This window comes from Triturus cristatus, chromosome 10 (assembly GCF_964204655.1).
Source record: "Triturus cristatus chromosome 10, aTriCri1.1, whole genome shotgun sequence".
NCBI lineage: Eukaryota > Metazoa > Chordata > Amphibia > Caudata > Salamandridae > Triturus > Triturus cristatus.
Genome location: NC_140593.1, coordinates 867,397,192 through 867,685,549, shown reverse-complemented (window position 1 = coordinate 867,685,549; position 288,358 = coordinate 867,397,192). Strand labels below are relative to the sequence as shown.

General features: G+C 43.5%; 1 protein-coding gene across 2 annotated transcripts; it reads right to left on the bottom strand.

Moving 5' to 3' along the window:
* Positions 1-67,614: 67,614 nt before the first annotated feature.
* Positions 67,615-263,070, bottom strand: LOC146796127 (uncharacterized). 2 transcript variants are annotated; one of them, XM_085628505.1, is made up of 3 exons: positions 262,529-263,070; positions 148,085-148,192; positions 67,615-72,117 (listed from the first exon to the last, which is right to left on the bottom strand). In XM_085628505.1, the coding sequence occupies exons 2-3, from the start codon at positions 148,103-148,105 to the stop codon at positions 70,327-70,329; spliced, it is 1,812 nt and encodes a 603-aa protein (XP_085484631.1). In that variant the 5' UTR covers positions 148,106-148,192; positions 262,529-263,070; the 3' UTR covers positions 67,615-70,326. The 2 variants fall into 2 exon arrangements, with proteins under 2 accessions (XP_085484631.1, XP_085484630.1); XM_085628504.1 differs by lacking the exon at positions 148,085-148,192 and having other exon boundaries at positions 262,529-263,069.
* Between the last annotated feature and the right edge of the window lie 25,288 nt (positions 263,071-288,358).

Sequence of the window (288,358 nt, the reverse complement as noted above, 5' to 3'; positions counted from 1 at the left end):
AACAGTGAGTGGGTGAATGTACTTTAAGAGAATGTGTAGGAAGGTGGGTGATTGAGAGTGTGTAGGTGGCTTGGCCTAAAAATACAAATCTTAAATGTATGATGAGAATATGGTCAGTCTCCTCCTTATTACATGGGTCTGAAAGCTCAGTGAATTAATGCACCCACTCCAGGGATCTGTGTTTCAATCCATGATTACAGGTTCGATACCTTGCAGGCCTACTCTTCCTTTTATCCTGCAGAGGTCTATAAAATTAAAACTGGTGACTTTGGTAAGAACAAATATTTGCTCTACACAAATACATATATTGGGTTGAAAATACCCCTAATCTTTCAGATGCTGTCTTTCTTCTCTCCTTGGGACCATGGCTATCATTTCTGTTACAGGTATATAATAAAGCTGCTTGATCTTCAATTTAAAATTAATTGAAGATGGCACTCTCATTGCAGAGCACTGTTGTGCCTCTGTAATGATAACATGCACTGTCACAAAAGTGACACAATATGCAGTCAGAGACATTCACAGACAGATACACACAAAATTAGGCAAGCAAACAAACATTTAGAAATGAATAGTCACACAACCATACACACACAGAACACAGACAAGGATACACACATGTAGAAAAAATAACCAGGCACAGACATTTGCACACGCAAACATCAAAGGGAATTGGCAAGCCATTTGACTTATTTCATTCTCCGATAACAAACAAGCGCATGCAAAATACCTGGCATTTTGCTTGCATCATGACCGGGAACGGCATAACAGTGCTCCAAAATGGCTAAATCACTGATCATACAATGTTGCAAATGCAGATACCACATGCCAGCAGTATTAATTTCCTTCACTGGTGTGTAAAAAGAGAAATTGGGTATCAAGTGGATATTTGAAGAGCATCAGTTCACAGTGAGGTCTCTCAGCTTCTGGAAAGTGGGCATTTGCCAGTGGAGTGACTGATGATCTCACAGGACATCTTGCCTGCTGCACACATACTTCAGGGTGGTCCCACTCACTGACCAACCAGGAATATTTTTAAATGTTTAATGCAGTTTCTTCTAGAAATGTTTTTTTATAATCAAGGCATTTTGATTAATTTCTTAGGTCAATACACCCGGAAAAAACATATTGTTGTACAAATGTAACCAAAAGGAATCTCAAGGGAGATCCTCCCCAAACCCTACTTAGGGGTATCAATCTTACTTGCTTTTCTCACTTGCACAGTTCAGTTTGATGCATGGCCTTATGCCCCAAAACTTTTTGCAATCAAAAGTCACCACTGAACCATCTTTGAAAAAAAAACTCTTTACTAGAGGTGCTACTGTGTAGCAGAACCTCCACCGCGCAAGTGATAAGGTGACAAGGTGCAAAAAAATGCTAGTTGTGAACGAGATATATACAGTGATGCATTGCTGGTAAGAAATGATCATTCAAGATGTCATCCATCCCTCGATACATAAATCTCCGATCCGCTTGGGATTTGAATTTCCTTTTGATGTGGAGCAGAGAGAATAGGGTCACGATTGTGACAAGCACGTCTACGTTTCAACCCAAAAGTGTGCAAATTGCTAATAGTCATAGTGGGTCTTCCTCAGGATGAAAGGAACACAAGGCCAGCCTGCACAATTAAGAGGGAAATATTAGATTGGTGTGCTGGACAATTATAAAGGACCAATGGGGCAGGTGAACAATGACCTACCCGAATACAGGTATTGGGACCTCGACTGTCTTCAAGGTGTGATCCACCGTAAGTTGGATTCATAGAAGGAATAAATGCTGCGAGGTCCTGGTGTAGATGAGCATTAGCCAAGACTGGTTGGTCTATAATAGTGAAGAATCACATCAAGAGGTGGCACGGTTGAAAAGCTGCAGTGAAAATGGCTATGCATCAGCTAAATTAAGATTGCCCACAGTGTGGCAAGATTATCCTCACATGGTGCCTAGAACAGTAGCACCCAAAAGGTAATACTGATTAACCACGGTGGATAAGGGTGTTAGCAATGGGGAGAGAGAGGAACCTATCGCGCTTCACTACAGCAGTGACATATATGTAGTCTTTGGTAAGTAAGATCCATGCAGATTGACAGATTGTAAAAGTGCGCAGGAACTGCCAGGTGCTTCACTCCCAATGTTGCTCAAAAGATTAGGCGAACACTCAAGTGGTGACTTTGATTGCGTCTAATGGTGCACCGATTGATCGAACAGATAGAAAGGTGCACGAACAAGCAACCAATATCGTGAGCTAATAGGTAGAAACAGTAAACACAGTAAAAAGGCGCCCTGTTTAGTGAGAATAGAGTCAGGTGAGCGCATGAGCCAGCAAAATCCAAGGGGCCTCTGCTGTTTTATCTTAGGGCCTGGTGAGCGCGTTGACACAACATATTCTATGACTCTCAATGCTATAAAGAGTCTGTGCGTAAATCAGATGAGCGTCTTATAGGTCTCCCCGTGTTCAGGATGGGTAAACTCATGGGAAGGCACAATCGTGCATGCAGCTGTGAAAACTGACAGAGAGAACGTAGATTTAGAAAGGAATAAGGTGAGTGCGGGAAATGGAATGACAGCTTTGCAAAATAATGTAAAGAACAGTGGTGTTTTTTGAGCGCATAGGTACTGGCGAGAGTCAGTGCATGCATATGACTAGCAGAGCTGACACAGTAGTCAAAAACTCTCCTGGTGCGTTTACATGATCCGACATGGACCGTTGTAAAAGGACACGCTTATATGGATACACAAGCAAGTTTGAGGACAAGCAAAGTAAACGCAAGAGCGTGAGACTTACTGCTATGAAAAGATGTGACGCAGCAACAGTCAGGAACGTCTTACCTCTCCCGGCGCTGCTCGAACATTGAGACGCATGCGTCCGGGGGGGGGGGGTAGGCCAATTAAATAAGCTGCAGCTGAGTGGGGCCTGTGCACCTGCCATCAACTAATTAAATTGCGGCAGCCAGCGGCCAATTAAGGAGCAGACAGCAGCGTCTTTCCTGTGCTTTGGGAAAGGAGTGTGGTTAAGGATTGGAAACACACACAGCATGACTGTATGCCTTAACTGTCCACATGTGCATTGAGAATTAGCACTGTACTCCAGATCCCTTACTTATGTCAAACTGGCTGGTACCCTGAACATCATTCTTGTGGTTCCCTTTCTCTATCCAGAAATAATACCTCATGCATATTGTTTCATATCATACTGTATTGTAAAAGGGAAGTATATGTGTACATTTGCAGCCACAGGTCATCACATTTGGCATGAATGTATTGAATGCAGAATATTATTTGATATGTTCTAGACTATAGGTTCATTGTAGACCTATCACCTAACCTCCAGTGATGCCACGAGTACGTTGCTCTAGGCTCACTAGACTCATCATTGTGATAACGTTAGACGGGACTGTAGGCCCTTGTGCTCACATGTGCATATGGAGAGAAGTATTCCTCACTTCCTTCTATGTGCGTTTCCAATCCTTAGCCAGAATGCAATGCACACTCAGTAGAAGTAACACAACTCAAAACCGCTGAATAAAAAGGTGGTTTTACAAAGGAAAATCACGTGGTCAGTCAGAAAAGGAGAAAGCTCACCTGTGATCAAGGCTCCCGAGAGAGTTGAAAAGCATTAGGTTTGAAGTGAACTGCTGGCGGGATGTCGGCGTCTTCTTGTGCCAAAGTAGAGGGTGTGTGTGTGTGTGTGTGTGTGTATGTATATATATATATATATATATATAATTACAAAAAACATAAAAATGCTTATAAACAAATTCAATTTATACAAAGCAATTTGAAAAATTGTAATGAAGAACATTTTTTGATGTGTGTATTTTATAAAGTTTATGACTTAAAGTTACTGCACCAGAAAATAAATTAGGACAAGGTTCTATGTTAGGATTTTAATTAGGTGATGGTGGTAAAAGTTGGAAGTTTGCCTTTAAATGGACACTTTTGACACTGGAAATTGACGGTCCAGTAGAAGGCTTTTGCCGAAACGCGTCAGCCTGTTGCATTCAGCATGGATTTGAAATGAAAAAACAATAACATATACATGAAGCCAGACTGGGTTTGTGCTGTCTCCCCATTCTTGAAGCCAAAAAAACAATACATAATCAATTTGGAGGAATAAGGCTTGGGATCTTACCTCACAAGTGAGTCCGTCAAGTCGGACCGCACAGGACGTGCATCTGATCGAGTACCAGTTATTACTTCCGGCATTGGTACGAAGGAGTGTTTTTGGTTCCACTGTATCTGTTTGTGACTAGATGGGATTTGCTGGGAAGAAAAAGCAACTGGAAATGTCTGGGATCAAGATCTGATCCAGAAACAGACATCTTTCATTGATAACGGTAAGAGTGGTTTTGAGGGCGGGAGCTGAGCTCGGACACAGGTGAGGCCCTCTCGCTAATCCCAGGGAAGGAGGCGTGGGGGTGCTTCGTCTTGTGTTGGGGTAGGATAACCAGCGTCTCACGGTTTAACCGGTTAACGTGTACCTCTTTGTTTCCTGAAAAACATATCCAATGTAATATAATTCTGTAGTAACCTGTGTTGTATTTATCTAGTTACTTACTCCCTAGCTGCTCAGCCAGTGTGAATGTGATGCATGGAATGTTGGTGTGAGAGTCTTAAATGGAATTTTTGGGTGCCTGGATTCTTGAGTGTGACAGTTGGAGTATGGACTGAGCAGCAGGCAGACTGCTACTGGTGGAGTTAATCTCTACAACTTAACTACTTGTAACTGCTCTCAATAAATCTACGTAAAACTACATCCTGGCTACAGACCTTGTTACTACAGATTTTTGGCGACAATTCTTGGACCAAAACTTTACATGTTTTTTTAAAAGTACTCTGGGACAAGAAATCTATAAAGGAAACCTTCAGAAACTAAGAAGAAACCTTCAGTGCCAGCCCAACCAGTGTCTCTTTCACCAGAAAGCCCCAGGCGGCTTCTTGTACTTCAATTGATTAAACATTTAGAATGTATTCTATTACAGCCTGTGTGATCCTGAGCACTTTGTTTGCTCTTCGCCTGTTTTCCTCACACTGGCCAACCCCAGCACACATGTGGAGTGCTCATGGACATCTTCCACTGAACACTGGACAATTCTCAAGAACTCAACACAAGTTGAGTAGCTCATCTACTCAACACGGGATCTTCGGCTGCTCAACACGGGATCAAAGACGTAGCCTGGTGTTTACAACCCACTCTTCTACTATCGGTCTTGTTTTACCCTCTACAGTGCCAGAATTTCATCTATGGAAAATGCTCTGCACTCGCTTGTATTTGGCCCTGTGCAAGCGACGGGGGCTTGACTTCTGGTGAGGCTCATTTTGGCTTTCTTTCTGTCTTGTGTCTCATGTTTCACGCTTGTATTTTGAGGAATCACCTCATATGCCGCGGGACTGTTTCATTCAAGTACATTTGGTTTTTAATTGTTTTAAATCACAGCCCAGTACATGGGCAGTTTAACTGCATCTGTATGTATTTGAAAAGAGAGTGTGTGCCATTTCCAGCACGCACAGTCTTACCTGCATCTTGGATTCCTGCAGTGTCTGCATGGGATCCTTTCTGACGTCTTTGGTTCTTCCCATCCTAGGGCTGCTAAGAGATGCCCTGCAGATCAAACGTGCTATGAGCCATCTGACGCAGTGTAGGATGCGTGCCGCTATCTTGTGGTTAGAGTTAGCTGCAAGCACCGGACGACACCACAATTGCAAGCTACTGCATGATGGCGGCTTCCACAGTTCCGTTGACAAACATGCACTTCGCATTCACGGCCAAAGGTTGCATAGCCCATCCCTCTGCAAGGCTTCAGCATCAACTCCACCTGGCATGATGAGAGGGCTATGTTTGGCACCCGAGACAGCGAGCTGTTTGCCTCGATGATGCTCATTTTTAAGGTAACTTTGCAAATGTCTGTTTCACTTCGGCATGATATAGGAACAAGGCTAATAATGGTCAGGACATGCTCCTTTCCATCTTCTGCGATATGAAGTGTGTCTGGAATAAACCTAATTCCAACATAGAAGCCTTCACTTTCCTTGGAAATCGATTTCTGATCAGGAGCATTTCTTCGAAAAACTGTTAAACTGCAAAATACTGTATCTCCCAATCTGAAATTAAGACCGTACATCTCCAGGAGGGAGAATGTCTGCAGTGTTGTTTCACAGTCTATCTGCTCTTTTTTGTGGAATATTTATAGCCGTGACCAGACCACCAGATATCCAACAGATGCATCAGGAGGGAACTTGCTGTAACTGCATTTTAAATGCACATTGTTCCCCATTAACTCAGGTGTGATCGCATGTTTGAAAAGATGGAGGCCCACCCCCTCTGGGGTGTCCGGGGAACCTTAGAGTCTTGATCATCGTCTGTATTGGGGGGGTGTTCTGCCGACCCATCGCTCCAAGTTGATCAAATGTTAATTTGTGTTATTTGGGGTTGCCCTGCCCCATATTCGAGTATCTGCAGGAGGCCCCAGTCTCTGTAGGTGGGTGTGGCTTACATTCTGTGGGTCCCACCAAACAAGGGGAACAGTCACCAGTCTGAGAATGCATGAGGGTGTTGGACCCCCTCATTATTGCCCAGTGGCACCCCCCTCGAGGATAAGTGAAGCAGGTCGGGCTGGGCGAAGCAGGGGGAAGCAGCGGGCATCAGCCACCATCAAGTCAGGCCCGGAGGTCTGCAAAGCCAGATGGAATGGGCCAAAACAGCGTCTGGAGGGGTCTCCAAGCCTGGGTGTACCCCTTAGCAGGTCCAGGAGTAGGATGTCGAAGAACCCCCATAGGCGAAGGTAATCAAGTTGCTGACACTGATGCACCCAACCACTCACCCTCGGTAGCTCAGAGAATGGTAGGAGTTAGAATGTAGGCCGCAGGGCAGCTCCTGCAGCGGAGCAGCTGTTCTAGACACCTGTGGCGTCTCAGGCCAGCGATCACCCGCTGGGTCCAGGTTATGATGCAACAGCCACGCCCTGGATCAGTCATCTCCTCCATGTCAGCTGGCCTCAGGCCACCCAAAATGGAAATGTGAGGCGGGCCGGACTGGACCCGGCAAAGATCCTTATGTACTGAGACACCCCGCCTTCCCACACTGGATTCCAACTCAGGGCGCCCCAGTGGTGATCACAAGTGTAAGTCAGGGGATGAGGCCCGGCAGGGATCTGCATCCCCAGCATCAGGCTCACTCACTGCCCCTGTCGCAGCGGGGCCTCCGAGGTGGGCTGGGCCCTGTTACCCCATCCGCAGCTCAAGACAGAAAATGCGCACCATCCGATGGCCACGGTATGGCCCAGAGGGTCATCCGGCACCCTGACCTCTCCGGCAAAGACGAAGGGAGCATGGATGGTTGTCACGGCCCGGAGTATCTGTGGCATGGCCTCCGGAGCTTCACAGCCGTGCAGCCATCTTGGTCAGCGGTCAGGCCATGCACCCATGCTTTCTTACTTGTTTTACTGCAGCACTCAATTTCAGGGTCTCCCTAAACATCTGGTGCAGCGCCTTCAGTTGATCTGGAATTCTTCTGCTTCCTTATCCCTGGGTTAAGACACATGGTCAAGTTTCCATCTAGCTCAAAACTCTACAATGGTTGACTATTCTTCAGATAAGCCTGTATTGTCATCTGCCATTAGGCAATATGTTTTAATAGAGCAAACTGTATTCAAATTATTTTTGCACTATACCCTCCTTTTAGCTTTCATCCCACTTCTTGCACTAACTGTCTTCAGATGACCACAGCCATCGATAAAATCTATTAATAAATACAAATGCAACAGTGAGTGGGTGAATGTACTTTAAGAGAATGTGTAGGAAGGTGGGTGATTGAGAGTGTGTAGGTGGCTTGGCCTAAAAATACTAATCTTAAATGTATGATGAGAATATGGTCAGTCTACTCCTTATTACATGGGTCTGAAAGCTCAGTGAATTAATGCACCCACTCCAGGGATCTGTGTTTCAATCCATGATTACAGGTTCGAGTCCTGGCAGGCCTACTCTTCCTTTTATCCTGCAGAGGTCTATAAAATAAAAAATGGTGACTTTGGTAAGAACAAATATTTGCTCTACACAAATACATATATTGGGTTGAAAATACCCCTAATCTTTCAGATGCTGTCTTTCTTCTCTCCTTGGGACCATGGCTATCATTTCTGTTACAGGTATATAATAAAGCTGCTTGATCTTCAATTTAAAATTAATTGAAGATGGCACTCTCATTGCAGAGCACTGTTGTGCCTCTGTAATGATAACATGCACTGTCACAAAAGTGACACAATATGCAGTCAGAGACATTCACAGACAGATACACACAAAATTAGGCAAGCACACAAACATTTAGAAATGAATAGTCACACAACCATACACACACAGAACACAGACAAGGATACACACATGTAGAAACAAGCGCATGCAAAATACCTGGCATTTTGCTTGCATCATGACCGGGAACGGCATAACAGTGCTCCAAAATGGCTAAATCACTGATCATACAATGTTGCAAATGCAGATACCACATGCCAGCAGTATTAATTTCCTTCACTGGTGTGTAAAAAGAGAAATTGGGTATCAAGTGGATATTTGAAGAGCATCAGTTCACAGTGAGGTCTCTCAGATTCTGGAAAGTGGGCATTTGCCAGTGGAGTGACTGATGATCTCACAGGACATCTTGCCTGCTGCACACATACTTCAGGGTGGTCCCACTCACTGACCAACCAGGAATATTTTTAAATGTTTAATGCAGTTTCTTCTAGAAATGTTTTTTTTTAATCAAGGCATTTTGATTAATTTCTTAGGTCAATACACCTGGAAAATACATAATGTTTTACAAATTTAACCAAAAGGAATCTCAAGGGAGATCCTCCCCAAACCCTACTTAGGGGTATCAATCTTACTTGCTTTGCTCACTTGCACAGTTCAGTTTGATGCATGGCCTTATGCCCCAACACTTTTTGCAGTCAAAAGTCACCACTGAACCATCTTTGAAAAAAAACCTCTTTACTAGAGGTGCTACTGTGTAGCAGAACCTCCACCGCGCAAGTGATAAGGTGACAAGGTGAAAAAAATGCATATATACAGTGATGCATTGCTGGTAAGAAATAATCATTCAAGATGTCATCCATCCCTCGATACATAAATCTACGATCCGCTTGGGATTTGAATTTCCTTTTGATGTGGAGCAGAGAGAATAGGGTCACGATTGTGACAAGCACGTCGACGTTTCGACCCAAAAGTGTGCAAATTGCTAATAGTCATAGTGGGTCTTCCTCGGGATGAAAGGAACACAAGGCCAGCCTGCACAATTAAGAGGGAAATATTAGATTGGTGTGCTGGACAATTAGAAAGGACCAATGGGGCAGGTGAACAATGACCTCCCCGAATACAGGTATTGGGACCTCGACTGTCTTCAAGGTGTGATCCACCGTAAGTTGGATTCATAGAAGGAATAAATGCTGCGAGGTCCTGGTGTAGATGAGCATTAGCCAAGACTGGTTGGTCTATGATAGTGAAGAATCACATCAAGAGGTGGCACGGTTGAAAAGCTGCAGTGAAAATGGCTATGCATCAGCTAAATTAAGATTGCCCACAGTGTGGCAAGATTATCCTCACATGGTGCCTAGAACAGTAGCACCCAAAAGGTAATACTGATTAACCACGGTGGATAAGGGTGTTAGCAATGGGGAGAGAGAGGAACCTATCGCGCTTCACTACAGCAGTGACATATATGTAGTCTTTGGTAAGTAAGATCCATGCAGATTGACAGATTGTAAAAGTGCGCAGGAACTGCCAGGTGCTTCACTCCCAATGTTGCTCAAAAGATTAGGCGAACACTCAAGTGGTGACTTTGATTGCGTCTAATGGTGCACCGATTGATCGAACAGATAGAAAGGTGCACGAACAAGCAACCAATATCGTGAGCTAATAGGTAGAAACAGTAAACACAGTAAAAAGGCGCCCTGTTTAGTGAGAATAGAGTCAGGTGAGCGCATGAGCCAGCAAAATCCAAGGGGCCTCTGCTGTTTTATCTTAGGGCCTGGTGAGCGCGTTGACACAACATATTCTATGACTCTCAATGCTATAAAGAGTCTGTGCGTAAATCAGATGAGCGTCTTATAGGTCTCCCCGTGTTCAGGATGGGTAAACTCATGGGAAGGCACAATCGTGCATGCAGCTGTGAAAACTGACAGAGAGAACGTAGATTTAGAAAGGAATAAGGTGAGTGCGTGAAATGGAATGACAGCTTTGCAAAATAATGTAAAGAACAGTGGTGTTTTTTGAGCGCATAGGTACTGGCGAGAGTCAGTGCATGCATATGACTAGCAGAGCTGACACAGTAGTCAAAAACTCTCCTGGTGCGTTTACATGATCCGACATGGACCGTTGTAAAAGGACACGCTTATATGGATACACAAGCAAGTTTGAGGACAAGCAAAGTAAACGCAAGAGCGTGAGACTTACTGCTATGAAAAGATGTGACGCAGCAACAGTCAGGAACAGGAACGTCTTACCTCTCCCGGCGCTGCTCGAACATTGAGACGCATGCGTCCGGGGGGGGGGGGGGGTAGGCAAATTAAATAAGCTGCATAAGCTGCAGCTGAGTGGGGCCTGTGCACCTGCCATCAACTAATTAAATTGCGGCAGCCAGCGGCCAATTAAGGAGCAGACAGCAGCGTCTTTCCTGTGCTTTGGGAAAGAAGTGTGGTTAAGGATTGGAAACACACACAGCATGACTGTATGCCTTAACTGTCCACATGTGCATTGAGAATTAGCACTGTACTCCAGATCCCTTACTTATGTCAAACTGGCTGGTACCCTGAACATCATTCTTGTGTTTCCCTTTCTCTACCCAGAAATAATACCTCATGCATATTGTTTCATATCATACTGTATTGTAAAAGGGAAGTATATGTGTACATTTGCAGCCACAGGTCATCACATTTGGCATGAATGTATTGAATGCAGAATATTATTTGATATGTTCTAGACTATAGGTTCATTGTAGACCTATCACCTAACCTCGCGAGGCCGTGAATCTTCATTGCCTGCCAGCACGAGGGATGCGTAATTTGAATCAGGAAAGCAACCCAGCAGCCCACCGGAGGGCTGTGCAAAACGATAAAGAATATGGGGTTAAAAACATTTTGGCAAGAAAACGGACCCTACTGGAAGGTTTAATTGTGACTTCATTACCCAGCATGCAACTTACTGGAAAGTGACTGCGCTATGGGATAAAAAGATGTGAAGTACTCACCGGATCTTGCCAAGTTCCCCCTCCCCCTATGATTAAGGTGTTTGTTACACTGAAACGCGTAAGGGACAGCAAGGACTGGGCTGCTTTCCGTGGTTTGCAATAAAAGGTTTAGTAAATCATCCTCCGTGGAGTGGCGTCTTCATGTTCTGGGGCACCTGAAGGAATATATATATATATATATATATATATAATTACAAAAAACATAAAAATGCTTATAAACAAATTCAATTTATACAAAGCAATTTGAAAAATTGTAATGAAGAACATTTTTTGAAGTGTGTATTTTATAAAGTTTATGACTTAAAGTTACTGCACCAGAAAATAAATTAGGACAAGGTTCTATGTTAGGATTTTAATTAGGTGATGGTGGTAAAAGTTGGAAGTTTGCCTTTAAATGGACACTTTTGACACTGGAAATTGACGGTCCAGTAGAAGGCTTTTGCCGAAACGCGTCAGCCTGTTGCATTCAGCATGGATTTGAAATGAAAAAACAATAACATATACATGAAGCCAGACTGGGTTTGTGCTGTCTCCCCATTCTTGAAGCCAAAAAAACAATACATAATCAATTTGGAGGAATAAGGCTTGGGATCTTACCTCACATGTGAGTCCGTCAAGTCGGACCGCACAGGACGTGCATCTGATCGAGTACCAGTTATTACTTCCGGCATTGGTACGAAGGAGTGTTTTTGGTTCCACTGTATCTGTTTGTGACTAGATGGGATTTGCTGGGAAGAAAAAGCAACTGGAAATGTCTGGGATCAAGATCTGATCCAGAAACAGACATCTTTCATTGATAACGGTAAGAGTGGTTTTGAGGGCGGGAGCAGAGCTCGGACACAGGTGAGGCCCTCTCGCTAATCCCAGGGAAGGAGGCGTGGGGGTGCTTCGTCTTGTGTTGGGGTAGGATAACCAGCGTCTCACGGTTTAACCGGTTAACGTGTACCTCTTTGTTTCCTGAAAAACATATCCAATGTAATATAATTCTGTAGTAACCTGTGTTGTATTTATCTAGTTACTTACTCCCTAGCTGCTCAGCCAGTGTGAATGTGATGCATGGAATGTTGGTGTGAGAGTCTTAAATGGAATGTTTGGGTGCCTGGATTCTTGAGTGTGACAGTTGGAGTATGGACTGAGCAGTAGGCAGACTGCTACTGGTGGAGTTAATCTCTACAACTTAACTACTTGTAACTGCTCTCAATAAATCTACGTAAAACTACATCCTGGCTACAGACCTTGTTACTACAGATTTTTGGCGACGATTCTTGGACCAAAACTTTACATGTTTTTTTAAAAGTACTCTGGGACAAGAAATCTCTAAAGGAAACCTTCTACAGTGCCAGAATTTCATCTATGGAAAATGCTCTGCACTCGCTTGTATTTGGCCCTGTGCAAGCGACGGGGGCTTGACTTCTGGTGAGGCTCATTTTGGCTTTCTTTCTGTCTTGTGTCTCATGTTTCACGCTTGTATTTTGAGGAATCACCTCATATGCCGCGGGACTGTTTCATTCAAGTACATTTGGTTTTTAATTGTTTTAAATCACAGCCCAGTACATGGGCAGTTTAACTGCAGCTGTATGTATTTGAAAAGAGAGTGTGTGCCATTTCCAGCACGCACAGTCTTACCTGCATCTTGGATTCCTGCAGTGTCTACATGGGATCCTTTCTGACATCATTGGTTCTTCCCATCCTAGGGCTGCTAAGAGATGCCCTGCAGATCAAACGTGCTATGAGCCATCTGACGCAGTGTAGGATGCGTGCCGCTATCTTGTGGTTAGAGTTAGCTGCAAGCACCGGACGACACCACAATTGCAAGCTACTGCATGATGGCGGCTTCCACAGTTCCGTTGACAAACATGCACTTCGCATTCACGGCCAAAGGTTGCATAGCCCATCCCTCTGCAAGGCTTCAGCATCAACTCCACCTGGCATGATGAGAGGGCTATGTTTGGCACCCGAGACAGCGAGCTGTTTGCCTCGATGATGCTCATTTTTAAGGTAACTTTGCAAATGTCTGTTTCACTTCGGCATGATATAGGAACAAGGCTAATAATGGTCAGGACATGCTCCTTTCCATCTTCTGCGATATGAAGTGTGCCTGGAATAAACCTAATTCCAACATAGAAGCCTTCACTTTCCTTGGAAATCGATTTCTGATCAGGAGCATTTCTTCGAAAAACTGTTAAACTGCAAAATACTGTATCTCCCAATCTGAAATTAAGACCGTACATCTCCAGGAGGGAGAATGTCTGCAGTTTTGTTTCACAGTCTATCTGCTCTTTTTTGTGGAATATTTATAGCCGTGACCAGACCACCAGATATCCAACAGATGCATCAGGAGGGAACTTGCTGTAACTGCATTTTAAATGCACATTGTTCCCCATTAACTCAGGTGTGATCGCATGTTTTAAAGGCCGGATTGGTAACTGCCCTTGGAAACTCTCTTTTTCTTCTTTTTCTCCATAAGGGCATGATTTTGGTTTTGACTCTTCAGCACAATATCCCTTGCATCCATGTGCAGGTTTTAGATGGTAAACAAAGAAGTCAGAGGTAGACAATCTCATGTTTAGGGTTTGTCCTATGAAGCAGTACTTGGGTGAGAGGTCGCTCAAATCTCAAATCAAATTTGATTTATGCATGTTTGTTTTTTTGCATTACCTTCAACAACGTTTTAGGTATTTATGTGCAGAAGTGAATATTTAATGTAACATTTCTTAAACGTGAAATTGGCTTGTGTTGTTACTCCTCCTCTTGTAGTGGGTTTTAGTCCCATCTACGTCGTTTGTAGTAGATGTTAGTCCCATCTATGTAGTTTTTAATGGGTACAAGTATCATGTTTTTGTAGTGGGTTTTAGTCCCATCTACACAGTTTGTAGTGGGTTTTAGTCCCATCTACGTAGTTCTAATGGGTAAAAGTCCCATGTTTTCTATTGTTTCCTGCACGTTTCCAACCTCCTCACAGGGGTTCTAATGGGTACGAGTACCATATGTTCTGCTGTTCTGTGCACGTTTCTAATCTCCACACAGCGGTTCTTATGGGTATGAGTCCCATGTGTTTTATTGTTTTTTACACTTTTCTAACCTTCATTTAGAGGTTCTAATGGGTATGAGTCCCATGTGTATTATTGTATGTGCGTACTTTGTGCACACTCGTTGTTTGTCTGCCCCTAGGCCTGATTAGCTGTATGGTTAGCAGTCAACATTTCTTTCCCCTTAACCATGTTTTTTGTTCATGTTTGGTGTAGATGTTCCATGTTTCTGGTCCATTTATTTACCTGTATGTTGGGGAAAGTCAGTTTGGGTGTTTGTCACCCATTTCTAATGTTTTCTTTAAAAATTATTGGAGGATGAAGGGTGGGTAATATATATTTAATGTATATTTATCTTTGCATCTCCTCTACATTGTTTATTTTTATTGCATGTACTTTTTGTACATCTCATGTATATTTTCTCTGTATTCACTTTCCCTTCTCTTGTACTTCGGTCTTAACCTGTTATTTCATTTTCTCTTTCTATTGTACTTACTCTTGTATACCTCCCTTGTATTTTCTTTGTTCACGCCTGATTTTCTTTGGTTTCTTTGCTATGATCCTTTCATGCTTTGTGTCCATTTTCTTCTTGCTTTTTCTCTACTTTTCCATTTTTCTTTTTCTTCGGGTTCCCTTTGTTTTAACCTTCCTCTTCTTGGTGTTTGCTATTTTTGTATTGTAGAAGAAGGGAAGGTATGTAGTAACCTATGTTGTATTTATCTGGTTATATACTCACTAGCTGCTCAGCCAGTGTGAATGTGATGCATGGAATGTTGATGTGAGAGTCTTGAATGGAATGTTTGGGTGCCTGGATGCTTGAGTGTGACAGTTGGAGTATGGGCTGAGCAGCAGGCAGACTGCTCCTGGTGAGGTTGAGCTCTACAACTTAACTACTTAAAACTGGTCTCAATAATTCTAAGTAAAACTACATCCTGGCTACTGACCTTGTTACTACAAATTCATATTATGTTTTTAGATATGTTGTACTTATAACCACATTCTCGAACATGACATATGAGTGTTGATCCCTGTGTTGGACATTTTAACTATGTTGTGGTTTGGGCATATGCCCTTATGGATTGGTTTTATTAAAACATCACTGTAATGCACATGCACTTTTATGGGCCACTCCAACCTAGGGCCAAGGGGTCTAGGCCTGTGACCACATTGAATGTTTTAGTGAATTGTTATTGTATAATATGTGCACTTTTATGGACAAAATTACCTTAATAAAGTTTTTTTAAATGAAAAACATATGTAAACAGCAGTAATATTTTTTTGTGAAAGTATGGAACAGTGAATTTTAACCACACAATAAATATAATGCGAGGTCGGGAGCTGCAATCATGATTATGTGGAAGCAGCACTGGATCGTATCTCGCGCCTCACCCTCCTGTTAAGCATATCACTGCTTGTTTCACCCAGTGAAGATAGTTTTGGAAACAGTTGATATTCCCATCTCTCACGAACATAGTTCGGCCCATGATCAATAGTAGGCTTTATTTTCCTCTGGAATAAAGGGAATGAAAATTAGTTAGTGTCAGTTTCAAGTTATTGGACTCTAACAAACCACTTTGCTCTAAAAGGGATTATCTGGTAGATTGCTTAAGTAAATGTATAATTTGTGTTCCGAGAGAAACAAATAAAGTGCTCCAGTGTCTGATAAGAAGTTGTTTAACCTGTCAATAAAGCTAAAGAAATTATTTGTCAGAAACTTATAAGGAGAGAAAAAAGAGGATAGAAAGGGAAAAGAATGACAAAGAGATGGAGTAAAAGAGAACAACTAGTGAAGGAAATGTTTGAGAGTAATAAAGATGCCATTGAAACATCATCAAATTCTTGCACATCTGGGACAAGCCAGGTGAATACTCCCAAGAAATTACTAAAAGATCTGGAAAATGCAGGTATAATAGAAATTAATAAATGGTGGGAGAGTATTACACTTAAAAAAATACATGGAGTGTAATAGAATAACGCAAGGACTGAGGATTTTTTTGTTACCTACACTCAATGATATGGATCCAGACCTATTAAAACAATGGCAAATGGACACCACTGAATGTTCAATGAAATTGATCAATACTTTGATAATACATGCAGGACGACTGCTGACAGTGGCCTCAGAAAAGATCAAGGAATTGGAAAAACTTCTGGAAAATTACAACAGCATCGAAGAAGGGGCAAAAGCCTTTGTGGATTTGGAGAAAAATGGGAGAAGCATGAAAATGAAGTTCAAATATAGCAAGAAAGTTTAATAGAGATCAAATTGACTATGAAGCAGGAAGAGTAAATACATTTTCATGACGCTTTGATGCTCTGTACAATAGGCAAACTATGGATCAAGTACAGGAGAAAACTATAGTTCCTTCGAGTGCTGAAAGCTTTTAAGTAAGTTCAGGGGATGAGGGCCCTTTAACTGGTTGGCAGAAATTGGACTTCACAGGAGAAATGTGCCTATTTCAAATGACAACAAGAATAAGAGGCAAGACAACAATGAATACGGGAAATCAAAAAGACCAAGAAGGGGTCAGAAAAGGAAATGCAGGCAAAGGAAAAACTAAAAAAAGTGATAAAGGATGATTTAGTAATAAACCTGTAATCAAAGGAACTTGAAAAGAAACATTTGGATTTATTAAATAAAGGCCTAACATTCTACCCCAATGCAAGGTTGGATCTAGCAACATCAAGAACTGATTTATATAAATGTTGTAGAAAACTCAAACTGAAAAAACACTTTGCCAAAAAAAGTAGGGCTAGAAGGAAAACACCAGAATTCCAGCCTCTATCCATACTAACAAGGGGAGGATGTAGCCCCAATGAGAATGCTCTACTCACTGGAAGGAGAATCAAACGAATTGCATGATACAGTGAATCAAGAAGAGGCATCTGATGTGGGATACTGTACAACAATGGGGATTGAAACAGACAGATCAATAAATAGTGGATGTAGAAGCAAATCAAAATTTGGTCCACAACTATCACCAGGGAATAAAGTGGATTTGTTCCAAGAAATGGTTTCCGAAGAATTGAGAACAATTGCTATGAAAAGTAACAATAAGATGAATCACAGGAGCATATGACACAAAATGATTGTTGGGATTTGAAAGATCTACAGGAGGATCCATCTATAATTATAAAGAACTCTGATAAAGGAGGCAACATAGTGGTTATGGACAAGATACAATATCAAAATGAAGTCACATGACAATTGAGTAACACAAGTCACTATCAGAGGTTATCCAGTAATCCCATGGACAAGATCAAGGCAACCATGCTAAATTAAAGTGCTGGCATGAACAGGGACTTCTGGAGGATGAAAAAGTTTTGTATTTGAAAAAGGATTTTCCCATCACTCCCACATTATACATATTACCAAAAGTTCATAAACATTTTGTGAATCCTCCTGGATGCCACATTGTGAATTCCTGTGAATTCCTTTTAGAGATTCCATCGAGATTTGCAGGTATTTTTTTTAATTCCCAATGTAGCCAATCTTCCCTCTTATATCAGGGATCCAATTGACTTTTTAAACCAAATCAATGGAATTCCATGGAAGGATAATTACATCATCGCAATAGTTGATGAAGTTTCTCTTTACACCTCAATTGTACACAAAGATAGTGTGAAAGCATGTAGATACGTCTTACGCTCGAGATTGTTGTCTCCTAGAACATACGGAGATACTAATTGATATAATGGAATTCTGCTTGACAAATAACAACTTTCTCTTAGATGAAATATTTTATATCCAGAAACGAGGAACAGCAATGGGCACGTCCTTTGCCCCAACATATGCCAAATTTAACAATGGGGCACTGGGAAGCAGAAACTGTATGCATAGAGAAAATAATGAAGTCCTTGGAAATTTAATTTTATGGGTCCGCTTTATTGATGACTTGTTTTTGATATGGGAAGGAGGGGAGGATGAACTGATCAATTTTTTAAAAACATTGAATAATAACACTCAAAGGCTGCAATTTACAATATGAAATTAGCAATACCAAAATCGTTTTTTAGATACTGAAGTCTATGTGGAAAAAGGAAAGATGTGCACCAGACTGCACCGAAATCCATTAAGCTGCAGCAGTATTTTATATGCTAACAGTGCTCATCCAAAAGCATTAAAATTGAGTATTCCTTATGGAGTTTTTTAAGAGTAAGGAGGAATTGTTCTGAAACTGATGAATTTGATTTACAAGGACAAGAGATATTTCAAAGATTTAAAAGATGAGTATATCCTACCAATGCATTGAAAGTTGCCTTAACAAGAGCAAGATTGAGACCAAGAGATGAACTACTTCTTCCGAAAACCTTTAACCCCTTCAGTGCCCGCCCCTTTCCCCGCCCTGTGCCGGCCGTTGAATTAGCGGGCGGGGTCTATGACGAGCTGGACTCGTCATGGGCACAGCGCCACCGCGGCCCATGACGAGTCCAGCTCGTCATGGGCACTGAAGGGGTTAAGGGAACAGAAGAAGAGAATATCATAAAATATATAATGGATTTCAATCAAGCAGATGTGGAAATCAAGCAAATGTTGAATACTTATTGTAACTTATTGAAAAAAGATGAGGATTTAAAAGATAAGATCATGAACGATATCACTTATTAAAAACCGGCCTCATTAGGAGATATGTTAACTTTTTGTAAACCATAGAAGTGAGCATACACAAGGAGATGATGGACGGAGCGCTGAAACCTTTCAGACACTCACCCCCAGTCACAGATCTGGGTTGAATCCATCATCGTTCTTTAGGTCACTTCACCACCCCCGTTCAGACACAGCTATATGAAACTCAGTCTTGACCCTGTGCCTCATGGGAACAGTCACGCCCGAACTTCCAAGCCATGTCTTCCCTGGACTAGAAGCAAGCATCCTGGGACAGGTTTCAGGCTAACAGCCCTCATCAGCCAGGCTAGCTTCATTACTTTGCCACTGGATTCAAGCCAGCCTGGCTGATGAGGGCTGTTAGCCCGATACCGGTCCCAGGATGCTTGTTTCCGGTTCAGTGCAGACCTTAAATATTAAACTACTATTCTGCTATTTGTCATGAGTACTGTTTTTTCTAACTTTTCCACTATAGAAAAGAAAATAAACTGTAAAACTGTAGTGTAATGTAATATATTTCATAAATTACAGTGTTACTTATCAAATAATACAACATAATTTAACTTTTGAAAACATATTTTTCTCCCTTTTTCTGCTGTTTTCAGATTCTACGTAACTTCACTATTCACAGTGATGTCAGTGTAGTATCATCATAAACAGCTGGAAATAACACATTCAATACTATTTCCAATTTTAAATAGTTTCTGATCACATTTTCCCTCTAGGCCGGATAATGTATCTAAACTTTTTGTTTAAGAAATATCAAGTATGAGTTGGGTAATTCATAAGGCAATCTCGGTTTTATTTCCAAGTGTGTATCATTGCAGTGAATCCAACCATTATTACATTTGAAATATACAGTATAATGTCCACATGTGGTAGTAGCTCCAGCAAGGAAAACAATAGCCAGGGTTGCGAAAGTTCTTCTATAAATAGATACTTGAGTAGCAACAAAATTTTAAATTTTCGTTTCCACTTTTCGTCCATTTGGTCTACAGCGTTGTAGCATTAAAATTAGATATTTTCCATATCTTTGTAGGCATAATGTAGATAACATTTCTGATTGACAACGAGAACATTTCATATCATGATTTGCTTCTTTTACTAATTTCGGAAAAGGTACAGATTTGCAGTCAGGTATTGTTAAATATAGAAATCGTTCTCTGTCAACTATAGTGCTTGAAGTTAATAAACACTGTTCACATTTGTGATCCCATTTGTAACTGAGTCCAAATAAACTCTCAATCTGGATTCCTTCATCTTCTAATACTCCAAGCATAACCATCAGAAATTCTTGTGCATCTTGTTGTATATTAGGGCTGAACGTTAAAGATCCAGTTCATGTATCCAAGAGTTGGCAAATACCAGAAGCAGTATGGATCTTACTTCTGTCAGTTCTCAATTGTTCAAATAAAGTATAAAGTGCAGAACATAATCTCTTTTCCTGACTTTCCATAATTTCACCATAAAGATTTTATCTAGATAAAATATAACATTTAGAATAACATTACCATAGCAGTTGACACCAGAAGCATTTTCTAATTGGTATCCAACAAAATCATCACTTGTTTGTATTTTCTGTTTATTTGCATCTTTTCTTTCCTCTTGAATTTTTTTCTGCTTTTCAACCACACTTGATTCATCAACATGTTTCCGTTTTGAACACACAACACGTTTTTCATAAATAGTATATTCACCTAAAGTTGGTGCATAAAGTCTTCTTAAGCGATTATATTCTCTTACACAATTTACATCAGCACTAACCTTGTTTTCAGCGAAATCAATTAAACACAAACCAGACAATGTTCTAACTCGAGATAATGCAACATATGCCAGTCCCTCTTTAAACACAGTTCTTCCAACATTTACTAAAGCATCATCTACACTTAAACCTTGAGATTTATGAATGGTTATTGCATATGCTAAACAGAAAGGAAACTGTTTTCTATGAACATACAAGTCTTTTACTATCAAAAAACGTACAGCACAATGCCCAATCTGTCTTACTTCTGTAATCTGATCAAATTTAATTTTCAAGAATTAAATTGCATTTCTGTTTTGATATTTTACAAATTCAACAACTTTCCCCATTGCTCCATACACTAAACCTTCTTCTATATTCAAATTATGCCTCAAAATTTCCCGACAGTTTATACACATATCTAAAAAAAATCTAAGCCACCAGTTTTTGATACAGACTGTTCCAAAGAATCCAATTTAATCTGTAGTTGATTTGAAAGAAGAATTGTTACTACTTGATGCTCAATTTTATCAATAGCTTCAATGTGAACTATTTCTTGATTTTCCAATTTCAGAAGCTCTTGATTAAATGTATAACACTCTTCCACTGTAGGCATAAAGCAAACTATAGATTTTCTTTCTGCAATGTTCTTGTACAGTACTGCTGCTAGTGTGTTTTCAGTTGTAAACAAGTTCTTTAGTAGACGACTTTGAAAAGCTTGTTTACCATGTTTGGTTAGAACACCAATTCTTACTTCTTTCAGAATATTTCCATAATCTTCATCACTTGCTTGTCGCATATTCTGAGTGAGTTTTTTATATTCAAAATTTAACCAGAGATTCACATTTCCAATACTTCCCAAAGATTTCCTTGTGTCTTCATGTAGAAGAGTTTTAAACACTGGTTCTCCTTTTACAGGAGTTAGTTGTAACAGATCTCCAAATACAATTTAATGTTTTCCTCCAAAGAGAACGTCATAATCTGTTTTTAATACCTGTTGCATTCTTAAATGCACAAAAGCAAGCATTAAGTTTGAGACCATGCTCACCTCATCAATAATTAAAAGTTTCATCTTCTTCAGCACTCTTGACACTTTATAAGAAGCTTCTCCAGACAACTTCTGATATTCTAATTTATTATCATGCTCAACTGGCAACAACAGTAATCTATGCAAAGTAATTCCTTTACCATTGTGTGCAGCTAATCCAGTTGGAGCAGTTGCCACACAAGATAAATGTGAATCAGTAGTTTTTTTAAGATAACTGGTCAAAACTTTAATGAAAAAACTTTTACCCGTTCCAGCTTGACCACTGATGTACATCAGAATAGGTTTAAACGATGAACATACACATTCTTTTTTTATGTAACAAACCATGTTCTATCTGTTCTCTCACTTGTACATATATTTCTTTCTGTTCAATATTTACTTGTTCTTCTAACTTTTCTAATGTAATGTTCTCCTCTTGCACTTGTTGCATTGCAACTTTGACTTCATGCATAGCAATCGCGGCTTCATTTTCCACTATTGGTTGTACGAATGGATCTTGACTACATGGACCAGAACTTTGACTATCTTGGGAACTTTCATTAGCAACTTCAGCTATAATAGTCTTTTTCTGTTCAACTTCATCATTCAACGTTTTTAAATATGTAGGGACAATTGAACATGCAATGATATCTTTACATGCATTAAAAGAATCTTCGTAGCAGTCGAAATCTCCAAGTAAATCACTTTTGCTATGCCATGGTTTGAACAGTTGGAGAAATGCTAAATAGTAAAATTCTCGCTTATCTGGAGTTTCACAACTGAGTTTCTTGTGGTTGATAAGGTTTCCTTTTGTGTGTTTTACTAAACATTCATGACATCCAACTACTGCATATTTTCCTTCTTTTAAATTCCATTTAACATTTCTTTTTAAGCTGTAATGTTGAAGTACGTCATACAGATATAGCTGTTCCAGATGTTGACTCCTTTTGGGATAGTATGTATCCAACATATTAGTTTTAAGAATTTCTGTACTGTCTGGTTTATTTGCTGCTAAGTATTCAATTTCTTCTAATGATTTCAACACTATATTTCGTGAACAGGCAAGACCTAACTTCACCCAAATGATCCTTCGTGATTTTGAATATAAACTTGAAGAGGACACGCGGTCTGAACATTCATAGGATCCAATTTCTCTGTGGGAAAGCATTTTCAAAGTAAAGCTGTACAATTTTTTACTAAGGCTCTTCTCTTGTGCAATTTATTCCCACAATTGTTTCATCTCGTTTTTTTCTGATTTCGTTATATATGATGTTACGTAGCGTGCAACAGCAATTGAGTTGTCTGCAACATAGTGGATGTCTATGTTTGCATTCCACATTTTTAAAATAACCGGATTGTAGTCATTATTATACTTTGACAGTTCTGTTCTTTTCAAGTTGTAGGTATTGTTTGGAGATTTGTGAGTTATTGTGTGCCTTACAGAAGAAAAAAAAAATGTACTCTTCCTTTAGAAATTACTGGACTTGGAAATCCAAACCGACACTTGGTATAAAATTTTCCTTTAGACTTGTATTTTCGTTGGCAGTACTTTCCACAACGGTGACTTTGGAAACTTAAAACTTGCTGTCTCAAGCTTCTATCTCCTCCTTCTCTTGGAATCTCACATGTTACATACTGTTCAATGAAAGACAATACTATTTCATCTGAATCAGTTCCATATTTAGGTGCATCCTTGAGCCACAATAGCATATGTATATGAGGAGCACCTCTCGCTTGGTACTCCTTTCTCCAAAAGAAATTGGTAACTTCTCCAAGAGGTGGATTCTTTTTTATTGCAGATGAAAGACATCATAGCTTGAAACCTATGATTAAAATATCTGCACACATTTACAGGATCCAAAGAACACAGTTCTCCAGGTGTCCTCATTTCAAAATTTTTTATATTGTAATTTGCTTCTAGTAGAAATTCAAGCAAATCTTTCCATGCATACTCTGCACAGCTAAGTGTCACAAACCATGTTGGTGTACCTAAGTTCCGTCACATATACTTCAGTTCTCCATGACGATGATACCAATACTCATTTGTTCCTCGTTGACATGCCTTCAAATTAATTAGCTGTGCTTCTAAATTTTCATCTGTTTGTTGAACTTTCTGCACAAATTCTTTCGCTGAAAGAAGTGATTGATGAACTCCAGTTTTAAGCATGTGGTTTACTGCATAGGACAGAGAAGACAGATCACTTTCAAACAAAAGGTGAAATATATATGGAATACACTGTCAAAATCTAGGATCTTCAGAGTATAATCTTGTTGAGCGATATTCAGAAGCTGGAATCCGTACAGGTCGGTCATCATATTGTCCACCTTCTCCAGTAGGAAACAGCTGTGGAAAACAACGAGCTTCCAAGCTTTTCTCCCATACACTCATTGGAGTTCCCTTTGCTTCTTTATTTGAAATAACTCAATGCTGTTTCCTATTACTTCTTTTGAATGTAGAGGACATATTGTGTAATATTCATAAATCTCTTCACTTTCAGATTCATCTTCCAAACTTATTACCTGTTCTTCCATATTTACACTTTTATAATAAATATTGTTTGCCACAAGATATGACTTAGCCTTTTGAAGTTTATTAACATCCACAAATTCATACCATATTTTCCGACTCTTTGTTGGTACTCCATTTACTAGAATGACTACTGCTTCATTTTCGTCTTTGTCTCCACCAACAATTTCAATATTTTTCTTAAAATCCAAAGGTAAGTACACCACTCTTCCTTTCAGCCCTCTTTGTAAGTCTGTTGGTGGCAGTTTACCTGTTCTAGGTTCCATGCAAATTATAGTTTGAAATGGATGAACAGATTGTATTAGAACTGACTCATATGTATTCAAATCTGCCAGTTCCTCCGGAATAGGTACTAATTCTAACTTATTATGTACTGCTCTAGCGGGCATTTTGTTCTCTTCTAATTTGTTATAACAATATTTACAAATACATTGATCACTGCCTAACTCAAATTGACCATTCACTAACAAGTACGTTGCAAATTCCATCTATTTATCATTCTTCTGCTTTTCAGATTTCAAATACAAATCAACATTTCTAATTTGAATTTTATAATTAGTACGTCGACAACAAACACAAGCATAGTTTGGAATTTCAGAGCACACTATGTTAAACTTCCCAATTTCTTCTTCAAATTGATCAATCCTAATCACTTTCCCATATTCTTGAACATCTGTAATTGTCAAACTTTCACTTTCTATTCACTACTCTTCTGAACCAAAATATCAGAACTCAAAGTCATCACCCTTTTTTTGTACATCTGATAAAGAACTGTGTAAAAGAGCTGTATTCAGTTCATTTAAACATAATGCAGGACTTTTTACATAGTACAGTTTCCTTACAAACTTCTGCATTTCTGAATCGTGTACTGCTAACATCCTCAAGTGATGAAAAATACTTTTACACACTTTTTGTGAAAGACAAGCCAGAGAATGAACATGTTTCTCAGTCTATTTTCTTACATTACATGGATCTAGTCCTTGTAACAATCTATTCTTCTGTTTAACACTTTTCAGTGTATATTCTCGTAATACATTTTACATTATATTAATAGATTCCTGTTGAATACTACAAATACTGCTACAACCCCACCTATACACAGGAGCTTGTGTGTGTTTCCCTTGCACTCCTCCAGCTATTAACTGATCTGCACTAATACCAACCATTTCCAACCATTCTGAACTTCGTAGCAACGACCTCTAGTATCAACTGCAAATGGTAAATTATTTTCTTGGAAGTAACTCTCTTCATTAAAAAAAGGTTCACTATTAGATGTATGTTTCCATTCTCCACTAAAGACTTTACAAAAGTTGCTTTTGTTCACAAGTCTTTCTTTTAAAATTTTGTCTTTCAGAATCTTCATTGTTTTATCCAACAGTTTCATCCTCTTCAAAATCAAAATAAATATTTTTTGTTTTAATTTAAAAGCAGTATCCACTATGCTGTTTCTGTTTCAATTGCAGCACTTTTTTAAAATATTTCTGGCATCCTTTTATTAAATTCTGAATTACTCTATTTCGAAAAAGTCTTTGACGAATTTCTTGAAATTGTTTTTGTCTATGTGTAACAAATACTCTTTCCTTATTATGATTTTTTTTCTTGCATTTAGAAGTCGAAGTATGCTTCTCCTTACTTCAAAAATTCTTCTTTTTCCTTTGTGTGATGTTATTTTCATTAAAAGTTTGTAAAAAAAAGTCTAGTGTTTTTACCAGAAGAAAGTCTTTTTGTAGTACTCTCATTTACTTGTAATCTGCATTTTTGACTTTTCTTTAAGTAGATGGCCTTTTTGTCTTTCCTTTTTCTTTCAGTTCTTTTAGGCATTTTCAATTTTTAATCCAAACAAAATAATTTTCTGAGAAAGAAAAAAAAAGTTGCAATTGTTTGTTATATCTGTTCAATATGTTAAAATAATCACATACAATTAGATAAGTTCCACTGGTGGCTTGCAGAGGGAATGCTGTATGGCAGTGGAGCGGAATAAGGGAACAGTAGGGTGGCAGGTAGTGTCACCGGACACACAGCACGTATTTATTTAATTATTTAGATTCACCTTCTCATTTTATATGTGAATCTACTACCTCCTACTTTTCCCCTTCCCCGCCCCAATCCACTGTCCCTCACACCCCACCATCCAAGAGCACTTCCTCTGCAACCCATTACAGATAACTTTGTAGACACTATTTTGAAAAATTGTTATCTATATAATTAGACTGATATTCTCAACTAAATGGCACATGTAAACATTACCATTATTACCTTAACACTCCTATCGGCAACTTAGCAAGCATAACACTGCACCATATTAACAAAGATATGGTACAGGCTTACATTTCATTCTGGATGTACATAACCAAAAACAGATCAACTGTTATAGAGCAACAAAAACGACAGACATGGGGATGGAGAGGGGGGGAGAGATTAGTTAAGGTGTCATTCCCATTTTGGTAATGTGCCAGCCTAGTCGTGTACGAAGCTTTAACACCAGCAGAAAATCTCGTAATTACGTTAATTTACATATACATGTCCTTTAGTACTGCAACCAACACTTTGTGCCCCTGAGAGTACTGTTTATAAAAATAAACAAACAGAGCTTTATTTAGTATAAAAATAGCACACAGTTGGAGTGAATCGTCCACCCCTCCCCCACTGACTGGCTCGTACAGGGGGAGCTGCGGGCCGTTGGCTCCTAGAGGGACAGCTGTGTGCCGGCTCGCAGAGGGAGAGCTGCAGGCCGTCGGCTTGCAAAAGGATACATACGACCGGTGATGTGCAGCAAGGGAGGGTGAAGGGAGTATCTGGCAGAGGAAGATCTGTGGTATATTTCCAGTATTGGTTTGCAGAGGTACAACTGTGGGCCTGACGGCTCGCAAACGAAGAGCTGCGAGCTGACCGGTGGTTCGCAGACAGAGACTTGCGAGCCGGTGGGCTGGCTCATAGAGGAAGAGCTGCGAGCCGACTGGCTGGCTCGTAGAGGGAGAGCTGCGGCCCGTAGGCTCACAGAGGAAGAGCTGCAGGCCGGCTCACAGAGGAACAGCTGTGGGCCGACTGGTATAGGGAAAGGTGCGAACCATCCGCTTGCAAAGGTTTAGCCGCGGGACCGTGAAGTGGGGAGAGGGAGCGTGAATGGGGTATCTCTCAGAGAGAGAGCTGCGATACATTTCCAGTCTTGGCTTGCAGAGGTACAACTGCAGGCCCGAGGACTCGCAGACGAAGAGCTGGTAGCCGACCAGTGGTTCGCAGAGGGAGAGTTGCGAGCTGGCGGGCTGGCTCGTAGAGGAAGAGCTGAGATCGACTGGCTGGCTCGTAGAGAGAGCTGCGGCCTGTCAGCTCGCAGAGGGAGAGCTGCATGCCGGCTCGCAGTGAGAGAGCTGAGGTCCGGCTTGTAGAGGGACAGCTACAGACTGACTCACATAGGGAGAGCTGTGGGCCGTCGGCTTGCAAAAGGATACGTACGACCGGTGATGTGCAGCGAGGGAGTATCTGGCAGAGGGAAAGTTGCAGTATATTTCCAGTACTGTTTTGCAGAGGTACAACAGCGGGCCCGACGGCTCGCAGATGAAGAGCTGCGAGCCGACCGCTGGTTCACAGACAGAGACTTGCGAGCCAGAGGGCTGGCTCGTAGAGGAAGAGCTGACAGACGACTGGCTGGCTCGTAGAGGGAGAGCTGCAGCCCGTCAGCTCACAGAGGGAGAGCTGCAGGCCGGCTCGCAGAGGAACAGCTGCGGGCCGACTGGTATAGGGAAAGGTGAAGGCCGTCAGCTTGCAAAGGGATAGCTGCGGGACAGCGATGTGGGGAGAGGGAGCGTGAAGGGGGTATCTTGCAGAGAGAGAGCTGCAGCATATTTCCAGTCTTGGCTTCAGAGATACAACTGCGGGCCCGAGAACTCGCACATGAAGAGCCACGAGCCGACCGGTGGTCCGCAGAGGGAGATTTGCGGGCCCGAGAAGGTTGTTGGGGGCTATGCTTCAGAGAGGTGTGGTCTCACTCACAGAGAGAGAGCAACGGGCCGACGGGCCTGCTAGCAGACACACAGCTACGAGCTAATGGGCTGGCTCACAGACGCAGAGCTGCGAGCCGACGGACTAGCTTCTAAAGGCATAGCTGCTAGCTGGTGATGTGGGGCGAAAGAGGGTGAAGGGGGTATCTGGCATAGGGAGAGCTGCGGTATACTTCCAGTGTTGGCTTACAGAGGTAGCTCTGTCTGCGATCCATCGGGCCTGCAGTTGTACCTCTGCAAGCCAACACTGGAAATATACCGCAGCTCAATCTCTGTGAGATACCCCCTTCATGCTCCCTCTCCCCACATCACCCTGCCGCAGCTATCCCTTTGCAAGTCGACGGCTCACACCTCTCCCTATACCAGTCGGCCCGCAGCTGTTCCTCTGTTAGCCGGACCGCAGCTCTCCCTCTGCGAACTGACAGGCCGCAGCTCTCCCTCTACGAGCCAGCCAGTCGGCTCGCAGCTCTTCCTCTATGAGCCAGCCCGCCGGCCCGCAACTCTCCCTCTGCGAACCACCAGTCGGTTCTCAGCTCTTTGTCTGCGAGCTGTCGGGCCCGCAGGTTTATCTGTACAAGCCGTCGGGTCCGTAGCTCTACCTCTACTAGCCAACACTGCTAATATACCGCAGTTCTCCCTCTACAAGATACCCCCTTCACCCTCCCTCGACCCACATCAACAGCCCGCAGCTATCCCTATGCAAGACAACGTCTAGCAGCTCTCCCTCTGCAAACAGTGGGGCCCGCAGCTCTACCTCTGCAACACAACACATCAACAGCCCGCAGCTATCCCTCTGCAAACTAATACTGAGAATATACCACAGCTGTGTCTCTCCGAAATACCTCCTTCACCCTCTCTTGCCCCGCATCACAGGGCATTTTACATTATATCTAAAAGTATCATCAAATTATTCAAACCATGCATACATATCCAAAGGAATGTACATATTACTTTGTGTATTTGCTCTCCATGTAATGTCTGCACATTGTAAACGTGCTTGCAGTACGACACCTCCCTTGGCTTATATTCAAATATACCTCTCTGTGTGAAAAATGAGCCCACAAGCTGTACACATAATATATCTGTTTTTTGTTTTATCTGCCTTAAATTAATAACAGATAAATATTCCACCCCCCCCCTTCCTTCACCATTATTTCCAGACCAAGCATAATTTCCAGACGTGCAACATTTTCTTTATCTCGGCAAAATGTATTTCTCAACACAAATCAACGCTGTACCTGATTTACAAAACTACATACTCATTTAAACATAACAAACTATACTTCATATTTGTTACCTTACTCCTAAAACCATGTAATCTTTCAAACATATGTCACGTCACTTTTGTACCATTGAAACTGATTACGACCTTCTCTTTACACTACAGATCCCACGTACATGTCAATAAAGGTATAAGTGCTATTTTCATACTAGATAAAGCTCTATCACGTAATTTTTATAAACACTACTGTTGGCTGCACAAAATGGGGGTGGGACATGAGGAGAGTAAACACAGGTGTAATTCCTTAACTTTTATTGTACCGTTTCTTTAATATACGTCTATTGAGGGCTTTAAGTGGGATGAAAAAAATGGCGGGTGTCTGAAAGGGGTAGCAGTGTTCAGCACCGGTAAGACCCGGCCCACTTAAAGACCTGCGTGTATTCAGCACAGAGACACACCCTAACAATTTCAATTTTCATCACTTATAATCACAGTTAGTTTAGTACTGTGAAAAAATCTTACAGAAAATTTACTAAGAACATTTTTAATAATTTTTTTATCTTTCACACATTTATAAAATATCTGTATTGCCCCTCTACTATACGTATATTAACAGCTTTAATTGGGATGAAAAAATTGGTGGCTGTCTTAAAGAAGTGACGGAGCTCAGTACCGATAAGACCCGGACCACTTAAAGGCCTGCGTATATTCAGCAGAGGAACACACCCTGACAGTTACTATCACTAATAATCACATTTACTTTAGCACTGTGAACAAAATCGTACAGAAAATATACAGAGAACATTTTCCTTTATTTTTTATCTCCCACATATTTATAAAAAATGTTTTCTAAACTTAGACTTAGATTTCTGAAGAACACCCAAATCCAAAGCCTCGCAGTATCACACCAGCCTTGAATGATATTTAAATCTACTTCTCAGTGTAAAAAATTAGACCACAAACTGCACATAACATTTCTGGTTTTTGTTCCATCTCTGTTAAGTTAATAACACATGAATTTTCTACTCACCCCTTCCCCACTATTTCCAAACTAAGCATAATTTGCAAACGTGCGACATTCTGTTCATCTCGGCGGAATAGATATACAAATCAAAATTAACGCTACATCTAATTTTAAAAACCATACATTCTTTTACAGATGACAACTTACACCTTTTCTTTGAGAAAAACTCCTAAACATATATAAAGTACTTGTTCAACAACTAGTCACACTTTATGCATATTTTAGAACCAATGTGAAACACCAGACTTTACTAACACTATATTATTAATAAATAAAAAATACTTTCACAGTTAAAAATATCGCCTCAAGTACTTAACCACTACTACAGAACACATAACACACCTTCTTAATTTCTAACTTACCTTCGTAGTTGGTCTGCAGATTTGAAATGTCAGAAACACATGCAATTCTTTCTGTGCCACACAGTACATGCAACGCACCGCTTTCATCAAGAATGGAACCAGTAATGGCACAATTTCCCTGTGGCTCCACACATAAATACATGTAAAGAACAAAACAGAATAGTTCCTTGATTTTTTTGGATTGCAAAACTTCTCTCTATTGGTTATTTTTTAACTTTCCATTAAAACATTTTTTTTTAACATTGAAGGACACATACAGGTGAAACGTTCAACGGATTATATCAACACACTTTCTAGAACATTCTACGACACGTTCAGTTTAGAAGTTCATCATTTTTTTAAACCTTTAACGGCACGTGCAGGTTAAAAGTTCACCATTCTTTTAAGTTCGAACTGTGCCTTCCAAATGCAATTAGCAGGTGGGGTTGAGCTGAGCAAATGTTATCCTATAATATGTACTCCACGTTTAAACTGCTTTTTTATTAACCAATGACACACATGCTTTGCCTCAAAAATAAAACGCACCCTACTTTTTAGGAAACAATGCTTTTCATCTCCCAATCAGTTAACATTTTCAATGGAAAAAAAAGTAGTTCCCTAACTTTAAACCAATCTCTTATTCTATGAACGGACTGCATGAGCTACAGACATCTATCCATATCTTCCAGCCTTACCTTCAAAATGTAGTGTGGATCGTAGGACATAGCTATGTTTTCTGGTGCAAGAGGTATGCAGAACAGAGACGTATTGACTTAGAATTAGGTTTACAAAATGTGAACATTAAATGGTTTGCAGAGAGAGGATTAAAGTGGCACCAATTGCTGCCTTTGGTTAAAACCTATTTGCATCTCCAAAACCCTGACCTCATGATTGTGCACAGTGGTGGTAACGACCTAGGCACATTGACTGGGGTAGGTTTGGAAATGCTTATGAAGGACACCTTTGGAGAATTGATATTGCTTTTACCTCACACTTACTTTGTAAATTCCAATATATGTCAGAGACAGAAGTGGAAATGGTCAAACCAATGTTGTCATAAGATAGAAAAATCTAGGAAGAATGTCAACAAAGTTTTGTCTGCATATCTTAGAGTCCATAGAATGGGGTCGATCTACAACAACAGCATACGTTTTGATATATGCTCATATCTACAGAAGTGATGGAGTACACTTGACAGATGAGGGAAACCGAGTTTTTCTGAATAACCTGAAGCTGTGCATCCGCACTTACATGTAGCTCCAACTAATACACAAGGGCTCTTTTTAGAGCCGCCTTATATTTCCAATAACGGCTCGCAGAGTGACTGCTGTGGTCCGGCTAGCAGAAAGAGAGCTGCGGCCCGTGGGCTTGGCTCGCAGAGGGAGAGCTGCGAGCCATCAGCGAAGTAGTATTTTTAGATAACTTTATTTCAAGTTAAGATCTGTTTGGGTGTCGTGGGTATGTCACCCTCTGAGTGGTGTGTTTGAGTCGATCCTTGGTGTTAGGTCACTCTTTGTTACCACCTGAGTATGTGTTGTCGAGTTCACTTTTACACATCAAGTCCCTCGTGGTCATCCCCTGTCGTTGTTCTGAGAGTGTGTGTATCTCTCTGTTGGGGGTGTGTGTATGAATTGGCTCTTAGGTTCTGAGCCTCTCTAGCCTTCCACTATTTTTGTGGTTGTGAGTGACATTGGTGTGTTACCTTTGTGTGCAATGTTTTGTAATTGACCCCTTGTGGTTGTTGTGGGAGTGTGTTTACCTCTCACTGTTGGGGGTGTGTTTGTGAGAGGACTCTATGTTTTGAAGCCTCTCTGGCCTACCACTATTTTTTGTGGTTGTGGGTGGACTTAGGTTTGTCTCACTTGTGGGCGTTGGTTAGAGTTGACTATGTTTTTGTGTCACTCGTATTTACCACTTTTGAATGTCACTTCACATTCAGCTTTTCCGTTTCTGCTGAGCATTTTATTGTTTTCTCTCCTACCTTTCCTGCTTCTCTTATGACATGGGTCTTTGTCCCGCGTTGACTATGGGTTTTGTTGTGGTGTGTTCTCTTTTGCACCTCTTTTTGTGTGTGGAAAGGGAGTGGATGTGTTTGGGTGTTGTCTATTCCCTTTCCTTTGGGGGCTTATGTGTGAGAAGGTTGTTGGAGGCTATGCTTCAGAGAGCTGTGGTCTGATTCGCACAGGGAGAGCAACGGGCCGACGGGCCTGCTAGCAGACACACAGCTATGAGCTAATGGGCTGGCTCGCAGAGGTAGAGCTGCGGGCCCGAAAAGGTTGTTGGGGGCTACGCTTCAGAGAGCTGTGGTTTGACTCGCAGAGGGAGAGCAACGGGCCGACGGGCCTGCTAGCAGACACATAGCTACGAGCTAATGGGCTGGCTCGCAGACGAAGAGCAGCGAGCTGACTGGTGGTTCGCAGACAGAGACTTGCGAGCTGGCAGGCTAGCTCGTAGAGGAAGAGCTGTGAACCGACTGGCTGGCTCGTAGAGGAAGAGCTGCGGCCCCTCGACTCGCAGAGGGAGAGCTGGGGACCGGCTCGCAGAGGAACAGCTGCGGGCCGACTGGTATAGGGAAAGGTGCGGGCCGTCGGCTTGCACAGGGATAGCTGCGGGACAGTGATGTGGGGAGAGGGAGGGTGAAGGGGTATCTCGCAGAAAGAGACCTGTGGTATATTTCCAGTCTTGGCTTCAGAGATACAACTGTGGTCCCAAGAACTCGCACACAAAGAGCTGCAAGCCGACCGGTGGTTCGCAGAGGGAGAGTTGTGGGCCCGAGAAGGTTGTTGGGGGCTACGCTTCAGAGAGCTGTGGTCTAACTCGCAGAGAGAGAGCAAAGGGCCGACGGGCTTGCTAGCAGACACACAGCTATGAGCTAATGGGCTGGCTTGCAGAGATAGAGCTGCAGGTCCAACGGCTCGCTGTAGCAGAGCTGCGAGCCAACGGACTAGCTTCTAAAGGCATAGCTGCCAGCTGGTGATGTGGGGAGAGGGAGCATGAAAGGGGTATCTCGCACAGGCAGAGCTCTGGTATGTTTTCAGAATTGCCTTGCAGAGGTATAACTATGGACTCGATGTCTTGTAGATGGAGAGATGCGAGCTGCCGGACTGAATCACAAAATGGCTGCCAACAGTTCCTAGTTTCAACAGTTTGCACCCAGGCTCGCAGAGGGAGAGCTGCGGCCCATGGGCTCAACTCGCAGAGGGAGAGCTATGGGCCGTCTGCTCGCAAAGGCACAGTAGCGTTCTGGCTCGCAGAGGTAGAGAGCTGCAAGCTAACGGACTGGCTCCTAAAGGCATAGCTGCGAGCTGGTGATGTGGGGAGAGGGAGCATGAACCGGGAATCTCGCACAGACAGAGCTCCCGTATATTTTCAGTATTGCATCGCAGAGGTAGAACTACGGACCCGATGTCTTGCAGAGCAAGAGATACGAGCTGATAGACTGAATCACAAAATGGCTGCCAACACTTCCTAGTCTCAACAGTTCGCAGCCAATGAGCCGCAAGCTCGTGCTCTTAACACCTCAACCAACCAGATGTCAGAATTCTCAAATATCGATATCTGTAAAATGTGATATTTCTCAAAAACTACTGAACGGATTTGCCTCATTTAAACAAAAGCATGCTTTTTGGACCACGACCTTTCTCCCTGCCAAATTTGGCGTAATGTCATTCAGCAGTTTGACCTGTAGACTGGTCTAAAGTTTCCTATGGAAATTGCATGGAGAAAACACGTTTTGCCCCCCCCCCCTTTTTCTTAGCCCCCCTTGACGAATCACCCCCAAACTTTCAAGATAGGAGCTGATCTGAAAAGAGGAACTTTTTGGAAAATGTCAAAGATTTGTCAAATGACGCCAAGGTTATAAGCACATCAAAAAATGCTTTTCCTATGGAAACTAGGTTCTAACTATAACTATCTACTGGCAACCGCCAGTAGATAAGTATATCTATATATTACCTACTGGCAGTCGCCAGTAGGTAGTTATAGTTAGGACCTAGTTTCCATAGGAAAAGCATTTTTTGTTTTCTCAATATCTTTGGCACCGGTTGACGAATCTGCGTGAATGTTTCAAAACTAGTGGCCCGCTCCGGTCAGCTCCTGTATTGAAAGTTTCGGGGTGATTCAACAAGCGGGGGCTGAGAAAAAAGGGGGGTCCCAAAATATGTTTTCTCCATGTAATTTTCCATAGGAATCTTTAGACACAGCTGCAGCCCGAACTGCTGAAAGGAATTACACCAAATTTGGCAAAAAGGTAGAGCTTGGTTCAGAAAGAGATTTTTTTAAAATGGTGTAAATCCATTCAGTAGTTCCTGAGAAATTTGAAAAATAAAAAGTTTTAATATCTAGGGACGCGGTGGAGTCGCAACCCCTTCCGAGCACGAGCTTCACTGTGACTGGCTGCCAACACTCCAAACCAGAACATTTTGGCAGCAAGAAAACAGTAAAAGAAAGGTGATAAAAAAGAAAAGGGCACAGGGTAGAAACACCCTGACCCCCTAGGCCTACTCAGGGGGTCCAACAAGGGCCCTCAGGGCCCCCAAAAAGCATTTTTCTAAAAACAAAATCGGTGAAATTCACGCTGGGGTCGCGAATCCTGCCGAACTTTTTTTAAATAATGAAGCGCTTGCTCCCGCGCTTCATTTAATTGAGACATCTCTTTGACCCACAATTATTTCTTATCTTTCTCACAAATCCTCTCTCTACCCTTTCACGCTTTATCGCGCTCTCTGGCCATCCCGACCTTGGCTCAATCTCGGCTGCCCATGCTGCAGCTCTCACGTTTAATACACAGCATGCCAGTCAGGCAGCTATACGGACTTCGCGTCCATCTGCAAAGCAGACAACTGCTGTTTTACTTCGAGCTGGAGCGCTTCTCTTGCACTGCATATTTCAAACCCATTGACGTTATAAAAGACGGCATTACCCTTTTTCGAGCTAAAAGCTTTCCCAATGACTCCGTCATCTTTAAAAGAACACGAACCCATGTTGACACAATTCTACAGTATTGTTTGTGCTGTACTCGACAAGGCATCAGCCAGGTACTGTACTTTATCACAATGCCCCACTGTTAACTAATGCGTTTGTTAAAAGTCTCGGGTGTGTTTCTTTAGTGTCACGCTGCTTTTTATTGGTGGTGAGCCACTAAAAAACGTGGACAACGAAGTTGTTTATTTTTGGTTGTATGCATTCTAGCGAAGAAAGCCCTTATTTCAGATTTATATATTTATGTACGAGTTTCACAAGGCACCGTACTTCAGCGTGGCGACTTCAGAGCACAAAAAAGGAAGCAATGGGTTAATTGTTCCAGCTAAAGCTCATATAGTGAATGAGTCAAAGACAGATATGTCTAAAAGATTGTGAACAATCACAATCTTATTTGGCCTTGTATGTACCAGAACGTGTACATGATGATCAATAATCACAGGCATGTTTTACTCTGTTTATAATAGAGCACATGTTTGCCATTTTGAAATCTTGATCCAAGCGATTTGAAGTTTTACGTTTTGAATCAAGTTTTACTCATTGTCCACTCTGCATTGAGCAATGAAAAGGAATACACAAAGTGTGATTGGACACTTGTGGGAGAAAATACCCAAACCGTTTTAAAGATAAATATTGTAGCTAATGCCTTGTAAAATACAGTGACAATTAACGCTGCTTTGAGATTTTCCTCTTTATGTCACTAAACAATTGGGTCAAGCTTTCATAAGTATTTCAGATCAAAATGTTTTGTTTTTTTTAACTATCACCCTATCCAGGGGGAAACATATCTTTTCTTGCTGTTTTCTAGTTTAATTGTGTTTGTTTTTATCCTATAATGTTCTCTGTTTTACTGCATGTTTCCATGAGCACCACTTTAATGTAAGCCATCTTTCTGAACTCAGAGTCACGTGACAATCTAGGCAGAGCATTTGGAATCTGTATACGTAACCGGTTCTCTATACATAATTTCGACATATAGCGCCCTCAGTTCGAGCAAATTAAAGACCGGAGGGTCTGATAAATATTTTCATGAGAACACAGGGCTTGGACATGTGTGGAAGGCAAGTTAGCATGCAAGAGGCACCATGTATAGATTAAGGATTAGATCGCGTTTCCTTCTCAGAAGTATCTCTACAGTTGTGTAAATCTGCGAGGAGGAAAGACTGGAATGTTTCCCGCTATCGAGCCCTGCAATGTTATCGTTTCTCCAAGAAAGGCCAAATGCTCGTTGCTGGTGGTCTGTAAAGCAAAAGGCGACCCAGGAACCAGCCGAAAAGTGCCACCAGATAGAGATCTACAGAGAGAGGCACCGACTTCCACCTCCCAGTTCTAAATACCTTAATTCAGCCCAGTTCAATACAAGTCTCCACCAGCTTTAACTGGCTCAACATATATGGAGTTGGGTGTAACCAGAAATGAGCATCTCTTACCTTTGCTAAGTTCTCTTCACTGGTGGCCATAGCCTGCATAATTTCCTTTAAAGTTTCGCCTATTCTCCACAGAACAGTATACCACAATCCGTCTATCTTTCTGCTTCGCAGTTTACCTTTTAATTATCTTCAGTGCTGGAATTGAAAATGGAAAACAATGCTTCGTAATGTCCCAATTAGGCAGCAGAAAGGGGGTGGAGTTACAAGGGGAAGAGCCACGTGAAGTTGAGTGTGACAGTCAACTTGAATGCATTTACTTTACAAAAACTCTGCCCTTAAAAATTGACAAGAACGGCATGTGAACATAAATCTGTTCAGGCTAACTTGATTTCTCACAAAGAGGCTGCAGGTTAAAATATCTTATGTGGACAGAACAGCTGGTGCTGAGATAACTGTTTGTCCATACATTTCCAGAGTATAATAACAGGAAGATAACTCTGGTGTTTTATGGTCCTGCTGAAGAAATCTTATTGTAGTCTAACCACTGGTTTGACTCATCATAGAATAGCATATAGGGTAATGTGCCTGCTACTTGAATAAAAAATATAGACAAGTATAGATCTTCTATGCCTTAGTCCAGATATATTTATCTACACTATATATATATATATATGATATATATATATATATATATATTGACTGAAAAAAACATAGGTTTCAAGGATGTTATAGTCAGAAATTAGCTTTTAAAAAACCTTAGAAATTAACTGAAATAACCATGGGTTTCAGGGACGTTATAGTTAGAAATTAGCATTTGAAAAACCTTAGAACTTCACTGAAAAAACCATAGGTTTCAGGGACGTTATAGTTAGTTGGACATTTCACTCGTAGAAAACCATAGAAATTAGTCCGTTATAGTTAGTTCAGCTAACTATAACTTGCGCCCCCGCAATGCATTGCTAATGATGTCACATATTACATCATTCATGACATGGTCAGTTACATCACTGATGACATCACTGATGACATCTCAAATGGCATCACTGATGACATCATCCAGTGACTGTGTGTTTCTATAAAGTTTAAATATGTTTTATATATATGCCAAGGTGTATTGAAGAATGAGTGGGTGTATAAGTGTCTGGATGGATGATTTAGTAGGTGCGTGACTGACTGTATAAGTGAGTGATTAAATGTGTCTTACTGAATGCCTGAGTTAGTGACTAAACTGTATGAATGTCTGTGTCAGTCTGTCTGTTGTTGAATACGCTGCTGCATGGGTTGGTCAGTAGCTACATGAGTGTTTCTATGGGTTATTGATTGGTTGTCTGAGTATCTGTATGGGTGCCTGAGTGTGTGTGTGGGTATGTGGGAGGTGTGTGACTCTGTGCATAGATGTGTGAGTGGTTGAACTTGATTCACTGGGTATATGTGTTTAAGAGTGCATGTGGAAACAGCTGTATGGGTGGGTGAGTGTGTGTATGGGTGTATTGGTGAGTGAATGGATATCTCAGTGGTACATGTCCAAGTAACTAGATATGTAAAAGGCAGTGTATGTGAGAGTTGGAGTATATAAATGACTATACATGAGAGTCAGTGATTGTGAGAGTGGCTGTATGGATGAGTATGTACTTGTATCAGTGATTATATAAGAGAGTAAGTATGCGTTAGTATCTGTATGAATAAGTGAGGTGGTGTGAGTATAACTGTATAGGTGAGTAACTGGGAGTGTGATTGATTGTTTGCATGACTGACTAGGTGTGTGAGTAAGTCCATGGATGAGTGGCAGTGTGTGAGTGTCTGTGTAGGTGTATTAGTGCATAAGATAGTGTTGTATTGATGAGTGACTGCATGTATGAGTGATTGTATGGGTGAATGAGTGGATGTGTGTGTAGACCTAGGAATCAATGAGTGCGTATGTAGTACCTGGTATTGGTGTGTCAATGGTTTCGAAAATGGTAGTCTGTATTTTACAGTGGGTTGTATCAAAGGTTATATTAGACTGTGAGGAGGTGCATCAGATTTTCATGTGGATGATGTCATCAGTGATGTTGTTTGAGATGTCATCAGTGATTTCATCAGTGATGTCACTGACCATGTCATGAATTATGTAATATGTGATGTCATCAGCAGCGCATTTTGGGGGGGGCAAGTTATAGTTAGCTGAACTAACTATAACGGCCGAATTTCTATGGTTTTGTACGAGTGAAATGTCCAACTAACTATAACGTCCCTTTTACCCACAATGACAGGATACAAACAGTAAATTGCACCTCTAGAGCTTGGTACATGCTAGCACACCGAGCAAATAAACTCTTCGTTTATGCGCCATCACTACCCATTGCGCACCACCCGAGACTGTCAGTTACGCAGGAAACAGGCATGCTACGACTGTTTGGCGAAATGAAATTAAACACTATGGCAGATGTATTCCCACATGGTAGATTCATCCGGAGAGAAGACCCATCACTGAGCATACATACACAACACCCCCATGAAGCCGTTTGCCCATATGCGGTTGCAGACGGCGATAAAGAACTATATATCTCATATCCAGAGGAACCACCTCAATTGCAAACACTACAGACATTGATAGTTACACCTAGCCGCCGAAAACTGGTCACATGCCTATACAACGTGGCACAAGTGGAACACAGTGGAAATGTGAACAGACCGCTCAATAAATGGGGGATGCTATTGGGTGACACTGTGAATGAGCAAGATTGGGAATATAGCTGCACACAATTACAATTGATGACACCAAATTGCAATCTGCGCATAATACACTTTAAATTCTTGCAACTATTTTATTACACCCCGACTCAGTTACACAAATACGGTCTTCGACAAAATGACAAGTGCTATAGATGCGAGGCTTTACATGCAGACTTCTTACATACAGCATGGGCCTGCCCGCAGATACAGAAATACTGGGAAGAAATCACAGGAGCACTTACAATTATGCTATCTGAAATTATACCTAACACCCCACTTGTGTGTCTATTGGGTATATATAAACTAACACCTGTAAAAAGGAGGACATTTCTGGGTGTGGCGCTTTTGCTGGCTAAACACTGTGTTGCTACGAGATGGGGTAGTAGATGCCTCCCCCAGATTCAAAGACTAGCTGAAGGATATATCATACTGTAGAGACACCTTGGAAGTTTACGCAGAAGAACTACCGCAGACATCCAGACCTAGAGACTACTGGGAACCTCTGGTGCAATATCTCCAACATGCACAGGTGGAAGGTTGAAGTACGAGAGCTGGTGAGACAGTCAAATACATGATGCCTATATTTACCGACTGGAGTATTGATGGAATAAGAATATACACTTAAGGCACATTGCGTCAAGTCGTGAAAAAAGAGTTGAAATGCCATGTAAATGATATCCCCAAATACAGTAGCAAAAGATTGCTTTTTTGATTATGTATACACTGTGATAAAATTTCATTTTCTGCATAAATGTGATGTACTAAAATGTGTAATCACGTTCAATGCTGACCGGAACCAATAAACAAATAAAAAAAATTTAAAAAAATATAACGTCCCTGAAACCTATGTTTTTTTCAGTAAATAAATAGATATATCTATCACAAACACCAGTTCCGGTTCATAATAAGGCTGTCAAGCGGGCAGCCTGGATCTGGTTACCGGATAACCCAAATCTGTAGCATGTCTTCCTCCTGATTAGTAGGAAACACCCAGACACTCCAATATGCTGAGAGAAAGTTTTATTGGTAAAAACGACGCATTTCGGCTTACACCTTCATCAAAGTCTACAAAGATTCAAAATTACACTTCCATTTTAAAGTTCATTCACAAGAAATAAAAAGAGGACTGCACCACAACAACGTGACTCTGGTAGTGAGCAAAACCATGGCGGCCATCTTATCACTATAAAATATATTCTATTATGTCAAAAACATTGTAAGAATTACCAACATTTTAAACATATCAATTCAAATATAATACATGAAATAATCTCGTAAATACGATCATCAACGTAGGCAAAGTCGTGGTAAAAAACATGACACATCATATATTCAATTCTAATACCATGATTGCACTCTCATATTAAGCCACAGTGAGCAATGTAAACGTCCAATTCATGGATGTGGATGCGGTAAAAGTTTAAGAAAGTTGTGAGCTTGTGGTGTTTCTCGCACATGTGGTCTCAAAGTACCTGAATCCATAGTCAGGAGCAGCAAGAACATACTCACAGTGTGCCTCTTCGATTGCAGCCCATTAGCCGCCCCGCCGCTGGCCGGTAATGGTAGGGGAGCCAGCTCGGCTTGGTATGGTGTGCTCACTTCCGGGTACGGGAGTGGCGGTGGGGGCATATTCAGTCACAGGGCAGGGCGTGTAGTCGTCACTCTAGTGTTGGAGGAATCGTAGCATTGTGGCGGCCATGCTGGAATGAGGCCGTACAGATGGGGAAACGAGTGATCACTGCTAGGATGTGAAGTAAATGTTGCAGAGCTCTGGAGATTTGTATCTGTTATAATTATGGCGAATCACGCTTGTGGAAGCGGAATACTAGTATGTGGGCGGCCATGCTGGAATGGAGCCGCGTGAGTGGGATCCCCCCGATTCCCTGATTGGATAATTAGTTAATGTTACAGAGCACTGAATCATCGGGTCTGTTACAGATCACTTGGTCATCTGTGTTTTAGGACGGATTACCCTCGTAATTGGGGACTACTAGCACAGTGGCAGCCATGCTGGAAAGGGGCCGCACAAATGGGCACATGGGTATGCCCTGATGGTGTACAGGATTAATACTGGACAGGGTAACCATGTTCCTAGCGTAATCCGAAATCATAATCTTAATGAAGGGGATACATAAACAAGTAATGGGGTACCTTCCTGCACATAAACAATCCATAACGGCAATTCTGCAGCACACATAGAAGTAGCAAATCGTCATTATTTAATGTTTGTTTATGTGCAGGAAGGGACATCTTCCTGCACATAAACAATCATTAATAGCATTTTGCTCTTTCTATTTGTGCTGCAGAAGGCAGCACACATAAAAAAGCAAAAATGAGGAGAAATAAAAGTATTTCTCCACGATTTGCAATTCTAACGCCTGCTCTTGCATAGCGTTAGTTTTTGGCGCTGCCTCAGATTTACATTTGTATAGCTTTTCATATTATCCTTACTGCAGTCGGAGGCCTGTGCATGTACATGTGGCATAATGTCTCCAATTCTATAAGTTCAATGTAATTGAGCAGACACATTGCTGAACGAGCCTGCAGAATTTGTCTACTTCTTCTAATGTGATTGTAAGATCTGTATGACCTTTGATTTTTCTATCCCGCCCCTTTCTGGTTGAAACTCATTACTGCATACCTAATGACTGAGAATCTATAAGGTAGGATGTAAAATTGAAATTAATATGTTATATATATTTGTTTAGAAAATGGTGTGCTATGAATCATTGCAGAACGAGATTTGTTTAACTGCATGGAATACAGCTCTCTATCCAAGAAGAAAGTTGTGCCCAAAATGTCACTATGTTGCCAGCATGCCTGGAAAAGATAAGATTTGCCTGTACTCCCCAACAGGGATATATTAAGGATTTTTGGGGCCCTGGGCCAATCGTATATTCGGGGCCCCTGTTTGGAACAGTTTTGAATTGATGATCCCGTTTCAGCTCTTTCAGGTCCTCTTTGGCCAGGTCCCTGACACACTGACAGACACACTGGTCCAAATTCTTAATGCGTTTCCATCTAATATTCAGGGATAGTGACCATGGTTTCGATATTGTAACATAGCAGCAGCTCACTAATATTACTGCAGATAATCTCTGTGACCCTCTCCCGTTTTTAATATGAGGTGTCCTCTTTCCATCTAATAGAGACTTTTTATGGACGTTACATGCTGTCCAAATACATAAACACAACATTTCTCTGCAGAATGTCTGTAATAGACTCCCACATGTTACCCGTATTACAAATAAATTAAAGGAAAGCCGGATTCAAAACAATCAATGTTTCAGAATCATTCAAATTAATCAGGGCAAGGCTCTCTGCAGAACAGAGCTGGCCTTTTGAGAGGACCCCTTGAAAGGCTGGGGCCCTGGGCCAGAGCCCACTTTGCCCATGCCTTAAAATGTCTCTGCTCCCCAAAAGTATTGCATGCGTTCATTCAGAGTCTCAATATTTGTAACTAAATTATGGGAAAGGGGGCATGACCAAGATGTCGGACGGGTGAGACACAGTTTTCTATCTCTCCATCCTTGCTGAGCTTAAGCTTTGCATAGCGCCCTTCCTCCATGTTTTTACGGGCGCCTTCGACTGCCTGGGGCATCCACTATAACCCCTGCATCTGCTGCTCCTGCCGACCTCCACTGAAGCCTTCACTCGCCACAAGGTGACTGCGGCCTGTGGATCACGTGGTCGCCCCGGCGGTTAAGATGTTGGCCTTTGAGGAGAAGCGGTGATCAGCCACCTGCCCAAGTTTGTAGCAGTCTGCCCAGTGGCACAAATCGCATGGGGGCCTCGGTGCGGCTCCCTGCTTGGACGGACATCCTACCTCGTGTCCCTGTGACACAGCTTCTGGCCAACATCTCCTTGCTGCAGCCTGGGGGCAGGGGACAGCCTGAAATGTGGGCCTGTCAAGGCGGATGACTGACGCAATGAGGACAGGGCGGCACCTGGGGCATTTTGGCCTACTGGGGGAGAGTGCAGACACTGTTACGTCCCCCCTCGTTGTTGGCCCACCTGGGGTTGGGCTGGCCCCTGGTGGCCTCCACACCCAGGAGTGCCCAACCAGCATCTCACCTCTCCTCTACCAGTGATTGATCATGCTGTGCCGACTGTGGAAAGAGTCCTACTATGCTGGAAACTCATGGCCTCAAGAAGCACACGTTTGCCTCAGCTTAGGTGGCGGTCATTTCCTGCTCCTGGCTGCCTCTTTCCCTCAGTAATATTTATCGCTGGCCCAAATCTGATGGAGGATCCAGTGTAGGGCTATGAACTCAGTTATTTGAATTGACACAGTGCTTTCTTCTTCCTGCGCTGATTGTGAGTTGGAGCAGTGCCTGTTCTCCCCCATTTTCTGCACTGAGCCTAGCTAGGAGTGGGCTCTCCACCGCCTGCGCCTGCTTTGGAGGGAGCTACAACGGCCACCTTTAAGTCCGGGGGCCTCCTGGCTGCCCAACATGGGATTTTCTGCTCCTGGTCTTTGAAATTCAAGAACAAGCTTGCTAAACCAGGGCTTGGCCCTTTCCTGGTGGGACATTGGTTGAGTATCAGGCACCTTGCCTGGAGGTGCATATTGGAACAATCTTTGCTTTTATATACCCTTGCCCCGGAATTCTTACCTTACTGATAGACTTAGTGTCTGTCTTTAAACACATAGCTTTAGGCTGTCAGCTCCTTATTAATTGCCTTTCTGCAAATTGATAGTGGGAACCTTTGATCATCTCTTCGACATGGGCTGGCATCTTACTGGGTGTACTCCTGATTCAGCACTGAGTGGGTTTCTGATCACCTTCTCTCTGGCCTTGGTGTCCACTGGATCCACATCATGTCTGTGGTCAGGTCTAAAAACGATTGCTCTTTTAAGGACATGTTTGTAAAATCTTCTTAGAGGCTGTAGGAAAGTAGGATCTGCTTCTTATGGTTAACCCCACTTTTTGCTGATGTGGTACTGTTTTTAACTAGTATGACTTGGATCCTGCTAATCAGGACCACAGTCTATCTGCTTTCTCCTTAAACTGTTGTGTTATGTACTTAGGTACACTTCAAACTGGATACTGGAGTATGCTTGTCAGTCCCTAGTATATGGTACCCATGTACCCAGGACATAGGTACCCCAGAGGTCTCCCATGGGCAACAGCATGTATTAGTCCACCCATGAGAGACCATTTAAAATAGAACTACAGGTCTGCAATTTAAGGCTGTGTAAGTTGGTGCATGCACCACTTACAAGAGATACAGGTTTACTATATCTAAGAGTCATTGCACTTAAAACCTATAAGTCACCCCTCTAGCCGGCCTTTATAATCCTGAGGGCAGGGTGCTTGGTTCTAAGTAAGTGGGTGCCACTGCATGAGCAGGACACCCCTGCAGCCTACAGAGTCTATTCTCCCAGGTTGCCAGTGAAGCAGCCATATTCTATATAGAGGGGCATCGCTTAAATGCATGATTACCATCTCGAAAACACTGCAACAAATCCTATCATGTTTGGTATCAAACATGTTGGAATCATACCCTCACACTGTAAACGGTGTGGGAGGTATGGTTACAAGCACTGGAAGAGCCCTCGGTTAGGCTATTGGTGTTACCGGTACCAGCAGTCTAGTCCCGGAGAGCACAAAATGGTTGCTGAGACACATTTCTGCCCTCCTGCTGCTGAGCCAAGCATGAGCAGGGGAAGGCAGAACAATAGGCATCCTGTCACAGGGAGGTGTGATCACCTCCCAGACCGGATAAAGGGTCAGATATACGACCTATGAAAAAAGCGACTCGCTATTTGCGACAAATTGCGAGTCGCAAATAGCGAATCGCTATTCGCTACCTACTAACACCACAGACAACATGATTGCGCGTTGGTATACGCTCGCAATGCTATTTGGCCAACTCGCTATTTGTGAGTCGCTATTGTCTCGCAAATAGTGAGTCCCGTGAAAAGAGCAATTTTGCATTCGCTATTTGCGAGTGTGCATGAAACAGGCCACTAAAGCACTCGCACATAGCGATAAAAAAAAGAATACACTTCCTGTTTGAGATGAAGGACCCCAAAACAGGAAGTGGTGCCCAAGGAAACTCCAGAACAAAATTCAAGCACATGTGCGGGGGCAGCTGCACTGTTAGGCACTGCTGATTGAGAAACAGAGAAAACATGAGCAGCAAGGAGAGCAAGAAGGGAAGCAAGGAAAGGCTGAGAAAGCTGAAGTTCTTGGAGAAAGAGCTGGATATAATCATGGAGGAATGCTGCAACCACCACAATGAACTATTTGGAAGTGCCTCACACCGTCTGGCCGAGACTGAGAAGAGGAAGATCTTGCGCAGCATGCAGCAAAGGATAAATGGGTTAGGAGTTGAACTCCGCTCCATAGACAATATAAAAAAGCGCTGGTATGATCTTCGCTCCAGGGAAAAGGAGAGGGTGGCAGCACGGCTGGAAGTGGCGAAAAGAACCATAGGGGTACCATCCACTTTAGCAGAGCCATCACCAGCTGAAGCAATGGTGGAAGCTACCCGGAGAGGGCAGCTGTAGCAGGCTTTGGGAGCCTTGATACATCCCAGCCATCAAGAAATCCTGGTAAGTGAACACTGTGCATGTGAAGTGTGAATACCCACAAACGCCTGTACTGTGCATGCATACTAATCAACCACAAGCAAACATCCATGTACAAACAACAAACAACACTAGTGTTGCATAATGGAAGATGTTGTCAGTGACAAATTCAGTGTAGTGAGGGAATGACTTGAGCTGATAAACATTGTAAAACCACTGAAACAGTGAAACACATCTTTTATTATTTTCTATAATCTTTTTTGTCACATAGACACACCATTGGAAGCAGACGACACTGATGAGGATACACTGGGTAGCCATGAGCCAGAGCAGATGGAGGAAGGGCAGGGCGTTGGGGAAACAAGTGGGCACAGGTCTTCTGATGTCCCATCTACTGTGGCTGCAACCCCTACAGAGTCAACACCCACTGTCACCTCTGCTGCACAGCAGGACACAACACAACGAGGCCCTCTGTCCACCCTTGTGCGTCTTTCACGGACAACACAACAGTCCCTGCATCGGTCCCAAGGTCTGTCCTCCACTGGGTCAATCAGTCAGGTCATGTCTGCTTCAATAGACTGTGAAATGCTGCAAATACTGCGCCTGCAAAACAAATTACAAAGACAACAAAATGTCAGGATGTCTCAGGGGTTCCACATGATCACCAGCAAACTGTCAGAGAATCAGGCCAGGATAGAATCGAAACTGGATGCCCTCACCAACACTGTGGCAGACTTAGCAAAAGAGTGGTCTGCAGAAAGAGCAAATCAGAGGTGCATTGAGCACAGCAGGGGACAGAAACATGATCATTTGAGCAGGGCAATCACTAGGCTGGCGCATGCTACAAACAAACATAGCCAGCGCACACTTGGCTTGCAAGTGGAGATGGGCCACTATAGTGGGGACATAGCACGTGGCTTTGACAAAATTACAGCAGCAGTGGAAACACTGCAGACCAATCAGATCATTGGGGATGTTGGCATTCGTGGCACTGACAGTGAAGTGTCAAGCCGTAGCAGCATTCAGCCACGGAGACACCAATGATGCGCAGAAGCACCAGCCGGCACCTTGGGTTGGGTAGTGGCAGCTCTGGCCAGGCTACACGCAGGGGCAGGAAATTAACTTTTTGCTATCACAAAAAAGATGTCCTATGACTTTAATTTCATTGTTTAGGTTGACGAAACCCAAAATTATTTTTTTAAGGCTTATTCCTACAGTTACTGATGGACATGTTGTCCTAGTTTGATAATGGATGCATGGAAATTAAAGCACCCACTGGTATTCACAATTTGTTCTGTCTTTTTTACAGATGAGTGTCTAACAGGTGTGTACGTACCTTTCAGTAATAGTTGTTGGCAATCTGGTCCCTGCGCCTTCTCCCCTCTGCTGCAGAGCTACCATCCCTTTGATGTATGGCAGGTGGTCCCGGTTCCTCATCCTCAGAATCTGTGTCATACACATCCATGGGCATTCCACCCCTGCAGGCCGTGTTGTGCAGCATGGCACATGTTGCCACAATTTTACAGACTGTCTCCGGTGCATACTGCAGAGCTCCACCACTCTTATGCAGGCATCTGAAGCGCGATTTAAATATTCCAAAAGTTTTCTCAATCACTGTCCTTGTGCGCCTGTGTGCGGTGTTGTACTGCCTTTCATGTATGTTGTTAGAAGACAGATAAATTGTGTGAGGATCCACGGACGCAGGGCATCCGCACTGTCACCTGTTGTTAGATATATGATGTTGATGTTAAATGCTTACAGACATACAAGTGAATAAACATTTGTCTGGGGACAGGTAATAACATTACCTAGAAGGTATCCATCATCAAAGTCACCTCTTTCTAACCTTTGATATATACCACTGTGCCTGAGAATAAATGCATCAAGGGTGCTTCCAGGGTATTTGGCTACAATATCTGTAATTATGTTTTTAGCGTCACACACTACTTGGCTATTGAGGGAATATGTGCTTTTTCTGTTACGAAAAATGTATTTAATGCGGGATGGTGGACATATGGGCACATGTGTCCCATCTATGCACCTTATGACCTGTGGGAACCTTGCTATTCTGTAGAAATAACCCGTAGAGGGCAGCCATTTTTGAAAGGTTTGTGATGCAATCTGGTTCTGGTTTTATAGGTTGATCCTGATTACCACCTGTTTCAACTTAGTGGTAAATTGCATGCGCAAATGTACCTTATTGCGCGTTGCCACAAATTTACGACTACTCTGTACATGCAATTTTGTGTCGCAATTTGCGACTCACAATTTTGATAACGCAAAAAGCATGCGCTATTATTGCGAGTCAGTATTTATTTGCAAATTATTTTGGGCAATTGCAAATGCTTTCTGTACATTGGAAACATCCATTTTTGCAGGCGCAAATCATTTTGCGACCAATTTTGCCCATGCAAAATGGTCGTACATCTGGCCCTTAGTGTATTAGGGCTGGATGGGTGCGTTTACCAGCACCTGAAAGTCAGCATGAGGGGCACATGTGCATAGTCCAGTTCAAACCAGACTCCCCTGGTTGTGGTGAATCTCCTGTACCTTGCTGGTCCAAACCATGCACCTTCTTGATTTCCTGCGTGGGTTGCATTTGCCAAGGCTTGTTGGTGCTTCCACCAGACACTGACCCCTCAGCACTCGACATCCTTCATGGTACAGCTCACATCCGAGTCCTGGTCATCCACAGCGTCGCCTGGACCTCGCAGGTGCAGAGTCAAGGTCACAGTCATCATTCCTGAATCACCTGACATCGGAGGGCATCCATCTTCCAAGTCTCCTGGTTACTCCCGAGTGACATAGATACTGTCCCCTCTGCTTTCAGGTACTCCTCTTCCAGAATCCATGTTTGGATTCCTCCGAACACTTTCTCCTCTTTCAGCGGTGGCACTTTCCTAAAAACCTTCATTGAGTTCGGCGGCGGATTGCGACACCACTTCACACCTATGCACCCGGCTTCCCTGGGATAGGTAACTTGGGTACCAGGGTATCCACGGGTTGGGTGGCTCTCTAACCTTCTGTCATCCATGGGTGTTTCTTCAGGATCCACTGGAAAGGGTCCCTAATCTTTAAAATTCCAATTGCGACTTGCACATAGACTTGTACGGACCACGTGGTCGTGTTCACACATTGCCCCCGCTCTCCGTGGGGTACCTATCTACTTATCTTGGGTTGGTACCAAGCAATTCTACGTCCTCTCAACATTGTCTTGACTCGATTTGTCGTTCTTATAACACTTTTTTAGTATATGGTTTGGTCACCCCCCCCCCCCGGGCCCACTGTGTATTAGTGCCATTTACTGTGATTCCTTTGCTAAAGTATTGTGTGCTTTGTGTCTATCTCTGTGTAGCAGATAGTGTAACGTACTAGAGAGTTTTCTATAATAAATGCATATTTTTATACATACTTTGTGTGGTACCTTTTCATTTAATCTATACTATAAGATTACATTCTGGTAAAACAAGCTGCTTTACACTCCTTCAAGACTAAGTGGGAAGGCTGCTCTCCACAGCTACCACTTGGATAGCTTTCTAAGGTTGTCTGAGACGTATTAAATCACCATAAGGGTTGGCTGGACTGGTGCAAGGTGTTGACTTACATTAGTGGACATCATATACCAGGCCAGCCTCTCACAGAGGCATTTTTCACATCTCTTCGCGAGGACTTGCGGGCAATGAAGATGGAACTCTCTGCAGATCTGTGGGAAATAATCTGGAAGAAATTGGTGATAGGGTATCCGCCATGGAAAACCATAAAACCAGGCGTGATGAAGAAATTCAATTGCTGCAACAAGAAGTTCTCCGTCTAATGGAACAGCGCATCGACCAACAGGCCCATGCCGAAGACTTGGAGAATTGTTCCCAGTGGAATAATATACATATCAGGGGTGTCCTGACTCATGCAGAGGAAAGTGATCTCAGAGAGTATGTAGAGGCCCTTTTTCAACATATCTTAGGATCCTTTGAAGAGACAAATATAAAACTTGATCGCGTGGGCCCACTGAATTCAGATAACGCCCCCCCCCCCCCGGTGGAAATCCTAAACTGCTATCCATAATTTCCAATTGAAAGAGAGCATTCTTTGCAGGGCACGGGAATGCGTTTTAGTTCAGAAGTCACACAGCTGTACTATACCAGGACTTATGAGCGATAACACTTTGGAAACATCGAGACTTCTGCTTCGTCACTGTTCATCTGTATGAAGCTGGAATAACATACTCCTGGGGCCACCCTTTCCAACTCATATTTCATCTTGCTGGATGAAATACCATCATGATAGCCCTCCAGAAAGTAAGGTAAAGAAGAGATCCCAATGGCAACGAAACAAGGGAACCTCAACAGTAACGAAACGTGACCTTGCTACCATAGCCAAAGAGAGACAATCTGTGCTTAAGAAATTGTCTGGATCTCTTGAGCAGCCAGAAGCATGTTGAATTCATGGGATCAATCTCATTTTAGTTTTGCCCTCAGGCAGGGGGAATCAGGGTGGCTGGGATGGAGAATGGAACATCACATTTTGATGGAACAGTCTCGTACTCACTTCTTCGCAGGACTGATACCTCTTATAAGTTTTTTTTAAAAAGTTTTTTTAATTTACTTTATTTTTGCATAGTTAAAAAAAAACATTGCAATATGGACTATAAAAGGAAAAATAAGTATATACAAATATTCAACATCATTTCATCAGCCTTAACCACCTTTTTGAACACTGTTATAGTAATAAAAGATCTTCCAGTAAAAACAGTATAAAACCCAAGATAAAAAATACTGTACAATTTAAGATCAGAGCTAACAATAGTGGCATTAATAAATTTCATTAGTTCGCCGGATAAAATGGAGTACAGTCACAGCTTTTGTTTTACTCCAACCAGAATTGCCCATAGACCAGTATCGTATTGTGCTTGCTGTTCCGTTATCTGTGCTTGTTGCAAACATGTTCGCTAAAATGCTGGTAGCCCGTCCTTGGTGTTGTCTGAGTAAGGGCTCCTTCCCGTCTGCAGGACGTCATTCACCGTTAGAGCTTACTCCTTATATCTAATACATACATTTTTCGGCAATTTGGGCATTTTTTGCTCAGCCAGCACGAGGAATTTTACCAGTCTACAGTTCAATTGTGTGTTCTCCGGATTTAGGCAGGCCAGCACTGCTTGCCTCATGGTGCGAATGCCTTCCTGCTTAAGTGGTGGTTTTAGGAACTTTAGCCATTCTTGATGCAGTTACTTGCATGAACAGATTAGATGTAAAATGTCTCCTTGTTTGGTGTTGAACAGCCTACATATGTCTTGTGCTATTGCCCTCAACCATGGTGGTAAATGCTGGGCCCACGGAAAGATCCCCAATCTATACCTTAGGAAGTTCATTTTTATGGATTTGGGACATCCCTGATTAAAGAATGCTTGTGCGGCAAGTGATTTGTAGGAGTTCAAGGTCATCCAAGCATGAGATCTATTTGAGACGCTTGCCTTGTCCTCCACCAAGGAAATTTGTTTTAGACATTTCCAGCCTAGTTTTTTAAAGGTTATGTAGCCGAGTTGCGTGTCCCAAAGTCCCTTGAGTCTGGTAGATTCTAGGGCTAGCTGCAGGTAGCTTCTGGCTTGGGAGAACTCCCTATGCTGGATGTCATGCCTCAGCAGATGATTTGTAGTGGCACTTCTGATCTTATGCCAGCATTTGATGTACGATCTGTGCCTGGCCAAGACTTGTTGTGTAAGACCGAACTCCAGTCTTATTTGAGCTGGTGAAGTATAGGGCGGGAGGCAGAACATGGTTCTATATCTATATCTTTATCTATTTACAAAATCATGATCACTGCCGCCAAAAAGACTTTCTTTTCAGAACAAATTGAAAAAGCCAAAAACTCCAGTAGACAACTCTATGATATCACTAAAACCTTGTCCGGCAATGTACCAGATTTACATCCGTCCCCGTCTCAATCACTTTGCGACGCACTGTCTGAATTCTTTTATTCCAAAGTCAACAATATATACCAAGCGTTCATTTCAACCACCATCACCTCCAGAACCCCTACCTTTCACACCACCTCAGGAAACATCTTGTCCAGTTTTCAGCCTCTTACCACTGAGCAAACAAAAACCATTATCAGGTCTATCAAAACCGGATCGGCCTTGGACCCCTGCCCGTCTTCAGTGCTCTTCAATGTGATAGATGTAACTTCTCCAGTTCTTACTCATGTTTGTAATACCATCTTTAGTTCTGGGATTTATCCAGACTCCTTAAAAAACACACTGATTAAGCCCCTGCTTAAGAAATCCAACTTAAATAAGGAGGAGCTAAAGAATTACAGACCTATAGCAAGCCTCCCTTTCTTAGCTAAGGTGACGGAGAAAGCCATGAACCATCAGCTTTCAGAATACGTAGAGAAACATCAGCTACTGGATGACACACAGTTTGGCTTTCGAAAGTATCACGGAACGGAAACCGCCCTTCCTAAGGCAGCGGATGACATTAGAATTGTCCGTGACCAGGGAGGGACAGCATTACTTGTATTGCTAGACCTCTCAGCAGCCTTCGACACGGTCGACCATAAGATCTTAGTGGACCGCGTCGGAAGGATGGGGATTCTTCACATTGCAAGAGATCTGCTTTCCTCCTTCCTGGCCGACAGAACGCAAGTGGTTACACTGGGGCCATATCAATCAGCCAAGCGTTCACTTCCGTGTGGGGTTCCTCAAGGCTCCTCCCTTAGTCCGACACTTTTCAATATCTATGTGTCGGACCTTGCGGGTGTGATCAAAGCATTCGGGATGAGCCTAACCTCATATGCTGATGATACGCAACTGGTGCTGGCCATTAAAGGTGACGGACAGGAGGTGGCAGAACGCTTTAAAAATGGTATGGTGGCAATCGGAGAGTGGATGACAGACAACTGTCTGAAACTTAACTCCGATAAAACGGAGGTGCTCATTTTTGGCTCTCTTTCCCCGAGCTGGCCTATATCCTGGTGGCCACCAGCCTTTGGTACTCCCCCCAGCCCGACCCTCAAGGTCAGGAATCTGGGAGTAATTTTTGACAACCATCTTAATTTCATGGCACATGCAAACAAGGTAGCAGCCACAGCCCATCACAAACTCCGAATGATAAGGAAAATCATTCCTTTTCTACCAGACACTGCCGCTAAAACATTGGTCAGTTCTCTAGTTCTTTCATCACTAGACTACTGCAACTCACTTTTTCTAAATGCCCAAGCTAGGGTAACAAAAAAATTGCAGACAATACAAAATGCATCAGCACGTCTCCTGTCCTGAACACCCAAGTTTGCACCTATCGCTGACACCATAAGAACATTCCACTGGTTGACCATCCAAAACAGGATTAAGTTTAAATCACTCTGTATAGTCTATATGGCGCTTCACGATCAAGGACCACGCCTCCTTAAGGACAAGCTTATACCTTACAGACCGTCCAGACAGCTTCGTTCAACTACTCTGAACAAATTATTGGTTCCGCGCTCCAAAACAGTGTCCTGGGGTGACCGTCGGTTTCTAGTCGCAGCCCCAAAGATATGGAACACTCTGCCTCAACATATTAGAACCTGCCCCTCATTTTTACAGTTTCGGAAGAAGCTGAAAACTTGGCTGTTTAATCAGTGATAGTACTCCTGTCTCCCGATGTTTCCCCATACCTCGGGAAGAGACAGCTACTAAGGTCTAGCGCCGAGACGCCTACGGGTATTCGTTCGCGCTTAACAAATGTCAGAAATAAATAAATATATGCTTTGACCAATGTGTTCTCCAGAACCTTGGCGTCTCTTCCCCGCATTGCCTCACAGCAATAGGCAATCAAGGGGAGTAGTTTAGCCTGGACTACCTTTAGCAGCGGGCTCAGTGTCGGCCCCATCACTTGATACCTCTTATAAGGTTTAGGAATGTTTCTTTCTTTTCCTGCCTGGCTCATGTTTCCCGATTCACCCTTCTGTATGACAGACATTTGTCATTATTACAATGTTATGCTACTTTGTTAACTCAGTTTATAAGGTTTTGGGAATTATTTCTTTGCTCCTCTGCACGTGTTTCTAAGTAAACACCCTTCTTTCTCCCTTTTGGGTACCCACTTGCACAGGTTGCTTTGCGACACTGCTGCCTATCCTAGGGTGCTGGAGCAAAATACAGCTCTTTCTTCTTGTATTCTTTATTCCAGTACCTTCAAGTTTTAATGTCGGGGACTAAATAATCCTATTAAGCGAGTACTTTTACTGTTAGACCAATCTGGTTGTGACATATGTCTTCAGGAAACCTAATTTCTTAACAAAGGCATACCCAGAATGCTATCAAGTTGGTTCCCTCATCAGCTTTGGTCTTCACGTCCCTCTTAGAGGAATGGAGTAGCCATTCTTCTTTTCCGAGGTTCGAAGGTAAGATTTTATCTACTGGCGCAGAGATTAAGAGATGCCTGCTTGCAGTTCATCTTAAACTGGGCACCTTTTGTTTTACCGTGGTGAACATTTACACCCCGAATGATCATCAAGAAGCATTTATTATTAACTCTCTGTCATCTGCCCTTGACACTCCGGACACTGCTATTTTAATTGGTGGGGCCTTGAACTTAGTGATGGACTCTAATCTCGACCACTCCGGACAACGTTCTCACCAGACAGGTGCTTTTTCCTTCGCTGGCCTGCTATGGTTGGCAGACTGTGGGTAACAAGATGTTTGGCACCACTTGCACCCTGTCTCTAGGGATTATACCTTCTATTCTGCTGCCCATAAAACTCTATAATAGCCCATGTCACTGCAGCAGCCATTATGCCCAGATCACTATCAGATCATGCTCCTCTTACTTTGACTCTTCGACTTGACTTCACCCAGTCCCGACCGTCTCATTGGCAACTTATAGACTCCCTTTTGCAGTACCCCTCTATGGTCAACTCTCTACAGAAAACTCGACAGACTATCTCCATTGCAAGGACTATGGGGAGGTTTCCCTGGCCTCTATCTGGGAGGGCTTGAAATTGGTGATTGGAAAGCATTCATTGCCATATCCGCCACCAAAAATCGCAAATGTAGAAATAAACTTCAGCTCTTGGAACAGTTGGGGAAATTAAACCTATTCATAAACATACCGGGGCACCTGAAATCTGGCGGGAACTGGAAAAAACTAGGCTTGTCCTTAAACGTCTCTAACTCGATAGAGCAGAATATGCTTTGCTGCGCCTGAAACACAACTTCTATCTCAGTAATAATCAATGGGGGCAGATGTTAGCCCACCGCCCATGGAACAAAACTCACTACGGCTCAGTGAATAAGATCTGCACTGACTGCTCTAGGGAGGTTCACTCTGATGCAGAGATTGCCTAGGCCTTTAAGGATTTCTACAATGCCCTCTACTCCTCCTCTGATAGTCCTTTAGGGGATCCCTCTCAATTCCGAGATGGCATGGCTTTGACTTCACTGCCGCCAGCACAGGTGGCTACGCTTGACAAACTATACGCCTAGATGAGATGATTTCAGTCATTGCTCGCTTCAAGACCTCAAAATCTGAGGCCCTGATGGTTTCACCACCCTCTTCTAAAATGTTTTTTGCCATGAGCTTGCACCCTTATTGGCTCGGCTCTACAACTCATTGCTTGACTCTGGCTCCCTGGCTGATTCCATGTTGGAGGTGTCTATTTCAGTGATCCCTAAGCCTGGCAAAGATCCTGCTCTTTGCAGCTCTTACAGACCCATTTATCTTTTAAACATAGATGCCAAGCTTTTCACTGGTATCCTGGCACACTGCTTGAATCCCCACATGATGGGTTTGGTTGATCTGGACGAAGCAGGATACATTCCAAAATAGCTATGCGAGGACAATACCAAACGATTTATGCACCTCTTGGACAAAACTCATCGGTCATAGAAGGAGTCTCTCCTTCTCTCTAGGGACGCTGAAAAAGCATTCGACCATGTCCATTTACTCCACCTCTTTGCATCACTTTGATAGTTCGGCATTGGGGACAGATCTATTCGATGAGTTGGCTGCATTTACAGCGCTCCCCGCTTCTCTGTCCTGGTCAATGGTGTGTCCTCCTCCACTTTCCCCATGTTCTGTGGAATGCATCAGGGATGCCCCTTTTCCCCTCTTCTTTTCACTATTTATATGGTGCCTATGGCTGAGGGATAATCCAGATGTCAACGTGGTTCGCTTTGGTGGGGATATTCATCTTATTAACCTTTATACGGACAATGTAATTCTGTCATTAATCAACCAATTGACGTTGTTGCTGGCGGTGACTGAAGAGCTACGCCTTTTTGGCGTAGTCCCTGGCTTAAAGGCCATATACAAAGATCTCAGATTTTGAATCTCTCAGTCAAGCCCCCACATGATGCCATCTTGCTCTCTCCGGTCCCTTTCAATTTCAGCAGAAGATGCTCTTCCATATCTATGTATCCAGGTGGCTAAGACACTTTCCAAGACCTTATACTGTTCTGCTCTTCTCTCTCAGATGAATGAGTACTTGTCTTATTGGAGCCGGCTACGCCTTTCTTGGACTGGCGAATAGCAGCTGTCAAAATTACTATTCTCCCACGCTTATATTTTCCAAACTCTCCCACTGTCTCCTCCACCCAAGGCCATTTTCTCACTACAATTGGCCATCAATAAATTAATTTGGGACGGCAAGAGACCTCGACTTAACCATAAGATTTTATATCGACGGAAGGGTGACGGTGGACTGGGGCTCCCCTCATTAATTTGCTATTCGCACGCAACTTAACTTTGCTTTCTTGTAGAATGGAATCGCCCTTATTCTGAAAAACATTGGTCCTTTATGGACCCGTCAGTGGCTGGATCCAACATTTGGAGGGAAGCCTGGTTTCCATGTAAATACAGAGCATGGCGGCTGTAGTCCTCGCCAGTGAAGAGCTCGACGTTCAATAATTGAGGCTCAGTAGCCCTCCGACTTGGTTTGGTGACATTTCCCTCTCCACTGACACTGATCCTAAATAACCCAGACTTCCCGCCAGGTCTAGACTCTGTGGTATATAAACGCTGGCAAGATGGAAGCTGCAAACAAGTAGGTTCACTCTTTGATCAGGATGGGATTGTCTCTTTTGATCAATTAAAATTAGACTATGCCCTCCTACCGACATAGTCTGGATACAGGAAGGGAGCCACTCGACCCTTGATCTTCATTGATAAATGGTTGCTTCTTAAGTCTGATGATTCCCATCTTATCTCTGAAGTTTACACTCTCTTATCTAAAGAGGGACCCATGAAAAAAAACAAAGGGCAGCTTTAGTGGGAGTTAGAGATAGAGCGAGATTTAATGAACAAAGAATGGGAGGATATTTTTTAATAGAACTCAATGCACAGCGCACAAGATGCCCAGTACGGAGAGGACATATAAGATTGTCTCCTACTGGTATTTAACACCAGCCCGCCTTCATAGTTGGAACCCGGGCAGCCCTAAGGAGTGTTGGCCTGGTTGTGGGTAGACTGGGTTCCTTCTCCATCTTCTCTGGCACTGTCCCAAACTTTCACGATTTTGGAAGAAAGTTCAAATTGATATTCATATTGCCTTTAACAGCTCTATCCCTAGATTTCCTACATACACAATACTAGGGCTACCGAACCCCTTGACTTTTCCCTTATGCTCCCACTGCGGTACAGATGGCTCTGCCTCTGGGGGCAGAACAACAGTTATTACTATCACTCTGGGGGAGTAGAAGATCCCTGCCCATGTCTTTTGGCTACACAGGCTGTGGTTGATATTGGGAATGGAACTCTTATCCATGGCTGTGGACTCCCAGGGGACTTCTTATAGATATATGTGGGCCCCTTTTATTAGGATTCGCTCCTCTAAATTCGGGAACTGACATGCCTGATTTATCTTTGGTTGCTCAGGCTGATCCCCCACGAAGAACCAGTTGCAGACTAAGACCCTAGCTCTCATGCAACCTTTTTTTTCTCTTTTCCTATCATGTGAACCCTTACAAATTTCTGTTGTTCATGGGAGCTTTGTTAGGAGGAGCAGGGGGAGGGGGTGGTTACTAGGGATGGAGGTTATGTTTTATTTGCATTATAAAGTTACCTGTGTCTTGCCACCAGTCCCAGTGTTGTAGGCATAAGCAGTGTACTACTGGTTGCCTTTAATTCGCTGCCATCTATTGGTTGTAGGCGGATAGCTGAGTAACTTCCCTTACAGGTTTTAATAAATTGAATTGTTCTCTAATTTATGGCAAACATTTACTGCAAAATGCACCATTTCCCCCAGTTTCTTCTAAGTGTTTTTCGAGGAGAACCACTAAAAAGCCCCAATGGTAGTTGAAGTCACCGCTTTCATTTGATCAGTTAGGGCTTTACACTTCAGCATTTCCAAAGTTCTCTAGCTACCTCTGATGACAGCATATTGTAGAACTTCAGAAGCAGTGTTTATGTTCACTATTTCACTAATTTCTTTATTTACCTTCACTCCATGACTAGAGCCTTTTAAAAATGTACTAAAGTACAATTATGTCTACCTAGCATTACACTGTAGCAACCATAGGTATGTGAAAATAAACAACAAAGCAGTAGAAAAACAGCCATTCCTTTGGAATTCGTACGGCAGTGAGGACGGCTCATGTACTTTTTGTGGACTTCAGTATGGCTAGTTAGTAGTCTGAGAAGGTCCACAATCTTGTGATTGTGGAGGCTGAAATAGTGGGGCAAGGGCTATGCGGATCAACAGCTGGCACTTAAGACAGAGAGATGGATCCGACAGGACTTCGCTGAGAGGGACACCCAGATGTGCATTATAATAACAAAACAAATGCATGTAAGGAGATGCTGGGAAGACATACTTTATTAGTCCTCCTTGATGCCCTAGACATCTTAGGAGATCCTCCCAGTAAAAGCTCAGTCGATTGCAGCTCTAAGTCCTGGTAGTGACCTGCTTCAGGTTACATGGGCAGCTGTAAGAGCACGAGCAGCAAGAAAACAAAGAGTAAAATTCACGTAAAATGCATACGAAATACACAAATTGGAGCATTACAGCTTACTATTTGAAGTACAAAATATAAATGCCACATGACTTTGATCAACTGTTCCACTGGATGGAGAGTGCTCAAATTAGCTATATATTAGCTACTGATGTGGTGTAAGACGCACTACATACATACACACCTCCAAACACAAAAAATATCTGAGTAAAGAGGAATCAAGTGCAATGTCACCTGCTGCAATATGTGATTCATGTCCTGACAACTGGATCATTTTGATTAAACATAATGTAATGCAAAAAACATGCATGTGTATACATTATCATCATTGATGCCCAAAACATCTTTAAATCTAAATGTCTCCAGCTGGTATAAAGCTGGGTGGTATAGTGATATTGATGCCTGTCTGACAAGCGTAGGGCTTTATTCAGTGATAGGATATGATATAATTGTGTGTCGTCTGCAACAACAGCCAGATCAGGGATGAAATGCTTGAAATAATCTCAGCGACTGGCGATCATTCAGGCCGCATCCCAATCCATAATTTCCCATCTACCGTGCCACCTCAATTTGGACCCAGCCATATGCATAGGAACAGTCAAGCCCGAAGTGCCAAGCCACGTCCTACCTGAACCAGAATACAAGCAGCCTAGGACTGGTTTCATCTTGATAACGGCTTATAAGCCAGGTATAGCTTGATTCCAGTGGCACAGTGAGCATGGGACCCACGTCTGGGCTGCCCATCGCAACAAATGCAACAACAACAAGGTGATGGATGGAATGCTTGAATTAATCTCAGCCACTGGCAATTGCTTGGGGTCGCATCCCAATCTATCGCTTTTCACCCACCAAGCCACCTCAGTTTGGGGGCAGCTATAGGCTAATCAGGCTGGACCCTGCTCCTCATGGGACCAGTCCAGTCCCAACTGCCAAGCCAGGCCCTCCCTGAACCGAAATACAAGCAACCAAGGACCGGTTTTGCCCTGATAAGGGCTCATCAGCCTCGTATAGCATGATTCGAGTGGTGTCCTGGCACCGGTATGCCACCCTTCAGTGCTTCCTGATTCTTTCTATGGTAGTATCTACCGCTGTTTGTGCCTGGGTACCGTAATGAGTGGTAAATTAGTGGTTAGATATATATTAAATGGAAATGCCATGAATATGGCGGGCATAAAGTGTGTGCAGGCAAGGATTGCTGAGTGTCCCAGGCATCAAGTGCTTATGAAAATGAATAAGTGAAATCACTTCACTTAAGACAGCATGAGGTCTTCCCATGTGAATGAAGAGGCTGCACTGGGAAATTGAGATTAAACCTCATATGGGCCAATGCTATACTTATAGTGAATCTGCAAAGGATATTCAAGGATAAACCTGCGTTTGCGGAGATTGAACTAGCCATTTGGGTATACACCTGCGCACTGGTCGACTGAAATGGGGTATCATGGCCATGACTGCACATAGCGCAGCTACGCTTACCTTTTCAGGCTAAGTCTACACTTTTGGGAAAATGCAATATCGATACCACAGTGTATGTTATTTATTAGGTGTGATTTCATGGGGAATAACTTTGGGTGTTTAATGCATCAAAATCTGGATAATTCAGTAAATACTATATGTTTTCCTCTGGTAAATTTCAGCAGTTGGATCTGCCGAAATTTAATAAAGGTTGAGTTATTTCACGCAGCCCATAATTATTGGATATTTTAAATACCTTCAAACTCATAATTCTGACCCATGCTTAAACAGGAGTTTAGGCATGGATCGCAATATTATGAGTAGCACGTAATCAGGCTTTAAGTAGTTGAAGCCAAACCCGAGGATGCACCTTGCATTTGCGAATGCAACTGTCTATCTGCACGGGTTAGCTGTGGCTGGTCATTTGGGACTGTGCTTGGGAAGTTGTGGCTCTACCCAGAGAGCTAGGGCTGTTAAAGTGTTATGACTGTACCCATCCATTTGGCATTGTCCATGTCATTTGGAGCAGTCCCTTGGCATTTGAAGCTGTAATTGGACATTTGAAAATGCACTTTTACATTTGGGCTCAGTGCAGACACTTAAGAATCTGTCTCTGTTCTTAGGGTGCATTTGGCCATATAATGTTTCATTTGAACATATAATGAATGTGTCTGGAATGTATTGAATGTATCAGGGTAGCACAGATCCCAGGTGGCACTTCATTAGTGGCACCTGGACAAAAAAAAAGAAATGTAGCTGATCGCCGCAATATTACTTGCGCACGCTGTGTATATTTCCACACCAATTGCGAAGAGCATGATCTGATCGAATTGGAATTTATGTACGGTTTGATAATAAAATTATTAACAAAAAACAAAATCAGTGGCACCTTCAGGAGCTGGCTTTTAGCCAACATCATTATGGGTGAAGGATAAACTATATATATTATCTCCTTTAGTAATTTACTTTTCTAAAAATTATTCTTTCAAGTACTGTAGTTTTTGTTAACTTGAGCAGTGTACTTTTCTATGATGTCACCTCGGAAATATGTGTGACATCACCTCCTGTGATGTCATATGTGACTGTTAAAGATCATGGGATACCACTTTTGCTACCCCAGGATTTTTTCTGCATTGATGTCCTTGGGCCCAGTATTACAGGGGGCTTACATTGCCACAAAAGGCAATGCAAGACCTTAAATCAGATTTACTAAGCCATGCAAAGCCACCTTGCCCGTCTCTCCGTGACTTAGTGAATCTAGAGTAACATGAGGCAGTGCAAGTCTCTGCATTGGGCTGGTCTGCATTGGAAAGGCGTTCCATGTGTGGAATGTGGGTGTTCCCATGCATCTACCCATGGATTTTGGTGCATTCCAAGATTTACTAAGAATAGTAAACCTAGGAATGCATCAATATCATAACAGAGGCATAACGAAGAGAAATGTTTATTTCTTCTTGTTATTTCCTCTTTCTGTGTGTGCTGCATTCTGCAACGCACATAGAAAGAGGTAAATACCTCTGAGGATTATGTTTGTGCAGGAAAATTAACCCCATCCTTCACAAAAACAATCCTACCAGTAATGCAGGCACTATTGCACCATAATGCAATGGTGCCTGCGCTGGCTCGGTTAGAGAGCAGGCATAGTCCATATCTTAGAAAATTCGGCATATTCCAGCTCTCTCCATTTGACGCAGTGCAGCAAGTTGTCTTGCTGCGTTATGTTACGCTAAATGTTAGTAAATCTGGGCCATGCTGTTTCCCTTCCAACTTTCTCCTCAGAGGAGAGTTACATTTGTGCACCACCATCCTGCCAGAGTGTTCACTCTACTTTGACTTTCATTAAAAGTGGTGGTACTTGGGAGGATGGAGGTGTTCACATTCAAGGCCCACTAGAGCGCTCACGATCAACTCTAAACCAAGAACTGACGCGCGTGCATATTTACTACTTCCATCAATTTTCAGCATTGCCTCAAGATCACATAGCTGAGCGATTGTTGTCCCAGGCACTTCTGCAGCTCCAAAAGTACATTTAAATTGACCGAAAGGTTAGCACTAACACATTGGTTATAGTTCCTCAGAGACTGCATCAAGGTATTCTCTTATAACCATGGTAAATGCCTCACACCTGTACAGATGCTGCATTTTTAGGTCAATAGTTTATGCATCCTCGGCTCCCCAACCACCTCACCTTATTGATGCCTTCTTTGGAGCAGGGAACTTGTAATTCCTCATTTTTATATTCATTCCTATTCCATTATCCCTCAGAATGACATGTCCATGTTGTCAATGGCTACAGTGCTTGTTATACATTGTAATCCTCCGATTATTTACTGATATTGTTCAATACTGCTCCTTCCATACGTCTTCATTTCAGTCATTGTTCAGGAGGTAAATCCGGCCTCGAGGCAGGAAACTCTAAAAGCATGCTGGATGTGTGATTCCTACCCACTACTTGGGGGCCATATCTAGGACGGCATCCTCCTGACATATAGTCAAGGCTTAGGCAGGGAAGGGGAGTGTGTGGGTGTTGAAATGACTGGAAAGGCAAGTATGATTCGGATTCATGAAGATTACTGGTGATTGGAGCATTACCTCTGCATCACTCATTACTTTCATTCCTCATTGGCGACACCTGAGGCCTTTGGAGAACTCCAAGACAAATCACGCAAAAAACAACCACTGCAAAACCCAGTGACATTAATGTGAAACAATAACATTGACCCAGAATTGGACTGAGGACAGGCGCACTAGAGTTCATTCCATCAACATCCAATCCCCGAAGCCTATATTGTTGGACAAGAAGGACCATCTCAGATCAGGAAGCCTCCAGCTCGCACCCCGATCCACTCCAGAAATGGGACGACAACTAGCAAGAATGCCAGAGCAATTGTGGGATGAATACATTGAAAGATGGTAATTAGGGAAGTGCGAAATCCGTGTCAATTGTATTTGCATAATTATCTGTAATTGGGGAAAATTATACAATCTGACATGTAATTCTGCAAAGAGCTAAATGGGCATCTGCCGCTATATTTAAGTGCTAAATGTGTACTTCAATCCATTTTGGACGCAAGGACCAATTTGCTTTAAAATGTGAGAAATTCATGCAATTTGCATATTTATCCGAAATTTGTGTAAAATTACACAAACTGACATGTAATTATGAGAAATTCAAAATGGGCATTTGGCGCTATATTTAAGTGCGGAATGCGTCCTTCAGTCCATTTTGAGCGCAAGGATCAGTTTGCTTTAAAAAACACCACAAAAAATACAAATGCTGCACACTACTGTCACTCGCAAATGGCATATAATTAGGCAAAAACAATTATGACATAATAGTGTAATTTTAGGAATTATGTGAAACAGGCTTACCATTAAATTGCACAAGATTACTCCTAGGTTATGGAAATTTAGCTCAGGTCTAATGATAATTGGGAAAGCCTTACATCTCTGGCTGCCAACCTCAGCTTCAAGCTTTCCATTCGAACATTGAGTGAATGGAATTTGCGACCCCATTGGGAATTGCCAGAACTCACAGGGATGGTGGCCTGCTGGGGTCAGGTTTTTAAATAAAGCAGTTTTTTTTCAAAATGCAGTCCGTTTTCCTTAAAGGAAAACGTGATGAATTTAAAAAGAAAAATGAAGCTTTTAAGTTTCATTTTTTAAGGGCAGGCAGTGGTCCCTTGGACCACTACCTGCTCCTAAAAAGCATTTACGCACCCATGCACAAAGGGAAAGGGGTCCTGTGGGGACCCCTTCCTGTTTGCGAGAGGGCTTACCACACTTTTGAAAAGGGTGGTAAACTGCGAGTGTTTTGCGACTGCGGTCACCAAACAATCATATATTAGTGTGAGACTCGCTATTAGGAAGGGACGCCCTTGGCACACCCCTTCCTAATAGTGAGTCGTAAACCATACTTTGCGAGTCGCTAATAGGTTAGTGACTCTCAAAATATGGTTTGTACATGGGGCTGACCTATTTTGCGGTCGCAAACGGGCCAAATTTCAGTTTGTGACCGCAAAAAACGGCCGTACATCTGCCCCAGAGTGTTTTATGAGTTAGGCCTAGGTCAATTTTTTGAAAACCCCAATAATATTCCCCAAAATGCCAAAGACACTGTCAAACAGGCTTCCTTTTTTAGGGGCACAGTGCGTAATCGTCAGCCTTTAGCCCATCCGGGAGCCTGCTGCCCCATAAAAACCATCCCACAGTTTTAACTTTTACCACAAATCTCCAGACCAGATTTTATCTCGCTAGGTTTCGGGCAGGCACTGTGTACTTTTTCGTAGCTTTCCCTGGTCAAGAAGGATAGTCGGTTAAGCTCATGCCAAGCACCTGTGACAATTTAACTAAGCAAAGCATGTTGCACTTTGTACTATTTTGTGCACTTTATAACTCAGTGCGAGTCAAATTTTTGCTCCCACTATTCAAAAAGCTTCGACCGTGTACGTATGCCGAGGGTTTTGGCTACCTGCCTGCCTCATTAAATGCAGGTCCTATAGGAGGAATACGAATGTGTATGCCTCTCAAAAAGTCCTATCAGAGTCCGATCCTAATGCAGAATACACACAGATCCAGAATGTAACGTCTTAATGTGTATATCCCAATGAGTATCCTGTCAGGTTTGCTAAATCTTGACGGAAAATACACGGCTCTTTATTAAATAGATAACGCTGTTTAAAATTTGATAGTGTCTGATAGTCCGGGAATTGCCACAAATGAGGTTCAGCATTAATGTGACTTTACACAGCGGGCATCTCGTACTGCAATGTCCTGCTTAATGGTCAATAGCCGAAAATCGTATTAGCCGCAGTCAGGAACCGGAGGATCGGACTCTGATAGAACTATTTGAGAGGCATACACGTCCGTATTCCTCCTATAGGACCTGCATTTATCCTTCATATAATCCGGTACTCTTTTAAGATTGTTATTTCGTTGCATCTTGCTATCTGAATATCACGCACAAACTTTGTGTCTTTCCTGATGAAGGCGCAGTGAGCGCCGAAACACGCGTAGAAGATCCATCTCCCAGCTACTGTCTTTTTATCATGATGTTGTATTCAGTATTGTATCATTTTGTGAATGTCTTGATGTTTGTTATTTTCAGAAAGTTTCTTGTATTGTGTCATATTGTACTTTATTAAGTGCTGTCTTTCAATATCCTGTGTTTATTATGTTCAAAATGAATTGCTTGTTTAATACATGTTCAGAAATGTTTTTAATCAAATTACATTAAAGATATGAATTTTTAACTGATTACTTTTAGTTTACGCTGAGTTCCTTATATCATGTTTTCTCTTGGTATGGGTTTATGACCTTTGATTGCCTAGGGATTTACTTTCAATTGTATTGTTGCCTTGCCCTAGGAATCTTACGTATTCGCAGGGGGTCCTTGTTATTTTCATCATAATGTATCTCTATGCTTACTGATGTCAGTCCATCTGCAGCACTCCTAAGCGACTGGGCAGACTGGGCTCCACTCTGAGTGTACCTGAATAAACAGATATTGGTTTGTATTCTGTACTGTCTGACCGACTCTTCATTTGGTATGAAAGGCTGAGAGGTGGTCGTTAGTGACCCGGATGACCCTAATTGGGCCACTTCCTTCATCTTATTTTTGGTTTTTGTCACCTAGGTGTTGATCACAGTTAGGGCCTTAGCCTATATTACAAACAAGATGCACTTTATAGATCATGATATCTAAACTGGTATGAAATGTCAAAATGTTTGATGACGTTTTTAATACATTGTAAATGTTAAAGTGTGCGCTTTTATGGTTCATTGAACCAAAATAAAGTTTATCTGACTGAGTGTTTTTGTCCAAACTCATGATTTTTCCACATCGAGTAATTCAGCACAGGATTTCCCTGTTGCATTTTATTGTTCCTCTAAATGAGTTCCATGTGAACGCCTGTTACACGTTTACACAGAAATAGGGGCAGGAGCACCCTTGAGGACTGCTGAAAGGAATGTTTAGAGGCTAAAATACATAAATACAAAAACATACATGCATTCAGTTAAATGTATGGGCTTTAGACTGTGCAATGCCTTAACAACAGGTGCACAGCTCTGCTCGGTACTAGCCCACAGTTGCATGAAAATTCCACAGAAAGGCAGAACACTAATTTCCCTTCTCTACTGCTTTGAGAAGCTCCTTAAAGTCTAAGATTCATAACTGGGCCATATATCACCCTTAGATTTCAGCCCAAAGTATCTGTCGGAATCCAGAATATGCCCTCTTGATGGAAGATCACAACTGTTTATCATAAACTCTTTATGAATCATGTTTGCTGCCACTGAGGATGAGGATACAGGACTTGTCACTAGGGATTCAAGCAGAAGAGCATCCTACAGTGACTTATTCATCTCTGCTGGCGGGTGAAGGGATAGAATAAAGTGGACAAGATTGACCTTGTCTGTATCTTTCCACTCTCATAAAATCGTATCAAAGGTTTTGATGAAGAGGCAGCCCAACCTGGGGAGTAGGTTGAAACTACCTAATCAGTGTATGAGTGAAAATAACAAGGGCATCAGTAAGAGGATGTTCTCATGAATCCAGGCCAGCATGCCACTGAGCATCTTCGTCCAATGGACTTGTACCCGTGATTCATCTTACCGCTCCCCTACAAGTCTATGAGATTTGAATCAGAACCACAATATGGAGTCATCTCAACCCTACAAAAGGAAGCCTTATGTATCTTATTTAGGGCATCCACAACTTCCAGTGCAAAATCCTGTAGCTTATCCTGCAAATCCCATTGTGCTCCTTCCAGATATGCGTGCCTTGCTTGTGGGGAGGATAGGGAGAATGGGAAGACAAGGAGGAGGAGAAGACAACCATATGCTGTCACTTGCTAGAATGTTTAGCCATTACCACCATAACACAGCATCAAGGCAAAGTTACCTTTATTGGAGTTTGAGGGCTTTGTGTTTCTAAAACAGCAACCAGGACACCACCCTGTCAAATAAAAACCCTGTGCATCCATTAGTTTCCTTCCACAGTGTGTGCCTGGAAAAAGGAGTAGGTCAGAGTCTGGTAGGGATCCCACTGCACACACTGAAGTCCTGATCTTGACTATAGACATGATGCTGGGAATTTGCTCCAGCTTTGAAGCCCAGTAAAGTCTCCATGTCTTGCATTTTTAGTATGCTTCTGTAGTTTTCCATCTCGAGATGGGATTCACATAAGCAATGTGTTACAGACGAGAATAGTGGTTGAGGCATTTTATCAAACACAATAGCGATTATATTTGCTTCAAATAACAACATTTAGAAATGTAGCAATTTTTTCACATTTCTAGCTTTTGCATTTTTTAATGAGAAGACCAAGATGTAAGAGCTGTTCTGTAAACCAAATGAAGTGGCTGCAGGCCACTAATGTGACAAATAAGAGTATAGAAAAAACACAATGACACCATACTTGAACAGCATACATAACATGAGATCTCAAAGCAAGAACTTACAATTAGCACTCTTAAAACCTTTTGTGAGTAAAGACTTGTGTGGCCACAGGACAGTCTTCTTACAAGAGAGGCTCCTGAAACCACTGAACTGTACTAAAATTATTCAAATATTTCTGGTTCTTTTACCATTTTAAGCATCATGCTAAATAATCAGCTCAGCTGTCACTGCGATGTCCAAGGGCACTGCTTAGCGTGCATTTCTTTCAATGTGTCCAAACCCTGAACTTTGGTGTGACAGAGCATCATTGTATCCATTGCTTACAATGAGTATATCCATTGCTCACCATTATTGTATCCATTGCACACCATTATTGTTTCCATGGCTCACCATCACGGTGTCCATTGCTTACTCTCATTGTATCCATTGCTTACCATTGCTGTATCCATTGTTTACCATAATTGTAGCCGTTGCTTTCAATCACAGTATTCGTTGTTTACAATATGGGGATCAGAATGCACAATTAGCTTAAATGTAACATTGGGGGTTGGACAATTAAAAAATACAGCAATGTTTAACGCTCCAAGAGTCCAGTTTGCTCTCCTTAATGGTAATTTTACTCTGTACATGTGATGGTGGCGAAAAGCCAAGTTGCTTCCATTTCATATTTTACTTTAATTTGCCCTGAGAGTGTGATAAACTTTCTCACAAAGAATGGTTCATACATAATCAACATTCTTCACTTGATTTTCAGAATTTTAGTTATACTATAGATTTTAGCTTTTTTATTTCCCCAATCGCAGAACTCAGAATATTAATTTACTTTGGAGATTCTAGTAAACTTTTTTGGCCTGCACCATCCAGCATATTTGACACCAGGCACAACTCTAAATACTTTGCTTTAGCACTCTAGTGAAACATGATCTAATTAAGTACTGACTTTCTATGGTTCTGGGTTTCAATCCAAATCAATTAATCTCATTGTAAAGTATATATTGCAACAACACCAGAGTTTTTGAGGCTTCACGAGCGCCAATAACATGTATTCCTCCTCTAATTGCTTTCCAGAGGGCTTTACCAGATGGGATCTTTGTTTGGTAAATGCACATCAGATCGGATTAAATCACTGTATGAGGATTTTTTGGGAATAGTTAGCCTAAACTATATTCATCCTCCAAAATTCTATCCTTTTCCCATGTTATCATGTGGTGAGGCTAGCTGGATAAACTCACTGACTTCCCAAATTGTTTTGCATACAGATGGACTAAGATAATGTTATGTTTCCATTCATCTATATAGTACAGCTATAGAAGTTGATCTTTAATTCATTTTTGTACAGCCTTAAATGTTCAAACGTTCATGGACACAAAGTTCCAAACATCTGGGGGGTAAAAGTATGTGATTTCTATATTGGTTGGCTTCTCATAGATCAAAAGAGCAGAGAAAAGTAACTACTTTCACTTTCTGTTGTTGAGTATTACAAGGGAGATCTATGTGATGAAGATTGCCAGTGATGTACAAGACAATTTGGCTATAACCAGAGAAGCTTTTAATTAGGAGAGTGTACCCCGATAGGACTGGCTTTCCTAAATCTCAGTTACCTAATGTCATGACTTCTGTTTTCCATTATTAAAGTGGATAGAACTTAAAACTCTTACCTTCCCCTCCCAGAAGAGAGGGCTGAGCCCCACACCACACATTTGTCTATCATTGAGCCATCTTCCGCTACTAAATTCGGTGGAGTTTTGGAGAAGATGTTGCAAAGCCTATAGACTCTTATTAATATTCATGGCTGCCTTTATCTCTAAGGTGTACACCAACCATTCAGGTCATGCATTTTCTTCTTCTTAGGACACAGAATATTACCTACTGCTTTGCAATGAGTTGCGGATTGGTCACTTAACATGTGGCTGGTGTCTTTTAACATTTATCAGTAGCAAACGTTAAACAACACTACATGGTAAATAGGAACAATTTGGATAGCCTCGCATCAAAGCTTTCCTACCTCGCTCCAGATTGTGCAGCATAATATGCCCATTTGTGGAGATGGCCTTCATATGTGGCTTACACTTTGACTGTATGTGTCTTGGCTGTGTAATTTAATACAAGATCTGGACATTTCTGACCACTGTCTCATATCGTTTACTCCTTCTGCACGGCTCATTTAACCTAGAGCCACTAAGAAGATTATATTGTTGCTTTAGTACTTTCCTCCGCACTGAGCTGAAAATGATGAGAGTCTTCTAGCTGCCACTGCACTAGGTTCAAGCTTGAAAGGGGGTGAATAACATGTTTCCCTTGCAGTGGGCCACAGGTCATGACTAAGTGAAGTGATGGACACTCTATCCTTTGTTCCTACACTGGACTCTAATCTATGTGTGGGTGAAGAGCCACAGAACCTCCAGGTCACACCTGGACTTGACCCCATTCTGCATGGAATGGAAGAAGAGAATGCATGCCTGTCAGTGCTGGAGCACGGTCCAGGTCCATGCTGGCTTGAGGAGGATAAACGCTTCCTAAATACTCCCACACTGGCCCCTGGACCTTGCTGAGGTAAAGAGTAAGGGGACAGCTCTGCTTCAGAATCATTAGGCCACAGTCTATTTTGGGAAGAAAGAGAGGACATTCCAGATCCACCATGATAAGACCCCAATCTCTGTCTGATGGATGAAGTGAGGAGATGGCTGGATGCCCCAAGACTAGGCACCATTGAATGTCGAACTGAGGAGTATGAAAGCCTCCCTGCTTCATCTAGTCTAGACTCTAATCCAGGTTCTCCTGAAGAAGAGGAATGTCTGGTTCCCTCTGGGAAGGGCCCAAACCCATGTGGAGATACAGGTGGAGTGTTCTGTGCCACATCCTTTTGATACAACATTGAAGTTGGCGAAGGCGAAGCAGACAACTGCCTACCTTCCGTCAGGGTAGGTCCCATTTTACGTGGGATTGAAGAGAAGGATGATTGCCGATTTGGCATTGAATTAGCCACAGAACCACACTGGGCTGATGAGGAAATCTTCACCGGAATCCCCATTTTGGGCGTCATTTTTATAGGCTGGGAAGAATAATTTGGCTGGATGGCAGCTTCTGCGGCAGAATCGAGGCCATCTAGAGGTAATGAGAAGGACACCTGCTTTGTTCTCCCTTTCTTGGGTCTCAATTTGCACACAGGTGACAAAGAAGAGAGTTTCATACTTTCTCTGTTTTGACCATGTCTGTCTGAAGGTGTCAATGAGTTAATTTGACCAGATAATTGCTTATTGTGACTCAAATTACTTGGAGATAAGGAGGAAGAAATTGATAAAGAGGAAGGTAACTTCCTGATGACACCCACACTAGGCCTTGACCCACGTGTGGGTAAAGAGGAAGAGTCAATGTCTTCACCTGCATCAGACATTAATCTACATACAGACTTAGAAAAGGAGAGACTCCTATCTTTCCTTGAGAGAGCCCTTCTATCACGTATTGTTGAAGAGGAAGGAAATTGCTCAGCTATCACCACAGTGGGAATCATTCCATGTGTGGGTGAAGAGGAGGAAAGTTTCTTTGGAGAGCCCACTTTGGGTGTTGATCCACGTGGGGGTGAAGAGCCAGAGAGTCGCTTGGCAGCCCCTGCACTGGGTCCTGTTCCATGTGGTGGTGATAAGCCAGACATCCTTCTTGCTGCTCTTGTATTGGGCTCCAGTGCACAAGGAAGTGAAGATAAGGTGTGTTGACCAGACACTGGGGAAGAGTTGGAGTGTCTAGTTATCCCAGTGCTGGATCCCAATGTACATGGTGGTGAAGTACAGGAAAGAGGTCTGAGTGCCTGAACACTGAGTCCTGATCCACGCAGTGGCAATGGGGTAGAGAGTGGCCTAGCTTTCCTACTGTTGCTCCTTAGCCTGCATGGAGATGAAGAGCTGGAGAGTCTCTTGGCTGCATCTGCACTCGGCTCCAGTGCAGATACTGGTGGGGAGTGAAAGCGATGAGGCGGGTTACGTCTCAGCTGGACCTGTTATAAGAAAAAGGCAAAAACAGAAACTTAGAGGGAGAACAGAAATTCAACAGGTCAGAAAAACACATGCTTGAATGTAATGTGATATAATGTTATTATAGATTTAATAAAAGCTCAAAAAGATGGAGAACTTAGATAGGGACAAATGTTTAATTGTGCTTCACCAAGTCCAATATGTGACCAAACAAAAGTAGTGGGGCGACCTAAATTCATACTGTAGCTATGGCTCTTCAGCATAAACCTGTGCAGGAGTAGGCCCAAGTCCTGGTCAAGTGCTCACATGTGCAACAGGGACGACATAACATGTTATCCAACAGAATATGTATAATTCCTTTATCCTGGTTTGTGAGTACGGGAAACCCTGCATACAACTTTCAAGCTGAAATGAAATCCTCTAAATACACAACTTCTGTCATAGCATGGCAAAATACATCTATGCACAACTGCGGCTCTCCTGAAACAGGGAACATTCACATTTACTCAGCAACACATAACCTCACACTCTGCACTTTACACACTGAAACCCTTATGGCTTGCACAGATATGGTCAAGAAATGCTCTATCTCTTCTCCCAACAAAACCAGGGGCTCTGCCTCGCTCTCTAGTAATGGATACCTAGAGGTGTCCTACCCTAGGGTTGTGGCCCAAAAACTCTTGAATATGAATAGCAAATAAGGGCAGGTATGAGCTAAATTCTTCGTAACTCCACAAAAGTGTGGGGCTATACCTGAAATTCCTGACTAGAAAGTGAAAAGCTTAAAGCGCAGTCTGTCAGATGATCCTGTTACTCATTTGCAGAAGTAAAATAAGAACCAAACCAGTACCTGTTAGAAATGAGGGCCTCTAGTTGGCAATGGTTTGCACCTTTGTCCAAGTAGGGACCCTTGCTTCTAGTCAGGGTAAGAAAGTTATATCTTTAGACAACCCCTCTCAACCCCTTGGTAGCTTGGCACGAGCAGGCAGGCTTATCTCAGAGGCAATGTGTAAAGCATTTGTGCACAAATGCAGTAGCACAGTGAAAACACTACAAATGGATACCACACCAGTTTAGAAAAATAGGAAATCTTTATCTAAACCAAACAAGGCCAAAATGACAAAAATCCACCATACATTTATCAAAATAGGACTTTTAAAAGGTCAAAACTATTCTGTCTATAAAAAAACTAGGGATGCATCACTTTCCACACAAAGTACCTGGGATGCATCAAAAATCACAGGCAAAAACAGCCGCAGGGAAGGTGATGCGTTGGCTCCTTACAGGCAGGGAAGGTGATGTATCAGTTCTTTTCTCCAGGGGAGGTGATTTGTTGGTTTTTTACTGCCATGCAGGAAAGGTGATGCGTCGGTTTCTTACTGGAGAGGAGGAGATGTGTCAGTTTCTTACTGTTTGAGGAGATGATGCGTCGGTATCTTACTGCAGCCCGAAGTTTGGTAGATTTGGCGCCCAGGTGCGATGCATTGAACACCGGAGGTGAGGCTTTGCAGGGTATTGCGTAATCTGGTGTTGGTTCAGAGAAGCACGCAGCTGTGCGGCAGGACTCGGCGAGGCTTCGTGTCGTCTGGCATCGGTTTCCCTGGAGTGCGCTGCGCTGCGGCGGGACTAAGCGAGGCTTCGCATTGTCCGGCGTCTGTTCCGAGTAGTGCACAGCGGGAATCAGAGGGGCTTTGCGAATCTCCTCTCCAGTTCTTACAGAGATCAGCGGCAAAGCCCACCTCGGAGGCCCTTCGACTGGAGTGAGGCACCTCAGGCAAGGGTAGGACTCACAGGTGGCAGAGTCCAGCAGAACCAGCAGAGTTGCAGGAAGTCTTTTGTGTCTCTGAGAGTTCTTAACAGGAGGCAAGCACACACAAGCCCTTGGAGAAACTTCACAGGCAGGATATACAGCAAAGTCCAGTCCTTTGTCCTATACTTGGCAGAAGCAGCCACTGCAGGCCAACCCAGCAAAGCATCCACACATCAATGGGGCAGTACTCCTTCTTCAGCGTCTTCAGCTCTTCTCTTTGGAGGAGGTTCCTCTTGAGTTCAGAAGTATTCTAAAGTTGTGGGGCATGGGCCCCAATATTTAAAGCACATTTTTATTTGTTCTCTTGTGGCAAAAAGTCCCTTAGCTCAGTCCAAACCAGTTCTGTCCTCTCTGGTCCAGCTTCTTGGCAGAAGGTGGAGACAGCATTGTGCACAGGAAACTGGGCCTACTCAGGTGCATGGAAAACTCCTCTCACTAGTCTAAATGCAGCCCAGGTCTATTCGGGTAACAGCCATTACAACGCGGTCATAACCACGCGTGACTGGCACCACGAAGCCATTACCACGCATGTGCCTTTACCATGCATGCCTTTACCATGCATGCTTTTACCACGAGTATGCATTTACCACGCATGATAAAGGCATACGTGTGGTAATGGCTTTGTGGTGACCGTCACGCGCGGTGACTGTCACACGTTGTCATGGCTGTGGCTTAAGTGCTTTAAATTAGTTTTTAGGGCTTAGTGTGACCAAGTCTGAAAAGATCAGAGGACTCAGTCAGTCAAAGTACTTTATTCAGTTATTTAAAACCATAAAAGCATGCTATACATGAGGTTAAAAATTGTTTAAAAATTTCTATTTAGCAGCAAGAGTTTTTTACACCAAACATAACATGAAATGATCACAGATAAACGATTTAAACTGTAGCATAAAATCAGTCTCGTTTTTATCCCCCAAATTCATAATCTACACAGTTAAAATCATTTTTTTCTTCTTAATCCTAGTTGCTGCGGTGGGAAAACTTGCTATACTAAAGATCTCCAAAACATTAGACAGCAACTGTAAATACATGAGTGCGGGTTTAATTTGTAAAAAGCCTTTGTCTTTTAAAATTGGGAGAATAAAACGCTTCCGAATGTGCAAAAAATGCTCACAAAAAAAGATAAAATGTATTGTATCTGGTACCGAAAAGTTGTCACATGAACACACACCCAAGTCCTCCACCTTTCTCCACCCCGGTGGTTCAGCAAGGAGAAAATGTAACTGATTTAATCTAAATCTTGTTAGGAGGAAACGGTGGTTAGGATTAGATACCACTATCAGATATGGTTCCATTGCAGGGGACGTTTTTAATAAATGATGATTACGTACAGTTGATTTTGTCAACTCCCTTTCTTCTCTCTCCATGGTAACCATATATAGATAGGAACGCTTAGCCCACAGCAAATCACCCTTGACTATTGTGGCTGGTGAGTTAAATAACTCTGGCCTACCCAATTTCATCAACATGCTTTTAACATGGCTCATCCAGGGAATGTGGCTAGCTTGATCTAAAGCCAGACAATCATTTAAAATCTCCCCGTTTAGTTCTAATTCAGGGTTTAACCAGGTTGTAATCCATTTCAAGAGGGGTGCTGATGCAATTTGGTCCTCTACAAAACCAATCCCTAACTCTTGATGAATTATATAAGTGGGTGAGGAATGTGACACCGCTAGCAAGTTTCTTAAGAATTTGTTCTCGACAACTTGAATCTCACTTGCCTTACGAAAACCCCAAATATCCGAACAATAAGTTGCAATAGAGATACATTTTGCTCTATATATTTTTAGAAGGGCTTGCATTGGTTTTGCCCCTAGTTTGCGTGCGAAAGCTAAAATTGCAGATGTGGATCTTGCCAAGACATTCCTCTTAGCATGTAATTGCGGTAGCCAAGTGCCACGTTCGTCAAATAAGACGCCCAGATAGGGAAAAGTTGTGACCCTGGTGATCACATTGCCCTCACAATGAAGTGTTTTAACCTTTTTGGGCATAATGCCAATTATCATTGTGTGTGATTTAGCAAAATTTACGGTTAGGTCCAGGGATTTCATAAAAGTGGCAAATGAGTTTAAAAGCAGTTGTAAACCAACCGCCGTTCTGGCTAACAATGCGGCATCGTCCGCGTAGAGGAGTGCCAGGATCAATCGCACACCCACACGCGGGATGTCTTTACTGGCTTGCCCTAAAACTTGCTCAAGATTATTGATGTAAAGGGAAAAAAGTAAAGGGGCCAAAATACACCCCTGCCTCACACCGTTGACAATACATATTCTCTGAGTACAATTTCCCTTTTGATCGTACCTCACGGTAGCAGGCAGGTCCCTGTGCAGGTCAGCAAGAAAATATACAATATTTTTATCAATACCTAAATCAAGGAGCATTGACCATAGTTTTGACCTATTTACTCGGTCAAATGCTGAGGAAAGGTCCATAAACGCAAGGTAGAGAGTTCCCTTCCTAGCGATGGAATATTTCCCAATTAAAAGATGCAGATTGAGGCATTGATCAATGGTACCTCTTCCTTTTCTGAAACCATATTGCAGGGTCGAAAGCGTATTGGATTCAGCTGACCATGTTGTCAATTTGCCAAGTATCACCCTGCCAAGTACCTTGACTGCGGATTCAATGAGCGATATTGGTCTATAACAGCTTACGTCCCCTCTATCTCCTTTTTTAAAAATAGGGACGATTACTGATTCTGACCATGAGCTTGGTAGGACAGAGGACTCATTAAAACTAACTGTGGGCTTCAAGGACTCACACTGGGGTGTCTGTGGCAGGAAATCTTGTGGCTCTAGGGGGTGTGTGGCAGGTAAATTAAGATTCCCGAAGGAAAACTACTAAAATGGCGGGAGTCGGCGTATGCAATCCTGGTTTTGCGCCCCAGGCAACACAACGCAAATACGCTGAAACAGGTTAGAGAAAGAGGGCAGACTACAGTAATCGCAAGTGTTGCAGCGGATGAGCCCCACGGCACGGGAGAACAAACCGGCAAGTCAAAAACTTAAAATTAAGTACCTGCAATGAGGAGAGGGGGGCTTGATGAACTTGCAGCTCATGAGAGTAGCGTGGTCTTGGGGACGAAGCTGCGCATGCGTGGACACTACAACTGGTGCTGAAACCCAACCGGAAACAAACGGTCTCGGAGGTGTGGCCAAGGCACATAGAGATGAGGTGAAAGAAAAGCAGAGTGAAGCTTGGCGACAGGCTGTAATTTGCTCTATCTCTGAACGGGATATGAGGCATGGAATATCGTGGATGATGCCCCCTCCAGGATAGTGACCTCCTGCTGGTGCACGGGATCCTGTAGCTGCACTTGGCGCCATCGGTGGGATGTTGCCTGCTATAGTTTTTGCCTGTTTCAGTGGCAGCACTCACTGCACATATAGAGGAGCACACCAGGAACTGCTGGGTATGTCACTGTGCAGGGTAAGTGGTAGGTGCATCGGCAAGAGAGGGGAGGACGGGTACGAAAGTGCATGTTTGCCGGATAAACTGTAATGTTGGCACGGAGGAGGAGAGCTGCCCTGAGTGAAAGTTTCAGCGATAAAGGTAGTTTTGCACATACCATCAATACATTATAAAAGTGTGCATGAAAGTGGTATGTGTGGTTAGTGAAAGCATTTCAATGGGTCTTTCAAAGTGTCCTGATGCATGTGTGATGAAATGGTATGCGTGGTAATGGGATGCGTGGTAGTGGGTCATGCATGGTAGTGGATGCGTGGTAAAGGCATGCGTGATGAATGCGTGCGCTGTTATATCATACAATGTCTATTCAGCTGAGCTCTGAGTCATCCAGGAAACGCAGGATACCCCTCAACCCGCCCCCCGGTGGATGTCTATGTTGAATGCACATCCCCAGCTCCCATCATTCCAAAACCAGACAGTCAATACACAACCCAGCAGAGGCACACAGAATGGTTAAACAAGAAAAAGACTACTTCCTAAAAGTGGCATTTCCAAACACACAATTTAAAAACCATCTACCGAGAAAGATGTGTTATTAAATTCAGAGTTCAGAGAGCCTAAAATCCATTTCTCTTTCTTGTCCCAATGGAAAGTTATACTTGTAAGACGTTAGAAAGCAACTCCCATGTAAGCTTATGGTACAGATATCCTTTCAATAGTGAAAAACGAAATTGGCAGTATTTCACTATCAGGACATGTCACACACACACCAGCACTTCCTAACTTTCACACACATTCCACCTTGCCCATAGGGGTACCTTGGGCCAGCCTGAGGGGTGCCTTAAATATAAGAAAATGTAAGGTAAGGGCCTGGCAAGTGGGTGTACTTGTCAGGTCGACGTGGCAGTTTAATACTGTGTGCGCAGAAACTACAGAGATAGGTGTGAGACACATTTACAGGGCTACTCATGTGGGTGGCACAACCAGTGCTGCAAGCCAACTAGTAGCATTTGATTTACAGGCCTTGGTACACTCAGTACACTTTACTAGGGACTTATCAGCAAATCAAATATGCTAATCATGGATACCCAATCAGAATCACAATTTACACAGCGAGCATATGCACTTTAGAACTGATCAGTAGTGTAAAGTGCCCAGAGTCCTAAAGCCAACAAAAACAGGTCAGGAAAAATAGATAGAAGAAGCAACAAGTTTGGGGATAACCCTGCAAAAAGGGCCATTTCCAACAGTACCATAAACTAACCCTAGTTAGTTAGGCTAGTATCCTTTAGTTGTGACTTTTTGGAAGTCAGCCCCTAACTTTCTCCTCAAAAGACGTTTAGGTCCAGAATCCCATAACTATCTTTTGTGGTTTTGAGAAGGAGCTGTTGACATATGACATTAGAGAATATGGTAACCGTTGGCTTGATGAGACTTAGGGCGTGAATATGATGGCGGATGAACAAGCGTCTGACAGCCATCCTGTCGGGAATGGGACCGGCTGACAGGGAGTCGGCGGTCCCGCCATGCAAATGACCATCTGACTGCCATGCAGGTGGTCGGAAACATGACTCGTAGCATTGAGGCTTGTGTTGCGGACCAAAAAAGGGCTGCAGCACATGCCTAACTGCCTAAAGGCATGTTTGGAAAGATTCCTGCATTATGTGTCAGGCACCATGAGGTGCCTGGCACATGATGCAGGGATGTATACCTTAGGTGCCCCCCACGGCCCATGGCAGAGGGCCTGTAAGGGGCCCCCAAAGTCATGTTCTGCCTGCCTTTTCATGGCGGGTTAACCGCAATGAAACGGCTGGCGGAAAGGGACATTGTAATCCCTACAGCGGTGCCTGAGCAGGCACCACCACTGTTGTAGGGATTGCAGTCCCTCCAACAGTCCGACGGGCTCCTTGAGCCCGTCAGATACGTGGCAGATGGTCTCTCCACCCACCCTTCATCCGCCCGCCATTTTAATGCGACTTGCAGACTTGCAGGGACAGATGGCGGTGAGAGTGCCACCAATAGCCTGATGGTGGCGGTCCCACCACCATCGTATTCAGGCCCTCAGTGGCTAGCCATCCAGTCTTTGCATTCTCTTGGTCTACTCCTTCTTCCAGGTAGAGGCCCCAGTCCAGTTAGGGTGTCAGCAGTCATGCTACTTATGTTGGACTTGGCAGGACAGCAATCCCACACAACTGGCTCCTGGCCACCACACACAGTCCTTATTTGTTTCCTATAAGGCCAGTCCACAACTAACCAATATTTAGAACTATCCAGTCTAGCTAAATCTACATCCTGGCACACTCTGTGGCAGCCAATCAGATCCCAACAGACTCCATCAATCCCCTTGTAATAAGTAATCCTAACACCATATTACCTTCCTGGAGAAGATGCAATCTAATCTTCCTCAAGGGCCTCCAAACACATAGGTCACCATTGTTTCCATCAAACAGTGTGCCTGGTGACAACTGATTAGATATAAGCATGAACTCTCACATGCTCGCAATAGTGAGGATGGTAGGTAAGAAGTTAATATAGGCAGAAAGATGCAGAACTATCACACGCACAAACACAGTGATGAATAACATTTCTATTCGATGTCATACAGACGAGGAGCATTGCTGTGCTCCATTGTCATTTTTCATTATTGAAAATGGCTGCATATGTGAGATGAGAACCACCTGGATTCCTGCAACACGGTGTGGTGAAAAGGCACCAGTTACCATCCTACAACAGAACACCTTTTAATGGGTTCTGCTGCACGGTCTATATATTAACAGACATTGCTTATGCCAGTTGCATGTGTAGTAATACATTTCTTGGACAGCACTCTGGGCACCAAACAGCCGTGATCAGTTTCACATATGTTTACTTATGACTGCTTTGGGAATTCAGAATCACTGGGGTATGCTTTCAGCTTGCGTCTTCTATAGACTCAATCAGTCAACCATATGTTTATTTGGACTTTAATCTTTCAAAGAAAAACTCTTAAAACACATATAAGACATGTAAAATCAATGGTTAGAAATGTGCAACACGAACAATAAAACATATTTAAAGCCACAATTCTATAGCAGGACCTGAGGCTCCAATTATGCTTTCTCCATCTTTATTACTCCAAATACAAGCCAAACAAAAAACAGTAAATTACACATATACAACTACGTTTCCCAAAAGGCCTAGAACCACACTACCTCAACAGTCCACCAATAGTTTATAGGCATAAAATACAAAACAGAGAGACACCATCTTGACTGCCTCTTTCTTTGCTGATCCGTAGTCAAGATAAGTGCCTTTCTGTTTTGAGCCTATTATGTACTGACCAGAATGTTGTTGTCATGCTTATGGTTTTCCTTTAATTGTTTTTAATGGTGCCTTTGCATGCTGTATTCACTTTGTATTACAGTATTTAGCGCGCTCTGGCTTTATCTTAAAACATTTTTCCCTTTGAAGGGTCAGCGACCACCTCCGGTTCACATTCATCCGTTTCCACTTTGGTGCGTGTTGCATCCATTCCTTATCCTTGCCATGCTACTTTCCTGGCCATGGGGCCTCCAGCTCATTCTTCCCCTTATGCTGAAGTGCAGCCGCTTGGGCAGGAGTGAGGACACATGTGTAGCCCAATTGGGCTACTCGCATGTGCCTCTGGGATAATTGCAGACACGTCCTTCTCTCGTACTTGGTAAACTCCAGACAACATCACGCTGGTACCACCTCCACCGGGCTGCAACAACAGGGGAGTTGCTGACAGGCCTTTGTGCGACTTTTGGCTTATTTCAGAAGTATTCTGAGGAGTTAGTGAATGGGTGGTTAATCCCATCAAGTTTCTGCAATTTTTAGGACTTTGATATTCATACTTGTGCCTGTGACTAGCCTCTTGCTCCCACTCAGGCCCTGCCTTGCAGAGTTCTCCAGGGCTGCAATAATACTCACATTCGTGGTCCTTTTTATTTCTCTTTTCTTATTAAGCTTGTGAATCCTTGCTTCCCTCTGGGGACCTTAGATGTGTGAGGCTACCCCTCCTTGTGACCATGTCTGATTACGAGCCTTTTGAGTAAGGCCTCGAGACTTACGGACAGAATGAAGATAAAGACTAGTATTTTGACGACAGGCAAGTGGAAGTGATCAACCAGTCGGTCCAACGCTCACTTGACAAAGCCCTAATTCCTATCCCACTATCAGGCTCCTCTCAACCTCCTCCTAACTCTTCTACAGATTCCATTTGGCCATAATCTGATGCCTATAACAAATTGTCCCAAGGTGTTCTCATGAGCACACCTATAGCGCCAAGAAGCGCTCCAGCTCTCCCAACCTTCAGACACTGAAACAGATACGGATACCTCTTCTTTCTCTTACGAGGCCAGCAAGAGTCCCAAGAAATGTAAGAATTCCTCCTCTTCCCAATCGAGTTCCCTTACCCCCAATCCCTTTACTTTTGAACCCTCTGACATTGTTCACCTCAGGTCCTCTGACTGGGTTCCAGCACCAGCAGTTGTGGACCATATGCAACACCACCGTGGCAAGAGCTTTGAAAAGTGGTTCGGCAGAGTGCCCTAGGCCTGACCTCCTCATAAGACAGCTCAAACTCCTGACATTGACTCTAATAGGTTTACCTTTCTAAAGAGGTTTGCCAGAAATCCCAAAATGGGTAAAGACAGAGCCTCAGAACAGTCAGGATAAATTGCTTGATGTATCCAAACCTTTTGCAAAAATTCTAGAATTGGCTCTCCAATCGCAATACACAAGAGGCCTGATCAATCCGAATGTGTTAGAAGGGTGGGCCTAGTGTGTAATTTGGCTGCTGTGCAACACCAACTGTGCCCTGTCTTCTGAGAGTAATAAAACGGTGCTTATAAGAATTGATCCTCAATTGGTTGAGTTGGCAATGGCTGTACCCAGTCACTTAGTGGAGGGGCTACTCTTCAGGGGCCACTTTGTCGAAGATATTGGCAAGTTCGTAAACACATTTGCCTCATTGGATAAGGCTCAGTCTTCAATGAAGAAGGTATTCAACTTCAATCCCCATTTTGGCCAGGCTGGCAGCGGCAGAGAACGGTCAGTCAGCTGTTTCAACTCTCAAGGTCCTCAACGAGGAATTGTCTCTCGACGCAGAGGCTACTGGCAAGACCCCTGCCAGACGAGCTTCTTCCACTCCAGATCCAGGGGCTTCTGAGGACGTTAGAACAAAGGCATTAACGGGGGTAATCAAGCCTCCAACAATCAATCTACAGGTAACGATTCCTCCTCCTCTTTCGGGTTTTCCTCTGGTGGCAGACTGAGACATTTTGCACACAAATGGGCCAAGATTTCGACAGATCTTTGGGTTTTGGACACAGTTCAAGGTTACTGATTAGAACTTTTCTCAGGTGACTGTTCAAATCTCCCCCTCTACCCACTAATTTTTATTCCAACAAGACATGAATTTCATAGATTCCGAGGTTGACGAAACAGGCTATTGCACCAACCTTTCCCCACCCAAGGGTTTCTGCAGCAATGTTATCTGGTTCAAAAAAGGGTGGTCAGAGGCTGGTAGTCAATCTCAAAGAGTTCAATCCATGATACACTGCCATTTCAAAATGGAGGGTGTTTACCTTCTGTGGGATTTGCTTCAGGAGAAGGATTGGTGGTGCATCTAGATCTCAAAGATGCATATCTCTCCATTCTTTTTTTCCTCAACACAGTCGTTCTCTCAAATTCCAGTGGCAAAATTAGTGGTACAAGTACTTCTCCCTCCCCTCCCCTTCGGGCTCTCATCAGCGCCCTGGGCATTCATGAAGCTCATGAAACCAGTGACTGAATGGTTGAGAGAAAAGGGCGTTTGCATTATCATCTATCTAGACAACATGATCCTATTGGCACAGGACAAGGATCAGCTCCTAACACATCTGCCGTGCGCGGTGTCCCTGCTTCAAGACTTGGGGTTTGTAATTAATTCAAAGACATATGTGATTATTCCTTCATAACAGACAGAATTCTTGGGTTTCCAGGTAGATTCAGTCAAAGTCCAATTTCTTCCGCCACCTCCGAAGGTGAAATCCATCAAGCAGGAATTGAAGACTACTGTGTCCAGTATCTTTGAGATCCTTAGCTCAGATTGTGGGTTTGTTAGCTTATTCAAGTGATTTTCCCTGCTCTGTTATACTACAGAGCCCTTCAACCCTTAAAAATACACTACCTCCCAAAAAGTTTGACCTATGAATGTCAGGCGTTTGGGCTGGGGTGCAAGGTGTGGGGACTTTTCCACCGGCGGTCGCTGGTCATCAGATGAGCAAAGGCTTCATATAAATTGCTTAGAGTTTCTGGTGGGTTCCTTCACCATAAAATCCCTCTCCCCATGAGGAGCAACTGCTGCATCCTCCTTTGAATGGACACAATGTTGGCTCGCCTTCTAGCGAACATAGCCAGGGAATTTTGGCACTTCTGCCTCAGTCAGAATATTACAGTGGTAGCAGAATATCTTCCTGACAAAGACAATCCTGTAGTGGATTGGAACTCCAGGTTTCTTGTGGATGGACTACAGTGACTGGAACCTCAATTCCTGAATATTCCAGAAGGTTTTATGCTCCTTGGGTCCGTGTCAGGTGGACCTTTTTGCTTCCTGACTGAACGCTCAATTGAAATACTTTTACAGTTGAAGACCAGACCCGGTGGCTCTCGCCATGGCTGCTTTTCTTCAGAATTGGGATGGCATTCCTGCCCTTTGCCATGATTCAGAGACTTGCAGCTCAGGCCCAGTGACAATTGTCATCCTTAGTTTTGATCACTCCGGTACGGAAGACGCAACCTTGGTTTCCGGCCCTTCCAGAGATGTCTGTGTCACTGCCTATTCTTCTTTCCGTATTACCACATCTTCTCTTTGATCTAGTGGGCTCCCCTCATCCTCTTCTCCCTCAAGGCCAATTAGTTCTGATTAGTTCTTATTGTCAGGAAAATGAAAGGAGACATGGGCAAGTCAAGGGCATTAAAGCGGCAGCTGCTGCTTTTATACTCCAAAAAGTGTTATTGTTCCATGTAGAAGAAGGGGGTGGGTTGGTGCCTTCAACGGGATGTGGATCCCGTGGAGTCTGAGTTGAAATATGTTCTCAATTTTCTGTCCGAGTGTGCTGAATCTGGGTTATGTTACAGGTCAGTAAATAATTTTAGGTCAACTTTATCAGCTGGAAATTATCTTACTGATGGCTAGCAGGTGGGTATGCACCCTCTTGTGTGTAAATTGCTTAAAGGTATCAGGATGGCAACCCCTCTGAAGCCAAGGTATTCACAAATGTGGGATGTGAATAGTGTTCCATCCCTTTTTAATTTCTGACCAGATTTGTCAATGAAGCAGATTTCCGCTAATCTAACCAAGCTTCTCTGTTTGGTTTTGTGTTGAAGGTTGTTTTCACCTGATGGTGTTTCCTTTCTTATTTCAAAACGGACAAAGACTATGTCTCAGGCGATTGATTACCCGGATTTTCCTTATAATGCTAAATTGTGTGTGGTGAAATATTTGGAAGTTTACGAAGAGCGCAGATTGACTTGTAGGGCTGATCCCCTGGGTCCTCTGTTGTTTGCAATTCAGAAACCTTTTAAACCGGTATCTGCAGTGACTTTGGCCCACTGGGCCAGTTGGATCATGGCAGAGGCCAGCATTGATGTGTCTGTTTATGAGGCTCATTCAGCTCGAAGAGCTATGGCCTCCAAAGCATTTGTGCTGTGTCCCAAATTAGAAGACATTTTAAATGCCACTGATTGGTCATCTCATTCTGTTTTCAAGCCCTTTTATTTTAAACCATTGTGCAAGCTTCTGTTGTGGTATGTCAGCTTTGACCTAGCATAATCGGAGCCTCCGGTCCTGCCATAGAACAGAAAGTTTTCTAGCATTAGCAACAAGAATTTTAGATTCTATTAAGGTCACAGAGGATAGGATTATCCCACCCGTTGGCACAGGTAAGCTGTTCTGAGAACGTTATGCATCATGAATGTAAATGTTCGATTTTGCACGCGCTTGTTATTGTTTTCAGGGTTGTAGTTATGGATTCATAACCCCCTTTGCTTTTTGGATTGGAAACAAGGCTGAGGTGTCTTGGAGCTCAAGTACCCTTTGGGGTCAGTTATCTTCTGGACTTCAGTGGATCTACATTGCATCAGATTCCTGATCCTGTTGTTTGTTCCTGCTATGGACTTCTTGCTTCCGCCATTGGTTAGACTGCTTTTAAAGCAAAGAAAGAGGTAGTCAAAATGGTGTTTCTGTTTTGGATGTTTTGCCTATACATTATTGGTGGACTATTAAGGAGGCGGGGTTCAAAGCCTTTTGCAAAACATAGTTTTATATGTGTAATTTACAGTTTTTTGATTGACTGCTATTTGGAATAGTAAAGATGGAGAAAGCATAATCCTCGCCACCGTGTCCTTAATAGAATCTGAAATTCTTGTTGCATATGCTATAAAGTTTTCTATTCATCCTATCATAGATGGATCTACTTAGCCTAAGGCTTTACACCAGTGATAAGAATCACTCCCCGATTAATACATAATTAAAACCCCAAATCATCCTTCATGAAATAGTCAAATGGTCCACAAAAACGTATCTACAGACATTAAAAATCACCCCATAGCATGTTACATCCAGGTATCTCATTTCCACAAGTAATTTAATAGCTTGTCCCTATCCTTAGTATCATTTTTTTTCACTGGTTTTAACAAAGCCTTCCATTGAACTAAGAACCACAGACAGTCCACCAAAATATGTATTAAATCTCTTTTCATGTTGAGATCACATTTACAGGTTTTATCCGCTTTTGGCACAGTTCCGTGCATGACTGAAGTCAGAACTTGGTTGACCACACATTTAAATCCCAGAAGACTTCAACGCATCTGTACATTAGGGAGTTTCTACAGGCAGGGAAATGTCTCATCTCTCAACCATAAATTCATCAAGAGGGATACAGATTTCTTATCCTTTAGGTGGATAAAATCTTTCTCACTGAAAACGAAACAAAATTCCAAATGCTGCAAGGGGTCATTCATGTACCTTGCTCATGTTTATTTGAAGAAACTAATAGTTGAAATCAAATAATTAAAATAAGTGGGAAAAATAGCAATCGATGCCAATGTTTTATTCTGTAAATGTTTGCACCAATTAATGATTTTACAAAAATAATACACATTGTTAGCAAGCCCTTCTGGTCGCAGGGAGTTATAGTATTTGTCGGGTGTCCAAAACACACGATACCCAAAGCCAACAACTGAGTTTATAATCATTTTTCATTGTGTACAGACTATGCAGCAATTCATATGGTCAAATCTAATGAATGAAAAATGAATATGGAGGAAACATATGCATGTTTGAAATATGCACAAGATACAGAGTATGGAATAGTGGTTATTTATTGACCTCTGAATTTGGGTTTACCCATACTATCATGTGACTGAGAGGCCATTTTGCAAAACGTGTGCTTTCTTGCACAGTGGATTAGATTTGGAAGCAAAAATTGAGAGAAATTCCATTGGCAACAATAAATGTTCTGCTACTCTGTGTTTTCACATTTCTCCCCCAAAAAAGATACCCCACTTGTGTGGGTTGGCCTAGAACATTTGCAACATGGAGATATCAGATTGTTGGCTTGAAAAATGTCCTTAGATAAGGAATTTGGACCTGGACCCAGCTGCCATCCGTGTAAATCTACCAAACTAAGACATTTCTGAAAACTAGACACCTAGGGAAGTCCAGGGTGGTGTAACTTGCATAGACCCCACAACGATTCCTTGCCCACAAAGCAATGCAATCCTCAAACTTTGGCTAAAATCGCACAATCTGTGTAGGGGAGATTTCTGGAATCTGCAAGGATCCACACAATTCTTACCACCCAGAAATCTCATATTTTTCCTTATAAAAGTGGCACCCAACTTATATGGCTGGGCATAGCACTCGCATAAAGAAAGGCACTATAGTGTAACGTAGAGACATTACATTCTTGGCATGAAAAGTTACTCTTTTTGGCAATGCAGACAGCTACCAGTTTTGAGCCCGAATTCTGCCGCCGCCCAGGGAAACCTACCAAACTGAGACATTTCTATAAAGTACATACCCAGAAAAGTCTAGGGTGCAGTAAGTTGCATGGCTCCCACTACCTTTTCTTACCCATAATGCCCTGCAAACTTCAACCTTTAGCTATAATCTCAAATTTTCCTCATGGTTCTCTGAGACTAAGCTCCAGAAACTGCAAGGATCCACAAAATTCCTGCCACACTGCATTTCCACAATTCTCTTGACAAAAACATACCGCATTTATGTGGTTGGGACTAGCACCCTTGACAGGAAATCATCAACTTTTTGGCATGAAAATCAACATTTGTGGGCAATATTAGTAGCTGAGGAATTTGAGCCAGGGCACTGCAGCCACGCAGGAAAATATCCCAAACTCAGACATTTCTGAAAATTAAACACCCACGGCAGTCCAGGGTTGTGTGACGTGTGGATCCTACTGCATTTATATGCCCTGCAACTCTCAAAGTCAAAGGTAAACATGTTTTCCTTGCATTTCTATGATAGAACATTCAATAATCTACAACGGCCCACAAAATTCCAATCATCCAGAGTTCTCACATGTCTCTCCATAAATGCACTTGTGTGGCTGGACCAGGTGCCAGTGACAGGAACAGATGACAATTGTGACCACAGGAGGTCAATGTGATGTTCTTATTGTCCCTTGATTGGCCAATTCATGTCACAAGCTATAGGTCTGTCCACACAAATAGGGTATCTTTTTGTATCAGCAAGAGTTCGGGAATGCTGTGTGATAAAAATTTTGCACATCCCTGCAGATGCTTTGTTAATTAACCCTATAATTTCTCTCATGTGGTGAAACCATGTTTTGTAGGTAGGTGGGCCCCGCACAGAGGGGAGGGATGCTCCCTCTCCATGCAGGGTGTTTGAGATGCCCACTTCTAGTGATGCAGGGTAAGTGATGTAGTTGGCTGCAAGGCCACCACTTCTCCATTTTAGGGCACAAGCACAAAAAGGATTTTAATGATCTTTTTGGCGCCATGAAAAAGTATGAACAACTGTAACAGCCCATGTACCCACCACGCTGAACATTGCGAGTAAGCCAAATGGCGTTTAAGGCGGTGGGGGCAGGCCAATGGGCAACAACAGGGATCCCATGACACCAAGCCAGGAAAAGAGCCTAAACAGGCAGACCACTGCAGAAATACCTATGGCCATTGGTATCCCCTTCAAAGAGGGGGAGAAAAGCGGGCCCCCAGTGTCCACAGAGGGGACACTAGGGGAAAATTTAGGAAGAGAAGGAGCAAGCCAATCCCCGCACTTATGAGGACATGGCCTATGGGACACAAGAAGGCCTGAGTGGCATGGCCCGCCAGCAGAGAAAGGAATCAGACTGGACCTTTAACATTTTGAGCTCAGGTCTACAGGACTGAAGAAAGCAGGCATTTGAAAGAAAGGTAGCTTGCAAAAAGGTATGGAGCGTCTTTCAATATTGAAATATGGTTTTTCTTTCTTTTTCTTTCTTTCTCTCTATTCTTCTTTCTGTGCGCAGAGATACTCTGTTTAGAGTCGATTCTAGCGCGTTACAAACCATAAATAAATAAATAAATAAATAAAAAATATGAACAGCAGCGTTCATGATTTACTCCAGTATTTCTTGTGAGAAATATCCAGGGAACAGCATGGTGTTGTTCGTATACATAGATGTCACTAGGATGGTTCATAAAAGCTTTAGTGGAGTAGGCTAGGATAGGGTTAGACCACAAAAAATCAGGAGATGAGGTAGGCCAGGAGTTGTGGCTGCAAATTATGACGCTGATCAGGCCAATAACCAGTGGTGGCTCCTCCATAATGACACAGGAGCATCGCCCCACTGTTCAGAGCCTGCAGATGAAAAATAAAATGATAATAAAACAATTTTATTATCATTTTATTTTTACCTGACTACTCCGCCGATGCGTGTCTAGGGTGGAGCGTTTCTGGGTCATGGCAGGGAGGAGGAGTGTTGGGCACTGTAAGTGCGCATGTTGGTTTGGCCAGTTGTTTTAGGACCGCTAGACTGACATGCACACTGATAAAAGGCAAACGCTTCCTGTGCCTGAAGGAGCATCAAACCAGCCCACTCAGGCCAATCCTGCCACTTCTCTCATGCTTGGTATAGCATAAGAGCAGCATCTGGATTGAGACGGAAGCCTGTACTGTGTAGCCCATGGACTGCAAAGACAAGAGAAGCACCGAGGCAGCGGCAGGTAAGTACTTATTCTAAAATCTATTATTCCCCTTTCCCTGCGTTGCCCCACCACCTTTTATTGGTAGCAGTCGCCACTGCCAATAACATCTGTTTACACTGCAAGCGGAAGTGCATTGCTAAGGTCACATGTGCCCTTTCAGAACCTGTGTGCTACATGAGGGTTATGGACCTGGATTGGAATGGACTGGGAGGTGCATATTGAATTTATCACAAAGGTAGCTATTTCAGGTCAGCTTGTAAGTTTGAATGCGAGTGCTCCAAATGCTGATGTAAGCAACCGCTGGTGCAAGGCTTGACAGGTCATGGAGTAAACAATGGTTTCAAGGACTGAGTGAGCAAAGGGGAACATGTTTGTTGTTAACCGTATACAGGGCCACATTTGAGACACTGGACCGCTAAGCTGAAGTCTGTTAAATGACATAAAAAAAATTCTGCAGGACAGGCTGATGAAGTATGTGTGAGCAGACAGGATGGCAAGCAGTAGCGTCCTGTCCCCTGCCAAAGTGGTTGGGCGGGCCGGGCCAGAGGAGGGAGGTGGGGAGAGGGGGAAGGGGGAGGTCGGGCCAAAAAAATGAATAAATAAACTTACCTGATCACTGCCACAGCCTCCCCCGGCATTGCGCTCTTCGATCTTCTTGGAACAGGCCTGAGCACCAGCAACTTGCGCTCTAAGGCAGACCGGGAGCCTGTGTCTGCTCTCTCCTGCCCCCAGAAACACAGCTGGGGCTAGAGAGAGCTTCACTGCGCATGAGGGATTTGCCGGCCTGAAACAGCCTGCCAAACACCTCATGCACAGTGAACGGAGTGCCCACCAATCCCCCACCAGCAGTGTTATCCCCTGAACCCGCTTTCAAGACTCTTTAGAGTCCTGGGGCGGGTCCAGGGGATTAAAATAAAACGATAATAAAACGGGTTAAAAAACTGTTTTTTTATTGTTTTATTTGCTGGTGGTGGCGGCGGGCGGCGCTCCTCCACTCTAATGGAGCGGCCGCTGCTGATGGCACGTCATTTGTGGAGATGACCAGCTTGATCTAAAAATCACTGTTGGTATTGTCATAGGTGTCAAAATGTCGGATTCCTATGTGTGACATTTTCATATGTTTCAGTGTAATTATGAGTGACATGTCAATGACAATGAGTGACACTATTTCCGTCACCACTGACCAGAGTCACCCGACCATCACCAGTGCAGCCAAAAACGAGTTAATAAGTGCGACTTCGGCTAGGTTGTGCGGCTCAGGGCTCCTGAAAAGTACTGTGTATTAGTAATGTACAATAAAGTAAGTTCTGATAAAATGTGAACCCGTCTACTGACGTGCGCTCACTTGCTCAGCTGAAGCCATTCTGCCAGAGCTAAGGTGGGCCCGCTCTCCACAGCTTGTATTTATAACCCAGCACCCTTAAAGGGGATCTAGCCCTCACTGACCTGGCAGGGTTTCTCCTTCCACTAGGCTCGCCTTTGTGTTAAATGGAACCTTTGCATGTCTGTAACTGGAATGTTACGCTTATGAAATGGCATTTGCTGCTTTTGGCATCACCCCAAAAAGGTAATAGTGACATTCGTACTGGGCCCTCAAACAAGCAATGTATATAGAATGCACCTGAAGTATACGTTACTGTTGGACCCGGCCTCGTAGAATGGCCCTCCGTGCCCCCGCACCACCGAAACCTGGTACCTGCAGCCCAAGCACACGGCCCAGCCGACCCTCCCCACCAGGACACACGCACCGACCCGGACATCCCCGTCCATGGCCTCTCTCCTTTCGGCCACCCCGGGCCCGCGTGCCCACTTCATGCACCAAGATGGCCGCCCGGCCCCAGCGCGACCCGGGCCTAGAGGCGCCACTCCGGCTGGAGGACATCACGCTTCCAGGGGATGAGAGAGGCAGGAGCAGTTTCTATCGCACCTCTGAACTCCCCCGAGACGATGGGTTTCGATCGGCCCTCCGGCCTCCCTGAGGGCTGGCTCCGTGCCTGCTGGGTGTCTGGGACTCCTCCCGACCCGGCCCTGAAAGGATCAAAAGACAATAGCAGGAAATCCCGACAAGCGACCCCCAGGTGACAAGACCCCTGCCTGCACAGACTCCGGACATCAAAGAGGGGTCGACCTATAACAAGGGGTGCTCTGGGTCTGTCCGGCAGATTCGACGCTGGAACAACGAGAGCCTGCCGACGCGGTCGCGGCTCCTGGAACTTGGACCCTCCTGAGCCCTGCTGAGTGACTCGCGGCTCCCTGAAGATCGTAAAGACCTCCGAATTTGTACCTGAGCCTGCTGAGTGACTCGCGGCTCCCTGAAGATCGCAAGACCACCGAACTTGTACCTGAGCCTGCTGAGTGACTCGCGGCTCCCTGAAGATCGTAAGACCTCCGAACTTGTGCTTGAGCCTGCTGAGTGACTCGCGGCTCCCTGAAGATCGTAAGACCTCCGAACCTGTACCTGAGCCCGCTGAGTGACTCGCGGCTCCAAAAGACTCTCACGGTCCCACCGGACCCCGACTACAACATCGTATCCCCCAGCTCGAGGATTGTGAGCTGTGCGCCGGATACGTCCCTGCTTTGAACCTTTACCAGAGACTGTCCCGCTACCCCCTACCCCTTCCGAGACTCTTGAGCCCGTGCTCACCTTGTACATATTTGCAGTGATAACCTACTTGATAAAGATTGATTTCTCAGAATACCCGGTGTGGTCACTCTGTGTCGTGTGGTGCCAGAAGTACGATCCTAGATACGAGATTCCTCCCCCTGGGGAGTCTCCCGCCAGTGCCCGGCTACGATACTTCGAGGGTGGGTCTCAGGGTAGTCAGGACCCCTTCCAGGCTCCTCTGAGGTCGCCGTCTAACAGTTACTCTCTCAAACACTCTCCACCAGTCGATTGGATTGGAGACTGTGATCTGCTGTGATCTCTGCCCCCTCTCACCTTCCTATATTCATGAAGGCCTGCCCTGCTACCTTACAAGAGAAGATCATATGTTGGAATTTGTAAGGTTGCCTGTGACTCCACATCACCAATCCTGTGCGTCTGTTAAACCAGTCAGTGCATTCTGGGAGTTGTAGTCTTTGGTCAGTTAAAGTGAGCTAACAACGTAGTTTACAATGAGTTGTAAAGGAAAGGCTAGGACTGGAAAAGATCATGTGCAAATGGAATAGCAAGGTCCATGCTCACAGGGTACTTTTTCAGTAGACCCCATTCCTCTCTCACACTGCACCCCTTCGTGTCTGTACTAACACATCGCTGCTTCTTTTTCAGCCCACTTCTAAAAAAAACTATTTTGGAACCTTTGCGTTAAACTAATGCTCAAGTGCATTGTGGGAATTGAAGTGTCAGTGTGAAGTGTTGTGCCTTACAAGCCCTAATGAAAGATTACTTGAATGCACCGACCCTTAGGACATGAAAGTGGGGGTTCTGGTGTGATCTCTCATAACCAGAGTTAGTAAAATATGGCACAGGGGTCGAAGAGGTCAGGTGGTTTTTGTCCAGTTCTAAGCAAGCATCGATTTGTGCTTTCCAAACACGAATAAAACACTGACGTTGACTTTTGTTCAGTGTACAGTTTTTACTCAGGCACTAGCGTTGTCATACTTTGGAACCATAAACACACTATCATACCTCCATAATCTTCGGGCCATTGCTCTCAACTTGTCAAAGTTGTAAGAGTTCCATGATAATGAAATGGTTGGCCAATCCAAAAAAAGATTCAAATGTTCCGGCCGGCGCAATAACCATTTAGGAAGTTGTTTTAGTGAAGAAAGCCAGGCCCTCAAATGAGGGTCATGTGACTGCTCAGACCCAAACAGACAAACGGGCGCAGGTGCAAGGTATCGTGGTTCACTTAGGGCACAGTTTGACTCATAGTCCACAAAAGTACCTGCATTCCTTGTGGGAAATGAAGCGCACTGAGCAGTTGAATTGGTAGGCCTACCCCATGGCTGAAACCACACTTCACACCCAGGGGCGGCTGGTGACATTTAAAAGTAGTGGGGCGTAAAAGTTTGGTGTCAGTGCACGTCAACCTGACTGTCATAAGAGGGGTTCTCCCCCTGAGAAAATGTTGAAAAAAATATTGGGCAAATTGTGCATTTTCAAGCATATTTGAGAAAACAAGAAAGTTAAAAAAGCAATAATTAAAGTGTTTTATGACATCGATAAACAGATGTTATACATAGGTAGCTTCCTATTCAATATAACCACAGAACTTCATAGCAAACCTTGAGATAACAATGCTGAGTACCTCGGATTTCTTTATTGATATAAAATGAAAGCTACAGAGGAAAGGCAAGTTATTGTGATTTGCCAGCCTGAACACAAAGTTCATCCCCTGACAAATTCCTTGAATGTTTTGTGTGCATTTGGGAGGAGCTGAAAAGGGTGTTTTCGCCAAACCACCAGACACGTTTCAGGCCATAAACACTGGGCTCAGGACATTTAATAGCATTGTTAACATATCGTGATATGACAGTGAAAAATGCAACTAGAGAGTGAGTCAAATGCATTGTTCTGCTCAACCCCCAACGCACATAACTGAAGTGAGGCAGCAGAAACTCAGTCAGTGACATGCCAACACATTGGTATATTTTACGTTGGCTTAACCTCGAGTGTATCAGGTACATTAGAGTGGTTTCTAGACATTCTTTCCGTTTCTCTTCTAGCCATAGGTGGTATCGTGTTGCCATATAAGGACCACTGATTGGCCTGGTTAATGGCACAGATTGCCTGACCCACATGTGCTCCGCAATCAGCATGTTAAGTATTGTAAAGTAAACCCCGCAGGCCAGACATAGTTTAAACACCTAATATTACCGTGACAGTGGCCTGCCTGGAACATTCGGTCCCCGAGTGCCTCTGCCCTGAGGCCAGGCCCGGACATCCTAGAGTGAGAGGTTACGAGTTCTTAAACAAACCCCCTCTGACTTCCCCGACCCCAACTCGCTTCCTCCTCGTGTGTGGTGCACGCGCTGCAGCGCTGACACTGCCTGTGATCTGAGGCAGGCTGGGTTCATGCAGCAGGGCCGTTCAGCAGGAACACTGCCATGCAGCTGTTCCTACACGCCGCGGGCCTTTCACTCCCCGACTGACTCTCTGCAATCAGTGCAATGCTGTGGCAGTGGCAATTGGCCTATTGCGCAGGAAGAGTCTTTCGACAGACAAGCAAACCAAGAATGTAAATAAACTAACCACATCCTTTTTTATGATGCGCAAACTCAATCCGAAGCAACAACACGCGCTTTACAAGAGCCCTAGCTGCGTTTCATTACAAACACATTCATTTCAGATCACTTCAATCTCTCCATACTGATTTGCCCAGAATCACAGGTTGTTGTCGAGCCTCTCCCAACCTTGCATTTATCACCCCAGCTTGACCCTGAGCGACAACCGCATGCCATGCTGTCCAACAGAGTTCCCTCCCAGCAGCTGCTCACTCAGGCACTGGAATTGATGTATTACTTAATAATTATAGACTACCTTTATTACGGATCCTTCCCATGTTGTGGTGAGCGCAGCAAATTGCCCATTAATGCCCCCTCTCCTGCGCCCTTCACCCCAATTTAGGGTGGGCGTGGTGCCGGGCTGATTGCAGTGGTCTGGCAAAGACCCCTCGGCTGTGGTGAAGGATGCCGCATTTCACAGACCTCTGATGCTCAAAAACGCGCACACAGTTTATCTGTATTGTCACATAAAATTGGCTTTTTAATTAACGCGCGATCGTTGATTAAGCACAATATTGCCTTCCATGACTTTGTTGAAGAAAGACAGCCAGACTGGGTCTTTATTATGGAGACCTGGGCTTCAGATACCTCCGGTCACGATCTTCTTTTGGCCATCCCTGAGGGCTATCTTCTTCATAGACAGGATAGATTTTTGCGCAGAGGCGGAGGAATTGCTGTTCTCATTAAATCCTCGCTCTCTTGCTCTATTAAACCCCTGTCTCTCCCTGGAGATAGTTTTGAGGCACTTTATTTCTGCATTCTGTGTGCACCTTTCGTTTCTTTCACTGGAATACTTATATACAGACCACCTGGCCCTAGGGCGAGTTTTCCTTCAGACCTTCTCAGAATCCTGGAACCCTATTTCGGAAAACCCTCTCTTTCCATCTTGGGTGACTTCAATTTTCATCTCGATGATGTCAACTCAAAGGATACTTTAACACTAACCGAGTCACTCGAAGCTTGTGACCTTGTTCAGCTGGTTAGCAGCCCTACTCATAAGGCTGGTCATATCCTTGATGGGGTTTTCTCGAGCGATTCCAGGTTATCTACGGGCTCACCTTTGCCGCTAGTCTGGACGGACCACCTTGCAATACCTCTTGATTTTGCCCTCCCCGCCCAGTTCTTAATTAATCATAATGACACATCATTCACCCTTAGGAGAAACTACAGAAATATCACTGATGACACTATTGCTCCCTATATCCGATTCTCTGAATCTTTCTCTTCGAAGACTGCGAATGATGCAGCACAGGAACTTATGTATTCTATTTCTAGTGCGGTGGAGGAGCTTGCCCCCACCTCCCTGCGATATGCAGCCGTCAGAAACCTACTGCTCCCTGGTTCTCCGACCATCTTAGACTCTTAAGGCAGGGTTGTAGAAGTAGCGAGAGAAGATGGAGGAAGTCCTGGGATCCGGAAGATCGAGTAGCTCACAAATCCGCTTTGCGGAAATATAAACAGAGAGTCATACTGGAGAAGCAAGAGTATTTTTCTAACCTCACAGGTTCCCTAACGTCATCTAGGGAGCTTTTTAAAATTGCCGATTCCCTATGCTCTCTTCAACTTCCTGATCCTGTAGTGAGCTCCCAGGATCTATGTGATAACATCTCGGACTTCTTCCACAATAAAATCCTGGACATTCATCTGTCTCTTGAAGCCCAAAGTCAGTCCTTGGATAAGGATACTTTTGTTGCCATAGCCAAGTTAGATGCGCTGGGTAAAGAGCCTCTCAAATTATTGAGGGAATTTCCTCTACTATCTCTTGAAGGATTGAGTCTCCTACTTGATAAGATCAAATCCTCCTCTCCTATGGATCCTATACCCTTAAAAACTTTGAAGGAGTGTAAAAACAGTATTTTGCCATCTATGCTGGAAGTCATGAATAAGTCCATTGTTCAGGGCTCTTTTCCAGTAGTGTGGAAGAAGGCTAGTGTAAAGCCTCTCCTCAAAAAACCTTCTTTGGACCCTGGTGTCCTTAAAAATTTTAGACCCATCTCTCTGCTTCCGGCTCCTGCAAAGATATTGGAGGCACACCTCAACTTTCATCTTTCCACCTTTCTTGAGACCAGTGAGTATCTTGATAATACTCAGCATGGATTCAGAAAGCATCACAGCACTGAATCCGCACTCACGGTAGTAGTCGATAACATCCGACGCAAGGTGGATAGTGGCCAAACTACAATACTGGTCCTCCTAGACCTCACAGCCGCATTCGATACCCTGTCTCCCGCCATCTTAACTTCTCGGCTTAGTGAGGCAGGGGTTATCGGACCGGCTTTGAATCTTCTCGACTCTTTTCTCCTTGATAGAGAACAACGAGTAAAGCTTGGAAGTTTCCTCTCCCCTGCCAAGTCATTGCAATGCGGGGTGCCACAGGGGTCGGCTCTGAGTCCGACCCTGTTTAACATCTATGTGGCCCCCCTTGCCAGACTATTAAGATCGCAGGGGATGGAGGTGGTGTCCTACACTGATGACACCCAAATTATGGTGTCATTGGCCCATTCCTCTGTCCAGACATCCGCCATTGGCTTTAGGTCATGCATGCAGCATGTTGCAGATTGGATGGTCATCAACTCCCTAAAGTTAAATGGCGACAAGGCAGAGGTTTTGGTCTTTGGGAAAGATCTAGACGTCTGGTCGAGTGAGTGGTGGCCTACTACTCTTGGCATCTGCCCCACCCCCTCCTTATCCGCCAGAAATCTCGGCGTGGTTTTTGACACCTCACTTTCCATGACGCTCCAAATAAACAGGACCGTGGCCACATGTTGGGGTGTTATTAGAACCCTAAATAGGATTCGTAGCTATCTTTCTTTGCAGGCGCGGAAGCAGGTTGCAGTGGCTCTCGTAGGCTCCAGGCTTGATTACTGCAACTCCTTATATGCTGAATCCAACAAATGCTTGATCCATAGATTGCAAATTGTGCAGAATGCTGCTGCACGTTTTGTTCTTGCCCTCCCTCTGGCATCTTCAGCCACAGTTGCTAGAAGAGATCTTCACTGGCTTCCTGTCCAACATAGAATCTCTTTTAAGATTCTATGTCTCACTTACAGGGCTCTTGTGGCTGACACTGAAAATGCACTTGGCTTTTTGCTTACTCGCTACTGCCCTTCCAGAACCCTTCGGTCTGCTGGATTATTTCAACTGGTAGTTCCACGCACTAGATTAGCCAGATGGGGAGCGAGAGCTTTCTCTGTGGTTGCCCCTAAACTTTGGAACTCGCTTCCAATTGAGGTTAAGACTCTCCCTTCTTTGGATTTGTTTAAAAAGGCCCTTAAAACCTGGTATTTTACCAAAGCGTATGAATAAAAGTTCGCTGTTTCCGATTGACAAGCTGGATTATTTGTATTTGACTTAGGCGCCTTGACGCCCATTGGGCAAAGTTGTGCGCATGATAAGATTTAATTCATTCATTCATTCATTCATTCAGTGTATCCTTGGATGCAGATTTGCAAAGCTAACTCTCTTCAACTAGACTGAGAGCTTCTAGTTTAATTTATCGATGCTCTCTACACCTCTGTGCAAAATATTTCACTACAAGAAATTTCCGCTGCGTGACAACGTCTAATCTGGAGGCTGAACGGTGCCTTTGCATTTACTGCTCCAGCAGTCATTACTAAAGACTAAATGATACATCCTGACAAGTCTAGGTTTCAACAGGCTCCGAGCTTGAGTAACATTTTCAAAGTAAGACAGATGCACCTAGAAATTGTAGTGCTATTGTCATCCACACGGACTGTTACCCATCCCCATATACAGTGTGATGAGTATCTATCTAAAACCATGAATGGGAACGAAGCTGACCCATTTATCCAGGCTTCCAACTAGCGCGGCACCGGATCCATGCCAGTTTTTCAGGATAACTCCTGACTATGTTAATGGTTTCCATTTCCACGTACCGCTTGTGAAAAGATGCCATGCGAGTACACTATCATTCTTGAGTGGATCAGTCCCTCGTGGAGTAACGCTGGATACTTCTGCCATCAAGCTCTAATTAATACGTTTCAACTAGTCCAAAAATAAAACTGCTTATTATGTTGACTTATGATTAAATGCAGCACAAAGTCGCGGCTCACATGCATCGCAATTTGGGGGGGGTTGTCGCGCGGGGGTGGGGGCCGGGGAATTTTCGAATTAAATATAAAAAAACTTACCTCACAGCCGGTCCACGCCACCTCTGCTGCCCTTGGCGCCTTCACAAACGGCACTGGAGTGGACTGGCAACCCCTTTCAGCCAATCCTGGCGCTGGAGCAGCGCCAGGATTGGCTCAGGGCACAGTTACTACTCGCCCGCCTGCCCATTAAGAGACCGAGGTTGGAGCCTTTGCTCAACCCTCGCTCTCCTAATGGGCATGCGCCAGCCAGAGAAGACGCTAGTGCGCATGAGTGGGCACGGAGCGAAAATTCGCCCACCTTCCCCACTCATGCGCACTTGTACTGCTGCTGCCTGTTGGCCCTGGTCTGACAATCATGTCAGTCAACATGACGCCAGACCGCCCACCCCTTTCAGACTCTGAAGGGGGTGGCCGGTCCGACGTCATGCTGACCGACATGATTGTCAGTTCTCCCTCGGCGTCTTTGAACTTAAGTAAACTTATTCAGTGACGCCGAGGGAGCTGCGGGCAGGGGGGGCTACGCCCCAACGCCCTAATGGATGCACCGCGCCTGTTCACACCGTGTGATTCTCACTCAACCCTGAGCGCACACACAGTCTCAGGCGTGGCTGACGGGCCGGGTCCAGTCACAGGATCCACGTGCAAGCACTGCAGTGGCGAGCTCTCTGTCATATTACCAGGGCAGCAGTGTGTGTCACTGCAGAGACACAGAGAGTAGGTGGCAGAGTAAGGTCCATCGCGGGATACCGCTGCGCAGTGTGAGCTGCGCTACCATTGCCCCAGCAGCACTTTTACAACAGCAGACCATGAAAACATTATGAAAACTGCCCAGTCTCCCAGTGTAAGCGTAACCGCCTCGCTCGACTTGCAATGTCTCATTAGCCATCCTGATGTCTGTGAATTTTAATGCTGCGCATTGTCGGGTGCCCAAGTGTTACATTGTACCTCTAGCAGCTGAGCTGAGCCAGAGCCAAGCCTGACAGGAGCAGTGCTTACCACGTGCGGCCACTGCCGCCTGTAAGGTGCATTATTATGCAGCAGCGTTCTGGTTTCACAGCGGAGGAAGTGCTATAATGCATGACTTTGCATTTCAGTGCTGTGAGGCGGACCATCACACTGAAATGTGTTAGTCTAACGCCTGAAGCGTGGTACTTGGCAGGGCTGTATTGTCCCTGCTTGCTCAGATATGTTCGAACCTGATTCGAGCAGGCTAGTCCATACATCATTTTATGGGACTAAAAAGTACAAAAAAAGGAGAGAATCCTAAAATGTTTAAATGTCGAAGTCGGCAGGTGCAGATGTCATCGTTTCAAGATGTATATTTTCCAGTGAAGGTCTTGGTGCAATTTTAGATTTGTAGTCCTAATTTACAATAATCTCATTTTGGTTGATATTACGAGGGATGGCATAGGCCGGGCATAGGATGAAAGGGGAAATAGAAAAGTTATTTACAGTTCAGTTTCTGCTTACCAGACCGCCAGTTCTCATATTCACTCTCTGTACAATGTGTATACGTCAGCAAGCCCAGACTACCTTTATTACTGCTATAGAAAACTGCATCACCGAAAAGACCAACTCGCATTGCAGAAGCCATCAATAATTCACAACGCGCAACTAGGTTCCAGGCACGTTCATGCACTCAGGTATCATTATACTTGATGTCAAGTATGGATCTGTCGGGGCCCCAGCAGAGGACAGCTAGCAGGCAATAAAGATTCCATATAAAGTGATTAAAAATCGTTCAAAAGTGCATCCCCTAACTAAACACATCTGCCCAACGTGCTCCAGCCAAATGCAAACCCAAGGTCTGTTCCCCTCATAGGAATTAGCAAACAATCTCACTATATTACATGACAATAAACTCACAGAACAGTACCTCACTGTATTAACGAATACGACAAAGCGTGAAATGTGCAGGGTACAAGCTCAAATCCATGAGATCTTGTTTAGGGCTGGATTACCCAGTACATTCTGAACTGTGCACAAAGTCCAGTTTGCATAGGGATCAGAATTCCAACTCCTGCAGTAACCCCCACCCCCCTACCACTTTGCCAGTGTACATTCCGGCAAGCCAGACCTGCCCGAATTTTATTCGGGTGGTTAAATTAGGGGAATGCACAGAAAAGTCCAATAAATGTGTAATTTGGAGCAGAACTCTCCCAGTTGAACATATAATTGTCACTTTCCACAGGAAAATCCAGACTAGGACGTACTGCCCACACCTAGTAAAATGCCACACCTCGCAGTGTCCGCATTTACTTGGTCAGTAGTCACCTTTTCCTAGGGAATTTGTGGTCAGGGTCTTAACCTATCATTGTTCTGAGGTTAAGAAAGGAGCTGCACTGATTCATTTTATAAAGCTTTTTGTTATAAGCTTCCAGACATGATTCAGATTTTACAGTCTTATACGATATGGCGATTATTTTGCATTTACAGTCCCTCTGCTGGAGAGAATGTGGTCCAATCTATCTACAAACGAGAAATCTGGAGCTAATATGGGGCCAAAATGAAAATATATTTTTTAAACTAGAGGAAATCTTCGATGAGTAGAATATATACACTTCACGGTATGGCAATATTATAATATTTAATAATGGGTAATCATCTTAGGGTATGAGTGGGTAAGCGTTGCCTGTTTTGGAAGTTCAACAATCTAGAATGTCCATTTATGCTGGTCTGGTCCTCAAGCAGTAGAGGCTTGTGGTACACTAAATCTTGAAGGCTAAGACAACTTCTGCAGCGGATCCTTGTTGCATAGTCTAGATAGTGTCAGTTCAGCGCCAGTATCTGTTGGCTCTCTCCGTAACTTCACCCAAGGCCTAGCTTGTTTGGCTCCCATGGTGTCTTATGTACTGCTTTCCTTGCAATGCTTACTTTAGTAATTGGCACGGATGGGAAAAGGTTTGTGGTGTATTGTGTTCTATCTCCCTGTTTATGGTGGGATCAAGCTAAGGCTGGCATATTTATACATACACAAAGTGGACAGTAGACCAACTCGACAAAAGGCACCAAACTCATAAATTATACCAAACAATGTTTTTTACAAAAAACAGCAATACTCCTGTGTGCAAAGCCACAACGGCGCCTTCTGTCCAAAGGAGCCTCCCCGATTTACAGGGTTGATAGAACAAGTAAACTTGTATCGTGGTTGCACCACTCCAAAAAGATATAGTAAGATAATCTACATTGAATCTGTCAAATAATTAAATGTCCTTCTTTATTGTTCATTTGTGATCTTCTTTCTTGTAAACAGAGCACAGCCAACGCGTTTCGTTCTCACAAGAGAACTTCTTCAGGGCATATTTGATAACCACGAAATAGTGGATGTAAATTTCTGTGACTATGTAGTCCTGGTCCAATACGACCTACACACCCAATGCTTTTAATTCAACTTATAGGTTGAGAAAGATGTTAATACCAATCTAAGATCACTTATAGTATTTTCCAATGAGATGGTGATATGATAGTCACTACTAGCTTCTTAATCCATAGCTACAACAGGAGAATCACAACCGTACCTGTCGTAAAGACATTATAATGCCTGTCGATCTTCCCGGTGAGCAGAATCCCGCTAATGTTTCAAAAAAAAAACGGCATATTTCACTGCAACTCTTGGTGTGAAGCGACTTATCGCTCAAGGTTTTATATGAATACTCACTAGCCATTTATTCATAATATTTTGGGCATCCTTATATCTGCCATAAAAATGCTTGAAATAGTTCAGTGCTCAAAGTTCAACACTTTTTTAAACCAGTGCTTACCTAAACCTCGATTGAGCTTATCGAATAAGTAATTATCAGTAGGGAAGCTTAACATGGTAAGTGTGGCTGAGCGCTGATGGAGTATGTTAAGGAATTGGGTTATTGGTTGAGGAGGGGTGTAAACCCCTCTCAAGCAGAACCACAATCCTTGTCAGGGTGATCTGCAAAAGTCACTAAATTAACCTGTGCTTAACCCTCGGATAGCTTGGCACAAATTCAGTCAAGGTTAATTTAGAGGCACTGTGTTGAGTTTATGCAGCACACAAACACTAATAACGTGAAAACACATCACAGAAATCTCACCCCAATTTACAAAAATACAGTAAGAATTAATAAATAAAATTAAACAAAAATGAATGAAATCTAATCAGTAGAACCAGAGTTATGGCTTTTTAAAATTGTAAGTGAAAACTTGTGCCTAAAAGATCAAAGCGCCAAGAGAGGGCATCTGATCGCATAAGACGGGGGCACAGTCAAAAGATAGGCCTGACTGCAATGGAGGGAGGTTCGGATACAGGAAGTGGATTGGGCCCGGTCTCGTCTTACCTTCTGACTTAGAAGAAATTCTGCAAAAAAGTCCAGAGGGGCAAGGCTGCAGGCTGTGGCTTAGGAGGAGTTGTTCGTGTCGGGGAGTGCTGAACAAGGTCTTGGCGAAGCCGTCGACGATGATGAGAAAATGGTCTGAGCAGGAGAAACTGGATTTCCAAACCAAGGATGTCATTGTCGATGGGGAGACTGTTGCAGTCGAGCCAGTGAAGCTTTTTACATTCAGACTTAGACAACGTTTTGGAAGTAGAAAACCTCTAGCAGGGTGAAACTGCAAGCTGTAGCCAAAGAGGACTCCATGAGGCCGGATACAGTTGCTGAAAGGTCCAGCTGAACAGGATTTACTGGCGCTGAGAAGGACTTAGCAGGAGCAACCACAAAGTCAGGCTGAGTGGTGATACACCTTGGGTGGATGTCTGGCAGGTTGGTCCCGGTTTTCAGACGGTTCTTCTAACACTTTTTTGGTGACAATGTTTCTAAGTCCTAACTTTTAGGGTTAGGCAGGAGGAGCAACTTTATCATCACTTCCAAGGGTCCATGTCTGGTTGTGGGGTTAGGGAGTTAGGGAGTTAGGACGCACTCCAGCAGAGGCCATGTGCAGTGATCAAGGTCTCTAGCTTGCTATGTCCCTGTAGCGCACACCGGAAACGAGCCAATTAGCTCTTCGACTCACACTGGTAGGCCTGGGTTCGAGCAGTAAGCAGGCCTCAAACATCAGGGCAGGATACTGGGCAGCACGGCATGCTTCAAGCAGCAACGCAGTCCTCTGTTAGCAGCAGGTCTGTCTTCTGGGGTGCAAAGCAGGCTTCAAGCAGCAGGGAAATTCTCGATGTTCAGGGCAGTGCTTCTGATGTCCTCCAGGGGGCAGAAGTGTACAGAAGAAGTGTTTGGAGGATTCAATATTTATACATAATACCAGCCTTTGAAATGGGAAACCTTCTCAACTACCCCCACATCTGGTTCTGGAAAGTTCCTTCTTTCCCTGTCAAGGCTCCAAGAAGTCAAGTGTCACAAAATATTAGTGTTCGGTTTCTTGTGTGAGCTGGAGGCAGCGCCTGTTAAAATGTAAGTGAGGCAGAGGACAACTCTGCCCCCATCCATCCTGTCAGGATGGCCCATCCTGCCCACATCAAACCCTTATTGTCTCACTGTCTAGGAGGAATACACAAAGCCTAACAGGAGGGTCATGTGACCCAGGCCACTGGTAGCAGGCACCAAATGGTTAAGACAAGAAAATGCCACCTTTCTAAACATGCCATTTTCTGATTTGTGACTTAAAATCCCATTTTACCATTAAAGAGGATTTTAAATTACAATTCATTTTAGACAAAACATATTATTTCAATCTGTACTAATGAAAAGTTACCTCTTATTAAATGTAATAAGGTAACCAGATATTATCCTATGGGAGAGATAGGCCTTACAGTACTGAAAAACACATTTAGGAGTTTTTCACTACCATGACATGCCCTACTTTTTAAATACAAGGCAACCAACCATGTAGACTGTTTAGGGCCTACCTTAGTGAGATTTATATGTATTTAAAAAAAATATTTGGGCCTGGCAAAAGGTTTATTTTGCCAGGTTGAATGTGGCAGTTTAAAACTGCACTACTAGTTTCACTGATCAGCCTGAGGCATGTTTTAAAGTGCTATTTTAGTATGTTTCACAATAAGTGCTGCAGGCCTACTAGTAGCATTTAATTTACAGGCCCTGGGTACATGTAGTACCATTTTACTAGGGTCTTATAAGGAAATTAAATGTACCAATTGGGTGTAAGCCAATTTTACCATGTTTAAAGGAGAAAGCACAAGCACTTTAACACTCGTTAGCAGTGGCAAGGTTCACATAATCCTAAGGCCAACAAACAACAAATTCAGAAACAGGAGGGGAGAAGACAAAACATTTGGGAGAAGGCCGCACCAAGGATGTCAAGTCTAAGAAGTACTCACATACAAGATTAGATTAAATAGATGGTCAGGTTCACTTAATGCTCAAATTCAATGAGTTTTAGTCGACGTTGATCAATTTTATTTCCATATAAAAATCTCTACCAGTCGTCAGCGGCGGTGCCTCCATGAGGGCAAAGGAGCGTCACCTCACCTCTGAAAATGAAGGGAAACATGAAAAATATAAGGGTTATCAAAAAATGTGTACCGTTTTATTTTTCATTCTTGTAAGCAGCCGAGTCTAAGAGGGCTTGGCCGGCAGCAGGGAGGAACAGTGGGCACAGTGCACTTCAGTTTAAAGTTTGCATGTCACTTTGGCCGGCTAACCCGACCACTCCAACCGAAGCTTTCTTAGACAGCTGGGTGGAGAGCAAGCACAGGCCTCCAAGGCCTGAAGGAGCTTCGGACTAGGGCGCTCCAGCCAATCCTGTAACTGATCTCACGCTGCCTGAGCAGCATAAGAGAAGTACCAGGATTGGTAGAGGGGATATGGACGAGGCTCTGGGAGCTTGCTGCCTGTACTGGAAGTAAATATTTATTAAATTAACTCACTGACAGTCACTGTGAGAAACTCACAGCGCCTTCAGCCTCAAATCCAGAGCTCTCAATCGAGGCCCGGTATAAACACTGTTTAAAACGGAACATGACTTTGGCGCTGAGCCGAACAGCACTGCTGTTGTTTTTTTACTAGTGGGTTAAATATTCGACCCAACAGTTTTGTTTGCCGCTGGCCGCCACAGCACGTCGTCCATGAACTTGTTTCCCTACGAGTAAGGAATGATTCAATGCTCTTAGATGAGTACTCTATGCATTTTTTGCTGGGTGTGAAGTATGACTTACAACAACTAAGAAAGAAGAGGAGCTGCTTTATACATGACTTTTCATTTTAACCATTTTAAAACAATATAACTTGTAGTATACTCCCCATTGCTGTAATCCAGGTGTGTTACTGAGCAACTGTGTGTGCTAACATTTGAGAAGAGAAGACCTGTGTTCACCAGCTCAAGAACAATGTTAAACACGCCGAGGTCCAGGAAGAAAAGTATGGTTTGTTGAAAGAGAGAACTGTTCATGGACAAGGGGCAGCTAAACTTGGTAATCCATTTCTCCATGAAAATGCTCAGCCTGCCATTGACACAAGGTAGATTTTTCAGCGGAACCACACACTCCGCTAGACGTTTCCTACACTATTATTCAAATCTTACCTTGCACTCACCCCTGACCCTGTGTTGTGCAGAGTATCTTCTTTTAGACCTACAGTCAGAGGTGAATCACAGCCTCACAACCCCTAACAAGCATGTATCACTAGGTGACCGAGAAAATGTATCCTTTTGAACTTCCTGAACTGAAACACCATCACAAGACCTAAACTTGTCCTTCATCCAGAGCACATTTTCAAAATCATGACTTTCAACTGGAGAGTCTTTACTTGCCCACCTCTACCCTAAGCAGCATATGTCTGTTAGACAAAGTACTCTATTTAAGTAGAGGTTTAAGTTATCTGATAGTGCATTCCTATTCTTATTTGTTTATTTGAGGTTGTGTACTGTCTGTAAAATGCCTATTTAGCAAATAGCATTTTACAGAGAAGAGAAAAGGGGGATATGGAATAGAGTGCAAATACAAAAGGAGTCAGTCAAAATAAGAAATACAAAGAAAATAGAAACAAAATAAAAATGTCTACAATGCTTGCAGGATATGTATATGATGCTATAAGCAATATAAATATTACAATGAGCAGGCAGTAGCCAATTTATCATCAAGGGACCACATTTGTTGAAATTTGGAGTGTCGCAACGTGGAACCTCTACTGTGAGGTTCATCAATTTTCAAAGGTTCAGCTATGTTTTCACAAAAGTTAGTGTAGTTATGCCACCATTTTTGCCTTCCTTCTCCATTTTTTACTGAATTCGTTTTTCTGGGCCTTAGGACTCTTTACCACTGCTAACCAGTGCTAAAGTGATTGCGCTCTTTCCTTAAAACATGGTAGAATTGGCTCACACCCAAATGGACTATTTAATTAACTTGTAAGTCCCTAGTAAAGTAGCACTATATGTGCCTTGGGTCTGTAAATTAAATGCTACTAGTGGGCCTTCAGCACTGGTTGCGCCACCCAACTAAAATAGCACTTTAAACATGTCTCAGGCCTGCCACTGCTGAGACTGTGTGTGCAGTTTTAGATTGCCATTTTGACCTGACAAAGTACACCTTTTGCCAGGACCAAACCTTCCTTTTTGATACATATAAGTCACCCCTAGGGAAGGCCCTGGACAGCCCAGAGGGCAGGGTGCAATGTGTTAAAAAAGTAGGACATATACTTTTAAGATTCATATTTCCTGGTAGTGAACAACTCTTAAATTAAATTCATTTTTCACTACTGCAAGGCCTGCCTCTCCCATAGGGGAATATTAAAGTTACATTATTGTTATGTTGTAGGAATGTATACAGCGCATCGCTGCTCCCAAGAGTGTCTAAGTGCTAAAAGACAAAGCGGCACCTAAGGATGATACTATGTAGATTGCAAAAGCCAAGTCTTCAATTTTTTTGAGATGACAAGGAAGTCCCGTGTTAGACGCAGCTTCCTAGGGAGCTTGTTCCAGTTAACAGGCCCTAGGTAAGAAAATTATCTGCTGCCTGTTCTGAGCTGGCACATACGTGAGATTTTGGCCAAGTGTTCAGAAGAGGAACGCAAAGTGCGGGCAAGGATGTAGTTGTGGATCCTCTCTCTCAGATAGCCGGCACTTGGGTCGTGCAGGGCTTTATACATTAAAACCATGGCTTTGAATCATATCCTCATTCTTATTGGGAGCCCGTGAAGAGCCTCTAAATGAGTGAACATGTGTGATCTAGGAGAGAGATTTAGTAACAGCAGAGTTCTGAGCCACCTAAAGTCTACACAGAAGATATTCCGGGGGGCCAAGGTAAAGGGCATTACCGTAATCCAGCCTAGATGTTATTGGCGCCTGGATGACCATTTTCCTAGCAGACAATGACAAAAGGGGCAAAAATCTTTTCAGCATCTGAAGTATTCCAAAACAGGAGCCTATCAGAGCCTGAATCTGTGGTTGTAAGGAGAGGGCACTATCAAATGTAATGCCTAGATTCCTTACAGAGCTCTGTTGGGGACCAGGGGGGAGCGGAGCTTCCTTCGGCCAGCAAGATCACCATAGGTTTGGGGAAGAATCACCGAAGATCATGATCTCGGTCTTACCCGTGTTGCAGTTTAGTTGGTTAATAGATAGCCACACTGAAACACCTTAGAGAGGCAGGTTGTAATAGCCTCACCATCTAGCTCCTCTCCTTTTCCACAGAAGAGGAGCTGGGTTTCATGTGCTTAAGAGATTACTTTTACACCCAGCATCTCTGCCAATCCCTCCAGTGGTGTAAGATACACATTAAACAGGGCGGGTCTAAAAGCCGAACCCCGAGAAACACCAACCATCAGTGTGCAAGCTTTGGATGGAAAAGGAGGCAGGCAAACCTCTTGGCTTCCTTTGTCCAAAAACGAGGATAGCCAATTCAGGGCAGTGTTCTTAAACCCTATTGCCTGAAGACTCTCAAACACCTTTGATAAGGAATGGCATCAAAGGGTGCAGATAAATCCAGCATAATCAGGATGGCCTTGCCTCCCATGTCCAAGGTGACTCTAACATACTCCACTACTTCAGAAAGCGCTGTTTCCATGCTGAAGTGTGGCCTGAAGCCTGATTGACTATGATGTAAAAGCTTGCTCTCCTCCAGGAAATGTGACAGCTGTCCATTAACTGATTTGTCCAATATTTTGAAAAGAGTAGGGAAAAGGGAGATAGGTCTATAGCTGGCCGGCTGTTTCGGATCACCTGTACGTTTTTCAAGCAGAGGTAGCACTTTTGCTCTTTTCCAGTGTGCCGAAACCTCACCAGATGATAAAGTGTTTAAGATTCTATTTACAGTGGTGTTAATGACCTGAGCTACCTTGGCCAGCATTGCAATTTCCATGTGGGCCTTCATGTTTGGTGTCTCTGGAATCACAATTTAAAATCCTAAATTATGGTGAAGCCAGATTTCAAATCATAGTTCTGAAAATGCCACTCTTAGAAAGTTGGCATTTTCTTGCCTTAGCCGTTTTGTGCCTGCAGCCTGTCTCTCGGTCACATGATTGGGTGTGGGTGACAGCTAGGCTTTAGGTGTGACTGGATGGAGCATCACTGGTAGGATGGTGAGGAAGGAGCTGGGCCCAACCCCACTTACACTTGAATAGGCTGTGTCCTTTCTCAACACAAAGGGCTGCATACTCCATGTAGTTAAGGTAAGGTAATATTTATTTTGCTTGATTAATTAAAATCTTTGCACATACATAAAAGCAAGATTCCTCATATACACAATTAATAAGAGCAAAAAACAACGACAAACGATCATCAATAAAATATTCCCAGCTTGTACAATTGGCTGCTCTGCAAGACAATGCAAATAGATCCTTATACCTCAGAGAGAGCTGAGCTAACAATAACTTCCATTGATTTACATGCAGCGTGACACAGCATAACCAAGTACGTTGTTCTAAGCAGTTGGGCGTCATTAATTTAAAATGCTAGTGCAACTATAGGAAGCTATTAAGTTCATTAACATATAAAAGGCGTTTTCTAAACCTATGGGCAATAAGTTGAAGTACTGGTGCAACTGTAAAATGCTATTATTCACTCTTGACAGCTCCCTTCAGATGCCCTTGTACCCTTATGTTTGACATACTTCAGTATACAACAAGTTTTTAAGTCTCTTGGTTACCGTCTCAAAGAATTTTGTTAGCCGACAGTTAAGCTGAACCTCAACAGGGTTGAAGCAAAGCTTCCCTGCCTGCCTACAGGACCGGGTGCGGTGATACCTGAAAATAGGACGTAACAAGGTGCATCTTATCCATGTAGTTGGTCTGGTGCCAGGGCCAGGAAGGCAGGACACCTATGCACTTCAAAGGCAAGTCTCTAAAAGCTTCTCCTCACTTCAAAGGCACAACACTGTATATAAATACTGGACATCAAACACCACTACTTAAGTATACTTCTGGACCTGTGGATACTCTGCCAAAAAGGACTGCTGTGCTGCTGAAAGGACTGACACTCTGCTGGACTGCTGCTCTAAAGAAACTACTGCCCTTCTGACTGCTGCCATCTTGCCTGGGAGAGGACTGGACCTTCATTTCCTGAACCCAGAACCTAGAGTGATTGCAAGGGCTAGTTTGCTTTTTTACTGATTTGAAGCCTCAGAGACACAACAGGTTGCCACCAACCTTTCATCTGCACCTGTTTTCTGCCATCTGTGAGTCTATCCTGCCAGGTGGTGCCATCCCAGTCCTGGACCCTTGGAAGTGGGCTTAAGGTGCTCTGCTAGCCTCTGTAGACCCAACGGAACTGACACATTGCTTCTGCTGCATGGCGCAAACCGGAGGAGAACCGACGCATCACCACAGCTGAGTGGATTGGACCCCTTGCAAAGACCTGCACTGCATTATAGCTATTCCGAAGTGCTGAACTGACTCGACTGTGCGACACATCCTCAGTGCAGGCCCTAACATCCCTCATTGATGCCAGCCTCAACGACAACGCCAGACTCCATATTGCAGCCTTGCAGATCTTCCGAACCAAAGTATTGCTTCGACTGCACGCCACAGCCTCGATGTCGGACTTCACATCGTAAGCTCCGTCTAGGGGATTCTCTATGGCGACGCAGGCCCTCACATCGCCGCCTTGCCACATCTCAGAACCGACGCATCGCTTCAGCATGGTGCATCTTGGATGGAGATCCTCGCAATGCTCTGCAAACCAGGATTTATGGTATTTTGTTCAGCTGGCCTAACTGAGTCACTGCAGCTTCATTGCTGTCAGCGTGACTTTGTCCTGGTCAAGTGCGACCAGATATCTACAGTTGGCGCTTTGTGCTTTCAGGTGCTTTCTTTTGCCCACATCTTTAAGACTGAATAATTTTGATTCTACTAATTGGATTTTTGTTGTTTTGGTCTTTTTTTTATTTATTAATTAAAGAAAGCTCTATTTTCTACCTTGCAGTGGGATCCCATTTTGTGTGGTGTTTTCCCTTTATTACTTTTTGAAGCATTGCTCAAATATTTTCAATTTGTTCTGTACTCATGTATGTAGTATCTTGTGCGTCTTATGCAGTTTCTCCAAAAGCCCCATCTTTGTTCATGCAGAACTGCACAGCTGGAGGTGATCCTTTAAATAGCCAGGTCAATCAGTGCAATTTATATAGAAGTAGGTTCTTTTTAAATCAGTGATTGATTTTAATGATGGCTGAGAGAAATAGGCCACTGAATGACTGTGATGTGAGTCCTGGTCAAGCAGCAAGCACAATCCTTGTCAGGGTGAGGGACAAGCCAACCTTAAATTAACCTGCGCTCAGACCTCTAGCTGCTTGGCACCGAGCAGTCAGGTAAAACTTAGAGGCAATGTGTAAAGTAGTTGTGCAACAATTCAAACAGTAATAAAGTGTATAACACCATGCAAAAAGGATACCACACCAAGTTAGAAAAATAGAAATCTTCTTACTAAACAACAACAAACAACAAAAATCCAATCGGAGCGATGCCATTTGAAAGATATTAGTGAAAATAGAGCCTAAAAGCACAAAGTGACAACTGTGGATATCTGGTCATGGCGGACAGGGACAAAGTCACAAGTTCAGGCCAACTGCCATGGAGCACGGGCCGGCTACAGGGACTCGGTTAGGCCCGCTGAACAAAGCAACTGGTTTGCAGGGCATTGTGAGGATCCACATCAAAGAGGCGTCATGCAGCAGATGCGATGCAATGCATTAGTTCGGAGATGTGGTGAGGCTGCGACGCGTGGTCCTGCATCATCAAAGAGGATTCCATCAATGGGGGCTTTCATTGCAAAGTTTGTGGTCGAGAAAGCGTGGCGCAGTCGAGGCAATGCATCGGTACCAAGGTGCTGCAAGGCTGCGGTGTTGAGTCCGATGTCATTATCAAGGCTGCCATTAAGGATACGAAGGCCTGTGCCGAAGAAGTGTCATGTAGAGTTGGTTTCAACGGGCTGCGATGCAGGTCTGTGCAACGGGGACAATCCATGCAGCAGTGGCAATGTTCGGTTCCACTCAGATTTGCGCTGCAAAAGCAGAGGAAATGTGTCTGTTACCCTAGATCCACAGAGGCTGCCAGAGCACCCCAGGTAGAACAATGATTTTTAGTGTACTGGCAGCTCTGATGTTAGGGTGTCTTGTTGTGGGGTGGTCCCTGGGGTGCAAAACACATCGCCTGACCTACACGTCTGTTAATTGCAGCTTCTCTTGCTTGAAAAAGCAAGCCCTATTTGGTTCGCAGAAATAGCGTCTTGTAGTTTAATACACCAGATTTCAGATAAAAATACCCAATTAATCCATGTCCAGATTGACCCCACAGTCTAAAATTCCAATCCACTCCCGCACCCTCCACGGGTTAAAAATATACTTCAAGCCCAACCTCTTTAGGATTATACCTAATCCAGTAACAAATCCTAGCCACCCCCTTCATGAGCTATTAAAAGTATAATTAATGAAAAAAGTACTGTTATATAAATTATTTTCTCACCCATCTGCAAAATCATTACGATGCAGGAACAATTTCCGGTTCCTCACTGCATTATGTGTCATTTACCCTCCTACAGCAATCACTTTTTAGTTATACTGCCTTTTTTAAACCATGTGGAGTCTAAATATAATATTAACGATCAAGACCTCACAGGACTGTTCATTGGATTGATACAGAGATTTTAAATGAGGGCAAAGGTTTGAAGTATAAATAACCATAGATCACATGATTAGCAAAGTGCTCAGTTTCTAAAGCACGTGTACTCACAAACATTTTCCCAGGGGCCAAAAAGTTTAGTGTGAGGGTCACATTGATGCCAGCAGGCTTGCGGTTGGGTGCAGTTGGCGGTAAGGTGGACATGTGGGAAGCAAAGCATATATATCTAGTTGACTGCATTGCACAATGTGAAACCAGAAAACCTGGGATTAATCCTGGCTTTCCCACTGTATCAAATTGTTTGATCCATGGCAATTGTTTTATTTCACTTTCCCTCCTTTTTCTTTATCATCACATATGAGAGGACCTCAAAATACATGACTTTAGAATGTGCGCTTTACAAAAGTGTTCCTTGGGTTTCATTTAATAAACTATAATGCTCATGTATAATAGGTAAAAAAAGGAACCCAGGCCACCCAAAGAGTGCACATAAGAAGTAATTGGCTTCTTAGTTAACTGTTGGTATTGTTGTAAGGGCGAGAGGAAGAATTAGTATTTGTAAATTCAAAGCTAGAAAAATACTTCTCAATCCACTGCTATATTGTGATGTGCTAAGGTGAACCGGCTCTGCACTATAATAAAATACACTTTAAATTTTGAAGAGACATTTCTCATATGTTTACACTTTTGCTACAAGATGTCTTTTAAAATTAAGGTGTTCCTAAAGTTAAGCAGTGCAGGACTCCCAAGTTACTTCCTTTGTTTAACTTAATTTAACCTTTAAATAAATGTTTTCTTGTTTATTTAACATCTTTTTAATGTGTGTGGGAGTCAAGTGTACAGCAGCCCAGTGCTGCTGATGACAAGTGTGCCACATGTAAAAGTCAGGAGGGCCGCATGTGGCCCCCAGTCGTACTTTGAGTATTACTGCTCTAAAGCAATGATGTAACACAAGTCATTCACAGCAGACAGGTTTTCAGTTTGCTTTTGTGCGACATTTCCATGTTTAACGGTGCTTATGTGTGACATTTCAATTCCTTAAGGATCACACACTGAGTGACACTTTATCATGACTGGACAAATTATTGATCTCAGTGAAATTTGAAAACGTAGGACAAAATGCTGTTTCTGCAAAAAAATGATCTACAAACTGCCATTAAAAGGCTCACAGTGTGAAATATGCACAACTAAATAGTCACTTTGGGTGACAAATGTCATACACAAAAAACGCACAATGCACAGTTATTTCAAAGGCTTGTCACTATTTCTCCCTCTCTCCAACACACAGACCCCTTTCTTTCAGAAGGAATTAAAGTTAAAGTAATAATGCTCTACACTAATACCTAACATTTATTCCCAGCTATAAAGTGCGGGAGACTTCATATCGGGCAAGTAAATGGATGTGTAAACATGGAAATGACCCTCTCAGGTAACACCGTGTATGACACTATTATCTTTGTGTTAATTCTGATCAAATGTGAGTACACTATGTTGTTCAAGTTATATCATGTCTGCGGTTTGGGGAAGTTGGGTACGATACAATCTACCATTAATATCATGTACGGAAGTGGCTTTATATGTATGGGATCCTCGAATGTTCAATATGGAACTGGCTTGTTGAATTGTCATGGCATTGTTTGTTTGAAATGTCAATAAACAAAATTAGAAACAAACAAAAAAAGTAATAATGCTCATTTTATGGCCGGTGGATGGATAAAAGGCACCACAGGCCCTGCCATAATTTGAACCTGATGCCTCCAGTTTGCGGGCAACTCTCCACAGCATAGGGTCAAAAAACCAAGCTAACTCATCGTTAATGGACAGACATCACATCCCACCACTCAACCAGTATTCAATAACTCTAGGTCTCACTCAAATAGGTAGCATTACAACTCATCTCCCTAAAGCAGGCATTCAGATATGAGAAGGAATAGATACAGGTAGATTGCATAACAATGCTGCATGCCCATAAACTTACTTGAAAACTGGTTCTGTCAGTATTTAAAGTAGTGTAAAATTATTCTGTTTTCCTTGATCTAATGCACCCATATCATGTGTAACACCAACCAGTCTTGACACTTTTTCCATAGCACTTGGGATTCTGGATCATGCAGTTTTGCTTTTCCCAGTAACGTTCTACGTCCAATCCCAGCAACCAAACTGTTATTAGCTTAAATGCAACTATACCTATAGGCTTGCATTTCCAAACCCCAAAAACATGCAAATATTGTTCTTGACAAAAAACATGCTGCTCATGAAAAACAAATGTGTGGCAACTGAAATATGATCACATAAGAAACAAGTTACTTATCGGTACACTGTGGGTCTCCAGTATTGTTATCTTCTATAGATTCACATGCTTGAATCTTCCCCGTCGTCATGGTGGGAGACCCACGGTAACAGTAATAAAAACAATGCTAAATCATTAGCATTAAACGCTATTGAAGAAATATTAGCAGTTAGTAGCCAATTCACATTGATTTAATACACCCAATCTTCATACAATCAGTACAGAGACCCTGAAGCACTTATCCCCTACAGAGCCACCATACCTCAGATTTCGAGCACAAGTGTAAATAAAGTAATAGAGGTATACAATTGGTGAGCCTTAACGGGGAGGAGGTAGGGTCACGTGAATCTATAAAAGATATCAATACTGGAGAACCACAGATTACAGGTAAGTAACTTGTTTCTTCTGCAGTGTTGTATCTTTTATAGATTCACATGCTTGGATGAAACTAGTTAGCAGTATCCAATGAATAATGGTGGTGGGCAAGGTGAACCATCCCACCATGAGACACAAACTTAATTACGATTAGTCAAATCCAAGACATTGAAATTTTACAAAATCAAGTATGATATAACATAACATTAAGCAACCATAATAAAAGTTCTTAAACTGGTAAACAACTACAAACAGAATAATACAGAAGCTTGGAGCTTAGTAGCTGCATACCTTATGAGAATAGTCTTCGCAGGGTGACCTGGCCAACCACTTCAGGCATCCCGGCAGTAATGCTTTGTGAAGGTATCGGCGTTCACCCTTGTTGTTGCCCTGCAGTTGTCAGGTAGAGACACTCCTGCAAACAGGGCTGAGGACGCTGCAAACCTCTGAGTTGAGTCAGCCTTCACCTTTGCAGCCAGCAGATAACCAGCCTTCTCATGACAGAAGACTAAAGCGGAGGAGACCCAGCGAGCAATACTAGCCCGTGTCAAGCCTTGACCCTTTATTGGAGCAGAGAAAGAAATGAGCAATTGATTTGATTTTCAGAAAGGTTCTGTCCTTTGAAAGTAGAATCTTAAAAAATGCTTAATGTCCAGCGAATGCAAGGCTCTCTCTGCAGATGAAGACGGATTAGAGATAAAAGAAGGAAGAATGACTGGTTCATTGAGGTAAAATGTTGAAGGTTCCTTGGGTATGAATGCAGGATTGGTGCACAGAACTACTCTGTCTTCTAAAAACTGTAGGTAAGGTTCTTTGATCGTGAAAGCCTGAATCTCACTAATACACCTGGCAGATGAAATAGCCAACAGAAATGCCACCTTCCATGAAAAAGAAATTTCAATTAGTACTTATGAATAGGCTCAAATAGAGATCTCATGAGTGGCGACAAGACAGTGTTCAACTGCCAGAGTACTGGAGGAGGCTTGATAGGAGGGTTATCTCTGAATAGACGCTTCACAAACTCTTTCATGTGCTTGCTGGACCTCAAAGACAATTGTCCAAAACATTGCCTGTATCTAGAAATTGACACTAGGTGTATCTTATTGGATGCATGCTTAAGGCCTGATTTGAAGAGATATAGTAGATTAGACAGAATCTGTTCAGGTGTTGACGAGAAAGGATTGCAAAGGAGACCTCACAATTGCAAGGGCACACCGCGTACCGGCACAACCTTTTCCAAACTCTTCGATGCCACGAACAATTCTGGTTAATTTCATGGACTTTCGAATAAAAGAAAGAATAATAACAAGAACAATTCAGCAGAGACAGTTCTCTTTAAATGCCACCACCAAATGTCGTATTTTTTCTGACATGAGTGCCTCAGCTGCTCGCAAAAGAAAATAATTTGTTAAGCTCCTGCAACTCTTCAAAACTTATGGTGCCCAAGCCTCAATTGCACAACAGTCCAAACTAAAAGTTCTCGTCAAGGGCAAGTTCTTCTTGTTTTCAGACCTGGATGAAGCTCAGGCTTTATTAAAGGAAATCTCAAAGGGAGACTAAATTCAAATGATAAAGCTGCTCGATTTCCACAAAATTTTTCTCTTTTTTTTTATATTCAAGGTTCTAAGTTCTAAGTTAAAATTCACAAGGAAGGGGTGGGGTGGGGGTTCCAGGGCACTAAGGGTGTAAGGTCAAGACACCCTAGGGTGTAGCAGGGTGGGTAGAATTGTGGTTAGCGGGGCCGGTAGGGGATTTCCCACATTCTAGGGAGGGTTTTTTTAGGGGTGGCTGGGGTTGGGGGCGTCGAGTGTTCACTCATGGCAAGGGGGGGAAAAATAGGGCAAGAGGTGTTTGAAATAAGGTTATGACTAGAATGCATTTGGAAAGGCAAGGCAGAAATTTGGCTATGAATAGACGGATAGATGGCTAGGGAATTGAATAAATGCAGGATTCTATCAGCCAATGTAAATGGCATATTGAATTAAAAAAAGTATGGCGCTTTAATTAGGTGGCTAACTTCATTAAGCCCTCAAATCCTTTTCCTTCAAGAAACCCATTTAAAGTCCAACTCCCCTAGGCTGTTTATACCTAGAATTTTCTCGAACGTATTCTTTGCACCCTCAGGTCTAGCAGCGAGGGGTGTGGCAATTTATCTCTCCAACAAATTTCCTTGGGAGGTTGTAGAAGTTCATAGAGATCGGCAGGGGAGATGGATATGGGTCGCAGTAAAGCTATATGGAAAGAGGCTTAATTTAATTAATTACTACGGCCCGATAGGTGATGATGAGGCTCCATTGACCCAAATATATACTTTATTATCAGGTGCCCCGGGGCAGATGATAATTGGAGGAGACTTTAATTTTATAATGGATCCAAGAAAAGATACGTCAAATAAATAGAGGAGACAATTGAAACCGAATACTAAAAAAGTTGTGGAAGCTATTATTAAGGGTTTCCAATTGGTGGATGGTTGGAGGGAAAGGAATGTGGAGAGAGAATTTTTTACTTTTTACTCGCATCATTTTCAAACTGCATCCAGAATTGATTTCTTTCTTAGCTCCAGGTCCCTCCAGATTGTTGAGTCAGGTATAGGATGTAACCCCTTTTCCGATCATGCTTATATTAATCTGGAGATTAAAATCAATGGTGAGAATAGAGAACGACCCCGGTGGCAGCTGGATCGTCTCCTATTGCAGAACGAGGAATGGGTAAAGGATTTCAGGGTCTGGATTGGGGAATATTTTCGGATCAACGAAAATACTGCTTCCCCCTTTTCTGTTTGGGGTGGGTTTAAAACGACAGCTCGGGGTCTAATAATAGCTTTCACAACTGCCCAACATAATGTTCGAAGGGATAAGATAGCTCAATTACAGCTGGAACTTGAACGGGAGCATGCCCTTCAATTGCAGTCTCTTCCTAATGAATATGACCAGGCAAAACTGGCATTGAAAGATTTTTTTACCATTGAAGAGGTTTGCAATTCACAACTATTCCAACAGAGGGTCTATGAGGAGAGCCAATTGATCGGCAGACTCCTGGCAAAAACTAGAAAGAAACAGGAATCAGCCTCAATAATAAAAATATCGGATCCCTCTACTGGTTCGGAAGTAGTCGACAGCTCCAGAATTGCCCAACTCTTTTTGGATCATTATGCCCGGTTATACTCTACTGAATATAAAATACAGGATAACTCAATTGAAGAGTATTTTTCAACCTTAGATCTCCCTCAACTATCCTCGGAGCGGGTCCTTAACATAGAAAGTCAAATTGAGGCAGGTGGAATTTTAGCAGCTATTAAATCAACTGCGGGGTCTAAAGCTTGCGGGCAAGACAGGTTTCCAATTGAGTTTTTTAAAGTTTTTTCAAAGGAACTACTTGTTCCTCTGAGGAACTTGTTTAATTTTATAAGAGAAGGAGCCCAGGTCCCGTCCGAATTCAAAGAAGCGATTATCATCTCATTTGTTAAAAAAGATAAAAATCCTGACGATATGAATTCGTATCGGCCCATAAGTCTTTTAAATTCTGACTACAAATTACTAATGAAGGTTTGGGCTGAGCGTTTGTTACCTGCTGCTCAGGAAGTCATTCATAGAGATCAAACGGGTTTTATAGCGGGCAGATCTATGGCTGCCAATACCCAGTTTTTAATACAAGCTTTAGACTACATTAATATAAATCGTATCCCTGCAAGTATCGTAATGGTCGATGCAGAAAAAGCTTTCGACCTTGTAAACTGGAAAACCTTATTTATTACTTTGGATCAATTTGGCTTTCCACCAATTGTGGTAGGAATGCTAAATAATATTTACCAGGGTGCAACAGCTAAGCTTGTAATAAATGGCACCTGCGCAGGAACACTACAAATAAAACGTGGAACGAGACAAGGCTGTCCACTATCTCCTTTACTTTTTACCTTTTTTATAGAACCCTTGGTTTTAAGAATCCGAAACAATGCTGCTATCCACCCCCCAATTCTTGATATGCCTAAACTTAAACTATTCGCTGATGATATTATCTTATACTTGTCCCTAATAAGATCAATTTTGAGGAGGTCTTGGGAGAATTTTCTCAGTTTGAAAGAATAGGCAGCTACAAAATCAACGCAAACAAAACAGAAGTTCTCGCCATGAATGCAGATATAGACGCCTTTCCCTGTTCTTTAAAATTACAGGCATCCAGAACTGATCCCATAAGATACCTCGGGATTTATGTTTCAGCAGTTTTCTCAATTATTTGATCTAAATTATCTAAGGATGAAGATAAAAATAACCAAATTATTGTATCAATGGTCACTGCTTCCATTATCTATAGTAGGGCGAGTATCATTAATCAAAATGTCTATACTACCTTTATTGATCTTCCTATTCTCTAATGTCCCCATTAAAATCAATCAGGTATTCTTTAGGGAGATTGATACTCTTTTTAGACAATTTATTTGGGAGAAAAAAGCCCCCAGAGTTAAATTGAACACCTTACAACTACCAATAGATCAGGGGGGGCTCGCGCTCCCACACGTAAGATCATATTATGAAGCTGCCCTTCTCGATTTAGTATCTGGGCTGTTAGGATCTTCCTCTTGTAGAGATACTTTTTTTTTCGATAGAATGTTGTTAGAAATTGGTTCATCCACTCCAGTGTTTTTAAAAACTGCTAAGCTTCCAAAGAAAACTCGGTATAAAACTTTAAGGGACTCCCTTTTTAGACTCCAGGCTATCTTTAGGGACATGAATTTGATGGGCTTTCAATATCTCAATATAAGAGAATGTGCCAGTCTCGGTTTTCAGATACAAGCTAGCCATATTAAGGCCTGGGAGACATTTCATAGTCCAGAATAGACTGATCTCCTGGCAGGAAATATTGGCCAGGTCAGGGACTTACCGGAAACCGGCCTTTTTTGAATATCTGCGGCTAGTCTCATGGTTGAGAAGAAACGGAGATATAACCGAATCTCCCAATCAGTTGACAGCTGCCCTCTTTGGTGCCAAATTACGAGGAATAGGCAATTGGTACAAGTTGTTACATAAAATAAAACATCTTTCTCTGATCCTGAACCATCTGGAAAAAATAAATCGGGAGACCGACTGCAGTTTTTCCGAAAGGGAATGGGAGTGGATCAGCCACTCAGGTGGCAGAGCATTGCGTGCTGCCAATTTTAAGAGGATGGCCTTTCTCTCAAGGTGGCTGGCCTATTTAACACCCTCTACTCTTAGTAAAAGGTTCCCAGATGTGGAAGATAAGTGTTTTCGGTGTTCCAAATCTGGGGAGGGTGGTTGGCACCATATTTTTTATGTATGCCCCGGTTTGAGCTCTTTTTGGGAAGCCGTTTTTCTAGACATTGAGCGTGCAATCAGAAATAAAATTCCGATAGCAGCAGAGATTGTACTATTTGGCTATTGCAAGGGAGGCCTACAACTGTCTAACCCAGAAAGAGTTTTAATTTTTATTGCTTGTGCGGTAGCACGCTCCCTAATCTTGCAAAATTGGAGATCTAATGAAGCCCCCTCTCATCAGAAATGGATTAATAAAATTGAGGAGGCCTATGCTATGAGGGTAGGAGCCTCAAAAAAATACGAGCGAAATTGGAGGTTTTTTGAAATTTTGGAGAAGACTTAATAGGCAAATGCAATTTTGGAGGTGATTTACACAGTAGTCCTTTCCATATCCCTCTCCATATGAAAGCGAATCTCACTTTCCTATTGCCTGCCAAGAATGTATTAGCACTTTTTAGCAATTATATTCTAAATACTGGAAGTGGTGAATCGTTTTGAAACTCGGTTTCAATTGAAGCCTTTATGCTATTGAATTCCTTTGATCGTAACATTTCCGTAAATAGCTAAGTTTCGCACTTGCACTTTAGTGGATTGGGTGATTGGATTTTTGCTGTTTGTACATGGCACATTGCACTTTCAATTGAAAGTGTATCCTTGTCTTGATTGGCTTTCATTAAGAATCTATTCTGCACTTATAGATTTTATACTATTGAAGTGGTGAATTGTTTTAATGGATGTCTTTGTATCGTTTTTTTATATGCCAACGAATGTTCTTTATTGTAATAATATTGCAACTATTCACGTTTGGCACTTGCACTTTAATGGTTATTGTGTATATGTACTTTTGCTGTTTTGCACTGGGCACATTGCACTTTCTCCTAGTACTTCTTTTTCTTTGTACTATTACATTTCAAAGCCATATTATCTATGATATGAATGTTAATTGTACTTCGCAATGTTTTTTCTTTTTTTCCCTGTACCTCTTGCTCTGCTGAATAAAAAAATCTTTTAAAAAAAAAGAAAAAAAAAAAGAGAAAGGATTGCAAGACTGCAAAGCATAATATGAGCAGAATCTTTTACATTTTTCTGAGTAGCATTTAAGTGTTCCTGGTGACATAGAAGCCGTAGACGGTAAGTTCTTCATCAACGGTGCATGTGAAGGTTGATTTTTCTTTAAAGAGAGCTGCTTGAAGGGGGTATGAGGAGCAGATGGAGGTTCTGAATCAGACCTTTGATGAGAGGAGGAAGGGCGACCTGCTCCTTTCTCGATCCTTTTCCTCCCTAGTCTCTCTGCTGGGAGACCTTGATTTTTTAGAGTCTCTATGAGAAGATGATAATTCCCTCTCTTTCCTCTTTCTAGAGGCGGTATGAGCCGTCTCCTCACACTCTGAGTCCGAGTCAGAGAAAGCTCTATTCTCCTGTAGCCACAGAAGTAATCTACCCTCCCGATCTTTAAGGGTTTTTGCTGAAAAAGTACAGCAGTACTTGCATTCCTTCAGCTTATGGTCAAGATAAAGGCCGTACAGGCATTCTTTATGTGGATCCTCAGAACAGAGTCTGGATTTTACACAAGTCTTGCAGGGCCTAAATATGCTGTTTTTAGACTCACATTCTGTGTGAAAGCACAGCCAAACACACTTCCAAAATGTAGCTCAAAGATTAACTGGAAACTGCAGGTCAAAAGGTTAACAGTGACACACTGTGACTGAGCAAAGCTCATGGAGACTCCCTAAAACATGAGGTGGTGTAAGAAATCTGAGGTATGGTGGCTCTGCAGGGGATGACTGCTTCTGGGTCTCTGCCCTGACTGGCTGAACTTTGGGTGTATTAAATCAATGTGAATTGGCTACTAACTGCTATTGTTTTTTCAATGGAGTTTAGTGCTAATGCTTTAGCACTGCTTTTATGACTGTTACCGTGGAACTCCCACCATGACGACGTGGAAGATTCAAGCATTTGAATCTATAAACGATACAATACTGGAGAAACATTGCAACCAGAGCCATGGAATGTCAGGAAATTATTTTGACTGGTGCTGCAAGAGTGTAATATTTTGTAACTTTCATGCTGGAAATTCAACAGTTTTGTTAAAAGGGCCTGTGAGAATGGGCCGCAGCCTGCATACTTATGTACTTAAAAACAACACAAGATCTTTAAAGCACTTGGGAAGCCTGTTAGCAGGTCTTACATTTTCTGCAGCGATTGAAACAAGAAACCCAGTTCTATTTTAAAACTCCACATTCAGGAAAATACATGTGGGATGCATAGGTAGCACGTTAAAGTACTTGATTGTTGACAACAATGCACCGAAATACCAGGCATCCAGTGGTCCCAAGGAAAGTCACCATTAGAATGGTGGACTGCAGTGATGATGCACTGACAGAGGCACACAGTGCAATATTATCACAAGGCTTTTTGTTGCGCATTTGAGCGGTCTTCCATCAAAGTCACAGTGACAGCTCTGCCAAGTACCACGCATTAAGAGTTTGACTAACACTTTTAAGTGCTGTTCCCCATCACAGCACTAAAATGCATTAGTCACTCACCCCTGGCACCACCCCAGGACAAGGTGTGCTAACATCAGAGCTGCCAGCACACTAAAAATGATTGTTCTGCCTGGGGTGCTGCTCAGATCCTACAGCTGACTTAATTAACTGTCTCACTGTCATAAAAATCATTATTACATTCACTGCGCACTCCGTTGTTTACACTAATTGATAATTAAAGGCGGGCTGCCATAAGCTTCCGATCAATCAAGCTTAAGTCCTGCTGAGTCTCTGGGTGGACCTGAACCACAGGGCCGTTTCTACCATTAGGCAAGACTAGGCGGCCGCCTAGGGCGGCAAAAGGGCTAGGGAGGCAAAAGGGGGATTTTTTTTTTTATTTGAACCTACGAAAGTAAAGCTAAGCAGCCGCCTAGTCTAGCCTAATGGTAGAATTGGACCTGGGAATAACCAAAAGCAAAACCCAGCGTGCGCGGTCAGGAGACAGAAATCACACAGTTTGGCACATAAAGTGACCGAAGGCATTTGAAAATAACTGTATTGAGAGGCTGTTAAGAAAAATATCCGAAGAAAAATAATGTGTCGGTCAGTTAAAGGTGCCCGTGGAGATAACAAATACATTTAAGAGCGCATGAGGACACACACGATTTTGAATTACCTACGAAACACAGAAGGACAAGTGTACTTAGCACAAACAACACTGCAAAAACAGGTTGTATGGTGAAGAAAACAGGGTTTACCAAAAACAAGACAGCGCAGGGATTCTCTGTACAAAACTGAACTCACAGACTACCAAAAACACACTCTGGCACTGGGAACTGCGTGCGTATACAACTATACACAAGCGGGCAGGGGAACTGTGCGTGTACCACAGACACCAGATAATAGGAAGCACAAAAGACCCAACAAAACAGCATGTATTAAACACATATCAGCAAATAAACAAACAAAACCGGGCAGAAGAAATCGTGTAGGTAACAAAAATACACAGAACTAAAAAACAACAGAACAAGAGCACCTGTGGGTACATCACAGACAGAAAAACTCACGGAAGCAGCCGGGGACAGAGAAGTGTGTGTATAACACAGACATCAGCAAAAATAAAAAAACCCGATCAGGAGGGACTGCGTCCACTATCATAAGCTAACAAAAAACAACAGGGAATTGTGCTTGTAGCACAAAGAGCAGGACATTCCATGCACACAGTCGAAGGTGTGTGTATGTATAAACATGCATCTCAACACTGTAGCTACACAGAGAGGATGACCTCTTTAGAGCCACAAAGGGAAAGAGATGGGTTCTGGGTAGAGTACAACCTTACAACCGCCAGAGTTAAACTAATTATCACTATGAGTATTCCACTGCTCGTCCTGCAACAATTCACTGCGGAGTTTAAAGAGGAGAGAGGACCCGTCAGAGCAGAGGAGGTGATAAGACTGGGGAGTTCAGAGAGGAGAGGTGCAGAGGAGGACCAAAGGGAGAGAGAGGGGGGAGGTGCAGAGGAACAACTGTAAACTGAGGCGTGAGAAGAGCTGAGGGTAACGTGCAGAAGGAGACGCGAGGGGTGAAGAGAAAGACCCGTAGGAGGAGAGGTGCATGAGGACTGGCACAACAGGGAGGGGTATTAAGGACTGGCACTGAGAATTGGTACTCACCGAGGGTCTCTCAGGACTGATACGGACCAATTGAGCATTGAAGACTGTGTTGAGTGAGGGGTACAGAGGACAGGTACTGACCAAGTGACCCTGAAGACTGTGTTCACTAAGGGGTACTAAGGGCAGGAACTGACCGAGTGAGCATTGAAGACTGTGTTCACTGAGGGGTACTGAAGATAGGTACCTACCGAGGGAGCATTGACGTCTGTGTTCACTGTGGGGTACTGAGGACAGGAACTGACAGAGTGACCATTGAAAACTGTGTTCACTGAGGGGTATTGAGGACAGGTACAGACAGTGACTTTGAAAACTGTGTTCATCGAGGGGTACTGAGGACAGGTACTGGCCGAGTGAGCACGGAACACCATGTTCACTGTGGGGTACTGAGGACAGGTACTGACCAAGTGAGCCCCAATGTCTGTATTCACTGATAGGTACTGAGGACAGGTACTGGGTGAGTGAGCAATGCAAGTTACTATTTTTGTTGTTTCTGGAAAATGAGGTGCACTTGAAGACTCGGTGGTATTTAAACACAAGGCTCTATTGGGCCTCCGTGTACATAGTTCTGTGAGTGTATGGCTACCGTAACAGTCTGGCATAGGCCTTTTGTTGAGTAGAAGGGTTCGGCAGTAGAGGGTGTGCCTCTCTAGCCTGCATGACAGGGGGAGAGAGTGATGGTAGTAAAAGGAAGGGGGCGGCATTTTTCAATTCTCGCCTAGGGTGGCAAACCACCTAGAAATGGCCCTGCTGAACCAAGTGGTGAGACATAGCACCACACAGCTGACGGATGATTGTCTCAGAAGACTGGAGCATGTGGATACAGGCAGCACCTGGTGTTTTCTATGGGCCGGCCCCACCCCTCTGGTGATGGCCAGAAGGAGTGAGAAAATTATTTGCCCAGGTAGATACAAAGGCGGCGGGTGGCAGCATATTTCTTTTCCTTTTGTTCACTCTAACCCCTGAAGCGTGTAACTTGGCAGGGATGGAATTTTGAAGCAAAAAATGAACAGTACACTTCCCTGCTGACTTCAGCTCTCACATGGGACAAAGGGTTCTGGCATCAGGTGTATTAGCTGCTCGTGGTACCTGTTAGCAAAACTGCCCAGACACCGCAATAAATAACAATGTTTTCAGAGTGTTTCGGGGGTTCACATTAACAAACGCCCAGTGTCACACATATAAGCATTGTAAAAAATGCATGGCAATCTGTGGCTAAAAGGACATCGTGTTAGAAAGCAATGCGTTGAAAAGGCTACTGCACTAGATGCTAATCTCTGGGGCATATTTACTAAGAAGTGACAGAGTGCAGAGTTAGCCTTTCTGGCTTAACGCCGCACTCCGCCACTTCTGAAACGCAAGTCTGCGCCATATTTCCAACAATATGGTGCAGCACTGTGTTTACCCCTGCACTGGCGCTAAATTTAGCAGCCTAGCGCCAACGCAGGCGCCCTTACAAGGGTGTCTGCGTTGAGGGGAAGATTGTTTATGTGCAGGAAGGTGTCCCTTCCTGCACATAAGCAATCGTTACATGGCGTTTTGTAAGTTCTATGTGTGCTGCTTAATGCATCATGCATAGAAATTTCAAAACATCATTTTGAGCAGGAATGGACACCTTCCTGCACATAAACAATCGATGATGTTTTGCTGTTCCCATATGTACAGCAAAATTGAGGAGAAATTAAACATTTCTCCTCATTTCAACAGGTTAAGACCAGGTTTTCCCTGGTCTTAATAGTGGCACTGCCTCCTATTTACGCCACCCTTGTAAATAGGGGGCAGCGTCAAAATCAATGGGTGTTGCGGTGGGACACCCATTGTCCTCCCCTTCCACGCTAAGTGTAACGTGAAAGGGTGCCTTATTTACAAGCAGCGTTAAGCCATGTTAAGTGGCTTAACACAGCCCCGTAAATAAGGCAAAGCACCTATAGCCACTACAGCATCCTCAAAAGTGACATTGTGGTGGTGATAGGGGCTTGTAAAGATGCCCCTATGTGTCTGGTTGGCATGGCATGGGTTCAGTTCTTGCAAGGTCAAGTCTGCATTTAATTTTTCAGCTATAAATTGCATGGCTGTGTGCCATTAAAGCAAATATTTGTAACACCTGTTATTTATATTGCTTAGAAGAAACGGCAAAACGTTTGTGTTACTGCCCTATATAAAAAAATAATTATACACAACTTATATATATAACAAATATTTAAGCTCCCATGTATAATAATGTTATCTGCTTATAAATGTACCTTTCTGAACCAAAAATAACTTACACTACTCCTGTGGAGGTGACAGGGTTCAAATGTATTAAATCGATATCTTGCAGGGTATACGATACCCTTGTAATTTGTGCCACATATTGACTTTAAGGGTATTTCTTCCAATCAATCAGGGAATTGTAAGCGTGCTACTCACCCGTGAGGGTCTCAAGGCGCTGAAGGGAGGTGGGGAGAGTCCGCAGATCTGTTTAACCGAAGAGCCAGGTCTTGAGGGTCTTCCTGAATGTGATCTGGGAGGGGGCGCGTCTGATGTCTGCCGGTAGCTCGTTCCAGGTCTTGGCTGCAATGTGAGAGAAGGATCTTCCGCCTGCTCTTGCTCTGTGGATGCGCAGGGTTTCAGCCAGTGCGAGGTTGGAAGATCGGAGGTTTCTTTTGGGTACGTGGAAGTTGATTCTGTCGTTGAGGTATTTGGGTCCGTTATTGTATAGGCATTTGTAGGCGTGAGTGAGGATTTTGAAAGTGACTCTTTTCTCCATGGGGAGCCAGTGGAGACTCCGTAGGTGTTGGCTGATGTGTTCGGACGAGTCTGGCGGCGGTGTTCTGTATTGTCTGGAGTTTGCGGAGTAGGGACTTGTTGATGCTGGCGCAGAGTGCATTTCCATAGTCCAGTCTGCTGGTGATGAGTGCGTGGGTGACTGTCTTCCTTGACTCAGGGGGGATCCACTTGAAGGTCTAGCGGAGGATGCGGAGGGTGTTGAAGCACTTGGAGGTGACGGTTTTGACCTGTCGGTTCATGGTGAGTGATGATTCGAGTCCGATGCCAAGGGTTTTGGCATGGTCTGAGGGGGTAGGTGGGCTTCCGAGGACGGGTGGCCACCAGGTGCTGTCCCATGCAGAAGGGGTGGTACCGAGGGAGAGGACTTCTGTCTTCTCGGTGTTGAGCTTCAGGCAGCTGTTGGTCATCCAGACTGCGACGTCTTGTATTCCTTTCTGGAAGTTGAGTTTGGCAGTGGTGGGGTCTTTGGTGAGGTAGAGGATGAGCTGGGTGTCGTCGCCATAGGATACGATGTTGAGGCCATGTTGTAGGACGATGGCTGCGAGTGGGGACATGTAGGGTGCGATGGCGGCTGCAGCTCTGTGGTAGATGTGAGGGGGTCAGGGGTCCGTGGGGGCCCCCGAGTGGATGATTTTCATGGTCGAGGCAGTGTCTTTGGCCGTGATCGGTGTCCAGTTGGAGATGGTGGGCTGGCTGGTGTTTCTGGGGGCCGGGGGCCGTCTGTGGCACCTGGTGGATAGTCGATGAAGTTGTCATAGAGGTTTTTGATCTTGAGGTGGAAATAGGTTCCAAGCTTGTCGCAGAGCTCTTGGGATGGGGTGATGTCTGTGGCTTCGCTGCATGGGTTGGTGAATTCTTGAATGACACTGAATAATTCCTTGGAGTTGGTGGAGTTGGCCAGGATTTTGTTGTGGATGAAGTTCCTCTTGGTGGCTCTGATCTGGTTGTGGTAGTCTGTCATGGCGACTTGTAGGTGGTGTGGTTTTCGGTTGTCTTGGTGTTTCTCCAGTTCTTCTCCAGGCATCTACAGGTGCGCCTGGCTTCTTGGAGAGTGGTGGTGAACCAGGCGGCTTTCCTGGGGTGTTGTCTGTCGGCGTTGCGTAGCGGGGCGAGCTCATCTGTGCACTTGGAGATCCAGGTGTGGAGTTACCTGGCTGTGTCATTTTCGTCGGGTGCCCAGGTGTGGTTGTCTCGGGTGAGGGTGGAGTTAAGTTGCTCGTCGGTAACCTTGCCCCAGGTTCCTTCATGGTGGGCGTGGGGCTGGTTTGGGTGCTTTGGGTTTGTTGATGGCGAAGTGTATGCAGTGGTGGTCGTTCCATGGCGGCTGCGTTGTGTGGCTGAATTGGACGCTGTTTCCTGCTGCGAAGGTGGGGTCGAGGGTGTGTCTTGCTCTGTGGGTCGGTGTGTTGACGAGTTGTTTAAGTCCGATGCTGGCGAGGTTGTCACGAAGGATAGTGGAGCTGGGGTCGCTGGGGTTGTCAAGGTGGAAGTTCAGGACTCCAATGAGTATGTAGTTTGTTGAGGCGATGGCGTGGGGTGCGATGAAGTTGGTGATGGTGGTGGTGAAGGGTGTTCGGGCCGGGGGTCTGTAGACGAGGGTTCCTCGGAGTGTGGCTTTGGGGGTGGTCTGGATCTGGAAGTGCAGGCGTTCGGCGGAGGGGAAGGTTTTGCTGGAGGTGGTGAGGTAGAGGGTGCTCTTGTGGGCGATGGTGAGCCCCCTTCCTGGGTGGTTGTGGCGGTCTTTCCTCTGGATCTTGTATCCGTCAGGGATGGCGGTGCTGATGTTGGGGGCCGCGGATGCTTTGGTCCAGGTCTCGGTGAAGAAGGCGATGTCGGGCGAGAGAGAGTTGAATAGGTTCCAGATTTCCATAGTGTGTTTGTGTACAGAGCGTACTTGGAGGAGGATGCATTTTAGGTTGTCGCCGGTGCTGGTGTCGGCGGTGTTGGAGGCCGTGGTGGTGGTGAGGGTTTGGCGGCAGTAGAGGCAGGAGAACTGGGCGTGGGTCGTGTTCGACGAGGCCTGTTGCCATTCTCTAAGTGTTCCAGGGTTGAGTGCGGGGAGGGTGGTGGTGTTGTAGTGATGGGTAGTGGGAGGTCCAGGGTTCCTGGCACTGGTCGCGGTTGGGTCGCAGACGGGTACAGACGGGATTGCCTTGGGTGCGCCTTTGGCACGCCCGCTGAGTGCGACCGTGCAGTGGCCGCCATAAAGTAGGGGAGGTGGGAGAGAGGGAGGAGAGGCTGGGAGGCAGAAGAGGGGGAATTCCAAGGGGGAATTCCAGGCGGGAGGGGCTGCAGGGGCAGCAGCAGCGAAAGGAACAGGCAGGCACGAGAAAATAAAAACAGTGGTGGAATTAGAGCAAGACCCAGATGGGCACAATAACAGTGGCACAACAGGGAAAAATTAAGAAAAAAAACAGCTGAGAAAGGTTACGGTGGTTGCAGGCAGTCTGGTCCTAGTTGGAGCAGGCAGCAGGTGCAGGAGCGAGCAGCGGCGCCGAACGTCCCAAGAAGGAGGTCGGGGTTTGGAGGCAAGAGACGGTACAGCGGAGCTGCGGGGAGAGAGTGGACCTAGACCGAGGGTCGGAGGTTCCACTGTAAACAATTTGCCCTGACGATTCTAGGAAGTAAGGCGATTCAAAGTTTTCACAGGATTTAGAAAAGCAGTTCATTCTTGTGTTTTTCTATAGGATTATACATTAAATATGTTTGCTCTTGACTACTTCCGGGTCCAAGAGTAGATGGAACTGTGATGCAAAACAAAGGAATGATAAAAAATTCCCTTTTTTTATATAGCACCTTTTTCAAACTCCATACTATTTCCAGGGGCTTTGCTGCTATGGTGCTATAAACCGGCAGGGCAGAACATATTTTTATCCAAATAGCCTGGTAATAGTCCGTGTCTAGAATTCAAAACCGGAACCGTGACTAGAGATCTCTTCATGCACTACTCACATTTCTGAGCACATTTATTTATCAGTTAGTGCTTTTCACTGATAGCTTTTCTGAAGAGCTAGTGCACACATTTAATGCTACTCATTCAAAATATCTGAACATTTGATCTTCAAAATTATTGCTCATTCGGAAGACCTTTCAGGGATAAAATCCTGCTGCAATGGTTCACAGCGGTAGTATTCATGTATATATCACTTAAAAGAGAGGAAGTGCCCTCCACCTCTTGTTGCTAACTTTCTGTCTGAGACAATTTGGTATGGTTTATAACCCTGGACTCCCTTCTCTTTGCCAGTGCAGAAAGATAGTCAACATTTAACTCTGTATCTGCGGTCACTAAATTGTCACCAATGCAAAAAGAACAATTGATGGACAGAATTCAGAACAATGTCATACATTCACCCCAGTACAGAGATCTGGGCCTAAATCCATAGTTTTTTTGCTCACCATGCCACTCTATTTTGGACCCAGCCATATGCAAATCAGTCTTGACCATGTACCCAATGGGAACAGTCCAGCATGAACTGCCAGGCCAGGTCCTCCCTGGACTAGAAACAAGCATCCTAGGACCAGTTTCGGGCTTTCAGCCCTCATCAGCCAGGATAGCTTGACTCCAGTGGTATGGAGAGCACGGGACCCACGTCTCAGCATACCTGTCCCACTCGGGGTGACAAATGCCAAAAGAACAATTGATGGACAGAATACAGAACAATGTCATACATTCACCCCAGTACAGAGATCTGGGCCTAAATCCATCGTTGTTTGGCTCACCATGCCATTCCAGTGTGGACCCTGCCATATGCAAATCAGTCTTGACCCTGCGCCCAATGGGAACAGTCCAGCCCGAACTGCCAGGCCAGGCACCCCCTAGACTGGAAACAAGCATCCTAGGACCGGTTTCAGGCTTTCAGTCCTCATCAGCCAGGATGGCTTGACTCCAGTAGCATGGAGAGCATGGGACCCACGTCTGGGCATACCAGTACCACTCGGGGTGACAAATGCAAAAAGAACAATTGATGGACAGAATGCAGAACAATGTCATACATTCACCCCAGTACAGAGAGCTGGGCCTAAATCCATCGTTTTTTTGCTCACCATGCCATTCCAGTTTGGACACAGCCATATGCAAATCAGACTTGACCCTGCGCCCAATGGGAACAGTCCAGCCCGAACTGTGAGGCCATGTCCTCCCTGGACTAACAACAAGCATCCTAGGACTGGTTTCGGGCCTTCAGCCCTCATCAGCCAAGGTAGCTTGACTCCAGTGGCATGGAGAGCATGGGACCCACGTCTGGGCATACCCGTCCCATTCAGCATTCCGTCCATCCTTTGTTGCGTAGCACTTTTCACCCTAAGTGGAATGGGTATGCCCAGAAGTGGGTCCCTTGCTCACTGTGCCACTGGAATCAAGCTAGCCTGGCTGATTATGGGAAATACCAAGAAACCGATCCAAGGATGCTTGTTTCCGATCCAGGGAAGACCTGGCTTGGCAGTTCAGTCTGGACTGTTGCCATGAGGCACAGGGTCAAGACTGATTTGCACATGGCTGGGCCTAAACTGGAGTGGCATGGTGAGCAAAAGAATTATGGATTTAACCCAGATCTCTTGACTGGGGGTGAATGTATGATTTATTCAGCATTCCGTCCATCATTTGTTTGCGTAGCACTAAATTGTCACCATCCAGGTCTTTGCCTGTAGTTCAATCACCTGCTCCGACTAATCAATGTACTGAACCACTAGATCTGCATACCCATGAGCTGTGTAAATGTGCTTTCCTGCAATCTGTAACTCTGCTCTACTTGATAGAAGTTATTCTGCTCTATATATTGTACTGAATTATATGATTGCATTTGTATATCACTTACTATACACTTTTAACTACACCCTACCTACACTCGCCCACATGGGTAGCATGCTATACTGTGTGGGTGTGTGGTTGGAAATGTACTGTCTTTGTTTTGAGCCTATGTGGGAAGAGTTTCCATGTAGTGCACGATGACCACGATGTGCGATTATCATGTTATGGGATGCAATGCTTAGCAAGGTGATGAATGTTAAACGTCTGAGGCAGGCGTACATTTTTATAGTATGTGTTATGCTGTAAGGCTCTGATTGGAACTGAAGGTCCCTTTACATTGTTGGTAGTTTATCGTTTATGTTCTCGATACAGTGTGATGGAGCATTTGAAAATACAAAAAAAATTGTACCCCCTTCGAAGTTAATGACCTCATAATCTAAAAATTATAAATTGTTTGAATGAATGTACTAATCAATCAATGTACTTTTAATTTGACACTACACTCGGGAAAACTAACTGGCATATGCAAAATCTAATTTACTTACAGATGAGAAATCAAATTAATATAGGTTTGTGTAGAAAATAGAAGTAAATTTGCATGTATTTCATTTGTAGTTAAATATTGTGGCAAATAATGCAGATGGTAAGTAAAATGGCTTTAAAATGTCGCTTATGCTAGGTAACACCTAACACGGGTCATTAGAATGGTGGGTGGTAAACAGAAAGGCTTATTTTCTATGTCTAATTTCTGCTATGTTTTTTTCACATTAGTTCCTTTCAGGCCTGCTAGGCCTCGCTGAGAAAATGGCCGCTGCCGAGAGATGTGAACACGTATAACCAAAATGGCCCCTGCGCATGAGCAGAATGGAAGTTACAGTCATGAGTGTGGCCTATGCTTGGAGTGAGAGATGTCAAGGCAGCACTGTCTTAGGACAAGAGTGGATGCCAAGATAATCTGTACAAAAGCATGGGAACGGATGAAAAACTTGGACTGCAGCATTCATTAATAATAGCAGTTGTTACAAGTGTTGGAACATTACAAGTCACAAGGATATGCATATATGTAATTTACAGAGCGGGTTTAGGCAAGGAGGACAATGAGGTGACCACCACCCCTCTCCAATGGACCAATAGAAATGAATACAGCCCCTAAAAAGTTTCAATTCTGGGTATAGCAAGTTAGTGAAATAGTGAAAGGATATAAAAATTGGTGCTTATGATGACGTTGTGGCACTTGCTTATTTTTCTATTCAACACGACACGCTGTCTGTTGAGACGATTTCTCCCAGATGCTGAAAAGACTTTGACAGATTCTGAACTTCGAACTTTGAGGGAGAAAAGGAACTAGACCGTCGCGGGATTCTATCCTGGGAGGGAATACGTCCGAGGAGGTTAGAGGGACAGTAAGTCAGTTTGGGAACCTATCCTGTGATCTGTGGTTCATGCTCTGGTGAACCATTCTCGTCATCGCCCTAAGGCCAAGGGTAATGAGTATTTTCTGTTTCTATTTGAATTTTTACTTGAAACACTAATGAAAATAATTATTATAATCTTGTCTAATAAATTTTCCTTATTCAATTTATTCAATGAATCTAGATAAAATTTCAATTCAATTCAATTCAATTTGTCTTTATTTCGATTAAATTCATCATAAAAGACAGTACAATAAAAAAAGGTTCCATAAATATACAAAGAGGATAAAATCATTACAGGAATAAAAACAGGATAAAAACTAGATAAAAGCTCATCACATGGTTACCATTAAGTCCTATTTCTAATAATCCAAACCCATCCTAGAAATTTGGCCACAGCAATTACAATGGGTTCGCTAGTGTCATATCTTAAAATTCTTAGGGCCACGAACCCCACCCTAGTGCCCATGTTGCGGCAAATGGGTTTGAGCCATTTCGCCCGAGGGGCTGCATAGGCCGGGCATTCAAAAAATATATGACCAACCGATTCCCTGCAATCAATACACCAACGACAGGATTCGGTCATCTCCCCCTTCCAGTTTTTGGTAAACAATCTGGTGGGTAGGGAACCAACCCTTAGCTGGTGGTAAAGTTTCCTGTCGCTGGACCTGCTAATAATATCCCAGTAATCTTCTAGTAGTGGGTAACTTTTACACTCAAGGAACTTGCCAGTCAGTGACGTTGCCAAGGTTTGATTGGACTGTTTCTGGTGTAACTGGGACCAATATAAACTTTTAAATAATTTTTGGGGAGGGAAGGGGTTGTCAGCAGGGTCAGACCACAGGTTTCCCAGGCCCATAGATTCCAGAAGCAATCTAACTTGCATAAAGCATGCTATGTTTCCAGAACCCAGGATAGAACGAACATCCAGGAAGGCCTTAGCATAAGGGGCTAATTTCGGTGTAGTCCACAATCTTCTCCATAGGGCCAATGGTTTGAACCGGGCAATATCATCAATTGAGTGACAAACAAGATCCAATAATAATGGTTTCACAGGGCTTGAACTGGGGAGACCCGTAAGGTACTTCAAAAATGTATTTTGCACCTTGACCAAAGAAGATAGGTCTGCAAAACCCCAGAGTTCCGCGCCATAAAGAATCACCAAACTAATCCTGGAGTTATAAATCTTTATTGCTGGACCTATCCTTTTGGTCTGTGACAGTCTCTGTTCATTCACCAAACACCCTGAAAGCTGGGCAAACTTGAGGGATAGAATGTCAATTTGGGGCTTCCAGCTCAGTTTACTTTCTAGGACAATCCCCAAATAGGTCATAACGTTTGTATGTTCTAGCTTTTCATTATTCATCGTAACATGACCTGCCACACGTCTTCCTTTATTAAAAACCATATACTTGGTTTTAGAAACATTTACTTGCAGATCATGATCGAGACAGAAAGTGTCAAACTTGTTCAAGGCCGCCTGTAACCCCCTCTGTGTCTGAGACAATAAAAGGGTGTCATCAGCAAACATGAGCAGCAGGAGCTTGTTACCACCCAGGGAAGGGGCGTCAGTTGAAATGGATGAAAAATACTGCACAACCCTATTTATAAATAGCAAAAAAAGAGTTGGCGCTAGGACGCACCCTTGCCTGACACCCCGTGTTACTTTAAATCTGTCTGTGACCTGCCCTTGGTTCCCCCATCGGACTTGGGAAAAGTTTTCATCGTGCAACCTAATCACAATATTCAAGAGATCGGCGGGCATCCCTAGCCCATCTAGGACCCCCCATAGTTTAGTCCTGGGAACTAGGTCAAATGCTGATCTAATTTCGACAAAGGCGGCATATAATGTGCCGCCACCTAAATAGACCGTAGATAAAATTTCATGTTAACTCAAACTGAGTCTGTGGTTATTAGAATGAAAGTTATAATCTATAAAAGTTAAAGGTCTAAATGTGATTGAGCTGGACTTGATCGCTTTCAACGGATTCTTACTAGTTGGTCCATCGACCCAAATTTAACAGAGTACCTTGATGTATCAATCCAGAAAATTCTAGAGTTAAATGTATATAATGTATATAGTTAATATTTAGGGAAAATTAATATTAAGGTACCCCGGGTGTCTTGCAGCGCGCCAGCTTGTCACTTAACCGGAAAACTGAGTGAATGTGTTTTTTCGGTGTTATGGGCCCAACCGATGAATAAGTGGTGTGAGAGTTTTCCTGGGTTGGGTGACGTTTGTAAAGGGTTGGCTTTAGTCGCGCTGCATCAAGTGTCCTATGCTGGCTGTGGCAATATGTCATCCACTCTGTGATCTAAGGATCTGCAAGAGCTAACAGGTGTCGATAAAGCATGAGGAAGAGTCAGACCTCTGCCCAGATAGAGTGTGTTGCAACACTCCTTGAATGATTGTCATTATGAGATGCCAATTGAATATATTTGCCAAGATGTACTACATAATTGTCATCCTTTTTTTCAGTACAGGCTGTCGATGCTCAGAATATACAATAATTTGAGACCTGCAAGGTGGACTATGGTAGACTATAGTAGAGTGCACCACTGACAGGCAATTTGTGGTAAAAATATTTTAAACCTGGCAGACCCCTCGAGCAAGTACTGAGTGTTTTATTTAGAAGTGTGCAACCAACTCCCTTTGTTCCAGGTGGCCTATGCTATAATAATACCCACAATATAATAAAAACACACATTAAAATTGGATGATTCTGATCAGAGTACTTCATTTATACCAGGAACAGACTGAGAACCAAAAGCAGTCCTACCAAAATTTTTCAAACCAGCTTGCTCCCCCCTTCCTCTCCTCTCTCCTTCCAGCCATCTATTCTTTGACTATATCCTTCTCTACTCTCGCTCTCTTTTCTCCCTCTCTGACGTCTCACCTCCCTCCCTTTCTTTCTGCTCTCTCTTTCCCTCAGCTCTACCTCTTTCCCTCTCTTACTCTATCTGCTTATGCCACCCGCTGTGCCTCTACTACAAACCGTGGGGAGCAGGGGAGAATGATAGAAGCACTCATGGTGGCCATGGACCTTCAAAAACACACTCCTAATGGCTCAGGAAACCCCGGAAAATGCCCAGTTATATAAATGGCCAGTCTGGACCTCCTCTCCACATACCAGAGTTCCCATACATGGGAAGAATTTGTAGTGCTTGGAAACACCACGTGGCTAAACTTGAATCTTTAGCCCCATAACCCCACGTCATGACGCCATGGATTAGCATTCCAAGGCAAGGGAGCTTCAAAGAACCCACCACCTTTGGTAAGCAAATCTGGCTTCTCTCACACGAGAGGAAGCTGACCCCCTTTGTCCAGGGCTTTTTGTACCTGGACAGGTGGGAAAATTACCTATTTGGATAGGTGTGTCCACCTTCAGGCCAGTACCACCCCTAAGGTGAGCTACCTGAAGTGGAGGTGAATTTTCAAAGTTAGCCATTTTGGTGATGGCAAACCTAGGAACTCTGGGACAGGGATATGCCTACTTCACGCAGGCAGTGGTCATATAGAGGGCATAGTGACCCCAAGGGTAGATAGCCCATTGGCTACGCTATACTCCCCTAATGCCCCTAAATTCAGTATTATGGGGTGACCAGCACCCGACGAGCAGATCCTGACAACCTACGAAGAAGGACACTGAACTGCAGTGAAAGCAGGAGACTGAAGTAGAGCAACTGACCTGGCACCAGCCCTGCTGGCCTGTCTGCTGTTCCCATCAAACCTGTGCCAAAGACATCTCATCCTGCAGCGGTCATGCCTCTAAAGCCTGGGAGGACTGCCTGACTTCAATAAAGACTCAAGAACTCCTATGGAGCAGCGGAACTGCTCCCCTTCATCCTGCAGGCACCCCAAGAAGAACCTTGAGGATTCCTAAAAACCCAAACCCCAATGCTGCCAAACACCACTGCACCCGAGCCCCTAAGACGATGTCAAAGTGGGCCAAAGGTGTCAACAAGGTACCCAAGCCCTAAAAAGACACAGTCCACTTTGGTTTCATCCCTCGGGAACTCCCCGACATCACCTGCAGCCTCTGTTTGCAGGCCCCTTTGACTGCAAGTGCTCCTGGATGAAGAAACTCAACACCTCAAAGACCCTCTGCACCTGGCCACCCCAGCCTGTGGAGAAGAGGACCACCAGTGTGCCCATGTCCCCTAGCATCTCAGGACTTGAGCCCTTTGCTTGGTTCAACCCAAACCTGTAGCCTCTACTCACTAAGACCGATACCCATAACCTAAACTTGGGCACAGGATGCTGCATTACACCGCAGCACCTGGCCGCCCTAGTGCCGATAGAGGTGAGCTGATGGTGCTGCCTTGGACCATGCCCAATACTCACCTTAAGTCCTGGAGATTGGTCTCATAAGACTCTGTACCGTACATGAATGCTGTACTTGTTTTTTCTCTCGCAGAATAACATTGCAGCTTCTGATAAATGTGATGTTTACATTTTTTTAATGCAAAAGTATTGTACTCAACCCTTAAAGGATGACGGCACTTTAAAGCCTTTGAAAACAAGCTGAAAATCCACTGTTTACAGTGGCTTTCAGATCGTTTTCCCTGCCACCGTGTAATATTGGTTCCTCATAGGGTGACCATGTATCGTGTGCCACACAGTGGCACTATGTGAGTTGGCAGATCTGCATTTCTCCAAGTCTTTTCAGGATACAAGAGCAAACCTTTACCTAATGAGAACTTAGGTGCAACACAAACTATCAGCAACAATGGTTCTCATTGGTATCATTAAAATAAATAATTTAAATCTGGGAAGCTTAATAACCTCAAGCATTAAGATACATATAGCAGATAAATCACAAGAGACCACAGTTTTCATGTGCATACAAACCACTTTTTATCATCGAACATATAGTCAGACAATATATACTTATGGACAGGGTCATACTAGGACAAAAATCAGCCATAGGTACCCAAAAGGAATGGCCCCCATTTGCACAGCAGATATTGAAAAAAGTGGTCCACATGTGCAAATAAGGTCAGTTTTGAATTAGTAAAGTCACGCTGTATAGGTATTTTGCAAGGTATGGGAGACTGCATGCATCTTTGTTTTCTGCAGGCAATTCTTGAGTTAATATCAAGGAAATCAACATTAAAAACAGGCCGACCCGGCCATAAATCCAGCCCACAAACTTCTAAAAACCAACCCACACATTCACCTGTCAGACCAGTCATAAAGGCACTAAGTGATTGCCTTATAGCCCTATACACCAGTCTGACCCGGCTTATGGAAACAGAAACAAAGATACAATTAAGTGTGTCCCCAGTGTTGCAGCCATAACAAAACTCAATACAGTAATGAGAAAGTGAAATGAGGCTGGTACACAGGTTTTAAACAACCACTTGTAGTAATAAGATTGTCCCACATAGCAATTTTCACATTTCCTTTTTTTTTATCTGTTACATAGTGTCAACAGTGCTTAGAGGTGCCTGAGAGGGGAGGAGGAATGCGTACTTGGCGCATCCTTAGAGGTAGATCAGAATGGTCCATATGTGGATGGCAAGGTAAATGGAACACCTATTTCATTCCTTGTAGTTACTGGTGCTACTCGATCAACTGTGAGAACTGTGGAAATTTCCAACCTACCCCTCTCAGGAGAAACAATCCAAGTAGTAGGAATATCGAACCAATTAATCCCAACCCCAGTGACAGAACAGGTGCAAGTACAAATTGGAACATTTGAGGATATGCATACATTTGTGGTGTGACACTTGTTCAGTAAATCTGTTGGGACAAGATTTTTGTGCAAAATTAATTGCTCTATTTATTTTTCCCTGAAGGAATATTCCATACAAAAGATGAGGATGTAGTGTTTAAAATGGCGAGACAAAAGACAGAAGTAAAGAGTTTATATCCCTTACTTACTGAAAATGACTTACATCCTGTGTTAAGAGAGATGGTCCTGCCTGAAGTGTGGGATTTTTCAGGAAAAGATATTGGATTGATGAAAGGAGTAGCGCCAATTCGAATAACAGTGAAACCAAATGCAGAATACCCGAGAACTCCAGCATATAATCTTAGTCCTGAAACTGTTGCTGGAATAACTACATTGATCGAGACTTTGATTGAACAAGGATTTTTTAGAGAAATTTTGGGGAGTCCATGTCATTCACCTATCATGGGCATACAAAAACCGTACGGAAAATATAGAATAGTTCAGGATTTGAGGAAAATAATCAGATTGTCATACCTTGTTGTTCAATAGTACCAAATCCTGCTGTAATTCTATATCATATTCCACGTGAAGATGAATGGTTTTTGGTGACTAACTTGTGCCAAGCGTTTTTCTCCATTCCCTTGCATCCGGATAGCCAATATTTATTTGCGTTCTGGTTAGGAAACCATGTCTTGGCATGGTGTTGAGTTCCACAAGGGTATACGTGACATGTAAAATCTGAACCTAACTATAATGTTACTGTTATTTTTTTCAGTGAATTTTCAAGGTTTTTGAATGCCATTTCCGAACTATAACCACCCTATAACCTTTGGCTTTTGAGTGAATTTTATTTTATTTTTTAAATATAAATTGTACTGCAATTTGACCATGAGTTTAATTTGCTAATATGCATTTTCACAAGTTTATAACTGCATTTATTCACACATTCATTCTTAATATATATTTTAGAAGATACAATTAAAAAATGAAGGTAACTTATGTAGTTTCTCTATAAATGCGTCTTTTCTTTTTTATGTATTCATGAATCCTCAGGAAAATAAGGGGCCTGCCAGTTATACTGCAGGATGATCCGCAGATCCGTTTGCAACCAAAGCACACATTCAATACTGAAACAACAACACATTTAATACAAACATATGCTACTGCAACTTCTGTAAGTGTATCACTGCTTGTGGGTGGGTGTGTGAGTGGCTATGTAAGCGACTGTGTGGGTGTGTGAGTGTCTATATGGGTATGGGGGTAGGTGAGTGGGTGCGGGTGTGGGACTGGCTATGTGGATGTGTGAGTAGTTTTGTGAGTCTGTGAGTGTGTGTGTGTGAGTGCAAGGGTGTGTGAGCGGGTGTGTGAATGGTTCTGTGGGTATGTAAGTGGGTGTGTGAGCATGTCAGTGAGTGGGTGGGTGTGGGAATGGTTTTGTGACTGTGTGAGTGGCTGTACGGGTGTGTAAGTGGTTGTGGGTGAGTAAGAGTGTGTGTGTGTGTGTATGTATATAAGTGGGTGTGTGGGTCTGTGAATGGGTGTATGTGTGGTTTTGTGGGTCTGTGACAGGGTGCCTGAGTGGCTATATGGCTGCATGAGTGGGTATGAGTGATTGTGTGGGTATATGAGTGGCTGTGTGCTCCTGTGAGTGAGTGCGTGAGTAAATGAGTGAGTGAGTGAGTGAGCAAGTGGTTTTGTTGGTCTGTGAGTGGGTGTTTGAGTGGCTGTATGGGTGTGTGAGTGGGTGTGTGAGTGATTGTGTGGGTGTGTAAGTGGGTACAACGTGGGTGTGTGAGTGCATTTGTGAGTGGCTGTGTGTGTGTGTGTGTGTGTGAATGGTTTTGGGGGTCATGAGTGGTTGCATGAGTGGCTGTAAGAGTACGAGGGGTTGTGCGGGGGATAAGGGTGTGTGTGAGTAGGTGTGTTGGTCTGTGAGTGGGTGTATGTGTTTTAATTGAGGTCTGGATCCGTTAATCTACCACAGAGCACACAGAGGGTCAAGCCGAGAGCGACAATGTTTCAGCGATTAGTCGCACACTAAACAAATAAAGGTTTTAGACCATTTCTTGCCCATGAGAAGTCCCTCAAAGACCCCTCCATCAGTCCCATGGGGTCAGAGTACTTCCTGCCTGATCTCTTCTATCACTTTTAAATTTTATTTTCTTGTCTTGGAACTGTGTCCTGAAGCACAAAATGGTGGCGCAACTTTCGTCTCAGGCTGCGGCCAGCCAATCACAGCACTGCTGTTGGCTCGTGGACCCACAGATCCGATGTGGTGGATCCAGGGTAGATCCACGTCCCTAGATATACATAAATCTTTATTGTTTAACATCTCCAAAACTACTGAATGGAGTTACATCAAATTACAAAGATATCTTTCTGTAATAAGATTTAGCTTTCTGCCAAATTTGTAGTAATTTCAATCAGTGGTTTGAGATGTAGTCATGTTCAAAATCCCTATGGGAAATTGCTTTAGTTGAATGCGTTTTTGAACACTCATTTTCTTGGCCCCTGCTCGACGAGTCAACCGATACTTTCCAGACAAAAGCTAAATTGACATACTCGTTTTGAAAAATTTGTGAGGATTCATCAAACAGCACCAAATTTATTAGCAAAACAAAAAACACTTTTCCTACGGTAAGTAGATCTTAACTATAACTACCTAGTGGTGACATATGGCGATATATATACAAAAAAGAAGCAGAGAACACTGGGAAGTTTCAAAGTTTAGGAGGAAAGCAGCTCCTGTAAAGACCTACATCACAAGCGAATCTACTCACCTCAAATGTTTGTTTTTCTATCAAATGTTTTAAGCATAGGATTAGCACTGTGCCATCCGAAATTGGCATGGGAAGGGGAGCTGTGTGCCCCCTCACCTTAATTTTAAGGAGTGGCCAGGGGGTCCCCAGGGCCTATCAAGATGCGGAGAGGGGGCCACTCAGACCCCCTCCCTTTTAATCGCAAAAATTACCCAAGAGATGGGGTCAGAAGGGACTAAGAAAGCACAGGGGCACACAGCCCCTCTCCCCTATATATGGCCTTGGTGGGTGAGGTCCCCAGTGCCATAATAGTTTCAGGGTGGGTGGGCACGTGGCCCCCCTCCTTTTTAAAAAATACCCGATGCTGTGTGCACTGTGGGGTTGGTGGCCTTTTTTTTAATCATCCTGCTACAAGGTCTCCATCGAAGGTAATGCAACAAAGACTTCACTGTTTGTTACCTGGGAAAAGACCGAAACTAAGTTATCATAGAGTTAGTAACTCAGCCCATTCCACTTTCCTCAGAAGTGATGCTTTTTTTGCTCCTGCTCAAAAGAGTTAGACATCTGGGCAAACCTTTAAAAACTTACCTTAATGACTCTTTGATTCTGCTTTTAGGAGCAGTGCATGCTTATACTGTTGTGTTTCGATTCAGATGCCCGTACATCATGCCTAAATCATGTCCTTACATAGGCATAATTCGCATTGCCCCTATTTGGACATAGAATCCCCGTCCTTATTTAAGCATTTGCCATGCTATCCAAATACAGGCATGGTCACCTACATCCGTCCATCCCACATCACAACGAGTTCTTACAAACCAGACCCTTAAGCCATCGGGACTTTCCCTAGCTAGGATTATTGATTTCTCCAAGAACTCATCTATTATGCATGAACTTCTATTCCTTAAGGGTTCATCCATGACGTCTTCCTCGGCCCGACTTTACGTCAATGTTAGCATTCATAAGCACCTTCCAGGTATAAATATACCTTCCCTTACCATGGCAAACCACGGCACGGCACGGCACAACTTGACTGCACGGCTCTCCACGGCAAGTTCGGAAGAGACCATATCCTGGCCTGACGCACTGGCCAGATGCTGTCATCCCTGCTCGCAGAGAATCCAGCTTCCAGTATTCTGACTCCCTTCGCGGGGTGTTAGAGTTCGAGAACCGGAAAGAGATTCCCACCTCTCTCATTCTAAAGGTATGGAGTTGACAAGAACCTAGAGGGACTCTTGGCATACAAACTATAGCATACCATACTATAGAAAACAGCACCTACTCTTACCTCGTACTACACTTCGGTTAGGTACACTGGGGTAGAACTATTTAGAAGCAACAGACGACTATTCACTTTTTAGTCTGTGTTATTTATGTATGTATATATGAATATATGTCATAGCTAAAAGACAATGTTTTTGCAGTATTATTTCTTCTTACTGCTTACGCTGTGCATATTATATTTTGCAAACTGTCTAATGATTGTAACAGCTCATGTCTCTTACACGAGAAACAAGACTGTTCAATAAATCCCTTTTTATTGAAACGTCCATCTATCTACTCTTGTGTAACTCTGAAGAAACTAAGCATGCACGATTGACTGAGTAAAACTGTTATCTATTGTTTCCACAATTCTGAGACGCGTTCCGATTCTAAGGGAAACAAAGTTCTCATGTTTACGCGGTTGTCAGAAACTAATCCCTTCTTGTTCATTCGAGAAGTTTCTAGTGACCTCTGAGTTAGCTGGCACACACAAGTAATTAGGTTTAATGTACTCAATAGGTTCATACTGACCTTAGTCCTATGCAAAAACTATAATGTATATTATTCCAATGCACAGAGCCTATAGGGGGAAAAAGGAACCACACTACATGGCGCCCAACATTTGGTAAGGCACTAATTTAACGCTAGATACTGAAGTAACTCAGTCATGCTTTTCTCAGAGACCCCAACTCATAAAACTCCATAAGACGTCTGGAGTGGGTAGGGTTAAAATCCGCCATAGCTGAGGACGAGAATCCTATGTATTAGCTGTTTGGTTTGTTCAACGTTGAAGGATACAGTGTTCCAAAATATTGTGCACCTTATCTTTGTTTCCTTGAAACTTGTTCTACATTTTTCATTAAACAAATGTCCCATAACGGGGATACAGAGGCTGCGGCTGATCAAGTCGCAACAGCTTTTAATACTATAAGTTTAAATGAAACCGATGAGGGTGTTATAAACATCCCTTCAAACTTAAGGAGAGCCATCACTCTAAAACTTATAAAACATGGCCTAACACCAAGAGGTGGTAGAGCAGTGTTTGTGATAGAGGCACATGATTCTTTTCAGACAGAGGTATTCTATTCATGGATTACATTCCCAGAATCAAATCCAGTAACCCATGTGTTTCACTTCTTCAAAAAAGATGAACCACCTGAGGAATACATTCCCTTCGAGGATATTGAAATTCCACTCACATACCAGGAGCATCAGCTCTGGTTTAAATGTGCCCTAAAACATTACAATCACATAACCAGGCTCGGTCCACTAGGTAGACCAGGAGCAACATGGCCGATTTTAGCCGGCTACACACCTCATCCTGACATTGCAGCAATGTCAGACGATTAATTACTCACTCAACTTAAAGAGTTAATAAAAATTTACAGACAGTTAGTACAATATGTCATACGGACTTTAACAGTCCAACCACCAATAACCATCCCAAATCAAACCCCTCACCAGGGGAATACACTAAAGATTACTCCACAGACTTTACACGCAGTCATGGGTAAAATGCCCACAAAACGTGAACAAATTCCATTCTGAATAGCTCAAAAAAATTACTCAAATCGAAGCAGTATTTCCTAATACTAGTCCTTATGAGAAACACAGAATCTTAACAATCTGTCTACCAATGGGGATCACACCACATCTGGAAGACTGCACCACTTGGGGCACAGTCATTGCTGCCATCTATACTAAAACACATGGTGTTCCGTCTACTGCGGTAATACTTGATGTCCTGAAAAAAAAATCAAAATATATACGGGGCAGAGCCTGCTCTGAATCTAGGTATGAAATTACTAAAGAACTTCGACCAGGTCTCAACAATAATATTATCTAATATTAAAGGGGAGGCAGCAGCAGTGGCGATCCGCCAAAAATTAAGGGAATTTGATGTAACAGAACATCAACATGAACTACCCAGAATAATAGAAAAATCCTATGAAGAATTAGGCAGAGACGGTTTGGGTGGTAAACCGGTTAAACCACAACTGTCTGAGGGTCCTGAAAAGAACTCAATTAAACACAACCCTACATCTTCTAAAAAGAAATGGGAAAATAACAAACAACATTCAAAAGAGAAACTTTCACAATCCCGAGGTAGGTCTCCTCAAAAGGAGCCCTCTGACAGGAGGTATAACCTCAGGAATAGGGATAATTTAAAAAAACCTGACAGTTATCAAGATACTGATACACGTTCCTCTCGTACCTTTCAGACATCTTTGCAGACATCCAAAAGAAGAGGATGGTCAGATCACAAAGAAGAACGCGTGAAGTCCAGAGACGATCAACACATTCCGAAAAACAAACCAAAACCTCAATTCGCTAAGAAAAAAGTATCAGGTCTGAAGATCAGACATGCCGAGAATTCTGAGAACACAACTCAAGAAAGGAGAATGGGCTCAGACAATTCTGGACAGTGCAGCAGAAGTAACAATAGCTTGCCAGAACCTGAAGGAACTTCTGAAGATAGTGGATTTGAATGAGTACATCACAGTTGAGACTGCAGACACCAGGGTCAGTTCTCCACAAAAGTTATATGTAATAACACTCCGGATGGAGGGAGACATACCAAGAAAAGTGAAAGCACTCTTTTGGGAAAAACTTTCAAGGGGTTATGACATACTTCTAGCAGAACAAGACTGGCCACCAAAATTTGTCAGGGAGTGCCCACATGGCGAAGATATCATTACGCCAGCCTTCTCCAACCATGTTCCGATAAATTTAAAATATAATTATGCCAGGAAATGGGCAGTTGCCCAGGCCCCAGCATTGTACAAACATCATGTAGGATGGGATGAGGACTCACCTCACCATAAAATCCAATTAAAATGTCAACCTACTGCACAAAGACAGTACCCAATTAAGCAAGAAGCTAAAAAACAGGTCAGGGAGATCTTAGATCAACTTGAATACCAAGGGGTGATTGTAACATGCACCTCATCAATGAACAATCCTTTGTTTCCTGTTTCCAAACCAGACAACACATTTCGTCTAGGTTTGGATTGCAGACACCTGAACACTTGTTCTAAAACTTCTGCAGTACAAAATGCACACAGTACAGCACTAATGAATAACATTGTGCGTAAAAAATATAAAACCACATTGGATATTTCAAATGGTTTATTTTGTCAAAACGTAGCACTTGAAAGTAGGTACTTGACAGATTTCTCAATAATGGGGACCCAGCGTCACCTTTGTCGACTCCCACAAGGGTTCAAGAACAGCCCGGGGTTATTCTCAGCAAGAGTAACAGAGTTACTACAAATTTATGATGATGAGGCATTGTCATATGTCGATGATATCTATCTGACAGACGAGGACCTGGAGAGGCACTTGAACAGGGTAAATACCATTATACCGGGCTTTGCCTCTGAGGGCTACAAATTCAATTTTAAAAAATCAAGAATTGCCCATCTCAAAGTCCTATTCCTAGGATATGATCTTTCAAGTGAAGGCAAAGGCCTGGCAGCTAACTTTTCAGAAAGGTGTGCGCTGCTCCAACCTCCAAAAATGCTGAAAAACTTACAGTCGATTCTAGGTTTTCTGAATTTTGGAAGAACTTACATTCTAAATTACGCAGAAAGGGTTAAACCTCTCTACGAATTAATCAAACCTGATTTCAAAAACAGAGATTGGACACAGGAACACACAGAAATCCTGCGTTCACTTCAAGCTGACATGTTAGCAACAAATCACTTACAAACACGCATAAATACACGCAATTTAGTGATCCGAATTATTTCAGGTCAATGCAGATTAACCTACTTAACCTTTAATGAAGGTGAAAAGGTACCAATTGCATACAAATCACATTTGTATTCACAAGCGGAAATGCGATTCACTTCGACAGAAAAAATTCTGACAGCAGTTCAAACCGCTGTAGCTAAAGAAAGAGCTCTAGCTCAGGGGAAACACATTATTGTGTAACTCCAGTACTAGCCTTTGAAGCAGTTACAAAAGCGAGCATTCCAAATGCAAAAGCTTTACATCCAAGATGGATACAATGGGTTAATTCTCTTGCTGCAACAGATGTTGAATATGTTTTTGATCCGAACTTAAAAACACAAGCATTCCTGCAATACGAACATGAATGTCCTCTGCCTATTGCGATTCTTCCTCTTGACCAGTATGAATTTATAATTTATACTGACAGATCAGCACAACCCGCTACGGAAAGTAAGCAAGCTTACAGTGCAGCATGCGTGATCGATAAAGGTCGTATGCGCAATGGTAAATTCCGACCGATGATCACTAAAACACAATCTCTAGGAGATTGTACAGCTCAGCGAGCTGAACTACAAGCATGCAAATTGGCACTTGAAAATACGGATCGCGAATTCCCCACACTTATAGTGTGCGATTCTTTTTACTGTGTTCAAACATACAATGAATATTTACAGAATTGGCTTCAAAATGGTTTCAAAGATGCAAAAGGTGGCACAATCAAGCATAAAACGCTTTGGGAACAAGTAGTTCAGTTGCGAAATGGACTACAAAACACTCACGTGATACACACGCTGAGTCATCAATGTGATGGCGTTCACGTTGCAGGGAATTCATTGGCTGACGAAGCCACAAAGGGGCCGTACAAACGGCTTCCGTAGCTGCGATCACTCGTTCAAAAACAAAAATAGACAGTTAGATATTATTGGCTGTTAATGCTTCAAGCAAAGGCAGTTGTGCAGCGTTACCTAAAATATTTCCACTCAAATACTCGTACATAATTGATGCGAACAACGTTCCGTTTGCACGAATCCCTGGAGTGGGGATAGGGTAATTCCAAACATGGAACGTAGCGCAGCTTTGATTTATGAAGCACATCTGGGAGAGGGTCTGTCACAACAGGGGATCTCTAAAACCATATTAACATTAAAAGAGATGTACTGGTGGCCTGGAATGAATACACTGATTCACATCTTCATCAATAACTGCATAGACTGCAATAGAGATCGCAGTGCAGAACGCCACCAGACTACGAAGTAGCCTGCCAAGCAGAAACACCATTGTTAGACAGCATTAGACTATCTACGAGCAGGCGTCCTTTTGGACAAATGCAATCCCACAAATACTAAATCAAGGTTCCTATGGATGTGGCCTCAGCGCTCCGCTGACGCTCGTACTGTTATAAAAGATTTGCGAGTCTTTATCGGCACATACGCAATAGGCACGCTACACTCTGACCAGGGCTCTGCGTTTAGCTCTCAGGCTTACAAAGAAGCCATGGTCAGTTTGTGCGTTGCATTGCGGTACTCCTCTCCATTCCATCCTGAGTGGAATTCTGTTGTGGAAAGGAAAACCCGGTACATAAAGCGGTCTATAACAGCTAGAGTATTAGTCTTCGGGTGATGGGTGGGTCAAATACCTTTATGGGGTCCAACGCTCATTAAACAATTTGCTAAGAAGTTCTCTGGTGGGGGTCACTCCATATGAGGTCCTATTTGGGACAAGAATGTGGGTTCCTGATCTCAAATATAAAGGCACAGCGGTGGAAATAAACCATTTGATATCAAAGATCAGTTGGCTGTTTTACAGGACTTAAATGAACTAAGATCGAAACAAAGCAACGTGTTCCTGAAGCCAACCACCACTGGGGACAATCCAGCCATCCCAGCAAGGTCTGTCTGGATCCCAAAGCTTGGGGATCTAGTCAGAGAGAAGATCGCGGACAAGAAGGAATTTGGGCCGTCTTACAGACAACCAGTACCTGTCCTAGCAATCCACGAAACAAAGAACAGTACTCCTGACGCCCCTTGCTGGTAAAAAGTAGAAAAGATTTGTGCCCATCGACCTCATCAAACCAATAATAAGCAGTAGGCCTTGTGGACCAAGTAGCAGACACACTCCTCTAGCTACTATCATAGAGGTTCAAACTGAAAGACTCATCACCATTGAGAATCCAACAGTAAGAAATAAAGAACTAAGCAACAATGCTATGGAACTCGTTCCTCTTGAAACCCAAATAACAGTTCGTCCTGATACACCTGTCTACACCAATGTAATAAGTGATCCACTGGTTCCAGCGATTTCAATGAATCCTGATGCAATTTCAACCATTGACAGAACTGCCTCTGGCTATTCAATTAACTTTGATACATTTTCTGAAGATCCCAGCGAACCTGAAACAACACCACCAGAACTTTCAAAGCACAAGCACAAGACTTCTTTCATCACTTGAAAAAGACTAATCTGGTTTCACCATGGATTGAAATATGGATTATTTCTGGAATACTTTTCTTTCTGCTTTGGCTAGCTTTAGTAATGACTCTGAGCATGCTGATAAATGGGAGATATATTCACTTGGACACAAAAAGTAACAATGTGAACTTACTTTTGAAACCACACAAATCATGCCCATTGTGAAGCAAGAGACTTGTCAGCAGTGAACATCACCGCCGTTCCTATACAAGATGGTATAGTTTGGGACAAAACGGATTATGATATATTCGGTCCGTCTGAACTTTTAGAAGATTCCACACTTATTTAAGATATCATTAAGTGACTTTATTACCTCTAGTACCTATTCTGATGATTGGGACTTTGAGACAGTTAATAACATGATCTCTGATCTAGAAAGATCTGCTGCATTCTTTAACCACGAATACTTAGAGGGTTCAACAGACTATGAACAGTTTTTTTGTTACAACCACTATGGTCATCATTTCTTGGATAGATCTGCAACACCTAGAAATGTATTTATGTATAACCAATGAGAACATTGTCCCACACCACCAAGGGGTAGCTCAAAACGTTTGAAATGAAGTTGCCATATTTTTCAGGGTACAATACCTCCAATCCAGAAACTTTTTACTTTAAAAATGAAAACAAAACAGGAACGAAAAATATGTTAACAAATACCAAACAGATTTATTCTGCAGCCTTTGTTGCCCAACTGTCTAGACAGGGTTTTGAGTTTTGGAAAAACACAATCAACACAAAATCTGTCTGGGGTACCAAAGATTGGCAAGTACAGGGGATAGAAGTTTGTTTAGAGCCTGCATCATCCCACAGCAAATAATGTTTTTGAATGACACTGTCCAACAAACTTCTTGCCTTGGTTTAGCCATGATCAAAGACATGAACACACCGTCCATACCTGCAAGTAATAGCACTACACAGGGGGTGGTCGACGTACATACTATTTTACAAAACAACAGATCAGATTCCGAATGGGAAAAATGGTTGCTCTGGCCCACAGACTCAAACATCTGTCAAGAAAGATTCCTGAACAAGATACAAGGTTTAACAATCAATAGGCCAGACCCACGATATGTTCAAAGACAGCATCCAGGGGTAGTAACATCATACAGTGTAGGAAAACTATGCCTTGATTGGCTGCAGAAATCTACACTAGAGGATGTGAAACAACACTTATTTTTACTTAAAGAAGATGCAAACCTTAGGGAATTCTTGCTAGGTCCAAGAAAACCGCGTCAAAATCGTTTCATATATGCCGGCATCTATGCTGCTTAGAATGAAATATGGAAGGTTACCCAAGCAGATGCTGCAGAAAGAATACGAGAAATTGATCGTAGTAATTTAGAGAAATCTCTCGCTGTGGTCGACAATGGGTTAACGACTCTGTCATCCAGGATATTTTCATCGGGCAACATTGTATCCTCTGCTATAGACATTGTGGAACAAGATGTGGTCCTGCTGCGCCATGGCCAGTCTCAATTACGTTCTATTCTTTTATTAGGCTGGACGCTACAAAACTTGTGTGCAGGCTATGTGCCTTGGCGTTTTATCAACACGTCTTCTCTGTTTTCTGATTACAATCTCAATGATAAACAGATCGAACTGGCACAAAGGGGAGCAAAGTATACAATAATGAGCATTGAAAATCTGGAAAAATTGTCATTTACGGTAGCAGAACAACCAGCTACAGAATGGATCATACATGGCAAAATAACTCTGCCTGTTACAACTTTCCATTTTCAGTATTGCCTCAAACACATGCCAGTAGGCAAATATGAAAGGTTGGGTAAAGAATACATCAGGACATCCTACGATTTACCTTACACACACAGATGTTGGAGTGGGGGACGTGAGGTGTTTATTAGCGGTACACACTGTGAAAATGCACTAAGTGGTTCACTCATATGTTGGGATATTAGTTTACACAGGGCCTGTAGCGGTTCCACTGCAAATTTATCCTGCCACCTGCAAGATTCACCGGCCGCTGTGATTAATCCAACGTTTGGACAACTTTCAAATGGGATTTAGCTCATGTTGAATGATCAGAGCTGTTGTGGCATGTTGCCAGGTATCCCTTATCTAGTAACGGTTACTTCCAGGGTCACTTGCTGTATGCAAGTCTTGTTCCCCCAAATAGACACAGTTAGGGAGTCGTCTTTATGGCCTTCACTGAACATCTCTTCTATACGAATTGATACTTTAAGCAGAATAAAAGCCATTCTTTTACAACAAATCGTGCCTTTGACCTCGGCCAAAGAAACCTATGATCTACAAGTCGCAAGGACTTTGGCTGAGATACAGGCTCTGTTAAGGACAAATTGCCCTACACATTTCACAGAAATGTTGGGACGTATCTTACAAATGTCTGATACGAGCGGTATTGTGCATGTGTTTAAGACCACATGTTCTGGACTGTTAACACATTTTCAAGCAGTCCTCGGAATCATTCCAAACTTCATGTACTCGGTGTTTGGTGGCCTGCCGCTAATTCTAGCACTTGTTGCAGGAATCCTGTTTTTATTGCTTCTGCTACGCTATGGCAAGCCAATCCACCAGCGTCACTCCCAGCACCTTGGAGAGTGCTCTTCTGGAAAGGAAGTGTCGTGAGCGCATAGTGCAACTGTTGGGTTTACCTCGTCTACGAGAACTAAATACCAAATGGTTTCTGTAGTTCAGACCAATCTGGCAAGATTGCATCTTACCTGTTCTACGCTGCCTGCTTTGCGGTAAAGAATGCGTGCTAGACATCTGTCTAACACTCCCATCAGTCATGCCAACGGATATCGATACCCTGCTGGACCCGATAACGGCCCTTGCTCATGTTTTCACCAGCATCTACAAATAACTTTTGATTCGGCTCACAGTGTGCCATGTAATCTATGAGTTCGGCCTTCAAATATATATATATTTTTTTTTAAAAAGACTAAATTTGGAACTTTCCTACGATCACCCTTTTGTGAATATTGACTTTTTCTTTTATGGCTAAAAACTCTGCTTACAGTAGAACTATTCATAGAGAACAGACTTCTTTGAAACACTTCCAGGGACACATTGTCACCTTTCTTCCCATTTATGTAATCATGATATGAAATGGCTTCGACCATTTCATTACATAAGTGTATATGTTTCGGTTCATTCACTTAGTATTCACTGTAAATATATGCTTAGAATGAAACATTGCTTTAATATGTACAACACCTTTGCATTTTATGTCTAGCAAAGTTTTTTTAACTAAGACTTCTTTTAGTATGCTTTTACAAATGTTTTTAGTAAACATGTGATACTCAATTTTATGTGTTTTAGCATGTTTAGCATTTAGTAATATCGATCATTCGTCAATGGAGTGGGTGTTGTGTTTCACTTTAGATGCCCGTACATAGGTTTCCCTAAATCATGTCCTTATATAGGCACAATTCGCATTGCCCCTATTTGGACATAGAATCCCCGTCCTTATTTAGGCATTTGCCATGCTATCCAAATACAGGCATGGTCACCTACATCCGTCCATCCCACGTCACAACAAGTTCTTACAAACCAGACCCTTAAGCCATCGGGACTTTCCTAGCAAGGATTATTGATTTCTCCAGGAACTCATCCATTATGCATGAACTACTATTCCTTAGGGGTTCATCCATGACGTCTTCCTCTGCCCGACTTTACGTCAATGCTAGCATTCCTAAGCACCTTCCAGGTATAAATATACCTTCCCTTACCATGGCAAACCACGGCACGGCTCGGAACAACTTGACTGCACGGTTCGCCACGGCAAGTTCAGAAGAGACCATAATCCGGCCTGACGCATTGACCAGACGCTGTCATTCCTGCTCGCAGAGAATCCAGCTTCCAGTGTTCTAACTCCCTTCGCGGGGTGTTAGAGTTTGAGAACCGGAAAGAGATTCCCACCTCTCTCATTCTAAAGGTATGGAGTTGACAAGAACCTAGAGGGACTCTTGGCATACAAACTATAGCATACCATACTATAGAAAACAGCACCTACTCTTACCTCGTACTACACTTAAGTTAAGTACACTAGGGTAGAACTATTTAGAAGCATCAGACGAGTATTCACTCTTTAGCCTGTCTTATTTATGTATGTATATATGAATATATATCATAGCTAAAACATAATGCTATTGCAGAATTATTTCTTCTTACTGCTTACGCTGTGCGTATTATATTTTGCTTACTGTCTAATGATTGTAACAGCTCATATCTCTTACACGAGAAACAAGACTGTTCAATAAATCCCTTTTTATTGAAAAACCCCTCTATATATTCTTGTGTAACTATGAAGAAACTAAGCATGCACGATTGACTGAGTGAAACTGTTATCTGTTGTTTCCACGATTCTGACACGCGTTCCGATTCTAAGGGAAACAAAGTTGTCATTTTTATGCGGTTGTCAGAAACTAATCCCTTCTTGTTCATTCGAGAAGTCTCTAGTGACCTCTGAGTTAGCTGGCACACACAAGTAATTAAGTTTAATGTACTCGATAGGAGCATACTGACCTTAGTCCTATGCAAAAACTATAGTGTATATTATTCCAATGCGCAGCGCCGATAAGGGAAATAGGACCTACACTACAATACCTTCTGCCTTACTTCTCATTCATTTGAATCTTCTAGCTTAGCTTATTAGGGACCTTCTCTTCATGGGAAATGAACCTGCTTTCACTTATTTTATGACGACTTTTAACAGTTTGCCTTTTAATTGAGATTATGAATTGCTTTAAATTAAACTGACTAAGGTATTAATTAGTGGTTTATGACTAATTTGAAAGGTTTGAGTATGAACTTTTGTTAATCTGTTAAAAAACAAATTATGGTTTACAAATCTACACTCTTTGTCATCATTGTGAGGCCTAATGTGCTTCACTACATTTAATGTACTTGATTTGTTGAGTCACGCCTCAGTCCAGGAATAAAGTTCCATCTGCTTGAGAGGACCTTGTACTTGAATTTGTTCCCAAGATCTGAATTGTACCAATCAGCTGTATCAAATATGGTAGCAGATGATAGTTCCCACTGAGGTGTAGCAAGTTACAATTTGCCGCAGAGACAGTAAGAATCTGCCCCAGCCCAGCCCGCGTCCCCGACGTTCCATGGTCTAGATATACTGGAGTATTGGTGATGTTTTAGTGTTCCTGAAGCAGATGCGGTGTCCTAGGAGGGCGAGTATAGGTAAGGTTATATGACTTTAATTTTTGTTGTTAAGCATTAGTGTTTGTGGTTTTGATGATGTAACATGAGATCAGTCCCGCATGGCCGACATTGAAGGCCAAGTGGCTAAAGGATTTAGCGGGCTAGAACCAAAGTAACGCACTGATGCAAGGAGGCTGCTGGGGGAAATATAAGGGGCATGGTCCAGAATTCAGGTTGTTTCAGAGCACCGAAGGAGGAGAAGACTCTGTGCGAAGAGAACAACGCAGTGGGAGCCGACATAGAGGCAGATGCCTCCAGCGAAGGCGCTGCGGAGGAGGGGACGGGATCATCTTTGGAGACCCCGTCCGAGACACCGACACTGTCGCAGGAGGACGGTAGAAGAGACGGAGAGCTACCAGCAACGCTGGAGGATGGAGGCGAGACAGAGGCTGTGACCAAAGGAGATCCCCTTGGAGACATGCCATGAACCCAGAGAGAGGCGCTCTGGTTTAGATGGCTGCGGTCTTCTAACAGGGCCGTGGCTCCAGGCAAGTAATGAGGTTGTCTCTCACTAAACTGTTCCTGGGGTGGAGAGGTTTTTCAGGTGTGGACTACTGTGGAAGCATTAAGGGGTCACTTAATTAGCCACACTAGCAACTTGGGGAAGGGAGTAAAGCCTATGGCTTCACAAAAGCTTGCAACAATCACTGGCAGTGTTTAGTAGCACTGGTGACAGTCAAGGCAAGGCAGGCTGTACCGGACATCAGGTGTTTCCTTGGGAGGCTGAAAGGGTGGGGGGCTGGTTTTGTTAGTGGGGCCGGTTTGTAGCAGTGCAGCAGTTTTAAAAGCACTGCAAAGGCCCTTGTGTATTCATCAGTTTTTGGGCAACAGTAAAAGTGTCAAGTTAACTTTGGTGATTAATGTACCCATTGGAGAGAGATGGGAGTTTTGTCTAGTGGCAGTTGTGATTCATCTAAGGTAGCGCAGAGGGTTAAATTGCCTACTGCCAGGGATGTGTAAAATGCATATCAAAGAACAATATTTTATGCGCATAGCTCAGCGGGTTCATGCTTTTGTCAGAGATTATTTTTTTACTGTGCAGTTCATAAGTTACAATAGTAATCTAGCACAGTTAGCTATGAACTACCATCAAAGAGCTGTATACAAGTCGCATGGTACAGGTTAGAAAGTTATGTTTTTTACCAGTCTTTCATTATTCTGATGTTGCTAGAAAAGGTTTGTTTGGGTAGAAATGAATTCTTCTTATTAAAGTTAACCCTAACCATTATGTTATGAATCCCAAATTTGTGCTTCTCCAGACCAAGCAGTCTTAAAAAGTTGTACCAATGTGGATGGATTGGGAATTCTACAGCTTGTAGTACCCTATGCCTTATATAACATTTTCTTTTCAATGATTACACATGATTGATTCTCTATGTGTGTGCGATGAAATGTGATCCAACATCCTACACTGGTATGAGAGGTGCTATAAAATACATGTAATAGAGGGGCTATGGAGAGATGAGAAAGCAAAAGACACACAATTGATGGATGGAATGCAGAATAAATCAAAAACATTCACCCCCAGTCAAGAGATCTGGGTTAAATCCATCATTCTTTTGCTCACCATGCCACCCCAGTTTAGACCTGGCCATATGGAAATCAGTCTTGGCCCTGTGCCTCTTGGGAACAGTCCAGCCCGAACTGCCAAGCCAGGTCCTCCTTGGACCAGAAAAAAGCATCCTAGGACCAGTTTCGGGGTTTCACCCCTCTTCAGCCAGGATAGCTTGACTCCAGTGGCACAGTGAGCCCAGGACCCACGTCCGGGCATACCTGGCGCACTTTGGGCGAGAAAGCAAAAGACACACAATTGATGGACGGAATGCAAAATTAATCAAAACATTCACCCCCAGTCAAGAGATCTGGGTTAAATCCATCATTATTTTGCTCACCATGCCACCCCAGTTTAGACCTGGCCATATTCAAATCAGTCTTGACCCTGTGCCTCATGGGAACAGTCCAGCCCGATCTGCCAAGCCAGGTCCTCCCTGGACCGGAAAAAAGCATCCTAGGACCGGTTTCGGGGTTTCAGGCCCAGATCTCTGCACTGGGGTGAATGTATGACATTGATCTGCATTCTGTCCATCAACAGTTCTTTTTGCATGGAGAGATGAGAGGCACTGTTAGAGAGTGTTAGTGAGGGAATCACCTAAGAGCACCAACAAAGATTGTTTTATCATGGTGCACAGTAAGGTCATCATTTACTATGCTTTAAAGGCCAATACATTGAATATATAATGACAAATGTGTTGTAGAATGCACCAGTAGAACTGCTGTCAGAAAGACAAATACATGAAGAAGAACTTGATGCCCCTTTCTTGTCTGTTTTTGTTATGCCGGATTAAATAACTCTTTTCTCTATCTATTGTTGGTGTCGTATCTGGCTAACTTCTAAAGATGACTTAGTGTGTTTCGCAGTGTGGTGTGCAATTGGGTCCAGAAGGGCTTTGTATAAAGAGTTGAAGTTTGGTTAAGTTGTGACTAGTCTGTCAGGTTTGGGGTGTCAGACTGTGAAGTATTATTGGCCTTACCAAGATAAGGACTTATTAAACTTCTATTGGGAGAGTGTACTAAACTGAGATTAGTAGTCAGGTATTTGTTTTGCACAGTCAAGTAGACTGCGCTAGTCAGAGTGATTTCCCCCTGCTCGATAATTCACTTTGTATGTGTGCTATTCCTCAGTTACTTATCTTAAATGGAAGCCATTCCGAGCAAGTGATATTATTAGTGTTATAATAGTGACCACATCAGGAAAGATTATATTAGTGGCCACCCGAAGCAAGATTGTCAGCAGTGATCACCTCAGTGCATCAAGCAATGTTGCCAGCAGTAATGTAAAACACGTTTTTTAAATTAGGAATGCCTCTACATATATAGTACATAACTCCAGTAGCAACAAAGACCGTATCAATAAAGTTAAATATATGAGTAAAAAGTCTCCCCAACCTCACATGATTTATCACTCTAATATAAGATTTAAGTTTATTGCGGAAATTCAACCATTTTTCTCCACGTCAGCCTATGAGTTCAGAATATATCTACATTTCCATGTTGAATACATGCTGTTCAATTTTGGTATACATATACTATTGCAACCAAGCAAACGTTTCTAATGTATTATGTTGGGCTGCACACCGGAGAGCTATGTACAGGTAACTGGAGAGCTACCAGTAGTTCTTGAGCTACTGGTGGAGAAGTCTGCCATAGAATGATCGTTAACTTTGAATTTTCTTTAGTGGAACAGACAAGACTTATTGTTTTTGTTTTTTGATAGTTCCTTATGCGAAGTTGTTTGCTGGGAAGTGAGAGCTGCTGTGAGGTGCAGCGAATTATGTCATAAGGTGCTGCACTGGTATTGGATGGCTGATGTGTGTGAAATGCTGAGATTGGTCAATTACGTCATTGGGTGTTGCACTATGAGTGGTTGGTTCAGTGGTGCTGCGCTGATATTGCAGCTAGTGTTAGTGTGCATTGCATTGGGATTCACTGATAACTGGCAGTTATTTCAACTGAAGTTTACTGGTTTTGTGTTGCACCGCTTTCAGAGTAAAAGATGACATTTTTCGAGGATTGCTTAGCGATGGTGGAAGAATACACCTGCCTATTATATGACAATCAAGGTTGGTTTACACATCCGTATCTGGGTCAAACATTGAAATAAAAGCTCAGCAAATGAAGGGTTCTTGCAGTTTCCTCCACATAGTGCCTTTAATCTAAGAATAATTGAGAACTTGAGGCGAGTGTTGTACGAGATGATGTCCCCACTCCAACCTACTCAATACAAGGTTTTGAATGCATGGGAGCGAGCTACACATGCAACAGAGAAGGAGAAATATCAGATCCCAACAAAGAATAAGGTCGGTAGTTGGATGGATGCAAGTTTAGAGGCAGAACAGCAGGACTGGAGGGAGAATGGAATTAAGGTATAGGGATGTACACTACGATAACAAGGGTAAGAGCAGAGCGACAAGAGGGGGTGGAAACGAAAAAAAAAGATGGGACTAGTGATAGTGATACCGGTCTTCAATTACACTGAAGGGAGTTCATTTGTAGCATTCAGAACTGGAGTGATATTCAAAGGATTAAGGACCAGGGGGCTCAGAAGGAGAAGAGAAAGAAAAAGAAAGAAAGACAAATTTGGAGGGCCAGATGAGGAAGAGTAGCAAAAGTGACACAGAGGTCAAAGCTTACACATTGAGAGAGGTGCGTGGGGGTGGACATGTGCATGTACCTTCGAGTTATGGTGATCTTTTCACATTTACAAATTTATTTTTAAAACGGAGAGAAATTTCTGACCAATGGTGAACTGAAATCAAGCAGTTTGTGAAAATTCCAAAGGTGCTTTGAGAAGATTTGAACACCTTCTTTGACATTGTTGTCCCTAGTGATATGTGGGCACAGTGCATGGTGTCAATGCAGTGGCTTACTAACGATTCTACGAAACTTACTCAAACAAATGCCCCATCTCCCATTGCTATGGAAAAGCATAACCAGATGATTGGCGTTTTGAAAACTAAGGTTCCACAGAAAGAGATTGATTGGTTGAAAATATCAAAGGCTACCCAGCAGTTTAAAGACTACTGTTTGTTCAAAGTTAGGAGCCCTTTTTTCTGTTTCAGTATGGCCAAATGAGTTTGTTTGAAGTTTTGCTAGGGTCCATTTAATAAAGATGGACTTTACTTGTCATTGCTTTTGTGACTACCTATTGCATTCCCTAATGATAGAACTTGTTGTTGAACCTCAACTGAAACTAATGTTGAGCTATTGTTGGCTTTAGAGGGCGACTGTGCCTCTGATGAAGCTATGAGGAAATTCCCATTTTCTTATAGTACTGAAGAGGATAGGGGAGCGGTATGGACTTTGATGTTTTTAATCAGAGGATCATGCTTTGTTAGACTGATCTTTGCCTGGGAGTCCTCCACTTTTTCTGTCTTGGTCGGAGTGGGTTTCTCCGTTGCCTGGGAGTTAATCAGAACCAAAAACAAATTGTGGTTTGTGGGGTTCAAGGCCAGAAAAAGTTTTTTGTTTCTTGCCTTCTGTTGCCTTTTCATTTCTCTCTTTGATGTTCCCATCAGAAATGGTGATTAGGAATCATCTGAGACTATGCTGTCTGTAGAGGTGTTTGGAGTGGTTATATCTGGCCATTACTTGAATGATGTATGACCACCAGGACGTCTACTTTATTTTTCCTGGTTTCAGTATGTTTTTGTTATGTGACCCTAACTGGGATATTAGCATTCATAGACTTCGTATTAAAGGCCCTTTTTTTTACTTGTTTGTTGGCGTTTGTGTTGCTGGCATGAGACTGTTTGACAGATTTGTTGAATATTTGTTACTGCAAGATGAACATGGAATGCTCAATTGTGTTTTAATTTCTTTGATTTAAGAATCGAGAGTGGCTGGTAGGGTACTAAATTTGTCAATTAAGCACAAATTATTAGTATGTTAAGGTCAGCTAATTTTGTGTCAATTCCTCAGACAAGTACTGATAACATTTAACAAATATATTTGGAGATCCAATTTCTACGACTGGTAGTTCAAGGCATCGACAGATGGCTCGAAAGCTTTTAACAAGAAGGTCCAGGTGCCCTTAGTCAATTCTTTCGCTCTGCCATTTTTGTTGCTATTGCCTGTTGTCAACACCTGAGCAGTGTTTCGATGGCATTCGGGCATTTGCTGACATCCAGACGACTGTAAATCTGTTGACTCACCTTTTAAAGCCATATTATTTAGCCCTAGCACGTGTGAGAATCGGTTTAAGGTTTTAAAAATTCTTTGGGTCTGAAAAACTGGTTTGTTACTTAGGGTTCAAACTGTCTTAGTACTGGAGCTTTTATGTTTATTTTCAGATTCTTTGAGAGTGAAACGCAAGTGCTGATTGACTCCTGCTTCTGTGTCATCTACATTAATATGTGAAGATTCCCCTCTGCAGGCATTTTCATCCTCCGTTACAGCAGCCATTTGGCTTTTTACCCGGCTGCTTATTGAGAAGATCAACAAGCCATGATCATTGAGAAAAGTAAACTTTGAGGGTTTTTTGCTGTGTTTCTCAAACATGCCGGTAAGAGGTGAGATTAGACTCTGACTGTCTGATGTTGTTTTGGTTTTTGTGTATCTTTGTGATTATGCCATTAGTGGCTTGTTTTTCCTGTGTGATTGTGCTTGTGTGGGGCTCTGGAATTCTGCAATCTCATTGGCTTTTTCTGTTGTTGCTTAACTTCTGCTCCTGCAAACCCTTCTAGAGGCAGCTGAGGTGGTTGGTTTAACAGGAGTTGACCTTCGTGATGTAACAACGTGGCAAATAGGAGTGTGTTCTATCTGTACTTTGACAGGCTAAGCCTGGTCACTAAAGTCATCCTTAGATCCAAGTGCAATATTTTAGATTTTTGAAGGTTTTGTTTTATTGAAATAGAACTCAAGAATCACAGGATAGCCCAAGGGGCGAGAGTTGAATTGGACCAGTAACATGGGGAGGGAAGTGAGGTGTGTGGTGTCATGAATGCAATGCCAGCACCAAATATGCAAATAAAAAGACCCCAAACAGTTAATATGCCCCAAATCCCGTTGATGCAGCAAAATATGAATAACCTGAGATTTGTTGAAAATTCGAAACCAGAAGTTCAGCAAAACTCTTTTTTGTGCCCTGACAGTTTCCAACAGTTCTCGTTGGCAAACGTTTTGGAGCTATAGATAGTATTGTAATCAATAAAAGATGGTGTGTAGCCAAGTGGTATGGATTAAAGATGAAGATTTAATAAACTTGTTTCAAGTTACAAATAACGTCCCACGAGGAGCAGCATCCTTGCGGCTCAGCTCATTTCTTCAACTGACCTCATCCAACCACACTCTCAATATTCTAATGACCGCACTCGCTGGCTGAGCAGCCGGGACCTGGAACTCTGGGGAGGATGCATAGCAAGCCACAACACATCTTCCCCTCTTAAGGAAATAATAGAACAAATAAACAATCAACAAGTCCCACAAATGAAAACGACAAAAGATGCTGAAGCAAAAGTGTAGGTTACTTAAAAACTGGAAGCAACTACCTCTGGCAATCCATACTCACACAGGACCAGCCTGTATTCTTCATAACACAACACTAAAATGGCTAATGTTGGGCTAAAAATCAAACTTCACAACAATGTAAGTGCACACACACTCCTCCTCCTGCATCACAAACAGGACATGGGAAAGGTGGTACATGGAGCTTAAACAAATGCCTCTTCACCTTTAACCCCTTAGGAAGGGTGGTAACCTTGGGCTAAACAAATGCCTCTTCACCCGTAACCCCTTAATAAGGGTGATAACCGTGGGCTAAACAAATGCCTCTTCACCCTTAACCCCTTAGGAAGGGTGGTAACCGTGGGCTAAACAAATGCCCCTTCACCCTTAACCACTTAGGAAGGGCAGTCACCTAAGGCTAAACAAATGCCTCTTCACCCATAACCACTTAGGAAGGGTGGTCACCTAGGGCAAAACAAATACCCCGTCACCCTTAACCCCTTAGGAAGGATGGTACCTTCAACCCAGAACCTCTGCAAAAGGGTATCATTCAACTCATCACATTCCCACATACTCAGGGAAGCTCAGAAAAAATGTAGCAACAAGTATCTTTCAACCCATAACATCAAAGGGGATCTTTAAACTCATCACAATCAAGGGGTATCTTCAAGCCCATCACATTCCCACTCACACCTGGAATCTCAGAAAAAAATAGCAATGGGTAAAGATCAACTCATTACATTCCCATTCACACAGGAAATCTCAGAAAAATGTAGCAACAGGTACATATCAACCCATTGCATTCCCACTCACTCAGGGAATCTACAAAAAATGCAGGAAAAAAAACATCTTTCAGCACGTAACCAATGGGTACCTGTAAACCCACCTCGCCTCACACTCAGGGAAACTCTCACAGGGTATCTTGAAATAGAGAACGGCAGATTAAATATACATAGTGCAGCATAACAGCGTCAGCAAACTTAGAATGTCAAGGATAAAAGTCACCAAAAACTTCCAAAGTTCCCCGCGGCAAGCAATCCCTCACCGACACTCTTCCAAAACCCTTGGCAAATGGAAAAAATACAGCCCAAAATTGCACATCATCAACCCTGCAACATTGGATGCCCCGGTTGCAGCCCCAAAACAGAGTTGTTGAATGCTTCTCTTTCATCACACCGTATGGTGTCTCAGTGTGTAAGCTGGCCTCCATTCCTGGTAAAGCTTTAGTTTTCACTTCTTGTGGTCCTAAAATAAGACCTATACTGGCAGCCCCTTCATGGGCATCACCGCTCCCTGCACAGATCAACTGTGGCCAATATGGTGGCATGTAAACATGCGTAACATGTCACAGCTTGTTGCGACTACCGAAGCATGAATAAACTAGAACATTAACGCGCTCTCATAAGAGAATGGTCACTTTTCCTTCTCCATGAGGCTTCTACTTGCAACGTTCCTTATTCCAGATGGTGGCTACCAACGAGTGCATCTCTTGAAATTTTAAATGTCCGTAACCCGGTGAGCCCACTAGCATACCACAACAGAAAAGTTGACGAGTCTCCGTGCCTCTCCCAGTTAAACTTTCACCGGCATGGGATTTTATTCTTCATGGCTCAACCAGTTCACCCCAGAACAAATGCGGTGAGTTGCTTCACCTCAAACGTTGCATTGTAGGCTGAATTACAGCGCCTTTATAGTCCATTTGATGAACCAAGCACTGACAGATATGGCGGTTCTCTCGCTGAGCTCTCACAAATTGCCACTTTGCTTTCAAATAAATGCTGCCAGTTACCTATTCTTATGTAAAGGTGTATAAAACCTAAATTACAGCACTCTACTCTGCTGCTAGCTTTACAGCGGCCTATAGAAATGTCCTGGACATAAGGCAGTTGAAATAGACACCGGTTTCTTCAAAATACATGCTGCTGGTACATGCTGCCTGTACACTTAGTTAGACGCTGCCGCAATTTTATTCAGATGCACGCCTGTTCAAAATGCCCTGGGCAGCAGGCTGTCTGGTGTGAATAGAAACTGGTGGTGCTGTGTCCAGTGCGCATTTAATCTCACAGGCTTTAATTTCTTTTAGTTCTTAGTTTCTTCTCAAATTTCTAGTTCCTATCGCGTAGTTTCTTTTCAGCTCCCCACCAGTGTTGTAATCAATAAAAGATGGTGTATAGCCAAGTGGTATAAATTGCAGATGAAGGTTTATTAAGCTTGTTTCAAGTTACAGATAACGCCCCACCCTGACCCTAATTCAGTCACAAACACTCAACATTCTTATGAACTCACACACTGGCTGAGCAGCATGGACTTGCAACTCTGAAGAAGATGCATTATTTTATTTATTTTTATTGAGTTTCAAGCAAAGAGAAGCAGCATCGCTGCCCTACAAGGCAGCTCATGTACAAACCAAACAAAATTAACAATAAGTGATTGATCAACACCAGGGGACATAAGCATTATATATCATATCAACAAACTCCAGCGTACATAGGGAATGATAAATTGGTCCCTGCCTGGGATTAATCTGCTCCAGATTGGGAATCGGCCATGGCTTGCTGCTGCAGAAATTGACACAGGGGCTCCCATATATCCTTGGGCTTGGATGCCGTCGGGAGTTCTTCTGCATATAGTTCCATATTTTCTTTGCAGTACACCAAGTATTTAAGCCAGTGTTCAGCTTTTGGGGCCTGAACCCCTTCCCACTTGTTAGCGACTTGGCGCTTAGCCATCAACAGCGTAATTCGCATGAATTTACCCAGTGCCCCCTTCACATGAGGAACATAACACAATAGGCATACCAGTGGTGTACATTGCAACTGCGACCCAGACATTTCCTGTCGTTGTTGTATCACCTGCCTCCATTATCGCGCCACCCTCTCACACTCCCAAGCGAGATGCATGAAATCAGCTTCCAATTGACCAAATCGTTTACAGCCACTAGAGTCTTCCAAACCATATTTGTGTAGTCGGATGGGCGTGTGATAGGTCTGATGTAAATATTTAAAGTGTATTATTCGGAGGGTCCCATTCGGCGTGAGTTTACTGGTAAGGCTGCAGACATGTTCCCATTCCGCCATGGTCATAGGGGTGGTCAGCCTATCGTTCCATCTAGCAAGACTCCTATCTGGCCCAGGGATCTTCTCCGCTCTTATTTCCCTGTATAGTCTTGTGATTAACTTTCTCCTTATGGGTGTAGTCAATAGCAACTGCAGAGATTGTAGTACAGGAGGCTCTAGTGGATATGTAGTCTATTGCAACCGCATTGCTAATCTCAGTCTATGAATAGTTGTTAGACTTGGCCCTTCTGGCAGGTTCACCCCTGAACTTTTTGCCTTAAGCTCTGACATAGTAGTAGTGTTTTTTGGCCTCTGCGCACTTTAGCACTGTGGCCCAGTTTAAATTGCATGCGCTCTCTGAGTGCGTGTGGTGAGATTGGCCTGCCCTCCCATAGGAATGCATTGGGGATATGTGTGTCCATGGTAATTCCTGCTGTGAGAGGAGTGCAGGGTCGAATGTAGTATGTGCGAACTCGTGAGAATAAATGCTGCGTAATGGTGTGTGCAGACTTATGGTGACTAGAAGTTGGCATTTCTGTGTGCTGTGGGTCTGCCTGCCTGATGTGGAGTGCATGTCTGGCTTGTGATTGACAGGAGCTGAGAGGGCTGGGGAATTCCAGGAGCCAGGGTGAGTCTGGCCGGTGGTGAATGGAGAGATCTGCATGTAGATAGGAGGGAGGAGTTGCACCTGGGACCTGAATAGGACTGTGCCTTCCCTCCACAATGCTAGCTCCACCTCCTGTGGTGCGTCTGAGCACCTAGCCCCCACCTGACAAAGGAGAGAGGAGCTGAGCACAACAAAGTGATCCAAAGCTCCCCCAAAACAGTTGCATCTGGCTTTTCCCCAGCCCTGTGCTGTGTCACAAAGGGAAATGTTGTATAAATATTGGGGCTGTGACCCCATGAAAGTGTTGTGTCATCCTGACTTGAGGGAGGGGGGCTTGCTGCTGCTGGGGCCCAGGAGGGACCGCCATGGGGGCTGCCTCCCTGCTGGAGGGCCCTGTGTGCTGGCCCCTGGGCCTAGCTATGCCCGTGAAACCCATCTTGCTTTTACCTGACCTCCAGAACCTCTCCTGGACCTTGAGCTTCATCTAGCACCTGGGAGCGCTATCTTTTAATGATTTGTCCAGCAGGAAGAGAGCGTGGGTGTCGCAGCGCGAAGCTGCCACCTGTTTTGAGGGAATCTCAATGTAGGGATTCCCCCGTGCTTTACCCAAAACCGAGCGGGTGCCCACCCCGCTGGTGTGCCTAATTTCAGGAGTCTACCCCGCTTATCTTTGTATCTACATGCGGGTGCCCATCCCGCTTATGGCCGCTTTGACTTTGTCTACTGCAGGTTCCCACCCCGCTTTGTATTCTGCCATCAGAGGGAGCCTACCCCTCATTGCGCCCAGAGAAAACGGACACTCCAGGCCGCGTCTCAGCACGACCCGGAAGACAGGCGCCATTGCCTGTTTGTGGGCGGGGCCACAGGCGTCACTTCCGCCTTCCCCCAGCCAGGGGAAGGCGACCCAGAAGGCCTGCCATTGCCCCTACAGGGCTCCCGCTTGCCACACCAGGATGCAGATTACAGGCGGGGCTCTCCTAGGAGGAGAGAGAGCCCCGCGTGCGCAGCTCTAGAGGAGTCCCGGGTCCCAGGAGGGGGCCCGGGTGAAGAGGAGGCCTGACCGGAGTCTCGAGGGCTCCCCAGGGGAAGTCTCTCCAGCGGGACCAGAGACCAGAGCGCAACCGGGAGATGAGAAGTCCCCAAGCAGCCCGGTGAGTGGGACTGTGTCTTACAGTACTTGGGGGCATTATTGGCTTACTGAGCCCCGTGTGGCTCCAACGTCTGGCATGTTGTGTTTACAGAGCCTAGGTGGCTCCAACGATGGGTGCATTGTTGGTTTAGAGCCCCCGTGGGGGTCTAGAGGGCCCAGAAGGGCCTGTGCTTTCCCCCAGTTTGGCCATATTCCCAGCTACCCCACCTGACAGTGGGCAGCTGCACCGTTCTTGGGAGCAAGTTCTGTTTTGCTCCATGTTCTCAAGCTGCCCTGTGAGAGCGCAGGTCGCCACCGCGTTTTGGGGCAATCTTGTTTAAAAAAAAACAGCGTGCTGAGGAGGCCCAGATGTGCCGAGGCCCCTTCATGATGTTCATTCACAGCTGCCCAGCAAGTAGTGGGCAGCTGCACCATTTAGGCGCACAGTTCTTTGGGGGCATGTTTTGAATTAGGAGTGAGATGCACTCCTTTGCCCCATAGTTTCCCAGCTGCCCAGCAAGTAGTGGGCAGCTACAACGTTTAGGTCTGCGCAGATTGCGCACCCTTGACTTTCGCTGCTTCGCAGCGCGCCCTGACTTTTGGGACATAGGGCATTTGAGCCCCTGTTTGAGATGGCCAATTGGCCAGGGGGGCTGTTGGGATTGTAGGGCGCCAGGCCCTAATGTGATGTGGTGCTAGGAAATGTAATGTATGCAGTATGATTACGCACCCTGTGTTATACCTCTAACTGTGGTTTATGATTATGAGGTTGTTTTGCATATTCTGGTTTATGTTAGCGAGATCATGTTTCACTGTGTGATTTATGCCCCTAATATGAGTTACGCTTAGGAGGTTAGGGTCTAATGTGTTTAGACATGTGAGAGGATTGCATAATGTGTTTATGCTGGTGAGGTTGGCGCAGAATGTAATTTGCGCCTAATGTGTTACTGTGCATAATGTGGTTTATGTTACAGGCTGATGCTGAGTAGAGTGACTACCAGTAGTTATTGGTTGTGTTCTAGGTTTATGATATGTTCTGCATTTACTAAGTTCACTTTGTGATGGTTCTGACAGTGGTCCAGTTGGCCCTGTCAGGTGTAAATAATCCCTTGTAAATATAATCTAGTGCCAGGTGGCACCATGTATAATATGTGTTTACTATTCTAATGTGTTATGATAATACAAAGGCTATTTTTATATATAACCTTGTGTGGAGTTCGTTTTGTAGTGTGCCTGGAATGTTGTTGCTGTGTGCGTGCGCAAATGCTTCACACTAGGCCTCCGGGATAAGCCTGACTGCTTATGACAAGCTACCAAGGGGGTGAGCAGGGGTTATCTTTGGCGTGTAACTCCCTCGCTCTGACTAGAGTGGTGGTCTCTGCCCGGCTCTGGTGCAAGCCTTAGCCAACCAGAGATCCCATTTCTAACAATAGTGAACTGAAAAAGTAGGGTAGGGTTAGTGACATACTAGAGATCCCCGGCGGCTATAAAAGAGCCATTCGGATACAGGTCCTGCATTGTAGTGATGCCTGCCTCTTTGAGTAATCGCAAAGGGCCCGCCTCCTGCATCACCGAAATAGCAGCGTGATGTCTCAGAGCCAGCGCTGGGGCATATTTAGGTAATTTATCAGTAAGAATGGCCTATTGATTGCCACGCTGCAATCGTGGTATCCAGCGTGTTAATTTCAGTCTTTGGAATACCTCGTCGCGTGTGAGTGAAAAGACTACAGAGATGTGTTGGGTATGCATCGCCCTCTTCCACTGCCATATGCGGGGTGTAGGCATGGGGATGTAACCAGAAATATGCATACTGCGCTTGAGCACTCAAGTAATATATGTATGGGTCCGGTGTGCTAAATCCCCCTTTGTCATAATCCAATGTGAGGGTAGCCCAACCCACCCTTGCCTGTTTAACCCCCAAATCGACCTGAGCAGAGAAGTCCGTAACATATTAAAACAAAATTGTGTTATTGTTATCCGGATATTAGCGAATAAATATAAGAAACGCCGCAACACCACCATTTTTATAATTGCAATGCGGTCCGCTAGGGACAGCTGCAATGTTATCCATTTGTTGATTTGCTCGTCTAGTGTGACTACGTCCGGGTCTAGATGGACCCAAACCCCCAAGTATTTAACCGGGTCTGTTGTCCAGACCAGCGGGTATTCCATAGTCGGAGGGGGGTGTTTGCCGTCAAAGGTATAACCACTGACTTGTCCCAGTTAATAGTGAAGCCCAATATTAATCCAAATCTGAGATACTCTTGTAACACCTGCGCCAAATAACGAGTAGTTTCTCTGATGAAGAGCACCATATCATCAGCATAAAGGGAGATACCGACCGGTCTTTAATTAAAATTTAGCGCAGTTTACCTGTGCAGCTGGCGTATCACACACCCCAGAGGTTCCAGTGCAATAGTGAACAGCAACGGTGACAAGGGGTACCCTTGACGAGTGCCGTGTTTGATAGAGAAAGGTTTGGACGTTAATCCTCCCACCCGGACCCGTGCTGAGGGATCTTCATACAGTATTCTCACCCAGCCCAAAAAAAGTGGTGGAAACCCCAATGCGCTGTAAGATGTTGAAAATTTAGCTCCATTCAATGGAATCGAACACTTTAGCTGCGTCAAGCAACACAGCCACAGCATGTAGTTGTGGGTTGAGGACATGTAGCATCGCAAAAATAGTCCCCACATTATGAGATGTGGAACGCTCTGGGATGAAGCCAGATTTGTCCGGCAGGATCAGACAGGGCATCAATGGTTGGAGCTTAGTGGGCAATATTTCTGCTAATATTTTAGCGTCGATGTTAATCAGCGAAAGAGGCTGATATGAGTCACATGCGTCAGGAGGTTTGTCCTTTTTTAGAAGAGTGACAATCAAGGCCTGTCGAAGGGACAGAGGGAGAACCCCGGTCTCATGCGCCTCCGCATATACCTCAAGAAGGGATGGTGTGAGGAGCTCTGTGTATTCTTTGTAAAATTCTATAGTGAGTCCATCTGGCCTGGGCGCCTTTGAGTTGGGCAGGGTGCTTATTGCTGCTTTTACGTCTTCCTCAGCTATCGGTTGATTCAGATAATCCCGATGGCCATCAGCTAACCACACGCAGGCAATGTCCTCCAGATATTCACCTACCGCAGAGTCTGACCCCGTTCACTGTGAGGTGTACATGTTAGCATAATATCCCCAAAATTGTTCTACTATGCCCAAAGGGTTATAATGTTCTACAACCATAGGGTCTGTTATTTTATGTATATGATGATGTGCTGCACGCGCCCTGAGTTTCTCGGCTTGAATGCGGCCCGGTCTCCCACTCTCTCCATATTTCCTTGCGACTTGTCGCCGTGAAATATACTTAATTTCTGATTCTGCTAGCGTATCATATTCCAGAATCAGCTCGTGAATTCGCCCAGTGTATCAGAGGATGGACGAACAGTGTAGGCCCTCTCTAGCGCCTGCAAAGTAGTTTCTATCTTAGTGAGCTGAGTTCTGAAGTCTTTTAGGATGCCAGCTGTAGTGCTGATGCATACCCCCCGGATTCTTTAAATGCCTCCCATAGTGTTGCCGCACTGTCTACCGTGCCTGTATTGACCTCGAAATAGTGTACTATTGCTTTACGAATGGCGTCATTACAAGTGGGGTCCAGTAGTGCCGACGATCTAAATTGCTATGTAAATGGCCGGTGGATCACAGTGGGAATGTTAAGAACCAGCAGCACCGGGTTATGATCGGACAGAGTGCATGGGAATGTGGTGATATCAGTTACTCAAGCAGCGCCATCCTCACTCAAAAGCCAGTAATCCAACCTAGACCAGCTGCTATGTGCAGGGGTGGCATGCGTTCCTTCCCACTCTTCGCCATTACGAAGCCTCCAGACATCAACCAGTCCAAAGTAAAGAATGGCATTGGTAACACTTTGGGCACTTTAGGTGTGCGTAAACCCTGCGGGCTAGATTTGTCTAGGTTAGGGTTAAATAGGTATTAAGATCTCCCCCCACACAATGGCGGTCTCCGGCCATTCTCTTAGTTTGCTATACATCCGTTGAAATACTTCTGGCTCATCTGCTATAGGACCATACATGTTTAAAAACGTGATCAGTGAGGTTCCAAGCTTGCCTGAAGCATAGCACAGCGGCCCCCATTATCAATGTGTGTTCTATGGGGCGTGAACGGGATGCCCTTCTTGACCAGAATGAGTACACCCCTAGCATAGGAGGAATAGGATGAAGCTAATTTAAACCCAGCCCATTTGTGTGCAACCTTCGTCTCTGTAGACTTAGTCAGGTGGGTTTCTTATCGAAAAACAATCTGTGTGCCATGCCTGTCCAGATATGCAAACGTCTGACGGATATTTTTTGGAGAGTTCAGCCCTCGAATATTCCATGTCATATACCTGTATCTATCACCCATGGCCCCTTTTAGTGCTGTGTACCACAGATGGAGCAGTCACCCGATAGTCATAGAGTATCCTGCTGGAGATGCTCATTCTACGTCCAGTGTCAATACTATCACAATAAACAAATCTCTTGACTACAACATCGAAACCAAAATCACCTTTAAGTGCAATTAACCCCCCCTCCTCCTCCCTCCCACTACAACCTCCCAATTAGGTCGAGTATATAAACCACCCTCCCTCCCTAGTCGTACCCCGTGCCCAATTTTGAAGTTCGAACAAATAGGGGATCTCCCGTTGGGGGGAAGGAACGACGGCAAACACCTACCATGCGGTAGGATGGCCAGGCTATTATAGCAGAACGCCCCCCCGGGTCAGCTAAAGTTACAGTATAAGTGTACCAAAAGCATAACAGCGAAAAAGACATAGTATTACATCAAAAGAATGCCCATTGCGCATACACGCATCGAGTCCGTTGTCACATATTGAGTATTACAATCCAGCGCATGCACAGTAGCAATGTATATGGATCAGTGACAGCACAGTGCAACCTGTGAGAACAGCGTTAGTCATTGTCACTCAGATTACAGGAGCTCGTAGAACCTTTAGAAGTGACCTTAGGAGGCTTGCGAGGGCAGATGTATTTCGCGAATTTCAAGGCTGACTTGTGATCTGTAAAAAATGAGCTTGTCCATCATGAGTGATTTTCAAATTGGCAGGGTAGAGCATAGCATATGGAATGGAGGAAGACTGTAGGAGCCTTTTTACTGGTACAAAGTCCCTGCAAGCAGCTTGCACCGCTGGGGTGTAATCCAGAAAGAAGGACAAGTTGTTACCAAGATGTGTGATTGGGCTCTAAGCCCATGCATCTCTAAGAATAGCGTCCCTATCCGTATAGTTGAGTAGGCGTGCGATGATCGGGCACAGCGGCGCACCCGGCACCGATTGAGGCCCAAGCGAGCGATGCGCCCTTTCCACGGTCATGACCGGGGAAAGCACCGAACCAAATAGCTCACGCAAGAGAGTCTCGATGAAGGGCTCTGTTCTCGAGATGGCTGTCGACTCCGGAAGGCCAAGAATTCTTAAGTTGTTCCGTCGGGAACGCACTTCCAAGTCTTCATTTTTCGCCTTTATCACCTCCAGCACCTTTTCCATACTCAAGATCTGCGTTCGCGACTCAGCCTGAGAGTCCTGTGTATCAGATAGCCTGTTTTCCAGAACATCAAGGCGGGTTTCGTGTATGTCTACTTTTTTCTTGACAGCATCAAGGCTGGAAGTGAGCGCGTCTATTTTACAGTCGATGGTTTTGAGAATGGTGCATACCTCTAATAGAATCGACCGCATGTCCTCTTCAGGGTGATCCACAGTGTCAACTGGACTTTGGGCAGCGCCCAGCTCTATGGATGGGTCCATTGTGCGCGTCTGACGTTTACTCTCAAACGGAATCTTAGGTTGTTTGGGGTCTGGTTTGCCCATGATCCTAAAAAAGTAGTGTCATATATGGTGGTGCCTGTTCGTTTACTGTATTTCACCGCACCAGTCCAAAGTATCAGACACCAGCAACGTCCCAACTCAGGACAGCCGTCCTCTTGCCGCGTCCCAATAATATAAGCGCTTCGAGCTATGCCAAGCACCAATCCCTCTGTCCTCAGAAGTAGGGGGCAGCATACACAGAGCTGCACAGGTAGAGTTATTCCTAGCATGCCCTCACCACAGCATGCGAGGCAATGAAGGCACTAGGACATTGGGCAGAGATCACCACATCCAGACTCAATCGCAGACAACCGGCACAGGGCTCCAGCGAAGGGCTCCGACCACTTCCAGCGGCCCGCCCTCAGGTAATTGCGCAACACCGTGAGCCACTCCACTACTCGACAACTGGCAGCACTTGGGGTCGGTTTTCCTTCCGCAGACAGAGGCTGCCTAATGGGGCACCAAACTCGTTCCCGGCAGGTTAGCGGTAACCGTCACACCACGTGGCAGCTACATATCATCTAGTGGCGAACCACATCATGGCAGCCATGCACGCCTCGGTCCCCGCTGCCTCCTCGCTCCGTCGGTCAGGTTAGTGGCCTGTCGATTTCAGGCGTTCCATCGATCTCTGTGCATTCCTCACATACACGGCCATCGGCATAGTAACTTGCGGCACGCAGGGTGAAAGCTAAACAATGGTATTTTTAGGATTGCTGAGCCCGGCCCGCGGAACTCTTTCACCAGGCAGCTATTCCGCCGCACGCTGTAACCACGCCGGAACTCTGAAGAAGATGCATAGCAACCAAAGCAAGTCACATCAGATAGGTTCTGATAAATCACAATGATGGTGCCAAAGAGGAGAGGACGATTGTGTGCATAGAGGAGTCGTTTAGATAGACCAGTGTGGCTCTTATGTGGATAGATAGATGAATGACTACCCCATGTAGTTTTTGATAGACACAGGTGCACCCCACTTTACTGTTAGAACTGTACAAATCCAAACACCTACCCATCTCAGTAAAACAAGTCCAATCTGTAAATATTTCGAATACATAAATTGTGAATTCGGATTCAGCCAAGATCCCTGTGAAAAAAGGTCCTCTTGAAAAGGACAATCAGTTTGTAATATGTGTTTCACATCCAGTCCGCCTATTGGGCATGGATTTACACTGCAAGCTCAATTGTGTGATCTATTCCCCACCCAAATGTGTTAAGCTCCATTCAAACGATGAAGCCGCAGACTTTAAACTGAGGTCAACCACTGGACAGTTCCCAGTCCTGGCCAAAGAAGACTACCCCCTAACTTAAAGAACCCTGCAAAGGGGAACAGTTCAGATTTTACTGGTTAAGATACTGGCCTGACTATAGATGTTGAATCTGTGAGAATAACAATGAAACAATGCAGAGTATCCCTGAACACCTCAGTACAACCACTCACCAGAAGCGGTACCTGGAATTACCCTAGTAAATGAATCCATGCTAGAGCAAAGCATCTTAACCCCTTTGGTGCTCAGCACCAGTGTTCCTGTGCTCATGACTGAACCATTCCGTCATGTGCACAGGTGCACAAAAAACCCTCTGCTTCAAACAGCAGAGGGATTTCCTTTTTTCTTTATTTTTGCCTCTGGAGGTGGGGAAGAGCTTCCCCAACCTTCCGCGTCTATTTTTTACCCTTCAATGTAATGACGATCACATGCAGGACGTGCTGAGATCATTTCATTGTTTCGGTGCTTGTGAGGCTATCTCAGCCCCCCCAGCACCGAATTACATGGGAAAGGTATCGTTGGAAAGGGGAGAATCTCCTCTTTTTAGTGGTACTATTCCCTAGTGGTTCTCTGCTTGGGGATTGCCCCAAGAGGGCCATCATCAAGCAGGGATCCACCCACTAGGCCCCAGGGAGGGGAACGCAGCCCCTTGGGCAAGGGCCTTTCCTTCCCTATAAAAAGAGTCATATCCAGCCTTTCTACCCCCAATCTGCCGCACAGAGGGCACCCTAGACCTCGGGGATTTTTTTTTACGTCATCGGAGGGGGCTACACAGAATGGGTCTGCCAATGCCCCACCCATTCCCCCCCAAAAACGCAAAAGTCTGTCTGTCCTCCCAAGAGGCAGATGGGGGCAAAAGCCCCTGATCTGCCGCCCGGGGGGCAGAAATCCCACTAGGCACCAGGGATTAGTTTTTTTTATTTATTCCTAGGGATGGGGGCTGCCCAGAATGGACCTGCCAATGCCCCCACCCCAAAACAATTGCCAGAGTCTTTCTGCCCCCCTTGGAGACAGATGGGGGCAATACCCCTTGATCTACCCCAGTGGGGCAAGAAGCCCACTAGACACCATGTATTATTATTTTTTTTTTATAAGTAGGGGTGGGGGGCTGCCCAGAATGGAGGCAGATGAGGCAGTAGCCCCTGATATGCCCCCGTGGGGGTGGGGGCAGAAAGCCCACTAGAAACCAGTGAGTATTATTTGTTTTTTATATGTAGGGGTGGGGGCTGCCCAGACTGGGTGTGCCAATGCACCCACCCCAAAAACAATTCTCACAGTCTTACTCCCACCTCCGGCAGGTAGATAGGGGCAATTGCCCCTTATCTGCCCCCCCCGGGGGGGGGGGGCAGAAATCCCTGTAGGCACAAGGGATAATTTTTTTTTTCAAAGTTCAGGGGTGAGGGCTGCCTAGACTGGGCATGACACTACCCCCACCCCCTCAAAAAAGACCCCAGGCTTTGTGCCCCCCAGGAGGCAGATGGGGGCAATAGCCCCTGATCTTCCCCCCTGGGGGGGAAGAGACAACTAGACGCCAGGGATTACACTGTTTTTTTAATAAATATGGGGAGGGGCTGCCCAGAATGAGCATACCGATGCCCCCACCCCCCTAGAAAAATAGCCACAGTCTTTCTGCCCCCTTTGGGGGCATATCGGGGCAATATCTCCATTCTCCCCTCTCCCCCCCCCCCCAAGGGTGACAAAAAGCCCAATTTGCACTGACTTTTTTCCACAGTGTGCCTAGCTGTGGATTGTGGGCCCTAGCGCAGCCGGCACCTAGGGAAACCTAGCAAACCTGTACATTTTTTAAAACTAGACACCCTGGTGAATCCAGGATGGGGTGACTTGTGTGGCTCTCACCAGGTTCTGTTACCCAGAATCCCTTGCAAACCTCAAACTTAGTCCAAAAAAACGATCCTCACATTTCTGTGGTGGAAAGTTCTGGAATCTGCGTGGATCCACAAAATTCCAGGTACCCCGCATTTCCCAATGTCTTTCAAGAAAAATTGTATCTCACTTGTGTGGGTAGGCCTAGTGCCCCCAACAGGAAACGGCCCAAACCGCACCGTGGACTCACCACATTTTCACAGTGAAAACTGACCCTTTTTTTGCAAAGTGCCTAGCTGTAGATTTTGAACCCTAGCTCTGCCGTCAGCTAGGGAAACCTAGCAAACCTATATATTTTTGAAAGCTAGACACCCAGGGAAATACAGGATGGTGTGACTTGTGTGGCTCTCACCAGGTTCTGTTACCCAGAATCCCTTGCAAACCTCATACTTTGTCAAAAAACACATTTTCCACACATTTCTGTGATAGAAAGTTCTGGCATCTGCTTGCATCCAAAAACGTCCACGAACCCCATATTCCCCAAAGACTCCTGATAAAAATGGCACCTCACTTGTGTGGGTAGTCCTAGTGTCCGTGACAGGAAACGGCCCAAAACATCAAAATTGCCGATCACAAAACGACCTGGATTTGCAAAGGGGCTCACCTGGGTTTTTGGCCTCTCGCTCGGCGGCCATCTAGGGAAACCTACCAAACCCAGACATCTTTAAAAACTACACACCCGGAGGAGCTCAGATAGGTATGGTTTGTGTGGAACCCCCAACGTTTTCCTACCCAGAATCCAGGTAATTTTGTGAAAGGTAATTTTGATGTCTCTACAATATGTTTTGGGCCCATGCCTGTCGTGGGTACTTGGCCCACCCACAAGAGTGAGGTACCATTTTTATTGGGAGACTTGGGGGAACGCTGGGTGGTAGAAAATTAGTGTCGGCCCAGTGATCCTACAACTTTCCCACACATAAATGCTTGAAAATGTTGATTTTTTTTCCAACTAAATTTGAGGTTTGCAGGGGATTCTGTGTAGGAAAACGTTGGGGGATCCACGCAAGAAATACCTCATTGGACTCTCCAGAGTGTCTAGTTTTCAGAAATGTTTGGGTTTGGTAGGTTTCCCTAGATGGCCGCCGAGCCCGGGGCCTTAAACCACTAGGTGAACCCCTTGCGAAACCAGGTAGTTTTGTGATAGGTAATTTTGATGTCTCCACAATATGTTTTGGGCCCTTGCCTGTCACAGGTACTTGTCCCACCCACACGAGTGAGGTACCATTTTTATTGGGAGACCTGTGGGAACACTGGGTGGTAGGAAATTTGTGTCAGCCCAGTGATCTTACAAGTTTCCCACACAGAAAGTTTAGATATATTAGATTTTTTCAGCTAAATTTGAGGTTTGCAGGGGATTCTGGGTAGGAAAACGTTGGGAGGTCCACACAAGCCATACATCCCTAAACTCCCCCGGGTGAATAGTTTTCAAAAATGTCTGGGTTTGGTAGGTTTCTTTAGATGGCCGCCGAGCGTGGGGCCAAAAACCCAGGTGAATCACTTTGCAAAACTAGGTTGTTTTGTGATAGGTAATTTTGATGTCTCCACTATATGTTTTGGGCCCTTCCCTGCTGCGGGCACTTGGCCCACCCACACAAGTGAGCTACCATTTTTATTGGGAGACTTTGGAGAATGCTGGGTGGGTGGAAGTTTCTGGACCCATGCAGATTATAGGAACTTTCCATCCCAGAAATCTGAGGAAAGTTTGTTTTTTGTAACAAATTTTGAGGCTTGCAAGAGATTTGGGGTAACAGAAGCTGGTGAGAGCCACAAAAGTCACCCCCCTCATGGATTCCACTGGATGTCTAGTTTTCAAAAATGATAGGTTTGCTAGGTTTCCCTGGGTGCCAGCAGAGCTAGGGTTCAAAACCCACAGATAGGCACTTTGAAGACAAAGGGTCAGTTTTCACTGGAAAAATGTGGTGTGTCCACGTTGCGTTTTGGCCCGTTTCCTGTTGCGGGCACTAGGCCTACCCACACAAGTGAGGGACCATTTTTATTGAGAGACATTGGGAATGCGGGGTGGGTGGAAGTTTGTGGACCCATGCAGATTCTGGAACTTTCCATCACAGAAATGTGGGGAAAATGTTTTTTTTTTTTTTACAAAGTTTGAGGTTTGCAAGGGATTATGGGTAACAGAACCTGGTGAGAGCCACACAAGTCACCCCCTCCTGGATTCCTCTGAGTGTCAAGTTTTCAAAAAATGTATAGGTTCGCTAGGTTTCCCTAGGTGCCGCCAGAACTTGCGTTCAAAATCCAGAGCTAGGTACTTTGAAAAAAAAAGGTCAGTTTTCACTGTAAAAATTTGGTGTGTCCACGCTGCATTTTGACCCCTTTCCTGTCGCAGGCACTAAACCTACCCACGCAAGTGAGGTACCATTTTTATCGGAAGACTTTGGGAAATGGGAATGCGGGGTGGGTGAAGTTTTGTGGATCCATGCAGATTCCAGAACTCTCCATCACAGAAATGTGAGAAACATGTATGGTTTTTGACAAAGTTTGACGTTTGCAAAGGATTCTGGGTAACATAACCTGGTGAGAGCCACTCAAGTCACCCAATCCTGGATTCCTCTGGGTGTCTAGCTTTAAAAAATGTATAGGTTTGCTAAGTTTCCCTAGGTAGCGGCTGAGCTAGGGTTCAAAATCCACGGTTAGGCACTTTGCAAAAAAAGGGTCTGTTTTCACTGAAGAAATGTGGTGTGTCAACGTTGCATTTTGGGCCGTTTCCTTTTGCGGGCACTAGGACTACCCACAAAAGTGAGATACCATTTTTATCGGGAGACTTAGGGGAACACAGAATTGTAGAGCACCTGTTACTACCTATTGACTTTCTATGCATTTCTGCATTCCAGATGTAAAACAATGTGTAAAAAAGAAGTCACTTTGAAGAATGTCCTATAATTCACATGCTAGTATGGGTACACACAATTTCAGAGCTGTGCTACTGCTTCTAAACTCAATATTTTGTTCCCATTTTGGAAATACATTGTGTCCTTGATGCCTATTTTCAACTCTCTATATTTTACCAAATGAACTGCTATATACCCGGTACACAATTACAAACCATTGCAAGACGCAGCTCAGTTATTGGCTTTGGGTTCCTCTGGTTAGTAGTAAACCTAAAGTCCTATATATCCTCACAACCAGAAGTGTCCAGCGGATGTAATGGTATATTGCTTTCAAAAATCTGTCATATTTAGAGAAAGTTATAGGTGAAAACGTTGGCACAAAGAGCTGTTTTTTTCAACTCATTTTCAATTTTTCTTATTTTTAACTGTTAATTTCTATAACAAAACTTTGAAGGATCTACACAAATGACCTCTTGCTGAATTCAGAATGTTGCCTACTTTTCAGAAATGTATAACTTTCTAGGATCCATTATTGGTTTCACAACCATTTCTACCACTAACTGAAAGGAGGTTGATATAGGCTATGTCCCAGTAAAATGCCAAAACTGTATAAAACAAATTTGGTTTTCTGACAAAAGTCTTTCTGTCCCTGAAAGCTGGGAAGATGATGATTTCAGCACCACAAACCCTTTGTTGATACCATTTACAGGGGAAAAAAAACAGACGCTTTCTTCTGTAGCACTTTTTCCAAATCCTCCTAAAAATGTAAAAAAAAAATGTTGCTGTATTTTGGCTACTTTCTGAGTCCCCTCCAGGGGAGATCATCAAACCCTGGGAACCCTTAAAATTCCTATGATATTGGAAGAAAAGGTCTTAAATTTGGCGTGGATACCTTATGTGGACAAAAAGTTACAGGGGCCTAAGCGCAAACTACCCCAAATAGCCAAAAAAAGGCTTAGCACGTGGGGGGGGGGCAAGCAGAGAAAGGGTTAAAAGAGATACTAGGGAGTTCACCTACAAGAAGTTTGTGGAAGCCAAAGAAGAGGTGGAGAATTGTTCAAGACCTTCAAAATGGTCAATAATATTGTTGTCCCATGGTACCGAATCCTGCCATTACACTCTTCCAAATACCTTGTGAATCTGAGTGGTTCACGGTCATTGACTCCTGTCAAGCATTTTTCTCTATGTCTTTACCTGAAGAAAGTCTGTTCCTTTTCACGTTCAGATACCAAAATAAAGTTCTAGCATGTGACAAGTTCCACATGGATATATGGAAAGTCCCTCAATCTTCAATCAGATATTCAAAAAGAATCTGCAGACCTTGCAGTTGCCATGTAACTCGGGCTTGGTTCTGTATAATGATGACCTGTTGGTGCCGATGACAACACAAGATGCATGCAGACAAAATATGTTTTCCCTGTTGAACCATTCGGTAGATAGTAGTCACAAAGTGTCCACGACAAAACTACATATTTTCAAAAGGAGGTACTATATCTGTGACATCATATTGAGATGGGAGATGGCAAACTATTTCAAGAGAGAATCTCCACTATTCTGATAATGAACCCTCTAGCAAATCAAAGAGATGTCAGGATGTTTCTCGGAATATTAGGCTACTGTTGTCAGTGAATTTTCAACTTCTCCATAGTGGCAAAGCCTCTACAGAGGCTTAAACACAAAGATATGTCTGATCCACTACCTTGGGACAACAATTGTATGATTGTCGTCCTTGAGCTGAGAGAAAGTATCTGCCGAGCTCTGTTCTAGGAATGCCCGATTATGGAAAAAATGTGCCCTGTCTGTGTTAACACAAGGGAAATTCTAAATACCCCAATCACCTACTTTGCTGCCACACTTCACCCAGCAGCTGCAGCTTTGCCAGGCTTCATGAAGGCAGTGGCTGTAGTTGTTGTCAGCATTCAGCAATGTAAAGGTACAGTGATGGGATACCCATCTACACTTATGTTTCCCCTTCTGTTGAGATTTTACCTACCCTCAATGAAACACAAAACAAGACAAATGTCATGCTTACCCAGTAAGAGCAAGTGATACTTACCACAGAGACCATCACTATGCAGAGGAGCACTTTCTCAACCCTGCCACACTGTTGCCTTAACTTGTGTCTGATGAAAATTATGATGGCTTGACTATGGTTGCCTGAATATTACAGAATTGTATACCAATCCAGGACCCAACATTCGAGATGTCCCCCTGGAAGAGCCTGATTTTATGTGGTTTGTGGATGGCCCTAGTGTAAGAGATAGACAGGCAATTCATGCTGTGTACACCGTAGATGATGTAGTGGAAGTCTCCTATTTCTACAATGAAACCTTTGCGCAGGTGACTGAACTGATTGCTCTTACTAGAGCTTGCTGTATCTCTAACCGTTTGAGATTCACCATCTATACTGTTAGCCAATACGGGTCTGACTTGTCCCAGAGAGACTATGACATCCTATTGTTTTTGCAATCCATAATGAAAATTATGTAATAGATTTTCTTAATGCTTTGCAGTTGTCCGTTGAAACAGTGATATTGAAGTATTCCGCGCACAAGAGTGGATGGGATTTTGTGACTGCCCGCAACCGATATGCAGATGAAATGGCGAGATACTGCGCTCTTGAGTACTGCACACTGAATCAAGATCATTCCGATGAATTGGCCAAAAATATTGCCACGGGCCTGTTGTTGACTATTGCTGATATGTGGGAGGAGGTCAAAAGTTTGAAGGAGAAAGTCTCAGAAAGTGAACAAAAGAGGTGTGTCAGAGGAGGATGTGTAAAAAGTCAGGATGTCATTTGGTTTCAACAGATGGGAGACCTGTCCTAACAGATGCAATGTTGTCTCTCATGGCTAGAGTTTTCCATGGTTCTACCTATATAGAATAGACTCAATGGTATGTCTCTTCGAAACCTATTAGTTCAATCTCCTTTTCTGAGTCTTTGTAGAAAATCTGTCTCACCGATATGTTACTTGCCAGCAGTTAAATGCAGACAGGATGACAGTTGTTACTATGAACCATGTAGAGAGATCAGGTGGTCCCTTCAATCACATGGCAATCAATTATGTTGAGATGCCTGTGTGCAATGGGCTCTGCTGCATCTCAGTGGTAGTGTGCATTTTTTCCCGTTGGGTGGAAGCATATCCAACTCATAAGAACAAAAGTCTCACCATGGCTGAATTGCTTTGAATTATGCTGACTAATACATCGAATACTGATTTATGACTAATTTGTATAATTATAGTCTGAATTTTGTTAATCTGCTAATAAACCTTAATGCTTTACAAATCTAAAAACCTACATCATCATTGTGAAACCTAATGTGCTTCACTGTATTTAGTGTATTTGATTTGTTGAGTCACTTCTCAGTGTGGGACTAAATGTCCACCCATTTGATTGTATCTTGTACTTGAGTTTGCAGTAAAGATCTGCACAGTGCAAATCTGCTGCCTCAAATCTATACTGTAGAAAGAGATTTTTAACCTAATAAAATAGACAGACATAGACTAAACTGTCTATTTCATTCGTACTCGGCACCCACAACTCTTTGGAATACGGAAGTCTCGATATTGAGCCACTTCAAAGATGAGGGCACGGCTGACAGGGGCTGGTGGTTTCCAACCCACCATCCTCCCTTCAAAAGCCTGAGTGGACAGTAATCCTCATGCCAAAAAAGATACATATTCATCTTGAATACAATCAAGACCAATATGTTGGGATCACAAACGGTCAAAAGAATGTATATTTTCTCCTTCCAATTACAAGAGACAAAACATGGGTGGAAAACCAACAGAGCAAAGGGTGCCCTCCTCTGGAACTAGTCAGAAATTCTTGTGAGATAAATAGCAACATCAAAATCTTTCAAGAAAGCTTTAAAAAACAACCTCTTCAAACAGAACTCATGGTGTAAGCCCATTAGGACCATTTCCCTTTTTGCTGAAGGGGCCAGAAACCTTCAGACCACTGAGACTTTCTCTGTATCATTACCTCCCCTGATCTGCAGGTAAATTGTACTTTTTCTCTTCTGCCAAATGGAACACTGAAACTGCATTCAGTTTATATGTGCTGTGAGTTAGCCACTAACAACTGTGTGCTGCAAATCTTGAGGAAGAAGGAGCCACCTCTGGTGCATACATCTTGTCATGTCCGCAAATGTTTCTCTGTGTAGCTACTTTTACAATTCAGGCTAAGTCTTTGCGACAGGTGTTTGAGTGACTACCACCATCCTCTGTTTGGAAATCACCAACCAAAACAAGTGCATAGTATGGCACTTGGGTGTGTTCAGACACAAATATGCATCTATGTGCTACCATCTGATCTGAGACTTGGAGCAATTGTGTGACTGTAAACTCACTCTAAGATGCAAGCTCAAACTCTGCTTCACATGAGAAATGACACCTCCATAAGCCCATGTGCAAGCAAGTTCTGGATTAAAACTGTCAAATCTCACCTGGGTTTCTGCAGAAGTGATATGATGGCTAGGAAGCAAATTCCCAACTTTTGCCCACCACCAAGACTGCCCAACAATTGTCAAAGCTACTTGTGGTGGAGTGAGGGAAGAGGAGATGGAAAGAGAAAAAACGCAGGTCCCACTGAGTCAATTAAGGGAGGTAAGTGGTGCACATATATGCAGTCTACGCCTCCTTGAATAAATAAAAGAATAAGTGAATCAGTGCTGTGTAAACCTATATGTATATTTACACCATACAACTGTTATGATATACCCTATTAGATTTATCTATATACCTGGGTAAATGCCCTCTTCCGTATAGAGAGAAAAGTGACTGCATACACAGGAGTAGTAAGCAATCTAAAACAAAGAAAGAGCATAGATATAAGTAAGGGCAGGATTTCTACATCACTAACTGATGTATATGGTCTATATACATACCTAATGTGTTTCTGTGACAGATGCTCCCCCGCTGCCGCATCCTGACCCGGCGTGTCACAGACACGTTAGTCCACCCCCCTCAAAGAATACTCCCAACCTATTAGGCTTGTGTGGGGAAAGCATGTGAATGAGTCTCAACCTCAAGGGACATGAAGGTGGTCAGCAGATCACAAAATACGATCCTTAGGACCAAAACCTTTCCACTGCACTAGGTATCGGACCCTCCGACGTACCCTCCTGGAATCAACAATTGCTGCTACTTCATATTCTGGCTTACGATCTAGGTGTTTAGCAGGACACCTAGTACCTTCAACAACAGGTTTCAACAAAGAGATGTGAAAGACAGGATATATTGTTAGGGTAGAGGGTTATTCCAACTTCAAGGTAACCGGATTAACCACCTTGATGATCTTCTAGGGGCCAATAAAACAAGGTTTGAATGTTCATGTGCCTTTGACTGCAATATTGTGAGTGGACAGCCATACTATATACCCAGTTGAATATACAGGACTGGGGTGGCCTTTTGTAAAAGTTGTATTTTTATGGCTCTTCAAAATGACCCAAAATGATTATTATGACTATGGTATAATCAAATGATGGTCCAGGTGGCTTGACAGTCCCATGGTGTTTGTGGTAGCCCCAATTGTTACCTGTTATCATAGCAGACCCTCCTGAGGCTTTTGTTGTCAGGCTTATGTTGAAAGCAAATCTTTGTCTGCACACTGTTACCATTGCCTGATATTTGCAATTCCCTCTTTTTGTATTTTATATTTTAACATATATTTATATGTATGAATTTCCTCTTTATCTTGCTGTTGTCATTGTTATATGTGATTTTATGGTCAATATAAAACGAATAAAGATTTTTGAATGGCTGAGTGCCTGACTGGGGAAGCGATGGAGATCCACACTTTTCGTGTACACCATCTTTGGAATGTGGCAGGTATTAAAGTGAAATTTGGGAATCAGTCATGGTTAGACTTTGTGAGCTCCTTTGTGATATTATGCTTTCAGGAAACATGGACCGTGCTGCTTGTTCATAACAATGGTTTCAAAACACTCCATTTACCAGCCATTCCATCCTCATGTGGTTGACACAGCGGAGGCCTGGCAATTTAATTGGTTAAAGCCAAACTTATTTTACGCAGCCGAAACTTCATTTTATCAGGTCCTTGGTCTTGCGCTTGTGTCTGGCTTTTGATTGCACATTGTTAATTTTTATAATAGCATTCCAATGGCAGAAAGAGGTCGCATCTTCTCAAAACTGGACTTTGACTTGGACTCACTCAACCCTAGAGGTGGCAATGAGCTGGGCTTGCGCTGTGTGTGTGGGGGGGTGGTGATTTTACCATCCACCTGTGCCCACCAGGGAACAAAGATGCTTGTGGCATAACAAATTCTGAAGGGAACACTATATTTCATTTCTCTCACAAGATGATTGGCAACAATCTAAAGTATTTGTTGACAAAATGTAACATGTGTTTTGCCAATAAACATAGTAGTATGAATGGTTCTTTTCCTAATACTTTTGTGGGCAAGGATGAAGGCTCCAGAATCAACTTATTTTGCTAGCTGCCAATTTGGTTGCTAAGATTGGGGAACAGCTACAACATTGTCACGTGGCCAGACTAAAAATAACGTCATCTTTATGCTCGCGTTTCTTAGGTTGCCTTCTTTCTGCAACACAGCGAATTTTGACCTACATTTGTGTACGTGTCAGTGCTGGATAGGATTCCCAGAAACTGAAGTTGCTTACATTTCAACTTTGTAGGCACACTATAATGATACCTTGAACATTCAGTACGATGTATAGAGTTCACTGAACAAATTTCACAGCTTATTATTGCCCAGTAGGCAATGATACTTTCTAACTAACCTAAATAATTACAGCCTGACAAAGACCTTGACATGCTAAACATGGGCACTGTTTATTATATATATATGAAATCACTACCATGTTAAAATCAAAGGAGAACTCTGATGACACTTTGAGGTCACGGTAACTCGGAATTCCAGCTCAGCTAATTCCTGTCCTCTCCACAAGGGATATTCTGCTGTACACCCAGACGGAAAGCCTGATGACACTTGCCCACAGGTAATGGGGAGTTAGGTCACCCAGCAGAGATTCTTGGCAGATCACCCACTCTAAGCAAAATTAGGGTAGGGAGCATTAGATAGAAGCACACTGCATTACATTACATATATGCCAGCATATGTTCATTGCTTTAGCATGATGATGTAGCTATTCATTCTCTCCACCATTCTCGTATTGCTAATTATGGTGATATGTTTTGTTATATTACCAACTGAAGTGCACGTATTTTACTCAAGAATCTCACTGCATCAATAAATACTAAAACCGCAGGTTGTGTATTTCTTGGGTATTTCTTTTCGGTATGCATGAGAGTACAAACGAAAAGCTTCTAGATCTGTTAGCATGATTTCCTTGGGGGATCAGGGCTGTCATGTTCTGAGGTTGCACACACATTTGTTACCCCGTAAGGTTAGGGGTTAGTATGGTGCACTGTGAGCTCGTAGGTCCATCGGCCAACATCTCATAAGGTGGTGCGGGGATTCATCACAAAGATTATATTGTCCGTCAGACGCACGGTTTAACCACACTTGGTACAAGCCATACGACATGGTGCCACCAATGTTCGAGTTTGAGATCCCCTGAGTAGTTTTCTTTGGTATACCCAAACAACCCTACTCAACCACCAAAAGCAAACATTAGAGGTAGTAGGGAAAATCCTCCTCAGCTAAGTAATAATCCCCTATTTATTCGCTTTAGGTAGTTCGAGTTTGAACCTCTCAAAGGATTGTCCCATAATGGTTCCCACTCTGATTTCCACATACTCTGATGGCAGAACTAGCAGCAGTAAATATAGCTGAAAGCTGCAGACGTGCAGTTACTCAGATGCAGCAACAGAATGGTCTTGCACTCACGGTTGGGGAAGTTACCTTTGTGGTTGAGGCTCACAGAGCATTTTGGACAGAGGTGTTCTATTCATGGGTTAAATTCCCAGCAGCAGACGATCGATCAAGATTTTAACAATCAAGGGAAAGCAGCAGCCCTAGCTATATGCCATTGCCTAAGGGATTTTCCTCTGGAACAGTAGGAGCACAAATTCCCAGAAATTAGCGAAGAATCACACACAACAATGGGTACAGATAATTTGGGAACCAGACACAGTAAACCACAAATTAAGGGTTATTCTAACAATGATTACTCATAGCAAGCGCCCAACTCTTCAATGAAGTAGTGGGATAATAAGAAAAATAAATAAAAGACTAAGCCACGAGGTGGGTCTCCTCAACAGGAAACCACTAAAAAGCGTACAATCTGTGCAACTGTGAAACTATTAAAACCCCTGACAGGTATCGGATTACTGATACACGTTCATCTTGTTTCTTTCAGGAATCATCCAACAAAGGCTCGGAGAGAGGTGGACGGTCAGAGCACAGATCAGAGGAGTATGTGAAATCGAACAAGGACTCGTAATGCTCGTCTGACTAAATCATAACAAAGGAAGATAAACCCAAACAATCCAAGCCTCCATTCAAAAAGAAGGTGGCAGGCATCAAAGTGAAGCATGCGACAGATATTGAGGACACTTCTTTTTTTAACGGGGAATGGGCTCTGACCATGCTAAGAAGTGCGGCAGAAGTCGTGATAGTTCACCAGAACTGGATGGATTGTCTGGCGGCAGTAGCATTAAGTGACCATATCAAGGTGGAAACACCGGATACGAGAGTGAGCGTTTCATATCGTTTATGCGAGCTGGAGCTCTAGATCAAAGGGGATATGCAGTGCCCACTAAAGGTTTTCTTTTGAGAGAACTTATCATTTGGTCACGACATTCTTTTGACTAAAAAAGATTGTCCACCAGCATTTGTCATGGACTGCCCAAAGAGAGAAACTGTAATTTTAACTGCTATTTCCGACATCATCCCAGAATCAGTTAAACATTCATACACCAAGGATTGGGCGTTAGTGATGGCTGCTGTGCTATACAGCAACCATGTGGGGTGGAACGACGGTTTCCCATATCACGTAATGGGGTCACCCCACAGCCTCAAAGACAGTACCCCATCAAGAATGGTGCCAAAAAGCAAGTTAGAGAAATTCTCACACAACTTGAATACCAAGGCGTAATAGAAAGTTGCACCTTTCCTATAAATAATCCCTAGTTTCCAGTAATGAAACCAGACCATTTATATCATTTAGTATTAGATTACTGACATTTAAACACAGCTACACGCACATTTGCAGAACAAAACGCACACATCGCAGCACTAATGAACAATATAGTGCGTAAAAAAACGACACTAGATATCTCAAATTGATTTTTCTGCCAAAATATAGTGCCCGAAAGCAGGTATTTCACTAGCTTCAGCGCTTTAGGTTCTCAGAAACAGTTCTGTCATTTACCCCAGGGGTACAAGAACAGCCCTTGGTTGTTTTCAGCCCGGGTCACAGAACGTTTACAACAATTTGATGATCAGGCATGGTCCTCAATGCGACAACATTTTTTGGACGAATGATGACCTTTGTACACAATTGACAAGAGTACATCCCATAGTTCTAGGATTTGCTCACATGGGCTATACACTTAACTTAAAAAAAATCAAAGATTGCCCATTTCAGCGTCCTGTTTCTGAGAAACGAGTTGTCAAGTGAGGGCAAAAGCCTTGCAACACACTTCTTAGAGAAGTGAATGCTTTTCCAAACACATTGAAGAAACTTCAAAACATATTGGGATTCCTACATTTTGGCAGAACTTACATTCCAGATTATACAGAAAGAGTTAACCCTTTCTATGACTTGATTAGTCAAGACTTTTCAATTACATATTAGACAACTGAACACACACAGATTTTACGTTCAGTTCAAGCTGACATGCTAGCTCAAGCTTTAAAACACTTACACACATGTGTAAGCACCACATACTTATTGATTTTATTATTGTGGGGTCATCTGGGTACACCAAGGTTACATTCAATGCAGGTGAAACTGTACCAATTGCTTCTAAATCACATTTATACACTAATGCCAAAATGTGTTTTGCACCAACAGAAAAAATACGGATGGTGGTACAGACTGCTGTAGTGAGAGAGAGAGAGCGTGAGCAATGGCTCAGGGGAAACAAATAATTATCGTTACCCCGGTTCCAGCCTCGGAGGCTGTGACAAAGGCCAGCATTCCTATCGCAAAGGCCTTACATGTACGATGGATACAATGGGCAAACTGTCTCACCACAGCAGATGTAGAGTACGTCTTTGACTCTATACTACAAATACAAGCGTTCCCGCAGTCTCAACACGAATATCCTCTACCTAATGAAATGATGCCTCTTGATCAGTATGATTACATCATATATACTTATGCCTCTGCCCAGCCTGCTGTAGGGACAAAGCAACAATATACAGCAGTGTATGCAGCCATAAAAGTGCTCATGTAGGCTGTAGAATTCCATCCTGATACGACCTACAGTGAGTCACTAGGTGACTGCACTGCACAGCTGGCAGAACTTAGAGCTTTGATTCTGGGTTTGGAGAATAGGGATACCAGATTCCCCACACTAATAGTGTGTAATTTGTATTATAGTGTTCAATCATACAATGAATACTTACACTGCTGGAGCCAACATTAGGTAGGTGTACACATTGCAGGGAATTCAATGGCTGATGAAGTTGCAAAAGCAACAATGTAAACTGTTGCAGTCGCTGCAATAACTTGTTCCAGTATGAGAATAGATCGAGACATTATGGTGGCTGTCAATGCTGCACACGACGGCACTAACCTGCTGAAAGGCTTTATCATAAAGTACTCCTAGAGGTTAAACGCACAATACATACAATTTGCCACTATTCCCGGAGTTACGGAGAGGGTAATACCAAACTCGGATCTCAGATTAGGCCTGATCCTAGCAGCACATAAAGGCTTAGCGTATGCACACTCAGGGGCGGCAGCTACAATGTAAGTTTCTAGGGTCACGACCTGTTGTAAACAAGTATTGATTCCACCTACCATACAGATAGGAAGGCAAAACTGTGGCCTTCAATTAAGCTTTCAAATGTGTGCTTAAAAGCCTTAAGCAGACTGAAAAACGCTTTGTTCCAGAAAGATGTGGCCTTAACATCTGCAAGGGAGACCTTTGATCTTCAAGTTGCAAAGGCATCTTCTAAGATACAGTCGCTACTTCATACTACCTTCCCACACGATTTTTGGGAGCAGGTTCACCGCATTTTAAACATGTCTAATACAGCAGGTGCAGCTTACTTTTTTAAGAACCTTGGCTTTGGTTTGGTTAGTGCCTTCCACAGTCTTTGGAGTTATTCCATCATTCAATCAACTCCGTGCTTGGAAGCATTGTTGGAGGTCTTCCACTGGTCCTGCGCCTGATTATCGGTACTGTCCTTTAGTTTTCCCGCTCTGCAATGTATGTTTCATCAAGAGTCCAAATGGAACTGGCACTTCCACATGTGCTCCTGTGCAAGCATTTTGATGCACCCTTACTCCAGAAACTGAATGAGCATTGGTTCTTGTCCTTCCGGCCTGTGTGGCTACACTGCGTGCAGCCCATATTCCGCTGTCTTCTGTGAAATGATTGGGGACGTGATCGGTTCAGTCACTGGACATTGCCCAGCAGTTTGATCCATTAACAGCCCATCTGTACTATTGTCCATGGAGCTTACTGCTGCTCTTAAATGCATTTTACGAGCCCTCCTGGAATGCATCTGCTCCTGGTGGACTGGAGCATGGCTCAGTTTCTGCGAATTCAACATTGGATACTCCTCCTTCAGTGTCTGCTGAGGGGGCTGGATGGGAACATATATGCTCAATAGATCCGATTCAACAGATGTCCGTGAGAACATCGTCTGCGGTAGCCAGGAACAGCAGTGCTTCGTCTACTTCTCGGGAAAATTTAAGCAATCTGGCCATTTCGAGTTATGGGGAAATTTTCAATTCACCTTTGTTTTTATACTAAAGTGTTTTGTTTTTAATTTGCTTTTATATGCTTTTGCTGAATTGCTTTAAAAAAAAGTATGTGGCTCTCATTATGCTTACGGTGTTAAAGAAGCAGTGATTGTTTTAGATTTTAGAGATCTGTATATTTTACAGCATTACATTATGCTTTTAACATTACTTGCGTTCCGTAGTGGTAGCTTTTTTGACCTTCAGTAAATGGAGTGGGTGTCACATGGGCAGAATAGAAACAACACCATCTTTTTGCTCACATTTCTTAGATTGTCTTCTTTCTGCAACATGATAACTTTTGACATACCATTTGTGTAAGGATCAGTGCAAGATAAGATTCCCAGAAGCTGCATTTGCTTACACTTCAACTTAGTAGGCACAGTATCATGCCACCTTGAACATTCAGTACGATGTATAGAGTTCATTGCACTTCTAGCCTGACAAAGACCTTGACAGGCCAACAAGGGATAGATAGATAGATAGATAGATAGATAGATAGATAGATAGATAGATAGATAGATAGATAGATAGATAGATAGATAGATAGATAGATAGATAGATAGATAGATAGATAGATAGATAGATAGATAGATAGATAGATAGATAGATAGATAGATAGAGATATTTCACCAAAACTCCCACAGATGCTGGCTAATATACGGGACAAGGACACCAGTTGTGTGCAAATTTCTTCTTTATTTGCTGATGCTTGGCATCCACTAGGGATGTCCCGCTCTACACCCAGACGGGCAGCCTGATGGCACTTGCCCACATGTAATGGGGAGTAGATCACCCAGCAGGGAGCTTTGGCAGATCATCCACCCTTAGGCGAATTAGGTTAGGGAGCGTTAAGTAAGAGCACACTGCATTGCATTACAAATATGCCAGCATATGTTCATTGCTTTAGCACGATAATGGAGCTATTCATTCTCCCCACCATTCTTGTATTGCTAATTATGGCGCTATGTTTTGTTCTATTACTAATTGCAGCACATGTATTTTACTCAAGAATATCACTGCTTCAATAAATATTGAAACTGCAGGTTGTGTATTTCTTGCGTGTTTCCTTTGGGTATGCATGAGAGTCCAAACGAAAAGGTTCTAGATTTGTTACCATGATTTCCATGGGGGGGATCAGTGTGCATTGTGCTGATGTTGCAAACACATTTCGGATTGTGCACTGTGAGATGGCAGGACTATAGGCCAACACCTCATGAGGGTGTGCAGGGTATCAGACTTGCACCATCTCAAAGTTTATGTTGTATGACAAATGCACAGTTTTTACACACTTGGTACAAGCAGTACAACAACATAATCATGCTGTAAGTGACCATCTTACCCAAAACCTAGTTTTTGACACCTATAATTGACAGGAGGCACTTTGATCACCCAGAAAAGTCAACTGTATCTCCGTCCATAAGGACAAGCATTGGCATAGCCAATAGGCGCCTTTAGGATCTTTTAAGCGTTTAGCTAGAGCCATTGTCTTTCTTTTTCATTGTCACTTGGATGTGCACAACACATGCTTTAGGCTTTAAAGGTCTATGTCAAGTACTACTCATGATTCCTTTCCTATTACAACCAGGGACATGTGCAAGGCAGCAGCCTTTCCGTTGTTATCTAAATTTTTGATTTGATTAAATAATTTTGAGAAAGTTTAAATGTGGCGAGCCGTGAAGAAAGCTAGAGGGCCGTGTGGAAAAGAGCAGAAAGGAGAAAGGAGAGTGGTAAGGAACAAAAAGTATGTATAAAATAAAAAGATTGAGATAAGTCTATGGAAGGCAAGCGAGAGACAGGCTGGGTGAGGAAAGAGGGTGGAGAGATACAAGTAGAGAGAGAACGAGAGTACAGAGAGAGGAGGGGAAGTGACATGTTCAGCGCTTCCTGGGTGAGGGCCCGTCCTGTACACAGCAAAGATCACAAGTTGCAGGCCGGCTTCATTTGAACTCTTTCCAAGATGCTGTGTTCAGGCCGCTTCCGCCTCTGTTGGCCCTCGCAGGCGACAGCTGTGTCCCCCTCTTCTTTGTGGTTGGAGGGTAGTGGGGGGTGGGCGAAAGGGCTTTGATCATGTTCGCCAGCTGACCAGGGGGAAGGGAGGGCCCTCGGGGGCAAGGAATGCCCCCTAGGAATGAGGGATCCGACTCCGAGAGCTGCCCAGGGATAGTGTCTAGCCGGTGGAATAGTTCAATCGGTTGACATGTCAGTAGCAGAGATATGAGTGTAACCTGCACGCCGTAGGTTTCCTTCGGAGCAAAATCACTCAGCGGGTTATCATCCCGATCCATAGTTCTGTGCGAACCTCGAGAGCTTCCGCCCCAGTAGGCAGGACACGCAGCTGCTGCAGAGCGGTGTATTTTGAAGTCACACCTTCCACACTCCCCTGGGGTAAAGACCCACAGAGCAACCCACGCTCACCACCACCAGTCACCCTCCAAGCCCCTCTCTGCACAGTCCATCTGCCACATGCGTACGCCTGTTTTGCCTGTGCCCTGCTGGTGACTGGGCCATAAACTGTGTTCCCAACGCTGCACACTGTGGTGTTAATTTGCTCACACTGAGGGCAATATCAGAGAAGCCAGCTCCAGGGGGGCCTGATGTTATCCCCATTCCCCAGCTGAACTTCAAACCACCCGAGAACGAAGAGTAGACAAACAAGCATTTGCAATGCAATAGATCCAACTGCATTGCAAATGCTTAAGTTTAAAACTGAGCGCGGTGCCACTTCACGGACACCGCACTCGGTTTCTTTATATATTTCTTAACTTTAACACTGAGCGCAGTGTCCTTGAAGCTGGCACTGCGCTCAGTGTTAAAGTTAAAAAGTATATAAATAAACCGAGCGCGGTGTCCGTGAAGCAGCGCTGCGCTCAGTTTCAAAGTTAAAAAACGCAAAATATTGTAACAAAATAGCGTAGAATAAACAAAATGCATCCCACATGCAAGAAACCGCACCTTAATTACATAACTGATATTCCCCCCAAAAACCATTAAGTTAAAGCCACTAGTACTAAATGCATTCCACACGCAAACGAAACGCATGCAATAGTTTAAAAAAAGTGCAGCAAATCAATATTAAACCCACCATCTCACGTCGCCAGTAAAAGATCCAATCCAGCTGGACATGGCCTAAAACGGACAGGGCATATCAATAAGAAAACATGGAGGGACCCTGAATAAGTGAGTAGGAGGGGAAAGAAGTCAGGGAATAATCAATATAAAAAACAGGAGCACATTCCCCCCACTAATACAATATTTATAGGCAGTAAGTCCATAGATTAAGATGTACCCACAGACCAAACAGAATATTTAAATTATTTTTTCTTTCATTTTCATTTATTTCTCAAAAATAATGCTATGCATTATAATATAGATGCTGTAGTGGAATCACTACTAATGTTCATTAGTTACATATAAAACCAAACACATTGTAAATTCAACTTTGACACAATGAGTGATTTAAAAAAGACAAGCAATCATATGCCGACACAGGAAAAGCAATTAAACAAACAAGCAATGCATATAATAAATCCATACATATAACAGCAACACAATCAAAAAAATACACAATACGATATAACATACATAAGAAACAATAAACAGGACAAAAAAGCGCCGACGCACGTTTCGGAGGTCCCAAGATATTCAATGAGCTCCTTCCTCAGGGCGCAAATAGCATAGCCGTCTTAGTAGAAGTAGCCAAATGGATTGTTTTAGACTGAATAATAATTTACATGTCGGGCTTCAGCCACATAGCAAGTTGTAGGTCTGTGGAGCACAAAACCAAAATTTAGCATAATGACACAAATGCAAAAACCACAAGAACTGTTAGAACAAGGAAGCAATCCCAGGAAAAGGAGAAATAACCAAAACTGAAAAAAGAGAAAATCCATCACCAAAGAATAATGTCGTGTAACTCAGGCCTAGATTCTCGGCCATGACACTTTCCTTATTTGGGGGAGGGGGCATATATTGATGCCAAAAAGCTTTCGGAGAAGTAAAATAACTATTAGTTTGGAGAAAGCTCCCACAGCTGTACGCTGCCAAGACTCAGTTATAATCAAATGGGAGGGAGAAAGAAGAGCATGTGACCCACTCAGCTTCTTTTCTCAAATGTCAAAAAATCAGGTGGAGAGTGTCAGAAGTGGGCAAGAAATCAACAAAGGGATATCCTTCTGGACACTACAAAGAAAGAACCAACAAAAGACCTGGTTACCTGTGTCAGTACCTACAGTACGGTATCTAATGATGTTAAGAAAATCATCAATAAGAACTGGCGAATCCTGACCTCGGGATCTTTGAAATGGCCCAAACCTAGGTTTTCTAACAAGAGAACCAGACCGCCAGTGAAACCTCGGAATTAAGCTCTACCAAGACTTTGGAACAACACACATGTGACTGGACACTTCCCATGTGGTTCTTGTTTGCCATCTCACAACGGCAACAAAAACTTTACAACTATTGCCAAACTTGAAGTGGACAATCAGAGCTCACACCAATTGTAACACAACTCATGTAATCTACATGATTACCTGTCCTTGCAGTTTACGCTACATAGGAATGACTTGTCGCAAGGTCAAACAAAGACTTTGTGAACACAGGAGTAATGTCAACTGTAAGAGGAATACTACTAAAATGAGCAGTCACTTCCTGGAGAAAGGACATACAGTCAACGACCTACAATGGATAATCCTTGAGACCTTGGCGGCCAAAAATCACAATGCAGAACACATACTCTATGAAAAAGAGCAAAGATGGGTCAATCGTCTACAAACACATACACATGGGCTGAACGATAATATTCCGTGGCTCAGCATTAAATAATAAATTTGTCAGTGCAATTTTATTTAATTTAATGACACAAATACGACATATATCTCTGAATTTACCCCTTCTCCAAGGCAGACCTCCTTTTTGATATCTATCTACGATTGCTCACAGCAATTAATAATCTTTATTTTCACCAAAAGAACGGGGTTAATTACTAAAAGTACGTGGTCACTCGAAGTGAACTGCCAGTCCTCTTTCGATCTTCATGAATTTTTCCATTTAACCACATGAAGCTGTACCCGGATCAGTACCGGGTCACAAGAGGTAGAGCCAGCACTAGACGTGCACTCCTGCCACAAAGGTATACGAACAGAACACGAGGACGCCGCCAAAAAAACGTAACGTATTACCCAGCACTGCCCCTCATGAATGTTTTTTCCTATTATTTCAAGAGCGGAGACGGCCTCCCTAACACCCGATGTAGCCCGAATCCTGGGACACAAGGTACAGCTAAAACTTGAATGATTGTGCACATTAAGTAGATTCTACCCTTTGCTACGAGTTTTGGCGCAATGTATTGTAGTTCCTCCACGGTTTCACATACATCTTAAAACATCTTTTTAACAATGACTTTAATATTTATTTATTTTATGTACAGTGAAGCATGTAGATCGACCATATCGACTTGAACAATATCGCGCTATCATATGAATTACTCCTACAAATATATCACATACATCTTAGAAACGTTCAACAGTAACCGTTGAATTTACAAACAAGGGAGTACGTAAAAGCACTTCTTTGACTTGCGCAATATAGCGCACTAGTACTCCAATTGAGATGGGCAGAACGGAAAAGGGACATTTTACAAACACGTAATCTCTCCCTGTTTTTACAAACACGTAATCTCTCCTGTTTGAACATCCTTCTCACATCAACATCAGGATTTGTTTCACGTATATTGAAGTCCGTAGATAGACTCTACCGACTAGCACAATATCGCGCTATTCCTTAAAGCACATTCTACACGGAGGCCCACACCAGAGATTATAGAATGAGGCCCACCTATTGTGTCTAGTGATACTGATACTTTCACGCTACCACTGTTCTAAAAAGCAAGGATGGGGAACTCCTACTTGTACTCCCTATCCTTTGATTCATCCAGTATCTTACATTTTCTGTGTAATGTTACTCTTACTTTCCACTAACAGCTACATATCTGAAACTTAAATGATTAAAGAATATAGACACATGATTATTTCGAGTGGTTTTTTCGATAATGATTTTCTAAATAAATACAACACTATTACTCGCAAATAGTAGCTTTAATATGACAAAATGGATGTATTGTCAGATTTGTACTTGCATAAATGAGGGTTGAGTTTGCCATAACCGACTGAAAGTGAGTGGTGTTAAAGAATTGCCATTTTTTGACTTATCATAACAGAGTGAAATGACTACTGTTAAAGAATTGCCATTTACTAGTTGTTGCACTGTTTGATGCTTTTATTTTATAAGCATTAATACAGCATATGTACAAACTAAACAAAGTTTGTCTTTTCTTATTTCCCCCCCACCCCCTTTTTCTTTATCAATGTAGGTTCAAATTGAACGAAGACAGGTGGAATAATTATCCCACCTACTCACTGGAGACCCTACTAAGATAAGGGCCCCCTTCACTTTGCTAGGTCCTGAAGAAAGCCCACTTGACCCTTAGGGACAATATAAAGGGCTGAAACATGTCGACCTTTTTTATGGACACTCCACAGTGCATCAGACCATAATTAGTCTTTTTTGTGCACGACAAGACCTTTTAACTTTCTCGAACCCAGTCTAATTAAAAGTGCGCACTGGCTTTACGAGATTTTTAGAATATATCACTTCACGTCACTTCACCATACACAATCACCAATTTTTAAGATCACTACTGAAATAACCAGTGGGATAACCTCCGGGTGGAGGAAGCATATGATTAACCCAATGATGATGCTGTCACGTTGATAACAACAGAGCGGAGAATCAAGATATATCGCTTTATTCCACCTGTTAAACGTGAATGAGGGTTTTTTATCAGTACACAGTACTGACACTGTTAACCCTGGTTTTTTCAGGACTAGTGATCCACTCTCCACCTGATTTTTTGACTACTTCAGAAGTGCCAAGTGTAGCTGCACCAGTAATGTCTGAGAGTACAGTGACCATGGGATCCTTGCTGGGGCCTCATGGGCTTACAAGTTATACAGAGACTTCTGTTCCGTCCCAGACTCAGACCCCTGTGACAGCTGCAATAAGAGCTTTACTGTTACCTAGCATATTACCAGCTTCTCTAATTGAGTCCATTTCTAACCTGGCTCCAAGACAACCTGTCCCGAGTGTAGCCCAAAATGCAGCCTCAATTACAGTAAGTATGGCTATAGTTCCTAACCAAGGGGGGGAAGTATAATGTGGTAGAGAAAGTTTGGAACAAACAACAAGTACGGATTTGTCGATTGCTTCCCCTATTAAATGAATACTCACACAGAGAATTAATTTGTCACAGTTAAAAACAGAATTAGAAGAGCTAATGAATAGAAATGTGGGAATTAATTTCTTGGGATATTATGGGGAAAATGAGAATCCGTATCTATGCAAAGAAGCAGTGAGGGTGGCAAGATCGGTATAGGTAGCGATTGAATGCAGTTTTGATATAATGCAACGGAACAAACTGCGAAAAAATACCAGAATGGATGTGACTGGAAAAGAGCTGCGAATGTTAAAGGTTAGAGGGTTGAGAATACATGGAAAAGAGTTAATTGTAGATATTAAAGAATTGGGATACAGAGAAACCTAGAAAATTGTGGTCAAAGCAAGAGAAAATTAAGACAAAACAAAAGGGGAAAGAGGGAGAATAAACTGCTATAGGCGAACAAATAAAGGAGTTTCCATTAATTGAAGTTCAGGGAGGAGTATATGTGCATGTTCCCTGGTCTTGTTCTGATCTCCTCCATTTCACAAATACACTTCCAAGACTTAAAGAGAATCCCAACAAATTGTATACCCAGATGGAGCAGATTGTGACCATATCAAAGGTTTAGTGGAAGATTTAGATATGTTGTTTGAAGTAGTGGCACCAAAGGACTTGTGGGCAGAATGTAAGAGAGCTGTTCATTGGCCCATGTAAGAACCCCCTGTGGTGTAAGTACTAATGTCCTTTCACCTATAGTCAAGACCAAATTTGAGGAAGTAGTGAGACATTTAAAGACAAAAGTCCCACAAAAGGAAATTAAGTGCCCAAGAATATTGTGACACATCACAAGAACTTAAAGAATTAGTGAATACATACTCTGAGAGGTTAATGTAGGTGTACAGAGAGCATAGTGAGATGAATGAACCTATTGGCGAAAATATGGGATGATTTTGTGCTTTTTTTGTGTATGGGCTGAGACCAGAAATATAGTAATCAAATCAGGCAAGGTGTTATTTTTTGGCAGAGCAAATCAGAAGATCAGATTCTACAGTATGCCAAGTATTGCAGCAAAAATCCAGAAGCAAAACTAAAAGGATTGAAAGAAAGGTTTATAATCAATTGGCACGATTGGCTCAGAATTTAGAGATGAAGGAATTAAAGTCTTCAGTTCAAGTACCTGAGCTAGTTACTAATAATGTTACGCAGATGCAAGGAGTTCATTCAAGTTATGGGGGAAATATACTTGGAAGTGAAAGGGGAAATGCAGATGCAGGGAGGTAATCCATAACAACAGAACAATTACAGAGATCCAGAAAACCACATGACAATGCAGGAAGTTCTAGTTCCCATAACGTTTGAATCTGCCCTAATTCAGGACCAATGACAGTGCCTGAAGGGGGAGGAGAAGTGCATACTTCGCGCAGTCCTAGAAGTGGATTAGAGTGGACCATATGTTGAGGGATAGGTAAATAGATACCCCGTAGCATTCCTAATAGACACAGGAGCTACTTGTTCAACAGTGAGAACTGTTGAAGTCCCTAACTTACCTCTCTCAGTAAAAGAAGTACAAGTTGTAGGTATCACAAATCAGCAGTGTACTATTCAGAATACTTCCTCAGTTCCAGTACAAACAGGAGATATCAACAAACACCATCAACTTGTAATTTGCGATTCGAGTCCTGTAAACCTGCTAGGTAGAGATCTTCTTTGCAAGTTTGACTGTGTCATATATTGTACGCAGGATGGTGTAGGGATTGAGACTCAAGTAGCTGATGCTGATTTTAAAAAACAATCACCAGAATCTGTCATCAGACTCTATCCAGTCTTACCTACTGAAGATTTGCCTATTGACTTAAGAGAACAGTTAAGGAAGAAGATACTGGAAAGGAAATCAGATTGATTAAAGGTGTTAGGCCCCTTAAGATTACTAATAGACCTAATGCTGTGTTACCTCGGTTTAGTCCATAAAAAATGACACCACAAACCCTTGCAGGAATAACACCTGTTATTGAAAACATATTAGAGCAAGGAATCTTGATGGAAGTAGTTGAAAGTCCGTGCAATTCACTGATATTGGCCTTACAAAACTCAAATAAGAAATGGAGGATAGTACAAGATCGCCGAAAGATCAACCACATTGCTATCCTGTGGTACCAAAACCTGCTGAGATTATTATTCAGATTTCCTCAGACGCACAGTGGTTTATTATCAATGACCTTTGCTAGGTCTTTGGGGCACACGCATTAAGCAATTTTGCGATCGCAAGCAGTGCGATTTGCAAAAATCAGCAGTTTCCGATCGCAAATTGACCTTTTGCTATGCATGAACGTTTTTGGATTCGCAATTTAGGTAATCGCAATATCTTGCGATTACCTAAATTGTAAATGCAAATAGGGAATCACAATTTGCAATTCCCTAATGCACATGCAAGAAGCCTTTCCTAAATGCAAACCGTGCATTTAGGGTACGTTAATTAACATCAATTTGAACTTTATGTTAGCCAGGTGCATACTTTGAAAAATGCACAAAACTGCATTTGTCAAAGTGCCATGTGGCATATGCATGCCCCTAGGGCATGTGTGTGTCTTACATGTGCACATTTTTTTGTTAGGGGGCACCTCAGGGGGTCTTCAGGCCCCCGGGCACCCTTGCCTCTGCATTACCTAATTTTCAGATTAACAATTAGGTAATCGCAATTTAGGTAATGCATGGCCATTACCACCTATGGGCCTTGAGGCCCACAGGAAAGAATGGAGTTTCAACAGCAAATAGCGATGCTCTAATTGCGATTGTGATTCTTAATGAATCACAATAACAGAGTCACTATTTGCACCCTTAATTTATGCATTGCATTTTGTGATTAGCGAATTCTTAAAAACCGCTATTTGATAATCGCAAAAATTAAGTTTGATGTATGTGCTCCTTTTTCTTTTGCACGGAGAGAACCAGTATCTCTTCACATTTTGGTTCCAAGATAAAAACTCTGGTGTGGTGTCACACACCATCAGGGTATACAGAGAGTCCTTCCTACCATAATCAAATTCTTAAATAGAATTTAGAGACTTTGCAGTTAGCATGTAGTTGGACCCAAATTTAATATATCGATGATATACTGATAACCTCTGTTAGAAATTGGGTTTCTCATTGGCGGACATTGTGGACCCGCTATCCTAGTCAGGTTAAGTTAGATACACACCCTAAATTGACCTGTGCTCACCCTCTGGTTGCTTGGCACTGAGTAGTCAGACTCAACTTAAAAGTCAACGTGTAAAGTATTTGTGCAACACTTAAAACAGTGAAAACATCACACAAAAAGGTACCATGCCAGGTTAGAAACAAAGAGCTTATTTAAATGAACACAACAAGACAAACACAACAAACATCCATGAGGTAGAACTTGAGATATAAACATTTTAAAGAATAAACTGCAAAATAGAGCTTAGAAGCAATAAGCGCCTACGTGGGTTAACTGTTTGCACTGGAGTGAGCCAAAGTCAAGAGTTCTGGCCGACTGCAATAGAGCGTGGGCTAGATACAGGGACCCAGTGAGGTCCACTGCACAAATACACCTTAATCCTGGTTGTGTCGACAAAGATGCGGGGTACAGCCAAGCAATGTTGCTTGGCTGTACCAGCAGCCCAATTCCCAATTCCAAGGGTCCAGGACTAGACAGTCACCACTTGGCAAGGCAAGACTCACAGATGGCAGAGTCCAGCTGCTGTAGCAGGGTGGTTGGAAGTCCTTGATGTCCCTGAGTCTTCAAAACAGGAGGAATGCAGACAAGCCCTTTGAGTGAGTTTGATTCTGGGTTCGAGATAAGCCGGTCTTGTCCTTCTCACTCCCAGCCAAAAGGGCAGTAGGGCAGCATGCCAGCACAGAAAAGCAGGAGTCCAGCAGAGTAGCAGTCCAGCAGCGTGGCAGTACTTATAAAGCAGAGTGACTTTTAGTTTTGGTCCTGAGGAATGCCATGAACCTGTTGGTCTATGTAGGCAGAAACATGTTGACCAGATTATAGACTAGGGTAATATCCATACCCTAGTCTAATATCACAGTGCTGATTTTTAATCCTATCCATTGGGGTACCAGAATGAAAATTGTCCTCACCCACTAAGAGATAGTTTTAACTCACACACACCATTTTTTTGTTTGTACTCCGCCCTTCCCTTCCCTACATAATAAAGACAATTTGTAGTGTGGATGACAAACCCCCGCTCCTCTCCTACGGGTAAATTGTAGCCCACACTGGGTACCTTGCGGTCCCAGTGTGAAGAGGGGACCCTATGAGGAAGCATGTCACCCTAGGGTGAGTGAAGGTTCTCGTCTTAACACAGCAATGCTTTCCACTTTACTTTTTCCTCTTTTCTGGTTTCTTTTCCTTGTTACCATCTCCGTACCTTAATGAGATAGATTGTGTGCAGTAGTAAGTTGGGTGGTGTTTAAATACTCCAACAAGACCCTTTATTGTGAGATACAACTTAGTACAGCTCTGCCAGCTGTGGGTTACTTATATTTATTTTGGCCCTAGTACCTGTTGTTCCTTCTACATACATATTTTGGAATTACTGGGAGTGTGTGCTCTCCAACATGACTGATAACACGGGTCTGGCCTTTGATGAGGATATGGTCCTGGCTATTCTACAAACACCCAGCATTTTGATACACATTTTTCACAAACACTTTTACAGACTGAGGAATGGATTAAACTTAGCAACCTGAAGAGACAGCATATCAGGACAATTTTACATGCAGCAATACTTACTGAATACCTAAGGGGCAATATTGCCCCTCAGGGGTTGATTGTGTGTAATGCCCCTAAACGTTTCCGAGACAATAAAGCCTTTACAACCAACTGTTCCAAAATAGCATGAAGATGTACTAGATACTGGTTAATCTTACTGATTAATACAGCTAAAGAGACAGCGGAGACGCTGATAGTGGAGACTCAAACCTTAGAGAACCAATTGAAATGTTCCATCCAGATCACAGTCTACAAGAAGAAATTGGAAGAGATAACCAGAAATCTCAATGAAACAAAAGAAGAGTTGGTCAAATACAAGATTAACAAACTTAAGAAAGACATGGACGGGTTCTCCCTTGAGAAAGTATATCCATATACAGCAGATGGTTACCAGATCCAACAAACTAAGAAGAAGAATCGGAAAAGAGCCAGGGGTTGGCGCCGTGATACAGAGGAATGGACGTCCAACTCAGATGAGTGGAGTGACTCCAATGATTCTGACTCTGAGAATTCATCCGGGAATAGGATGCGGACAGGGAGAGGGCGAGGTATGCTACAGGTATTTCCACACCAGGCAACATGGTGGCCTCCACAACCATGGGCATTTCCACCACATCCCTTTCACACAGGCCCTTTTGGTGGCCCGGGATACCAGCCTTTTTTTGGGTAGGACCGGGGAAGAAGAGGCCAAAGAAGAGGAGACAGAGTCGCTTGACCATGAACCAGCAACAATCACATGTGAGATGGGACCCAGCCCTGGAACAACGGATCACCAGGAGTATGAATCAAGATCCAATGGAGTCTACAAGCGGCCAGATGACTTAGTTGTTAATTTGAGCAACAAGGTGCTTACTTCTCTGGATACCAGAGTGTTAAATAAAGGCTTGGGGTTTGTTCCAACAAGATTGGGCAATGAATTCATGATACACAAGGAACTAGCAGAATTCTTCCGCAAAGTAAGACTGGCCTTCTACTTTGATGCATTTGACAATGAGGGAATTGTAACTACTACCAATACAGGCCTGAGGAATAAATCCAGGTTTCTTTCACCCCTCCAAGAGGTACCGCCAGATGTGGCTACTTTTGAAAAAGCTGTTGTGAAGGATTTTGAATCAAGCTAAACAACCTATCTTTAACTTGACTCATGAAGAGAAACGATGTCTCGAGGAATTGAGTTGTGACACAGGCATTACTATTAAACCAGCGGATAAGGTGGGGCAACTGTGATCCTTGACACAGAGGTTTACTGCACGGAATGTTTGAAACAATTGAATAATACTAAGTATTACAAACCTATTCAGCGAGATCTGACATTGAGACTATAGAAGATTCTTGCAGGGGCGGTTCCTCCTTTAGTGCTGTGGGACTGCGCACCTCTGAAAATTCCTACACAGTTATATAAAAAAATATTAAATAGAACGATTTATTTAGAGATACGATCGTATCTCTAAATAAATTGAAGCATTTAAGTCTGTTTCAGGCTGCCTGCTTCACCTCATTCTGAAGTAGGAGACAGAAGACAGGCAGTAAATCAACTTTCTTAATGTGATGCACGACGCAGGACCTTCTGTTTTAAAGCCCTTTATTGCCATTGTGGTCTTGAGTTGTATGCACACTGTAGGCCAGTGACGCAATAAGCGTCACGGTTTGGGGCGTCAGAGACCTCATCCCTGCGTGATTTCAGATGTCCGTCATTCAAAAGCATAGATCCCACTCTTTCATCATACGTTAGAGTGTTCTCTGTAATTTTAAGTGTTTGCAAACTAATGCTGTGTTCTCTATATTGTGCCGAGACCCCTCATTATGCTATCCTCCCCCACTGTGACACCCCAGGCCCTAGCTCCACATTGCTCGCTCCTTTAGAAGTGGAGCTGCAGCATTTGCTCCCTTGTGAAAAGGATCCAAATAAAGAGCAGGGATTGCTCTTGTCCCCTTGCAAAATGGATTCCAATATCCGAGTCAGGCCCAAAGAGTGAGATATGTGCTTACGGTGGAACATGTGATTACAGTGGCCAGTTCTCTGATGTATGGCATTAAACCTGGCCCTAAGTAAAACCTGATGCCAAAAAACATGGCTTGACTTGCAAACAATGAATGTTAAAAACTCAAGGGAATGCATTTCAGCGATTTAGTTCCTCTCTTATTTTACATGCTTTACATAATCTTGCATTTCCCAAGAGTTAGCTATTTTATAATGTTGTTGTTTATCTGTATTTTTTTTTGTGCATACTTTGAAGCTTGAGCCATGCCAGGTGTTTATGAGGGGCTTTGATTGAGCGCTCAGGCACTAAGGCTAAAGTCAAACAAAGTGCGTGTCAGTGGGTTGGCCTCTCTGCAGAGCACACAACAATGTTTGTGTATTCCATTTGCAACTGAAATTCTGTGGATATGTGAGTGAAGGGGTTACACAGATGTAAAAATATATGCAAGGCAAAAGTGAGAGAAATTAAAGTGCTTACATTTGAGAGAGTGCACTGCATGTTGGGGCCGGTGAAGTGACAGATGCGAGGAAATGCATTCGGGGAAGAGTGACAAGAGGATGCTGAAGGGGAAAGAGTCAGGGTTGAAGATGTGCAGATGGACAAGATATGCAGAGAAAAAGAGGATACATATCTAACATAAAGCACAAATAATTGAAGGCCAAAACTCCTTCCACAGGCCGCAATGCTATTTAATTCACATACTCACTATTTCAGAATTTAAACATTTCCAATGTTATTTATTTATAAGAAATCATTGTTGTTACTCATTGATATTAAACAGCTAACACCCAGTGACAAAGCCAATCATACCGACAGACTTTTGGTGTATGTCAGTTGCTGTGCCATTTATCTGGATAAAATTACACCTCAGAGAGAAACCAAAATACCGGTCAGAGAAATGTATTTGACATGTTCCTTTATAGAGAGCACCCACTTTGTTGATCTCACTTAAAGACCTGTCCGCCCATACTTCTATATGACTGGTTACAGCTAGCATCTGTGAGTGCTTCTCGAAGTCTGGTCAGAGCATATTTTTCCAAAGTTAATGCAGCATGCAGTGCAAGACACTGGGCAAGCATTCAGTTTTAAGAGCTAAAGTTGTCATGCAGAACAATTTACACATTACAGTAACTGTTGAACAAATGAATGCAAGAAGATATGGGGCAGTTTTTAATGTGTTTAATATTTCAAGACTATACGTTCCCATTGCTTAATAAGCCCCACTTTATCGCTACATTCGTTTACTTTAAAATGCACCATTTGCCAATCTTTTTTCATTTCTTTCTCAGGAGAGGGACTCCTCTTCGACCCCAGGTTTGTCCATTGAACTTGTTCACATCGCTTGCTATAGAAAAATCATGCCCAACGTTTATGACTCACCACTTTCAAATGTCACCAGCCTCAACTAGTTTCTTGTCCAAAAACATCCAAGAACTCCAGCCTTTTATATCCTCCCTAAGATCCATAAGACCCAGAGACCACCACCGGGAAGACCTACTGTCTCTGGGATAAGTTGAATTCTTGAACCCCTCTCTCAGTTTGTGGACTGCTTTCTCCGACCACTCGAAGCTGAGATGCCTTCGTATCTACAAGACACCAAGCATGTGCTATCCTTCCTTGATACGGTCGAGTTTGATCTTGATATACACCTATTGGTGACATATGACGTGGAATCGTTTTATACCAATATTCCACAGGATGACACACTGCATACTGTAAACTCTCTGCTCTCTGTTAGGACAATTCCCTTAACAGAACCAGACACCAACTGTGTATGTCATTGACTGTGCTACCTTGGCTATGAAGGAGATATTCTTGCCTTTTGAAGGCCAGTTATACTGGAAAGTGACTGGGACATCTATGGGCAGTACTTGTGCCCCAAGCACAAGTAATTTCTGTATATGCACAGGTTCAAGACTACACATAACGATTCAGAGGTCAATCCCTTCCAGATGAATCTAAAACTAAGAGATATACTGATGACATCTTGGGTCATCTGGGAGGAAGATCATATGTCTTTGAATACTTTTTCTGCCTGGCTGAACATTCTGGACCCCAATCTGCGTTGCACTTGTGAATCGAGTAAAGAACAACTCACCTTCTTAGACCTGCTATTATATCCAAAAAAAGGCAATATTTACACTGAGTTAAATCAGAAACCAATGGAACGCAACTCTCTACTGAGCTATTTAGGTTGGTATCCACGGGCACTACTTAACAATCTCCCTGTGGGTCAGTTCCTCAAGTTGCGGAGGAATTGTACAGAAATAGAGAAATTTAAACAACATGCTGCTAACCTGAGTGAAGAACGACAGACACGCTGTTAGAAATGGGATCTCTGGTTGGCTCAGGCTTGCGCCAAAGCCATGCAGAGACCACAACTCTAGTCAGGGCAAGGGAGTTACACGCCAAAGATAACCCCTGCTTACCCCCTTGGTAGCTTGGCACGAGTAGTCAGGCTTATCCCGGAGCCCATGTGTAAAGCGTTTGCACAGGCACACAGCAACAACATACCAGGCACACCACAAAAGGAACTCCACACAAGGTTATATTAAAAATAGCCTTTGTATTCTCATAACACATTAGAATAGTAATCACATCATATACATTGTGCCACCTGGCCCTAGATAATATCTACAAAGGATTATGTACACCCGACAGGGCCAACTGGACCACTGTCAGAACCGTCACAAAGTGAACTTAGTAAAAGTAGGACATCACATAAACATACAATCAGTAATCATTGGTAACCACTGTACTCAGCATCATCCTGTAACATAAACCACATTATGCACTGTATCACATTTAGGCGTGAATTACATGCTGCGCCAACCTCACCAGCATAAACACATTATGCAACCATTTCATAAGTCTAAATGCATTAGACCCTAACCTCCTAAGCATAACTCACATTTAGAGGCGTAAAAAAGTAGAGAATCACATTTCCTAGTATCACATTAGCACATACCCTCCTAATAAAAACCATCGGAAAGGCATAAATCACATTAGGGCCCGGCGCCCTACAAACCTAACAGTCCCCCTGGCCAACAGGCCTTCTCAAAGGGGCTCAGATGCCCTGTGTCTAAAATGTCAGAACGCGCTGCCAATGCAGCAATATCCACGTGTGCAATTGCGTAGACCTAAACGTTGCAGCTGGCACTAAGTGCTGCGCAGCTGTGAAAGTACTGGGGCAGAGGAGTGCATCTCGCTCCTATCTCCTAGCAAAAATGCCCCCAAAGGAAAGATGGCCTAAATGTTGCAGCTGCCCACTACTTGCTGGGCAGCTGTGAGGTAATAAGGCCTGGCACCACTGTGCCCTACTGTGCAGATGTGCGCAAAACGTGTCAGCTCCCCGCGCTGGTGTGGTGCAGCGGAGGATAGACAAAGTACAGGGGCCTGGCATCACTGTGCCTCCTGGGCCCCCACTGGGGCTCTCTCTATATATCTCTAAATACAATTGACCCCCAAAGCGTTGCAGCTGCCCTCTAGCAAGCGAGGCAGCTGGAGACCAAAACTGGAGGGCGCGGGCACCGCCGGGCCCTTAAACAACAATGTGCACTCATGAAGCTCCTCTCTCAGGCTCTTAAACCAAAACTGCCCCCAAAGAGAGATGAGCACTGGCATTCTCTGTGCCGTGGAATCCCCACTCACCGGGACTCTAAAACAAATGGGGCCAGGTTGGAGCGGCCCGCGACGGCGGGCCCGCTCAGCAGATCGGCTCCTGTGCCTCAATCTTGCCTCCTCCCAGCTGCTCAACTCGCCGGTTCTCTGCGGGGACTGGTGCGGACACAGGTACTTCTGCCCACTTCACCCGGGCCCCCTCCTGGGACCCGGGACTTCTGCATCGATAAGACCAGCACTGACGCGGGGCTTCCCTTACTCACGGGAGCCCCGCGCTGCTCTCTGCGGCCTCGCTAGACTTCCTCCTTCCGGCGCAGGCTCGGCCCCAGGTCAGGCAGATGTGCCTGACTTCTGCTTTACGATCGGGGCCGCGGCGGTGATTTGTATAAGGTAGAACGCGGGGTGGGCTCCCACGAAAGCAGAAAACGCGGGGTGGGCACCCACAGCTAAAAATAAATACAAAGCGGCCATGTGGGGTGGGCAGGGGTTATCTTTGGCGTGTAACTCCCTTCCCCTGACTAGAGTGGTGGTCTCTGCCTGGCTTTGGTGCAAGCCTGAGCCAACCAGAGATCCCATTTCTAACATTGGTTGTCAGCGGTGAGGATAGGACTTGCGTTTGCGCAGTACCACAGTGACAACTGGCTACACTACAAGCTCTGCATTTAGATAGTCACATGTTTGGGGATTATTGTTTCTGAGTTTGTTTTAAGTGTCATTTATTTTTGAAATGTGTTTTATTGTTGCACTATGAGTTGGGTGTCCTGCCAAGGACAGAAACCAGAGAATCTGGAGGAGTGACTGCCCTTGTGCAGACTGCTATTTCTTGGGTTGGCCTGAAGCTGAAGGAGTTTTGTACTGCCCTTGTGCAGACTGTTGTTTATGGGGTTGGAGTGCAGCGCAAGCTAAAGGAGTTGTTACTGCCCCTGTACTGCGTGCTATTTCTTGGGTTGGCCTGAAGCTGAAGCAGTTGTACTACCCCTGTGCTGTCTGCTATTTCTAGGGTTGGCATACAGTGGTAACTTAATTGGCATGGAGTAACTAGCTTGTGTTTATATTGTCTTTGTATTTTTCAGCATCTTGTGGACCTTACTAGATGTCGGTACCACACGAGTGCCCCTTATAGTATGGTTCTCACTTTTCAATTTTTCTAACGCAGAGTGACTTATAGTTTTGGTCCTGAGGAATGCCATGAACCTGCCAGTCTATGTAGGCAGAAACATGTCAACTAGATTAAAGAATAGGGTAATATCTATATCCCTATCTCACAGTGCTTGTTTTTAATCCTATCCATTGGGGGTACCAGAATAAAAATTATCCTCACCCACCAAGAGACAGTTTTAACTCACACCAGTTTTTTGTTTGCACTCTGCCCCTCCCTCCCCTACATAATAGAGAAAACTTGTAGTGTGGATGACAAACCCCCCGCTCCTCTCCTACAGGAGAGTTGTAGCCCACACTGGTTACCTTGCGGTCCCAGTGTGAAGAGGGGGATGAAGCATGTCACCCTAGGGTGAGTGAGGGTTCTCGTCTTAACACAGTAGTGCTTCCCCTTTTTCCTCTTTTCTGGTTTCCTTGTTAGCATCCCTGTACCTTAGTGAGATATATTGAGGTAGATTGTGGGGAGTAGTACATTGGGTGATGTTTAAATACTCCAACAAGACCCTTTATTGTGAGATAGTACTTGTAACAGCACAACAGTCCTTTTCTTGGCAGAGTATCCACAGGTCCAGAAGTAAACTGAAGTGGGGGTGTCCGAGGTAAGTCCGGGCCAGAACTCTGTTCTGCCAGCAGAGTGTGTGGAGATTTGCCATTTTACCGTAGAACGCGGAGCATAGGGCAAAATTCCTACTCCGCAGCGGAGCGGAGTGGGCCAGCCCCTCCACCCCTCCAATTAAAAATGAATAACACTTTATTAAAAATGAAAAAATAGATACTTACCTGTACTCCTGGTGTCCCCAGGCTGCCCTCCTCCTCTTCCTCGCCATCTCTCGGACTCCTATTTGGGTCGATCATCTTGCCAAAACTGCTCATGCGCAGTTCTGCAAGAACTGCGCATGCACAGTTTTCGCAAGATGATCGACCCAAGTAGGAGAGAGACGGCGAGGAAGAGGAGGAGGGCATCTCAGTAACATCGGCAGTACTGGTAAGTGTTCATTTTTCTGTTTTTACTATAGTATTATTTATTTTTAATAGGCGGGGTGGAGGCGGGTGGCGGAGCAGAGTTACACGGACTTTGTTTCCAACTCCGTGGTCCTGCTACGCCAGCTATGCCCGGGGTTAGTCTGAGGTCCAATATTTATACTTTGGTACCCTGGTTCTGGAAGGTGGGAGAAGCTTTCAGATTATGGCTTTGAAGTGCAGAGAATCTGCTTCATCCCCTGCCCTGACTCCAAGCTAGCTAGAGTGATAATAGAGGGTTGTTAGGCCTATTGTGTGGAGACAGGGCACAGCCCATTCAAGTGCCAGTGGGGTTGTGCTTTGTTCCCCCCCCCTCACCAAGCCAGTTAATAGCCCATTAAGGCCATTCAAGTCACACCTAAGCTTCCATTGTGAGTGGCTGTCTAGAGGGAATGCACAAAGCCCAGCTGTCACCGACCCCAGACGTATATTAGAGACAGGCAGAAGGCACATAATGGTCAAAGTAAGAAAATGCCAACTTTCTAAAAGTGGCATTTTCAGACTTACAACTTAAAATCTAATTTTACTACAGCCCAGAAACATCCAGATATCCAGAGACATCAAACTCGAAAAGTCCATCTTTTACCAATTGGAAATTACACTTATATAAGGTATTAAGGTAATCCAAATGTTAACCAATGGGAGAGATAAGGCGGGCAGTAGTGAAAAACGAATTCAAACGTTTTTCACTACCTGGATATGCACCTTAAAAGTACCTGACCAACTTTTTAAATACACTACACCCTGCCCTTGGGGCTGTCCAGATCCTACCTTAGGGATGGCTTATATGTATTAAGAGGAAAGGTTTAGGCTTGGCAAGAGGTTTAACTTGCCAGGTCAACATGGCAGTTCAAAACTGCACACACAGGCTCTGCAATAATAAGCCAGAGACATGCTTAAAGGGCTACTAAAATGGGTGGCACAATCAGTGCTGCAGGTCCACTAGTAGCATACAATTTACAGGCTCTGGGCACATGTAGTGCACTTTAATAGGGACTTAAAAGCTAATTAAATATGCCAATTGTGGTTAAACCAATGTTAACAAAAATGAGAACCCAGCCTTGTGAAAATGACTAACCAACCGCTGGAGAAAAAATGAATTTTCTTGTAAAACCCTCACCCAGCAGGGTTACGCCTTGGTGGCATGCTTCATCTTCGGGTCCATCCCGTTCTGCTGTGTAACGGGACGTGCTATGACCTACGGACTACGCAGGAGCACTTTAGGTAAATATACAATGACAAAGGAAGGTGTGTTGAAAGAGGAGTGGGGGTTGGAGAGTAGCTTAAAAATACCTGGCTAGTAGGCGTGTCCTATTTATTCCGACCTCTAGTCGGTATGATAAAAATTGGGGAATATTACTAAACTAAGTTATCATGTACTTAATTTCCTACAAGGTCAACATGTTTCAAACCGTGCCCCTACTGGCTTTTTATCAGGACCTATAGAACTAAACTCCCTGGTAGCACTCCTGGGGCATCACATTGGACGTATACTTATTGCATGCTAGTGATAAGGTGTATATACAATTACCTCCTGTCTGGTGATCACTGTCTCTGTTTATGTAAAAGATCATGGTTCCTCAGGGGGAGAGGGAAACCTGTACTCATACTCACTTCAAGGTTTCTTCTCTGTTCTGTAACCTCTTTGGTCTGCCACCGGGGACCACATATAAACACGGTCTGGAGGACGACCCTAATATATCCTCTCACTCCACCATTTTTTTAGAGATAAACCAATGTTACGATGTTTTAATTAGAGAGTACAAGCACTTTAGCACTGGTTAGCAGCGGTAAAAATGCACGGAGTCCTAAAGTCAACAAAAACTAATTCTGCACAAAGGGGAAGAAGAAGAAGGCAATACTTTTGAAGATGACCCTGCCGAAAAGGCCTGGTCCAACAGCCTCAAAGACAAAAGAAGCTTGCAAACAAGATACCATAGCTTTACTTAACCATCTAGCTGAGAATAGAAATAAGGTTTCACCCGAGAAGTTACAGTACTGTCAGGAAGAAGTCATGTATCTAGGTCACCAAATCTCAAAAGAAGTAAGACAAGTGAACAAATAGAGGCAGTCCTTAAAATGAAATTTGCTACTACTCAGAGAGAAGTGAAAATGTTTTTGGGCATGTTTGGTTACTGCCGACAAAGGATACCAAACTTTCTTTGGTCTTGAAGCCTTTGATAAGGCTGACGCACACTGATGTCAGTGACCCAATACCAAAGGACGATGAATGCATGGAAGCCTTTCAAGAGCTTAAAAATGTACTTTACAGTGCATCCGCTCTAGGAATGCCAGACTATACAAAAGATTTGGTGCTTCTTTCTCATTAAAGAGATGGGTGAGCATTATCTTTACTAAGTCAAGCTCATGGTGATACCAAACATCCCATTGCCTATTTTTTCAGCAACTCTCGATCCGGTGGACGCAGCTTTGTCTGGTTGTCATAAAGCGGTTGCAGCGGTTAGCCTAAGCTTTAAACAAACAGAAGAGATTGTGATGGGTTATCCTTTGATTATTATGATACCTTATTAAAGGGAAATTCTAATGACGCGATCCAGAACGCAGCACATGACAATTAGCCGCCTAACCCGCTATGAGACAATTATTCTGGCTGCTGAGCAGGTTTCCATCCGGAGCTGTAACACACTAAATCCAGTATCTTTATTACCTACGCTAGAGGAGAAGACGAGAATTAGTTAGACCATGGTTGCGTTAATGCAACTGAGCTATGCACAAAACCATGACCCGATATACTGCATGTTCCTCTTTACAAATCCTGACCATATTTTTTTTGTTGATGGCTTATGTCTAAGAGATCGACGTGGCATCCTAAGAGCTGCATATGCCATATGTAAATTAAGCAGAGTAGTAGAAGCTTCCTACTTATGCCGAGTAACATCTTCACAAGTGGCTGAATTAATTGCCCTTACCAGAGCCTGCTGTACCTCAGGAGGTTCACGAGTCACCATTTACACTGATAGATTGTGGTTGTGAAATGTGCACACACAAGAGCAGAAATTACTTTGTCACAAGTGGCATCTGATATGCAGACGAAGTTGCCTGATGCTGCACTCGAGTCCAGTACCTTTCACTTAGATGAACCATGTAATATAGAAGGAGAAACTGTGACAAATATGTTAATGAATAATGTACACACTTTTAATGAATTAAGGGAACTTCAACACACTTTTCCAGGAATAGAGATGGCCAAATAGGAAAGAATGGGATGTATAAAAGATAGTAGTGATATTTGGGTGTCTAACGAAGGAAAGCCTGTTTTACCAGATTCTCTTCTACCTGCTATGGTGCAACATATGCATGGTCCTACTCATGTAATAAGAGATGGGATGGTATTTACCTTTACATTATACTGGTATAATACTCAGTTCAGAATGATGGCAGAACATTATTGTACGAAGTGTATGATCTGCCAAAAGCAAAATGTAGTCAAGAAAGTAGCAGTAACAATGGATCACATTAGAAAATCTGATGGCCAATTTAATCACCTCCAAATAGATTTCCTGGAGAAACCTCAATGTAATTAGATGAGATACATCCTTGCACTAGTCTTTCTATTCTCGTGATGGGTTGAGGCTTATCCCACCTGAAGATGTGACAGTCTAACAGTTGCTAAACTATTGTTGAGGGTGTTGATATCGCGCTTTGGCATGCCAGCTCATCTTGAATCTGATCAAGGAACACACTTTAAAAGTAAGATTATGCAGTTAATATGTACAGCTTTAGGGACTAACCAAAGTTTCAATTGTAGCTATATAGCTGTAGACCAGAACCATCTGAAGTGGTAGAAAGACTGAATGGGATCATTAAATCTAAATTAGCAAAAGCTTGTGCCGCTACATCACTCAAATGGCCTAACGTACTTCTTGTAGTGCACATGATTATCCAAAGTAGCCCATGCAAAAGAACTGGATTATCTCTGCAAGAAGTATTGATGAAGAGAGCTATGCATATACCCGCTGTACCAGCAGCGGTCCTGTTAAATTTCGCAGATGACATGGTTCTCAAGTACTGCATAGGATTGTCTGATGTGGTGCATTCTAGCTCTCATCAGGTTGACTTTGCTAGACCAGCAGTATGAGACTGTACAGGGCACAACTTAAACACTCGGGATTGGATCTACATCAAGAAACATGTCCGAAAGTCCTGCCCGGAAGAGAGGTGGCGTGCACCCTACCAGGTGATTCTGGATAAGAAATGCTGTCAAGTGTGCTGGTCTTCTGAAATGGATACATGCCTCCCATACCAAGAGGACAAGGCACGAAGTGGAAGAAGTAGAGTCAACATCTCCCAATTCTCCTGGTCCCCCACGATTTGAGGTGTCTGAGGCTTCAGAAGAGGAGGAGGAAGACAAGACCGGAAACCCACCATCTCCATTGAATGAACAATCTGCTGAGTCAGAGACTGATGTGGAGGTTGTATACCCAACAACTTCTGTGATTCCAACAACTGGACTGAGAATATGCATATGTAGAGGCAGTGAGAATTTGTGGAAAGCTGAAACTAATCTTTCACAACAAACTGCCAGAGAGACAGAGTCTGAAACTGAACAAAAAAGACTTTACTGTGGAAAGTGAACAAGTTGCACCTGAATCAAAGATCTTGTGCACTTCAAGAGAAAGTTAGTCAAAGGCTACGACTCTTAGAAAGAGAAAGAGTGCCTTCTCCATCAAAGTCAATGATGGAAACATACTGAAGGGCCTTTTGATTTATCGTGCTCCGGGTCCTTTTACTCATTTCTCCAACAGCCTTATTGATGGCCTAACTGAGGCCGCTCTACGCAGAGATAAATTTATGCTCCTAGGCGATCTTAACATCCATTGGGATGACCTATTGGACAAAGGAGCAACTGATCTCTGTCAGCAACTACACTCCCTCCAATTAGAGATCAAATCCAAAGCCCCCACCCATCAAAAGGGACACTTACTGGATCCTATTTTTGCGAATTGGGAAGATATTGAAATTAAGGCTCCCGTTCCTGTTTCCTGGTCTGACCACTTTCTTGTGCCTTTTACATTAACCATCCCTCTTGGTAACAGTCATAAGAGCACCAATTCTAAATATATGAGTCGCAAATGGACTGCCTTTTCTAAATCTAAGCTTGATATTGCTCTTACTACAGGTGGCAAACCTGGAGGTGAGGATGCGACAGCTGCATCTGAGAGATTAGAAGCTCGCATAAACAAGGCGTTAGATGATACTGCCCCTCTTTTGCCACAAAAATCCGCATAGTAGGCATCAGAAATCCGCCCCTTGGTACAGTAAAGAACTACTATTAGTGAAAGCAGAATGTAAACAACTTGAAAGGCAGTGGAGACTGACCTATCTTGATCTAGCAAAACAAAGATATATACATAAACGCAGAGAATACCATACCCAGATCAGGCGTGCCAAAACTAATTATTTTTCCGGTAGGATAGGTGAAGCTAATAACTCTACTAAGGAGCTTTTTAAAATCTATAAGGAAATTGCCCTTTGTGGTTCTTCGGCTGACCCTTCCCTGGTCTCAGAAGATACCTGCAATCGCATCGCTGCCTTCTTTTCGGATAAAGTGGCTACCATCTATTCCACTTTCTCGGGAGGGAAGGATAAGGGAACAGCTTTCAATGAGAGTAGATCAGTCGATTTAGGCACGAATTGCCTGACTAACTTCCTTGTTCCTTCCTCGAACGAGCTCCAGCGGATCTGCCGTTCGATTAAGTCAGGATCCCCACGAGACCCTGCATCTCCCAAGCTTCTGGCAGAGAGCATTGAGACCCTTGAACCTTATATAAGAGATGTCCTAGATCTCTCCTTTAGTTCCGGTAGCGTACCCCAAAGCTGGAAACAGGCTGTAGTACTCCCGCTCCAAAAAAAACCCAACCTTAGTTGGGACCGGATGGATAATCTCCTACCCATCTCACTCCTCCCCTATATGGCTAAAGTGGCAGAAAAGGTGGCTAATCTTCAACTTATGGCCTTTGTGGAGAAAGCCAACTTACTTCATACTACTCAGTTTGGCTTTCGGGCCCACCACTCTACGGAGTCTGCATTACTCTTGGCCACTGAGACCATTAGGAAAGGGGCTGATGAGGGGCATACTATGGCCCTCATTCTATTGGACCTTAGTGCTGCCTTTGACACTGTAGCACATTTCACCTTGCTACAGTGTCTTAACAAAGGAGGAGTCACGGGCTCAGCACTTAGGTGGATCCAATCTTTTCTTACTGACAGGGGCTTTCAGGTTAGACAGGGAGAACATTACTCTCGTATGTTCTCTCTTGATCAAGGGGTTCCCCAGGGCTCTGCCCTGAGCCCCACCCTGTTTAACCTTTATGTCTCCCCTGTTGCCACCATTGTGGAAAGTCACGATCTCCAACTAGTGTCATATGCCGATGACACACAGCTGGTCATCTCGCTGTCACGAGCACCTGATGTTGCGGCATCCAGCTTCAGTGCCTGCATGCAGGAGCTTGCATCCTGGATGTCTAATAACTGCCTGAAGCTGAATGGGTCCAAAACGGAAGTGCTCGTGGTAGGAGGTGCACCGAATGTGTGGTCATCGGCATGGTGGCCAGACTGCCTGGGACCCACTCCCGTGCCTTGTCAGCAGGCAAAAAATCTGGGAGTGTTGTTTGATATCGACCTTTCCTTCACTGCCCAGATTAATCGGGTGGTTGGAATTTGCTTTGGCATGCTTAAGAGCCTAAGGAAGATTCTTGACCAACTACCAGTCAGTGCTAGGCAGACCCTGGTTCATGCCTTGGTCACATCTAGACTTGATTATTCTAATCTCTTGTATCTGGGCGTGACAGTAAAATGCCTTAATCGTCTCCAGGTACTTCAAAACGCCACAGCCCGACTGGTATTGAGGCTTCCTAAAAGAACGCCATCTAAAGCTGCCTTGAAGGCCCTCCACTGGCTGCCGGTCAGGGAGAGGATCATCTTCAAGGCACTCTGCTTGTGCCATCGCATCATTATGAGCAGGGCGCCTATACCCCTTTGTAATCTCATTACCCCCTATAGATCGGAGCGGATGCTAAGATCTTCGGGCATGGGACTAGTTGCCATCCCCAAAATTCATAAAGCTCGAATGGGGGGGGAGATCTTTCAGATTTCTTGCGGCCAAAAATTGGAACTTGCTCCCGATAGAGCTGCGCCTCGAACCCTCAGAGACTAAATTTCGTAAAGCACTAAAAACTCACCTCTACCGCTCCGCACTGATTTGACCTCTTGCTTTATTCGCCTATATTCTCCTCTCAGCGCGGGGACACGCCGGGGTGCGTAACCATGCGCTTTACAAAATTCCATAATAATAATAATAATAATGGAACCCCAAGACCAGACCAGAGACTATAACGGAAGATGGTGGGTTAGAGGAACAAGAACAAAAAGAAATTCATGACTTCGAATCAATTGATGTAATACGGCTAAAAAGAGAGAGAAAAGTTAATTGAAAATATGCTGGGCCAGACTGAACATGCTATGCAAAAATCAAATTTGATTCAGATGATGGTTTGATGGATTCAGACGAACCTTCTCAAAATAAAACAAAAGAAAGACTCAAAAGCTGCAAAGATTTGAAAATTGACAACTGGCAAACCTTGATAAACAATTAGAAAGTTACTGTAACAGTTAAACAACAATAGGCCCCTAAGGCATACAGCTGATGCAGATTAAAATATTAGTTTTTGAGATAGGGTAGAGACAATAGGTTAACCATTAGAGGACTAAATCCTGTTTATTTTTGAAGTTTCCTTGAGTTGATCGAAGTTGATCATGGTGCAATCACACTGCAAAATTATAGTTGTAAGTATGGCAGTTGCCATTTCAGTTGCTATGTTTGGATGACTGTTGAATGTTTATTTGCTGGGGGAGAGTATCTTTCTAATCCATGTAATATTACTATTGTTTATGTGCCCAGCCCTCCATCTCAAGACAGAAAAATGTCACAACTCCCACAGCATGAAAATGTGTATATTTAAAGTCAGAGGAGCAACTAGAGACACATTGGGGGGGGGGGGGAGGGGGGGTACTGAGACTTTCGAGGGGGGGGGCTGACTCTTTTAGCAATATGCAGAGAGTAGATGCAGGGGCTCTAAGAAGGGGTGAAAACACAAAAAAACCTTGTTAACATGTAAAGGGTCTTTTAAAGACCTGTGAAGTACTCAGGTGTGGCTGTAATTAGATAATCGCCAGCCCGGGAAGCTGTCTCAGCCGGGCTAACAAACACGACCGGGGGGGGGGGGGGGGCTGAAGCCCTGTGAGCCCAATGGGCGTTGCGTGCCCTTTTGTAGTGTGTATTATCAAATGTCATCTGAATACGTAAAGGTTATCCAAGTTGAACATGGTTTTATTTGTTCTAATCAACCTGCTTCTTCAACTGATGGAGCAGCTTATTTCAAAGTTCCTTTAACTTATCCTTTTTTCTGTCTTTCTTAATCTATATTACTGATTATAATTTGCATTATGTAACATGTAAAATTAACACAGATGAAAGATTCTTCAAAGATTAATAGAATGAAATGATAAAAGTAGATAAAGAAAAGGGAGAAAAGAAAATGGATGCTGGCCATATTATGGGGAAAAGCAAAGAGATCTTAAAGGAACCTCCTCCTAAATTAAGTCTTGAAGCAAATAAGAAAGGAGCATTATGTATGGTATAACAGAGGGAAATGAGACAGTTGAAAAGGTAAGATGGAGTGAGTATGAATATAGTTATTTAGTAAAAGGTAAGACTCTTTCCAATGAAGAAGCTAAAATTGAAGGTGCATATTATGTATGTGTTTAATCAGCTTATTTTCATTTACCACATAATTGGGTAGGAAGTTGCTATGCTGCATTAGTTTTCCCCCGAATCCCCCATACTAATAATATAGATTTACCTCTGAAAAATTACATTAGACGAAGTAGACAGAGCTTTAAGCAGATTCTGATTTACATTTTTGGAGCATTAATACCTTCTGTAGGTGTAGTACTGAATGATGCAAACATTAGAAAATTGTCTACCTTAGTTGATAGGCTTTCTACTAACACTGCAGGTGCTTTAATAGAGATTAATAAAGAGATGCTTGAATGCGGACTGTGGTTATGTAAAACCGTCTTGTGTTGGATTTGCTCCTCACAAAGGAAGGCGGAGTTTGCAAAGTCATTAATGCATGAGAGTGCTGTGCTTACATTCATTGCATACATACTCAGTTTACTGTCTATATTATTAACATTACAAACATAATGCATGACTTAACTGAATTAGAAGAAACAGGTGCCAGGGAAGAAATTGAATCATTTGTCAGATCAATTGGTATTGTAAAGATGGGCCATGGGTTCTGTAGTGTAAGCAGAAAGATTTTGAAGTTGCTATCAACACAATTTTTTGTCATACTATTCTGTGTGCTTATTTTCCTGAAATGTTACAAAGGAAATTCATCATCGAAGGGAATGACATGTGAGGATAAGATGTCAGCAATAAGAGGAAGAAAACGAATGAAACTGGATGTCAAAATCGAGGAGACTCAAAGTGAACTCTATGATAACATGAAGGATTTCAAACAGACCAAACAAAAGAACCCCAAGTTAATGAATGATGTGTTGTAATAACTATTTGAAGTGATGATGGAATCATCAGAGAGGGGGGGAAGTGTGAACGTTAATTTTCGATTGATAAAAATATGCGCTATATTTGACCTATTGCTAATGCTGAACCGTGTTTACATTGTCATCCTTCTTGTTTGAACATCATCCTATGTCACATGATATTTTGGTTGATTCAGTTGCTAAAATAAACTTTGCTAGTTTCAAATAAGTCAGCACTAAACATTCTCATATAAAGTCTCCTGAATGTACTAAGCCAAGGACATATCTTGCTGGTCCTGGTTCAGTTAACATTGTAGCCATTGAACTGCATAACCAAGACTGTGAAAATGATAAAACCATAATCTATTGGTGGTGAGGGAAAAAATAATAAATCACTGAATGTATTTGGTGTAGAAATGTTTCAGGTAAACTGTTTCCTATTTTTTTAAACGTAATAAATCATGCGTTCCCACAGAATGTATGAACACAATGTCTAAAGTACTATATAAGAGTGTACATTTCCCTCATAGAGCACAGAGAGACCCTACTCCCTTTCTTAAAAGGTGAATTTAAGCCAGATTTTATACTGAACTGTACTGAGTTCTTTTACTTTGATTTACATGCTACACTACTAATTTACTGATGGCATGTTCTGTATATTAACTTTAATAGTTACATAAAGCATTAATAAAAGATATTTTTTCTGTCATACTTATGAGAATGTTTCAGAAGTGTTTTGTGGGCCCAATTTGATTCCAAAGTGACAGTTCCAATAGAGGTGCACCAAAGTCTGAGGTACAGGGACTATACCACTCCGAATATTGAAACTGCAGTGCTAAATTTGTATGGCTTTAGTTAGGAATCTAGTATGGGTTAAACGCGCCTACAGCTACCCATACAAGTGCCTTACCATTATCAGAAGACTTGGCAAAATGCTGGGTGGTAGGAAATGTGTGACTCCCCACAATTACTAGAAGTCTTCTTCACAGATATGTGGCCAAAATGTGTTTTGGTCAAAGTTTGACGTTTGCAAGGGCTTCTGCATAGGAAAACACAGTGAGAGACATGTAAGTCACCCTGCCATTGATTCTCCTAATTGTCTCGGTTTAAAAAATATGCAGGCTTGCTAGGTTCACCCAGGTGCCAGCTGAGCTTGGGCCCAAAATCCACAGCTCCCAACTTTGCAAAAAAAGAGTCAATTTTTAGTGGAAAAATGTGAAGTGTCATGTTGTGTCTTAGGCTCTTTTATGTCGCAGGCACTAGGTCTACCCACACAAGTGAGGTACCATTTTTATCGAAAGACTTGGGGGGGAATGCTGGGTAATACATTTATGGGTGCCTGCAGATGCCAGGAGTTGTTCTTACAAAAATGTGAGGAAAATGTGTTATAATCAAAGTTTGAGGTGTGCAAGGCCTTCTGCAGAGCAACATCTGGTGAGAGCCAAGCAATTCCCCCAACTACAGGCTCCTCAGAGTATTTAGTTTGAAAAAATGTGCAGGTTTGCTAGGTTTCTTTTGCAATTAAAGGTGCTCTTTTCATAAGTAGGAGTCAGGTAGCCAGTTTAGTAAAATAACAAGCTGTAGGTTTATTGAAGAGGTTACAGTTTACATAGTAAAGTGTCCCACCAGGAGCAGCATCCTCTCTACTTAGCCCATTCTCTCTAACTGTCACTGACCAACATTCCATGACATCACACACTGGCTAAGCAGCAGTTGACAGAGAATCAATGGAGATAAGGCATTACAATCAACAAAAGGTTATACCACATCTCCCGCCCTTAGAAAATCATAAATGCAAAAGCAAAATTAGGCTAGAAAATAATGCAATCAATAAGTCATATAAATAATGCAAACCCTATAAATTATTCAGACAGGTCAATAACAAAACCTTCACCACTTGCCCCCCTGCCACTTGCCCCCCTGCCGGACAAGGGACATACAGTTAACAAACCTTATACTGCACACGTTTGCATATTGGCAGGACCAGGTAAATATATGGCATGACCAGAAAAATACACACGCCCTCTACTGCACACACTTTTGAGAAACATACTACACGCTCCCCCTCTACTGCATACTCTTGCAGGAACAGGACCAGGGACTAGAATTGCTCCCCACTACTGTACACTCTTGCAGGAAAAGGGAAATACACACGCTGTCACCCTCTACTGCCTACTCTTGCAGGACCAGGGAACAAAAACACTCACCCTCTACTGCCTACTCTAACAGGAGCAGGGACAAACACTACGCATCCACTCTCTACTGTATACTCTTACAGGGTCTGGAACAGACAACTCCGACAACATCAAAATCTGCAACTACCCATTTTGAAGGGCCAGTTTTCAGTGAATAAATGTGATGGACCATTATAAACTAGTAGGGTAACCCATAAATCCGTGGGACCTGGGTGCAAAGTAGTATATAAAACAATTGGTCCTCACAGATAATTAGGACAAGTTAAATTAATTAACTAACAATCCTGCATCCATACAACTGAGCCACGGTCCACCATCCCATGGGCTGGGGTAATTACTGAATCAATCAAAGGGAAGAGTACATACACACAAAAAAAAAAATCACACAAAACAATGCAATTTAAAACACTTTCTCCAACTGTATTTCCAAACAGGAGTACAAATACAGAATTACAGGCTTGGTAACCTAGTGTGTATCAAAAAAGACATTTTGAAAAACGTCTTCTGAATCACGATAGTATAGGAACCCAAAAATTCAGAGATGTACAGGTAACCACTGCTCCTAAACTCAGTATCTAGAGTACATTTAAGAAATACATAGGTTTCCTTAATACCCATTTTTCACTCTCTATATATTTTACAATATGAATTGCTATATACTCGATACACAATAAAGAAAAAAACATCGTAAGGTGCAGCTCAGCTGTTGGATCTAGGGTAACTGTGGATTTTGGATAACCTACAAGATGTAATGTTTTATTGTTTTTGTAAAATGGCCATCATGGCATTAAGTTACAGATGAAAACAATGTCACAAAAGGGCGTTTTTTTCCTACTCATTTTAATTTTTTTTTTTATTTCAGCAGTTAGTTTCTCTGGGGAAATCATAAGGGATCTATAGATATGACCCCTTTCTAAATTCAGAATGTTGTCTACTTTTCAGAAACGTATAGCTTTCTGAGATCTCATATGGGTTTTATACTGATTTCCATCACAAACTGGAAAGTGGTTGAAAGCACAAACATTTGGAAAAGGACTCTTGGAAAAATACCAAAAACTGTGGTAATTAGAAAGTTTTTTTTGATTTAGCTCTGCATGTTCCTGAAGGTTAGAAGATGGTGACATTAGCACAACTAACAAATTGTTGATGCCATGTTTAGGGATAGAAACAGACACTTTTATGCTAAGCACTTTTTTCACATTTGTCTAAAAAAAACTCACAATGTTGCTAGTTTTTGCTTATTTCCTAGGTCCTCTCTCTGGGGATCAACAAAAAGTGAATACCTTTAGAATCCTCATGACATTGGGAAAAAAGGGCACACATTTGGTGCAGATCCCTCACGTGGGGGAAAAAGTTGTGTAGAACTAAACTCAAAGGTTAAGCACTGGAGTGAAAAAGGCTCAGCAGTTAGGGGACTAATGTCAGTGGCAGAGACATTTGATGTACAAACTGCTCGAACTTCTTCAGGGATACAAACATTGCTGACAACACAATATGTGACACATTTTGCTAGCTTGGTGCACTTTAATTTTAACGCCTCCAGTACAACGGATGTTGTGTATATTTCAATGGCTCTGACTCTGCATTAGTGACTGCATTTAATAAGTGTTAGGAATAATACCCTCATTTTTAGGTCTAGCCTAGGCAGCACGCATGTGCGGACTGCAAGACCTGCTGTGTTCAATAAAACGAGTTTGTTTCCGCCTGCTGCTTACCATAGGTTCACTCCAGTGTCGCTCTTCTTTGCTGACTCCTAACTCATTTGCACAGCCGATACCTCAGTTCCGTTCAAGGCTGATGTTTGGGAGAAGTCTTTTTTTAGGTTGCAACTTGGCAACACGCATGCGCTGTCTGCAAGACCTGCTGTAATTAATAACACAGCCTTATTCCCGACTCCTGCTTACAATTGGTTGACTCCAGCATCGCTCTTCTTTGCTGCCTCATGTCTCGTTCCTGCAGCCGATACCTCACTTCCTTTCAGGGCTCAGGAGCACCGGTAAAGTACAGTGTATGTACGATTGTGCCACCTGCTTTTGCTTCTCAAGGTTAAAAGTGTCTGTTTACTTTGGTCTGTCATGAGCATGGGGTGTTATCTGAAAGGGCTGCATAAAGCAGGTGTATGTGCAATATGGAGAGACAAGTGAGCAGCCACGGTTGAGCAGTGCCAGTTTCACCATAGCTCATAATTTCCTACCATCACCAATAGAGCAGGGATGTATCTCCGCTTCACGAGAGGACTGGGGCCCCGTCCTCTAAACTGCCATTGTACCTCTGGAAGCACAGCCTGTGGTGCACAGGTCTCCGAAGCGGACAAAACAAGCATGCGCTTCAACGAACGATTACCTGTCATTTTCTAATACTCCCTTTCAGATTGCTATACAGTATGCATTTCAGGTTATATTGATGGGGCATTGAGTGGCTATTTATACAATGTTCCTGAAGCCTGTTGGATACCACATAATAATTAACGCACCGCCTTCCACGATAATTCATCTAGAAATAGCAGAAAATTCTGCACACTTTGCATACACAAATAGTGAAACAGTGAAGAGTTCAACTGACCAATAGTTCATGATTTTGAATAACCACCTGCAGCAAATATAAAGAAAGTACCCAAAGTAAATAATCACTGTTAATGTTTGTAATCCTTAATCACACCACCTCACTCTTTAGAATATGACGTGACTGTTATCTAAAGGTTTGTAATAATAACAATTGCAATAGCAACAACAACAGTAATGATAATAAAACTATAATAAAAACAACATCTACTTTTAATACAGACTTTCCTCTGCATTTCTTTCTTTTCTTAGGTCTGCCAACAATTTCGAAATTTAAAGGTACTGATTTTAAGGGCCTTCATTCAGAGATAAACTCACAGACGTAGGGTTAAAAATACTCTAGCCACACCTTAGGTACAGAAGCTGCTTATGCGCTGCATCGCAATCAAGCCATTGAAAGATTCCAGTATATGAACAGAACATGAATATTAAATGCATTAATAAGCCTTTTCCCCCAGAACAGTGCTTCCAAAACGTTTTAGAACCATGACCCACTTTTTGGAACGACAAACTTTTATGAACTAGGTAGCTTTAATAGGTATGAGTTGGGCGATTTTTTAATACAACTTAAGCAGCGTGTAGCAGCTCACTGTCATTTACAGCTACTGACAATTCATTGAGTGTTACTAAAAATTATAGCCTTTCCGATAACACTCTCTGTACCCCAGCAACATTGTCACGCAATTCACTTTACTTTTCTCTCTCTGACTGCAAAGTGAGAGGAGTTTGTAAACACCAATCAACATGATAAACAAGTATTTGCAATGCAATAGGTCTCGCATTACTAAAACTTTGAGCTATTTGCATTGCAAACAATAATGCAACGCCAACAGTTCAAATTTTCAGTAATGCGAGGCCTATTGCATTGCAAATGCTTGTTTTAATTGGTGCTTACCGGCAGTCGCTACTTGTTTTTTAATGCAACTTAGACCCTTGCTGTGTCCGTGTGCATGCAGAGGTACTTAATCCCCCATGTCAGCCCCCTCCTCCCCCAACCCTGTTTTTCCCATTTTCTTAAAAAGTGCACGTGTTTGCCTGTGCCTTTTAATCGGAGCTATGCTGATCGGGGATGATTCTTCATTGAGTTCGCCTTCCTCCCCCACGTGCCTGCAGGGGTACTGAATTTCACCATGGAGATCCCAGAGGGCGAGGGCAACAGTCGTCACCGCCCCAACCGATAGGGATTAACTTCTGCTGTGATCATTCCAAATGCGCTCATCTGAGGGCATTTTAATTATCTCCCAACACAAGCTATTTACATTTTTGTATGTCTCAGTGTATGCACTCAGCTGATGGTGTTTCCCCCCACACACAGTGTTTACATTTTTGATTGCGTTCGACATGTCTCAGTGTACGAACTCCGCTGATGCCATGTCCTCCCCCACACACGGTATTTACATTTTTGCATTGCTTTCGGCATGTCTCTGTATATTTGCTCAGCTGATGGCATGTTTTACCCCCACACACATGGTATTTACATTTTTGCATTGCATTTGGTACGTCTCAGTGTAAGAGCTCAGCTGATGGCAGGGCACACCAAGTCAAAGTGCATTATGTGTTAGGCAAAAAGTGGGGGGTAACCATGCAAAAAGGGGCACTTTCATACACAATGCTTGTTTACTTTATTGTTCTCATGTATTTTTGGAGGATTTTCAAAACCCTGCTGTGGGGGTGCCATTATCTTCATTTGCAATGGATGCCATGCCAGAGGGAAAAATGGAAATGAGGTATCCACATGAAAACCTGTGCGTAGACAGACTGGTGAGCTACCTGGGAGAAGAATACTCCCAGAAATCAGTGATGAATGACTGTTGTTTTTCTGAAAAGTGGGCCATCAGGGAGTGAAACCAATGTTTTGGTGAATGAACTGTTCCTTTGAAATATGTCTGGATCTGCATCTGGAACCACTTATTCATTGCATATATGTAGAATGTCTTGTGTTGCCGTTGGAGTCCCATCAAGGGTTCTGAAAAGCAATCATGATGCCCATCCTACAAAACACGCCACACAAGCTCAGCAGAAATATGGATTTCACATGCAATCTGAAGTGTCAGCCCCCTGCACAGAACAACCCTGCTATAACAACTATAGCTAACGACGAACTTGAAAACAATAGTGCTAAAGGAAAACAATAACTGAAGATAAAGAAACTGTTTCTTGGTGTCCTGCCATCCATGTGCATGGAGATGCCTTTAGAACATTATATTTTTCTTGTCTTTCATCCTGTATTTTTGCCCTATTTTTGGTTGTTTTTGGCTGCTTTTTTTTTTTATTGGCTCATTAATATACCATGCCTAGTAGGCTTACATTGACAAAATGTATCTCTTATTAAATCAAGCTGCAACCACTATGTTTTACTGAAAAAGCATCTTTTGTTGAGACAACTCTGACACATTTTATTGAAAATTTAATATTTTTAATGCAATAGCTTAGAACATGCAAGGCTCACAAGTAAACGCTAATTTAATGCAACTTCAATTGAATTATTTTTGAAGAGCACAAGCAAGGGTTTTAAGTAATTTTGAAATGTATACACTCCACTCCGCAAAAGCTATGCATAGCTTTTATTAAGCTTTATGACAAGCTTTTAAATGTGCTCTTATATTCTTTGATTGTTTTTATACAAAATGTAGCTTTCAGCAAATTGTTTGATAAAATATTCTTTTTCATGTTACATATATAATGTCACCGCTGGCAAACAAGGCGAGGATAACATACATTCCAGAGTCAGACTCCATTTTCAGGTTTCGCCTAAATCTCTTGTTTTTAATATATCTTAAAAGGGGGCTTGTATCAGTTCCCAACACTGAATTACTGTGTTCATTCGCTTTGGAGTGGAACTTTTTATTTGGTTAACTTCCCCTGGCTTGTGTGTGAGTTAAAACTATCTCTTGGTTGGTGAGGACAATTTTTATTCAGGTACCCCCAATGAATAGTTTTAAAAAACAAGCTTGGTGAGATAGGGATATGGATATTTCCCTATTCTATACCCTGGTCAACATTTTTTGCCTACATAGACCAACAGGTTCATGGCATTCTTCAGGACCAAAGCTATGAATCACTCTGCTTCAAATAAACATTGAAAAGTGGGAACCATACTTTCACTGGTATGGATCAGTCTCGTGGTACCGGCATCTAGTAGGGTCCACAAGATACTGCAAGATACAAAAAACAAATCAAACACAACAATGGTTAACATTCCTCTATCTTTCACCACACCAGTGTCCATCACCAACACTGCAAACCCATTATGACGCAGTTGTTTGCCAATAAACCAACTACATTGGTCCTTACCATTTGTAACCTATAAAATTAGTTCCACCTTTATCAGTCCCTTCATGGCGGGTCAGAGCTACAAGGACGCACAAAGGTTGTGTCAAAAGTCATGTTAAATCAAATGCAAGGTTCCTTATTGACTTCTAACAAACTAGCTGATTAACTGACAGTCTGCTCTAAAATGACTCTATGGTGATAGCAGAATAGGGAGCCATATTCTTATCATGGTATTATCCCAGAGTCCCAAAAGAATCAACGCTTGAATCAAGCGGGTCTATTTAACAGTTAAGCAGTTAGGGAACAATAAGATTACCAAAAAGGGGGGGGGGGGTCAAACACCAGATAGACCCCTGTGTTATCACACTGGTTGTGTAAAATAAAAATAAACACATTATTTTATTTGCAATGAAAGGAGCAGCCGAATGTACAAGACCACAACAAGGGAAAACGATTATTTCAGTGAGGTCTTCACCAAGCTTACTACGGCATTACTACCTCTTTTATCGAAGGTGGCACTCCTACGTTGGTAGAAGTACCATGTAGCATAACAAATGAACAGCATGCGCCGCATGAGAAGCGTCTTACCTCATCTGTCTCGAGCACCGTGTCTGTGAAGGGCCGGCAGGGACAAGACTCCGTAAGACGCTCACATTTGAGCGTGGTTCGGCAGAAGTGACCTTCGCGTCACGTGATACAACCGAGAAACAATGTCACAGGATGCATGGGAGCCATAGTTCTTACAATAAAGACCGATCTCCATCGTAACATATTGTGAAAATCGTTAAAGGAAAGTAGTTCGGCCCATAAGGGTGTTGTCATATGGGTAAAAAACTGGCTTCATCTCCAACTTCGACATGTAAGGGACCTCCAAGAAGTTATGGAGCTTTGATCATATGCAACACCAAGGAATATCATCGTTAAGTCCCCTCTTATGGCTATTTAGTCTAAATACCCAGCATTGCTTCCTCCGGAAAAGGATCTTATCCAGAGGGCCCATTTGTGTCTCGTTGTTGGGTTTATCTAGCACCACCCAAGTCAGATCATCCTCAGTGTGCCCTAACTCAAGATAATGTCTGGTCAGCTTGGTGTTTGATTTTTTACACCTGATGGAACAACGATGTTCAACAATCCTGTTCCTCACTTTGCGGGTGGTCATACCCACATACATGAGGGCACAAGGGCACTGAATCAGGTTGATGACACCCCACGAATTACAGTTGGTGTGCTTCATCAAGAGCCATGCTGTCCTCAGCCCTAGATCTAGCTATTTTGTCTGTTGTGTAAAAGCACATACGGAACAAGACCTGCAGGGGAAGTGTCCCATAATTGGGGGGCCACCACAGAGTGACTGTTGACATGCTTGCCCATTCCCACCTTGTGGCCTTGTGTTCCTTTCTTTGCACTTTGTAGTCATTAACGGATTGATTTTGTCATCTTAATCTATTTGGTTATTATGATAAAATTCTATATGTTGTAATAAACATTTCATGTTAAAAATAAAGTTAATATACAAGAGCTATGCTATATTTTACTACTAAACAGGCAGCCACAAGTGCAATTACCTTGCAGACAACAGGGTCATGATTTGAATAGTGCAGCAGGTTCGATAGCAGCGGGCTCAAAAGTTGTCAGAACTCCTCTAAACACATACTATTGCTATATTTGTCTACTAAACAGGCAGTCACAATTGCAGTTACCTTGCAGTTAGAAGGGATTTGATTTGAATGGTGCAGCATGTGAAGTGACACCAGGACCCAAAGGTTTAGGGACCCCACTAAACCCAGATTAGTGCTAAAATTTTAAATTAAACAGGGGTCATGATTTCAATGGTGCACCAGGTGCAGTGACACCAGAACCAATAGCTCTAGGCACACCACTAAACACCTAAAATTGCTATGTGTTACTACTACGCAGGCAGTCACAAGTGCAGTTACTTTGCAGACAACAGGGTCATGATTTGAATGGGGCAGCAGGTGCAGTAGCACAGGGCCCAAAGGTTGTCAGAACTCTTCTAAACACCTAATATTGCTACAGTGTACTACTAAACATGCAATAACAACTACAATTACCTTGTTGTTGAAAGACACTTGATTTAAATGGTGCAGTGCAGCAGGTGCATAACTCCACTAAACACCAATATTGCTATAGTTTACTACTAAACAGGCAGGCACACGTGCAGTTATCTTACAGGCCACAAGGTCATTATTTGAATGGTACAGCAGGTGCAGAGGCACTGGGCCCAAAAATCATAAGAACACCTCTAAACACCCAATATTGCAATATTTTATAACTAAACAGGCAGTCACAAGTGCAGTTATCTGGCAAGCACTAGGGTTATGACTACAATAGTACAGCAGGAGCAGTGGCAACAAGACCACAAGCTTCAGGCACACTGCCAAACACCAATTATTGCTATATTTTGCAACTAAACAAGTGCAGTTATCTTTCAGGCACTAGAGTCATGACTTGGATGGTGCAGCAGGTGCAAAGGCATCGGGTCAAAAAGTTGTCAAAACGCCTCTAAACACCTAATATTGCCATGTTTTACCCTTAACCCCTTCGATGTGCATGACGGAGCGGTTCCGTCATGCGCGTCGGTTGTGCTGTGTGCATGACGGAACCGCTCCGTCATGGCGCCGCCCGCGCACAGAACCTTCAGCACAGCGCGGAAATCCGCGCCGCGCTGAAGGGGTTAACAGGTAGTCACAATTGCAGTTACCATGCAGCTGAAAGGGCTTGAATTAAATGGTGCAGCAGGTGCGGTGGCATCAGGGTCAAAAGTTGTCATAACTCCACTTAACACCAAGTATTGTTATATTTTAGTACTAAACAAGCAGTCATGAGTAAAGTAACCTTGCAGACAACAGAATCATGGTTTGAATGGTACAGCAGGTGCAGTGGCACCAGGCCCAAAATTTGCCATGAACTCCTTGAAACACCTCATATTGCTATATGTTACAACTATATAGGCAGGCACAATTGCAGTTATCTTGCAGTTAAAAGGTGCTTCAGTTGAATGGTGCAGCAGGTGCAGTGGCACTGGGGCCAAAGCTCTAGGAACCTCACTAAACGCAGACTATTGCTAAACTTTGCTACTAAACAGGCAGTCACAGATGCAGTTATCTAGCAGGCACTAGGGACATGATTTCAATGATGCAGCATGTGCAATGACACCAGGGCTCAAAGCTTTAGGGCCCCTATAAACATCAAATATTGCAATATTTCACTACTAATCAGGCATTCACAAGTGCAGTTATCTTAAAGGCAATAGGGTCATATGAAAAGTTGGCCTGGTATATGATGTCCAATAGTTAAATTGGGCATCCTGTACCAGTCCAAACAACCCTTATGGTGATTTAGGAGGTCAAAGACAACCTTAGAAAGCTATCCAAGTGGCAGCTGTGGAGAGCAGCCTTCAGGCTTAGTCTTGAAGGAATGTTAAGCAGCTCATTTTACCAGAATGCAACCTTATTGCATTGGTTAAATGAAAGGAGAACCACACAGTAGTTATAAAACTATGTATTTATTTCTATAACACACTCTAACTATGTCACAGCATCTGCTACACGCAAATAAACACCAAGCGCACAATACTGTAGCACAGAAACAATCGTAAGCAGCACTAATACACATTGGGCTCCAGGGGGAGACCAAACTATATACTAAAATAGTTGTATAAGAACCACGTCTCGACTCATAACAGTGTCTAGAGGATGTAGAATCCCTGGGACCCCAAGAAACCACCCATGGTGGATAAGTAGGGACCCCACGGAGGACGGGTGCAGTGTAGGAACACGACCGGGGGTGCCGTAAAATTCTATGGGAGAGTCACGGTTGCAGTTTTAAAGTTTAAGGACCCTTCTAAGTGGACTTCGAAGAAACCCCGTGGAAGTTAGGAGGTTGGAGAGCTAACCCACCCGTGGATACCGTAGTACCAGAGTTACCTATCCCAGGGAAGCCTGGTGCATAGGTCTGAAGTGGCCTAAGAAACCGCCGTCGATCTCTATGGAGGACTTCGAAGAAGAGCCACTGCTGGGAAGAAGAAAAGTGTCTGTTGGAATCCAAAGGTTGATTCTGGATGAAGAGTACCTGAAAGCAGAGGGGACAGAGTCTGGGTCACTCAGGAGTGACCAGGGGCTCGGCAGACGAATGCCCACAGATGTCGGGTGCTTCAGGTGCGTTGAGAGGGTTCTTGACTCTGCAGCTACAGGGACCAGGAGACACTGAGGAAACCAGCAGCCAGATGCGAGCTGTTCCATGAAGGATGTCGAGTGCTGAGGGATCGGTGTCCGGCTGGAGCACAAACAAGCCTTGGCAGCGGCAACCCACGAGGAAGATCAAGAAAGGTTACGGTTCGGACCAGCAAGGTCCAGGAGACCCTCACCAAACACAAGGGAGTCAGGGCAGGCCTGGAGCAACCGGGGGAGCTCAAGAAAAGCAGTGTTGACCATCAAGAGTACCCACAGGCCAGAGGCACAGGAGTCGCAAGGGGACCTCGAGCAGTTTCACAAAGCAGCAGCCCACGGAGAACTCAGTGTGAGGAGGCCGGAGTTCTTTGTAGGAAAGGAGGCCAGAGGGTGGGGCTACTTGGAGCCCAGTGCACTTGTTTTGGGAATGCCAACAAGCATTGGAACTTGCCAAAGTACGCGGTGCACAGGGGCACAGGTATTTCAGCCCCCACAAGGGATTCTGGTGAGAGGGCAGCTCGGACTGCGAGGAACTTGGAAGTCCGCCTCCTGTGTTGCTAGAGCCATTGGTGTCCGTAGAAGCTCAGGAGCAGCAGACCGGTCAATCATGATGTGGTGCCTGTGGTTGCAGGGGAGTGACTCCTTCACTCCAAGGGAGATGTCTTCAGTTGTCCTTGATGCGCCACAGGTCCTGCATGGAGCCTGTATGGTGCACAGGCACAAACGATGCTTCAAAGTGTCAAACAACAAACAGTCTGCTCTACCTATCTATTTTGAAGAACGCAATTAAGTTGTTTGATCAATGTGCCACTCTGGCTAAGCCATGCGCTCAAACAATAACATAAATCAAGTTATTTAAACAACATTTTATTTTTGTTTTACTGTTATTCAAAGCAAACAAATAAATGCATAGATCATGTATTTACACAATAAAATATATACAACAATTGCTGTGGCCTAAATAGTAGTGATTCCCATGGACTGCCTTTCAAACCCAACATTCATACATTCTCATACTCTAATAGACTAATTCAAACCGTGAACACGCACCTAACATTCATCACAAATTGTACATGGTTATAATTCAAGGTCCCTATACATATGCAACAGACGATGCTTCAGACTGAGAGGGAGATGAAGTAGGGCCCAAACGAAGTCCAGCGAAGTCCAGAGTGTCCAGAAGGTCGACGTTCAGTGGTTTCTGGTTCAGAATCTTGTCCACGTCAAATCTAGGGTCCTACAGCCAGATAAGCCCTTTTGTACCCACGGGAGAGGGTTGGACAGATTCAGGGGACCCTCCCATGGGAGGGTCAGGACAGTGGGGAGGTTTCTCCCATGTCCTTTGTCCAGTTTCGCGCAAGAGCAGGAGCCAATGGCTCCCAGAACTGGTTTGAACTGGACTATGCACAGGGACACCAAATGTACCCCTCATGCAGACTTTCAGTCGCTGGCAAGCACACCCACCCAGGCCTAATACTCTAAATCCTGTCTGGGAGGTGGACACACCTCCCTGTGACAGGATTCCTATTCTTCTGCCTTCCCCTGCTCGAGCATGGCTGAGCAGCAGGAGGGCAGAAATGTTTCTCTGGTTAGCAGCAACCATTTTGGGCTGCTCTGGACTAGAAGGCTTATACCTGCAACACCAAGGACCTCACAAAGCTCATTTCTGAGGGTTGGAATCATACGTGGGGTATGATTCCACAATGTTTGATACCAAACAGGATAGGGTTACTTTCAGCCATTTTAGAGCAGGTCATTACGCGGTCCCATTCTATATGTCATAAATGGCTGATACACTGACAACCCGGGAGAATGAACTCCGTAGGCTGCAGGGGTGTCCTGCTCATGCAGGGGCACCCTCTCACATAGAACCAAGCCCCCTGCCTTCAGGATTGTTAAGGCCTGCTACAGGGGTGACTTACAGGTTTTAAGTGCAATGACCCTTAGATATAGGAAACCTATATCTAAAGTAAGAGCTGCATGCACCATCTTACACAGGCTGCAATGGCAGGCCTGTAGTTCCATTTTGCATGGCCTCCCATGGGTGGCATAATACATGCTTCAGCCCATGGGAGGCCTCTGGGGTATCTATGCCCTGGGTACATGGGTACCATATACTAGGGACTGACAAGGGTAATCCAGTATACAATCTGGAGTGTACCCAAGTACATGACATAACAGTTTAGGGAGAAAGCAGATAGACTGGTGTCCTGATTAGCAGGATCCCTGTCAGACTAGTCAAAAACTAGCTTATCAGCAGGCAAAAAGTGGGGGTACATATGCAGAAAGATCCTACCTTCCTACAGGGCATGATTTGAATGGTACAGCAGGTGCTGTGGCACTGGGGTAAAAGTTGGCACAACTCCTCTAAACACCAAATATTTCTATATTTTACTACTAAACAGGCAGTCACAAGTGCAGTTATCTTACAGGCAATAGGGTCATGATTAGAATGGTGCAGCAGGTGCAGTGGCACTGGGCCAAAAAGTTGTCAAAACTCCGCTAAACACATAATATTGCTATTACATCAATTAATTCTATTATTACCATCTCATTTCATTTTTCGACATTTTACTATCACTTACCCACCCTATACATACTAGTGACAGCACACTATGTTGCCTTTTTGTACATAAACAAGCCATAACACTATTAGACTTTCTGTAACTTATATCGTACGGCTACTTAACAAGCTACAACTTACAACATACAATAGCGTATTATTAATCATGTAGGCAAAACTTAATGCATTTACCAATGCTGGTTAAATATACTTAGCATTAGCTAGACTGAGTTATTTTCCATTCTGCACATTTCACAAAACACAGACACATTCAGTTTGCACAGCTGATTCTCAGCAGAATAAGAGACATAAATCAGACCAAGTTACCCAGAAAATATACATCTCTGGCTTGCATTGTTCACACATTTAGAGATATTGTATGTGCGCAAGAGACAATACATTTAGGAACACTGTTTCTGGGTGGATTTTTCGACTGTGTTTCTGCCTTACTTTTCACTCATAATAAACTAGATTAAGCCAGATTAAACAGGGTGAATTTATTATATAAAAACACTGAGATTTGACCATTTATGTTAGAAAGGTCTTTGCACCCAAGCTGTCCAGAAAGAAGTCAGATTGATGACTAGTGGTTGCGGTCCCTTTTGTGGACAGAGATTGGACATCCACCCAGAAGTCAAGTTCGGCTGGCAGAGAGCTCCCATCCTGCTAAACCAGCCGAGAGTCAAATAACACAGAGGTACGCTGCGTTGCAGGAATGCAGGACGACAATCAAAATTCTCCCGCAAAGGCAGTTTACCTTATACTCTCAAAGTGGTGCTAAAAATAGGGTGTAGTAGTTAGGAAAAATATTCTTGGGTAACTGGTAGAAATGTCTATTGTTTTCACTTTTATAATAGCTTTAATTATTGCAATATGCTCTATATGTCTGGTGGTCAAGGTGCATGTACTAAGTAGTATAATAGGACAATAAATGTTTCTCAACATACATTGTATCATTATTAATACAGATACTTGAGTGTGACAGTCTAAGCACAAATGGGTGTGTTTTCCAATCACCACTGTGTCCCTGAGAAAGGGACATTTTTGCTTACCGGAAAGCTCTTCTCCCCCAAAGAAACAGGGCAGAGTGCAGGTCTGTAGTAAACAAGATCTGCCTTTCTCTTACATAGCACATTAAACTAAGTCCTTGTGTTAAAGGGTTAAGGGATCTAAACCGGTAGACTTTACGTATACCCCTAAGATACATAACACTGTGTGCGGTCACTTTAATTGAGCAGTATTACTCTGAACTTTACGTGAACAAACTCCCGTAGAGCTCCCTGGACAGTTATCTCCATAGCATATGCTTGGTTCTCACGCATTGGTACGATCAGGCCACAACCTATCTTCTCAGTCTGTTGAGACCTCCTGCCTGAAAGCTCTGGATATGGTGCATGCCTGGGTCGGCTTATTGTTCTATGTGATGTAGACTGAGCTTCGGTTACATATATGTGTCCCACCCGCTGACTTGGAGCAGCTACCTGCAGGGTGCACGCTCAGACTGGGGGCCATGTTTTACCCTAGACCCGCACTTAAAATATAAAAGTGTAGTTACTCTAGTGCTTGAAATGGAAAAATAGAAATGCAGGTACTCTGCACCAGAGTAATAAATTCACACTTAAGTATGATGTAGCGCCAAAAGGTTTTGGAAATTGTAGGGGTGCATCATATTCACTGTTAGTTGGCACCCGCACATAATCAATGTATATTTAGATGTGTCGTGCGAAATATATTAAGAAATGTATCAGCTACATTGCAGCATAGAAGTGTTAGAAATGTGAACTATATTGTGAATGTATTCAGTAAAATACATGATGATTAGTTTCCGTTCAATGCAATGTATTAGTTAAACGTGGGACTTGATTAACAATTTACTCATGTAGGTCGCCCATTCATGTATGTGAAAGTAAAAGTACTAATGCTTAGAATGTGATTTAATAGTGTGTTTAACCCAGTAGAGGCGCGAATGCACATATATCGTTGAGAAGAAAGGCCTGTTAGTTTCTTATGTTAGCTGAATGCGGTAGGCCGCAATGATTTATTCCGTTAGAGGTTTTGGGCTGCAGTAATTTGTAAAGTTAAAAGATGCGAAGTATTTCTCCATCCCATGATCTCACCGCAGGTGCAAGGACAGTTGGTTCGTTAGTAGAAAAGGTCTTTGTCTAAGAATTTAAATATGGGGGAAGCCAGACATGGGAGTACGTTGGAATGTGCCAATCGCAACTCCTAGCGAGGACAATGTCAGGGACTCAAGGCCAAGCCGATGGACGATGGAAGATGGACAGCGCTGGATGGAAAAGTACTGGAAGAAGACCTGGTCGAGGAGGTGTGCCAGAGGGCGTGTTCTATAATTTGGGGTTCTGTATTAGGGACAGCGCCCCGTGGGTTGAGCAGTCGAGAGTAGGGCAGCCCAGAGTAGACCACACCAGAGGAGAGAACAGAATAGACCGGAGGAGAGAGAAGAGGTGGGCGAGGAGCTAGAAGGAGCATTTTAAATAGAACTCTCACTAAGTGAAGACTTCTTAGGGAGTTTCACTTCTGACACCTTTTCGCGATTTCTTGGGTCTTAAGGGAACGCTAAGTAGGGATGTCATCTAGCATCGAGTAGGGACAGAGATGTTTTAGATTGATGATTCCTAATATTGACATTGGCTTGGTAGTTATCTAGCTCATGCTTTTAGAATTTGTACTTTTGTTTATATTTAGTCGAATGCGGATTCTTCGTAGAGTAGCATTTGTGTTAGTGCCTATTTACCTGTTGTGCCTTGTGTTAAGGTGCCTTTATCTGCAGATGTTTATGTTGATAATAAAATCCCGAGAGCATAGAGATTGAGTCTCGAGTTCTTAATTACGTCAAATTGCGGAAAATATTCTCTGATAATTGTGTTTGCTCCCTCCACGCTATTGGGCAAGTAAAAAGGTTCAGTCAACCAGAGTGGGTTCTTGGAGACTAATGGAAACAAGAAAATTGGGCCCCAGCAGTTGGTAGCAGAGACGGATGGTTACTTCCAATAGCGAGGGACGATTAGATTAAGATAAGTGATCCTTGAGACCCATAGACGATAAGTGATGGTGAATCATCAGACGGTGAGCAGCAGACGACGGCCCACAGATGTCGGGTGCTTCAGGTGCGTTGAGAGGGTTCTTGACTCTGCAGCTACAGGGACCAGGACACACTGAGGAAACCAGCAGCCAGATGCGAGCTGTTCCATGAAAGATGTCGAGTGCTGAGGGATCGGTGTCCGGCTGGAGCACAAACAAGCCTTGGCAGCGGCAACCCACGAGGAAGATCAAGAAAGGTTACGGTTCGGACCAGCAAGGTCCAGGAGACCCTCACCAAACACAAGGGAGTCAGGGCAGGCCTGGAGCAACCGGGGGAGCTCAAGAAAAGCAGTGTTGACCATCAAGAGTACCCACAGGCCAGAGGCACAGGAGTCGCAAGGGGACCTCGAGCAGTTTCACAAAGCAGCAGCCCACGGAGAACTCAGTGTGAGGAGGCCGGAGTTCTTTGTAGGAAAGGAGGCCAGAGGGTGGGGCTACTCGGAGCCCAGTGCACTTGTTTTGGGAATGCCAACAAGCATTGGAACTTGCCAAAGTACGCGGTGCACAGGGGTACAGGTATTTCAGCCCCCACAAGGGATTCTGGTGAGAGGGCAGCTCGGACTGCGAGGAACTTGGAAGTCCGCCTCCTGTGTTGCTAGAGCCATTGGTGTCCGTAGAAGCTCAGGAGCAGTAGACCGGTCAATCATGATGTGGTGCCTGTGGTTGCAGGGGAGTGACTCCTTCACTCCAAGGGAGATGTCTTCAGTTGTCCTTGATGCGCCACAGGTCCTGCATGGAGCCTGTATGGTGCACAGGCACAAACGATGCTTCAAAGTATCAAACAACAAACAGTCTGCTCTACCTATCTATTTTGAAGAACGCAATTAAGTTGTTTGATCGATGTGCCACTCTGGCTAAGCCATGCGCTCAAACAATAACATAAATCAAGTTATTTAAACAACATTTTATTTTTGTTTTACTGTTATTCAAAGCAAACAAATAAATGCATAGATCATGTATTTACACAATAAAATATATACAACAATTGCTGTGGCCTAAATAGTAGTGATTCCCATGGACTGCCTTTCAAACCCAACATTCATACATTCTCATACTCTAATAGACTAATTCAAACCGTGAACACGCACCTAACATTCATCACAAATTGTACATGGTTATAATTCAAGGTCCCTATACATATGCAACAGACGATGCTTCAGACTGAGAGGGAGATGAAGTAGGGCCCAAACGAAGTCCAGCGAAGTCCAGAGTGTCCAGAAGGTCGACGTTCAGTGGTTTCTGGTTCAGAATCTTGTCCACGTCAAATCTAGGGTCCTACAGCCAGATAAGCCCTTTTGTACCCACGGGAGAGGGTTGGACAGATTCAGGGGACCCTCCCATGGGAGGGTCAGGACAGTGGGGAGGTTTCTCCCATGTCCTTTGTCCAGTTTCGCGCAAGAGCAGGAGCCAATGGCTCCCAGAACTGGTTTGAACTGGACTATGCACAGGGACACCAAATGTACCCCTCATGCAGACTTTCAGTCGCTGGCAAGCACACCCACCCAGGCCTAATACTCTAAATCCTGTCTGGGAGGTGGACACACCTCCCTGTGACAGGATTCCTATTCTTCTGCCTTCCCCTGCTCGAGCATGGCTGAGCAGCAGGAGGGCAGAAATGTTTCTCTGGTTAGCAGCAACCATTTTGGGCTGCTCTGGACTAGAAGGCTTATACCTGCAACACCAAGGACCTCACAAAGCTCATTTCTGAGGGTTGGAATCATACGTGGGGTATGATTCCACAATGTTTGATACCAAACAGGATAGGGTTACTTTCAGCCATTTTAGAGCAGGTCATTACGCGGTCCCATTCTATATGTCATAAATGGCTGATACACTGACAACCCGGGAGAATGAACTCCGTAGGCTGCAGGGGTGTCCTGCTCATGCAGGGGCACCCTCTCACATAGAACCAAGTCCCCTGCCTTCAGGATTGTTAAGGCCTGCTACAGGGGTGACTTACAGGTTTTAAGTGCAATGACCCTTAGATATAGGAAACCTATATCTAAAGTAAGAGCTGCATGCACCATCTTACACAGGCTGCAATGGCAGGCCTGTAGTTCCATTTTGCATGGCCTCCCATGGGTGGCATAATACATGCTTCAGCCCATGGGAGGCCTCTGGGGTATCTATGCCCTGGGTACATGGGTACCATATACTAGGGACTGACAAGGGTAATCCAGTATACAATCTGGAGTGTACCCAAGTACATGACATAACAGTTTAGGGAGAAAGCAGATAGACTGGTGTCCTGATTAGCAGGATCCCTGTCAGACTAGTCAAAAACTAGCTTATCAGCAGGCAAAAAGTGGGGGTACATATGCAGAAAGATCCTACCTTCCTACAGGGCATGATTTGAATGGTACAGCAGGTGCTGTGGCACTGGGGTAAAAGTTGGCACAACTCCTCTAAACACCAAATATTTCTATATTTTACTACTAAACAGGCAGTCACAAGTGCAGTTATCTTACAGGCAATAGGGTCATGATTAGAATGGTGCAGCAGGTGCAGTGGCACTGGGCCAAAAAGTTGTCAAAACTCCGCTAAACACATAATATTGCTATTACATCAATTAATTCTATTATTACCATCTCATTTCATTTTTCGACATTTTACTATCACTTACCCACCCTATACATACTAGTGACAGCACACTATGTTGCCTTTTTGTACATAAACAAGCCATAACACTATTAGACTTTCTGTAACTTATATCGTACGGCTACTTAACAAGCTACAACTTACAACATACAATAGCGTATTATTAATCATGTAGGCAAAACTTAATGCATTTACCAATGCTGGTTAAATATACTTAGCATTAGCTAGACTGAGTTATTTTCCATTCTGCACATTTCACAAAACACAGACACATTCAGTTTGCACAGCTGATTCTCAGCAGAATAAGAGACATAAATCAGACCAAGTTACCCAGAAAATATACATCTCTGGCTTGCATTGTTCACACATTTAGAGATATTGTATGTGCGCAAGAGACAATACATTTAGGAACACTGTTTCTGGGTGGATTTTTCGACTGTGTTTCTGCCTTACTTTTCACTCATAATAAACTAGATTAAGCCAGATTAAACAGGGTGAATTTATTATATAAAAACACTGAGATTTGACCATTTATGTTAGAAAGGTCTTTGCACCCAAGCTGTCCAGAAAGAAGTCAGATTGATGACTAGTGGTTGCGGTCCCTTTTGTGGACAGAGATTGGACATCCACCCAGAAGTCAAGTTCGGCTGGCAGAGAGCTCCCATCCTGCTAAACCAGCCGAGAGTCAAATAACACAGAGGTACGCTGCGTTGCAGGAATGCAGGACGACAATCAAAATTCTCCCGCAAAGGCAGTTTACCTTATACTCTCAAAGTGGTGCTAAAAATAGGGTGTAGTAGTTAGGAAAAATATTCTTGGGTAACTGGTAGAAATGTCTATTGTTTTCACTTTTATAATAGCTTTAATTATTGCAATATGCTCTATATGTCTGGTGGTCAAGGTGCATGTACTAAGTAGTATAATAGGACAATAAATGTTTCTCAACATACATTGTATCATTATTAATACAGATACTTGAGTGTGACAGTCTAAGCACAAATGGGTGTGTTTTCCAATCACCACTGTGTCCCTGAGAAAGGGACATTTTTGCTTACCGGAAAGCTCTTCTCCCCCAAAGAAACAGGGCAGAGTGCAGGTCTGTAGTAAACAAGATCTGCCTTTCTCTTACATAGCACATTAAACTAAGTCCTTGTGTTAAAGGGTTAAGGGATCTAAACCGGTAGACTTTACGTATACCCCTAAGATACATAACACTGTGTGCGGTCACTTTAATTGAGCAGTATTACTCTGAACTTTACGTGAACAAACTCCCGTAGAGCTCCCTGGACAGTTATCTCCATAGCATATGCTTGGTTCTCACGCATTGGTACGATCAGGCCACAACCTATCTTCTCAGTCTGTTGAGACCTCCTGCCTGAAAGCTCTGGATATGGTGCATGCCTGGGTCGGCTTATTGTTCTATGTGATGTAGACTGAGCTTCGGTTACATATATGTGTCCCACCCGCTGACTTGGAGCAGCTACCTGCAGGGTGCACGCTCAGACTGGGGGCCATGTTTTACCCTAGACCCGCACTTAAAATATAAAAGTGTAGTTACTCTAGTGCTTGAAATGGAAAAATAGAAATGCAGGTACTCTGCACCAGAGTAATAAATTCACACTTAAGTATGATGTAGCGCCAAAAGGTTTTGGAAATTGTAGGGGTGCATCATATTCACTGTTAGTTGGCACCCGCACATAATCAATGTATATTTAGATGTGTCGTGCGAAATATATTAAGAAATGTATCAGCTACATTGCAGCATAGAAGTGTTAGAAATGTGAACTATATTGTGAATGTATTCAGTAAAATACATGATGATTAGTTTCCGTTCAATGCAATGTATTAGTTAAACGTGGGACTTGATTAACAATTTACTCATGTAGGTCGCCCATTCATGTATGTGAAAGTAAAAGTACTAATGCTTAGAATGTGATTTAATAGTGTGTTTAACCCAGTAGAGGCGCGAATGCACATATATCGTTGAGAAGAAAGGCCTGTTAGTTTCTTATGTTAGCTGAATGCGGTAGGCCGCAATGATTTATTCCGTTAGAGGTTTTGGGCTGCAGTAATTTGTAAAGTTAAAAGATGCGAAGTATTTCTCCATCCCATGATCTCACCGCAGGTGCAAGGACAGTTGGTTCGTTAGTAGAAAAGGTCTTTGTCTAAGAATTTAAATATGGGGGAAGCCAGACATGGGAGTACGTTGGAATGTGCCAATCGCAACTCCTAGCGAGGACAATGTCAGGGACTCAAGGCCAAGCCGATGGACGATGGAAGATGGACAGCGCTGGATGGAAAAGTACTGGAAGAAGACCTGGTCGAGGAGGTGTGCCAGAGGGCGTGTTCTATAATTTGGGGTTCTGTATTAGGGACAGCGCCCCGTGGGTTGAGCAGTCGAGAGTAGGGCAGCCCAGAGTAGACCACACCAGAGGAGAGAACAGAATAGACCGGAGGAGAGAGAAGAGGTGGGCGAGGAGCTAGAAGGAGCATTTTAAATAGAACTCTCACTAAGTGAAGACTTCTTAGGGAGTTTCACTTCTGACACCTTTTCGCGATTTCTTGGGTCTTAAGGGAACGCTAAGTAGGGATGTCATCTAGCATCGAGTAGGGACAGAGATGTTTTAGATTGATGATTCCTAATATTGACATTGGCTTGGTAGTTATCTAGCTCATGCTTTTAGAATTTGTACTTTTGTTTATATTTAGTCGAATGCGGATTCTTCGTAGAGTAGCATTTGTGTTAGTGCCTATTTACCTGTTGTGCCTTGTGTTAAGGTGCCTTTATCTGCAGATGTTTATGTTGATAATAAAATCCCGAGAGCATAGAGATTGAGTCTCGAGTTCTTAATTACGTCAAATTGCGGAAAATATTCTCTGATAATTGTGTTTGCTCCCTCCACGCTATTGGGCAAGTAAAAAGGTTCAGTCAACCAGAGTGGGTTCTTGGAGACTAATGGAAACAAGAAAATTGGGCCCCAGCAGTTGGTAGCAGAGACGGATGGTTACTTCCAATAGCGAGGGACGATTAGATTAAGATAAGTGATCCTTGAGACCCATAGACGATAAGTGATGGTGAATCATCAGACGGTGAGCAGCAGACGACGGCCCACAGATGTCGGGTGCTTCAGGTGCGTTGAGAGGGTTCTTGACTCTGCAGCTACAGGGACCAGGAGACACTGAGGAAACCAGCAGCCAGATGCGAGCTGTTCCATGAAAGATGTCGAGTGCTGAGGGATCGGTGTCCGGCTGGAGCACAAACAAGCCTTGGCAGCGGCAACCCACGAGGAAGATCAAGAAAGGTTACGGTTCGGACCAGCAAGGTCCAGGAGACCCTCACCAAACACAAGGGAGTCAGGGCAGGCCTGGAGCAACCGGGGGAGCTCAAGAAAAGCAGTGTTGACCATCAAGAGTACCCACAGGCCAGAGGCACAGGAGTCGCAAGGGGACCTCGAGCAGTTTCACAAAGCAGCAGCCCACGGAGAACTCAGTGTGAGGAGGCCGGAGTTCTTTGTAGGAAAGGAGGCCAGAGGGTGGGGCTACTCGGAGCCCAGTGCACTTGTTTTGGGAATGCCAACAAGCATTGGAACTTGCCAAAGTACGCGGTGCACAGGGGTACAGGTATTTCAGCCCCCACAAGGGATTCTGGTGAGAGGGCAGCTCGGACTGCGAGGAACTTGGAAGTCCGCCTCCTGTGTTGCTAGAGCCATTGGTGTCCGTAGAAGCTCAGGAGCAGCAGACCGGTCAATCATGATGTGGTGCCTGTGGTTGCAGGGGAGTGACTCCTTCACTCCAAGGGAGATGTCTTCAGTTGTCCTTGATGCGCCACAGGTCCTGCATGGAGCCTGTATGGTGCACAGGCACAAACGATGCTTCAAAGTATCAAACAACAAACAGTCTGCTCTACCTATCTATTTTGAAGAACGCAATTAAGTTGTTTGATCGATGTGCCACTCTGGCTAAGCCATGCGCTCAAACAATAACATAAATCAAGTTATTTAAACAACATTTTATTTTTGTTTTACTGTTATTCAAAGCAAACAAATAAATGCATAGATAATGTATTTACACAATAAAATATATACAACAATTGCTGTGGCCTGAATAGTAGTGATTCCCATGGACTGCCTTTCAAACCCAACATTCATACATTCTCATGCTCTAATAGACTAATTCAAACCGTGAACACGCACCTAACATTCATCACAAATTGTACATGGTTATAATTCAAGGTCCCTATACATATGCAACAGACGATGCTTCAGACTGAGAGGGAGATGAAGTAGGGCCCAAACGAAGTCCAGCGAAGTCCAGAGAGTCCAGAAGGTCGACGTTCAGTGGTTTCTGGTTCAGAATCTTGTCCACGTCAAATCTAGGGTCCTACAGCCAGATAAGCCCTTTTGTACCCACGGGAGAGGGTTGGACAGATTCAGGGGACCCTCCCATGGGAGGGTCAGGACAGTGGGGAGGTTTCTCCCATGTCCTTTGTCCAGTTTCGCGCAAGAGCAGGAGCCAATGGCTCCCAGAACTGGTTTGAACTGGACTATGCACAGGGACACCAAATGTACCCCTCATGCAGACTTTCAGTCGCTGGCAAGCACACCCACCCAGGCCTAATACTCTAAATCCTGTCTGGGAGGTGGACACACCTCCCTGTGACAGGATTCCTATTCTTCTGCCTTCCCCTGCTCGAGCTTGGCTGAGCAGCAGGAGGGCAGAAATGTTTCTCTGGTTAGCAGCAACCATTTTGGGCTGCTCTGGACTAGAAGGCTTATACCTGCAACACCAAGGACCTCACAAAGCTCATTTCTGAGGGTTGGAATCATACGTGGGGTATGATTCCACAATGTTTGATACCAAACAGGATACGGTTACTTTCAGCCATTTTAGAGCAGGTCATTACGCGGTCCCATAATGCCATTCTATATGTCATAAATGGCTGATACACTGACAACCCGGGAGAATGAACTCCGTAGGCTGCAGGGGTGTCCTGCTCATGCAGGGGCACCCTCTCACATAGAACCAAGCACCCTGCCTTCAGGATTGTTAAGGCCTGCTACAGGGGTGACTTACAGGTTTTAAGTGCAATGACCCTTAGATATAGGAAACCTATATCTAAAGTAAGAGCTGCATGCACCATCTTACACAGGCTGCAATGGCAGGCCTGTAGTTCCATTTTGCATGGCCTCCCATGGGTGGCATAATACATGCTTCAGCCCATGGGAGGCCTCTGGGGTATCTATGCCCTGGGTACATGGGTACCATATACTAGGGACTGACAAGGGTAATCCAGTATACAATCTGGAGTGTACCCAAGTACATGACATAACAGTTTAGGGAGAAAGCAGATAGACTGGTGTCCTGATTAGCAGGATCCCTGTCAGACTAGTCAAAAACTAGCTTATCAGCAGGCAAAAAGTGGGGGTACATATGCAGAAAGATCCTACCTTCCTACAGGGCATGATTTGAATGGTACAGCAGGTGCTGTGGCACTGGGGTAAAAGTTGGCACAACTCCTCTAAGCACCAAATATTTCTATATTTTACTACTAAACAGGCAGTCACAAGTGCAGTTATCTTACAGGCAATAGGGTCATGATTTGAATGGTGCAGCAGGTGCAGTGGCACTGGGCCAAAAAGTTGTCAAAACTCCGCTAAACACATAATATTGCTATTACATCAATTAATTCTATTATTACCATCTCATTTCATTTTTCGACATTTTACTATCACTTACCCACCCTATACATACTAGTGACAGCACACTATGTTGCCTTTTTGTACATAAACAAGCCATAACACTATTAGACTTTCTGTAACTTATATCGTACGGCTACTTAACAAGCTACAACTTACAACATACAATAGCGTATTATTAATCATGTAGGCAAAACTTAATGCATTTACCAATGATGGTTAAATATACTTAGCATTAGCTAGACTGAGTTATTTTCCATTCTGCACATTTCACAAAACACAGACACATTCAGTTTGCACAGCTGATTCTCAGCAGAATAAGAGACATAAATCAGACCAAGTTACCCAGAAAATATACATCTCTGGCTTGCATTGTTCACACATTTAGAGATATTGTATGTGCGCATGAGGCAATACATTTAGGAACACTGTTTCTGGGTGGATTTTTCGACTGTGTTTCTGCCTTACTTTTCACTCATAATAAACTAGATTAAGCCAGATTAAACAGGGTGAATTTGTTATATAAAAACACTGAGATTTGACCATTTATGTTAGAAAGGTCTTTGCACCCAAGCTGTCCAGAAAGAAGTCAGATTGATGACTAGTGGTTGCGGTCCCTTTTGTGGACAGAGATTGGACATCCACCCAGAAGTCAAGTTCGGCTGGCAGAGAGCTCCCATCCTGCTAAACCAGCCGAGAGTCAAATAACACAGAGGTACGCTGCGTTGCAGGAATACAGGACGACAATCAAAATTCTCCTGCAAAGGCAGTTTACCTTATACTCTCAAAGTGGTGCTAAAAATAGGGTGTAGTAGTTAGGAAAAATATTCTTGGGTAACTGGTAGAAATGTCTATTGTTTTCACTTTTATAATAGCTTTAATTATTGCAATATGCTCTATATGTCTGGTGGTCAAGGTGCATGTACTAAGTAGTATAATAGGACAATAAATGTTTCTCAACATACATTGTATCATTATTAATACAGATACTTGAGTGTGACATTCTAAGCACAAATGGGTGTGTTTTCCAATCACCACTGTGTCCCTGAGAAAGGGACATTTTTGCTTACCGGAAAGCTCTTCTCCCCCAAAGAAACAGGGCAGAGTGCAGGTCTGTAGTAAACAAGATCTGCCTTTCTCTTACATAGCACATTAAACTAAGTCCTTGTGTTAAAGGGTTAAGGGATCTAAACCGGTAGACTTTACGTATACCCCTAAGATACATAACACTGTGTGCAGTCACTTTAATTGAGCAGTATTACTCTGAACTTTACGTGAACAAACTCCCGTAGAGCTCCCTGGACAGTTATCTCCATAGCATATGCTTGGTTCTCACGCATTGGTACGATCAGGCCACAACCTATCTTCTCAGTCTGTTGAGACCTCCTGCCTGAAAGCTCTGGATATGGTGCATGCCTGGGTCGGCTTATTGTTCTATGTGATGTAGACTGAGCTTCGGTTACATATATGTGTCCCACCCGCTGACTTGGAGCAGCTACCTGCAGGGGTCACGCTCAGACTGGGGGCCATGTTTTACCCTAGACCCGCACTTAAAATATAAAAGTGTAGTTACTCTAGTGCTTGAAATGGAAAAATAGAAATGCAGGTACTCTGCACCAGAGTGATAAATTCACACTTAAGTATGATGTAGCGCCAAAAGGTTTTGGAAATTGTAGGGGTGCATCATATTCACTGTTAGTTGGCACCCGCACATAATCAATGTATATTTAGATGTGTCGTGCGAAATATATTAAGAAATGTATCAGCTACATTGCAACATAGAAGTGTTAGAAATGTGAACTATATTGTGAATGTATTCAGTAAAATACATGATGATTAGTTTCCGTTCAATGCAATGTATTAGTTAAACGTGGGACTTGATTAACAATTTACTCATGTAGGTCGCCCATTCATGTATATGAAAGTAAAAGTACTAATGCTTAGAATGTGATTTAATAGTGTGTTTAACCCAGTAGAGGCGCGAATGCACATATATCGTTGAGAAGAAAGGCCCGTTAGTTTCTTATGTTAGCTGAATGCGGTAGGCCGCAATGATTTATTCCGTTAGAGGTTTTGGGCTGCAGTAATTTGTAAAGTTAAAAGATGCGAAGTATTTCTCCATCCCATGATCTCACCGCAGGTGCAAGGACAGTTGGTTCGTTAGTAGAAAAGGTCTTGGTCTAAGAATTTAAATATGGGGGAAGCCAGACATGGGAGTACGTTGGAATGTGCCAATCGCAACTCCTAGCGAGGACGATGTCAGGGACTCAAGGCCAAGCCGATGGACGATGGAAGATGGACAGCGCTGGATGGAAAAGTACTGGAAGAAGACCTGGTCGAGGAGGTGTGCCAGAGGGCGTGTTCTATAATTTGGGGTTCTGTATTAGGGACAGCGCCCCGTGGGTTGAGCAGTCGAGAGTAGGGCAACCCAGAGTAGACCACACCAGAGGAGAGAACAGAATAGACCGGAGGAGAGAGAAGAGGTGGGCGAGGAGCTAGAAGGAGCATTTTAAATAGGACTCTCACTAAGTGAAGACTTCTTAGGGAGTTTCACTTCTGACACCTTTTCGCGATTTCTTGGGTCTTAAGGGAACGCTAAGTAGGGATGTCATCTAGCATCGAGTAGGGACAGAGATGTTTTAGATTGATGATTCCTAATATTGACATTGGCTTGGTAGTTATCTAGCTCATGCTTTTAGAATTCGTACTTTTGTTTATATTTAGTCGAATGCGGATTCTTCGTAGAGTAGCATTTGTGTTAGTGCCTATTTACCTGTTGTGCCTTGTGTTAAGGTGCCTCTATCTGCAGATGTTTATGTTGATAATAAAATCCAGAGAGCATAGAGATTGAGTCTCGAGTCCTTAATTACGTCAAATTGCGGAAAATATTCTCTGATAATTGTGTTTGCTCCCTCCACGCTATTGGGCAAGTAAAAAGGTTCAGTCAACCAGAGTGGGTTCTTGGAGACTAATGGAAACAAGAAAATTGGGCCCCAGCAGTTGGTAGCAGAGACGGATGGTTACTTCCGATAGCGAGGGACGATTAGATTAAGATAAGTGATCCTTGAGACCCATAGACGATAAGTTATGGTGAATCATCAGACGGTGAGCAGCAGACGACGGCGGATGATGAACATAGATGGCGAGTAGCAGTGCGGCAGGAAGCAGCAGTTCGTGGAGTGAGTATGAATAGGATGAGATGTTGTAGATTGCGGTGTTGATTTGTCGTGTGATGTCTTGCGGAGTTGGAGTGAATGTTGAGTGATTGTGAGATCAGGCTATGAGCGCGCGCAGCCCAGGAATTGTGGTGTAGAAGACACCCGTGGTAGATTTTGTTGACCACCCAAAGGAGATCGTGAGGTACCATCGATCACCTGGACCGAGATAGGGGGAGCGAATGTGTGAGTGCATGACAACTCGACGCTGGTCGTGGGTTGCTGTATGTGGATTTGAGTATTTGTAACCTATCAGAGGCGATCTGTCTGGCCGGACGAGGACAGACAGTTTGCCAACCGAGGTCAACAATTTCGAGAGACTGTGGACGAACAGTCAGAGGCTGCGGACGGACAGCCAGAGAAGTAACTTGTTTGGGACAAACGGTTATTTCAGTGTAAGAATGCGACGAATGCAGGAGTGAGACGTAAGTGTAAGGAAAGGGAACTGCTGCGAACGAAGGAAGGTGACGTCAGAGAGTGTCGCGCTGTGATAGGCTGGTTGGTGTTAGTCGCGCTGTTATTGGAAGGTTTGACATCAAGAGGTAAACAGTGTGTGAGATCGAATATTGTCAATCATGAAGTGTTTTAAGGTTTTCCGAGAACTGTGTAGAGGTGACAGACATGTGGTTACTCGAGAGGGAGAAGAAGCCCCTCCTGAGGATACTCCAGCACATTACATGGCAAAGAATGTGGGATTGCATACGATAATTTGGCTTGAGAATTGGCATAAAATGACTCAAAGTTAAGAAGAATTAGCATTCCCGAGGTATGGCTCATTTAGATTAGCAGTTGAAGTCCGTAATGTCGGCTTTACGACCTTTACCAAGGCCAACACAATTCGAAGCACTACATGCGTGGATTAGAGCAGCGCATGATAGAGAAAGAGGAAGAAATCAGGAAAGGGTGAAAAAGTCGGTAAGGGCTTTTCAGGATGCCAAATGGGATGCAGCGGAGAAAAGATGGAGGGTACAGGTAATAGAGGGAGATAGACTGTATCCCATATTGATCACTTTGGAGGGAACAAAGAACATAAAATCAGATAATGAGGATGAAAGTGATTTTGAGGATAGCCTATTGGAGAGGTTGTTATCAGAGAGACCACCTCCGTATAATACAGAGGTCCCAGAAGGGACGTTGGTCCGGATAGAAGAGACTAGAGGAGCAACGATCCAACCAGAGACGAGAGTAGAAGGGAGGATCTCAATAGGAACGGAGAGTACAGGGAGCCAGTCTGTGGCTAGCGTAAAGGTCAAGAGAGATGTGAGGTTACCGGATGCTCTAAAGGTACCGGTCACGATTGGACCTATTGTTTCGATTTATCACCCAGATTCAGAGGAGGCTGCGAACCCCGATCAGACAGCCGAGGGAGTAAGGAGAGAGGTCGCAGGAAGTGGCCTAATGGGAGGAAATGGCTTAGTGGGTGGAATGGCTTGGGCTCCAAACCCTATAGAATGGAGTACGCCATTGCCAGCCATGTCAGATTCATCTAGGAGTCAAGGAGAACAGAGACCAGAGTGGCCGAGGTCTCTGATGGAGTCGAGATCGGATTTACGATCATGGGTACCACCAGTGAGAAATCAAAACCCAGCAGTGATGACAGCAGAAAGAGAGTGGGTTACTTTCATGAATCGGTCTACTCCAATGTGCATACCAGAAGGGAGTAGGTCGCAGGAGCAAGAATGCGAGGACAGCGATAGAGAAGGGGCAGGCTGTAGAGAAGCGCTGAGGGGAGCCATGAAAGGGGGGATGATAGATGTAGTAAGGTTAAAGGCGGAAGTGGATGAGATAATAGGTGGAAACTTACCCCTTGAGAGAATATTAATATACGGACCAGATGAATTACTCTTCGTAGCGAAGGATGTGACTCGGAAAGCACGAGCTGCACATGAGAAATTGTCAGAATTGGCTAGGAGATATGAGGTGGATTTGTCCAAGACTAAAACATTGCAAGGAAGTCATAGGTTGCAGTACAGTGACCAGGAATTGGAGGAGAAAATGGTTGCGGGATTGAGGTCCCACAGCAGAGATCTAATCACAGCCATGCATGCATGGATGATGCTTGATAAATGGGAAGAAAAATGGTCCAAGAAGAAAACCTCTAGGGGAACGATGGCAGAGACCCCACCTCCGGGTGGAGGGGTGGTAGGGATAAGAAATTTCCCTTTAAGGGAAGTGCAGAATGGAGGATATGTGCATGTACCTGGAGCAGGGGTGATTTGGCGGCGTTTACGAACCATTTTCCCCGGCTTAGGGAGAAGCCAGCAGAGTGGTATAAGCAGGTTGACCGCTTTGTAAAGATCTCGAAGGTATTGTGGATTGATCTGAATACCTTATTTGATATTGTAGTTCCATGAGATTTGTGGGCAGCATGCAAGATTGCCGTTGATTGGCCAACTTACGAGCCTGATAGGAACACGATTACGAATGGTCCGTCACCACTGGTGATAAGGAAATACGAGCAAGTGATTACTTGGTTGAAGTCGAAAGTTTCACCACAAGATATCGATTGGGTAAAGATAGACAGGACAGTGCAGGAACCTAAGGAGACGGTACATGAATTTTATGAGAGACTCTTGCAGGCTTTTAAGCAGTACAGTGGTTTAGATGCGTTGGACACGAAAGATATGGGACAGTTTGTTTCAAAGTTTGTGTTGGGATTGAGGCCGGAGGTTAGTCTCATGATACAGCAGCATTTGATTTGTTGGCAGAACAAGCCTGTTGATGAGATTTTACGGTACGCCAGATATTGCACAGATGAGATTGAATCCAAACACAGGAATTTGAAAGATAACCTGATGCTTGTTCAGATGCAAACCGCTCAGGGACAGCCTAATGGGGGAGCATTGGTAAGGAGGCAGGGAAATTATCAGGCGGGAAATCAGAATGTTCAGGGGCAGGGAAGGCCAAGACCAATAGACCCTAGACCAGGTATGGATGTGGTGACATTGAAAAAGACCACTGCATGTCATCAGTGTCACCAGGTTGGACACTGGAGACGCGAGTGTCCCCTGAACCCATGGAATCAGATACAGCCGGAAGGAGAAATAGTTCTGGTCCCTGGGACAGAGGCGGTACCGACAGTGACTAGACCTAGAATGATAAAAGCGGGGACTGGTGTTCCGCAGGTGCAGGTTCCCCAGCCACCCAGAATGTACAACAAGGAGCTCGAACTTATTTGCAGATGCCAATGTTTGAAGTGAGCGAGGAAAATGATACAAGCCTGTTGGCACGAACATGTTCAAAGAGAGATAAGGATTGCATGCTTAGAGCCATCCTAGAGGTAGATCAGAAAGGGCCTTTTGTGGAAGCAGATCTTGACGGACACCCTACAACCTTTTTGGTTGATACGGGGGCTACCAGATCAACTATAAGATCGGCAGTGGTTCCAGGTTTAGCTCTTTCTGGACAAAGTATCCAGGTTGTTGGTGTGGCAAATAAGAAACTGATTAGTCCGCTGACAGAGCCAATTCCAATTAGGATAGGAAATTTCAGTGATCGACACCAGTTCGTGGTGTGCGATTCTAGTCCGGTTTGCCTGTTAGGAAGAGATCTATTGTGCAAGCTCAACTGCACGATCTACTGTACCCCGAAAGGAGTGGAGGTACAGACGAGAGACGATGATGCGACCTTTAGGTTGCGAATCAGCGTGTGTGTGTGGAAATGTACCCAGCGTTGACGGTGGAGGAGCTTCCACTTGATCTGAGGGACTCAGTGTCTATTGGCGTATGGGACCTTAGTGGTGAGGAGATTGGTTTAGTCAAGGGAGTAGACCCAGTGAAAATCCAGATTAAACCAAACGTAGAGTTTCCGAGGACACCCCAGTATAAGTTATCTTCTGAAACTATCGCAGGGATTAAACCTGTGATTGAGTCTATGATCAAGCAGGGAATACTAATGGAAATTATGGGTAGCCCATGTAATTCGCCTATCATGGGACTACAGAAACCAAGTGGGAAATTTAGGATTGTGCAAGATTTGTGAAAAATAAACAAAATAGTTGTTCCATGTTGTCCAGTGGTGCCGAATCCATCTGTGATCTTATTTCAGATCCCATGTGAAGCTGAATGGTTCACAGTAATTGACCTGTGTCAAGCTTTTTTCTCGATTCCTCTACATGAGGAAAGCCGATTTCATTTTGCATTTCGGCTGGAAAATCGTGTGTTAACGTGGTTTCGTATCCCACAGGGGTATACAGAGAGCCCGTCTATCTTTAATCAGATCTTGAAGAAAAATTTTGAAGGTCTTGTGTTGCCACAGAACTCTGTTTTAGTGCAATACATTGATTACCTGCTTGTTGCGTCGGAGACGGAAGACGCCTGCCGAATTGATACCGTTGCTCTGTTGAATTACCTGGGAGAGAATGGTCACAAAGTGTCTCCAAACAAGTTGCAATACTGTCTGAGTGAGGTACAGTTTTTGGGGCACCGAATCGAGAAAGGCAAGAGAAAGGTGTCTCCAGATCGCATTGATGCGATTTTGAGAATGCCGGTTCCCTTGACTCAGAGAGAGGTTAGAATGTTTCTGGGAATGGTGGGCTATTGCCGCCAGTGGATCTCAAACTTTTCCTTTGAAGCGAAGCCTTTACAGCGGCTGACGCGAAAGGATGTGAGTGATCCGGTACCATGGGATGACGACTGCTTAAGGTCAATTTTGAAGCTGAGAGAAGCTTTATGCAGTGCACCAGCTTTGGGAATGCCAGATTATAACAAGGCATTCGCCTTATTCTGTTGCGAAAAGGAAGGTTGCGCATTAGCAGTGTTGACTCAGAGTCACGGAGGTGTCCGTAGCCCAGTTGCCTATTTCTCAGCTACTTTAGATCCAGTAGCTTCTGCGTTGCCCGGATGTCTCAGATCCGTTGCTGCAACAGGTGTCAGTATCGAAAGATGTGAGAGCATTGTGATGGGTCATCCGCTTACTGTTCATGTGCCACATTCTGTTGAATCGTTGATGACCAGGACTAAAACACAGCACCTCACAAACAATAGATTGACTCGTTATGAGCAAGTCATCCTTGCTGCAGACAATGTGACGCTGAAGAGGTGTTCTGTTTTAAATCCTGCTACACTGTTGTCCATTCCAAATGTAGATGAAGATGAAGATTGTGAGGACCATGATTGTCTCGATGTGACTGAACTATGCACCAAACCGAGACCTGACATTGTCGATGAACCGCTCCCAGTTTCAGATGAGATTTTCTTTGTGGACGGTTCATGTTTAAGAGACAGTGTTGGTCGATTGAGAGCAGCGTTTGCTGTGTGTACCATCACAGGGGTGGTTGAAGCCGCTTGTCTAGAAGGAGTATACTCCGCACAGGTGGCTGAGCTTATTGCCTTGACCTGTGCCTGTTTGGCCGCTGATAAGATCCGTGTAATGATTTACACGGATAGCCAATATGGGTTTGGTGTGGTTCATGATTTCGGACAGCTATGGTCCCAGAGAGGGTTTATGACATCTTCTGGTTCGCCCATCAGAAATGGGGATTATGTACGACAATTGTTGGAAGCATTGCAAGGCCCAGATGAAATTGCTGTTGTTTAATGTTCTGCACACACTAAAGGAAACGATTTTGTGTCATTGGGTAATAATTACGCAGATGAAGTTGCTCGATATTGTGCAGAACAGGGATGTAATTTTACTGAGAACCTTGTTGTGGAAAGCGAAGAGAAAACAGATTACGATGTGATGTTAGCTATGGCAGACTCATGGGAGGAACTGAAACAGTTGCAAGATGGAGTTTCTGATCAGGAGCGGGACAGTTGGATACGAGCAGTGTGTGAGAAGGGAGATGTGGATATATGGGTTTCGAATGATGGACGAGCTGTGTTACCGGAATGTTTGCTGAATCCCATGGCGAGGTTGATACATGGTGCTGTACATCTTGGCAGAGACGCAATGATGCGAGTGTTTCGTCAGACGTGGTACAATCCGAAGTTTCGGACTGTAGCTGAAGCTGTGTGCCAGAGGTGTGTCACATGTCAACAGCTGGGCCAACTTCCTGTACAAAACCATCTCCCCCCATGGTTAAGACCCAAAGAAACCATCAACTGCCGAATTTGTGGGAACACAAAGGAAGACATTCTGCATTTATTATGCACCTGCAAAGGTCTGGACGCAGAGCGCAGATCCTTTTTAAAAAAAGCACTTTAACAGGCTGGGCATAAGAACTTGCCGGCAAGCAGTAAAGGCCTGCTTGGACGGAACGAACATTCAATTAGCAAGTCACGTTGTCAAATATTTGGACAAAGCAGAAAAGAAACAAGAATGACAGTGGGCGAAGACAGGCCGACACCAACAAACGAAGTAAAACCTAAATCTGATAAGGAATGCTTTCACCTGATATGGACAATAGCCTGATATCAGAATGGTAAAAACAGGACACAATAACACTGTAGGGGTCTGTAATGACCCAACAGACGCAGTAACAAAAACCACGGCTTAGCCAACACCCAGGCGTAAAATAATCAGACAGTCTTTTTCTTTTTCTGTAACCATTATAATTATTCTTTTTCTTGTTATTATTTGAAGCTAATTCTGCTGTATATATATATCTGTTATTTTTTCTTTTAACATCAATTGTATTTAAATTACGGTTTTTATATGTTAAGAATTGCAATGGTTTTAATTAACTGCGCAATAAAGACTTCTTCTACAGTAACAGATGAATGTAGGAAAGAGGACCGCTGTGACGTTGAGTCATATAGGTCAGGTCAGGTGGACCTTTCAATAGAATGCAGCTGGATTTTATTGAAATGCCGAAGTGCAATGGGTTGAGGTACATATTAGTCAGAGTATGTGTCTTTTCCAGGTGGGTGGAGGCTTACCCGACACGTAGGTGTGACACACTCACTGTAGCTAAGTTACTATTGAGAGAACTAATCCCGAGGTACGGTTTTCCGACCTCTTTTGAATCAGATAGAGGAACGCATTTCCACAGCGAAATCATGAAGCTGCTTTGTGCTGACTTAAACGTAGATCAGAGGTTGCACTGCAGTTACCGACCAGAGGCTTCTGGGATTGTAGAGCAAGTAAATGGGACTTTGAAGGCCCGAATGGCGAAAGTGTGTTCTTCGACATCTCTGAAGTGGCCAGATGCATTACCTTTGGTTCTCATGAGTCTCCGTAGCGTCCCTGATAGGAGGACTGGATTGGCACCCCATGAAATCCTCATGGGAAGGGCGATGCGCTTGCCAGCAATACCTACTACTGCTTTGATTAATATCACTGATGATATGATACTGGACTATTGTAAAGGCCTGAGTGACGTGGTCCGTTCTGTGTCTCAACAGGTGCAGACAGCAACGGTTCCAGCCGCAAGCGACCTGTGCCACGACTTGTGACCGGGGGACTGGGTATTGGTGCGCAAACACGTGAGGAAGAGTTGCCTGGATGCTCGCTGGCGTGGGCCGTATCAGGTTATATTAATAACGAACACAGCAGTGAAAAGTGGAGGACTTCCGAATTGGATACACGCCTCCCATACCCATAGGGTTCCAGCACCCTTGGAAGAAACAGCCCCTCTCGAGAACGAAAACCCAGCTGAGGTGGCAGAGCCATCTGAGAGGGCAAGTCAAGCTGTAGGGGTTGCTGACGCAGCTGGTTGTGCACTAAACCAAATCGAAAGGGAACGTGAAGGTAACATTGAAACGGACTCGGAAGAAGAAGAAAGAGCTGCAGTGGGCAGTACTGAGTCGAATTCTGCTGAAAAAGAAAGCAGTGCACAGGGTACCAGTAGGCAAAGTGGAAGTGCCACGGAAGCAGGAAGGGTCCGGCCAGTGAGTCAGAGACAGGGAGACCTGAGATCGGCACCAAGAACAGATCTCGCCCCAGTTTCCGAAGAATCAGAAGCAGATCAAGGTGACGAAGATCAACCCCAAGGTGCTCTGAGACGATCGAAAAGGATAAGAATGCCGTGCCAGACGTACGCCTCACCAGAGTGGGCATACTCAGTGACTGATGACAGGTTTACTGACCACGGGACGGCTGAGATCGATCACATTGGTCAGCAATTCTCCGTTTCCGAGAGTGGAAGTGTTGCTGAAGATCCCAGGATTGGAGATCGAAGGAATATTGACCATCAATATTCCGAATCCGCCACTTCTGAGCATCATCCGTGGTCTGATTTTGGAAACGCTGGACTTCCCAACCTTTGCAGTTATACCAGCTCCCCAAGAACTGACAACCCTCAAACTTGACATTTTGCAGGGGGTCCTACAGCTGTTGGGACCCACAGTTATTCTGGACTGAGTGAAAATGTGCTATATATAAAGCTTGAAAGAAGATAACCTAGGCCCGAGTGGAAGAAGAATAAATTTAGGGATTTTCCGTTGGGGGGCGAAGAAGAGCTAAGGAAGCCTTCCTGATCTAAAGAGAAAAATGTTGAACTTTGCTAGAGGTTCCCCGGTTTAAGAGAGCAGCTGAACTGAATTGCTGGATGAGAAAGAGACTTGTGTCAACAGAGACTGTACTGGACATTGAGAACATTTCAAAGATGGCGGAACCTGGAAACACACACCGTAGAGCCAAAATAGTGATATGCACATTGTTAGGGATAGTGATAGCTGGTATATTTGCAGTAGTAGTAACTTCATACATGGTGGCCCATAGACAGGAGGGGGAGGTTCAGGGAACACCCACACCTGCCACTCTAGGACAGGGAGGGGTCACTATTAGAGATCAGAGAGCTCAGACGCTTGAGGAGAGTCGTATGTTTCATATAGATTTGTCTAGAGCTGACTTTAAACTCAATGCTTATGCGAGGCTGTTGTATGAGTATGTTGATGCGATGGATGCGAAGGATTGTTATGTGTGCATGCAGTTGCCTGCTTCAGTAGATGAAGGTATTAGATACCATCATCTCCCACTGACCTATGGGATTTCTTGTAGCTTATTGCTTAGTCTGTTCTATGACAGGAGACAGTTTGAGTATTTCTTTTCAAATTATGATACAGTACTTCCTGAAGTTCCGGCATACAAGCATTTGAATAAGTATGATTATTACAAGTCAGAAGATAGACTTCAGAAGTATTTCATACCGACTGTGAAGTTAGATACAGCTTATGCTCATAGACATAATTTGACATGTTGGTTGTCCGAAACGGAAAAGAAGTTCATAAGTCAGATAGAGGATAGGTACAGAAAACTGACTCAGACACGAGATACAGGAGATAGTCCAGTGGATTGGACGGATGAGGAGAGATTGCATAAATCCAAGGGAAGTTATGGACCAATTGCATTAGATGAAGTACAGAAGGGAAAATTGTGTATTGCCCGTCCACAAACTCCTAAGGAGAAGGTTCCAGTGGGACAGAGTACGTGTGATCATACTTTTACCATGGAGGACTCTGCTAAGAACTTCTTGCAAGGTCCGGTACAGGTGATCCCGACTGTGTATTATGTATGTGGGAAGATTGCTTATGTGAGATTGCCTGCGGATTGGTATGGTGTGTGTTACTTGGCTATCATTTTCCCAAAGATTTATCATGCTGAGGATTTGAAGTTGCTAGAGACGGGACGTCATTCTAAAGTGCGTAGAGCTGCAAGTGCAGGAGCAGTGATTGGTGATATATACGGAGCGACTATACCTAGTTTGGGCGTGGTCCTGAATGACGTGAAAATAAGAAGGTTGGCGACTGTGGTGGATGAATTGTCAATGAATTCGGCGAGGTCATTGTTGTTGGTGAATGGAGAAATGTTATCGATACGGAATATGGTTTTGCAGAATCGACTTGCGTTAGACGTATTATTGGCAAAAGAGGGCGGAGTCTGTAAATTGCTGAAGGTCCAGGAATGTTGCACGTATATTCCAGACAATAGCAAGGATTTGGAGAAATACATAGACAACATTACCACAAGCCATAAAGAAATACTAGATCTGACAGAAGAGAATGTGTGAGAAAAGATTGGTCAAGGATTTGGTCGCGTGGGAACTTGGTTTGCGAACCTGGGAATGGGATTTCTTGGATTTGTGTTGAAGCCAATAATAATTGCCGTGGTTTGTGTGATTTGTTTGTGGGGACTCGTAAGAGCCTGGAAATGGTACAGAGGGAATAAGGCCGAAAGAGCCCTCAGAGCGAATGAGCAGAGAATGGCGAGATTGCAGGACAGTCAATATCAGAATCTTAAAAGGATGGAAGAGATTCGACAGAGTGGAATGGTAGTAACTGCCGTTTAGATTAGCTTCTGGTTACAGGGAAGGTGAGAAATTATGGTGTGATGACAGTTGTCATCAAAGGGGTGAACTGATGTAGCGCCAAAAGGTTTTGAAAATTGTAGGGGTGCATCATATTCACTGTTAGTTGGCACCCGCACATAATCAATGTATATTTAGATGTGTCGTGCGAAGTATATTAAGAAATGTATCAGCTACATTGCAACATAGAAGTGTTAGAAATGTGAACTATATTGTGAATGTATTCAGTAAAATACATGATGATTAGTTTCCATTCAATGCAATGTATTAGTTAAACGTGGGACTTGATTAACAATTTACTCATGTAGGTCGCCCATTCATGTATGTGAAAGTAAAAGTACTAATGCTTAGAATGTGATTTAATAGTGTGTTTAACCCAGTAGGGGCCCGAATGCACATACATCGTTGAGAAGAAAGGCCTGTTAGTTTCTTATGTTAGCTGAATGCGGTAGGCCGCAATGATTTATTCCGTTAGAGGTTTTGGGCTGCAGTAATTTGTAAAGTTAAAAGATGCGAAGTATTTCTCCATCCCATGATCTCACCGCAGGTGCAAGGACAGTTGGTTCGTTAGTAGAAAAGGTCTTTGTCTAAGAATTGAAATATGGGGGAAGCCAGACATGGGAGTATGTTGGAATGTGCCAATCGCAACTCCTAGCGTGGAAGATGTCTGGGACTCAAGGCCAAGCCGATGGACGATGGAAGATGGACAGCGCTGGATGGAAAAGTACTGGAAGAAGACCTGGTCGAGGAGGTGTGCCAGAGGGCGTATTCTATAATTTGGGGTTCTGTATTAGGGACAGCGCCCTGTGGGTTGAGCAGTCGAGAGTAGGGCAGCCCAGAGTAGACCACACCAGAGGAGAGAACAGAATAGACCGGAGGAGAGAGAAGAGGTGGGCGAGGAGCTAGAACGAACATTTTTAGATAGAACTCTCACTAAGTGAAGACTTCTTAGGGAGTTTCACTTTTGACACCTTTTCGCGATTTCTTGGTTCTTAAGGGAACGCTAAGTAGGGATGTCATCTAGCATCGAGTAGGGACAGAGATGTTTTAGATTGATGATTCCTAATATTGACATTGGCTTGGTAGTTATCTACCTCATGCTTTTAGAATTCGTACTTTTGTTAATATTTAGTCGAATGCGGATTCTCCGTAGAGTAGCATTTGTGTTAGTGCCTATTTACCTGTTGTGCCTTGTGTTAAGGTGCCTTTATCTGCAGATGTTTATGTTGATAATAAAATCCCGAGAGCATAGAGATTGAGTCTCGAGTCCTTAATTACGTCAAATTGCGGAAAATATTCTCTGACAATTGTGTTTGCTCGCTCCATGCTTTTGGGCAAGTGAAAAGGTTCAGTCGACCAGAGTGGGTTCTTGGAGACTAATGGAAACAAGAAAATTGGGCCCCAGCAAGTACATCGGGTATAATGAGGTTCATACGGCTAAAGGCTAGTTTCCTGCCTAGCGATATACCCTTTCAGAACTAGTGAGTATATGTGTGAAGTGGTAAAGTTGTTTCTCTGGAAGGAGTCCTTTTTAAGGACGAGAACCCTCACTCACCCAAAGGTGACATGCTTCATCATTGGGTCCCCTCCTCACACCCGGACTGCGAGGTCCGTGGTGTGGACTACAACTCCCAAAGTGGGAGGAGCAGAAATTATGATGAGTAAATAAGTGTCAATTTATTTAATGGTGGGATCAGTACGTAACCGGCTAGGCCGATCCAAAGATCCCCATTGTGAATACTCTGTACCAGGGTACCTGCTTGCTTCTAAGAAGTGCCGGTACTCTCCAATCCAACGTATTAGGTCACTCTTGAGAAGGGACGGTACTCTCCCTCTCAAAATAAAAAAGTGCCGGTACTCCGTACTGGACAGAACCGGCCCATTTAAAGCACTGAGTTACTCAGTATCCCAAAGTACCCATTTGCTAATGAGAAGTGTAGGTACTCTCCTATTAAAAGTATTGCACCCCTGCTAAGAAGTGCAGAACTCTACCTTCCAATTTCAAAAAGTGAAGGTACTGAGTACCTGTCAGTAGCCCATTTAAAGCACTGCCATGGCCCCGGACGTTCATACTTGAAGCCACTTCCAAAGTTTAGAGCCAGCCTCTGCTCCATTTATGCCACCATCTCCAGACAAGATTATTTATGAAGCAAGATCAGCTTTCTCGTCTGAACAGCTCCCATAGGTTTACATTAACGTTATCAACGTGCAAATATATTTTAGGGAAAGAAGACACAGTGGGGGAATAGGAGAACCACGAGAGAGGTGTGAAATCATATAAGAGTCACATACACTGAAGAGGATATGGGGGCCAGAGGAAGAGCGACCCACGGGAGAGAGGAGGGCAACTGCGTAAAATGGGTAGAGAAAACACAGAATCGGGAATTTAGACGGCAGGAGAGAGTACATTGCATTTTGTTGCAGGTGGTGGGGAGAATTCGTATCACAAGCAGAGGAGCGGAGACTAGCTAAGAGGCGAAATGCTCCCAGAACCTTGAAAGAATAATTGGCGGAAAATCCAAGAATAGAGATGGACGTGTTCATTGCTCCTACACAATGAGTCATGCTAATATACAGCCTCCTCTCGGCTCTCCCAGCAGCGGCAGGTGAGGGGACTGAGTCATGCGAGAATAACAGATTTGATCCAGAGCATCGCACAATGTTTTGCTAACGGTTCCACTAGACTACCACACGATAGGTTCTAGATAACTACAAGCACGTTTCTCGGGCAGGGAAGTGACAGTCGTATCGGCTGTTATTATAACGCACGCCGTACCTCCCTCCTATCCCGCCCCCCCCCCCCCCCCACACACACACACAAGTAAGCTCCTTCTCACATAGATGCGTTTCCCTACATTACAACTGCATTTATTCAGCGCCGCATATACCAACAGAGAACACTATATACGCTGGTGACGTAACCCGACTCAGCTATAGCTACATACGGGTATGCCACATGACCCACTCAGCCTTTCATCCTTTCGAGGTTTATGCAATGATGGGCAGTGCGCTGGATGATAACATCTACTATTTAAGCACAAACGCACAATTCGCTTTGAGCTCTGCATTGCAGGCTTCCTAGATGCAACTATTTTACAAATTTAAACTTTCATAAACAACGGCTACGCAGCCCATCCTACCTGGGGTAGCTGTCCTTCCGGCATCTTCCGTACAGCGCCTCCTACGCAGCTGAGATTATATTTAGTTACTCCACTCCTGCCGAGATCCAGCTCTTGCTCGCTGCCTATTGGATGCCGTTTTTCGCTCTCCTTCAACACTCGCACGCCCCCTGGAAGGCTCCCACTGTAGATGTCAGGCGCTGTCAACTTTACAGTTAGATCGCATGCATACAACGCGTCATTTCTTTAAGCATGTGTTCGGTTACACACACCCCCCTCCTAGAAAGCTTTGCCCTTTGGGTGGGAGTGCTTCGCAATATAGCAAAGAGGCAGTTGTTGTGCAATGACGCTCCACAGTCAAGGAGGGGATTTTGAAGGAGTCTGTTATGCGTCACGATGCCAAGATCCATCAACATTAATTAAAATATTTCCCAACCCCAGGCGACACACGTACACCTTAGCACAGCGCTCCTTTTTTCTTGGCTCAGCTACGATTTCGCTGTTGGCGGCGAGGCGAGCTCGCGCTGCTCTTCTGGGAGTTGCAGTCTTTAGCAGCATGTGACTCTTGGAGGATGTCAACAACACTCCCTCTGCAGTGCTTGGAGCCAGCAATGACTCACGAGCGTATTTAGTGATGCGTACAGTAAGGGGGGCGGGGGGTGTAGAATCGGAGGTGAATATTATGAAAGAATCCCGTTAATTGCTTCCTCCAGAACCAAAGAAAACACATACATGGAAAATAAAACAAATGAGTAGGAGGACCCTTTCCTTTCGAATCTTTTCAGTTCTTTGACGTCAGCATATACATTACACAACCATGTTTGTCCTTCGTCAGAGCCTCCATCCTCCCTTCACACTTCATCTTCCTTTTGCCAAATGACCATCTCGTTCTAACAAAACTTTTACTAAATGACCAAACAGCCAAACTTCACCAACGAGCTCAAATTGCACTATTAAGATTCTGGAAACGTCAGGATCCAGGGGATGTACAAAAGGTTTCACAATGGTATAGAAACAAAATTCAGCTTAGTAGATGGGCCAGAGTCAAGAAAGCAATTGTACAAGGTGTGAAGAACCGGGGTTTAACCCAGCGGCGTCAGGGGCACGCCTAAGATCTTCGAGTTCACCTGTCTTGGTATACAGAGACACGGAATACTTCTGGATGGCATCAGAGACCAAGTTTATTAGCTGCAGCTAGTAACAGTGATCCTAGAAATACATCACGGTGTAAATTCTCAGGAGACTGCTCATTTTACTAAGACGAGACGTCTCCTTTTATACCCAATATTCACATTATAAATGTACACCCACTGCACAAAATTCTAGCCAATTAGGTACATTTTCAAACAAAGTGTCACATAACAAAAACTCAATTTACAGTATCCCAACCCAAAAGTGAATTATTAGGAATGTCCCAAATTCAATCTCCACAAGCCGGACAAACCTATAATTGAAAGCATAACCCATGTAATGAAGAAACATAAAAAAAGAAACAGTAACAGATGCTGAACAAGATAAGGCATGTGCAAGGAAACTAAAAGTTAACGATGTCCTGAACATTGATTGGCAATCTCAGACAAAGATCGATCAGGGAAATTGGCTTTGCGGGGTCAGTTTCAGGTGCAGAGGTCAGTTTCTTACAGTTCATTTCAGAGTCAAAAAGAAACCTAGTTAATGTATACATGAACTAAGAAGGCCAGGCCACTTTATTCGCCAGGCTACCTTCACAGGCCTACGTGAGGGCAACACAAAATGGTGGCACAGAACAAAATGGAGTCAGACTCGAGAATTACAGAACCTCAGACCCTCCTTTTGCCATTACGTAGGCAATAACCTAAGACTCATGTTAATCTCAATCTAGGTCTATGTCAATATTCATTAGGTCATCAAGGTGTTGCTGTAGCATCATCTTATTATTCTCTACTTCTCTCGGGACAGGTCTCCGAACACACATAGTAGCACAAAGACTACAATTGGCGGGACCACACTGGATGCAAAGACAACAAGAGAAAAGAATGGTTAAAACCATACCAAGGAATGTCAAAATCTTCCATCCCCATTTGGACAGCAGTCCCCAAAACCATCCCGTCAATGACCAGTCTCCTTCGTCTACATGGATAGACTCAGAGATTTTATACAACCTAGAGATGGCTTGGTACACTGTAGGGGCATTATCTGGTATGTAAACACAGCAACTGGATCCAATCAATTTACATACTCCTCCTCGATCTGCAAGTATGATGTCTAATACCATACGGTTCTGCAAAGTCATAAGGCGGTCTGCTTGAAGCTCAGCTGTAACATTACTAAGAGCACCTGCTGTCTCATTAATAGTAGATTCAACAACGCGGACAAGCTGTCGAATATGCCTACTATTGATCATAGGACCCCAAAAGGGCAAGAAGCCCTTGAAGAAATCTCCTACTTCGTGTGCTGCGGTATCTTCCTTATTGAAGACACCTCTACCATATCTCGTTCTATGATAGTCTGAAGCAGTAGTGTATGTAGGGGGAAGTAGAAACGCCACATAACACATTCCTGAAAAATCAGACGGCAACCATGTGTAGGCTCTGTCATGACAAACAAAATATGTGCCTTTAGCTGGCACAAACAGTGGAGAAGTCCGAGATGAATAGACATAGGTTTGAGCACACATACTCTTACCTAGCTGAGCTTTCGGATTCCGACCATTTCCTTGAAAACAAAAGTGGCCTCGGTGGGGTACAATCCAAATAGGGGGAGACCTTTTTCGTCGCTCCTTCTCTGTCAAACTGGTACTATATCCAGTCACGTTCCAACCAACGTAAGCCTGCACCTCATCCTTAGGGATAGCATTATATGCATCAATATCTCGGATCATAGCTACTATTCCCCTTATTAAGGCACTATCGCTCGAGTTGTATTTAAGGGAACGTAAGGGGCGTACCTCATTTGCATAGATAAACATGGTCTGAAAAGCCCACACAGACCCATTAAAAGAAAAAGGCAAAACCAAATATGGCATACCTTTATCTGTCGTATGAGGCATAAGACCACAAACCCAACAATTAGTGGTATTTACTACTAACTGATGCTGATGCAACAACTGTATAAACGAGTTGTTGACAAATTCTGATCTCCTTGTCTGTTCATGTTCAGGCAACGTATAAAACTGGTGCAAAGAAACAGTAGTGAAAGAAAGCATAGGTTGGGAGGTGGGTGCAGATGTCTGTTGTGTAGCATAGACAGTCCAACCCACACAAGCTAATGTGATACTTAAAAACATCAAAAAGCACAATATTATAAAACATTTGCTATGTATCAATGTACAAAATCTTGTCTTAAGATCTATTCTCTCAACATCTCTTTCAGTTACAACAGACTCCATCCTCTAACGTGCTGCTCGCTGCAATTTTCCTTCTTCACTCAAGTGTGCGTCCAGGCGTCCTAGACGTCCCTAGAACCGCAGACCTTTCGTCAATACGCGGGCCACCCCTTAAGTTCTTATACCGCGACCCTGCAGCTGAACCCGGATGGTGGTTCGAAAAAGAAAAATAGTCTCTTGTCTGAAAGAGTGTAATTCACAAAAAAATTCAAATTTCATTTGTCCTTTTTAGACGTTAAGTTGTAGCGTTCTTTACCAGGCACAGTTTGATCCTGAAAGAGTGTCTCTGGGTGCGTAGTATCAAGTCTCAAACATGGCGGCACAGCTTCTTGCAAGACTTTATCATCCGCACGTTCTGACTGAGTCCATTCCAGATGTGCATTGCTAAAAGGTACAAAATCTCGGAACCCTTTCACTCTCGGAATCGGCAACACCTTCCTGGACCCACTTATTGTACAGTAAGGGCAAAGGTATCTTCTTACAATGGGTACCATGTACCCAGTTTTTCTTGCCCAACACCTTAATAGCAGTCCAAGTTGATAACAGGACTTGGTATGAACCGGTCCATCTTGGTTCCAAGTTCTTTGACCTCTGGAAATTCTTGGTTAGAACCCAGTCGCCAGGTTGAATCGTGTGGCCTGTGTTTACAGAAACTGAAGGCAAAGTGTCATGGACCTGTTGGTGAAGAACACGCAATTTAGCAGTCAAATCATGTAAGTAGTCAACCAACATAGGGTACTCGATATCATTGTACTTCTTAGGCCTCGGCACACCCCAGACATTCGCCGGGCGTCCAAAAACAATCTCGTATGGGCTAAGTCCCACGCGAGAATGTACTGTCGTTCTCGTGGACAAAAGTACCAATGGTAAGGCATCGGGCCATGTAAGACCAGAGCTCGCTTGCACCTTGGCCAACTTCAGCTTCAGAGTGCCATTATAGCACTCGACCAGGCCTGATGACTGGGGGTGATTCGCAGCGTGAAATTTCTGTTTAATACCCAGACCCGCACATACTTTCTTCATAATCTGACCCACGAATTCACTTCCATTATCACTCCATACCATCCTCGGCAAGCCATATCTGGGAAAGAATTCTTTGAGCAAAACCTTGGCTGTAGACAAGGCAGTATTATCCTTTAGGGGGTAGGCCTCTATCCATCTGGAAAAGGCACAAACAACCACAAGGACATACTTCAAGTTATTGCATCTTTCCATATGAATATAGTCGATCTGCAGCACCTCGAACGGATACGTTGGAGGAGCAAAATGACCCGCTGGAGTTGGGGTTCCCTTTCCAGGATTATGCATCAAGCAAATCATGCAGTGTTTAACCAAATTCTCAGCACACTTAGGAATTCCACCATTCTGCCATACCGGAGCCAACAACTTACATATCCCTTTTGAACTAATGTGAGCCAACCCATGAGCCATAGTAACCACCGGAAGCACATATGCATCCGGCAACAACCATCGCTGGTGCTCTGACAACTCAACCCAACAGTCTGTTGAATCCAACATTCCCGTACTCTCTCTCCACATACTCAATTCTTTCTCAGTAGCTTCTGCCTGAATCATCTTTACACTTTCTGTTGTATCTTCACACATTCCTCGTTCCACAACCCATCTGGCAGGACCTGCAACATACATCCGACTCGTCACATCTTTCGCAGTTTCTCTCGCTACTTCATCTGCAAACGCATTTCCTTGACCCACATCATCCGTAACCTTCTTATGCGCACTACACTTCACTATCGCAATTTGGGTCGGCAAAGTAAGTGATTCAAGAAGTTCACTCACTAATTGTCCATGCTGAATTTTCGTACCATGGGAAGTAAGAAATCCTCTCTCTTTCCACAAGCGACCAAAACTGTGAGACACGCCAAATGCGTATTGGCTATCAGTATAAACATTCACTCTCTTTCCTTTTGACAACACACACGCTCTAGTCAATGCTATCAACTCCGCTGCTTGCGCTGAATTCTGTGCAATACGTGCTGTTTCAACAATCGTGTGCAAAGTTGTGACAGCATATGCTGCAGTCGTCTCTCCATTCGGAAGCTTAAAGCACGAACCATCTACCCATAGGGTACCATCAGGATTCGAAAGAGGAGTATCTTTCAGATCAACTCTACCCTTCGTTTCCTCCTCTGTCCGGAGAAAACAGTCATGCTGTTCCTGAGCATCTGTCTCTACAAAAATCGGCAACAATGTAGCTGGATTCAATGTGCTGCACCGCTTGATGTGCACATGGCTAGCCAAAAGCGTCAACTCATAACCTGACAAACGCGCACTGGTAAGATGTTGAGTTTTCGTTCTATTCAATAGGGTATCCACTGCATGTGGGACCATCACAATCAATGTATTATCCAATACCAAACCAGCAGACTGTCGGATAGAAACAGCCGCTGCCGCTGTAGCTCTTAGACAACTAGTCAACGCCCTAGCTACCGGATCTAAAGTAGCTGAAAAATACGCACATGGGCGCTGCTTGTCTCCAAATTGTTGCGTCAACACTGACAACGCACAACCTTCTCTCTCGTGTACATAAAGTGTAAAAGGTTTACTGTAGTCGGGGGTACCCAACACCGGAGCAGAACACAATGCATCACGCAATTTGGAAAAACTCTTCTGACATTCGTCAGACCAAGGAAGAGGGTGTGGTGTGTCCTTAAGAGTAAGTGCCAACAAAGGTTTCGCTAGCAAAGAAAAATTTTGAATCCACTGTCTACAATACGAGGTGATACCTAAGAAGGCACGCACCTCTCTCTGTGTGCATGGCACAGTCATTTGGGCAATCGCTTGAATACGCTCTGGGGTCAATCGCCTTCCCTCCTACGACAAGAGATGACCTAAGTAGGTCACTTCTTGGCGGCAATACTGCAACTTCGAAGGTGACACTTCATGATGAAGGTCAGACAGGTGTCGCAACAAAGAAAGAGTAACTTCTTTACAAATCTCTTCATCATCAGCAGCAACCAACAGATCATCAACATACTGGATAAGAGTAACACCAGAAGGCAATGCAAGAGTATCAAGCTGAGTTTTCAAAGCCTGACTGTAAATGGAGGGACTCTCACAATAACCTTGAGGAGCGCGCTTAAACCGGAAACTGCGGCCTCCTAAAGAGAAGCCAAAAATATCCCTACTTTCCTCAGCAATCGGAATACTGAAGAAAGCGTTCTTCAGACCAATAACAGAAAACCAAGCAGCTGAGGCAGGGATCATAGTCAATAAAGCAGTAATGTCCGGGACAACAGGAAACTGTGGCACAACGATCTTATTGACCTCTCGAAGGTCGATCACAAACCGATACACAGGTGGCTGAGAAGAGTCAGTACGCTTAAGGACAGGCAGAACAGGACTGTTACACACATTACCTCTCGTTTCTTCAACCACACCTTTCTCAACCAAATCATAGATAATCGCTAAAAGAGCTCTTTCGCCATCACTGGAAATTTTGTACTGGGGAATGCGAGGTAATTTAGCATTCAATTTAAGGGTAACAACATAGGGAGAAATCTGCAAGAGACCAACATCATTGGGACCTGTAGCCCAAAGTGTATCAGGGAGAGAACGCAGTTCCAGTGGAAGGCAATCCTTAGACAGATACATCGGGGAAATCACTTTCTTACCCACCGTAAGATGTACTCCCGAAGGAGAACAATGTAATGTCGCATGCAATCTTTTCAACAAGTCCAAACCCAACAGATTCTCGCCACAGCCCGTCGTTAGGATAAGGGGAGCCTCCAATTCACAGGGACCAATAGAAAGGGGCAAAGGACAAGAAACCGCATTACGAACTGGGGCGCCAGAAAATCCTACTGAAACATTGGTCAAGCTAGACAAAGGTGCGCCGGGGAGTTTAGAGTGCATGATAGAACTCTTTGCTGCACCAGTATCCAAAAGAAAAGGTTCTGCCACACCTGATGTAATCACTTCAACATAAGGTCCACTCTGGTCTACTGGAACTGACACTACTCCCTCCCTTTGTCCATGGCTGTCCTAACTATCATTAAAACCAGCACTCTCACTTCCAACATAATAATCATCAGTGTAGTACTGAGCGGACTGGACGGTCGGAACATTCTGTTGGTCAAAATAATTCATAGAATTCTGAGGGGAAAAGGAACATTCATTCTGGGGAAACGTACCACGTCCCCTACCCCTAGGTACTTGTTGGAAACCACCACGACCTCTCAGACCAGACATACCATTCGCACGCTGTAGCAAGATCGGGCAACTATTCTTGAAGTGACCTTCTTCTTTACAATAAGCACACTGATTAGGGCCTAGCGGGAGTCGCGAAGCAAAAGACTCAGGCTTCTGCAACAGTTTCTGAAACTGTGGGAGTTGCTGAAACTGGGAAGGTTGCTGAAACAGACGCTGATTAGGGCGAGGCGGATAAGCCTGCTGCAGAAGAACTTTCGTTTTTAATTCTCTAGTCTTCTTCTCTACTTTATCCTTCTCATCTTTATCTCTATTCTCATAGTATTGTGCAGTAGCCAATATCTGAGCCGAAGAAGAAACAGCCCATGAACTCTCAGAGTCCTTTAACTTATTGGAAAGTTCAGGAAGTAAATTAAAAACAAACTTATCTACAAACAACCTCTGACCACCTTCTGTACTCATATCCTGACCACTATGATCAATGAATGTTTCCTCAAACCTAGTGAAGAAATCAGACACACTCTCGTCTTTCTTTTGTTTGCATGCTGCTAACTTGTCCCAATTCACCCGCAGAGGAGGCATCATAGTTTTCATTAAATTAATAATCCTACCAGGTAGTTCTGCAACTAAGGGTTCAGGTTTGGCACCTCCTACCTGCCGACCATCTGCAGCAGTAATATTAACCCACGTATCTCCTAACTCTGGAGCGTGATCCTCGTGACGGATCTTCGCCCACAAGGGTTGAGGAACTACATTACCCATCAACATATCTTTGTCAGCTAAATTCATAACACACGCATCAACTGTCTGAGACAACTCCTTATAATAACCAGCAAGATTTTTACGGGGGTAGGCAAAGTCTGCGTAAGAGCCAGGACCTCAGCTCTCTTCCAAGGGACATGCACCCACACTCGCTGAAAATGAGCCGGTGCAGCCGCAATACCATGAGCGGCATCAGCCACAACTGCCTCTCTCCATACAGGGGGAACCTCTCTCATAGGATACTGCTTCACTTTTCTCCTAATAGAAGGGTCAGGTTCGAACAACGACTGAGGTGGAAGTCTAGACCTAAAAGTGAGTAGTGTCTCTACCGCTTCCTCAACATCGGAACCCACTATCGTCCCTTTAGCAAATTCAGACTGAACATTAAGCAATTCCAGTGGAATTGAACCCAACTCATTATCTTCCCACTCTTGACGAAGGAAGGTACACATGACATCAAAAACATACCTTTGTTTTGGTGCCTCCCACTGTAGGAAGATATCTATAACCACCTGTGGACTGTACTTGGAGGTATTCGAAACCCATCTACGAGCAAGGAGATCTAACACTGCCCGCTCTTTGGGACCAGGGAGCTGACTACGTCTCTGCTTACGTTCAGAAACAGGGGTCATATTCAGTGACCCAAAGAAAGGAGACAAAAGACTAGTGACAGTCTCAGTCATTCGTTGCCGAGCAGAAGGAGAAGAAGGGACAGAAATAAGAGAAGTCGAAGATAAAGGAGTGTAAGACAAAGGAGTTTGAGGCAAGGCTGGTGGCAAGGCTGGCGGCCCTGGAGGGGGCTGCGCCGGGGGAGGAAGAATCACCTGTGAAGTAACGGGTGGCTGAACAACAACAGGGGGTTGAACGACAACAAGGGGTGCAACAACTGGAGGTAACGGAGGTGCAGTAGCACCCTGCACATAAGGGGGTGGTAATCTCAGTAAATGTGACACCAAAGGATCCTTTTCAGGGTCTACAGTCACATTTGAAAGGGGAGGTGGCAAAGCCGAGTAACATTTGTCAATGGCCATGCAATGTTGTCTATCTGACACTTCAATCGCACGATCTTCTTCTTCTTCCTTAAACTGCCTAGCAGCTTGCATTACCGATATATTTCTTTCCTTCCTATCTCTCTTAGCTTGCTTAATTTCTCGCTGTTTGGCTTCCTTACGCCAAAGGCGGAAAGAGTCAAACATCGCCGGCCGGGCTTTCTTCTTAAATAGCGCAACTTCTAGGTTATCTAAAACATCTGATTCAAAACTACCATGTTGGGGCCATCGTAAAAACCATCCTTCCTTGTATAACGGACCCATTCTTCATTAAAGGTAATGGGACCTACACCATGCTTTGAATAGAGCTCATAAGTTGGAGTTCCAACCGGAGGTATCGGACACGAGTCCTCCAATCGGGAATCCCTATTACAACTATAACAAAACCATTTCCTAAATTTGCTAAAACCAGGCATCTTTTAGCTCACTAGTCTTGCTTCAAACTTCTAGGGGTTATCAAAAATGATACACTCGCAAATATACGAACCCCCCCGGCTACGACTATTGCAATGGCCGAATCAAAACCAAGAAACAAAACAAAGTCGTGGGAGCGACCCACTTATACTTAACCAAAATGTCTGTCACGCCACCAGAAGACCGTCTAACGTCTCGTCTTACAAATCATCACAAGAGGGTCCAAGACAGGAAGCCAGTCAGGGCAGCAGTCCTTCGCAGCCGTCGGAAAGGGGAAGCCTTGCAGAAAAAAACCTTCGGTCCACGTCGACATGCAGGGGTCGATGAAGTGGCGGCCGTCCTCCAGAATTTCCTCAGGGGGCTAGTCACAATCTTCGGGCTTGGACCAGTACCGCTGAAGTCGCCCCACGTTGGGCGCCAGTTGAAGAACCGGGGTTTAACCCAGCGGCGTCAGGGGCACGCCTAAGATCTTCGAGTTCACCTGTCTTGGTATACAGAGACACGGAATACTTCTGGATGGCATCAGAGACCAAGTTTATTAGCTGCAGCTAGTAACAGTGATCCTAGAAATACATCACGGTGTAAATTCTCAGGAGACTGCTCATTTTACTAAGGCGAGACGTCTGCTTTTATACCCAATATTCACATTATAAATGTACACCCACTGCACAAAATTCTAGCCAATAAGGTACATTTTCAAACAAAGTGTCACATAACAAAAACTCAATTTGCAGTATCCCAACCCAAAAGTTAATTATTAGGAATGTCCCAAATTCAATCTCCACAAACCGGACAAACCTATAATTGAAAGCATAACCCATGTAATGAAGAAACATAAAAAAAGAAACGGTAACAGATGCTGAACAAGATAAGGCATGTGCAAGGAAACTAAAAGTTAACGATGTCCTGAACATTGATTGGCAATCTCAGACAAAGATCGATCAGGGAAATTGGCTTTGCGGGGTCAGTTTCAGGTGCAGAGGTCAGTTTCTTACAGTTCATTTCAGAGTCAAAAAGAAACCTAGTTAATGTATACATGTACTAAGAAGGCCAGGCCACTTTATTCGCCAGGCTACCTTCACAGGCATACGTGAGGGCAACACAAAATGGTGGCACAGAACAAAATGGAGTCAGACTCGAGAATTACAGAACCTCAGGTGTGTGAGAATTTGAGAGTGAGAATCTGCTCACACTCACTCCAGGTAGAAACAAATAAAAGCACACTAAGGACCAAAGGGCAGGTAGCAGCCAGGAGGGTTGATGCCGAGTATTTGAGCAAGAAAAAATCAGTACAATTTATGAGTATGATTCGGCAGAATGAGGACTGATACCCATACCTTGATACGCTTCCTAATTATTGGCGCAGGTGCGAAATCCTAAAAATAGGAATTGGAATAAACCCATGGAGAATGAATGATAAAATATGGTTAGCAATGACGCAGCCCGATGGCAATTGCAGATGTCGACTTGGGAATACATGTGATATCCCGCATATATTGATTGACTGTAGAACTGTCTTAGCCCAGCGGAAACTTTGGCTGCGGCCTATGTTTTTAAAGTATGGTATCCAATCACCGGCCCAAGCTATAGAGGTGCTTACTGGTATGCCCAATCTGGATATAGCTATTGCGATTGGTAGATATATGAAGGTGGTGAAAAGCTGTTTTATGAAAAATTATACTGTGAATTAAGTTATGAACTGAACGTGCCCTTTAGTAAAACTAAAGTATGGATATTAATTATGGGGTTTATTCATAGGCAGGAAGCATTTTTATAATTGATTTTGTTTTAGGAAAATACTGAAATATTTATACTATGGATAACTTTTGATGAAATCTAAATGTTTGTGCTACTGAGGCACTTTTATGAAAATAAGGCATCGACTGTTTGGAAACACTGTAGGTATTTTTATGATTTTATACTATTTTAAGATAATATTTTTACATGATTTTATGCTGTTTATAGACCATTGGTCTAAATAAACGTTGCCTTTTGACTTGACTTAACTTGGTATTTCATACGATAATAATCTTTTTATTTGGTTACTGCACTGGCTTGTCCAGTCTGATATTTTGTTTACAACTCATGGTTCTGAGCAGGCATATTTGGTAAAAGAAGGTAGCAGGAAGATCTTCTCGGATAGACTTTGTTACTAGCATCTCATATCCGAGTGCCATTGTGAGATGTAAAGCAGCACACATAGCTGAACTAAAGGGAGGATTGCTGTGATGAGCCCACTATAGGGAACAGCTACAAACTCCCAAATCAGTCTTGGGTGGACTTCTTAGATTATTCCAGCAAGGCATTGACGGGCTGGGTAAGGGGCAGCAAAGTGGATGATTTTGTGGGGTTGTACAACCTAATCCTGAGGGAACACATGCTCAATACCTGTTTTACAGTGCTACTCCAAGACCTGGTAGGAAGCAAGCAGACTGACCCCAGGAAGCTTGCTGAGGAGTCGGATCTCTGGGTCAAAACCAGAATGTCCAAGAAGGCATTTGAGGGGGAGCTACTCCCAATAGGGTAGTCAGAGTTCCTACCAGAAGAAAGAGGGGGGAGATAAAAAAGAAAAACGTTTCTCAAGGCCTCAAAAACAGCTCCTAGGGGAAGGGGTCCCAATCCCAATTTGGCCACCAGAAAAAATACTTCCTTGAGAAGAACACTGGCAAGTTTCTACCCAAGTGCTATGGTTGCTATGAGTATGGGACATCAAGGGTGATCTCAAGTTCCCCAAGCAGGCACAGCCCCCCAGTGGTGGGCAGCCCCTAGGATTGGCTAGTGTTTGGCGTGGGGAGGACATGGCCCAAGTTATTGTGTAGGATACCAGTGAGGTTGCCCCAGTGTCCCTGGGTGACAAGGAGATGGTGCCAAAAGCCCACATGCCTTCCAAAACTTTCATGTGCAGGCTGTGGGTCACCATCAATGGGCAGAGGGCGGAGGCTCTGAGGGAAACAGGAGCCAATATGAATACTGTCATGTTCATCTAGTGTCCTCACAAAAAGTGATGCCCAATACATTCAACCAGGTGGTAATAGCAGACAACCAAGAGAGACACCCTGTGGCTCGGATTCCCTTTGAATGGTAGATCACCTCATATATTGGAAGAACAACCTCTTGTATAGCGAGCCTAAGGTACCTGTTCATGGGGCAGCACATGTGTTGGTACTCCCCAATGCTACAGGGCCTTCCTACTGGGGCTGGCTCATGGGATACCCCTGGCAGGACATCTGGGGCAGGACAAGATCTTTGCCAGGCTTGTTTCCCATTTCTATTGTCCCGGATGAGGATTTCCTCAGATGCATTGTGAAAGTCTTGCCTAATCTGCAAGACCAGTGGGAAAACAGGAAAAATGATGAAAGCTCCCCGGAATCCCTTACTATAGTTGGCACCCCCTTTGAAAGGGTGGGCATTGACATTGTAGGACCTTTGGACTCCAAGACAGCATTAGGCAGCAAGTTTATCCTGGTCTTGATGGTCCACGCCACTAGATACCTAGATATCTGTGAACTTGAAAGCGAGCCAAGAGGTAATGAAGCAGATGTATGACCAGATGGCAACCCCTGTGGAATTTCAACCTGGACAGAAAGTGTGGGTGATGGAGCCTGTGGAGCCCAGAGCCCTCATAGACCATTGGACTGGGCCATGTGTGGTAGTTGAGAAGAAGAGTGAGGCCACCTCTATGATAGACCTCAAGACCCCCATAGACCCAGTAAGGTTGCTCCATATTAACTGCCTTAAGCCAGACTATTAGAGGTCTGAGGTCACCATGCTGCTGGTGACAGATTAAGGGGACGCAGAGGAGAGTGAACCTCTTCCTGATCTCCTGTCATCCAAAGAGAAAGATAGGTCAGTGGAGGGATTCAACCTCTCCCCTACCCTGAACACAGAACAGCAAAGGGACTGTTGCCAGTTATTGGACAGTTTCCCTTACTGGCTCGATCACTCCTGTCTGATAAAGTAAGGGCTGCATCAAAAAAGAGATTTCTAAGGTGTTCAAACTAGGGGCGATTGAGCACTGCTTACACGTCATCAGGGCCTTATATTGCTTCAGGGGCCACTTCGGTGGTATGCAAGTTTGTTATAAATGCTTAGCACAGTGTAGTAATGCACAAATAAAACACTCACATACATGTTCTTCTGGTATCATGTACATTTTTATCTGACAAGTCTTGGGAGAGAAGTTTTCTCAGAGATCTTTACTATTAAAGTTTCTCTCTATAATTGATCTTGCAATAGGGGCATAGAGACCTTATCTTTGATTTAGTTCTGAGATTTTTTCCTTGCTGTATCAAGAAGAGATGTCGTAATAAAAGGAAGCTTTTTCTCACATTGTACTTTGAAAATACATCAATTTAGGCAAATGCTGGTGGGTTGGGGCAGAGGGTAGCATAAAGATCTTCTGTATCTGCCAGGCCTCTTTGTCACCAATCATCACCGAGTAATCTTTCCAGCTAAATGCTGCCCTAGAACGATTTCCTAATGTATGGAAGTATGGTGATGGTTCTTCTCTACAAGTATGGGAACACTGTACCCAGTAGTCCTCACTCACGTTGACCTCTGGTTCTATTGATTATGACATCAACGAGCCCAATGGTGCAGTTGGCCTGGGCGATAAACTCCTCTCCGCTGGCGGAGTTTGCGGAGATTTGCCACTCCGCGCACTGCTCGGAGTGCAGAGTTTGGCAAAACTCAGTCAATCCAGGGGTGGGGAATTCTTATCTCCGAACGCCCGAGACATCTAGATTTCTTACAAGGGCAAGAGGTTTTAATTTCTAACTTGTCCAAAGGACAAGTAGACAGGCTTACGGTAATCTGATACACAGCTGTTTAACCCTCTTGGTCACAGACAGTTAATAAGGAGCTCTGAGCAGTTTATTGGCAGTGAAAGGGTCATTTCAAAAGCTGGGGCCTGCACTTTAATTTTCCCAGAGCAGAAAAACAACATGATTGAGCTGAGCTCAAAGTTGCAGCTCCATATAAAACATCCACAGCACTGTCAGGTAAGAGTCATTTTGCTTTCTCCCGGAGGCTTCCAGGCCCTCCTCTGGCCCTTTCCTTTTCTTCCAGCATAAGATGCAGCTCCAGAACACTCACATCACTGGAATGTAAGAGGCTGGGCCTCTTGGCTCCTGCTCTGACTTTAACCTTGTGACCCCCTGCCTTTTATTCTGTGCTTCACCCTTAAGCCTCAAATCGGCCCCAAGATCCCTCCTCTCCCTCGCCTCTGGGGACCTACAGTAAAGCCCATGCTTTCTCTTCTCTTGCAGCCCCTGCACAACCCTCCTTTGCACTTAACCTTTCCTGTACACCTTATGTTTCACCCGGTGCCTGTATTTGCTAACATCGCTCCCCTTGGCCTCTCATATCTTACCTCATCCAGGGCTTACATTTAAGCTCATTAGTTTGCCCATGGGGAATTCATGCAATCCTCAGGCGCACCCTAATTTCCCTCCTTGCACTGGGCCTCTCCTCTCACTTTGTGCTTGCACCAGGGGCATCTGAACACGTCGCTGTAGCAGCAACAGCAGCTGTGGAGTTTTTGATGGGCCACTTCTTTCTGCAGGTCCAGACAAAGGTTCATAATTGACTTCAAAGGGTTGATTGATATATACATGGATGAACGAGTGAAAGGATGGATATAAGGCTCGATGAGTGAAAGGATGGATGGATGAGTGAAAGGATGGATGGATGAGTGAAAGGATGGATGGATGAGTGCAAGGGTGAATGGATGGATATGGTGAAATTGGATGGATGTGTGTGGATGGATGAGTGAAAGGGTGAATGGATGGATGAGTGGATGGTTGAATGAAAGGGTGGATTAAAGGATGAGAGAAAGTGAATGAATGGTTGATGGAGTGGGTGGGTGGATGGATGGCTGGGTGGAAGCATGGATGGCTGGGTGGAAGGATGGATGGCTCGGTGGAAGGATGGATGGCTGGGTGGAAGGATGGCTGGGTGGAAGGATGGATGGGTGGAAGGATGGATGGGTGGAAGGATGGCTGGGTGGAAGGATGGATGGCTGGGTGGAAGGATGGATGGCTGGGTGGAAGGATGTGATAATTGATGGGTGGATGGATTTGAGTGAAACAGTGGATGGATTGGGTGAAAGACGGAAGAGCAAAAGGATGGAGGGATGAGTGAATGGGTGGATGGATTTGAGTGAAAAGGAGGATGGATGGGGTGAAAGACGGAAGAGCAAAAGGATGGAGGGATGAGTGAAAGGGTGGATGGATTTGAGTGGAAAGGAGGATGGAGGAGTGAAAGATGGAAGAGCACAAGGATGGCTGGATGAGTGAAAGAGTGGATGGATATGAGTGAAAAGGTGGATGGAGGGGGTGAAAGTGGATGAATGGATGAGCAAAAGGATGGATGGATGAGTGGAAGGAAGGAGGGATGGATGAGTTTGAATGATAGATTTAGAGCTAGAAGGATAGGTTTGGCCAGGGGTGTTGTGAACCACTCGCTTTAGCAGCTACAGCGGGGTGGAGCTCTTGATGAGCCTCTTCTGTCTGGAGCTCGGCAGACAAAGGCCCATAATTAACGTGTAAGGATGAGTGAGTGAAAGGATGGATGTGAGTGAAAGGGTGGATGAGTGACAGGGATGTTGGATGGACGATGGATGTGTTGATGAAGGAAAGGGTGAAAAGATAGGTGGGTTGCAGGGTAGATGGATCAGTAAGCGAAAAGATGGATGAGTGAAAGCGTAAATTGATGGATGAGAGGAAGAATGGGTGAGCGAAAGGATGGAAAAATGGATGGCTATGTTTAGGGATGGATGAGTAGATTTGGATATGGATGGGCGGATGGATGGATTGACAAGCAGAATGGTGAAAGGCTGATTAAAGAATGAATAGAAGCTAATGTAAAGGTGAAATGTTAGATATCAGTGGGTGAATGAAAGGATGAATGTGTAGATCTGCAGAAAAGAGGCAAAATACGGAAATCACTAGTTTTCTAATCCTTCTATACTATGAGCCTGACATAACCAGAGAGGCTGTTATCCGAGCTCTTCTATAATGAGTGCTGCCATTATTTGACGGTGCACATCAAGGCACCAAAGGGACAAGTGGATTTTGTACACAACATGTAGATTTATGAAGCTACCTGTCCCATGGACAAGTAGATATTTTACTAAATTCCACACCCCTGGAATCGCCAGCAGAGCAGAGTTTTCTGGCATGCTCACTCCATCGAAGCACATCCCATGAAAAAGAAAGGCTGCCTGTGTCTTTAATTCTAAGTCGGGCTGCTCTTTGCATGCAACTGAGGCTTATGCTGTAAGCAGGCGCAGGGCGTCAGACCAGGCTTGTTGATCTCCATTTAACGCCGGCGGGGTGAGACAACCGGAGGAGTGAGCACCTGCAGAGAAAGTGACCGAAGGATGGGGCAGTGCATGCATAGGCAGAACAGAATGACCTGGGTGAATGGGAGATAGAAGTGTGAGCCGAGGACTTGGAGCTAAGGAGGATGCACTTCTGCGGAACCTGGTATATCACAGAGCGCTGCATGCTGAAGTCTCAGAAGGAGGTAGGAACTGAAGGAGGCAGATGAAATGCTGCAGTATCTCCCTGAACCACCCCGGCTCTCCTGTACTTCCTAGGCACGGCTTGTGTTTTTTTTCTCCAGGTGTGCCATATCAAAGGAAAGACTTCCTACATCCCTCTTGGGTCACAATGTATGTTGTTCAGTTGTAATAAAGTGCGAACTTGACGTGAAGGTACTGGAGAACTTTATATGAGTGTCAGTTACACTACACAAGTTCACGTTCATTTTCAAACAACAATGAATTAAGTGATCTGCCTAGGATCATAGAATGTGGAGCCAAAGCTGACTGTCGAACCTGAAGTTGGCAGCTCTGGCCGTAACAGCAAATCCTCTTAATTCTCTTCTAGTTAATATAAAAAACAACACTTTAACATTTGGACTTTTGTGTTAGTAGTACAGTTAGATACTGCACTGAGTGGTATGTTAATTTTTTTCTAAACATGAACTTGCACACATTTATGAACCACACCTATGCCGTGGCAAAGACCCCTTCTGTGACCCAAGAGGAGGTGTGGCAAATCTCTCCTTGGGCCCATGTGTTATCGTGATAGACGCCGTGTCAGGACTTGTGGTTCTTCTTCTACAATAAATTCGCTTAACGGGAGAAGATTCATCTCGTCAACCGCCGCCATCTTTGCAAGCTGTTACACCCTCATTTGTTTTGTAGTCGTATTGTATTGTAGTAGCGTTGGTAAGGGTTGAAGTGCTCAGTAAATGTTATAGTGGCCACTTAGCAATGCTAAGACCTGCTAGTCTAGAAGCTGCATCTCTACTAACTTGATGCATGGTACTTATTTAAAGGTGAGAATAGCAGGCAGGGCGCTGAGCTGAAAACTTATGTAACTGTGAAAGGTTAAAAAAAGTGGATCACAGACTCAATTAGCATATGTTTTTCTGGGAAGACAAAGGCATCGGCAAGCTATTTGCAATTTGCAATTTTAGCTATTTTAGGCTATATTTGAGATTGCTTTTGGCTGCTGGAAGTCCCCTTGTGAGAGCCAGTTAGAAATGTAAAACAAGTCAATACAACTCTGTCAGCTGGAGGCACTCCGCTGAGTTTTTCAGTAGCTCCGCAAAATTATGCAAAGGGAAAGAAACTCCGTCAAGGCCTAACATTTACATGTGGTCACTAATTTCAGTTGATTCATTCATTTTTGCATACTTTCGAGGTTAAAAATAAATGATTGCCTCTAAGCTGAAAAATATTACATATCTGTTACATGGCACAAGGAGACCCTTCGGGATAAATGACCATTACAGAGAAGACATGTTTTAAGGTTAGAAAATTATTTGATTGTTTGAGAGAGTCAATATTTTTAGGTTCACGCAGGGCTGTATCAAGCTGCTATGCTTTTTGTTTGCATGTTTTGTGTTAAGCACACAATAAGTCCAACGCTGAAGATTGACTTGTAGACCTTCAAGTGGAAGGTTAATTTTGTCTTTCTTGATCTGAAACTATTTAATACATTCTAGTGTTTCTTTAGTATAAAGAGGGAAGCTTATGGTAGTAATCACTTACTAGACATACTGGTTTGTCCACCCATTGATGGTTAGTACTTATTTCCCCTACTGTAGCACAGTCCTCTGCATTTAATGCATTATCAGCTGTGTGTTGCAAAATGGCGAATGGCTGGAGGTAGCCCAATGCTGCATGAGCACTGTACAAGCAAACAATAGAGAATAGGACGAGGTAAGCTTGTAAGGAAATTGAGTGCATGTAGGGTGGGATACGGTCAGCATTGGCCTGGGGCAGAAAATAGGCCCGGGCACCAAAATATAAGTGGCCCTGTTAGTGAATCAGATAGTGAAAAAATGGGCACATGTGCAATTAAGGTAATTTTGAACTTGTATAGACACTCTGCATGGTTGTTCTGCCAGGTATGGTGTACTGCATGCATTTGCACTTGCTGCAGGCAATATTTGTGGTAATGACAGGGAAATAGACAATAAAAGCTAGCCCAACAGACTGTAAAAAAGGCATGCAAAGAGCGAGAAAAAAACCCCGTACACTGACTTGTCAGACCACAGTTCTGCAATGCAGATTGCCCTATGTGCTAGTCTGACCCTAGGTGAGGCAGTTGGTTGGGCACATCAAGAGAGAATAAAGTTACAGGTTCAGAACCCAGTACGGTTTACTTGTACTGACAGTGGCACCTATTTTTAAAACACCTTGAGACAACAGAGGGGCATATTATCAAGAAAAGGCGTTACCTGCCGCTAAAGCGGCTATAATGGGTTTGATAATATGCCCTTGAGAATTCCAATAGAAGCCCATGTTCTGGTGTGATCATGGGCTTCTATTGGAATTCTCCAGGGCATATTATCAAGCCCATTATCGCTCCATTAGCGGCAGTTTTCTGCCGCTAAAGCGGCGATAATTGTAATGCCGTACTTGATAATATGCCCCAATGTTTGTTGTGTGCAGTATTGTCATTGAATGAACCCTTAAAGAGAAAATGGACAGTTATTTTATTTTGGGTGTGACATACCACAGGCTGAAAGTGCAAAATAGGAATCAAATGCAGCATTCTAGTAATCTGAAGTCACTCTAAGAAAATGCCCCTTTTTTTTAGGTTCTCCCATTTTCTGCTGAATTGTATTTCTGTTCTTTAGACTCAACACACTAGGGCACTGCCGTCCAGTACCCAATGTATGTGCTCTGACTCCAAAAGCATGTAGAAATTGGCTATTGCTAGATTATCCTATTTCACTTTCTTATAGGGCTATGGTATAGAATATAGCATGTTACTATGCATGCTTTCACATCGTCGTTACAATGACCGCGTTGTTAGAACGCGATACCTTTACAACGCAAGTCATTAGGTCGACTTGCGGTAGGGGCGCGCTGGACTTAGAAATAGTATAATTTACTATTCCAACTCCAGCCTGCGCAACAATAGTGAAGGTTTTGGAATAGTAAATTATACTATTCCTTATGTTAGAGTTCCCCCTACAGCAAGTCGATCTAATGACTTGCATTGTAAAGGCATTGTGTTCAAACAACGACCGCGTTGTAAAGGAACTGTGATGTGATGACTGCGTTGTAAACGCTGTGTCCCAGGGTATATGGTTGATGGCATAGAAAGTTAAAATGTCACATGTGGCCTGCAGCATGTATTGTACCATCCACTAGTGTGACAAAAGTAAACATAGCTTCAGGGTTACCACTGTAGCTCAACTGCTGCAGTGTAAATTCCTACAGGACGATCTGTTAAAATAACCTATTTTAACAGGTAAAAAACTCCCTTTTAATATTAGTAAGTCACTCCTATGTAACCTTGTAGCTCACAAGGTAGGCTGCATGGTATTTAAAAGTGGGACATGTGCAAAACTAATGTTAACATGTCTCTATAGTGACAATGTCCTAAAAGGCATATATTTCACTATGACAGGCATAACTGTCCTATGTAGAAAACCAGAATATAAATTAAAATGCATAATGTATCTCAGAACTGGTACGAGCTTTTAAACCATTACTTTTAACATTTATTAAAAATACGATTCATATAACACTTTTGTGCAATTGAAAGGAAAAGAACATGATACCGGGACAATTAATGTGCATCACCTGTCTGGTTGCTGAAGAACTCGCAGTTGTCCTACCAGATGTCTGTCCAGGACAATTATTGTGTCTCCCCTGTCTGGTTGCTGAAGAACCCACTGTTGACCTACCAGACGTCTGTCATTGGGTTTGCTATGGGTATAGTGCCTATTTTTTGGGTGTTAGTTGTGGGTGGAAACTGGTAATTATAAACGTCCACTTCTCTATATTCCCTCCACCCTTAAGAGTCTTTAGTAAGGCCAAAAACTTTATAGTCTTTGATTTACCCGGACACACTGTATTTTGGGCATGTTTGCAGTAAAGCAAACAAACGAATGCAAAAGTAGGGGGGTCAGTTCCTGGAAACCTTTACTGCACTGATCACACAGGTTCCGAGAATGTCATTGGTGTCCTCCACCTACAAGCTAGGTTTTGGGATGGAAATGTCCCTTGCATGGTGGTAGATGTGTACCCCTGCCCTGAGCGCCCTGGGTGCATTGATATCTAGGTCCTTAGTGTTGGACTTGGCCCTTTCTGCAGGGTATTCACCAAATATTTTGCCTTCACCTTCCTGTTTTTTTAATCTGTTTCTGTTGGCTATTAGGACTCTTTGCACTCTACCACTGCTAACCTGTGCTAAAGTGCTTGTACTCTCGCCTTAAAACATATTACAATTGGCTTATACCCGATTGACATATTTAATTCACTTGTAAGTCCCAAGTAAAGTGGAACTACCTCTGCCCAAGGGCAGTATATTAAATGCTACTAGAGGGCCTGATCCACTGCAAGCACCACCCTCCTAAGTAGCACTTTAAACATTGTCTCAGGCCTGCCATTGCAGCCTGTGTGTGTGCACTTTTAAGTTGCCATTTTGACCTGGCAAAATAAACCTTTTTCTAGGCCCAAACCTTCCTATTTAATACATATAAGTCACCCATAAGGTTGGCCCTGGACAGCCTAGAAAGCAGGGTGCGGTGTATTTAAAAAGTTAGACACCTACTTTTAAAGTTTACATGTCCTGGTAGCGAAAAACTATTAAATTAGTTTTTCACTACGACAAGGTTTGCCTCTCCCATTGGTTAGCATTGGAGTTACATTTAAATAGCTGTAATTTCCAAACAGGAGTAGGTAAACAGTTCATGTTTGGTGTCTTTGGAATTGTAATGAAAAATCCTTACTTACAGTGAAGTCAGATTTTAAATTCTAATTTTGAAAATTACACTTTTACAAAGTTACTATGCGTAATGACACCTCTACTCTTTTGCATAATTCACATATTCAAAACAGTGCATCAACTTAATACCTTGACAGCATTAAAAGTGCTAAACATAAACACACAAAACATGAGAAAGTGCATTAACAATACGTTGTTCAACCAATTCTAAAATTGATATCCAGAGGGATATGTTTACTTGGGCCCTCTTGGAATTAGCAGTGGGGTTCCAAAACCATCTAATATGGCACCAAAAAGTAGTTCAACCAAAGTCTTAATCACTGTCTATATTGATGCGATTAGTATGAAATCCCCAGAGATTTATATATCGCAGACGTGTTTTGAACCGCTGGTTCTTATAGGTTCTCCTCAGGACCAGGGCTGGTGGAATTATTTATCTGAAAACAAGCGTGAAAAATTGTGTTAACTAACTTCTAACACCTCGTTACGTTTAGCAGTCTTGATCGGCATGGCATCCATTTTGCAATTTTACCTTGAACATTTTGCGGCTGGCACAATCTATGGTAAGAATTAAGTTGCGAAGCTGGTGAATGCTACAAAGTTCAAGTTTCTTTTCTTTGTTGCAGAAAACGTATCTCTTGTCTAAAAGCAAACAAGCGGAAAAAACCTCTGTTAGTGCACTGGTGCCCCAGGAGGTGTTCGTCGATTCTAGCAAATGTTTCAAATGTTTACTGCTGACATGATGGTTTTAACTATCATTAAGGCACCCATGGAGGGATTGTAAGCTGTGGGCGAGCAGCCCTCTCAACAAAGGTAAATGGTTGCGTTATACTCACGTTAGGCATTCACCCTTTGATCCTTTAAATCCATTATGAATGCAGTGAGTTCTTTTACAGGGACCCTAAATTTATAACTGGACTTTTTTATGTTTAATATCCACATAGTTTAACAACCCTGGGTCTGAAGTGGTACACTTACAGTGGAAATGTTAACTGCTGACTCCTTTGTTGTGCTTCCAGTGATTCTCCATGACTGCAGCCCTGTCCTCTCTAACTATTAAAGGCAGACCTAAATAATCAATGGTGGAGTTGTAGACCAACTGCATTCTGATAAATGAAGTGTTCAGACAGCCATACATTGAAGCACATTTCTAAAGATATTTTTACTGTAATCTATTAAGTTCGGACATCTCATTCTGACCTCTGCTCGCTGTGTTAAACATAAGAATTAAGTAGGTTTCTTTCCTTATTAGATTCATTTCGATATGGCCTCCTCTGGGAGCAGGCTGGATCACACTCAGTACGATCCACTGAAAGTCTTTTTCAGAGTGTCCCATCTCAGTAAAATGATTGATCAATGGTGCAGAAGTGGTATATGTTTTAATTATGTGTTGCTTTATTTCTGGATTGTTTTTTCTGATGTTAATCTTATTATAGGGGAAAACCACTGCATAAACCACATTTGTGGTCTTACAGACCTCAACCTCACAGAGTTCCCACTTTGTTTATATTCAAGTTGGCTACTCTAGCACTAAAAAGAAACAATTTTAAATTTGAAGATGATTTCTTCTTACAAATAAAAGGGACAGCTATGGGTTGTCCCCTTGTGCTGGAGATGACTGTCCTCTTCATGGCACTGTTCAAAAATAAATGTATTGATAACAATAGTCAACTCTCAAATCATATTGTCCAATGGCTAAGATACATTGCTTGTGGGACGGCAATGAAGAACATTTACAACATTCCATGATTGGTTGAACAATAGAAGTCCTGAAATACGATTCAGTATGACACAGAGTGAATCTTCCTTGACATTTTTGGATGTTGAAGTGAGAGTGTCCAATGACACACTTCACACAACTTTACATAAAAAATCTGCAGCTACAAAAAGCTTTACATTACATAAGTATCCATCCAAGAAATTTACGGGATAACCTCCTGCATTGGCAATTTTTGAGAATACGCAGGAATTGCACTAAGAAAGTAGACTATTTCCTGCATACGGAAATCTGACAAGACAAATTGAAAGAATGGGGTTACCCATGTAAGCTTCTGAAACATTCCATGAAACGAGCCTGGTTTACACCACAGGAGAACCTACTCATTAAAAAAACAAAGGAATCATGTAACAAACTAGTTTGTGTGTCAACATAGTGCCCTCATACAAACAACTTCAAAAAAATAATGCACAACAATTGCCATCATTTTAATAATTTCGAATGTGGGTTTGACCTTCCCCTGTTTGCAAATGAAGAAGAATGCAAGTGTTGGGTCCCAAGTAGTGAGAGCAAGTTTAAACCAACAAAAGAAAAAAAGCGACCTGTTGTCTAGATGGAACCTCAAGCCAGTGCAAGGTCACCACAAATGTGGCCATAGCATTGTATGCTGTCAGACGATAGAAGGAAGAACCTTTACAGATAGCAATATCCAATGGATACACAATTAATTCTCCAACTGTAAGACCAAAAATGTGGTTTATGCACTGATGTTCCCCTGTAATAAAATTTACATCGGAAAAACCAATCGAGAAATAAAGCAACGCATTGTTCAACATAAATCACAAATTGAAACAAATACCCCTTCTGCACCATTGGTCAATCATTTTACTGAGATGGGGCACTCTGGAAAAGACTTTCAATGGACCGTACTGAGCATCATCCAGCCTGATCCCAGAGGAGGTGATATCGAAATGAATCTAATAAGGAAAGAAGCCTCCTTAATTCTTAAGTTTAACACAGAGAAGCAGTGGTCTGAAAGAGATGTCTGCACTTAATAGATTACAGTGAAAATATCTTTAGAAATGTGCTTCAATATATGGCTGTCTCATACACTTTATTTTCCAGAATGTACTCGGTCTACAACTCCACCATTGATTATTTAGGTCTGCCTTTAATTGTTGAAGAGGACAGAGTCGTCGTCCTGGAGACTCACTGGCAGCACAAAGGAGTAAGCAGTTGAAATTTCCACAGTAACTGTACCACTTCAGACCCACGTTGTTAACCTATGTGGATATTAGCCATAAAATAGTCCCATTATAAATTTACGGTCCCTGTAAAAGAACTGACTGCATTCATAATGGATTTAGAGGACCCAAGGGCGAACGTCTCACGTGTGAATAACACAACCATTTCCCTTTGTTGACAGGGCTGCTCTGCCAGAGCTTACAATCGCTCCATGGGTGCCTTAATGACAATTAAAACCATCCTTGTCAGCAGTACACTTTTGAGGCATTGTACTTTCCCTAGAATCGATGAACACCTCTAGCGGCACCAATACACTTACAGAGATTTTTTCTGCTTGTTTGATTTCAGACATCAGATACTTTTTCGGCAACAAAGAAACCGAACTTTGAAATTTGTAGCATCCACCAGCTTTGCAACGTCATTTTTACCAATGATTGTGCCACCCGCGAAATGTTCAAGGGTAAATTGCAAAATGGATGCCATGCCGATCAAAACTGCTAATTCTAGAGAGGTGTTAGAAGTTAGTTAACACAATTTTTCATACTTGTTTTCAAATAAAAAATTCCACTAGCCCAGGTCCTGAGGAGAACCCATAACAACCAGCAGTTTGAAATGTGTCGGCGACATGAATCTTAGGGGATTTCATACTAATCGCATCAATTTGGGCAGTGATTAAGACTTTGGGTGAACTACTTTTCGGTGCCATATTAGATGGTTTTGGAACCCCACCGCTAATTCCAAGAGGGCCCAAGTAAACATATCCCTCTGAATATCAATTTTAGGACTGGTTTAAAAACATAGTAATGTTGCACTTTTTCATGTTTTGTGTGTTTATGTTTAGCACTTTTAATGCTATCATTGTATTGAGTACAC

Coding starts and splice junctions, on each gene's coding strand:
- LOC146796127 (XM_085628504.1), bottom strand. CDS start 262,552: ATGCCGGAAGGACAGCTACCCCAG. Junction 72,118..262,528: donor CGGAAGGACAGCTACCCCAG/GTAGGATGGGCT, acceptor TTCTTATAACAG/GTCCAGCTGAGACGTAACCC.